The sequence below is a fragment of the Falco peregrinus genome, chromosome 2 (assembly GCF_023634155.1).
Source record: "Falco peregrinus isolate bFalPer1 chromosome 2, bFalPer1.pri, whole genome shotgun sequence".
Lineage (NCBI taxonomy): Eukaryota > Metazoa > Chordata > Aves > Falconiformes > Falconidae > Falco > Falco peregrinus.
This window is the reverse complement of record NC_073722.1, coordinates 81,968,002-82,226,656: the sequence shown is the minus strand read 5'-3', so window position 1 is coordinate 82,226,656 and position 258,655 is coordinate 81,968,002. Positions and strand designations below refer to the sequence as shown.

General features: G+C 39.8%; 3 protein-coding genes across 8 annotated transcripts; all 3 read right to left on the bottom strand.

Annotated features, from left to right (window-relative positions):
- Window positions 1-121,315: 121,315 nt before the first annotated feature.
- On the bottom strand, window positions 121,316-179,591 carry CPE (carboxypeptidase E). Its single transcript, XM_055795065.1, has 9 exons — window positions 179,238-179,591; window positions 140,707-140,903; window positions 138,711-138,878; window positions 137,645-137,762; window positions 136,505-136,687; window positions 129,781-129,920; window positions 127,375-127,474; window positions 125,085-125,203; window positions 121,316-124,049 (listed from the first exon to the last, which is right to left on the bottom strand). The coding sequence occupies exons 1-9, from the start codon at window positions 179,524-179,526 to the stop codon at window positions 123,951-123,953; spliced, it is 1,413 nt and encodes a 470-aa protein (XP_055651040.1). The 5' UTR covers window positions 179,527-179,591; the 3' UTR covers window positions 121,316-123,950.
- Window positions 179,592-186,980: 7,389 nt separating this feature from the next.
- On the bottom strand, window positions 186,981-195,456 carry MSMO1 (methylsterol monooxygenase 1). 2 transcript variants are annotated; one of them, XM_055795067.1, is made up of 7 exons: window positions 195,367-195,456; window positions 195,055-195,121; window positions 193,533-193,842; window positions 192,347-192,495; window positions 191,340-191,466; window positions 189,457-189,611; window positions 186,981-187,967 (listed from the first exon to the last, which is right to left on the bottom strand). In XM_055795067.1, exons 3-7 carry the CDS (start codon window positions 193,785-193,787, stop codon window positions 187,760-187,762), a joined length of 894 nt encoding a protein of 297 aa, XP_055651042.1. In that variant the 5' UTR covers window positions 193,788-193,842; window positions 195,055-195,121; window positions 195,367-195,456; the 3' UTR covers window positions 186,981-187,759. The 2 variants fall into 2 exon arrangements, with proteins under 2 accessions (XP_055651042.1, XP_005230555.1); XM_005230498.4 differs by lacking the exon at window positions 195,367-195,456 and having other exon boundaries at window positions 195,055-195,141.
- A 1,388-nt stretch (window positions 195,457-196,844) lies between these two features.
- Window positions 196,845-258,428, bottom strand: KLHL2 (kelch like family member 2). 5 transcript variants are annotated; one of them, XM_055795697.1, is made up of 15 exons: window positions 258,246-258,428; window positions 255,307-255,432; window positions 250,693-250,799; window positions 245,989-246,110; window positions 221,463-221,625; window positions 210,068-210,177; window positions 207,979-208,095; window positions 206,818-206,967; window positions 205,741-205,858; window positions 204,901-205,098; window positions 204,038-204,139; window positions 202,985-203,113; window positions 198,603-198,743; window positions 198,296-198,439; window positions 196,845-197,636 (listed from the first exon to the last, which is right to left on the bottom strand). In XM_055795697.1, the coding sequence occupies exons 1-15, from the start codon at window positions 258,266-258,268 to the stop codon at window positions 197,608-197,610; spliced, it is 1,779 nt and encodes a 592-aa protein (XP_055651672.1). In that variant the 5' UTR covers window positions 258,269-258,428; the 3' UTR covers window positions 196,845-197,607. The 5 variants fall into 5 exon arrangements, with proteins under 5 accessions (XP_055651672.1, XP_005230556.1, XP_055651674.1 ...); XM_005230499.4 differs by lacking the exon at window positions 258,246-258,428 and adding an exon at window positions 257,506-257,737; XM_055795699.1 differs by lacking the exon at window positions 207,979-208,095 and having other exon boundaries at window positions 258,246-258,410.
- Between the last annotated feature and the right edge of the window lie 227 nt (window positions 258,429-258,655).

Genomic DNA, 258,655 nt, shown 5'->3' with positions numbered 1-258,655 from the left:
GAGTTTGTTTGGATTTATGAATGATAACTGACAATGGCTGTTTCAGAAAACCCAGCCCCAAAACTGATCACCAAGGAGTCTTGCCAGCACTACCTTCTTTCTTCTTTAAAGTAATTAATAAGAAGATTATAATATGAAAACTTTCAAGTCTTTCCACATCCAAGCCATTACGGTAATACTATATTGAGATATACTGCAAATTGAAATATTGCTATTTATTTAATTCATGAAGTTCCATGCTGGCAGAGCACATAAGAGAAATGAAACACGCTGAAAACCTAATTATTGAAAATTAATATTTAAATAAGTCCATCATGTTATTTATTCTGCAAATCAATTTGTTATCTTGAAATAAAGTAAAAGGCCTGTTCTTTGAAAAAAAAATATTTCCCAGAATCACTACTACCTGTGTCATCTCAAAAGAAACTATATTCAGCATTGACAAGCAGTTAATGTTATAGATGTGAAACTATCCAAAGGTCCAGATACATAATGTTTACATTAATTCTTTATATACAACTCTGTCACAAATTTCAAACTTGGGCTTCAGCTTTTGAGCTGAACTAAGTGTTTAAATGAGTTTTCAAAAGCCTTTATGTCCTCAATTTGCCTTGAAATCAAAGAGACTTGGGGAACATATCTAAACTTGTAGTGTATTTGTCCCTTGGTCACATTTTCTAATACACAAGGACAAAATTTTATAAGCACTTAAATAAGTCAGAATCATAAATCCCATGACTTTAAACCCAGCTGGGAACCAAAACATTTATGTTTTCTTGGCTTCTGAAAGCTCTTTCTATCCAAAGTCATTCCTGATTACAAGAATCTTGCCATTGGACTACAAGGTCGTTGGTCCTTTATTTCAATTTATGCCTTTTAACAGTAAGGAACTGGACCTTTTTTTTAATGTAAGCAAAAACTTTGTGTAAATTTGTAAACCTGGATACTATTACAATCACCAGACTATTATTCTTTATTTAAGATAAAACCCAGCAGAAATAATAGTAAAAAGTTACTTAATTGAAAACACACCCTAAAAAGTCATTCCAAGGGCTTTTTAATACCTTGTTAAAGTAATGAATTTTCAGCCACTCTGTACACATGAACACTAGAAAACAGACATTTTCTTAATTGAAAATGTAGTAGTGTAAGGAAACCAGATTAATACTATATATACAATGCAAGATTTTAGATCTCCTGTTTTAGGTCTGTCTTTCTGCTGGGGTGTTATCTCACTGTCTCCTGAAAGCAAAGCTTTATAGTGCTGCTGGGAAACACCACCAAACAGCTTCCCTTTCCGTACAGCCTACCTCGTAACTGGGGTTGTCACTTCTCTTGGGATGCAGTCATGCAGTCAGTCCACCCAGAAGCAAAGCTCTGCCTGCCGACAGCTGCTACCGGTGACAGCCATCCCAGTGGCAGTGGCTTAAGGTTCGTTCTTAGTCCCTGTGGGACCCATGCCACTTGCACCCAGCAGACTTCTTGGATTGTTACCCGATTAGAAGCACCTGCAAGAAGAGAGAACTTTAAAACAGCCCAACTCCTATTCACTGTCTGTCGTTCCCTGTGGTTTACTATTCCCCAGAAGCTGGGGAAATACTCTGGTTGCTTCATATTGCACTCCCTGGGACCTCTGTCCATGCCTCACATCCGCCGCTGCCAGCAGGCAGAACAGACCCATAATCCCTGCTTGCATCCATCCCTCTGCCCTCGGTGTCTCCTGCCTGCTCTCCGGAGAGCCCATCTTGCAGTGCTGAGCTCCTTTGGTCTCCCTGTTCCCAGCCAACTGAAGCAGCCATGTAACTCTGGACTTGGAGAGCTTTGCCGCTGCATCTCCCATTTTTCCTCCCATTCATCTGCATGGCTTTCCTGCCTCTCCTCTGAAGGTGCCTTGTCAGAGAAGATCAATACACAGGATAGAATCACTTACCAGCTCGTATACCTTTATCACTTCCCTCCAGAATCAATCACGTAGGCAAAGGTTATGAAACTGTGAGACTGGCAGGTAGGGAGAACCAGCTGTGACAGGTTCAGCTTGACTTTGTAGTAATGAGGATTTCCGGCTGCGTTAACTTCGGCTGAGAAAGGATGTTACAAAAAAGCCTCTAAGACATCCCAGTCGGTGCCAAGTCCTTGCACCCATGTGCAAAACCTTTACGACATACATGTATTTCATAAAGATACATCTGTGCACACAGTGGTGCAGGTAGGAATACAGTAAGAGAACAAAGGCTTTGGCGTAGCTTTGACTGAAGCCTCACATCACCCACTTGAAGGACTCGGCAGGTGGTAGCCCTGATGACTGGCATCTGTGATCATCTGTTTACAGTGTCTTTGGTAGGGAAAGATAAGAAATAAAAGACTTGGTGAGTGTAGTGCCCTACATTTGTTTGTTATTTGGAAGAAAAGTACCAGGAGTAAAGAGCATTTCTTCTGACCAACTGGCTGAAAATTTGTTTGCCACTTGGGGAAAAAGTGAAACAAGAATATTTTGAAGAGTATCCCAGTTGCTATACATCACCAATTTACCCTGTCCCTTTCAGGCATCAGAATATTTTTTTTTTTTGTCTGAATGGAGCTTAATCATCATGACATCATTAAATTCTAGAAAGTAGTACATATGTAAAATTTGTGGATATTAATATAATATAAACAGGATGTTTATACATTGCGTTTAAGCTGAAATAAAATAAAAGTGCACTTTCAATAAATACCATTGTCTCCCATAGTAATTTGTTTCTTACAAGAATCATTACTTTACAATTCTCTGGAAAACCTCAGGAAAGCAGAAACATGAGTTGAAATCTCTTCTGATTAAAGTCCTGTTATGTAAAAAAATCTTTTTTCTCCAAAGGAAAGATAAACAGTTTCCCAAATGAATTCCTCCCCTCCTACCAGCACTGTGTACTGACTCCCGTGGAGAACTAAACTCAGGACCTTCGGAACAGATGGCAAAGACCTTATCTGCTCTCCCGTCACAGCATGGGGCGGTATAGGTTCGCCTGATAATGCACTCACATTGAGAAAAAGGCTTCTCGACCCTTCTCAATATATCCAGATCCACCACGCAGATGCTTTTTAAATTTAATCTACAAGATTAACTTTGACTTTTACAAACTAATTTACAGAATAACTGATGCCATATATGAAACCTCAGATGCTAAAGAAACTGTTCTCATTTTAGTGCCATTTCAGCTGTACATTTTGCCAAATCTCAGACACATTTCATTCTCTGTATTTAATTAAAAACCAGTTAATTTTCAGCATTTATTTTATATTATTTCAGTGTTCATTTTCTATCTATTTCATGACTTCTTTCCACATTGTTCTTAAGTTATACCATGGCCTCGGCATCGCTTTGGCCTGTGCTATAAACCGAGCTCATTGTGGATTAGCAGATGAGCGCAGCTCAGTTCTGACACTGCACCAGTCCAACAGCTCCTTTTGCTCTGTTAAATTGTCAGCTGCCCACCTACAAAATTCTGGCAGCAAAAAACAAGTAATATCTTTCCCCCAAACTATGAAAAATATGTAGACATCAGAGCAAAAGCAGCTGTTACCCTGAAGTCCTTTTCCTTTTCAATTCGGTGATCTGAAACTGGTTAACACTTCAGTTCCTGAACGTTGCAGCTTTTATTTGAATGCAACAGTCTTAGAAATTGACACTGTTTTGAATATTGTTGTTTCAACATCCTATTAAAATTGCTTTTTAATTTTTAGAGTTTTTTCAAGGCAACAAAATTAAGTTTAAGGTGATTTTTAAACAAAAGGGAAAAAATCGATGAAAGGTGTTTTAAGTATTAGGGAGTGAGAATCACTAGCTGATGGTATTAGTGATCTGATGGCCATTGGGGTGCTGGGTGATACGTGTTGCTGGCCTCCCTACGGCTTCTTCTAAATGGATATTTGTTTAACACAGCCTTAGTTTTTCCTAGGATCCTTGTTAGAACTCACAGGGAACCACAAAGACATACACTTTCTTTACAGAAAAAAGGAAGAAAACCACAAAATAACTTTTTTTTTTTTTTTTTTTAAAAAAGAGGATCTCATTAAATTCCCTTGAAATATTTACTCACTGATAATTCTAAAACCAGTATCTTTGCTGTTTGGGTTAGAGCAGCACAGCAATAGGAGCTGAGGCTTACAAAGCTTGTTCTAATTAACTCACACATGTTCTTTCCCATCGTGGTAACTACAATGGGGCCATTCAACTGTTTATAAATGAATGAACAAAACTTGTAGGAGTGTACACAAGTAGGTGAGAAGGATTGTAACGTATAATTTCCCCATATAAGCATTGCCTGTGCATCAAAGTGACTCTTCATTAGCTGAGAAGAGATTAAGGTCCCATTGACCTACAGCAATATTCTTTTCCTGACCTAAATATCTCAGCCCCCTGCAGCTACCCTGACTGTACCAAATCACATCTGCGTCTTCTTCCTATATTACTGTTGTACTGATATATTCTTGCAGCCAGGAGCCCTGTCTTTATTCCATATGATGGATTCCTCATGACTTTCTTATACAGTCAGTGAGATTTCACACTTCATTAGAGGCCAACACACACTTACATAAGGAAAAAAAGTCCGAGCAAGTCATCTTAGTACCAAAATCCAAAGCTTGTCTCAGAAGAGGATTTGTGGAAGACCCTCTATCAAAGCATTCAATGCTCACGCATGCCTTAGAATCCTGAACATAATTCTAGAGTTGATTAATATGGTTTTGTCCCTGGTGTTTTCTGCAGTGCAGCACAGAGTCGCCCAAAATAATTTTAAATTAAATACCTTGAAAATAATAAGTAGTTTAGCAAAACATCTTAGCCATCTGTTGCAGTCATTTACCTCTAGACAACTGTGGTGTTTCCATGTAACCCAAACACCTTGATCAGACTGAGCAAAGGCATTTGAAAACTAGTTAGTGAAGCTGCTGAGAAAATGAGGCTTTCAGCCCACATCTTCCATTATTGCTTCTGGGCAAATGTTTTCCACTGTTGGGTGTCTAGGTGCAACCTGTGATTAAAGTGGGAAAAAAAGAGAGAGAAATGTAGATGAGGTGGTATCATAAACAGCAGCCTGCCACATTGTTACTTTTTCAAATATTTTTTAGAATAGTGATTATTTATAATGAATAATCTAACTTGGGGAAAAAAGAGACTATTGCTACATGGTACTTCTAGGGCAAGCATAGATATTTTTAGTTAAGAGCATAATTTTTACATCTTGCTATTTGTATGAATGTCCCCTTTGGTCTTGAATTAATGTTTGGTCCACCCTAAATACTACAAGTACTTTCCTCTTTGTGACGCCTCTATTGTGTTCTTCCACAATAGAAAGGAAACAGCGGAAGAGAGAAAGAAGGCTGGCCACAAGGCTGGCCACAATGGGACTGGCCATGCTTTCAGCCAGGGCACTAACACTTGGGGATGGAAAACATATCGCCCAGATTATTTCCCCTTGTGTAATTTCAAAACGGCAATGTGTTGAGGTATATCTTGTAGACCTATTAGGTGGAGGGATATTGAGCAAAAATGAAAATATTTCACAGGTAGCAAACTCCTACTTCCAAAGTGTGTGCATGTTCAGTCTGAGAACAGACAGGCAGCCCTTTAAAATCTCTAACCAATATTTGATATTTCTCCATTTTTAGCCCTGTGTGCATGGATCTTGTTTGACATTTCCAAATCCCGATTCTGCCTTTTCCTACTTCCAGCAGGGAAGAGCCTTAACACACACTCCTTCTTCCTCTGAATATAATTTTCCCGCACTTGTCTTAAACATTAAGAAATTGTCTCTAGTTACAAAGATTCTGTAACACAGCAGAAGAGGTCACCACCAAAAGTGGTGCAGAACTGGAAGCAGGAATGGCCCTTCAACTCCCTCAACTCACGCTGATCCCCCTGGCATTTCCTTACCGCCACAGATGTACCCAGCACATGAAACCAGCCCCAGGTAGCACACGCTCGCTGCAGGAAGATGAAACCTGCGGACCCTTCCTTCTTTTCTAAGTGCAGCAAACATTGTACCAGAAAAACCGTTCAGCAAATATGACTACGAGCATTTTTACAGCTCCGTAACACCTCACTGGGGGAGGGGTGCACTGGGGCAGCCTCACACCAGGGACCAGAGTCAGACAGACGACAGCACCAAGGGCAGGGAACGGGCTTTTTACAACCCATTGTTATCCCCACCAGCTTCATAGAGGCAGAATCAGTAAATGAACTACTTCAAGATTAGATCTGGTAGTATGGTGCAAGTAAAATTATTTCGCTGACAACTGAAAAGTTTTTCTTGGAAACCTGTTCAAGAATTACAAGAAAAAGGAAGGGCATTCAGCTCCAGCAAACAAGTTTTAAACAGTGCATGGCTGACTCCACACTGTGCTCCAGGGAAAAAAGGACTGGACAGAAGGCTCTCCAGCATCCAGTGACTGGCTGGCTCTATCTGCAATAGAGGCTTTGGAGCATCAACAGTGTTGTAAGAAAGGAAGTGTATTTTAACAAAAAATACTCTTTCCCTTTTACATATGGGTATAGAAAAGGATAGCAACAAATAAAAATAAGGCTTATTTTTACTTTATATTTTTTAAAAGTCATTATACAAGTCCACAGAACTGGAGGATACTGGTAGCCTGTGTGCAAAAGCATCTAGAATATGATTAAAACTAGTGTTAGATTGCTGTGTTAGTGTACAAGTTGTGATCCTATGATTGTATGAGTAAAAGGCATCTAGTCATTTTAAAGGGCACTCTGTATCCAAAATATTTCTTTTTCTTACCCACAGATTTTACAGGTATATCACCACTTGCATATCCAATTTGAGAACTTGAAAATAAGAGAAAACTGCATTAAATCAGTAACGTACCAACCTTATGTAATTTTGATTATTTCAAGTATTTCCAGACTTCACAGTGTTCATTAAAAGTACTTTTGCTTCAAATGGGATTCTCTTCCTCCCCTTTATCAACTTACACTACCAAAGTGACATGAATAAATAAGATCAGCCTTTGTTAGATACCTATTATTAATTTGCTCATCTGTGTGGTATTTTTGGAAAATAAGAAGCTTCATCAGAGCCTGGGATAACTGTCATCCAGGAAGGTACTCCTTTTGTATGTCTGGCTTTTTCCATTCATTTAATAGGGAATAAATGAAATGTATCAGGCTAGCAGTGGCTGAGTGGAACAAATTAAATGGTCTGCCTCTGTGATCAAATTATATTTTTAGAAATTGTGTCTTCAGCATTGTTTTCTGTAACCATAACAGATGTGGTTGAAAAAGGGAGAAGGATGCAAGCGGATCACCTGTAGGCACCGCCAGCAGCCAGCCCAGCCAACACCGCATGGGGCCCTGGCTGGCTTTTTTTTTAGAAGGACATGGGTAGCCATGTGACATGGTTACTGCCTTTCCTCCTCCTCCTCCTCCTCCTCCTCCTCCCCCTTTTCTAAGAATGGCAGTGAGGAAGTTTATTTTAAAGACTCATTTCCACAGAAATCAAAGACGAAGTGCGTACTTGATTTCCTTTCTCTGCCTTATTTTGTTCTCACATGTAACACTGTGCTTGTTCCCTGAGTATCTGAGAATGCTCAGGGTTTTTTTAGTATACTATTTTTTTTTTCTCATCCTAGTATCTTTTCCTGTCAAGTGAGGGTGAAATCTCAGCTCAAATGAAGTTTTAGTAGAGAAAACAGTATCATGTGTCCACAACAGAGACTGTATTTTTCCCAATTATGCACACAAATAGCCCCTGCTCCCGGTATTAGAGAAATCCTGATAGATCAACCCCCCTAACCAAGCATATGTTTCTGTCAGTTTTTCTCACTGTTTACATTTCTCCCCAGAAGTGAATAATATTCTATTCTTTTTATTTCTGTAAAGGAGGATCACTCTTCCACAGATGCTGCCATCTCAAAACTTATGCAGCTTATGGGCTGCAGTGTCACTTTGGAAAACATGATAAGTATCTGACCACTGGGCTGCATCACCCGTAATCAAGAATTTCTTGAAACTGTCAGATCTTAGAACAACTCTAAGAGTTTATCAAAAACATAAGTGAAATCTACTTTTTTTTTTTTGCTTGTTTGTTAAAGTGTAAGCTTTAGTTTTTATTAGCCAAAGCAATTTAGTGAAAAATTTCTCCCAAAATCTGAACTACTCTATATACTACTCTTCATAAAGATTCCAAACTGTTACTTTAATTGGGTTGGTCTACAATGCAATGCTGCCCATCTTAATGCCAGGGCTTCATTCTGTAGCACGGGCAACAGGAATGAATGCATGACTCTCTTTTTGGGTTACTGCTGAAGTTTCCAAGTTAAACATGTTAAAAATTAATGTATTACCTTCTTCAGCTCTTGTCCAACTGGAAGGTGTATGTGACTATCACACCATAGCTGATGACTCGTAGCAGGGTTTTTCTTCTTCTCTTCAAGAAAGGTGGCTTAACACCCTTAAAGTAATAACTTCATTTCCAGGACCAGATTAAGAAGCAGTAACCTACAAGAAGATTTTCTATCCGCAATACAGGTCACTCAGTCTGCAAACCTGTGAATGCTGCATACATCTATGTGCTTCTCTGCACTTTGTAATAACTTCATAGAAAGTAAAAATAAATAATAAATAAAAACTGAGAGGTACATTATGTCAACAGTCATTGGTTCATTAGGTTGCCTTTTCAGAAGATACACTGAATATACAGAGTCCCTTCAAAATATATTATTCCCTTAGAATGTTGTTTCCTGTGTATGCAGCATACTGTCATCAAACCAAGGCACGTCAGTGTTTATTGGATTAGCTAGAAAGATGTGGCTAGCAAAATGCAGCTCGTCATTATACATTAGCAGTTCACACCCAGTATTAGTTATCTCAAAAAGAGAAAGATGTGTCTGGAAAGTCTGCATGAAGGAAAACAAACATCTCTAATAGAAGTTTTGGCAACAAATGTAATACAAAAATGCATTTTAAATTGCGTTTAAAATGATGGACATTCCTGCTGACAAAGACACATATTGTGCAGAGAAGCACATATTCCATCTGCCTGGGACAACGTGGGGACCCTTTATGCTGAGTAGAGTGGAATGTCTGGTTCCAGCTCCTTTCTGTGGTCAGGCTGTGCACCAACTTTGGTGAAAAAAAGAACAGAGCAATTTTTTCTTTTATTTAAGAAAAACAAATGCAAAGTTGTCTGTGTGCCTCCCGTCATGCATTAATTTCTTATGTAAAAGCTTTTTCTATTGTGAGAGCAAGCCACTGAAGAGTGAGTTCAAAGCTGGTTTTGGCACTTACTGAGAGGACCGAGCTTTAGCCAGCGGCACTTGGGAAGGTAGATGTATCGGCTGAGCACGACTGTGTTCCAGGTAACTGAAACGTGAGGTACCATACTCACCAATAACTAGGGTGAAAAACTCTAGTGAGGGGGCAAAACGAGGGTATTGTCAGAGGTTCGGGGGGAAGCCCGTGTGCCCCAGGAGGGAAAGCCAAGAGCACAACCCAAAGGCAGGCAAGGGAGGAAACGGACAGCACCGGGACTCCCTGCGAAAGTGCACGTGAGCCTGAAGAAAAGCTGCCCTAGGTGGTCCGCAGCTGCCTAAAGTGATGCACCCTGAGAGTGGAGTAAGAACAAGGGGCTGAGCCCAGGGCATCTGCAGGACACCCACTGCTGCCTGCCTGCTGATGTTGTGGCTTGAGGAAGGAGCCTTTGCTGATTCCTTTATTGGCAGGCTCAGTAACTATTAGGTTTTGCCCCGTTTTTTTCTTCCTCACCTGCATGTAGACTTGTCACGAAGTGACACTGTTAGAACAGTGTTGCAGAAAGTGTTCAGAAGTAGGAGCTTGTTCACCCATTGTACCCCACTGAAATTTTATATGCCATAATATATAATGCTTATACTCACAGTCACCAAGCCTCATACTTAAGAGCTGATAATATCTGCTGGACATGTCATTATAGGCAAAAGAAGAGTCTCCTATAACCAAAAAAATCGGATCATATAACATTGCCTTTAGAATTGCATAGACACAGGGCATATACATTCAGCTAGTACGGGGCATATTTTCCTATATTTATATATTACAGCTCTTTGTATATCTTTCTATGATTAAAATTTCTTTTATAGGAATATTGTTTCCAGCTATCTTACTTTATACTCATCTGAAATAACTGCTATTTTTAAGTTAATTTTTAGTAAACTATAACATTTCCAAAGGCTAGAACTTGAATATTTTATAACCACTACATGACAGTGTCATACACAGTTCACTGAAGAGACTTCATAGACATCACAGCTATAAAATTCATACCCCTCACTTATTAGTGGGTCGACATACTCTTTGACACCCTGCTGAGCTTGTCAGGCTACATGTTTATTTATAGGTCTTCCTTTTGTATCCCACTCATTCTCCTGTATAGTTGCAAAACATACAGAAAAAGCTGGTATATCTTGCAAAATAACAATGAAAATAGCACTAAATTTATTTTCTGTGTTCATCCAGGGAAGCTCAAACTAAAATATTCCTTTTTTAGTAATTCCCTTGGATTCCTGCTGAATCTATGCAGCTGCATGAAATCTATGTGAATTGCCTAAAGCAGAAAAAGCCATTCAACCTCCATTTATAATTTTGATTCTTCTAACCCTGAATTTGTGAACTGTAGCGCTATCTCCATTTCAACAAGTCTCATATCTTGCCACCATAGAGTCCCAAGCCATATGGCCTGTAACAACACAGTTTCATTTCTGGATTAATTAGAAAAAATAAATTACTAGGTCATAATAGAATTCCTCTCAAGATTTGTGAAAGAATTTTGCAAACTGTCATCACAGTCAGCTTCCATAAGCTAAGCTCTTCCCTAAAATCCTTTGATATCAGTGCAGTTGCACCAGCAGAACGAATGAATCAGCTGGAAGCCATACCCTGTTCAGAATTCATGATGCCCCCAGGACCAAACAGAATATTTAGATACACGTTTATAAGGGGGAAAGATGGTATCATCGATGGAGGGACAGAACTTTACTGTGCTTGTCATTATCACCACAAATGTAATCAATCATTAAGCATGCAAACATTTTTGTCTAATTGTACATGTAAAGACAGACATGTGTTGTGTAACTACAGGCTTTCCTCCCACTAAAGGAGTAGTCTTGTCTTCCACTTTTCCATGCACACATTTTTATCTAGTTTTATTGGCAGGGTAATATTTCAAAATTAATTTGTTACTCATTTCTATAATGAAGTTAAGAAAAAAGCAATGTTAGTATCAGAATTTGAAACTAGCATTATTTTCAGGAGGTATCCTTCACTTAAACATGCTCAAACTGAAAAACAAAGTTTTCTTAATTTTGAGATCTGAATTTTAAAATACAGAAAAAATGGTTACTTGCTTTTTATCTTTGAAAAGGTTGTAATTTCTGCTGAAATGTTCAATACGTAATTGCTGTATTATAGAGCAACGCTTTGAGGGCAACTGTAGATACACAAAGGTGGTTTTTTCCTTCTGTGAAGATAGGAAGGAGAATCCAAAATATAAAGGAGAAAAGAGTTAGGAAAAATGTCTGACTCTAAAGAAGAAAAACTTCTGTTTTTCAAAGGATATCCCTTATGCTGACAGTCTGCTGCAGTTTGATCTTGCTAGTGTCAAGTCAAGTGAACCAAGCTGGCCAAAGAAAACTCAGCTGATACTGTATTTTAGCAGGTCATTGAGCTTTGGGGAGTGAAAAGGAGAGAGGCTGTGAAGCTAATCCAGATGAGATACCTAATCTCTTGTTTATGTTCCACTGTGACAAAGTCATTTCAGAGTAACAGTAATAATGAAAAGCAAGGAAGTTGAAAAAAAGTGGAAGGACAGAACAAAAAAGGCGGTGGGGGTGGTGGTGGGAAGAATTATTTGATTGTCATTTTGTTTCGGCAGATAACGATACAAAGTTCAAAGGCTATGAATCTTAATAAAATGTTTATAAAACAATGAACTTTTGATATCAATAGTGCATGTGTTGAAGGACATACTAAGTTGTGTTAAAAGGGTGTTCAAATAAGAATGTCCCAGGCCATAAGTACAGTAACAGAAAGTGGTAAGAATGTCAAAGGGAAATGGTTATTTTACTCTTATCTGAATACAAGGTGTAAGTAATTTTCTCCGTGTCATCCTGATGTTTTTAATTTTCATGTTTTCCAACTTAATGTAAATTTTAAGGTAAAATTCAGATAATTCATACATGGTCAGTATATTACTGCAGCTGAAAAAATAACATATTATGTCAGCTTCTGAAAAATTTAACAACTGACTTTTTCTAAGAATAATAATTTCTGTGTATAACATCCTTGTTCTTCCATAAGAGAATGGAATTCTCAATTTTGTACATCACTTTAAATATTTTCTACAAATTTTGACTTGCTCTACTCTTATTAAAAAAGGCTTATAAAAAATCTTAGGAACTTTTCATTTATTAAGGATACAAGAGCTACAGGAATTCTGCACCTCTCTAAACCAAGTCAGTTCTTTTTGAAAAAGTGAAAAAAGAAGACCCATTTATAGAAGGAAGTACTTCAATGATGACACATAAATGCATTAACAGCCTTTCACGAAATGTAAGTTGATTATGAAAACTAAAGGGTTTTTTAAATTCCCATTGAATTTAATTTCTACAAGCAGCTTAGCAATCTGTACAAAGCATCTGGCAGACGAAAGAAAAACTGGGTGTTCAGTCAATGAGGTCCAGAAAGTCCCCAGAGCTCCTATTCGCCTGCTCTGCTTGCAGCACTGTGGTGAATCACTTAAAATATATGTAGGAACTTGGGAACAGCAACAATTCTATTAAAATTAACATTTCTGAAGATAATTTTCTTAAATCACGTGCATCAGCAATGTTAGGGGAAGAATCCCTCTCTAATGGTTTTCTTTGCAGAGTTGAGGCTTCTGCCTTATACAAATGATAGCTGTACTGTGTCATACTTCTTAAACATTAGTTATGTTTTATATGTAACTAATAAAAAGTTCTATAGTGTGTTTGTCCATAGAAGAACATTTGCACGGCCTAGAATCACAAACCAACAGCTGCAGCTGTAACACATCCAGTCCCTCAGTAGCGTTTAGCAGTTTATACAGTGTTTTTTGCACAGTTTAAATATGTTTTACTTTTAATGTTGTTTTACTTCAGCCTTTCCCAGGCATAGCAAAATTTTACTTCAATGGTTTTACTGTTTTCTGTGTTTTTGCATACGTAGCAGATTCAGATCTAGAGGCACGAACCCTTCTACAACAGATATATTTTGTTGCTAGTTTTTCTGCTGGTAAAGAACATTTGCATTCCAAGAGCTCCCTTGTTACTCTTCAGACATGGGTGAATACTGCAAAGTAAGTACTCAGAGATATGTATTACACTAAACCCCATGAATTCACCTCAGTGGCATTTATGACCTTTTGTATTTATTTTCAGAAAACATGTGAGTATTTTTTTTTTGCCAAAATGCTTGCGGAAAACAAGAAGTCTCATGAGTACTTGTACAAAAGCTCACGCCTAGGAATGCTTATTAGGGCTTTCTCAAACCTCTGATTTTCCTTCTTCAGTCATCTGGTCACCGACCACAAATATTAGGCAGTGAACAGTTAGCTGAAATGTTTTGATAGAACCCTGAAATGTTAGCTGAAATGAACAGCTCCAACACATCCCTTGTTCATTAGTTCGTAGCCTATAATCCGTAGGTGGTCTGGAGGTTACTTTTTGCCTCCACATCGTCAGCTCGTCACCCAGTGCACCCTCCTCTCGTCTGCTGCACCACTCAGGCACAGCGGGAGCACTGGGCGTCCGTCCTGCTATTCAGCATTTAAACTGGTGCTGTGCAAACAGGTCTCTGGGAGGCAGCAGGATGACCCTTGAGGGGTGCTACACAGGGAAATGGAAAACTTGCCGCTATAGCAAGTGATATGGTTCTTTTCCCTGTTGAAAGCTCCCAAACATGTCTTTCTTTACAGATAATTCATAAAAGAAAAGCAGCTGCTGTTATTGACAGTTAGAGCAAATTGCCCAGTGCATTTCTTAATGGAAACTTCTTAATCTTCACAAAGATTTTAAAAATGACAAGATGGCTGGAACTGGTTCAAGGGACTTGAATTAACCAGACAATTTAAATCATTCTTTTTACACGTTAAACTTACAATTCACACTTTTCCAAAGACAAATTTGACATTAGTTTTCCAATTCAGTAACAAGTCCAGACATTCGGTGTATTTTCCCCAATATATCTGCATATGTCAAGACAGAATTAGTAACAATTTCAATGAAATTAGATATTGGGGAGAAGACTGAAGTATGTAATTAAATTACAAAAGGAGAATAAAAGACCCTGTGTTTGAATACAGAGAATGCTTCAGCTCAAATTCGTGTGCAGATATACAAGACTGAAAATCCTTCCTCATCATGTAAAACAACACACATAGCTCTGAAAGATACGTACTGATCTGAGGTGCTAGCAGTGCTGAAGTGCTTAATTGCCATATGCAGTGGTTGTTAAATATAAGAATTCAAAGTGCGAGGGTATAACAGGAAAAAACAGTATAAGATGGCTTTGGATCAGTATCATTTCGGGTAATGAGGTTCAATTCATAAAATGCACTTGTGAATAATTTGTACAGCTCAAGGTATGTTTTTGCATACAGATAGACCTATTTGTATGTAAATATCCTTGTAGGCATAGTCACCACATGGAGACATTTATAATACTTTACTTTCTTTGTTCATTGATTTGTTTTATTATGCTATGGTCAATCCATATTTAGAGTCCAAATTACTGGCAGATGTTAATAAACTTTGAAAACTTCAATATGGATCTCATTCGAAAGAAAGAATGCAATTATGAAATGTGAACTTCTACTGTTTAATTTTTCACTACTGTAAGTTTAACAGTTAAAAATAATAAAACCCCAAATATGTTCCTAGCAGAGATTTCATATTCATGGCACATTTAGCATTTGTTCAGCCCAGCCTGACAGACACAGCCAATTTACAGTTAAAGCTGTAACTTAGAAATTAGGCCAATCAGTGTTTAACACTGGTGGCATAGTTAGATGCTGTTATTTTTTTTTGTTTTTCACTGGTTTCTAGCATGCTGAATTTGACTGACAGAAGAAATCTTTATTTCTTTCAACAATAAAACTTAGCTCTTCCCCAGAGAAGTGCCTCATACTTAGATTTGAAACTGGGTGACCGAGATTCAAAAGAAAATTTGTTTTACTCTCTAAAAACTCTGAACTTCAGAGTAAAGGCCTTAACATTTGATAGTTATATTTAAGGACCCTAGCAGAACAAGCTATGTTTTTCACACATGAAAAGAACAAGCAGTTACAGGTATTTAAAGAGCTATGTTTGGGTAACATTCAAGCACAACCAGTGACCGGTAGCATCCAATGAGTACCCGCCTAACTGTGATACTGGATCACAGCAGAAACTGGAAACCCACTATGACTAAAATGGAAACCAATCTGAGTGTTTATGAGGCCTTTGGAGGGTAAATCCTCAGTAATTCCAGTCTGAATACCTTCCATTTCCTTGTGCTTGCCGTCTCTCAGACTGCAGTTATTTCAGTGGTGGTTATGGTACACCACTGCTCCCGATGCTGTGTGATCCTCCCTTCCAAATAATTCATGAAAAACAGAAGAGAAAGGAAACAGTACTGTGACAATCCAGTACTGGCAGAGGTTTCTTCAAAACAGGGCTTGTAAGACTCATTCTGTGGTCCAGACATTCCGTTATTACTAGCAAATATAAATCTCCTCCCTTTGAGGGGAGAGTGTATTACAAATTAGTTATCCTTCAACAGACCGTACAAGACTTTGGACACCCTTTGTTCCAGTTAAGTAAAAAATCTTTTACTAGACAGATCTTTAAAACCAGGCAAACTTTTACTTACCACATATCAAAAAAGATATTTTTTTTTTTCATTTTTAAATAAAGGACATTGAATTTAACATACATACACAAACATAAGGCAAACTTATCTCTCCCATCTCCATCTGTATATATTAATTTTCTCTTTCCTCTGGACTGTTTTCCAGCCCCTTGGGATACTTCACAGTATAATAGGTCCATTAGTATATGAATGACAATAATAGAAAAGCAGGAAAAAACCCTTTGTATCATTAATTTAGAAATCAAGAAAAAAAAATCCAGTTACACTTCTGATCAGTCATACTGATTTTCAATGAGTACTTTTGTGGATTCCTGTGAATTAACACATACATATACCACTATACCCAGTGAGGCAAGAATAGAGTTACTTGTTATACGTGACATACTCCTTTTTGTCTGGTTTCCATTGAAATAAGCTTTTCTCTGAAATTCAAGACATTTTTGTAAACATTTTTGAGAGTCACACAGGTTACGTAGACTGATTCAGTATCAACTTCTTGTCATACAAGTGAGAGTTCATTTACAATTTCTTATCTGATATAAACTTCTTCCCTCCTTGGTTTCTTCAGGAAGGTCCAAGATATTCAAATATTGTTGCCTAGGCATCTGAATACTATGTGCTTTACATACATCTCTGGTTTTCTCCATTATTATTTAAAAGAGGTTGAGAGTTCCTAAATAGGACAAAAGATTGGAGATGGAAGCTGTCATTCATCTCATATATTAGTGAAAAGCTGTAGAACATATTAGTACAAAACTATGGAATTTTTTTGAGAACCTTATCATAGAATCACAGAATGGTTTGGGTTAGAAGGAACCTACAAGATCACCTAGTTCCAGCCCCCCCGCCACAGGCAGAGACACCTTCCACCAGCCCAGGCTGCCCCCAACCCCATCCAGCCTGGTCCTGAGCCCTGCCAGGGATGGGGCACTCACAGCTGCTCTGGGCAGCCTGAGCCAGCGCCTCACCACCCCCACAGTAAAAAAATTCTCCTTTACTGTATACAATAAAGTGCTTTACACAGTAAAGGATATTTCCTAATGTCTAATCTAAATTTACCTTCTTTCAGTCTAAAACCGTTACCTCTCGCCCTTCTGTTACAACTAATTTTCCTAAAGCTGAATGCACTCTTTTCTACTACCATACAGCAGAACCCACAACAATTGTAAGTAGCACAACTATAAGGATGAATACTAAAATAATGGAAAACTTTGGTAGTGAAATATAGTTCAATTTACACTTTTCTAAACTACCTTTCATCTTTTCCTTTTCCAGAAAAAAAAAAGGAAAAAGATTTGTTAATGTGGACATGAAGTTTTCTGAAATGAATTTCCTGTAGGAATGGAAAACAGGAAAAGCCACAGGAAAAGTATAAATTAAGAGCACCTACACACTCAATCCAGAGCTGAGCATGTCATCATGACATCTGTACTTTAGGACACCAACTTAACGTATCTTCCCCTACCCATTGCATCCAAGCCTGTATGGTACTGCCACCGTGACAAGAGCGGCTGTGGTGGCAGCCACTGTCACTCAGCAGACAGCTTAGCTCGGCCCTGCACGGCGTGTGCGCAACGGAGCACCGCTGAAGGCCGGTGCACTTGGCCCTTTCCCTCCTTCCTCCACTGGCTGCAAAATGTATCCTCATCCACCGCTGACCGGAGCGAAGAGCCCCCTCCCCTGCCTGGGCAAGGCTGCTCCCTGCTCTGGGTCCCAGCATAAAGCACCGGGTGCTGGGGGCTGGGCTGAGGGCAGGCGGCCAGCTGCTGGAGCAGCCTTTGCTCCTCACACCATCGTTCGCTGTACGTTCCAAGAAAAACCTGGCTTGCTATGTGATAGCATAGCAGCCATCCTCTGCTACCGCAGCACCAATAGCGCAGGCAAAGGGAAACTTCCCAGCACCTGTTTCTGTGAGGGCTAAAGAAGCTGAAAATGAGTTGCACAGGAAGAGGTGAGAAACGAGAGTAACTTCAATGAGGAAAAAGATGCCACTTCAAAGAAATCTGTGCATTTCAGACCCTAAAGAAAAGATCACCAAATTTTGCATATAGTTTCACAAACCCAAGAATTGCACTAAGAGCTAAGTAGGATGTGCGCAGAGCCATACATGTACACGCAATATAGGTCTAATCCGTTCACAGCAAAAGGAAAACCTGTGTACCTTTAGCTAAGGGTCTTGAATTCTTTCTAAACATTCTTTAAACTGTGCAACCCACTGAAGATTTATAACATGATCATAGCAGAAATTCTCAATGGAACTATACTCTCTGAAGTCAGAATTGCCCATGCTATATTTTGATACACATCATATATAAAATATATAGGCTGTTATTTTATTGATTTTAAAAACTTTTATGACTCTGACCTCCAGAGGTACGTTACGGTACCAGTGAAGTAGAATGAGCAATCCCAGCTCATTCTAGAAATGTGCCTTATAGAACAGCCATGAACAGAAGAGCTTTCTCTTGCCTGCTCTTCCAAGCAAAATGCTGGCGAACAGGGCAGTTCCCGTCGCGTTGGCATACCATGGCGGAGCAATGACGGCTGTGATCACGGGAGGAGGGGGCGACAGTAGAGTCCGTTCATGACAGCCACGTCAACTGCAGTGCCGGCCAGTTTGGGGAAAGAGGTGCGAGAGAGAGCTTGAATCACATTCCAAGCCACAGTACATGTTCCTGTCTATTTTATGATTTAACAGGGAATGTCTATTATATAGATGTAATATATATAAGCAATATATAAGCAATAGAAGAATGTAAAGTTTATTAGATCATCTTCACTGCCACACTTCTTCCCAGGAAGAAAACCAATAGCACAGAAAGTGAGAATCAAATGAACTGAAGTTTACTTTTTCCTGTCCTAGTAAAATAAAATACTTTTTGCATGATTTTTCAGGATATTTAAACGTGCCATTAATTTCTTAAAAGACACTTTAGTACAGTAAGAAATAAAAAAAAAAAGTAGAATTATTAATAACTTTCTATACTAATGAATAAAAGAAAATATTTTATACAGCTAACAAAATATACAATACAATCAAGTAATTTATTTTTGTTTAGCCTTATCCTTACCTCATCACAACTTCCCCTGGCTAATTCCAATTAGTAACTCCAATTAGCTACGGAGTGTTTTCAAATGTGTTTCAGAGAAAAAAGGGAAAGCTTGCTCGAGCTATGAAAATACGGTTCTTTCTATCCTATTTTCAAGTATTTATTTGGCCTTGGAAATGCTAGGAACGTGATGAGACTTTAATATTCTGCTAGAGGAATGGCACACAATAGTATCCTACTCTTTTTTTCGTCACTGACCTTGCAGATTTCTGAGGACTGAGTGACTTCCCTGGGAACGGTTGTGGGAACAAAGATGAGCTCTTGCAAGCGCTGGGAGCTGAGGAGGGGCTTTGCAGGAGTAACCCTGTGCCTGGTTACTGTGCGGATGACATACACCAAACATGAAAAGGCAAACGGTATACCTTCTCCTACACAGCTGAAAGTCCTGACATGTTACAAGTTCCAGAAAGTGAAGTTGGCTGGAGCAGTGCACAGACTCATGGCCACGTTGTGCCTGGGGGCGACTCCAGCAGTCGAATCTGAACTTGTACACCGCCATTTCCACAAAATCCCAGGGACGAGTCTGCCCCCACTGTGTGACGCATCTTCCTTTTATAAACAATAAACAAAATCAGCTCTAAATTGGCTGGAATTGTAAATTCTCTAATTAAGGGGTGGCTTTGGTCAAGCCCAGGCAGCTGACCCGCCCAGAGCTGCGAACAGATGGCTAATAACAGCCTGGGACGGCCAACCCGCTCTGACGATTTGTCACATTTCCAAGCTGTGGTGACAAGTGGCCCCCTGACACCTGCTGCAGCTCCAACTTCAAATCTTGAATGTTACTGACAATCACAACTGAGGTAATTTTTTTTTTTCCCCATGGGTTTATAGCAAAGGGCTTTTCAGGTGGCTATTTAAAGCAATTTTTTTTTCAGTCTAAATTAAGCATATGTAAGCGTGTGCTGGATGAGGAAGGGGAAAAAACCCACTGTGAATGATGAAGTTATGTAACAATCTGGAAAACACTTCGTATCCCAGACACTTTACAATGGGTTCCAAGAGAGACATGTTGGAGTTACAAATTAAAATGCTTTGGCACATTTCCAGGCAATAATTTATCTTCCCTGGGTGAATCATATTTGCTTGGCTTAGATTACAGTGTAGGGTCATTAAAAAACATTCTGGTTCCTCCACCAGATTGCAATAGCTTGCATTTATCACAGCTGGAAATGCACACCACATTTAAAAAAAAAAAAAAAAAATCAGTTCAATATTGGCTAAAAATTGATGATGAAGGAAATTTTTATGATCGGTTCTTTGCGACTGTATTAGAAAAAAAGAAGTGTAGGCAACTTTTATGTTTGTTCAAACCTTATTAAAACAACAGCTTTATCTTCCCAAACCATAAGTGAAGCATTTGCAGCGTTGGGGCTGACCCTGATCTTCTGTATATTCTCTGCTTAAAGGACATGAGCAGGAAATGGTCAGCTTAAGGACACAATGAAAGGAAACACAGCAGCAAAGGTTTCCCTGATAACATGTGATTTGAAGTCAGTTAGCAGATCAGTCAGTCATCCAGCTGTTCGGGCCAAAGTCTATACAGCACTCTGCTGACTCCTACAAGACTGTGTCACGAAAACATGTGGAAGGCTGATGCTTGACATGGGCAAGGCAGGGAAAGCAGAGCGCTTTCACACCATCAGATGCTGTGGCTTGGTTATTTCATGCCAGAAACAAGGAAAATTATGCTGCTTTAGAAATATTTGTTTTTCTAAGAGTCAACTGGGCCAAATAGAAATAGGATGCTGATGTGAGGGTGTATCACTATGTCAGTGCTTGAGTGTCACTAGGTGCAATACAGTTCAGGTCACAGCCAGAACTGCAAAGTATTCCACATCTACCGTTAAGGACCGATATTATTTATTTTATTTTTTTTTAGAAGACAGTTTTTCAGAAGACATCAGCATTTTGGATACTGAATGCTTACAGTGTGTTTAAAAGGATTTATAAACTATAAAGCTAATGCCGTTTATAATTTCTAAGTAGCTCTTTTCTTTCCTCACAGTCTCAGCTATAAACTTCTACCAGTCAAAAGTCAGAAAGACATCTTTATTGAGTGTAGCAAGGAAGGGAAAGATATTATAAGCCTCAGATGATGTACTTTCATACCGGCTTTATAAGCATAGTTTAATCCAATTTCTGGTCTTGGATTGCAGTGATTACAAGTCTTGTGCTTGGGCAAGAACTGTGTGTTTTTCAAGGCATGTTAAACTAGAAGGAAAACAGACTGACTTTTTAAAAAAAATCCTTAAAAAGCTAACAAGTTCTTAAATCTAGCTTAACTATAATTTCAGAAGACAATTACTTCCAGGTTGAGCAAGAGCTTGAAAAATTCTGTGAGTATTGACAACTTATCAAATCAACATGCAGGTTTCAATGTCAGCACTGCTGACCAGATTTTTTCAGTCCAGAATGAACCTGCTGGTCAAAACCAGAGAGCCATATCCAAAATAGTTAATCACCTGAATACTTGGAAGGGTTGTGGGTGACTCAGGCTTCAGACTCCACCTACTGCCTGGCTCAAGTTTTTCTGTTCTGTAAGAGCTCAGCCATTTCTTCCATTTTATGTATAGAAGAAATACCAATATGAAGAAAGATAGGAAAGAAAAACACTGTATACTAGAAGGAAGAAACTTTGAGTATGGAATCCTCAATGTTCGAAGAGAGTTCTCTACCCAATAAGTAATTCTTTATGCCAGAATGAATCAATACTTATAAGAAATTCTAAAAGGTCATGTGAATGTTCCATTGCAAAACTGTTGTATATTTTAAACCTCAAATAGTTTTGCAAATAGAATTCTTGTTTTCTGGCCAACCCTCCTCTCAAAACAAGCAGACTTGTAAAAAGAATTGAAAGCACATAGAGTTTTACTTTCTGCCAATCATTTAAAGGTTCTGTCGTGAGTGTTCAGAGCTGCCATGGCTTTTCCTGGCCCTGGGGGTCTTAATGAAAAATTATATTAATGCTATATGTGTTACATGGGGGTTTCCAAGTACCAAACATGATAAATATATATGCTATTTACTCACACAGATTTGCTACCTACCTATCCAGGCAAGAAGCCAAACGGAGTTAGCCACCTGTGATAAACAACTTTTTTTTTTTTCTCATACCCTCAATATATTTGGTCTGCGCATGTGCATGGTCAAGAGAGAAGAGACTGGGCAACAATAAATTTGATGCATAAAATTAAAAGCTGTATTAATAATATATGCTATGTCATCACTGAATAAATCAATAGAAAAATCCCAACCCAGTCACGAGCCTTTTTTTCCTATTTAAATTTTTAAAAAAGAAAGGGGTAAGTTTTCAAAACCCAGGGAAAACCACTTGCTGTAGGCAACTGCATTTGCATTTGACATCATCCTCCCTCCATTTTGAGCCAAGCACTAACCAAGAGTTTAGGCAGAATCCAGACTAGTATTTACTAACAAGAACACATGGGGTATTTCTCTTGTGAGGCTTCAGATAGTCCTTTATCTCTGATTAATAACCTGCTAGTTATCAGAATACCATATGTGTTATTGCAAATGTTCAGCCTTGACAGCAGCAGGAATACCCGGAGCTACCAGCATATAAGGTAGTCGGACCAATACTGTGAAGAGTCCCCTCAGCTGCATGATAACCCTGATCTTGAATTCAACCCCATTAATCACTCTATCAAAAAATGAGGTCAACCTTTTATGTGGCCCAGCAGTAGTCCTGTTAGTGATTTATCCAAAGGTCAGATCTAGCTGGTATTGCCATTGTAGAAATAGGAGATCTTGAAGCAATTAGGCAGAACAGAATATGCATTATCAAAGGTTTGATTTTTTTTTTTTTTTAAATTACAGTGTAAGAACAATAAAGCATACTGGTGGACCTAACCTGTGTATAGCTCCCCCGGTGAAGATGAGGTTGGCTAATGGACAGCTTCCCCCCAGAGGAAGAGCACAGGAAGTGTGAGGAAGACTGACTTGGGATATTTAGAAAGAGAGATACTGGAAAGGTTCCATATTCTGAGTGTTGCTCAACACATGCAAGACAAGGAGTACAAGTTTGGCACCGTTCATTAAAGATCTTTTGCTCCTGGAGATCGAAGATTAGGTGGATAACATGAGACAGCTGCATCCTTTACTGTAGGAGACTTTCACAATTCATTTAGGCTTTGCCTCAAGTGCCAAATTCTCTGCTCTGCTCTTGAATCCATCTGTCATCATTTCCTCCCATGAGTTTTCCATTCCTTTCACTTTGTATCATCTGCCAGTATGCATCGCCGCTTCTCCGAGTACAGCTTTTACAGCCCACCAAGCTCCCTGTTATCAGGGGGTATAGCCGAAAGCCTCTGCAATCAGTAAAGTTCAAGTGGAGCAAAGACTGGCATTCTCAGCTCTTGGGTTGTGTTTGTCCTTTCACTTTGCAAATGCTTGAAGGAGCTTCTTGTTTGCTAGACACAGCTTTCAAGGAAACAGAACTTTGAAAGCCATGCTGTGATTACCACCCAACATAAGGAAGGGTCTTTACCTCAGCAGCAGCATTATTGTGGAGGGTTTGATTATTGCCTTTGTGAATGAATTCATGAGTCAGATGTTCACAGAGATCTGGGCAGGTAACTGACAAACAGTTCCTTTACCAAGAATATGTAGTTTTGTTCATTTCAAATGACTAATCAGTTTGGATCTAATCTACTGAAAATTTTCAGCTAGAAAAGCTTTGTTTCGATAGAAACTGGATGGCTGGAAGAGAAAGGAAGAAAGGCTAACCCTCCAGCTATTGGGTAAGAGAAGCTAAAGTAGATGCTGTGAATGTGGGTGAAGGTCAGGGCTCAGTGTCCACTCTGCAGCACAGGGGAATCTTGCTTTGACCTGTGCTGGTGACTGCAGTGGTTACAGATGTTCTCGGTCTCTACAGAAAACAGCACTCGTTTGTCCCAGTGACTAGGCACCTAGTGAAGCACTTCAGCAGGTGCACTACCCATCAAGAACACATGCACATCCCAGTATGTACAGCTGTAAAACAGATTTAAAGAGATCATGCTGGAGGGACTGAGAAAAGCTTACACCAGTGTGCCTGGCAGCATGGTAGTTAGGTGAAAGCACTGATAGGAACGTTACCTTGAATTCAGCATAAAGGGATGAAGACATTGAGCTGTCAGGAGTAAGTGTCTATTATTTTAAGGAACATTTATTCTCTGGACTGGTGTAACTGTTGCCCTGGAGGAGCAAGAACATCACTTCTGGCTGCCAGTCAGTGCCATCAGCTTCCTCATCTCACATTTCATGCTATTAATGTTGTATACTGCTCTGTAAACATAGGAAATGACAACAGTTCCTTGACTCTTCTAACTAGCAACCCATCTCTAGTTCAGCACGTTATTTCTGTCGGGTTTCTCTTAGGACGGGAACACTAGAAACAGCCATGCCACCCAAATGCTGAAATAGCAGCAGGTAGGATGTACCTTTCTAGCAGGAGTCCCTTTCCCCAGAGGACAGTTTGCCCATGGATCAGGGTTACAAATCTGGCCCTGCTGCTTCTAGGTTATGGTACTTTCCTGCTGCACCACCACAGAGGTGGAGAAAAAATACAACCCCACTTGTAAGGTACAGGAACTTGGTAAAATACTGTATAGAAAAGCAAAATAGTTGTCTCACTGTTTCAAAGTCTCAGTCTAGCCCACATGCACTCCAGCTATGCTCTGGCTCCTAACAAGGAGTTCAAGCCCCCCCAGCCAAGTCTTTAAGACAGATTTTAAAAGCAGCACAGTTCAAATAAAGATTTGGCTAAGCAGCGGTTTTCTTCAGAGGCGAGCCCACAGCTGCGGTACACTACCCCGACACTTGCATGCAAACTCTCAGCCCCAACTGATCCAGGCCAGCAGCAGAGACGAGCTTCTTGTTTCCTAAGGCTGCCCAGTGCCTCTCCCTTTAAGCCTTCTTCCTGCACCTAGCTGCCAGCACAAGCGTAATAGGGTAAGGTTAATTATGCCATATTCCACATCCTTCCTGGCTGCAGCTTAATTAACTTTCGTTTCTCAAACTCTTTAATAAGAATTGTTTCTTATGTACTCTGGGTATCTATTCTGAATAGCACAATCAGATTACCCTTTCCAGCAAGTATAGTCAGTAAGCACTTTTAATTTTTTTTTTTTTTTTTTTTGCATAGCTTACCACTGAATCCTTTTAGATAGCCACAAAACCCATGCCTTTTGCCAGCTTTAACTATCCAACTTGTAGTTTTATTTTTTCTTATAAGTGCACCTTGGGTCTATTCTTTATGCAGCAGCTCAGATTCTTTCTAAAATAGTCCTTTATACCACTTTACTTTGTTTTCCTGTCTCTGAGAAACTGGTTTTCCAGTGCCTTGAATTTTGTAATTTTTTTGTGAAGGTGTGAAGCCCTTTGAAACACCTTGTTGTTCAGGTGATGGAGTGAGAAACTAAAAAATTTAAGGGACACATGCACAAAGATGGATCCCATTTCCTCAGGCAGTACCTGTCAGAATTCTGCCGATTTATCAAGTGTACACAAATAAGTGACATTTGCTTTATCCTCCATTTCCTTCCTTCTCTCATACATACCTGATTCTTTCCTTCACAAAAGTGTTTCTTTTTTTACAATTCATCTTTCCTCCAGTAACTTAACGTATGGGAAGCTTGACATTTCTATTCTTGATTATTACTGTCTTTCCAAAAAACCACTATCAAAGGGTTTTCTCTCACTGCATTTGTTTGCCACTCTAACACATACACCCTTTCTGGGAGATCAAAGGCTTTCTGGACTTCTAACCCAGCCCTGGACGCTTTTATGTTTAGCGTCTTTACATGTGTCTTCTGAGCTAATACCTAGTCATAAGTGGTTGACATACTCTTCTAGTCTAGTGGGTATTTTCCTCCTCGTGTCCTGAATTTTAATCTACCTGTGTCTTTTTTTAGGTTTTTCCAGCATTTCACTGTCACGTTAAATGCTCTATTTTAAAGGAAAGCTACGCGACATTCTTTTGGTTGGTAGTCAACTCATCTTTCACTGAAACTGCATTCACTTGCAGCTACAAAATGTTCATCTGAGTTAGTGGTACTATTGTCCTTTCTTTTCATGATGAACATTACCCAGTTCACCAATTGCATTCAGCACATTTCTTTTTCCAGATCTCTGACTTGGGTAACTTGATGGCCATGCTGAACACAGCCTGGCCCCATATTCTCAGAGTAATCTTAGTTCAGCTTTGTGCTCTGGATCCCTTTGCCATCTCTCTTCAAGCAGGCACAGGTTCTGAATAGAAATTTTCTTTTCAATCCTGTTAAAATGTCTCTTCTACATTTCACTTTGCTTCCTTACCCAGAGTACAGTATTATATCTTCACCATTTACTATTTTCTGCCTGAGTTAACATAAAAGTTTTAAATACACTAAAACTGTACAAAATAACATTACTTTAAATATTTTCCTTCTGCCTAGTATTCATTTCTTAAGCATATGGAGTCAAGCGTTGTTTGAACTTGCCTCACTTGTCTTGTACTTTGCCAAAGACTTTCAGCTAAAACGGGACTTCTGATTTCTCCATTCTTCCACATGTGATGTTTAGGTAATTGCTGTGCTACTGGCAAGATCTGGTTTCCTGTGACCACCTCCTCAGAGCTTAAGGTGCTTGCAAGAGAGGTTTTTCCATACCCTGCAGTGTTACCAGAATTGTGGTGTTTTGTTGAAATCCATGCAATGGGATCCAAGAGATTATACAAATACTTTCTCCTTCATTGAAGAAACCCACCTGTTTGTTCTTGAAGAAATACTTAAAAGCATGAACCCTCCTCACACAAAACATGAAGACAAATTCAGAGAACTGAAACTGTAGTATCTGTTTAAAATCTTATTATCTTTAGACCAGTGTCTTGGTTCCTGAATTCTTAGAATAAGCATAGAAATAGCTACACGGGGAATTGAGACACCCATGATTTTTTTCATCTCTGCTGTGAAAGAGTGAGGACACAGCTCTCAGTCCCATTGTCACAGTCAGGTTAGGCTGTCAGCTTTGCAAAGGGGTTGCATGTAGAGATGATACAGAAACTTAAGCTCAAGCAGCTGCATTCTACCTTCTAATTAAGTAATGTATCACACAGAGAGGCTGTTAAACTGATGCTGCAGAAACCTGTAGCAACTGCTGGCAAGTTTATGGGCAGGATTTAAGCTGTTGTTTTTAATATAGAGTGAGCCTCAGAGGTTTCAAATGTGATTACGTGAGAGACCACCTATCTTGACAATTGATTCTGTTGTATTAGTGGTCAGCAGAGGAATTCAAGTTAATAGCCTATACATATAGGCAGGACAGACTTGGCAGAAGGAGATCTGGTGGACAGCCTTGAACTCTGGAACTTATTTTTCAACTGTAAAACAGGGATAATAATGCTCCTCTACCTCCCAGTAGGGTGCTTAGGCTAAATTCATTATTAGACATTTTCAGTAATGCTTCTGTTTATGTTTCCAAGGTAATGAATAGGGATGGGCTGGAAATCCCTTAACAATAAAACTTATAGAGCTTAAAGGGCAACGGGAATTAAGGGGTCACAGCACTTGTGGCAAGAGCTATAGTCATTGCAAAATCAGGTAGATAACTCTCAGCCCAATCAGTTCTCACCAACACTGTAATAATGTTTCACTGGTGCAGGCTCAGACACCTATGAAGACCGCCCAGAGACATTTCATCTCGGCTTGCAGAGGACTGATCATAATATTGAGACTGAGGAAAAACCCCCACTCTCTAAGCTGCGTGGTACACTGTAAAAACAGGCGGTTACCATCAGCCCCATCCTTGCAGGCAAGAACATTTTAGCAGGCCAGGACCACGCACATGTCCAGGGTGGTAGCGGTGGGATTCCTTGCAAATCTCATCAGTCACTAAAAGACAAATCTCACACATGGATTTCAAAGTTAAAGAAACAGCTCTACAAAGACCCCTCCTCTCACAGTATTTTAGGCTTCACCCTGCAGGCAGATTCTTCCCTGCCTGACAAGCTAACCAGAAACAACTCCTGTATCCACACAAGGTCAGCTCTAGGTCAGGCTGCACGTCAGGCTTCACGCAGCTCAGACAACACTAGTAAGGAATTTTCGTTTTTTCATGCTACCAGATAACACAGCATCCCAATATTGAGTTTATGCTTCATCACACTGAAGTGTCAATCAAAATCCCTTCTGCAAATGTATAGCCTACTACCCATGGAAGGATGGCAGGCTTGCGGAACCAGCCTCAGCGAGGGCTGGATCCATCTGGGCTGTCTGCCTTGAAGTCCTGCTGTTTGAACAAGAGGAGAAAGCAGGAGGAGTAAGTACTGAATGATACAAAGCGTACTCAGCCTCCTGCTAGGACAAAACTTTTGGGTCTGTATTACTGTGTTTGTTTAATATATATTTCATTCCTTTAGTTTCAGTAGCTGCTCAAAAACCTGTTAAGAACAGCAGCTACAATACTCTGTTCTGATGTATATGCCTCTGAGATTTAGGTGGCATCTCTTGATGGTAATAATCAAGGTTAGCTGGATAGCTCAAAAGTTGAAGGCAAAAAACCTTTCCACATTTGAATGTCAGCAGAAGGCTATAGTAAGTAATGGTTGATACATCTATTTTTTGCTTGAATCTCACTGAATAAAGAGAAAGTTATTGGTCTTAGTCATACCTGGTACATACACAACGCCTGCAGCTTAATTTTCCCTCATATCCAGTATACCCAGAACACAGAAGAGGTTAACAAGCTGGAGCAGCAGTGTGTCTTGCACTGAAAGCCATCTTAGCAAACCTGTGAAATGAGCCTCCTGGCTCTGGGTGGGCCAGGAGCTCCCTCAGTAACACGGGATGCACTTTGCACTGGCACACCATGTCAGGGAATCCCATCTCCTCGCTTCAGAGGACCGAAACACCATTCACCAGCATACTCGATTAAATGGTTTCTACTAAGGTCCCTCTTTTTTTTTTTTTTTTTGAACAAAGGGTTATCTAAGGTGCCACCTGGAAAGGTCTTAAACTAGGACTGTCATCACTACTTACCCCCACATTTTTTAAAATAAAAAGGATCACTTTGGGGTTTAAACAGCAGCAGTTCAGTTCAATCCAGTTATTAGAGGTGTTATAAGTAGAAATAAATAGTGATTTTGTTCATGTTTTTATTTAGCCTAAGTGTGGTCCCTAGGTTTCTGGCAAGCTGTCAGTGTAGCCATCTGTTTTACAAACTTTATGGATCTCTCTGGGAATAGACAGCCCAAAGCTAAAATGTACTAAAGAAGTATCTTCTTTGAACAACCTGCTGTAGATGAAGAACAGTCAGATTTCAATAGGACATGAGCTTTAAGCTCCATGTAGGCCCAAAGTCAGCCCATCTAAAGCATGCAAAATGAACTTAAATTCATTTCACTTCCATTTTCTTACAGCTCAGCTTCTGTAACTTGCTTATTATATGTATATACAAACACACACATGCAAATATAGATATAACTACAGAGACTGTAGGAGGGCCTGAAGTCCAGAGCCAGATCACACCAAGATTGTGTGGTCTTATGCAAACTTCTGCTTCAGAGAGCTTATATATTAAAAAATAAACATAGCACCTCAAGTATATAAACAAGTGAGCCAAGATGAAGACAGAAGGTATCAAATATGAAATTCTGATAGCAGATGCGCAGTTTGCAGGCTATCAGTAAGAACAGATGTCATTCTTATGAGGCATGGAGGAGATAAAGCAAATCAAAGCACTACGAAGAATTTAAAGATAAATAAAACTATTTTTTTAAAGTATTTTTTACAATTTCCATTTGGGCTTTCTCTGCTACCCTATCTTACTAGTATGTTCCACCTCAGATGTCCCCCTGATTTTTATATAGTTTACTCAATTTTAGAGGGATTGTATGCCACATCAGTTGGAATTCTATTATGTTTCCACCATAAATACACTAGCATGTGAATTGAGCCATGTACTACCATAGAAATATAAATAAAGCACTCAGTAATAATTGGCTGTGTCCCAGCGTCTTGAAACAACTGGCCAGGGCATCACTAGATCTATATTTTGTAGATTGAGGGGGATTTTTTTGACCAACAGAGCTGAAGTTGTTAGAGTCTGTCCATTGCTTTTCCAAAACATTTTTGGGTGGATTTACTGTTACTCTTATGACATTAGCTGCCCCTAGTGTGGTTTGAATGTCAAGTAGCTGCTGTCAGGATGGAAGTAAGTGTGCTTAAGATCCCCAAAGCTAAAGGGAAACCCCACCTAATTTGTAATTGGTTTATTGTATTACCAAAGTCTAGAAGACCAGCAGTGCAGTGCTGATGTTCCTAAACCTGTAGACACAGAAGCAATTTGTTTTAAAGTATTTCTGACAGTGCCTGAGGATTGGAGCTGGCCTTGCATTAGACTAGAAACCAAACTGATGCTAGCCAAAATGACAGTTTCATTGGTTAAGGTGTTAAAATTGAGAACTACAAGGAGTATAACTGGTTATACAAATCTGCCTCATTTTAATGACCTTTTTTTCAATGCAATCAGCCTATAGGCACATACTATCGTACTGTTACCTTATGCAATGCTCTTTATAACTGTCTTTTTTTCTCTCAGTGTCTTTTGGACTGCACTTTGAACTCAGAGTCCTATTCAGAAAGCATCAGCATACTTTCTAATTGATATTTTTTCATTTCTGCGCAAGGTGGAGAGGAAAAATGGCCCTCCAGTGGATTTTGATAGCCTGAATATGAATCTGCTGTGAAATATCAAGCAGCAGAATTGAATAAAGGAAGCAGCATCTCATCCTTGCTCATGAAGTGCTGTTAAAGAAAGCATTGTAGTTTGGGGTCCTCTAAGAGATACATAAGTATTGTACCCTTCAGTACCTTCAGAAGAGAAAAACTGAAACACCAGAAAGGCATAAAACAGTAAAAGTACAGTACAACAGCACATATCAGAGCAACACTGTGATGGGAGGCTGCACACACAAATCAACACTGCTCATGCAGACTGACAGCAGCTCTCAAGGTCAAGCCATTTCAAAAAGCAACAGAGCAAAGCTGCAGAGGGGCTGCTCTGGCAGCTAAGCGATGTCCCATCACAAAGAGAGGAACCCACACTGTAAGTCACGGTGCTCCTATCTGTGGCAGGTGCTACTCTGCAGCAGCAGCATTCTCACAGTGTCGATTTTAATTAAGGTTAAAAGGTCATATATATAAGGACTTTTTTTTTTAATATCATAAAATGAGCTCATATTTCTTGCTACATTAGAACAGTTTGTAGTGTCTCAAGGGAGAAAATAACATGTAAGGTCACTCCTTTGATTTCAGTTATACCCATCTGAAGCAGTTACTATTGCACTGGTTTGCTTTGGCCGTTAGCTAGAGGATGTAGGAAGGGCTCTGTTAAGCCTCTCTGTCCCTGGGATCTGCAGCTGACTTGTTGTAGGTCTGTTTCAAATCCAACTGGAATCAGTGGAGGACTTTCCAGTGCTTTTGTTTTGTATTTTTCTAGATCAAGTCCTATGGGGGCTTGGGCTTCTGCCACAGTAGGGAATTGGCCTTCAAACTCCTTTTTCATGCCCTTTTGCAAAATCTCCCCTTAAATGCTGTACGTGTTGGTTTCTAAACCATTAAGTAGAGGGAAAGTGCTCAATTTCATTGTACAGTTTTACAGATGGAAATTGCTAAGTATTAATAGCACCATATAATTGTTTTCTTATGGAATTTCTACTCAGCAACCTCCAGACTCTCTGAGCTGGCCATCAGAAGACGTGGTAAACAAGCCTCTGCCACAGAAATTTTCACTTGATTATTTTCAGATATTATCTACTCTCCTTCCCAGTTTGAATTTCAGAAGTATTAAATCTCTGGCACGATGACAGTAATCAGGCATGCTGGTGCAATAAAGTTACGAGCTGTCAGTAGTAATTCAGGCTGGGTGGCAATATCAGACTCTATAGAGCCAGATCTGTTATTGTTTTGTTTTTAAAGTTGGATTTAAAATCATCATGTCAGCATTAATTGTCTTGATCAGAGTTCTGCTTCTTCCTTGTTCACCGCTAGCTTTGCAGTCCTCCTGCTGATCTCAAATTTTGGACTCCTAAAAACCTGGAATTTAGGTCCCCTTTGCAATTGTAGACTTTGCAGGTCCTTGCTGCAGCCCTGTGTAGGGGGTGTAGTAAAACAGTGGGCAGCAGCTATTTGTAACTTATTGAATCAAGCTCCTGCCAAATACCACTTCTGAATATATGGTCAGCCTGTTAGTGGGTGGAAAATTACATTTCCCCCTGCTCTTGTTTGAAATATGCGTTTATTTGACATTACGCCACAGACTACTATTCAGTCAACTATATTAGAACTGAAGAATTATGCAAAAGCTTTGGCAAGTGCTGTAAGTTAATCAGAAAATCATCTGGTAAATTTTTTCTGCTAGAAAGGCAAAGCATTTCAAATCTTTTATACTGATGCCACCTTGAAACTCACATCTGGAAAAGAAAGCTTTTTTGCAAACTAATATTTTCTGCTGAGTAACAACCTCTGAAATGGTAAGACCAAGAAATTTAAACTCTATTTCCTGCATAATTGAAAATCTACATACTTCTGGTGTGCTACTAACACCTAACAGCTTGGTAGATGTGGTTTTAAATGATGCATCTAAAGGAGGCTGAGAAATGCTTCAGAACCTCAGATGTCTTAGCCAAGCATACAAAGCAGGGCTTTTTCCAATCCTTTTATAAAAGGTTACAAAAGCAGATGGGAAAATGGCCAACCATCACTTGGAAAAGAATAGATAATGCTTTGTTTACTAACACATAGATAATAGGCCAGGCACTCCTGTATAAATTTGGGGTCTTGTGCTTATAGAAATATCCTAAAATTAATTTCAAATTAATTGCTCACTACTATCCTGGAAGCCAGAGAGCCTAAGCTTGAACTCTTGTCCTCTCAACTACGCAAATAGTGATAAATTCTATGGCTTTATTTCCTTCAATTATTGTTAAGGCAAAGGATTTTTCACGGATTAAAGTATGCATGCACTGACTTACTTCATTATAGGCTGTGTGCTCTTAATATCACTCTTTCTGTATCCTTTGCATCAGCCAAAAACTAGCTGTCTGGATGAAGAGCTTTACCTTTAGAATGCTTTCACTATCGCAAGCTGGTTGTCATATTGTGAAGAGGTTTTTTTCACACAGGACAAGTTAGAAATCAGGGACTGAATGCAGTGGGGTCCTTTAGTTGTCCAGGTGATGCCTGAACAGCCTGAAGGGACATGTTAGGTGCATCGGGAGTATTAATATGCTTTCATTCTTCTGCCATCACAGAGTGATCGTAACTTACTTCAATATTAATATTCTTTTGAATATTATACATGCCATTCAGACTACCCAGGTGATGGTGTGGAATCTACACTCTTTCTAATGAAAATAAATACGTAAGCAGGGCCTGCTATGAAGAGTTTGACCAAAATGTAGCTGACTCCATCCAACACAATCGTGGCCATTAAAGCAAACACTTGAAGTATGAAACCAGTGGTTGCCTCGTACACATTTATGGCCGCTCGGTTTGTATCAGCTGCCTTGTGTTTCTATCTGCTTCCTTTTAGCTATTGTACTCTATCTCTCCAGACTGCTTTGTACAGCTGATCAGAGAAGGAAAGAAAGAGAAAGTAAATTCAACGTTGACATTCGTAAGGCTTTTAATATTAGCACTGCTACAAGTGTGCCTTTCCCTGTCTATTGTTGTATCTCCTCATTTGTTGAAGCTTGCTACACAAAAGGGGAAGAAGAGTGGAATAGCTCCACTTCCAGTTATGAACTGGGATCCCTCTTTTTTGTGGGTAGGGTGTGACCAGCCAGATGAGCAGAACTGTAGCACTGCAGTTGAAAAACATCATTTCCAGCTCAGCCAAGAAGTGACATTTTTGTGGGCAGATGTGGAACCTTCCTGAATCAAATGAAATCATAAGCATAGTTTGCATATATGACTAGTCCTCAAAGACCTGTGTTAGTCACTTCCAGTTGTTTTATAGACATCACAAGTAATGGCCAAATGGCACAGATCACAGCATATTTTCTACTGTAGGTCAACAGAAAATGATGTAGATTAAAAAACTGGGATTCAAGTGATGAGTGAACAGTGTATGTAATGAGTTACTCAAACACAGCTGAATTATACATGAGATAAAAGTTATCCTTGAGATTCAACTAGAAACAAAAAATATTATGAATTATTCCCTCAACCAAGCATGATCTCAAGAGGAAGTATGTGGTCTACTAAGCCATTTAGACAAATTTAGAAGTCATTTTCCTGTAGTAAATCACCTTTTTTTTTCAAAAAGCAGGGAAGGTGAGACTGGCAGATATAACAATGGAGGTCTTGAAGTCATACCATCTTTTCTTGTAGGTGACGTAAGCTTATAAACCAAAACAAAGGTCAAAATAACAGAGTTATTACTTTTCATTAGGCCTACCCTAATTTATTTGCCAACATAAATTTTCTGCAAGCTTTACAGAAACATAGGTGGCACAAACCCCAGTTTTTATGGTTCTTTCATGCAGTGTTCTATTGTAGCCTTTTCAGCAGTGTCAACTGCTAATGCTACGTGCATAATGCTTAATGAACTGTGCTGCAAGAGGAGTTCACTTTTGGCAGGCTTGCTAAAAGTATGTTAACCAAGCAGCACATTTGGCGTGGGTGTTTCTGTTTGCCTCATTACTCAGCGTAACAAGGGAGATCTGAACTGCAAGTTTGGGGTGAAATCCCAGATTCAGTGAATTCAATGGTAAAATTGACATAGACTATAGCAGTGCTAGATTTCTCTCTCCTAACATCTTTCTCCACCTCAATGACAAGAATGCCCCCTTTGTGTGGACAGACCTGGCACAGCTCCTTTTAGGAATTATCAATTAGAGGTATCAAAGGCAGCACTGTATTCTTATCATTAAAGACATGACCACACAAGTTACCACGCAAAACACTGGGACGCAAAGTCAGAGAGCGTCTGCTACATGATGTTACCATCCCATATGCACATTGTTCATCATTAGAAAATGAAATGAAACAATTTACTCCTTGCTGAAAACCTGTTTTATTATTGGCTAAGAGTGAAGATGGGCTGTTACCATGAGCTGACTGATTTTCTTTATACAGCAGGGTAGTTAGAGAATGCGTGCAGGTAATTACTATAGTGTATCTGATGTGTTGTAGATTTATATTCTTACTAAATTATGACTTTTTCATTTGCTCAAAACTCTAGAATATGTACTGCATTGTATGTAGTCTCCTTCTAGTCCTGTTTTTAAATGTATCTGCATACATGTATTTATATACCTTTATTTAAAAAAAAAAATATTTAGCTTTGACTTGGAAATCCAATACTAACTGTATTCAATTGCATTCAAGTGGACTTTGTGTTCACAACGATAGTTCCAATAATATTTTCAGTGGTACTTTTCTGGGGAAAATTGAATACGTTTACACGACAAAGGAAACCCATTTCTACCAGCTAGCTAGTGGGATATGTCAAAAGCAATAACTTCAAAGAAGATGGAAACTAAGAAACAAGACAAAGGAAACAAGTACTAGAATATTTCATTTAGTGAGTATATGACAAGTCCATCACAGATCATTATTTATAGGTCACTTTCCTGTCAGCTGTAGGATTTCTGGCCCTAATCATGAGAGTCAACACAGACTTCCGAATAAAAACTTCCAACATGACAGAGATAATTCCGAGGTGGACAAAAGATACATATGACCATGATTTGCTTCCTTTCTTCCATTAAAAATGCCAAGATATTTCCCTAATAATTCCTTGTCATTAATAGTTCTGTTTTATCCTGTCACAAACAACAGGGAAAAGACATTTGTTTAGCAAGATCTCAAGCCTCACTGAAGCTGAAATTTAAGGCAGCAAGAAGTTTAAAGGAACTGTATTTTTAAACATGACATTTTGTTATAATGCCTTCTTTCTACTCTATGCAAACTTCGAAGATTATTTAACTCTCCTATCAGTTTTTGCTCTTCAGCACACACAGTTTTCATTTTGCCTTCTTTTACCTTCATTTGGAATTAAAATGGAAAAAAATGCCTTTCTTTGTGAAGATACTTAAAAAATACCAGACTGTCGTTGACAATATGGCTGCGACAAATTGTCTCGTAGTTCCGTTGTGGTGTAAAGTTACTCAAAAAGGGCTGGGGCTGTGGGGCAGGGTTGGAGAGGACTTGTGTTCCAGTGTTTGGGCTGACAATTGAAAACATTCTAGGTCAGCCTGAAACAAACAAACACAGAAAACCCTATTTTTTCTCCAGACAAGTGAAAAAAAAATGGTGTAAGATCCTAACAAAAGTAATCCAGAACCTTCCCTCTACACACACCCCAAGGGAGGCATTTTAAACTTATTTTTAAAATAAAAGGACAATAAATTTGAAGATGAAAACAAGATGCCCATGAAACATATCAAGAAGGTAGCCCAGCTCTCCCTATTGGAAATGAAAGTGAAGTTTTGCCACCTCTGCTTGGTGGTTATACCACACTCTCATTTTCAGCCTTAGATAGTTTTTAAGTGTCCAGTTTCCTGTGTCCCCAAGAAATACTGCAGGACTGCTACAGATTGCCTTTGAAATGGGCAACCCCATTGGGTTGTCCAAATATTATTTGCTCACCAAGAACAGCAAAAAATTCATATTGCTTTTCTTCCTCAGAGCTAGAGAAACCTGAAGAGGGTTTGAGCAACCTTTACTATCTCCAAAGAGTGCCCTAATCACCAAGACACGACCTAAGGTGTGACAGACCTTCATTAGTACCTTTTCAATATGGACATGCACAGCGTAGTTGGAAAGCAGAAAGACAGACTTTAAAGAGCAAAAGTAGAAAAGTGCCGTTCAGTTCTGACAATTCAGAAAAAGGAGTCTGCCAGCAAGCTTGCATTAGGTTTTGGTCATTAAAAAAAAAAAATAAATAAATCAGTGAAGTATGTTTTCTTTTGTTCACTCGTTCGATGTAGTTTGGCTTTAGGTTTCAAGTCAGGCAAGGTGCCTTGGGTTGCAATATGTGTTCCCTCCTAGTGGTGGCATCTCTAGGGCACTGAGGCAACTCATCTTCTGCCTACACTTTGATGACTATTTGCATGACTCCTGAAAACAGTCACTCCTAAAATCCTTAATCACAAGTAGAAGAATTCAGTGGTCAATTTACAGCTTTAATTGACACTCAAAAATTTAAAAAAATAATCTAATTAATGTTTGAATATGGAGGTTCATAACTTTGTTGTTTTAATAGCACTTGAGAACAAGCAAGAAAATAAATTTATACATTGAAATAAACCATACAGGAGTTATTATACTAATCTGTAAAGCCCTTTTATGTTTATTATCTTCTACAAATTCTGTAATTAGAATTCTGTAAAACAAAGCTAAATGCCAGTTTAAGGAAATGCACTGCTTCCATATGACAGTATTGCTAAACCCAGATGTCCTGACACAATATCAAACAACCCTGCTAACGCCTCTGCTAACTGCCCTGTAAACCCTCTCTTGTAAGCTGGATAACTTCTGAAGACATCTGCAGCATCAGGACCCCTGTGTAGAAGTGCTAATTGTCAAATCAATATTAATTTAACCCATAGGCCTTTAGAAACAAACAAAAAAAATCCATGTAAAAGCCTAAAAGTTACAGAAGCGTGAGCCAGCTGTTTATGTTTTGGATAACATTAGAACAAAAGAAATTTCTCCGTTCAATTTCTTGAATGGAGATAGTCTGCTAACTTTAGTTCTCACCATCAGTAATTGTTATAAAGCAACTAACAAGTATATCTGGAAGGTTGCTGGTAGACCTCTACCTCCTGGCTAGTAAATGTGGTCAGACTAACTGAGGAAAACAGATATTACGGAATAGCTAATTTTTGACAGTAGCAAAACAGTGCAGTGTGAACTAATATTAAGCAATATTTATGCTACTGATTTATGCTGGCAGACCTGGGTTGCTCAGGGATGGGAAGAGAAGTGGGTTTTAATTTAGCAGGTGCCTTTTAAAAACTTTTATTCAGGCCCAGTTATCCTGACTAAATTTTGTGCTTTTACTGGGGCAGTTTCTTTCACTTACAGACTGTGGCTTAATGAAATGAAAGCATAACTTTTCAAAACACATTTATATGCACAAGAGAAGTTGTAACATGTATTCTTTGCAAATACTTGTTTGGTAAAAGACAACCATGTCATGTATGAAGAGGATCCACGTTGAGAAATAAGACCCAAGAACTGCCTGCAGTTTTTCTTTGAAGCCACTCCTGCAGACAGCTGGTGCCGGTGCTGTCCTGCCTCAGCATCTCACATCAGAAATGCTGATGGGAAACCCGAGCTGATGGACATTTATCTGGTCTCTGCACACGTCAGGCTGATTTTGTAAGATACAATTATAAGTGCTTGGTACTATAGTTCTGGTACTGGTTGAAACTTGACAGACATCTGATTCAAATATTCAAGCAGAATAGAATTCCACATAAATTAGTGACAGAATTTTAAGCAAAGTTTATTCAGGAGAAGGGTTTGGCCACACAAGCACTTGAACATAACAATAGATACTTGTTTATTTTAAAAGATTTATTTAAAGCTTTGGCTTTAGTAATCACCAAAAGAAAATCCTGATAGGCATCAAAGACTAATGAAAAACAATCACGCGGAACATGGATGTTGTATATTTGTATTCGGTTTCCTCTGGAAAATCTCTTTAGATATAACTTTTTCAAATAAGAGGCAGGATTTAACTATGTTGACTCAAGCTTCATTAATTCATTAAACGGTAATTTCAAACAAGATTTTTCCTCACAAACTCTTACTAAAATGTAGCAACAGGCACTTCAATAAGAACAAGAGAGGCTTAATTTCTCTATCTGAGAAAGACCACAACGTGTATTCTGTAAAATATGTTCACCACTTAATAGACCAAGCACTTACAAAGTTGCCCTATGGAACATATCCATGCAACATGGAAATATCCCTGGAAATGTATTATCACCTAAGATAATTATCTACAATGACTGAATTATGTTCCAGTGGAGTTGTGCAATCAACGTTCATTCTAAGTTCTAAGCATGTTGAAAACCAATGTGCATTATTTACCAGTCTTCATAATAATAAACTGTCTCTTGAAACTGGGAGAAAGTCTCAGTTCATAAAGTAGCAATCACTGTGATTGCTAACTAAATCCATCTTGAAGGCAAGGAGGCAAGAATACATGAGTGCTCCCTGAGGCTGGAGAAAGAGCTTTCTGTTCAATTGCCCTTCCACAGCAATGTCTTAGCAGGAAAAAAAAACCCCGAGTGTTTACTGACCTGCATCCTAAGGCCCTCATTCATGGTAACACTTTTACTTGGAAAATCACTTAAAAGCATGGGTTTGCTTTCAGGAATATGGTCTAATGATAGCATATCAAACTAGAGCTAAACATCTAAAACATCCAGGCCATTTAGATACAATCTCACTGCAGCCAGTATTAAAATCTTTCTTTCTTCTACCTAGCTGCTCTTCGGTGACAACAGACAGACAATTTCCGTACTGAAACATGAAAAAGCTAAATTCCTCACTAACAGTTTCACAATGGGCATGTAATCGAATATTACTCACCAGCCTTGCCCATGACACCCACTGAACACATATATGATCAATGCTAGGATTCTAGTGCAAAGCCCTACAAATTTCAAGAGAAAAATGAAGGAGGAAAAATAGTGCCATCTTCCATAGTCTAGACCGCATGTTTGATTGATGATATCCAAGTAAAAAAGTAATATCCTACCTTATCTGTCCATCTTTCTAGCTAAGCTTATTGTGCTAACAGCCTGAAAGAAATTTCCAAGGCTGAGGAAGAAAGTTTTACTGTATGGGAACATGTATGCAGTCTTCAAGATAAACAAAAGAATGGTAGAACAGAATTGGTAGAAACAGCCCAGGGAAGCAAAGATGCTCTAAAAACAGTTTTCTGAAAAGAGCAGCTTGAGAAGTTTACAGAGACAGAGGCAAAAACTGAGATGCTGTAAACAGAGACTGGAGAAAAGGACAACATATATTCTGCAGATAAAAGGCAAGTAATTCATACTGAGAATATTCAAGCTAATCTAAGTTTGTTGTTTGGGGTTTTTTTGTTGTTGTTTGTTTTGTTGTTGTTTTTTTTTAATCTAGTGAACATTAGCCTGTTTTAGTTATTTTGGCAGTTGGCTCAGCAAGAAAGAAAATCCCTGCTTTCTGCCTTTTGTTCCCAGACAATTTCTATTTCTGGTTCTTTCTGATCCAATTTATATTGAGGTCACTTTCTCAGAAGCACAATGTTGAATCCCTAATGCTAAATGGAAAGACTAATGATTTCATTAAATTATTAGCAATGTCTTAATCCCCTTTTAAAGTTAGAAATGTGTTTCTAAACCCTGAAAGTACTGGTTAGTAGGACTGGTAAAAAATAAAACACAGCCCTGTTGCAACAGGTATTTTGCAACAGAACTGCAACTGATTTTATTCTATGTCCTAAATGCAAAAGAGCTTGGAGACAAAAGCAAACTATTTCCCATAAGTATAATTTATAGGGAGAATATCTATTCAGTAGAAGATAAAGAATATCTAAATAAAACATCAGTTCAACAAATTTTTTCAGACACATCTTATTTAAATTTAAATTTCAGACAGTTTTAAAATAACAGCTTGAGTGGAAAGCAAATGTTTTCATCTGGGTACCAGTGAAAATTTTATGGTCCCTTTGGGTTTGCTGATAATGAAAGCAGCTTTTTTTTTTTTTTTTTTTTACTGGATCAAAGCCAAGTTATATTTTTTTTAAGAAATTGATTTTTTTTTGTTCTGTAATGAAGATTTTCCCCACCTGGGAAAAAAAGCCCCAACAAATGTTGTATACATTAGTGTCACATTCAAGGGCAAATATACAATATTAAATTGCTAGAGAGAAAGTAGTAACACATGTAAAACCATCAAAGCTAAATAGTAGTGAAGATAGCATACAAGGGTGTTCATCATGTTTTCCTTTGCAATTTTATCCCTATGCCATGCTACCATATTCACAGCAAGCTGCAAATACAATTTCTAGTTATAAGGTGAACAAGGATTTGAGATGTAATGTGTTCTCAGCTGCACTGTATGGGGAACTTTTTGATCCTATTACAGTTCAGCAGTAAAATCCAGCTCTCAACTTGAGTGGATATCTCATGGGCTTCAGAAGGAATTGTACCTGCTAATGCCAAAGCTTCCTACTGCCAGGGACTTCACACACGTCAGAGAAGCAGTTGTACCTATGAATCAAAAAGCCCCAGGGAGCCTCGGTGGACGTGTTGGGCAGGAAGAGACTCTGTTGGAAAGTTCTTAAAGTAAAGCATTAAACCAGTTAAATCATAATGCTTACCACATTCTCCAATGATAGCTAAGATAATAAAGTGATTTCTTTTTTAAATAATCGACCAACCTTTTTCTTGTGTCGATGTCCTTTCAGCCTTTTTTAAAAAATAAAATTAGATTTGCTTGTTTGAGCACAATCTATTTTTACGGAAACAAACTGTACATTGTCATATCTAAGCATTTGATAAGAATCCAGTCTGCAGCAAAATGGCTCTCTACAGTAGCTTTTTGCAGAAGAGCACATAACTTCTGCAGTTGGGAAAGATGTTACTGCCTTCAGTTTTCCTAGTGAACCCCTGCCACAGAAGTGTGGCAGCGTTTAGGGAAGTCTCCTGCAGCTACGTTTAATTCCGTGATATGTTTTATCCAGCAACAGCACTCCTGTAAGCATTTCCCAAGTTACACCCTTTAATTCTCTATCTTCAGATGTTCATTTCCTTCTCCTGCGCTACAACTTTCTGCTCCTCACCTGTGACAAAGCAACGGCACGTAACACCATACTGTAAATCATACAACTGGAACTACACAAAAATGATAACTATATGTGAGTGCAGCTGCAACGTGCCTTGGAAGCATTCAGAAGTCATAACCTATCCCAAATTCTGCTCAGGCAAACAGCAGTTTTCAAGCCCTCCACAAACACCAGTACAGGTAGGAGGGCCGGTGGGCACAGCTCACAGAGGCTCACATGGAGGCAGCCCCAGCAGCCTGCACGACGTTACTGCTCCCGGGAAGCGTTTACAAGCGAGGGAGCGTATGTTCTTCAGGTTGCTTCTCTTCCATGCCTGTCACTTTGAGGTCTCCTGCCTGCCAGCTCATGACACTGCCACCGTACAATTTCATTTTTATTCTTTGTCATGACAAGAACTCTTCAAAATCATTTAATAACTGAATATAAATAGTTTTACCAGCTTAGGCTTCTCATTATAGTCTTCACCTAAAACTTGCCATCTCTTTAACTCAGAGAAATATATCCAAATGTATCAGAGGAAATTAGCTGAAGAGCCGTTTCAGTTCTATCTGTGGTGATAAAGCACAAGCCATGAAAAGTTACGGAGCATATCACAGAGGCTCAAAAGGACATGGCAGGAAGGCATGAAAAGAAACCTTTTGCAGTGGAAATAAGGTTTAACAGTAGTTCTTCATGCTGCATAGAGGCTCAATGGCAAGAACATCCTTTTATTATAAAATATAAGAAGGTCAGGAACTAAGCACAACATAGCAGGGATATTTCTGGCTGAAATGACTATAAAATGGGAGAGGAGACTCCTGTGGCATTGACAGTCCTAAAGTTAGTTATTTTAATCAGTTCAGCAATGAACATATTTTTAAATTTTCTCCTGACTGAAGTGCAATAAATAAAACCTATGGTCTTAGATTATATTTATTTCTCCTACAGGAGACTTCACTTCCAGCCTAGCGTCTCATGGAAGAAATTAATATAATTTCTGCAAAATGCTACCTCTAGGAAGGGTATTTGCATGGGCTGAATCCAATAAAAACATACTGCTGTCTAAGCAGTGATATATTTGAGCAGCTGCATAATGCATTGGGATATGTTTGATCATGGACTTTAAGGACGTTATGGCAAAGCATCAGTTAAATACAGTGACTTCATCTCCATCTTTGGCAATTTAGCACTTCCACAACTTTTATAGGAGATGTTTGTGATTGGGCATCTGCTAACTAGTTACAGCCCACTGGCCAAGGGAACTCTATGTCTCAGCTCTGAAATGATGCAGGAAATGCTCCAGCTTCAGACCGAAGAAATGAATATAAACCCATACCCTCCAAAATACTCCTAGAACAGAATAACTTTATATGAAAATTAATGAAAGATGGTAGAAAAGCTCATGAAATTGACCTACTCAACCTATCAGCCTCTCAATATGTGCAGCAATATCCCTGATGGGTGAGACAGATATATACTTAAAATGTGTATGTTTTGTAGTCCTCAATAAAATTTCTTTAGAGTAACTTCTCCTAAAAAAAAAAAAAAAAAAAGTAGGTAGAATCAGTGACTAGACTAAAGGATAAACCATATCATAGTAAAATACTTATAAGGTTTGTAAAAAAAGCCAAACACTACTGGCTTGTCATATGGCTGTGTTAGTTCTCTTAACGTTTTTGAGAGTTAAGTTATCTAGGCCTATTGATTGGGGCAGGGGGGTGTGGGGGGGAGGCAGCAGTGAGGGAAATGGATGTTTCATTGCCCCTCAACCACAGGAGGTAAATTTTCATAATGCAGTTCTATTCTATAAATTTTTTGATAGCTGCAGCTTAGTTCCAAAGAGAGAATAGAAATATTTATTGACTATTTTAACTGTTTTGCATTGGTGGTCCATGATTTTAGCATCTGCATCTAGAAATGGAATTCCTGTTCTTTTTCTTTGTGTTTTAAACATCTTCTGATTCTTGGTATGAATATATCTTTAAGCTTCTCACATTTTTAAACTTTTAAGTTATATTAATTGCCATTAATTATTTAAATTCATCAGAAAAATGTTTATTTTATATGCTATTTTTTAGCATCATTCTAACATTTTCTTACAACCAGGTTATTTTCTGCCCAGCATAACTTCTTTATGTCTATGAAATCTTGTCTTTTGAGCATCCAGTGGGTTGTCTAATCAGTTGCCAGTTTCCATTAACATTTCTTCTTTTGAATTTATGATCTCTGTCACTTGCAGCACCAAGGCACTAAATTTTGGGAAACTGGTCCCTTTAAAGTTCCAAATATATAGGCTGATTTGTACGAAATGCAGTCACTAGTACCTGGTCAACCGCTACTTTTAAGCCAGTAATTAACTTTTTTCCATCTTCCTGAGTGAGGTCAAGCATTTGGTAACATCCTGATGGACACTGATTTTCTGTTCAGAGAAATAATTTCCAAGCATTTGCAGAAAAGCTAAGGAAAATTGGCTTCTAGCCAATAACAGGACTAGCATGCATCACCTAAACTTAATTCACTCCACAGAGGGTCTAGCTGGAAATTTTCCAAGAGGAAAAAAAAAAAAAAAAAGAAATATTTTAAAAACCAACCAATGAAGCCAAAAAACACCTCAACAACTTTTCAGGACTAAAGTGTTTTACTCTGAAGACTTAAGGGACACTGGACCCAGGACAGGGTCCAGGTAAGTCTTTGTCCAGCCTGCTTCTGGGCTCTGGCTCTTGGGCAGCCCACTCTGTCTTTCCTGCTTTCCTTCTTTGATTTTTACAGGTCATTACACTTGGGGCTATTTGCTGCAGAGCTAAGATTCAGAGCCTGGAAAATCCAACACCAGCCTGAAGCTCTGTAGCTCTGGTGGATGAGAATTCTTGCTTCACAGTGGACATGCTGCAAATCCTCCTTGAATTAAGTCACCCAGGACTTGAAGTGAAAGATTTTAGGACCTCCTCCTCCTGACCATTGCAAGTGACATTTGCAGAGATAAAACAGACAAGCCAGCCAATTTAATAGAGCCATTGCAGCACACGGCTGGATAGCTAGAGTCTATAACAACTTTCCTTTAGGGAAGACCATGCATGCTCTGATGTTTCCAAAACAAAGTTTTCTGGGAACTTCTGGATAATTTCTACCAGAAATCCTGGCATCCATCCAGTTCAGACTAAAAACATCTGAGCAAAATCTTAATGGAGTAGGAAACCTGCTTTACATCTCTAGACATGATTGCAAGATCTGAAATGTTTGTTTGTTGTTTTGTTCCCCTAGGCATTGATGGTAGATATTTCAGAATCAATTTTTGCTTTTTCTAGGGACATTTTTAGGGTGCCCATTCTGACGAAGCAAAACCTGGCACATGTGCTTTAAATCCCAATAGCTGATCAGTCTTAGTTTTCCTGCAAAGCAAAACTCTGAGTCCTCAGACTGGCTTGCAGCTTCAAAGTCCAGCAGCTCTGCTGCTCGCTGTTCAGTCAGAGGCAGAGTTTAAGGCTAGGTAAAATGCAAACCATACAAAAACTTTTCGGTAACACAGATACAGATGCCTTGTGATCCCTTTTGGGTGTCAGCTTTCTACTTCATAACCTGATCACATGCCAGACTGACATGGTGAGGCATCACTGACAAAAAGGAAAGGAATTCATTAGGGGTTTAACACTCCTTTCCTGTATAGAGTAGGAATAACCTAGATATTTCTGATTGGGAAAGATGACCATCTCTTTCATGCAAGATCTAAAGAACACCTGAGTTGCATTAGATGTGAATATTTAATTTAGAACTGCTAACAAATGATTGCTGAAATTATCATATACATGCTTATTACTTATAGAAAGGTAGTGCAAAAAAAGTTATAGGTATTTCATATAATATATATTATAATTATATATATAATAGTTATATGTATTCCAAGACAGCAGGCACATTTACCCTGACTTATCTGCAATAACAAATGAATTCTTACATTTCCATATCCATAGCTGGATAGTGAACAGAGTTTTACGTGTTTGCTGAGAAAAGTTGACATGTGAATCCAAGACTTTACATATGCAATTCATTTATGTTGCCTCAAATTTTCAAGGGAGAATTATTCAGGGAAAAAAAACCCTGACCTCACTGAAGACTGACTGAAAAATATACTTTAGGCAATCATTTTAGTTCCTTGGGAATACATAAATGATACCGCAATGTTCAGATATTATTGTTCAGATGGCCTAGAATTACTCATCCAGCATGTAAGGCTTTACAATAACGAGAAGAGTTATTGTCTGTCTGACCTAGAAGCAGAAGCTCCTTTAAACCGAATAGACTTTAAAAGTTCTCTTTTACCAAGTTACACAAACACAGATGATTTGGCTTCTGGTTAGTGAATGACAGCCAAAGAACACTGTACTAAGGGACTTCAGTGCGGGGTGGAGCCACACCGTACAGAGTAAGTACTGCTTTTGCACCGCGGCGGAGCTAGCTCTGCATGGGAAGATGGCCCTGGCGGAATCTGCAGGAAGAGATAAGGTTTGCTGGTATTGAAATTCTGTGAAAGATGTTACAATTTTGCATGAGTTTTATGGCTGCTTTCACCTTTTGATCCATACTTCTTAAAAATACGATGGAATCATGTCAACAATTTCAATAACATTTTCATTTCTGAATGTCTTAAGGGAAACCTTTTTTATTCAAAATGAGGCACCACATAAGTGGTCAATATTGACAACTGCATACTCATTTCCTATTTAAGTTCATAATAACATGTCACATTTCTAATACTCTACATTGCAATACCTAACTGGACAGAATTTTTTTTTACTAGTTATGAGGTAGCTTTAGAAACTGAACAAAATAATAAATATATTTTGTCAGGTAAAAGGAGCAAACATCTCCACAAAAAACAAAACGCTGAAGTCTCTGACTCCTCAGTGAAAATAATTTTCATTTTGCAAAACAAAATAAGATACTGAAAAAGCTCTTCTCCTCCCAAGTATGCAGCTAACACCACTTGAAAAGCTGTATCAAGTGTCAGTACACCACATTAACGGGTTGCTTAAAAAGAAACATGCACATCACGCAGTTCCTTGTGGTCTTCTCTTGTTTAAAAAATAAAAAATAAAAAAAAGTGTCTTCAAAATTTTGGAGACTGTCTGGCAGAAATATATTTGAATTGTTTATCTCTTTGTTCTGTCCTGCTATGAGGCCAAATATAATTTTTTTAATGGCTCATAAGCTATTATTGGCTAATCTGTCAGTCATGGAAGTCATTTAATTTCTTGGGTGTTCTGTGTTACAACTAATTTAATTTAATTTAACTGTGAGGTTCTGTGATATAAGAAAACCTGTTCATAGCTGTTAGTGACAGGCACTAAATGTAGGTCAGATCAGCAGCTGGGGTAGATTCCTATAGCTTAATTGATATAAATGGAGCTACATTACTGAGTGGTCACTGCTAAGTACTTTCAGGTCCTTGAAGAATTGGACCTGACAGCACTGAGAAGGTGACCAAGTTAAGCTCATACCTAATGATCTTGAAATGGTTCCTGTTCTTCTCGTTATGTTATCGCAAAATCAATTAGAAATAATGTGCAGATTTAAAATCTATGGGATTTTTTTCAAACAAGAGTTTGAAAAAAAATACAAAGCATTGAAACACAAATGTTTTTAAATATCAGACTTTTAAAATGGTGTTGTTTGTCCCTTTTCTTTGATACTAGCTACAATAAAATTAATAAAGTTCAAAATTCCCCTTTATCCCTTTGTTTTTTCAAAATGTCTCCATACTTCGAGTACACAGTGGCAAAGTTTCAAAAGTTTTTTTCCCCATACTTATTTTTCTATGCTTGACAAAGTTTTGAAAAGTTAGAATAAAAGGCAACATATACACAAAAGTCCCAGATGACATACTTATCTTATTTTTTTCCTTATTCCATTGCTAAATGAGTGAGAAAATGGAAAACTAAACTCAAAACTGGAGATGTAGAGGTCTAAAAACAAAAACACCAAAGCAACCAAAAAAAAAAAAACAAAACCAGAGACCTTTCTGTAAATTTTACTGTAGTTTCCCACTAAAATAAAAGAACTGAAATCAGTATTTGTCAAGGGAGAAGATATTTCCAAAAGAAGCCAGTATTATTCTGTGAGAAAAATGCAGTTACTTTTTAAACTAGATCTAATTTAGCATGAAGTATTTCGTATTTATTCCTGTCAGAAAAAGACTCCTGAGATGTTGTGAAAAACAACTTAATCCAGCAGCAGAACTGGAAATTCTGACTTTGTTGGTGTCAAAATGCAGTGCTAATCTATGAAGAAGGTACTGGTCAGGCAGGTACTTGATCAAGCTGTGCAGATGATCTCCTCACCATTTGAATTTTGGTTCTCACTTAAAGCAATGCTAAGACCAAAGAAGAACAATAAATGTTTCCTTAATTGCAGCAGAAAGCAATGTTTTCCCTCTAGTTGTACCCCTAGCTGTACATAACGTTTTCCCTATTTGAATTCTAAAGGCAGCATCTTTATGACTGTGGGCATGTGCCCAAACGTACACTTCCTGAATTTCCAGCACCAGCCTCAGCTGCACTAGTGGCAATTAAGAAAATACTCATCTTTTTGCTTGTAAACTGAATACAGTCCATCTGCCAGGTATTTGAATTTTCCAATGCCAAAAACCATTATGTCTTTTTTGCAGGAATTCAGTATAGAATTTCAGTTGGTGACCCATCCACTCTGTAATTAAGTATTTATACTAGGTTTTGTTCAAAAGACAGAACACAGAATTTTGACAACTGATCTGCTGTTATGCCACATACAGATTTATCACTTGCGTATCGTTATGGATGCATTATTTTCTATTTGAACATTGCAAGTACCCAAGTGTGTACACACAAAAATTATATAGGTGCTATCCTAAACACTTAGTAACTCAGAAAATTTTTTCTGCAAATAATTTCAAAATTATCAAAACGTTATTAGGGCGGTGTTGAGGAAAAAAGCAATATCTGTAGTCACCAACCAAGCTGGTAATAGAATTACCAAGAAAAGAAAGAGGCTATCCTGACTTTCTAGCCCAGGCCCAAAAAGAAGCAATACTAAACTCATTTTATTTCTGTATAGAATTCCGTTGTTAAAAATGGGAATGTTATTAAAAGAGAATAGCACTTGCCCTTGTTTATACAGCAGGTTTAAATTAAAAAACAGTCATTGCTATAGAGCGTAGAGCCATCAGCATCTCTGGAACTATTTATACAAATAGAAAGTGGAAGAATAAGCTCTTATCCACCTCTTCTGCTAAAAAATAAAAACCATAAAAAACCCCACCAAAAAACCCCCATACCCACTGCTATTGTTGCTCGAAATGAGGAGATAAATGCCTAACAACATGCTTGTCTTCCCTGTAACAGATGTGGGTAAAATTTTATTTTCCAAACGCATGAGTGTGAGCTACAGAGGGGACCTGGCTGTCCAAGCAGGCTGTTGTAACGGAGACTGAAGCTTTTGTCTGTGGCAGGGCTTAACTCATCTCTACAAAGGAAACAGTAACATTCTCTACACAGAAATCTCCACTGACCATTTCTAAGGATGGCAGCCAAACCTGGTGATAGAGCAAGCTCTGCATTTTCTGACAGAATGTTCTTCTAAACAAAAATGTCAGTTGCTTGAAAATTAACTGCTTCCCAGGAATATGTCAATTCCAACAAAATTCCTATGAAAACCAGACAGGTCTGATCATAAATGTACCTGGTTTCCTTCTAGCTGGCCAGATTAATTCCTCCACAATTCCTCTGGCAACTTGCTCGAGGCTCAAAAGTCTGAAAAAGCAGCTTCGAACTTTGGGGCTCCAGAGGTGCTGAACAAACGGACTAATACCACAGGTGCTCAGAAGGACCAGTGTTAAACCCTTTCTGTACTGCTGCTGTTGTCTTAACATAGCGGGGAGCTTGTAAAAACAGCTGAAAAAAATGCTATGTTTTCTTCAAAATAAATTTTTGGATCTTCTACTCCACCTGAACTTTCACCACCATATTCCACGTTTCTGCTCTAGAAGGATTTTGTGTGCACGTGTGTACAATCTACAGTTTTCCAGGAAACTGTGATTCTGGTTCTGAATCAACCTAGAATCTGAGACAACTCTCAAAATGACTGGGAGTGCCTAAAATATGTTTCCATAGAGTGAAAAATCCCTAATTCATCTAACTGTTGTAGAAATCCTTGGGCCTAGAAGACTTCAATGGCAGAATCTCAGAATACTGAAGACCTCGGAGAGATATAAAAGTTGCCTCCAAAATTTGTTCATGCTTCAGTGCCTTAGAAATGCCTCTCGTTACTCAAAATAACAATATAACAGAGGCTTTCTGGTATAAATCCAGATTGAAGTTGCCATAAAAAGTCAATGTTTGCATAATACTCTGTCAATTCTTGATAAGCACATTACTCAGGGATTCTTGATAACGTGCAGGAACACAGAAATATGAGATTAATTCAATGTGCATTTTATTTTTAATCACTGTCCAACTATAAAGTTATTTTATATATACAATATATCATAGCTGTTTTCTGTAGAGGTGATTCTGTCCCTTCTGCTTCAGGAAAAGTTACATAGTGCGCTCTGTAGGATACTAATTGAATGTGCAGCAAGACAAAAATAAAATGATCAATATTATCATTTCCCACAGATTTATGAGGATTTAAAAGTAATAGTTCTTTCAAAACTAAAACAGATTTTACTAGCTTAGAGATAAATGCCTACGCATTATTTGAAACCTTGCTGGTTTGTGAATATTGATCCAATATAATTTTTGTATGTGTTTTTATGAATAATGTATAAATGCCTCAAGCAGCTGCAAGATGCTTGTGATCAAGAAAAATAAGACTGTGAAATACATTTTAAATGGATTGGATGCTGAAATACAAGGTTAGCTCCAAGTGTGATCTAAGCTTGGGAATATGCAAATACAGAAAATTGTCACAAAGAGTATTCGTTTTATATAAGATGTTGTTAAAAATGTGGTTGCAAAGAGTCTAAAGAATCCTGTTGCCTCCCTGCTTAAAGAGGTAAGGACAAAGCATTCGAATACTAGTCCTAAGAGAAGCTTTCAGTGATGTAGTGATGAGAACTGCGTCTGTAGTGATGACAGCAATACCTGCCTTCAATGAGCACACTTTATAAAATTAAAGATTTCAGTAAACCCCAAAAGACACATAGCATTTTAAACACTCCTGCACTTGGTCAGAGCATAGAGGGACTAATCTACTGAACATTGGAAGTGGGAATGCCTGCCCTGGCCTGGATGCTCTGAGTGTATCTGCGTTGCACGATGCGCTACTGCGGGAGACCATCTGAGCTGTTTATGTACCAGATGTGTATCCTGGTGTTTCGTGCAGCTGCCTCTGACTGACTGCCCCACTGACATGGCCAGATCGCCGTGCTGTGCTGTGGGGCCAAACACTTAGTGTTGAACTGACTGCTGTGGTACATGTTCCAGTTTATGACTGAATGGCTGGTGAAATTAAGTCATTAACTTAATAACTATGAAATTTTCCTAAGCATCTGATGCAAAAAAGAACTAGGCAGGATCTTGCAATAGTTGACCTGGGAATGGCTGTTCAGCTGCCACCTGTGCTACAGTTACTGAAATGTAGTAGCTTTGAGCTGCGTTTACACTGCCATAGTGGAGTATCACATACCCATCTCCACAGCCACCCAGTACAGTCCTGTTACTTCTGTACACGGCTCTGGTTAAGGTGTGTTTTATACATATTTATATATATAAAGGGCCTCTCACCATATTGATAAACATTCTTTGGAACCACTCTAAGGGGCAATACATAGGTATGGTGTTAAGGAAATGCAGATGCTAACAAAAAGACAGTATTTGCTGGTGTCCTAAATACACAGAAATGATCAGCATAGCCTGCTGCAATTTCTTTTTATCCAGCCTGGCCAAACTTATGTCAGTGTGTCTTACAAAGTCTATGCCCTTTCATGTCTTGACTTCATGTCCCGGTGCAGCACCATGCAACCAAAAAAACCACCCACCAGTCTGCCTCCCCCTGCACACACTGTGCACCATGACTGCCAGCGACCAGAATCCTGCCCAGCAGGCTCCCCGTACTAGGTCCATGTCTGCATGTATAGGCTTCCTTCTAGGAGATTTTCCAAGTGGCAAAATTAAAAGACATCAGCAGAGCTGGCACATGCAAGCTGTGCAAGTCTAAAACTGAAAGCCCTATACAGGGCACATAAGGCAAGTGCTATGAAAATGGGGCTTTCAGAGACTCCCTGGGCTCTCCCGCAGCTCGCCAGCCCCTGCAGGCTCGGCAGGCCCTGACGGCACACAGCCCAAGCCCATCCTGGAGCTCCCGCGGCTCTGGCCAGCCTCCTGAGGGCAAGTGCCACCCAGCTCAGGCCAGTGCAGGTGCATGCAAGGGTCCCCACTGGTGCTGTGGGGATATAGGATCAAGGGAAGGAAAGGATATATTCTTCAGCTGTCATACAAAAGGGTACTGATTTTCACTGATTACTGCTGTCCCTTATGAGGAAGATACTTCAAGAAGACTGTTCCTCATATAAGCCTCCCATTCCACTAATACCTTTCTATGAATGGCCTTATCACACTAATCAATTGGAAACTCCATTTACTGAGGCTCCAAATTTGATCTTACAATCACTTACAATTACTTTGGGTGTTTTAGTGTGGGTTAAGAAGAAGAAGAAATAAAAACAGACTAGGAAAACCATTATTAAACCCTTTGCCAGTTGGAGTGGGTTTTAGACAATCAAATTTCAAATCAAAACCAAAGCTTGTATCTACCAAAAAAACCCCCAAAAAACCAACCCAAAAAAATCAGACTGTGTAGGTACAAATGCACCTTGAATCATGAAATACGGTATTTCAGATCCCAAATCACTGGGTTTTAACTGCAAACAACACAAGACTCACACATGGTAGGTTCTAGCCCAGAAGGAACTATTAAAGACCAATATTTAAAAGCCCAATATTTAAAACCCTACCAGAAAAATAATGTGTAATGGAAAGTCTGACAGAACTTTATCTAGCTGATAGACTTTTTCTATGTGCTTGTGCAGCTACACCCATTGGCCAGAATCACTGTTGGCTGCACTTTTATTGCCAAAATGATTATGTACTGGTGGAAGAATATGCAAATCATAACTGCCTGAGCAGGGCTAGAAACCATTAGTATGCCCTATCTGATGTTGAAGGCACAAATGCTATTAAAACACTAATCAATTTACAAAACAGTAAATATTTGTCTTTTAAAGGTGCAGTATCACACACATCCAACTGAACTTTAAATTTAGCTTTCATTTCAGCAAGTTTTCCACTAAGGAGACCACAGTTTGACGAGTTTTTTTGTGAATATATACATATAGTCACATATGCCTACCACATTTGTTTGTTTCTCCTCATAAGCTTTATCTTTTTCTACTCCAGAGACATTCTTTTCTGTGATTTATCGCTTGTGTTCTGTTCCAGAAAAATGTATGTCTCCCAGGACACTTGATTTCTAGACTGTAAACCTCAGAACATCATATTTTATCTAATATAGATATGCAGCAAAGAATTCTGAATGTAACAGCAGGGATTACCAGGTATTTCTTAGCAGCTTTAGCAAGGTGGGGAAGGGAAATAAGGTTCCTATTCAGTATTTGCTCTTACGTGAGCATCTTCTAATACAACTTCCCTCTGCCATAGATTTGCCCCAATATTTTTGTTAGAGAAAGAAGTACATTTAGGCTGTTTCAGTTTCCGTGTATGATTACATATTTTCCTCTGTATTTTCAACAGAGAAATCAAAAGGAACAGTCTTTCTACATATGACATAAAATTAGATGGTTTGTGATTTTCTTTTGTTATTTAGAAGGAACCAATTGAAGTCAAACAGGCTGGCAGCTCACTGACGGGCTTGTGCATTGACCGCAAGTTTCACAGCACTGAAGATTGGGGAGAGTTCATTTTTAGGCTCCCAGACAGGAGGTATGGCAATGGAGGGGCCGTGTTTCGGCAGTGCCCTTGTGTGCATCCCTCTAGAGGGATGTCCAGCCATCCTCTGTAACACTTACTCTGCCTCCGTGAACACAGAAAGCTCTTATCAACAACAGCTGCTGTGGGGAAAGCCCAGAGACAGGGAAGGGGTATCTGCTTCTACCCTTTGCAAATCTCCCCGTGAAATATCTGCCAGCTCCGGTGTCCAGGTGGGACTACGGCTCCAACAGTGCTGGCTTCACACCGCACCGAGGCTGCCGAGGAAAGCAGAGCAGCATGCTCTCGGGCTCTGCTTAGTGTTTGAGGCAATTTTTTGCTGCCTTTGCTTTTCTGTACTGGCAACGTGGAGTACGACTGCAACGTGGAGTACAACTGCAGTGAGGGCTGAAGTGAGTGTTTTTACTAGCCTACCTGTAGCCCATGGTAAGAAAATTTTAACTGCTTGCTGTCAAACCTACCAAAGATGGTCCGCAATGACAGGCTGACTACTGCCACATAGATTCAGGGGCTTTAAAGACACTGTGTGCCAGGCTTCATATTATGAACCATGTCTATTTGCACAAGTGCTCCTAAAAAACCTGTACCTCCAAATTCCCAATAGCAGCTAATAAATTAGTAATATAACATTTACATTATATTTTGGTCTTTTCTGCAGAGCATTGTCCCTATAAACACAGGTGTAAGCCATTCTCACAGAGGCAAACATGAGAAAGAAAACAGGCAGAAGTAATTATGGAGAAACATCTGAAAAAACTGCCAAATGTTATCACAGCCCAGCGTGCCCGTGCATGTGTGAAGGTAACAAAGTGAGGCACTGCTGAAGCCATTTTGTTTCAGTTAGAAAACAACACATAGTTACTGGCTGAAAAGCTGTACAGATGGGCTTCCTTAATGGGAAAACCTGCACTGACATAATATTCAGGGACCAGAGCGCAATGGGCTTCTTCAGGAAAGAAAAAGAAAAAAAAAAAAAAAAAAAGAAATAAAAGGAAGAAAAAAGGTCTAAAAAGCAGATTCAATGCAACATTATTTAGATTTTTGTTTAATTAGAAGACAGAAAATAGGTGCTCATCCTCCTATTCTTCTAATCATGCAATACATCATTAAACAAGTAAGATTCAAAGATGCCCTAAGGATTTTATTCCTTTTTGTTCCTTTTGTTTTTCATTGTGTCTTCAGTAAAATATGATATCACTCTTACAGTAAGCTTTTCTCTCAGAAGTGCTATTAAATCTGCTACGGTTAGGAAACACATATCAGACACCGGTATTTCTACAGAAATAAATACATACTGAAGTAGTACCACAGAGCATTAGAAGGGATAAACTAATAGTATAAGCAAGCTTCTGAATGTTTTTTGAGTTTGGGTCTCTTTTCCTCACCTAATCTGTGTCAATAATATTAACTAAAACCAGATCCACAAATATTTACCATGTAAAGCAGAAACACATGCAAGACACTTCAGAAAGCTCCGTTCAGCAATCCAATATTTGTTTTATTCAGTTCAACACCGATACACTGGGATAGGTGCCAAGGTTATGAATGTTGTTGAATGAATCCCAAAGTGTCTTTTTCCGCTATGTTTTGAATCCCCATTAGTACAGTTCACTGCAACAATAAACCTCACCTGCTTCTCACCCATCTTTCTCCCTGCGGAGCAATACACACTTTACTTAAGAACTTACATCTACACAGAAACACACTGGTAATACATTCCCAGCAGAAGGCTGTTGTATCGTATCAGGGACAAAATAATTAACACAGGTCATTTCAGATGGAAACAAGATTGCAAACATGTAGGAGATAGCATATAGATTTCAAAACACCAGCAAACTCATCGCATCAGCAGGACTGTTACAAAGAGGAGAATTTGATACAGTGACTATAATGCTAGAAAACGCAAGGCTGATGTGGTTTCCCAGGTTTCAGAAAATATAGGTTAAACGGTTTTCATTAGTAGAACTGGATAGTTCTAGTAAGATTGATTTTACAAGCAGATGTCACCAGCACACAGAGGCAAATCCTGCCTGTTTCACATAGAAATAAAGGTAGTAGAACTAGTAGAGCCTGTCTTTGCAAGATGAGGCTGTGTATATCACATCATCTAGCCCATGATCTACTGAGCAAGGTAGGATCCATTTTAGCTACTGGACTCAAGAAAACATGCATGACACTGGACTCAAGAACACATGCATCATGAGCACAAGAACTCATGAGCTGCCGAGTAGTCTGTGGGCCAGGATTGTCCTCTCCCAGGTCTAGCTATTCAGAAGTCCTAATGCTTCTTGAATGTTACAAGTCCTGCAATAGCAGAATAAGTTCATGCTCAAAATTTCTGCTCAGGTAGGTTTATTTTCATGTTACAAATAAGAATGTTTCATCCACTCCAGTATGTTTTTGTGTTATCATCACTTATATTACTACATGATATGAAAATAGTTGACTTGTTGATACAAAATCTGTCATAAAACAAACAGACTGCAAAATCTGCTTTCTCTACAATAAAGAGAAACTGCACCCTCACCCATTCCCAACTTGCATTTACAATTTTTTAGTTTTTTCCTTTGAGAACGTAGGAGCTCTGATACTCTCATGCCCCTTGTGAGTTCACCATCCAATTACCTATCATCACCCAGCAGTGATTCACACCCTGAAGTTAGATTTAGTAGTTTGAAAATTCACTTCCAGCAAAGTTCAAATGAAACAGGTCAAAGGGACACATCACTGGTAACTTTGAGAGCACAGATGTTTTACAGAGACAAGTATAAATTTTGTTCTGGCAATAGTTTAGGCTCTGAACTCACAAAGAACTTAGCCTGTTTAGCAACAAGAGTATCCACGACAAATTCATTTTTTTATTAGTTTGAGTCAGTAATACTTAATGCAAGAGCAGTGTTCTTTTAAAAGAGCAAGAAATTACTTCATAAAATTAATGTATAAAAATTAGTATTTTAGTCTCCATGGAATATTATATTGAGCAAATCAGGTAGGGATGCAAGAATGCAGTGATTTTTATCTTCAAAACATTTAATATTAATACCATTCCGTACATCTGTGTTTGCACAAGAATTAAGTACCTGCTTATGTTTCGCAGATGAAGAAATCCAGCAGAAAAATATGTAAATATAAGTGACACTGAATATTTCTTCTATGAGAGTATTGTAAGTCCAAAGTGTTGAAGACACCCCTATAAAATTATCGAAATTATACTACTCTAACATACAACCTTCTATGTCCTACTGGATCCTAACACTGTAAACACATCACAGTACCTACAGTGTTCTTACCCAGTCCTTAATCTGTGGCTAAGGAACAGGGCTGGGGTTCAGCAGGCCCACACCTTATAGCAGGTGATCACACACAGTCCTTCAGTGATGGGCCAGGCCTCCACGAACACAATTCCCACCCATCAACCACCGTCCTCATTGAAATACTGCAGATCTAAATCAATTCTTGTTTGTGAAGCATACAGAGTTCCTATGTAGAATTGTTATTATGACTAAAAGATGCAGCTTCAAGGACTGAGACCAGTTAATGAAACAAGAGAGGCCAAAAATGAGGGAAAAAATTCTTATTCTTCTTTCCAGAGGAGCATTTAGTCCCCTATAATAGGCCTTACAAATATTGACCTCTCCAATAAGCTCAAACAAAAAGCAAGGCATCTTTTTACACTATTAAAAGCTCAAGTTACTATAAATTATTCTGCATGTTTAAAAGGTCTGGTTTGCATAACACAGTAAGTCTGCCATTACCTTTCTTTCTCCAATTAAAACCATATTATAATGTAATTTACATGAGATCAGAAAGAATACAGCTTTGTTTGAAAGGACTTATTTCACACAAAATTACAAAGAATTTTCTTATACCTTCTGGGAAAAGTAAAAGACTTACAGCTTGCTATAGAGAAATTACTTTTGAATGGTTTTAATTTTGTTATTAAACTCCATTACATAAAAAATTACTATGGTTTCCAATGGAAATTGCACATGTATAGGAATGCTTCTCAGCCTATTTTTTTTTTTTTTTTACATAGTTCTTTTCTGAGGGCACAGGAAGGAAAATATTGAGTGTATTCACTAAACAGATTCAGACTTGAACGATGATTCTTTCTTTTGCCATGAGCATACAGGAAAACATATTAGCATGATTCACTTTCCACAAAATTTTGCGAAAAGATGAAAGGCAGGGTAAAGCTTCTTTATCTAGCAACACCACCAACGGAAAGGGTACAGTGTTCATCATTAACTCAAGTTTGAATTAAAGCAGTTAAAATAGTAATTGGAAAGGTAAGACGTTCTTAGAAAATAAAAATCAAATTCTAAATCACTGAATAGCAGAGGAATACTGATAGAAGAAACAGTAGCGTTGCATTACTCTAAAATCTGGAAAGTGAAACATCTTCCTCACTGCTTGTATTCAGATATCTACTCTGGCCTATATACTGCCTAACAAGTTATAGGAGATAAACATATCTTATGTCTTAACTTGTGAATGGCATCTAAGTTCCTTTGTGATTTCAGGCAAAAAATTGAAACGTCTGTTTGACAAAACCAAAGTAGTTGCAATATTTCTTATTTGGCTTTAATTGCACTCCAAAACTCTCCTCCAATAACTCAAAAATATTTTCTAACATCCTGGAAGAGCATTATTTAGTTTAGGAGGTGGTAGGAAGTGGAGGGGGAAAAGGCAGCTTTGGCAGGTAGGGTGAGGTCAGTCGCTGGATAGGATATGTTGCGAATATTAATATATAGCCAATAGCACATAAGCTAATTGATGACTATTGTGGCCTCAGAATAAAGCGACCAGGTACAAAACTAGAGCCTGCTTCTTCACATGGTATCTCAGGCTTTGGATTTTAGTCATAGGCTGCAGCGGTACTCCAGGAAGAACTGCAGGCTGGCCAGAAGGGTGTCAGATTCAGGGCTTCTGAAGATGCAGGTTTTTTGCTTTCATGTCTAGCTTTTCAATTATTTCATTCTGCTATTAATCACAGTAAACATAATATTCCTTTTTAGTTTCTGCATTGAAATGGCATCGGGTTTGCTGCAACTATTACAAATTCTGGGTTGGTAAGAAGAGGTGGAAGTTAGGTATTTTCCCGAGTTTCACCCTTGTCACAGGTTAACTATGCAAGATGAAACACAGAGGCCTCATGGTAGTAGTTAATTTCTGATCAGTACTAATTTAACACATATCTTATTTCACAGGATGTTAATGTAAACCTGAGGGTGCAATAATACCCCTTAAAATATTTTTCTTAAAACTAGATACTGTTTAAACAAAGGCATATTAAAAATCAAAATTAGATTAAACTGAACTGTTAAAGAGTATTAAGAAAAAATATCAGAAAGCCAACATAGTTCTGATCCAGGCAAAATGAAGTTCTGTGGTTGCCAACCAATAAAAACTCCTTGGACTGTATATTTTTTATGAGTATTCTGTATTCAGAAGGATAATTCTGCTGCTTCTCTGCAGCCCAGAGACTAATTGCAGCACATTACCACTTTTCTAAACAGGAACGCTATGATGCCTTTACTATGAAAATCAAACTCTGGGAAGTTTCACATTTCATTGTTGCTTTGTAGTGTGGTTTCAAATCTCATCACATGAAAGGCAAGACTATAAATATTAAAATGGAGCAATAAAATATTTTCATATCTTCTATTACAGTCCTGAGAGGGAAGCAAAGTACCGAACTTTACTGGGGTCAAGGAAAATTTAGACCATACAACACCTTGCAAGACCTGCTCCCTGTTTTCTATACACGTGGTAGTTAACTATTCCATACCTAGTAGGCAATGGAATTTCACTAAGCATATCACAATATCATTAAATATCTATAATCATAAACAAAAAGAAAAACAGTGAAACCAACAACTCAAAAAAAATAATTGTGATAATGTGAATAAATTATCTACTCACTGACCTAGTTGCGATTTAGTCATGAAATTCACTCATATCCAAAGGGAAAATCACAAAACTCAGGACTTTTGAAATATACTCAGAACATTTTTCAGTTCCATGGCAATTTTCATCTCATGATTTCTTTCTAACATTATTCCTACATGCGAATACTATCGTTCCCTTTTGTATGGAAAAAATAGATGCAGTCACACTAAGAACAGTAAACACAGCCACATATATCAAATTGTGATTTAATTCTTTTAAGCAGGAATAAAGTATTGTTTTCTCAGTTAAAATGTGCTAAGGACTCATTCTTTGAAGTTACTACCACTACCTCAGTGGACCGTTTCCCCCTTTTCTGAGGGACTAGAAGCCAGGATATACAGATCCCTACAGAGATGTTACAGAAAACTGGCAAAAATCAGTGTAAAACCCTTATCTTTTCTTTTACAAAGCAGAAAAAAGATCTTATGGTTCTCCCAAAAAAAGGAACAGATTTGGCTGAGGGTGATGCAAGAACGTATTACAGAGGCTAGATGAATTACAGTGACATTTACAATATATCATAATCAAAGAACTTTCCTTTCTTCATGAAGATATTTTACTTCCTTAGAAAAATAAAATCAGAATAAAACCCATAGACTCAAAAATATTTTTAATATAATGGGATTCTAGCAGTTTAGAAGGATTAAACTGTGAGTACTTATGTGAGTAGCTTGCAGGGGGGATGATCCCTCTAACATGGTGAACAGCAAAGTAGGCAGAAAGGAGGAACCTGACATGTCTAACCTAACAAATAAAAAAACCCACCCCATAAGAAAGAGACAATAAGAATTATTGTATCTATTGGACAATAACTCTAGGTCACTTCAGTTAACATACACTGTCTGACAAAGTGTGAATACCGTGTGGTAAAACTGCACTGAGAAAATGGAAATTTTCTACTGTAAACTGCATTTCTTTCTGGTTTGTTGTGCTTTTATAACTTTGTTTCTCCCTGAAAGATTTAATTAAGTGCTATATTTCTGATTTTTGCAAATAAAACCAATTAGAGAATGGTTTTAAATATACACATCTGGATATAATATTTAATAATACTGGCACTTCTACAAAATAGCTTCACTAGTTGAAAGTGCCGATCAAAATGTAACTTGATTTTTCAGAGACATTTACTAAAAGTAGAATTTGCTTTAAATGGGCCACAGTTTGGAAATCTGTGGCTTGAATCAAAAAATAATATAAGCCAGTCTGGGATCATTTAAAACTCCACTGTTGAAACACCTTTTGTAGGTAGGAAACAGGGAGGGAAGTCTGAGAATACCAATGTGTTAGGGGACAGTTTGTTTAATCTGTCATATAACAGACTCAAATTCAGATGTCAAGGTAATAGATTAAAAAGAAAGTGGGCTAATTAGATAAACAGATCGGTAGATCATTTAGATTCAGAATGAGATGAAATCTTTTCAATTTATGTTACTAAAGAAAATTATTTGTCTTGGCAAAAGGCTGACAAAATTTCTATACCAGCAATATAGATAAAACGACACAGCTCCACTTCCAAGAGAAAAAATAAGAGCAAAGCTTGAATCCATTCAGTCGAAGGCAAAGTTATTACTAAATGGCATCAGAACCTCACACCAAGGCCATACAATGAGAAGAAATGGCATTATCCAGAGCAGACTATGCTGGCATACCGTTCACCTTCTGACAACAGGACTCATTCCACCTGTTTCAAGCCCAAGCGCTCAGAGCTGAGTAGGAGCTAAAGACATTGGAGATGAGACCTTCAACATCACTTGAGGATTTGTTTTTAATTTTCAGCCACCTGGCAGCCCCTGCAATTCACAGCGCTTTGCCAGCAGCCCAGGTCACTAACACAATGCTGGGCAGAAGACAGAGGTCTGGCAATGCCATGGGGCAGTGCTCTGGCTCCAACTACTGTCTTCAAACTTGACAACACAAAGTGTGTTTTAAATCCCGTCACTCCTTCAGACTGGAAGAAGGTGTAAGAGAATCACTCAAAAAAATCTCCTTGCAATAGTATTTGTGTGGGAAAGTAGCACTTGCCGCAGGCCAGGGGCTGAGCGAGTGGTGGATCTGTATTCGTCCAGGCCTTGAACTAAGAATGCCCTGTGGGAAATGTGGTCAGGCTGAAAGCAAAGCAATATTTATTCAGTTTGGGTTTAAAAAATTAAAAATCAGAATTTTTCTTCCATGATTTCAACGTTACATATAGACTTTATATCCCATTTTTATTTGCTATAATTTTTGTTCATTTTAGAAGAAAAATGTGCTTTCAAAACAAATATTTGAAAGACTCTAAACCAAAACCAGCAGAATAAAACACAAAGGCTTCACTGAAACTGCATATTTTTGCGGGACAGTGTTTTAATATCCTTAACCCACAGTCTTTAACTGAGTGTTCATTGAATAAAATTCACATATATTCTTGCACATTCCGAGAGCTCCTCTCTTTTGCATAAGTGCGTCAGATACACCAGAGCAGTTCAAACGGCACAAAACAGGGAAGTTTAGACAACTAAACTGAGCCCATGGCATCCTGTAGACACAAAATAAACATTTAAGCAGCCAGTCAGCTGAAAAGCTTCCTGGATACTACAGATAACGTGATGGTAGAAATAAGACACATAAAGAAGGAATTTAGCTCGAAATTGGGAAGGACTGTACTGGAAATCCCGGTCAAAATCTGTCAGTGTAAGGCTGGCAGCTGTCCACTAGGAATGGGGCGGGTGGAAATCACAGCTTCGCTGCGTCAACAGTAAAACTGTTTTGACTTTAAGAGTTCAGAATGATACCTACACCCTTCAGCAGAGATGCCGTTACACACACTTTCTTACGACACTATCATTTCAATATAATAGCACTTTGGAGGCACTTTTCACAACAATGTATGGAAGAATACAGACTATAAATTAATTTACTCCAACCCTTCACTGCCAACAGTAAATGACTCAAGTTTTTCCCAAACCAGAGGTTTTGTCTTAAAAACAAACGTTAACTTCTGACCTTTATAATTAATCAGCCTCTAAAACTCTGGTAGTACAAGGCATCCTTAAGAAAATACATTTCTTTCATCTCTGTGTGGTAGTGTTACGTAGCTTTTCCTGAACAAATTGGCAACTTCTGACTCACTCATATTTATGAGAAAGACTCTGAGTAGGCAACTTCTAGCACTGGTTCTCAGCATTATATTTCCTTCTCTACTGAAAATAAGGAAGTATATTACGTAAGAAAACAACAAAAGGAATAGCTTATTGCCCTTTTGGGTAGTCTGGGATATTTACAAATCTACATCCTTGCTGACACAGTAAAAATACAAACTAGTAATCTTGAGAGACTTAGTGTCCCCAGGGCAGCACTGCTTTTAATTTTATTATTGTTATTTATCTAGTCATGGGAGAATTGCAGACTGGAAGAATTCACTTCAGATAATCCATCTTCCACCCATACGGGAGCAGAGAACTTGTACAGTGAGACTTCTGAAACGTTTGCTTCACTTTTTGGAAGCCTGTCAACTGTTGTGTGTGCAACAGGGCTACCAAAAAGATTCACACATCGTTTTGTTTCCTGCAACTCCTCTTTGCTAGGAGGAATGTTCTCCCAGTGCTGTGGGAGCACTTTCCCAGCCAGGAAAGAGCTCGAGGTAGTTCTCAGCACCTCCTCTGGCTGCAGGGTCCTCGCAGCGAAGGGTTTCCTCCTTCAGCCAGAGTTGCCATGTCACAATAGTGGTCAGTATTTTACAGACAGCTTCAGGGAATGCGTAATCATGGCAGAACCTGAGATTTTATTCAAAGCAAAAGTAAGCCCACCCCCAACCCTTGCCAATCCTAGACCTTATAGTTACAGAGAAAAATCTAGAAACCTGAAACCTAACAAAAAATAGGAGAGAATAAAGAGACTATAATATTTCTATACAAAGCTCTCCTGATTTGTAAGCAAGTCGGATCACTCTGGAAGGGCTGTGATGCATTGCCTTTACCTGCTTGGGTTAACAATGCAGTTTTTTTCAATATTAAGTAAAACATTGTCACCAACCATTCTGCATGAAAACTTTTTTTGTTGTTTGGCAGAAACAAAATCCGTCTTCTTTGTAAACTTACAAAATGACATAAGTGCCACTGAGAGTTCAAAACCCTGTCTTTCTGGCCACTTCCACCACTATTCTGAAACCATCTCTTGATATCCAAGTTTGTTCATCTGTCATGGTTATAGCACTTGTGTGAGATGAAAAGGTCAGTGTGAGTCATGCATTTGTTTTAAAGTGTTGTTAGAGTTTTATACAAAAGTGTTGTACAGGTGTTTGCCTTATTGCACATATCAGAGATCCTGCAAAGGGCAAAAAGGCTATCATAATGCTAAAACAATCATTTCCATTTTATTCATTTCAGTGATAACAGTTTTCATCTGAAGGACTGAATCTCCAGTATGTGTTTGCTGTTATAGACTTTAGATTAGAATTTAATTTTTAACTTCACGTCTGTGAATTGCATAAAACACTCATTAACTTACTCCTTTACTAAAATAAAATTATAGAGAATCCTGGATAAAAGAACACAGGCCCTTTCCCTTTAGAATTGGCAGTTCACAATTAATTTTGAGCAAAACCAAATGCAGAGCAAAATGCTTTCCCAAACAACTGAATTTCACTGACTGGCTGCATATAACGAAATCACAATGACCTTTTCTATTTGGTAGGCAGTAATAACCTAGAACTACCTGAAATAAGGAGAACTGCTTATTATTCTTATCACATCACAGACATGTTGTGTTGCTTGTGCTCCAAATGCACACAAAGCAAATGCACAGCTTTTGCAACCAGCAGCACAGCTTACTCCTAAACCGCTGCCTCAGAAGTCACATTTTCCCTGCTATTATTAAGCACAATGATTTTACTAAATCTGAATTTGCTGTTATGAAGAAGTAAGGATCAGCCAAAACTTCAAATTCTGATATTGTTTTTAATTTCTTGCAAAGTTTCAAGTTTTCAAATGGCCAAGGATATAATGGCTATTCACAAACTTGGCTTTAGAGGAAATATTTCTATCTTTAATATTAGAAATTTATTCATATCTGAATAAGATCATCTAATGTTTCAGAGACAGCTCTGACAACGTCTGTGTTTTTACAGAGTTACTATGCATACTTCAAACAACAGTTGTTCCAGTTAGCGAAGAAAAAGAAGAAAAAAACCCCAAACCAACCCCAGCAAGCCAAAACTGCTATTTATACTACTGGTAAATGGATGGGGGTCCTATTTGTCTGTGCTATATAAACTCTGTTCAAAATCTTCACTCAGCAAATTACTCATTAATAAAGACACAATCTAAAAATATCAGATGGTACACTTGAGAAATTTTGTGCTCTCAATCCATACTCCCAGTAATACCTACTAAGATATATTCAAGTATATCTTGTAACACACTTTTAATTGATACATTTTAAAGGAAAATCAAATATTTTCTTTATATTTCTCATGTTTATGCAGCTACACTACCTTTGATGACCAACTTGCTGGAAAAAGTCTACGCTGTCAGAAAAAAAAAAATATCGACAAAAACCTTAGATGATTTTGCAATGCCAGGGTAGAAATATAACTTCTGAGCTTTTCTTAACCAAATAGATATAATATTAATATCTAACAATGTTAACATATAAAATGCACTGCTTGATATGAAATTTAGTGACAGATATTTTGCCATCAGGAGAACAAAAATGCATTAATGGAAAAAATACAAATATCTTTGGCTTTTATTTTACTTCCATTTACTTTAACTCCCTCTTTCTAATATTGTTTCTATTCACTCTTTATACTAATAAGATATGAATCTCGTATTTCTTCTGGACTAAACAGTGAACCCACATAGTTCCTTATTTATAGCTCAGGCACAAGCAGCATATGATCAAGGTGTCTGGCCCTGTAAAAGAGTTTCTAGAGAGTACTTATATATATATATATATATATATATATAATATATATGAGTAAATCCAAGTTATCCATAAATTTTCTTATCTTCAGACTGACTGAATGAGTATCAGTAATTCTTGGAAAGAATCATATCATAAAATGTTAAGTAGTAATGAAATACATGTAGAACTAGTTTCGCAGGAAGAGTTAGAAAAGCCATTATGACACATCTGACAATTTCTAAATATTATATTTCACAATGCATCATTTTAGTATACCTACAATGTAAAATGGGTAGAATATTTTAGGGTCGGACCTCGTTATATATAATGAGCAATGTTACCACAAAAATGTGAAGTGGAGAAGACTGACTTGTGAAATGATGACAATGAACAAATTGCCAAAATATATAAAGTATAACAGATCCGTTTAGTTAATGCACATACAGTAGTTCCAAAGGTGCTTGCAATTATTTTATTCATTTACTATAACCCTTGAAAATATTAAATTTTCCCCTTAGTTTATTTTCACTGCTTTAAGTTATGCCATTTTATTATTGCTAAGAAGTATCACAACTGATTCATTTTCAGAGGATTAGGAGATGATGAAAATTCATTATAAGCTTGACCATGAAAAGTTCTGTAATATTACCTAATAGAATATTACAGAAGAGAATAGTATCTCTTATGCTGTGTCATTCTTCATGCAGCTGTACCGACCTTACTTTCCTTATGTTTGACCATTGCCTTTACTTCTTAAGGTATCTCTTTAGCATTTTTCTGCTTTTCTGGTGTTCCAAACCAAAGGTATCCACATAGATATTATCACATTTAATTACACAGGAACTGTATGCAGCCAAGTAAATCCTGTCTTATCACAGGTCAAAGTTCAGGTCTTATATGAAAGCTAAGCTCTATGTTGTATCATAAAATTTTCTTTCACTAGAAATATTTTTGTTGACTTGCATTTTCCCAGAGTAGCTCCACCAATTCTATACTACCAACAAATTGTTACATTTCCTAGATCTCGTTGTAGAACTCCCTAGTGCCCCAGGTTGTCTGCCAGTAAAAGCATCTGATTTTCTTACTGCTTCAGTAAGAAAACTACTGCCCAGAACATTCCTAATTTCACTGACTGCACAGTAATAAGTAAACTTTCATCAACATTGTAGATTTATAGGTTGCATCAGCTTGTAGATAGCACCAGTAAACATCAACCACATGAGATTTCTGTTTTGTAGCTGATTTCTCTCTCTCTTGTTTCTGCTTTTTGTAATACTTGGAGAAGTATGTGATGGTGTCCTGTCCTGTTAATAGATTAACAATCAGCAATGCAATTACAAGTCTTATGTTCAAATTAGCACAATGAGAATATCTAGACTGTAAGATATTCAGTCTTGTCCAGCTCACTGGCTCCCACTGCAATTAATTTTCCCACCTAGAAATGGGGGTGAGTGTGTGGGGCTGGGGGAAAGGTTTGGAAAAACCAGTGCTACACAAACAAATGATACAAAAAAACCCAAAACCAAACAACAACAAAAAAACCCAAAAAAACCCAGAAAACACAAACCCCAAAGCTTTTTTTTCTGCTACCTGTCTGAATCCATTTGAAGTAAGCTGGAAGGAGCTACTGGCTGGAGTGCAGCCCTGGGGGCCTGAGCCCCTGTAAAGCCTATTCCCACCACCAACAATTTCTAAGGAGATGTGTTTGTCTCACTTTTGACAGTAATTTTATATTAGTAGAAATACCCAGTAACCTCAAAAAGTTGTGTTTAATCTGGATAAAGGCATATTTTAATGTGGGGGTATTTTCTTTTCAGCTGGCAGCCATATAATTGCGTCTTGCTATGGAGATTTTTGTACAGCAAATCACTTAAGAAACTTCAAGATTTATTTATTAAAGGGTATCTATCTTTCATCTTCACGGAATTTCGCCCTGCTTCGGTATGATAATGGGGTGTCAACTTTCCTGATGCATTTCTGGGTTGAAGTGCAGCTTGCCTCCTGGATTAGACAGCGGCTACTGATAGCAGTGCACGTCCCTGCTTCATCAGCGGCACTGCTACTGAGGCACACTGATGGGAGAGAGAAAGTGCCGCACTCAGCCACATCGAATAAACACTGCGGCGACTGTTCCCTTGGCTCCCCAGGGAATGGCAAGGAGCCATCTCTGGCAGAGAGGTGGCTCAGAAAGGCTGTGTCACCTCTATCGCAGAAAGTGATGCTCTCCACTGAGGAACACCGCACTGCAGTCCCAGGCTCTGGGGTGCACGGGGGGGCCGACAAAACCGATTGTTCTGGTCTGTCTGACCCCTGAATCTCCTGCTGTCTTCTGTTTTTTTCATTTGTGCTTCCCTATCTGAACAGGTAAAATGATCTTAAAACTGTTTTCCCAGGGTTAGACTCTGCTTACCTGAAGAATAAAATTGGACCGCTTTTTCTGTGTAGGTTAAAATTCTACAAATCACTAATACTGGTTTTGCAAGCAGTAGAAGCAACTAAAATCCAAATCTTGATCTTTTTCTTTACCTCTTTTCCCCTCCTCATTTCACCCAGGGGAAAAAAAAAAAAAAAGAAAGAAAGAAAAAAATATGGACAGTTCTGTTCCTACTTTCCAGATGTGAACAACTGGATGAAATTCTATGGAGAGCTTTTAAAAAATCATAACAAGTCAATGGGTCACGGTCTTCACAACATAAAGGAAAAAAACACTGAAGTGTAATTTCTGAGACCAAGCAATACAGCTACAACAGCTGCAGGGTCACAGAGACTGAAAGAGAACCATGAAAAAGAAATCACAGCCACAAGAACAACAGCAGAAATGACCCGTAATTGTTTTCCATCAGAGCGACTAGAGCACTGCATCCCTCTCCGTAAGGCACGCTCAATCGGTATACCAGCAAAATTGTTTCCCCTGTTTGAGAATGAAAAGGCTTTCCCACCTTTGTGAAAAGTTTTTGATACTTGAATCAAGATAATTGAGGAGATTTAACAGAGCAAATGATGTTCTCTAAAACTTGTGAAGATTATTCCTTGTGACAGATATTAATTTTGAAAATAGAAGTGCCTTGGATGAAAGAACAACATAGACAACACTGAAGATGTTACCCAGAAATACCGAAACTTGTTTTCCCTCACCACCTTGGATTCTTTCTGCCAGTTCTGCAAAAGGCAGCAAGATGAAAAGAGACAAGTGAAGCCTATACACTCAGGAGAAAAGTCTGTTTCTCCCCCTGCCTCTTTCAAGAGGCTAAATAAAGCTGAGGCATGAGCAGCAGTCTGAAGGTCCAGAGTAAAGCTTTGTGAACACCACAAAATGCCTTGTGAAAAGGTATTTGAAGCAGAAGCATGAGCTCGATTAGCATTTACAACTTCAGCTTTCTGTGAACAATCTTAATAATAAAATTGCTGATTTTGTCAATACCGACACCTTTGAAAAATACCAGATCTCTACATAACTAAGTAGAAATGATGCTATGCATTTTAAGTAAAGCACCTTATATGATCAAGTCTAAATGCAATTATTTTCAAGTAAACCTGAGTTGATTTACTAAAATCTAAGTAGCAATGTGTTCACTTGTTCTGTTTCTTATACAGTCTGTGGGACTTAAAAAAGGAAGAAATTTCCTAAACCCTTTTATTGCATTGTACTGAATAAAGTTAAATGCAGAAAGCATCACTAAAGTAACTGGTTCTTTTAAAAATTATTTTGTTCCTTAAGGAACTATTTTTAAATTCATATGAAAATATAAAGGTACACAAAGATACCAAAAGTGGTGTTTTCTAATAAGACACTAAACATAATTGGAAGAACAAATCACACTAGCTTAGAGTAACTTTTTGCTGTATATAAACTTCCATTCAATGCACAAAGAAACAAATGTTTCCGGAATGTACAAGTATATTTACCTGTTTCTGCAGTGAAATTCTGTCATTACATACACATAATATGTTTATTGTTAGCAAAATTAAGACTTAAAGGTGAAATTATCAATAAATCATCCTGTTGAGAAGATATGTAGTAGCAACACTATTTCAACTAAGTGCTGAAATTTTTAACAAGGTTGCAGGGAGAAATAGCTAAAACTATAATCACTTTAACTTATTCTTTTCCTGAAGTTTTTCATTTAGAAGTTTGGCATGTGGAGTGCCTTGGAGCTTTGCCACCTCTGGCACGTCCACCCCACAAGTTCAAGGGTGGCTGTGGTGGCTCGGCACAAGCTCAGCACTGGTGAGCGAGGCCAGAGACAGGAGCAGGGCGTACGGGAGCGAGTAGAGCCCAAGAGCAGCACCAACCACCACGCCTGGGGAGAAGGGCAAGGGACAAGCTCATCCCACCCCACTGACAGATGGGCTGGGCCAGCACAGTGCAGCTGAGGGAGCTGGTGATGCCCACAAGACTTGGGTGGATAAACTGAGTCCAAGCCCTTGCTAGGCTTTTTATCACCACATGAGACTTTCTTTCTGCTTTTTGTGATACGTCTTTTTAAATACCAGTGTAGGGGTGGAAAGCAGGCAAAACCGTCTGGCTTTACTAACCCCAGCTGCGTTCACTGGGCATCAGTACCCACTGCAGGAAACAGTTCTCTGTTAAAGGTAGCAAAATAGCAGCTTTACTGTGTAAATTTTGTCCTTGGTGATCGATTCTGCATTTAAAATGCTGAAATCTTTCTTATTATATCTGTAGGAGACAGAAATCATCTATGGAGCTTTTAAATTCTTGAACTGTAATTCAAGTTTTAAGCTAGTTACCCACATCACACGCCAAATCTGTACATGGGTCACAATGCACTGCCAGCAGCCAGACTCACTAGCATTTTATGCCTCTGTCATGATCTAAGGATTCATTGTCACATTTTAAAAATTGCATTTCTAAAATACAGTATACCTAGTCATTCTGCTGTATGCTTAACCCCATTAGCATGCTCATTGCTCAAAAATCTTTGATCATGTAAAACTGGCGACAAGCTGGTTTATGGAAAATCAATACCAATGCTACTAAATAAAGATGTTTCACTGTCCACAACAGTTTTATTTTCAGAAGTCTTTGATTCTTGATTGACCGGCTTGTCTCACTCACTATGCATCATTCATGCTCAAATATTAAGATGTTCAGCGTTCTCCAGGATAGAAGGTCACTGACATGTGGCAATGTGATATGCTTGCTGAGCCTCAAGCAAGTGATGGAAATTAAGCACTGCCCATGATTTATTCACATTTTCATGGTAACAAATGAGAACTGTGTGTGTTCGCTGCCAGGTAATTTAAGTGGAGACAGATAGCTATGGGGCAAAGTAAAGCATCCCACTGCAAAACATCACATACAGCTCTTCCGGCATAAGAGTTCAGTCTTTAATCTTCTCTGGCAAATTCTGGCTTATTTTTTAAAAACTCAGACAGGAATATGCTAATGAGATACAAAAGGAACCCTTTTTTCATTGCAAGAGTTGTATGGGGTTACATTTTTTGGATTTACTACTCAAAATAAGAAGGAAATCTGAGTATGATCTAACAGCATCAATTCAAGAATAACAATTTTAGTGCTTAGCCCACTGTTCACTGAAACAGGAGGAAAAAGACACTTAATAATTCTTTAATTCTTAATGGAAATTGAAATTAGATTTAGGAAAATATATTCCCCATGCAGCCAGTTCCAAATAATATCAAAAGCATGAGAAAAAAATAATACTTTACTGACAGAAAGCTTGCTTGTACACAAACCATCACTACCCACAGAACATTGTTTACAGATTTTTGAAGAATCACCTTTGATTTAAAATGTGTTTAAATGTCAATTATGCATGAGATACATAGGTTAGTGTTTTGCCCTCTGGCAAGAATTTAGTCTTAAAAAACTAGAATTCAGTCTGTAAAAGGAACATCTATACTTATGTGGAAAGGTGACAGCCAGTCTTCCAGCATCACCTTTGTCATCCTTCAGATTTAGCAAGGTGTATTCTGAGAAGGATACAACCACACAGGAAATTACACTGGACTGCCATTGTGGTTTACTTCCTGAATTTGTGAATTATCTTCCAAATACTATATTTTCAGGAGTGGTTTTACAACTGCTATGTCACTTGGGATTGAATTCAGGTGTAGTGCTAGGAAGCAAATACCACAGGCGTCAGTTCAAGCATAAGTTTAGGATCAAATTTCAATTTGATGTGGATGCTACTCTTTAAATCAACCTCATTCAAAGCCACTAAGGGAGCAGGAAAGGGTTTATAAGTTCACTGCAAGAAATCGGTATTATTCTGGCCTTGTTTCGCTAACTGGCATGCTCTTGAATCACATGCTAAAAAGCTTTTCCTTATATTTATGCCTTTCTCTTTTTGCATCAACTTTTCACCTTCTTTCTGCATATGACAGTAGTAGAGCTAAGAAAAACTTTTTTTTTCTTTTTAGTACTTTTATTCCGAGAATGGAAAAATGTCATATGGGATTGTGAACATTTGTGGTTGGACTCTGGCAGATGTTTTAAGATATTAGACCAAAGAACTTATAGTAAGGTTATTGAGGGAACTAACAATTTTAAAGAAACTTGCTTCCATAGGTTTGATGCAGGAAAACTTTACGACAAGGTTAGAAAGTTAACCTTTCTTGGCTCTCTTCATCTTCAGCAGAAAGTTCTGAGTACAGATCAACAAAGATCAAATTTACATTAAGCTGACCAGCGGCAAAGTATAGTTTGAACCAGTGGCACAAAGAGAGGCTACTCTTATTTGCAGCTGTATGAGGAGTCAACTGGAATCTGTCCTATGACTCTTGATTGTTCTGACAGTTAAAGGCTACTTATCACTCTCTTGACAAAACTCTTAGAGACTAACAATACCATTAAACCTTTAGCAAGTGCTTAGCATCCAGAAATTCACAGCTGAAATAACATTGAGCAAGTATTTTGTGACCCTTTGATTTTCTTTCCTATGTAAATAATTATTTTTACAGACTTTCTTACAATTCAAAAGATATGTATCAGTGCCTTGAGGTACTTGCAGTCTGAATTAGAGTTCTGTAACTAAGAGTTGCTATCCAGTGCTTAAGCTGAAGCTGTGGCTTATAAGTCTGACCTCTAATAACAAGATCCTCAAATTGAGTACAGAGTAGATGATAAAATGAAACTTCAGATTTATTTCAAGAGCATTAATCTCAGATTTGTCTTTCCTCATAAGGTGACATACCAGTTTGTTGTAGTAGGCAATAGACTCGATTGTACCCATCTTAAACAAAAACCTTCTTTCCTGAAACAAAGTGGTGTCTAAAAGCTACTGTTAAAGGCAAGCACATGCCTTAAAGCAATGACAGAAATGTCAGAAAAATTTTGAGATTCCACTAGAGTTAATTTGCTTTGAAATGGTTGCCTTGGATTTAGTTATAGACTAACAACATAACTACCACCAGTAGACCCATGAGTGTCAAGTGGAATGAAAAAATCTTTTAATAAGACTATTTTGGATAAGTCCTTCAGGCTTATTACTTCAAGCAGTTACTCTGCTCACTGTTAGCTTTCCAGCAAGAGCAAAATGTCCTTCTTGCTTTAACCTGGGGCAGTCAGCTATTTTCCCTGTACTCAACAGACAGCTGGATTGCAGTGCTGAAGAAAGAGAAGGAAAGGATCCATTGGCAACAACTATTATTTTTCAAAACACTGAGAAGAACTCCCCTTAGGTGAAATGGAAGGTAGACATCAGCACCAAGCTAAACAATAAACTATCAGGCAGACCTGCAACTTAACTTTAGCACCAAGTACAGAGCAGATGGGCTGTACTTCCCATCAATGGTTAAGAAGAAGAAAAGAAGGAAAAGTGGCAAGCATGTATCAGCAAACAGAACATGATTGCAGTCCTACAAACTACCTAGGTGCAAAGCTGAAACTGAGAGAATATCACGAGTAAGAAAATTCAGAGACTGCTTCAGTTTCAGCTTTTTCAGCTCTCCAGTTATATTTCCTTTCATTTTCCTTGTCATTCATTGCCAGGGTTTTGATTGCTAGTCAAAAGTAGTTTCTTTTTTAAAAAAAACAAAACCAACTAACAACAACAAAATAATAAGAGAAAAGCTTCAGCAGAAATTTTCCCAACTATTTCAACAAGTTATGCAGAGCTCTAGTCATTTACAGGCTGATGGTCAAGCAGGTATAGCTAGTCTTCCCTCAGATGGCCACCCTTTCATTTTCATGCATCCTTGCTATGAACTACCAACCCAAGTAAACAATAAGTGAATGCACTTGTCATCAGGAAGAATAAATGGAATTATCTTGAACTATAGAAACTGTGAAATGGATAAGTATAAAGCAACACTATGTAAATATTTTTTTGTCCTTAATTTTATCATATATAATAAGACACTAAGCTTTGCAAACTTTAAAAAAATGGCAGGAATGAGAAGTGCTGCCAGAAATGCGATATATTCTGCTATTGAGAAGCAGCTAGCTTACTGAAGTTTATGTTCTTCAGGAGGAAATATACAGATACACTTAATAGAAACAGAATTCTTCATAAATCCAAAGGCTGGACAAAATTTAGATCCGAACTTCAAAATCTCAAATATGGTTACTTTAAACTTGATTCATTACAGAGTTAGACTCCTCCATTCTTTGGACCTGTAGGCATCTCAGCCAGCAATCTTCTGCCCCAAACACTTGGATAATGTTACTGTTCGCTCATTAAGGGAGCAAGTCTTGGGAAACCTGCTCTGTGTTCGCAGATTTAAGGGTCACTGCTCTACAAACAATAAACTACAACACAAACAGAACAAGAGCTCTAGACCAATGTGTTAATTTGATTTATGTGATATTAATATATAACCACAACAATGGGAATCATAGAAAAATACCTTTATATTTTCCATACCTCTCTTCTTCTTCTACCCTTAATATTAGCCAGCCCAGTCATTCATTCTTCATTGAGTATTACTTCCAGAGTTGGGTTCCATAGGCAAGAAGAGTGGTTTTTTTAAGCTAGATATGTGCCAAGTTAATCAAGAACTCTTAAGAATGTAGAGAGTTCCCTTTACCAACATACCAAAGAACCAATATTCTTATCCAAATATTTCATATTTGACATTAGGAGAGTTGCTAAACTTTCTTTTGGTCTGACATCTTAGGTGTTCCGGTTATTTGCAATGTAGGAGGATGGCATGTACTAGTACATAATATCATATAGGATATCCTTGAAATAAAATCAGCTGATATGAGGTATTCAGCATTTCAGTGGAGGTTTGTGCAACAAACCAGAATTTCCTAAAATAAGAAAAATGCGTCTGAGATTTGCTACAGCTGGACAATTTGATGGCGCTTCATTTACGATAAGCATATGAGAAACTTGTTTAGCATGGCAATAAATTCAGGAATTGATGGAGACCACCATCCTGACATCAGGAAATTTGTCGTATCACAGCCAGCAATAGCATGCTTACAAGCTGGAGTGGGTGACCTTGCCATTACAGTTCAGACTTCGGGGGTGGGGGTGTCCCAGATAAGGGAAAAGGGAAGGAATATTGTCTTCATCTCCCTGTATATATCTCAATTTCACTGCAAAGTTCATGCAGTTTCCCATCCATTCTTGGTATTAAAACACCAACAATACTTTTTATTTCTCCCACTCTATCTCTTTCTCGTTGCCTTTTTAACCTTGCTAATAGGCTGTAATTATCCGAGTGAATTCTAATCTTGTAAAACATAGCCTTGGTCTGGTTGCAAACCAAAAGCTTTGGTAGATAAGTGGAAGTGAAACATTTGCCACCCACTAACTGATAAAGAATAATAGCTCTTTGCTTATGATAGTCAATCATCTTATTTACAACCACCACAAACAATCTTGTTAGGGGATTATTGTTTTGGGGTTTTTTTATTTCCTGCTATTCTTTTGCTCTCCCAATCTGCACACTTAGCTCTTAAGAAAAAATGGCAAAATCTGAAAGCAAAGACCTTCATGTAGAAAGTCTTTTCTATGCCTATCCTTCTTGCCAAGACCATTTAAAAACATACGACAGAACATCTACAAAAATCTTTTTCTTATTTAAAAAAATATACAGAATGATGTTAGATGAGAATTGGCCAGAATAAATACTTGATCCTGTGACTGTTTATGTTTTCTGTTTATAACATGCAAACTAAATACAAATTTGATAATAGTCTTTTTGTCAATAACATACCAAAAATAAAACTCAGCTCTTATTAAAAAAATACTGTACATTTCGGTGGGAAACATTTCTGATTCTTACCAAAAAGTAATCCATTTTTATATATATAAAACTATCTGACGAATTTCAGTCTGAAAGATGTTATGAGAAGTTAGACTTAAGGAATTTCCATCATCTTCCAGTGCAGACAGTATTAAAGCTGCAGATTAATACCTTTATGCACATTCAGATGGACTCACTATACAATCAGAAAAAGTACCAAAAGAGTAGGAAAAAATACCTGCATGTTTAAAGATCCTTATACGCACACAAAATCATTAATCAATACTGTTGTTTTTCAGTTATTTTCTAACTGCAGGATGCTGAGTGGGGGGGAAACATCATTTTGGGAATAGAATGAAGTGTCAACCTCATAAGAGAGCTACAGTATCTCTGCCAGCCCTCCAGACTTTTCAGTGCAGTTCTGTGGTTGGCATCACAATATCAAGGCTTGACTTCACATGGGATCTCAAAAAATGTTTTGTAAGTACAGCATGTATCTCAACATTTTATAGGCAAAAGCTTAAAGATGTTATACACGAGAAAACTCCAGTTGTTTATAGCCTGCAGTCTTATGGATTTAGTCTTTTAAAAGACATTTATTATCATCAGTAGATATATCCTCTTGATTTTTGACTGCTGTACAGATAGTTTCCTCCTAAATAGGAGAGGTCCTCAATTACAACTGCTACAGTTATTCCACAGACTTTTAAACTTCTAATGTGGAAATCAGGCTGCCTCATTTCTGATAGACCTTAAAGCAGCATCACCCCCAGGCCTTATTCTGAAGTTAGAATCACTGTCACAAATATCTCAAACAGCACCCCGTGAGAGCCCTGCCCTGACCCTTTCCATGGCGGTCCATCTGTTGCCACTGCTCTACTGCAGTTGTGCCAACCAGCCAGGTCTGAGACCGCACTATGAACCAGATGAGCAACCTGAAAACAGAAATTATTAAATTATGTTTATTAAATCATATTTATGTTTTTTCAACCTGAGGTGTTTCACTGCACAACACTGCAAAATATTGTGTTGGCACTGCTGAAGAGGTAGCAATGCAGTGAGGCTGGGGATAGCAACAAGGTAACAGGTATTGCCCAAGCTAGCATTGCATCTAATATTTCTGATCAACAAAATCTGTGTGATGACCTCTTTGGAGAAGTAAGTGTATAGATAAGTACCGGAAGGGCAGGAGATGAAGTCAGATCTGTGAGTAGGAGGACACAAAGGCAAGGACATTTGTAAAGAAAAAATAGGAGAGGAGGGAGGAAGAAATGAGACACATTTCTCCTTTTGTGGCAAGAGAACATCCCTTAGTACATGTGTGTCATCCTAATACATAAGAAGTCATAACAGCATCAATAGATTTACAGAATTAAAGTGAAACATGCTTAAGGAACTTCTTGAAATAAGCTCATAGCTAGCACCTATGTTTAGAAAATGCAACATAACTCTGCACTCCTTTTTATCCCTAAACTACTCCATAAGGAAATTACACAGGTATTTTACATTAAATGTGTCTACTTCTTAAAGAATCAATGCTTAAATCTACAACATAAAAATCACAGTTCCTGTTTTGAGGATTACTTTTCTTAGAAAAAGCAGGAGACACAAAGAATGCACTAGTTTTCCTGTAATAAAGGTAGATTCCTCTATCAGCCTTTTCACTGTGCTGTAATGTATTATTAAACGCTTAAAGGTATTGCTGATGGAATGTACTACTATAATAGCATAGCTGGAAAAGAGTTATACTTCATTTTCAGGATAATTTATTCCATATTGGGCCAACTGGAAAGCTTTTCAAAGACTGTCAGCACCATTAGCTCTTTTCTGTTGAGGCAAAAGCAAGAATATTGGATGTGTATTGATTTGATGTTATTCTGAGACTGTACAAGATTTGGAAGCTGGAGAGAATTAGATATGTGGGTGTACCAGAAAAAAAAAAAAAAATAGAACACAAAAAACAATACAGAAAACTTACCCAGGCTCTGAAAACAATTTGATCTGGGATTTCTTATCAGCACTTTGATTTCATTCTTTGTATCATTTATTTATCTAGATCAATAGTCCATTGATGCTCAAAAAGAAAAAAAGCAAAAAAACCCCAAATGAATGAGAACCTAATATAATTTATATTTTATTCATATTTATTTGCTGTGTAGTCTCTTGTCTATATAGAGGTGTTAGGTTTACTTCACAGACATAATCAGTGTTACAGTTTTACCTGCAAAGAATATTCTTTAAGTCTTTCTCCAATATAGATTTTGTCTGTGGTTGCCTCATACACATTACGATACTGAAGCGTTTAATTGCTAATATGTCTAGACTCAGTCAACAGCTTGTTATGGGGTGCATGTGTTAATCTCGTCTGTATGTGTATATGAAGTATTTTTGACAGTCTATAGGTGACCAATTACAAGTCTCAGAGGATGGAGGCACGTTGCACTGAAACATACACACTTTTTAAAGAAATTACACTGTTAAATACTAACACCTTGCAGAGGTGACTCTTAACATGAATTATTTTGTGGATCTATTTTATAGCACATCCACGAAAACAGCTGAAACTGTAACCGAAATGACAGCAAAGCAGAAGCCCTCTCTGAATGGTTCTGGTAATCGACCAATGCCTCCCAGATCAGTTTTTCCTTGGAGGAGTAGATACCATCAGCCACTGACAGAAAAATGGAGCTTTCCTTCCAGTCAGAGTCATTTTCAGGCTAGTCCTAGGCATAGATTGAGGACTGGTCTACAGACGTGACTTTTGGATCCCAAGGAAGGGGAGGATTTCTGTAATTTAATGCCAGGTGTCTCAAGACTTTCCAATGAAAATTTAGAGATAACTAGAAAGGAAAATCTGGATCTGAGTGGAATCCCTGGGGGTTCCAAGAAATAATTTGGCTATATTAACCAGTTCATGTCTCAGGGAATAGGGTGCTTCTGTGGAAGGCAATCCCAGAGTGAGAGAGAATCCCAAACCCAAACAGCCACAGAAATGTCTAGCAGAGAGCTAGATCACATGAGACAACTTCTTGGTTTGATCTATCACTATAAGTAGATTGTAATGGTGCAGTTTCCTTTCACTCCATTACTTATCTGAACAAAATTTGTAAAGTATATTGTTTGTTGTTTATGAAGAGATAACATACTTTTATTTGTATTTTATCTTACAGTGGATTACAGTGTACATTACGTACATATTAAGGATCTAGAATGCAAGACAGACAATAAAAATTAGGCCTGAAATAGGACAATGAATTTCACCAAAATATTCCTGGTACGTTTTCCCCAAACATCAGGGATATTAGATTTTGAAAACCAGTCAAAACTATATGTTTATGATTGCTCTATTCATTTAGCTTTCAGTGTTTACTAAATATAGCCTATAGAGTTGAATTTACCACTTTACTGGTTTTCTTGACCAGTCAGCTGTATTTTTAAAGTCAAATTTAACTTTTCTGTCCATTTTACAGTAAAAGGCGTTGACTGCTGCCATGAAAATCAATAAATTCATACACAGATTTTCAGATGTGTTTCAAAACTGCCAGAAAACATTGTGCAGCTTCACCCAATTTAAGCATTTTGCTGAAACACTCTGAAAGGAGAGCTCTGCATTGTTCATGCCTCTTTCATGAGGGTTTTAGAGATTTGAAGACCACAGAAGTGAGAAAGTCATAGTGGGATAGTAACCATGCAGGGTGCAACTTTTCTAACCTGATTGCCATTAAACCTACATATTCATCTGTTTTACATATTTCAACCCCTATAGGCATGAGGCAGGTTGTGAGCCAAAGCCCACTGATCTCAATAGGTGCATTTCATTCACTGAAATGGTTTTGGACAAGACTCAGAACGAGCACTTATTCAGTCTTTTACTGATGTTGCAATTTCAAATGTAGAAAGCAAAATTAAATTTCCAGTTTTGAAAAGATGGTCCTGTAGGACTAGAGTTCCAATTTACTTTTTTCAAATAGGTATTTGTTAAGCACCTATTTTATACTGTAAGCTTACATTTCCATAGTTAACAAGCACTGACCTGTGTGAGATTACTACCTATACAATGTCATACATGCAGATGGGACCTGAAACACAAATATACAGATAATGGAGTATCCATTTATTGACATCAAAGGGAGCTGTGTCATTGATGTAAACGATTTCACCATGGTTCCTACTTTTCATCTGAAGTTAGACCAGAAGCATAATGAGAGGGCATGTCATTAGGCATCAGTGGTCAGGAAACAGGAGGACTATTCTTTGAAACTTGCTGCAGAAAATAGTACTGTTTTAAATCTCACTAAAAATCTACAGCAATTTTTATTAATTGCTAAATTTACAATCTTACTGATGTTTCATAACCATGTGATAAAATATGCATTGTTAGTATTATACTTTGGTACTACAATCTTAAACACCATGTTTTCATAAACAAGATATTTTGAAAATATTCAGTTCTATTATTCATATAATTTACAATATGTAAACATACTGAGGATTTTTTTATATATTGCCTCAGCATTTAAACTATAGTCAATCAATGGAATCTATTTTATACATTCAATAATGTGTGATTTCGGGCCCTGATACTTTTATATTATCGTACTGATCAGGTACATCTTCTCTCTCAATAAAAAAGAACACTCAGATAAATCTGATTATAGAAACAATGTCAACATCAGCCAGTGGCATTGCAAAAACCAGAAACCTATGAGTACTTTAGTCTTCCACATGGTTCTTCCCCAAAACAAGTGGACTTGTATACATTTAATAAACTGTCTGCTGCATCCCACTGCCAGTAATGTGTTCCCATGTACAGAAATAAGCTATTAAAAGTATGTTATAAAATGCTCCAGATTTTCACCCTTACCAAAGATGTATTAAAAAAGTGAAACAACGTTTTATTAAAATAGGATTGATTGTTTTTTAGATAAATCCCAGTGAGAAGACAGGTAGATTTTTGGTAGAAGTAGGTACTAGTGAGAAATAGAAAGAAAACTCCTTATGAGTGGGAAACTGGATGGATGTCAATGTATGTGCATGAGTTGGCAAGCTGTCTTGAACAACTGAACAAATTTCAGTAGTTCTGGTAATTCTTAAAGAATTAAATGATAATTATCTATGTAGATCCAAAAAAATGTATTTTTCAAAGCTAAAGATCATGTGGATGAGTTGATGGTATTCTGACAGTAGATTGTTAGCAATGAACAAAACTAATTTCTGTTATATGATTAAAGGCAGTTTCAACATGTTTATTCATCTAGTAAACTTAAAAAAATCAAAGCAAGAAATAATTTTATACTTGGGGGGGGCATTTTTCTGACCACTTATGAGCAAATGAAGTCATTATGCAAATGCACAATCACACGTTTGGCACAAGGAATTTACTAGAGTAGAAAGACTCATTTCATCAGCTTATCACATTATGCAAATCTTTTTTCAATGCATGCTTCTGCTTATTATTAATAATAAATAAAGTTTTGGTTTTTAGAAGTCTCACAGCTGGCCCTTCATAAATCTAAAATGCCAATAGCTATCAAGTATTACAGATACGCCTTAGTGAGAACATTCCAACTGTTTTGGTCATACTGTAATTTTTGTTTCAGAAATATGGTTCTAATAGGGTTTAACTGGGGAAAACACTGAGTAGTAATGCTTGAATTTTAAACTTACACTTTAAATTACAAAGCAAATGTGGGAAAATAGGTGGAATCTGTGCTGCTAAACACTCCCCATAAAGTTGACACCCTTGAGAATATTTCTAGTACCATAAAAATATCCTCATAAGTGAAATAATGTTTCTTTGTTCCACATTAATCAAAAGTCTCCCAGAGAGCCATTTTTATAGATGAAGGGGGGGGGGGGGGGTAAAGTCTTTGAAAAACATCAGCCCATCCATAAATCAAACGACACTGTGGTGTTACAGAGAGGAAGAATCGCCCTAATTGCTAGCATATTACAGAAAAGGAGATAGAGGTCTTTTAAAGGTTGCATGGACACGTCTTTAGATTTTCTTGTATCTTGTCAAACAAACTTCACATGTACCTATTTTCAAAATGTGATTTTCAGCTCTTCAGAACACTCTCCATGTCCAAAATCTCAGTGAGCAGCAGGAATGAAATATAAAGCTATCTTTTTGCTCTGGAATCTTTTCTACTGATCATAAAATCTTGAAACATAAAGCAGGAAGGGAAGTAAAAAGGTCATTCATTAAGCTCACTACCTCCACCAAGCAGGATCAAACTGCATGTCAGATATTCCTGGCAGATATTTCTCCAACTTCACTGTTAAACTCCTTAGTAACAAAACCCTTTTGCAAGAATCTATCTCAATACTTATTTAACCTTATGATTAGCCGTCACATTTGCTAAAATCTAACAGAAAACTTTCATCCTTTCGTGCTGCAGTTAATTCATTGCTTCTTGGCTTATCCACAGCAGACAGCTTTAGAAGAAACATTTTACATACTTGAAAACTTAAGATGCTTCCTTCTTGTCCCCTCTAGATTCAACAAAGGTTTAATCAGCCCAGTTCTTTCCCAATTTCATTGGTTCTGATCATTTTGGCTCAATGACCATCTCCAAGAGCCCATCCCTCCAGAAAGAGTGGTATCCCAAGGCTGACACCACAAAACAGCTCCAAGGCTCTTGCATCTCTGAGTGGAAGCTCTTGCATACCCTGCCACACCTACAGCTCACCCCACTGACAGATTTTAGGATGACATTCGCTGTAAACCAGATTCATCTGTCATCAGTATCAGCCAAACTGAGCTCTTGCAACAGACGGTGGACCTGTCCTGCTCTGGTGAGAGACACAATACCACGATGCTCCCAACACTGATGCTTACGTCAAAGTCCAACCCCTACTTGAAACTGCTTGCTGACTCTCCCAGAAGAACACCATTTACAAAGCTAATAAGAACACTCTCTAAGCTACTATCCAGCTAGCTAATTAAGAGTTGACAAAATTGCTGAATATAGTCTTTGATTCTGAATTAATCTTCTAATGATTTATCTTGCATCTAGACTGTATTTCCTTTGCTTATGAAAATACCCATGGGTCTACTAATGAAACAATATTTAATACCTTCTCTCTACTGACAAGGTGTTCTAGGTGTAAATTAAATAGATTTAACATATTTTTGACAGGCTTGCGTTGACTACAATTTACCTCATTTTGTTACTCTCTTCTTTTTTTAAGCACTTACAGATCCTAGGCTTGATTATTTGTTCCAGTATTTTTCCATGCATTGAAGCAAAGCTGACTCATTGTTAATTCTTTTTCAGTCCCTTTAAAGATAGACACTAACTTTATCATTTTGTGCCCTTCTGGAGTAATATCCAATGTCCCTGATGTAAAAAAAAAATCCATTCAGTTTTTCTGCTAGACAAACTGTAAGTACTAACAAACTCTCTGCGAGGCCCTGTTAGATTATGTCAATCGACCTGATCCTGTTAGATCATATAAAAAACCTGAAAGTATTCAATTTTTTACTTAAATCAGAATTAGATACATGGGAAAAATTCTGTATATTCTACATAGATAAACATAACATTAATAAATTATTTTAAAATAGACATTAAAAGGTAAAATGATAATAGTTATATTTTAGGAGTTCCCAGGTAACAGGAAAAACTGGTATTGGAAAAGAAGGATAAATATGTAAGACAGAAGAAGAACAATAAGAATAGGAGGGAAGGAACAGCTAAAACTGACAGGAGAAAGAATCAAAAAGAAAACAGAGGGCATGACCAAGTAGTAAAATCTATTAAAAGCCATTTAGGCAACAGACAACAGAAATAGCCTCAGTCACATTATTACAGTAGAAAAAAAAAACATCAGTGGAATGGAACAGAAAGGAAAGAAACAGAAACACAAAAAAAAAAAAGAAAGCAAAGACAAGTGAGTGTAAGCAGAACAAACAAAGAATAATCAAATCTGGATTTAAAGTGGCTTTTAAAATTTAACCATACTCAAGATTTATTCTTTAGAAAAATGTTCAAAACTGTATTTAAAATAATTTGAACAACTTCTTAAAGTACTTAATTTTTGGTTCGCAGCTTCAGTTAGTATATTATGTCCCATTTGGATCACAATAAGATAAATGCCCCAAATTACAGCTTCACCAAAACAAAGAAAAAGAAAGAAACAGATGTAAGGATACCAAGGTCACTCCTCCTTATGTTCCTTGGCCACATACGACTTCTGAATCCCTTACACCAGCAGAGCTGGCAGAAATATTCTGCTTAGCTTCTCATTAAGCAAAGGACTACTATTGGTTTACAAAGCCTTTTTCTACTGGAAAACCAAGCCCTATGTTTGCTCTTAATTTTTTCTTTGCTGCAGCCACTTAAAATATAAGAAATTCTTATCTGAAATGAAGGAGGCTGTCCAACTTACATTTAAGACATGATATGCAATAGAAAATTGACATATGCCTGTATAAATAATTATGCATAGAAAACCCTGACTCTATTATATATTCCAGGCATCAGATGATGTAGCATCATCTCACACACCCTTTCTGTGGAAAGCTTCCCTTAAATTTCTGTGATCCTTATAAATCCACAAATCATTACTAAAACATTTAGCTTACAACCTGCAATATTTTTCAGGTTGCATTATGGGTTTTTTTCTCCACATCTCCCCGAGCTTCATGGAAATTTCCAGTAGTCCTGAAATAATGTTATGTACAGTCCCCCAGTCAATGCATGTGGCAAATCTTTAATGACATTGCTGTTGGTATTTTGAAGTTCATCCAGTGACCTTTGCAGAGTGTGTCCCAGAGACAGTGGGATACGATACCCTCTCTGAGGGCAGCACTGTACCCTCCTCACTCCCTGATACAGCAGCACCAAGGAGTCTTACTTAGTCTGATAAATAAACAAGACAAGACAGAATCCAAAGGATGTGGAAAGGCAGCTCTTTAGAAGATCAGTTAAGAAAACATAAAAAATAATTATAAAATAGAGATTATGAAGATAAACTGAAGTTCTCCTAGCTCACATTTGCCAATCTGATAAAACGTGGTTCCATCCCTACCACCAATGAATGTGAAAGTATTGTCTGCAGAGCACCATTTGTTTGCTGTAATGAGAAAACTGATCAGCAAGCACCCAGTAAAATTAAGAACATGAGAGAGATTTTTCAAGAAAGAAGTAAATAAGGCAGTAGGGAGGATATGAAGTTGCTGATGCTGAATTTTTTGCATCCAGCACTCCTTTTGGTTGAGCCAAAAAGCTATCTGCAGACAAAAAATAAATGCAAAAAGCCAAGTAACGTGTCAAGTTATGATGCTGTAACATTGCTTTTTTGTGTGAAGCAAATCCTTTGCAAATGTTAATTATACTTCAGGAATCCTTTATGAAAAATTTATTTTTAAACAAAATTTAGAGAGGGAAGAATAATAATGCAGAGAAGTGAAACAATACAAAGTCACACAGTAAGCCAGTGAAGTGGCTGGTCACTCATTCAGTTCCCTGGGTCCTGAATTATGGAATGATTTCCCCAGGATACCTCAGAGTGGCATAAACAGGAGTATCACAGAGGAGAAAAAATTAGAAGGACACTCGCAGTCCTCGGTTCCATGAGATGGAATCATCACTAATTACTACCAAGCTTCTCCATCTGGCATTGTGCAGAGGACTTTGGCAATGCTCGTTTTCCAGGTTCTTACACATTCACATTTCCCCCCTCTCCATTTCCCATCTGTACCAGCTTCACTGTTCAGATTCAATATTGAGGACTTAAGGTGTGGGGGGAAAAATGTCTTCAGGGCTATCACCAGCAGCTTTTCAAATGGATGTTAACATCTTCAGTACCTGGGGAACTATTTGCAAAACTGAATTTAATGGAGGTAAACTAAGAAAGAGACAGTGAAATTATTTTAACGTACAGTCTGAAAAAAAACCTGTCACATTTGCTAACAGAAATTAGTGACTTTCTCACATTGTCCTACTCATTAAGGCAAGTATATGATCGGATATTCCGAAAGCGCGATAGCTGGCTGATAAAACAGGGGAGTTGTGACACTGGTCATCATGGAAGCAGTTGCCATGGCAGCAGTTGCCATGCCACTTGAACGCCGAGCGCCAGCACAGTTTGGGAAGAGCAGGCTGTGTGCTGCACGGTGCTGGCTTGCTCCGAGTTTGACATCTCATTCTTCCACGCTTGCAGAAAGGAAGATGCTTTAAGTGAATTAGAAGATGTGCAGCAGCCTGCCAGACTAAACCCCAGGTAATTATGGAGAATAGAAAACTGCTCCAGGGTATGCGCTTACTTATGTGAAGATGTATTTCAGTGTACATACAGGATATCTGTACCTTGGCAAGTAGTACAGAGGACCTGCCGTTGGTGCTGTATGGCTTTTGGGGTGCTTACACTGGACGAGCAATGCAGCCTAACTCATGCACTCCCAAACACAAACCAAAATAAGATGAAAGGAGAGGATCACCAGCAGATTCATTTTGAAAGGATATGTTTGACCCAAATAAAAATGATAATACAGACACGTCATCAGCTCCAGCTAAGATGGGGTTTAAAGTGAAAGTCTCTTTTACTAGCCTTTTAGAAATGTTGTGAAGAAAACCCAAAACTCTACAAGGGCAACATTTCACAATCAATTTAAGGTAATAAAAACTGTCGTGATTTTGTGTGGCAAGCATACTGAGGCAAACAAATGCTTGAGGGCTGCCAGATGCACTACCCTAAATCTCCAGCTTCAGATTCTCTTGAGCATTCAGTTGGGTGCCTAAGGGAGACAAGTTATTTTGCTGCCACAGACTTTTGATGCAACTTTGTTCCTGTACTCCAAATTAACTAACAGGATACACAGCCTGTGATTACAAATCTTCTTACTGGAATTACTCACACCACAGTTTCTCAAAGCTTATTACACACACACACACACACCAGTTTTTTGTCAAAGAGTTGGATGAAAATCAAATTACTTTTCTGTATTCCTTTAAATAAAACTGCTAGTTTTTTAAGCAGCAGTGTAAACTTGGGTGTGTCTGAAAACTTAACTTTGGAGGAGGGAGGTCAAGACAGGAAGGTAGAAACAAATCTCTCCTGCACACATATGCTGTGATACACAATGTGTCTGTCACTCCCTCCACCAGAACTGTTTCACCACAGACAGACACTGTACAGCATTAAAAATGATCTAATTATGCTAGTTATGGAAAATCACTAGAAGTTAACCATCTTTTAGAGTAGGTGGAGCCTCCTACATCTGAACTGCATTAAGTAGGACGACACAGAACTCCACAATCTGCTCTCCAAGTCTAGTCCTTGGGAACTCTCTTCTATCCCCTTTTATAGGAGCTAAAGTTGATGGGCCAATTTCCCAGGAGAGATAAGCAGGGAAATAGTTCTCTACTTCCATCAAGATTTCAACAAACGAATGTCTATCCCATTTTAAAGAAAAAAAGGAAAAAAACCCAAAAACCTAATCATCACATTTACATTAGAAAACATTGCAATTAATGCTTATGGCTTATTAAACTGTTACGAGGACATAGTACGTTATCTAAAAAGTGCCAGATGTGTAAAAACACAGAAATTTGTCAGTCATCATGAGCACTCATTTCCCTTTTCTTCCCATTTCTGGCCCAGACACTTTGGGGTGCTGAATGCTCAGGCATCTCATGGAAAGCTTGGACAAACTTTCACAATTAGATTCTTCCAGGATCAGACTGAACGGGAACTGCCAAGTAATGCTATCCATCCTCCTAAGCTACTGCGAAACGGCAAAGCTCTGCAGAGCCTATTTCACCCCGGCAGCTGCACACCAGGTTCCTCCCACCAGACTTACAGTGTTTCTTTGGGCTTTGCCAGTGCCTCCGGCCCGTTTCACCCTGCTGGTGTCAGAGCCTGGCAAACTAGGGATCCACCTTGACTACCTGACACCTACAGATTTTTTCTTCCCTTCTGTACAGTGGGAAGAACAAGGTTGTGTTTCTCCACTGGATACCTCAATAACTGCTGAGGTAGGGCTTCAAATCCCTCCCACTGGAGGTAAGGAGAGGGGATATTTAATGGCAATTAATAAATAAATAGATAAATAAATCCACTCACTAATGCACTGCAGAAAGCCTGCTGGTTATTTTGGTCTCTTTAAAGCTTACTTTTAAATTGAGTGGAAGGAGTGGGTTCCAGGCTTTATTATTCCCTGTACCAGAAGGATCGGTGTGTGGAAATCAGCTTTCCTGTCATAAAAGAAGCAAAAATCTGTGAAACAAAACTCACAACAGAAAAATATACTACACAAATATGTGTAGTTTCCTATAATCCATAAGGAAATGAAAATGACAGTATCAAGTCAGATAGCGACTTCTGTTTGTGAAGTATCACCCTTTAACATAAAGGGGTTGGAGCCTGCTTTGAGATGGGATGGAGGGGGCGGGGGCAGAGCCTGTTCGGCGAGGGGAAAAGTATCATCCTGGCTTCCTCCAAGGTCATCCTTACTGAGCTTGATGTCAACAGACAACATGCTGAAAATAATGCAGCAAGTAGGATCACTATCAGAGAAAGGTAGAAAATAACCCCGAGTTTAGTTTATCCAGCTCAGAAAGTCATTCCTAGACGTGCTAAATTTATTGTGCCATTAGACGTGGTGATGTCTTAATTAATCAGTAAAATATTCTCAAATGTGATAAATTGAATCTAAATGGGGCTTATAATTGCCAGTTTTCATTCCATATGGACAAACCTACCTGCAGAAGAGTTAAAAACCTGTAATTATTAACAACTTGCTTCACTGTTGAGGTTCCTGGGTTTTGAGGTTTGGTTGTTGGTTGGTTTGTTGTTGGTTTTCATTCCATTGACATTTTAAAATCAAGTCCAAAACAGATGGAGAGAAAAATCTGAAGCAAAGAGTAATGTCTTTACCCCTCAGTCACCAATATTTTCATAGCTACAACATATTTACTGATGACCTTTTTGGTGTAGAAGCTACATAACCTCAAGGTTCCACATTTCAGTTGGACTTTGCAATATGCATATTAACAAATCCATGGTAGGCAGAGATGCTTGTGAAAATGGGAGATGAACCCAGACAATCAGCTACCAAAACACAGATTATGTGGGCTATAAGCAATTAATTCCGGCACAGGTAGTCACAGACCCCTCAAACATTGCCTTCAGTGAAGTTATGTTTCTCAGCCTGCTTTGCATTAAAATACACGTGTGTGTATATATGTGTATGTATATTTATTCAGTCGTAAATGGAAACCTTGTGGCAACATGCTATGAACTGATCCTTGGATTTCAGAAGGTAAGGCTGATCATTGCATTAAACGAATTGAGAAACGCAAGGGTATTCTGTCAGTTCAGTTCTACTTGAAAGCAGAAATTAATGATAGTGTAGGTTCTCCAGCAGGATATTTAGGTTGAATCTAAAGGGGAAGGAGCTCATAAGATGTTTTCAAGTACAGTATTAAAATAAGTTTCTGATGCTACTTTTGTTAGGATTTTTTTTTCCAGATTCATGGCTCGCTTTGGGTTTTTTTTTCTTTTTTTTTTTTTCTTGGGGGGGGGGGGGGGGGGGGGCGGAGTGGGGAATAGCTATAAACAATACTGCTTGCTAGGTGAAACACAGACCTGCAACTGCAAACACGTGTTAGGCTAAAAGGTGATTTCCTTTGCATCATTAAGTTATAACTGTAAAAAAGATAGCTTTAAAGGTCTGCCCTGAATCTGTGAGATTCTGCCAAAAATCAAAAGAAATCTTTGTTATAATACCCAGTTCCTGCTGGGAAGGATCCACAAAACACACTGTGCAGAACTGACATAGATGAAATTTCTCCAAATTTTCTCTGAATTTCTACTAGCTCAGCCGATAAGCCCTTTATGTTCCATGAGCTTCAAATGTTCTAAATGCAGCATTTTCCTTCACTATTTTTGATCTCCAGAGCACTTTATCTGAGGAGCAGGCTGTGCTAGAGGAGCTAGCTCTTGAAAATAGCCTATTTTTTATTACCTTTCTGATGATTACAAGTTAGTTTGTTAAAAGTTTACTGTCTTTTTTAAAAAAATACACACTCACAGAGAAACAATATTTGATTGGAAAAAGGATTCTAATGCTGAATCGCAAATCACCCATAAATTCAAGTAGAAAACAGATGAAGTCCTGAAAGTAGTTTCCATGGAATCAGTGAAAACTACTGACACAAAATAAAGTTCTGTTCCAAAAAGTAAAGTCATTTTACCCAAGGGCATTGTAGGCTTCACTTGTGCCAAAAAGCACGAGGAGGTGACGACCACACCATTCTAGGAAGTCCCGTGTAAGGACATGGTATCAAGTGGTAAGACTGGGTGAGACAGAAGTGCTTAATATTGTATTGGCTCTTTATTCCTATGAATCACAGAGGAGCTGATTTGTTATCAGTAATAACAGCCCTTGTCCCCACGAGAGGGGGACGATACAGGAAGCATATGCTCCAGGCTATTTATGAGGATGTTGCCAGAAACGGGTGTAACATTTTGAATGTGGTGACCTGCACCTTTAGAGTATAATTGTATGTGAAGTCATAAACTGGACAGACAGGACATGTGAGAGGGATGTAGAAAGGAAATATAATGAAAACGATTAATACGTGATAGTTTCCAATCCATTATTTTCTCAGGAAAAGGACAAAACAGCATATTGCAGAGCTCTTGGACTCCACCTTTTAGTTCCTTTATTCAGGAACAACTATATTCAGCTCAAATTTCTGTTGTATCTCTCGTAATGACAAACATCTCATCTAGCAGCACAGTTAATATTTGCTCTAGAGATAGCTACGTATTTCTGGCAACAATTAGGGAATGACTGGGATATAAGATCTGCACTGCTGGGTTCTGTGTCAGTGGGGTCTGCCAACGCTTACTTTCAGATACCTGTGGACTGTTAATCCATTTCTGCTATCACTCAGAACAAACTGTCAGTGAATTTGTGCCAATTTCTTCATAACTTAGCAATAAGCTTCATACATGAGAGAGTAAGCTGAGGTGAGATGGCTGAAACGTAATAACGTTTAAAATTCAGCTTACATTCTTCTCAGTTATATCAGACATGCAAAACTATTTTAATGTAATATTCATACCAATTTCCTTTGTCTTCGCTCTGATACTCCCCAGATCTACCTTCTCCCTGGCCCCAAGGGTTACTAGAGCTGCGGGTATTCAATGTCTATGAATAGAGTTTCTCCGAGTTTATTTTCTGCATTACCCTTCTATCTATATCCAAATAATAGAACTGACTATTTTACTAGATCAAGTTTCTAATGACAGATGGGTTTCAACATCCAAATGCTAACATTTACGTCCTTGCAGAAAACAATCAATTTTTACTTGGCTTGCAGATCAGCAGTAAGCACAATTTAAAACAAAATCAGAAAAAAGTTGTATAGGAAAACCTTAAAGAGTCTAATGTATGAAAGAATGAGAAACATTTTAATAAACCTATATGTATTCCTGGATGAATTTGTCACAATTAAAGTGCTTGTTAGAGAGACTTGGAATTCTCATTCATTCCATTTTCCATAGAAAAAACTTACCCTACTAAAATAGCCTTGGTGTACTAGTCAAAAATCCATGAGCTCTTGTTACACATCAGAAGTGGCTGTGGGTTTGGGTTTTTTACCAGAATGGATGATCAGCTGGCACTGCTGTCTGATCATATGGACTTCTGCACAGAAAAGCAGTTTTTCTTTGCACAAATACATTAAGCAAGAGTTTCAGACATAAAACTACAAATAGCATTGATGTGGTGTTTAGCAGGGAGGAGTTCTCTGTTAAGATCTTCATTCCAGTTACTTATTATGGAAGAAACAGATGGAATTCAATTTTTTCCCAACTGTTATGAACGATTAATATCTTTTCAGTCAATGCTGAGGGAGTACAAAGATGTACAAAACAGTCTGGAGACCAAAATATAAAATATGATTCGACATGCAGAATAAATACAACCATCTCCCGATTTGTTGATTCCCCCATCACTTCCTCACACATACTAGGCCACCAGCTTGCAAAAATGTAGTTTTAGGCCTTTCCTGTTATATATGTTCTGGCATAATAATTTCAATCCAATTCAAAGCCCTAATTCAAAGCCACTGAAATCAATCAGCACATCTCCTTTAATGCCAAAGGTTTCGCTGGCCCTAAGAAATCTGATCTTCAGGTCTTTGTTTGCCCTTCTTGCAGCTGGTCTTTGGCTTTAACCTCAGTTTAATTACTTGCCTTTCATACTATTCTGACATAGTCGTTTTTTCTTCCAAACCTTTACTCTAATTTCTTGTTTACTTCTAGTGGCTGAAACCCATCCTTCATAGTAATTATACTTTTTGAGGTTATTGTAGCTTCTGATATTGTCAAAGCAGAAATATTTGGTTGCAATGTTACTGAATGCTTTCCATATTACCTGTGAGAACCAGTGGCATTAAATATGGTTTATATTTTCAGTCATTTAAAGGGGTGGGGTGGGGGATGCAGCACTAAGCTGAAAAACATGTTCAGAGTCTGTTTTCTCCATGCTGAATCCCTCTCTCTCTCTGAAGCCACTTGGAGGTTTCCTACCAATTTAAACAGGAGACTGAGAGGGTTCTAAATTAACTTTTCTGAGATGTGCCCTCTCTGTTTTTTGAAAAGCCCTGATTACTTTCCAACATTTTCTTCTACTATTCTAGAATACAATATAAATCAGAGAACTTTGTTGTTTGTCACATGTTTTCCTGGAAAATTCATAGTGGGGATTCAAAGGAAGAAGATCAGTGATACATGCAAGATGTGTATACATATTTTTCTTTTGGAGTCACATCTAAGGTGGTCTTCAATGTTCTGTGATTTTTCCTGTTGTATGCAGAGTGACTCATTTGGACTTTGGCACTGTTCAATATTTTCCTGTTCTTGGGGGAGAAAAAAAAAAAAAAAAAAAAAAAAAAAAAGAGAGTGTGAAGAGGCCTATGCAGACCGGCTCCATCTGCGCTTCCTCACCGGCTCCTGGGCTGCCGGGAAGTCAAGGACGGGCAATGCTCCCCATGTTCCAGCATCACTTGCTCTTAACAGGCCATTGTTTCCCTAAACACTATTATTGTTTCTGGTTGTCACTAGCAGGAGATGTCACATGTACAGTCATTTAGGATCCCCAGGTCGCTGTGCCCTCAGAAGGGTGTTTACCCTTTGCTGTTCGCAGAGGCTGGCTGGCCGACACCGCTGCTGGCTGCAGCCAAAGGGCAGCTGAAGGACCTCTCCTCTCACCCAGGGACGGCCAGGCTGCTGTATTTCCCCCTCATGCTCCACTACACTGTGAGGTTTACATAGCCACGTCCGCCACTATAAAGAGGAATGTCAAGTTCCTTTCTAAATGCAAAGATGGTTCATGGCTGAGGTTTGGAGTACCTGGGAGTGGAAATTTCTCTGAAGCTACAGAAAGGCTTCTGCAGGGAGTGGGCAATCAGAGCAAAAGGATTTGTTGTATTGCTGTATAGATCATTAGTTAATTACAGGTCTTAATCATCTGTATATTGCAGAAACCAGCCATGCTGCAAATCAGATCTACTCAGCAAGCTTACAGACTGGCATAGAACTGAGTAAATGTGTGGGCAGCTCATAATCATCTCTTTAATCTGGTGGCACTGCTGCACATAACGATGTTCTGAAAGCAAACCTGATGCGTGTCACACAACTTTAATAATACTAGGGAAAACAAAATACAAATGTTCTTAAAGTTAAGGAATTTATAAAGAGATATAAAGAACATTAAAAGTAAGATTTAAAAGTTTACCATCTGCAATAACCTAAAAGAATAACAATAAATCTGACAACCCAAGCTGAACAGTTAAAATGCATTTGTATATTTTCAGAATTGCTGTGCTGTTATGAAAAATAATAATAATAAAAAGTCATAAACTATCCTACATTCATCAGCCTCTCTCATTATGCAAGGCTCTCAGCACACTTGGCTCACAGGTGCCAGACCAGAGCACAAGCCAACAGCTGGAGTCCTTCACCCAAGGATTTTCAGCTGCTGTGGAGCATCCATTATGCCCAATTCAGTTCTGACACTTACATTCAGCCTCAGAGGGGGGGAAAAAAATACACAAATTCATATGACATGAAATATAATCATAACGAATGAGATTCAACTCCTGTTATGGGAGATTCACACAATACTCAGGTAACAACTTTCTTCTAAACAAGTTTTGGGAATTGTCCATGGATGCTTTCATCCAACACCTAGGGGGATCAGGAGGAATTCTTCCACTTGTCTGAGAGGATTTTTTTTATAAATAGGGACAGTCTAGATCAGATTAAATCACTTTTGTGCATTATGAACTGCCTTCTCATGATGCAATTTCTTTCCCTTTATTTTTGCTAAGGAAGTTATTTCTGCTCAGTAGGGTTGTGTGGCCTATTACATGATGCAAATACATGAAACAGCTATCAGAAAAGAATAAGAATTCCTTGCTGCCTCCCACAGGGGTCTCTGTCATGACCAGCTATGTAAAAAGCAACAGAAAATAGGCAGCATCTATGCATCTCATTCAGTCAAAAAATCCCACCGAACACTTAACTTGAATTAACTCGTGTCCATAAATTACTAAAAAGCATGCAGCCTACCAACCTAACCATACTGACAGTTTTCTACTGCTCAGTTGTAAGACAAGCAAAGGCAATGAACCCAAACAAAACTTGTTTCTGAAGTAACCACTAAACAAGCTTTTGGAGCTGTACTATTGACAAAAAGATATAAAAATACAGCTGCCACCCCAGCTAGCTTCTAGGAACACCCATGTGACAACAGGGCTGTATGATATCAACTGTCTTTATCGTCACTATGACGACACCACTTGTCCTTATGGCAGAGTGTGCAGCGGACCCTTCCAGACTTTTTATGCAAACCAGTAATTTTGCCAAATAAAGCATGGTCCAGGGCTAAGAGAAAAGAAATGCATGAACACATTCGCTTTCCTTGGACCAGGCTTTGACAAGCTCAAAGAGATTGGTTTACAGTGCTGGGATAGTTAAGGCCCCTTTGTTGAACTCAAATTCAATAAACAGAGGAAAACATATTGTATAGTAGAGAGAAGACTAATCACTGGCTTTCCAGAAGCAGGAAGTATTTTGCACTTGCAAGCAATTTCCAAGCACTGGAAAAGTAGGTGGCTCTCAGCTGCAGCCTCTGCTTTCCGTTGCACGTGTCAAGCTGAGCCAGGTGATGCTTCAGTCTATACAGAAGCTGTCAATTTGCTTTACTGAACACTATCCACTTCCACCTTCCCCCACTTACACTGCAGCTGAAGGGCTAATCGAGGCACGCGTTGGTTGGTGCATGCAAGCCACCCAGGTCGTGCACTCAGTGCTTCGTTGCATTTCCTGACTGCCATATCTGCTCATTTTTCACCATGTATTTAGATGTTTAGCGTTTTGTGGCAGAAACCATCTGTTTGCTGTGAAGAATAGCTAATGAAATAGGTATCCCCCCACTGAGATATCTGGTTGTTAATTACAAAGAGGAAATCTTGCTTCTCATTTTTAAATAGAAAATACATTACTGGTTTTCATGTCGGTTATTTTTGTGGGTTTTTTTTAAGATCCCTAATAAGACAAATAACACAACTTTGCAGAACGGTAATAGAAAAGTCCCTGTAAAAAAAGATTGCTTACCTCCTTCAAAAACACATTTATATTCTTACACCACTGGACACTATGTACATAATATCCAGCAGGTGACAGGGATCCAAGTTGAAGAACGCCACATAGTAAACGGCTTTGTGACCCCTTCCTCTTGCATAAATGTCTTTTTACTGTGTCTTACAATGAAGAATGTCTGATAAATAATTTTCAACAGTAAAGAGGCACTATATTCCCCAGGAAGCCAGGGTTTCTTTTCTAACTGCTAGTCTGCAATAGGACAGCTATCTGAATAGAAGCGATTGGAAAACTAGTGGCAAGGGAGGAAGTATGTATTTAATGGAAAGGAAATTATTCTGGTCCAAATAACGTGTCCCTACACATTTACACAGTCTAGCTGATGCACTAGAATTAGATTAACACAGCATTGCTCATTTCCAAGTGCAAAGGCTACGTGCAGAAAATGCTTAATGACAATACTAAGAGGAAACTTGCTGAAGCAGTAAGACACAGATGGCCAGAATTCAGTACTGAAACACCACAGGAGTCAGGTTGTACTGGGGCTGAGATGAGATCTCCCTGTGCACTGATCTGCTCCATAGAGGACAAAGAGTGATTGTGCCTACTCCAGAGAAAAAAGGAAATGTTAGAACAGCTATGTGCAGCAGATTTAGGGATGGAAATGTGCCAGAAGAAGGTTCATAATTTGTTTCTCTTGCCAATAATGAGCAAGCAGATTGAACATTTTAACATATAGATATCATTCTACATGTAGTTAAAAGAATAAAGAAAAAATCACCTCAAAATCTCTGTATCAAAAGACCTTGGTGACAGGGAAAACATCAATAAATTATTTGGTATTGCTGGATTTATACCGTAGATGCTTTGGGCATTCTTTGCAAATTAATAGTATGTACATGTCGAGATGCAAAAAATTCTTTTGCTCTCACTTGTTATGAGCAGGATTTAAGGACTGTTTTAAAATAAAGGATATTGTGAAGGAAGGGTGAGGTTAAGCACTAGGGAAATCAAAATAATCTCGTTGGCTTTACTACAAAAAAAAAATTCAGATGACATTGGGGCAAGTCATTCCATTTTGGTGGATTGGTTCATCTACTTGATGCTGAGATTAGAATAATAATATTTCCTCCCTTCTGCTTTTGTGTGACTTGTGTATTTCACTCCCTTGAAGTCAGTATTTTCAGCAATACTGGCGTCTCTCTCCTAGCGTAATAGCTCACAAGTCTAAGCTGGAGACTTTAGGAATCGTAATTCTAACAAGAGGCATGTTTGTAAACCTATCATTTGCTAGTAGATTAATTGGACAGCAAAAGAAATATATCTCAGAGGTGAGTGTAAGAGTAACACACATGGACACATTTTTAACACTTTTATATGAGCACTGTTATTTCCATACAGAACTATCTGTGGTATCTATATACTGCACTGAATACAGATGTAACATGTTTATCCTCACAGCAGGGTGGAATTGTTCAGCTGGCATAGACATTGCAGGTAATATATAGAAAAAAAAATAATGTTTCTGGACCATAGACATTCATACTAAAGATTTCAACAGTACCCTGAAATCAAAGTTCATGAGCAAGTTTGCCCTGCTGTAGATCTTGAATACTAGATACTAATACTGTCACTTCAGAGCAACAGGTACTGCCCTTTAATGTCATTGTAGGTTATTTGACTCCATTTTTCAACTGTGATCAGCGAAATAAGGTCTGGGGCAGGCAGAGGAGAAACACTGCATTTACTTCGAAATGGAGAAGCAGAGACACACAAAGTGTTTGAGCAGCACTTTCTAAGTAGTGGTGTGTTATATCTGCCAGCAGCACGTTTCCAAATGTGTTCCCGAACAAGGGAAGAAAGTACATAGTCCCAGGTTATTTACACACGTTATGTCAGAAGCACCTTAACAGAGTAATTTTTAAGTGAGTGAGTGGCATTTAACGTGCCAGCATTTAACCTTTTCACTTACTACAGAGAGGGGAAACTGCTTTGGTCCCATACATTTAGACATCTATATCCAAGAGAAACTTTAGACGTTTCAAATGACACAAACTTTCTGTAGGTTTCTTGACAGTTTTGCCAAGAAGTTATTTGGAAAGCCACAAAATGCATTATACAAAGTTCACTCAAAATCATGTGAAACTCACTGCTCTACTGCAATCCAGAGACTTCTCCTCCTATCCCTACAGTAAAGCCTATATTCAAGTATCTATTCTGGGTGCTACAGATTATTGGTATTTCATCACAGAAACTTTCATAAGGTAAGTTCTACAGCCTTACAGAATTAAATTGAAGACAGTCATAATGAAACATGGAATTAAACCTATAATCCGTATTTGATTGTAGAATTTTGCAACTGCCTTATTCATCAAGCTGAGCTTTCCAGTGCTAAACCATAGAATGTGCTGAGGACAGTTGGCATTGTAATCAAACATCCAGACACACAATTCCAGGCGTTGACAATACATATGCACCTTCATGATCTGTGATTTAGGGCTTGTTCAAATCCCAGCAAAGGTCATAATCAGTGTCTTGTCTGGACTGGCATGCGCTCAGCTAGCTGAAGTCTCTGTTAGCGTTAACAAGGTCAAGTGCCTAATAACAGACAGAAAAGTCTTTAAAAAAAAATTAAGGAGATTTAAAGATGGATTTATCTATCTACCTAAATTACATACCTATATAGCTCATGTTTAGTTGTAAACAAAGAAAAGCTCTGAGAAAGGAACAGAATAAGCAAACACCAAATATAGTTTTTGTTAGTGTAAAAATAACTGTCTAGGTTAACAGGTTTGTCCTGTCAGATATTGCTCTGGTCCAGTGCTCATTTTCTCACAAACTCAGTGCTGTGCTGGGCTACCAGTAGGTCCTCCTGCTCCCAGGACTATCTCCTTAGCAAACACAGCTTCAGCAAGCTCCACATTCAGGCTGAAGCTGTGCACTGCTTCTGTCCTTTGCTTTTTATTGCTCTTAGGTCACAAAAATACCACAATGTCCCTATAAGAAAACAACCTATAAAATCTGTATCTAATATTAGGCGCTTTTCACAGAATAAAGAATATATGTGAGTGGGCATGTAAAAGCCAGTCACAGAACAAGACAGAAGTATATGCAATTAATACATCGTAAAGGTGATGATGACTGGGCATTTTTATTTTCAATACCTCACCCAAAAAGTACCAGGTTTTTAGATGCAGAGAAGTAACTGGATTGTAATTTTGATAAATAGTCAAATGTATATTATCATTGATCCTGAACACACAGTCATGCAAAATATGTGCATTTTTGCTGTGGTTAATTGTGCAGTGTCCTTGCTCCTCAAGCTGGCTCAAGCCATTATACTACACTGCAAGTTCTAAAATAGCTAAGAATTAAATTGTAGTTAACAATAAATAAACTCATACTATTCAAAAGCCGGGCTTGCCAAAACTGCAACCTTCAAATTCTGTTTATGGTGTTTATACACAGCCTTTTTAGTTGTGGTCATTCTGAGCAGAACTGGCTGCTTGCTACAGGTGCTGCAGCCACCACAGCCCCCCCAGAGATGCCAGAAATGAGGAACGGCACTAGGGTGGGTGCCCAGGGTATAACACCACAGTCATCCGTAGGGTAGAGAGAGCCTGCTCTTTCACCAGACAGCAGAGGTGCCAGCTGGTAACAGAGATAACAGATATATTGCCCTGATGCATGACCTGCAAACCAAAGACAAGCAGACCAAAAAGCCCAGTTGCCGGTGCTCTGGTACAGAAGAGAGGGGCCAGGGCTTGCTGGTACCATCCTGGCCAACAGCGTTTGGCTGTGATGGCAAAAGAGCTGCACAGGTATAGGAAAAACTTTCCTACATGTGTGCCAAAACAGTATTCATCAAGTAGGCCTGGCATCCACCAGCTGCTCTCATGAAGAGCAAAACCAGGTGACAGAGACAGAAAGTCATGTTGTCTGAAATAATCATTAGAAAAGTCAGCTGCATCAGTCCCTCTCAACAATCGATTCAGTAATGGTGCTGAACTCTCCCCAGCTATAAGTTTGCATACACCAAGTGCATCCTGTAACCGATACTAAACAAAAAGGTACCATGGCACAGGTTACTTTTGTTATAAGGCATTCAGCCTAGGTCCAAACTGTTAGGTACAGCCCATGAAAATAACTCTGGGAACTGCTGCTCTGAATTAAAAATCTAACCAGTAAAAAATTATTGTTTCCTTTTCCCAAGTACTTTTTAAAATATTTATTAACACTTCACAGTGCTGTGACTATGGACAATTGAATTTTAGAAGTAAACTAATCCAAGACTTTTTCTGCTTCCAGAATCATACAATCTAATAAAGAAAAGGATATAAACTACTGAATGTGGCTATACCACATAATAACAGTAAAGACAATACCACTTTCACCACTATTCATAAAGCCTTCCTTTAATCAGTCCCAGCTGTCAAGATACCATCAAGCATCTTGTTTCATAACCCCTTAATCAGAATATTTTTTATTTCCACCTCTTTCTGTGATCCAGATTTTTCTACCGAAAATAGAGTGGTAGTTTAAATACAAATCAGGTTCTTTTCTTTTTAATCTGATTTTGAGAATTCCTCCCTGCTGCATAAAGTGTATAGATTATTTACAGTCTATAACTTTCAAGTACTCTCAGACACAGATCAGAAGCTAAAAATATCTTGAAGGCACATTCACCAATACATGTCAAACCCAACAGCTTAAGACTCGCTGCCTGGTGGCTTTGAACAGGCTGAGAGAACTGTGGTTTCAGCAGCAAAACTGAAGTCATTCTCCTGCTGAAGTGGTAGCATTTGAAGCTGGCAGCGAACCCCACCAGTCCTGTCCAGATGTCCTTCAGTCACCTTTAAAAGGCCATTTAGATCGGGAAGAGAACTGGTCAAATTTAAGGACACACAAGGGGGCTAAACACACAAAATTAAGTGTGTATGTCTGCCTGACCAGCTGTTCTTCCATAAGGCAGGATGAGTGACTACTGTCTCACACTTATCATTGCTAGAAGCATCTACACAGAATGACAGAGTCTTTCTGGGTCATCAGTCAGTCAACAACTAGACAAACTGCTCCAAACCATGCTAAAACACAGGATTCTACATCTGAACATTTATTTACATAGATGTAGATGACAGAACAGGAATTCTTTAAACCAGTTCTACATTTGTTTGAAGTTGTATTCACTTGGTCAATTAAATAGAATAAGATTATTATTAATAAAACACTGTTTTCTGTTGGCTAGCTCCTGACAAGCTTGTATTTTCAGTGTTGCTGTTTTCCAGGTTCCCATCTTTTCATTATTATTTTGCTGCCTTACAATCTTCCTTATTTTCTTCTGGATACCCTGGGAAATATCTGGACTCTGCATGATTAAAGTTAATGGGAGCTTTGCCATCAGCTTCAGTGAACACAGGATCATGCTCTGTGCCAAATTCCATAAACCTTCTAGTAAGCCACACCTGTTTTCTTTCTCCTCCCATGCCTCATTTCTCTTCATTGCACATTTTTTCTCTGCTCTGACACCTATTAATCCATGCACTCTATCCAATCCATCATATTAATCTTTCTTCACCAGTTATGGTATCGTAGCTCTATGGCTGGAATTGGTAGGAGAGTGTGAACTCACTTATAAAAGCACTACTTTTCATACTGCCAAAATAATGTCAGTGCGGCACAGAACATGAGGCCAAAATGGTATGCAATGCCTTTTCATGCATCTTGATCTCATTTTACTTTTACTTCCAGTCCCACTTGGAAAATGACCACCCTATACATTTAGTCCTAAAGTGTTCTTATACCCAAGTGTTAAATCTTTGACATTGCTCAGTTTGTTGAATTCCAGCCTCCTCCTTCCTAGCAAAGGTAGTGAACATACTTTATTATTTCTGCCAAAGTGTTTCAGTATTTAAACTTTAGCAGTTCTTCGTTCGTTGTGCTAAAACCTTCGCTTTTTTTTTTAGTTTAAGTCCTCCCAAGTTTAATTAAAAACATGTCTTATAAAGCACCTATTGAGAGAAGCAGAACAAGTGAAACTATCTGAGGGAAGCACAGAGCTCCAGCTTTATATTAATAGTGACTAAGAAGAGGGAAAGCAAAGACAATCATTTGGGAACGATCACTCGGGCCAACAATCTCAAATACAGATTAAACACAGGGGGGAAGGGAAAAAAAAAAACCCAACACTTTGGGAGCAGTTGGTTCCTTATTGAAGCAAGACCTGCTGCTCTGTCTCTTTAGCGTATCCTCTCATTTGTTAAGACCTTTCATTAGTTGTGTGAATGTAATCCACTACTTCATCTCCAAAATGCGTGACAGGCCAAGCAGCAGGTGAAGGACATCCTTTATTCAGCTCCTTCTGACTTTGACTTTATTAGAGTGATACATCATCCAGGATTCAAATTAATGTCTATCCCAAGAGACATATTGAATGGCTTGATCCTTACTCTAAAGTGTTCTTTGAATTTGCTGTCTATAGAAACAAAGTATACTGCCATTAACAGAAAATTTATCTTCCCCTACTGGAAACTGTTCTGTGAAACCCAGGGTTCTACTCTTGGTAGTTTATACGATGTAATTCCCCCACACACCCATTTTTCTTGGGAAAAATAAAGCCTGAGCAGCTATAGTACTAAGTAAACAGCAAAATATTCTAAGTCCGTTCAAAAATCTAGCTAAATAGACAAATTCAGAGTACAACTGCTAAATGCTCATTGCTCACTCACTGTTTTTGTAAGTTAGAACACTGCCTAAAAGAGGCAATGACATCAAATATTTCATAACAGTACTACTGGAGCCGATTTTTTATCTCTTTTATCGCTCATTCCCAAATACAAAATCAAGCAGTTCAATCCAATACCAGCACCAGACTGCTGGAGTCTCTGGTAAAGTAACTTGAACCAATGCATACACTGTTGCAATACACTACAGTCTCGTTGCTTCCACTATACCATACTTCATTTTTAATCAGCTGACAAATGACACCTTATCATTGTTGTTTCTTCTTCTGAAGATCAGACTCAAGAATAAAAGAAGCCAAGTAGCTCTGAAGCACTTGAACCAGAGCTAAAGGATTTAACAGCAACATCTACACAAACAGAAAACCAAGTAGGTAGATTCTTTTCAGTTTCCACCAGGTAGATGTAAGAGGAAGTATTAAAGCACCACCTTCAAATGCAGAATTTGCTCCTGAGCAGCACAAGCAGACGGAGGGGATACTAGCACTTTCACAGCAACCCCCATTACTATTCACCGGCTTCCAGAGCTGCTATTCCTTCCCCATCGTTCAGATCCCAGGGCAGCATTCACTGCAAATGCCCTGGTGTGGCTACATGTGTTATTCCACGTTGCTTTTATTTCCTCAGCTTAACTTCTATTGGCAATTCTTCTTTTCAGCCCTCTCCTAGGCACCTGATTCTTTTCGGTAATCAATATGCTTAAAATTAAATTTCCCAACAGGTTAAACCACTATTTAAGTAGTTGGGTAGAATTCAAGTTATTTTATGCACACAGAGATTGGGAAACATGTTTTTACTGTGCTATTTTACCCAAGTAAATCCTTTAAAGAATATACTTTCAGAGTTTCCCCCCGCCCTGCCCACCTGCCCCCCTCCCCCCCCCCCCCCCCCCCGCCCCAGCCCCCTCCATGTGTAAGTTGGACAAAAACAAAAAGAAGCCAGTACTCTAAATGTTAATTTTCTTGGGTGGTTTTTTTTGGGGGGTTGGTGTTTTTTTTTTTCAGTTGATTGCAAGATTCAGTTTTAGATGTTACTAAACCATAGAAAGAAAGAGCTACTTCAGGGTAAGTTTTATTCATGTCACCATGCTGTATTACTACTTAAAATATTTCTCATCTAAGTTTCTTTCTATTTTGAGGGTTTGCTCTGTACAGTGCTTAACATCAGTGTAATTGATATTATGCCAACCCCTTAATCCACATTCCTGCACACACACATACTGCAAACCTCCGAGTTTATGGCATTGCAATTTACTTCAGCATCAACTGAACTGTACAAAACCCACTTGCACATCAATGGAATCACCCATTGTGGATTGGTTTTGTGTAGACAGAGAGTAAATCACCTGATAATCTAATGAGGATGGATTGTGTAAATAGTTCCACAAAGAGCAAATGTGCATAGATAGGGCAATAAATTGGAATGATTGATGGAACAAGCACCACGGTAAGATCAAAGACATGAGGCTGCAGCAAGCTTTTTAATCACCAGACCTTGCACTGCCATTAACCACTTCCCATAAATGCTCTATCAGCACTCTGCATTGGAGATTTTTCACTTCTTTCTGCCTTGCACCATTCAAGTTCAGTAGGATACAGCCTTTAGCAACACCAGAAATCAGGTGAAGTGCAAACAAGACCACTCTGAAGATGCATCTGCTTGAGTTAGGCCGCTCTGCATGCTGCTACATGAAGGCTTTGCCACCCTGGCTTGCCACCCCTGGGCTTCTGCTGCTCACAGTCTTGTCTTTCAAAGGAGGAGTTATTAGCTAGAATTGTGACTGCACTTTTGGGGGACCAGGGCAACATGACCTGACACCTCCTCCTACCCAAACCTTCTATGCTGTACCATGCTTTGTTTCACAAACGACCATGGCAATTTTGCCAGAAGAGCTCAGCATATGGAACGAGCACAGGATGCTGCCTGTCTCCCCTTGTGATTGTATCTTTACCGTGCTTGCAGTGCCAGCCACTAATCTGGGGGTTATCATTGATTTAAGCTTCAAAGTTCTCCCTCTGCCTTGAAAAGCTTCTCATTCTCCATTTGCTCTCTTCAGCTACTGCCTCCTCCACCCCCAGACCCACTACCTCTGTTATTCCCTTCCCAAATTTCTTGTAACCTTTATCCTTCGCACATCAATACTCCATTGCCAACTTAACCCCATATTTTCTCCCTGTATCTCCTCCAGTTTGCAATATAACTGCCTTACCACCCACCAGAAACTTCTCCCTAAACCTGAGCTCCCTTCCCAGGTGCCCTCCATTACTTCATCTTCCTCAAATGTTTGTTTCATTGATCAACAATAGTCAGCTGCTACAGCAAGGGCTTCTTTTTCATCCAACTAATTATTGCAATAAATCTGCAGAAGATGCCAAAAGAGTGCTGAAATGCAATGAGAAATAAGCCTGAAGTACTCATTGCTCTTCCTCCACCAGATGGAAAGGAGAACATTTTAATTACCTGGAGCTTTGCAAATACTCAAATTAAAAAATCTTTTCCTCTGGTTCTAAAACTTTTCATAATCCTAAAGATCTTTCATCTACCAACAGTCACAAAATGAGGCTTCTTAGAGAGGGAAAAAAAAAAGAAAATAAATGCTCTTTTCACCTTGAATCATATTTCCTACACCATAATTTTATCAATATTTAATATTTTTTATTTATGTTTACCATCTGTAATCCTTTCTCTTTGCATTTGAGTTTCCTTCCACTGAAAAAATTAACAAGCGTGCTGACTGTGCTCCTCCAGAAAAAGGCCAACTTAGCTTTATATGCAGCATAAATACATTTGCTTAGGGGGAGGGAGAGGGAATTCAACATACAACACAGGCATGATGTACTTTTCAACAACTTTTTTCTTTTTTTAAAGAATCAGCGTATTAAATATACCAAAATATTAAGGAAACTTTTTAATTAAGAAAAAGAGAAATTTTCTTTGTGCTGAGCAGTGAGGGGGCAGTGCTTTGTTTTGTTTTGTTTGGTTGGTTTGTTTTTTTCCTGTCCTCTCCAGTGTTTAGGGCACGAAGATTAAAGATTCTCAATTAGACTTTTAAGATAAACCTGAATGTTTTGTTCTCTTTAAGAATGCAACCATTACAATCAGCATGCATCTTTTTTAAAAAATCATTTTGGAAAAAGTTTCCGAAAACCCCATACTTCCTCACAGTCCACCTGGTATCCTCAGGCATGTTTAAGGGACCCTGACTTCCAGATACTGTAGCTCTTAAGCTCATTCACAAGGCAGGCTCCCTGAGCAAACTGAGATGTCAAGGCAAATGCAAATGCTTGAAGAATCGATTGCTCAACAAAGGTTTGCAGGATTTTCTTTTAAATATGCAGGTCAAATTACTGGTAATGTGAAGGCAAGAATGAATGTTACTTAAATATTTTGGATTTGTCTTGTTTTTGAGGTAATAGCTGTGTTGCTTTACTCTTTGGGAATTTCAGTAAGCTGCTGTGTCTTCTAAACTTCAGATCTTTGCAGATCATCGTAAGCACAGTGGCCATTTCTTACTAAATTGGTCAAGATTTGCTTGTAACTCTATAGTTAATCCATTTTACCCTGGAAAACAGAAAGTCAGATAGCAAAGCTGTCCAGCCTGAACATTGTAACTAGCCAGATGCAAAAGATTTGCAGTGGGAATTATTTGTACAACTGTTTTCCTTTTTGGAAATAGAATCCCATAATTAAAGAAAAATCCTTATGGGGAAGGTTTTGAACTTAAAGGAAGAGCACTACATCGCCAACCAGCCCGAAGACTTGATGGGCCAGTGTAAATCCAACTTAAAAAGAAAACAAATACATGCTACTGCAATCATCATCAGAGTCTGACTATAGGTCTACCTTACAACAAAGCAAAGAAAGAGAAAATTCAGATCAGATTTGTTATGTTTCACATAAAAAAAGCTGTAAATAGCAACAAAATGAAAACAAAATTTTGGCTGGAGATTGCAAAGCAATAATGGGCTGAGAATCTGTAACTGCCACAGACTGAGCTGGCACTCCACTGCAAAACAGTTATTTTAGCATTTCAGTCGTCCATGACTTGTTAGATGCTTCTTAATTTTGATTTATGTTGAGGAATTTGTGATCAAAGAGGGACATATGAAATTTTTCATTTTTTATCACAAAAAGTCAGCCATTCTGGAATCAAACAGCTTACCAGTAAAGCAAATTTTGATTTTTTTATTTTCCTCTTGCTTGAATAAAGACACTCTGCAGAATTTACTAGTAAGAACTGTGAAAATTACTCATGCGGAAGACTTATGTCTTGAGGCTAAATCAGTTACACTGACCTTTCACTCCTTACCTAATATACATTGTTTATATGTTAAAATAAAATAACATATGGAATGGCTCCTGCTTTTTTCCAACACCTGGAACTGTGCAGTACCTTATAAAGTGTGGACATTATCTCATATATAATATTCTGATGACATAAGACTATAGCCCCAAAATTATATAGTGAAACAATAGGTCTGCACAGGTTGCCTTGCTTTTCTACACTCAAGGAAAGACCGCTCCTCACTTGTGTAAAAAAGTTAATTGCATAAAATAATCTCTTTCATATATTAATCTCTTGCTCTATATGCAAGTGTGAAGACATCTTCCACCCAAGGCTGCTAACCTTAGACGTCAAAGGAATCTCTCACTCAGAAACTAAAAGGACAAATGTCTTCGTGTCGAAGTGTCAAATCAAAACATACATCAAACAACAGATGTTAACATATATTTTCTAACCAGCTGTGGTTAAAGTACAGCTACTTAAATATATATTTAAAAATTCATATTTCCAGCTTGCTGGCAAAATGACATAATAAAACGTCTCAAATGCAAGATGCCCCATGGTATGTGTGGCAATAGAAATGGAGGAATTTATCCTGTGACCCCTTCAGCAATCAAAGGCACCAAAAGGATTTCATGGGGAATTTTAACTGACTTTCATCTGAGGCCATACTACTGGGTTAGGGAAAGCATTTTCCATAAATTAATGACTTAATTCAGTTTTCACTTTTGCTTTCTGTTTCACTTTAAAAGAAAACCCTGAGGCTGGCAATACTGCAGTACGATGCAGACCCATGCTAGCTTGTCACAGGGGGCTGTTCAAGGATAGTGCCGCTGTTGACCTCAACTGCAAGAGCAGGTCCTTGCTAGAAAAGAGGCGAAGGAAGGAAGTAAAGTGCAGAAGCTTTCATCACACCAGAAGACAAGAAGGAAGAGATACAGTCAGGATAAATACATGAAAGCAATTGGTCATTGAAATGCAGCATTAAGCATTCCTACAGTTTTAACGTGTATGCTTACATTCAGATACTCGGTTGAGAAAACAATTAATTTATCTTAACGATAGGGTGAAAGCATGGGTATAAAGAAATAGTAATACCAAACCAAGCCATCGCAGGAGAAAACCAATCTAAATATTTCTGTTAATGCCTGCTCCCTGTGAGTGTGTTCTATACAGAAGTAAGGCAGGAGGAAGGAAGAGTTAGCTAAAAAGAGCAGATGGGTGGACAAGACGGAAATAATAGAGAGAGAAACTGCTTTAGTGAGGAAAATACTAGAATTATTAATTGGGAGACAGAAAATTAAGACCTGAGAAAAAGCTGAGCAGCTATATGGGATGTAGAAAGATATTTGACAGGGTGGATTCTTGAGGGACGTGTGGGATTACTGGTTGTTGCTTTGGGTTACAGCAGCAATTCATACCTAGGCATCAGAAATGGTGAAGAACATCTGAAGTGTCTCACTAATCCTTCATTGACTGAAGACCAAATCATGAATTTCACTAAGGAGCATTTCATTCTGATTACACAAGCAAGCTGCAAAGGGGATGAACTGAATCAGAACTTAAATCAAAAGTTCAACAGGGTATAATCGCAATATCAACTTTTTGGCTTATATTTCAAAAGATGTAACACAGCAATTTCCCTGTTTGATTCTTGGTGACAGCAGCACTATAAAAGAATTAATTAGAACTTCTGCTATGAGCTCAGGACAGCAGATACCCCTTAAATTTTATTTAAATAGTATGTGAAACAAATAAATAGTAATAATAATTTTTACAAAAAACAGTAAAGGAGAAAGCTTTTCAGTGTATTACGCAACCTTACTGAAAATTTAGATACATTACACCTTTTTTTACTAGCTATACTTGAATGAGGCAATCACTTAAATATATGAAAAATAAAGTACGGTACAGTATGTGTTAAATCAAATATCACAGGCTTGTCTATGCCTGGGCTAAATCCAGAAATCCACAGCAAAGCCTGAGAAAGAGGTGGACCTGCAATACACATGCAGCAGAGCTTCCTTGTGTCCCAGAAACATTACTAAGCTGTTACACAGCTTTTGCTCCTCGACAAAAGAGGAAATGAAAAGGGAACATCTGCAACGTCTAAAGTATTCCAAAGGGAATATACAGGAAGGATGTTTCAAAGCTATCTGAGCTACTGTCAAACAGGGATAGGAGATGCAAAGCCTAATGAAGGATATTAAACTACATGCTAACAGATTCTGAAACAACTATTAAGCCATGTAACCAAAAAAAAAAAAAAGTTCTGAAAATAATTAAACTAATGGGAACAAGAATCAAACCCAGTGGACCTCTGTTGATCGAAACTGGTCCTGTTTAGTTTTTTCCCTTGTGTTAAAATATTTGCTCACAGTAAGAGTAGAACGGTTAAGGTGAAGTTATTACTTTGAAAGAACTTGTAGCAACTACCCGAAAGCACTTTTTGTTGAATTCGGTGGTAACCTCTTTACACAGGTATTACATTGCCATCTAGTGTATGCAGTACATACTGTAAACACCAGGAAACAGACACAAAATTACATCGCGTAAAGGGGCTAATTTTCCCCTTAGCTGACTTTCCTCAATGCATTTTACCCTTCAGAAAGACATATTTCCTCCAGGCTACTGAATCCCAAGTAACATACGACTGGTGGTACAGAGAAACTCAGCACCATCAAGGAAGCACCACCCTAGAAGTAGCCACTCTGCTGGATCAGTCTGTGCATTTAGCCGGTACCTCCACTGAAAGGACTGGGAATTTTAACCATTCTTAGGTGGTTAAGGGTATATGGGTTCAATGGTTCTCCCCCGGAGGGGATGTGAGCCCTCACCCCTGACAGCAACGCAGCCACCCATTCTGGAGTGCCACTGGGTTGAGGAGAAGGGAAGTCTCTCTCAGGACACTTTTTGTAAGTAATTAAACTGTTATGAAGAAAAGGACAATGGCTAAGCTGCACCAACAAGTGCCTTGATGGCACAGAGGCACAAAAGACCAGTTGCTCCATGCAGGAGCCACGGGGTGTTCCCACCATGCTGCCCAAGCCCGGAGCTGCCAGCCCAGGCAGCCGCATGGGGGTCTCCCAGTCCTGCTCCGAGACAGGAGATTTGGGAGACTGGGGTTTCCCACAAGCACACCACCCTGCACGGACTGTTAGCAGTTACATATCCCACCCCTGAGCGCTACCCTTCCCTGCATTACTTGGTCAGCATCCCTGAATACACCATGAGCACTGCTAGGGGCACGGCCACCCAAGTGAAGAACAGGAGACACCTGGGTGAAAGGGGAGCTTGGCCATTTTGAAGCCTTGCTGCTTCACCAACTGCTGAGCAATGCCCTACCACACATTTGAACACACAGGCCTCACTCCAGTTTAAGAATTTGAGGTTTTAAACCAGAACCTCTGAAGCACATGTTTCTCCCATCTTTATGTAACATTTCTCTTTCTTAAAAAAGTTCCTTCAAAACACCAACAGGCCCAAATCCAGAATGCAAAGGTTAGCCTAAAACACAGTGAAGGCTACAGAGGAGCAAGTAAACACATTGGCACTGTATTCAAGAGGTGCTGGCCACCAGGTTCATCAGGGGGCCACTTTGACACTGCAAATACCCACCCCCACCCAGTCCTTCCTTGGGATCCAGGGTGCTGCAGTGAATGCTGAGCAAAAAAGAAAAAAATTATTTCATACTCACCCCATCTGCCAGTTCACCTGAGAGAGAAGCAGGCTCTCCACTGGAAAGAAAGAACGGGAAAGAATCCTTACCACAATCAGAAAAGGGAAGTTGTATCTCAGAAACACGCTTCTGCTTTCAAAATCCAGCCTCCCAGTTACAGACCTGAAGAAGCTCCTTCAAGACCCAGCATCAGTTACACATACTATGTTTTATGAGAACTGGCTACAGCTGTTCTTTTCAGTGCCTCACCATTTTAACAATATATCAAGGGCCTAATGTTATGCATAAACCAGCAGATTTTGCCTTCTTTTTGCTAGCTCCTAGAGCTTGAATTACTGGTTCTCCTTGTTAACACATTAGTGTTCTTTGCTGGTCTTACCATATGATATATTGCACAGGGTGTAGTAACAATAAATGCATTTAATAGCCTGTAGCCTTTTTTTTGGCCACTACGTTACACACTTGTATTTGTTATTACAATTAATATTCAAAATACACCCTTATCAAAGTCAGTTTTGATTTGTTACTGACCTGTATATATTACTTACATTGTACTTCAGGATGCAAACACACATGCAGCCCATAAACAGCTGAGCTAGGGGAGGCAGCCAGCTAGCACCCTAAATCATCTCAGTCTAAAAGAGCCAAGTAAGCAATAACCAACTATTTAAGCTAACCAGTGTACTTTTAAATGCACCACTACACTGGCTCTGTCAGCAGATCTGAGAGGGCAGGCCCTTCCAGTAAGAAGGGAGGGGAAGGGCAATTAGGGCTGAAAATTTCTCTCCTTAGTGCAGCTGTTGGGCATTATGCCAAAAGAGAAGGTAGCAAGTGTAAATAGAGTTCTAGGGTGATTATAATTCCCTTTTTTCTAACTATGCTGAACACTAATTCAGCAAGATACTGGTAGCAGTATCTACCACCAATCACATAAATATTCCCATTCCCTTTAATAGGATAGCAACTCAAATATAAAAGTGAAGCAAGCACTTAAGTAGCTTGCTGAATAAAGTCTTCAATGTAATAATCTACAGATGCAGAACTAGTGAGAGATTTTAGTGCACCAACCCCTCCTGTGGACTGTCTCCTTCATTCTATCACTATCCTTAAACTTCCTCTAGCCTTAAATTCACAACTTTTCATAGGCAGACACAGCACCATCTAAGTTAGCTCAGACACTGCACTGTAGCCTTTTGGCATATAGTCAGAAAAAGCTGCCATTGCTAGAGCTAGAGCTTTTTACTTTCCTCATTTACTAAAATAAAAGCACTTATGACTTATTACCTGATCACTAGTTTACTACATGATTGGGTAATAGAATAAATGGATGTCTCCTTCAGAGAGCAAGACATTAAAAAAGGTAATTCTTTCTATAACATGTGGTAGTATCTGCCTTATTTTTCCTAAAAGAAAAAATATTTTCTTAAACTAAAATAAAAAACATTTTAAGCAGAAGAGATTATATATAACTGAACCTTTTTCTAATGATTTTTAATGGGTTGGGTTTTTTTAATCCAAAGTGGAAATAGCAAGATATTTATATAAAAATTCAGAGGAGAAAGAACTCCTCTGTTTAGATGCCTAATAACACAGAGATTTTAACAGCATCCTATTAATGAGCCTCAATTCGTTTGCCAGCTCTAGCAAGGCTATTGGGCATTTAAGTTAGCAGCTGGCCTTTCATCTGAACTCTGCTAGCATGTGAAAGATGTTATTCTAAGAAAGTAGAGGAGTGTAAAGAAACTTCTGAAGACACCATCCTACTAATTCCTAAGCTAGAGCAGAAGATGAAGCTTGTACTAGGAGAGCACTTCTGTGTGCCAGTTTGATGTCAAGCATCAGTAGCTGGCTGAAGTCAAACAAGGTTTCTCAAGCTGTTCACACTACAGCTTCACAAGGAAGTGTTTACTGATCATATGGTCACACACAATTTTCCACAGTAAAAGTATGTGGAAAAGCATTATTTGTACCCATTCAGCTATAGAACTGCTTCCCAAAGGCCATAACCTGTTACTGAGCATTCACCACAGTGGATAGCAAAAGTTCCCATGGAATTTAGCTGTGAGGGATGTGTATCCTCACCTGGAAGAAGAGGATTTTACGTTTTTGTCCTAAAAAATGGCATCTTCCATTTAAGCTTTTGCAGTGTCTTGCATGGTTACGATAGATAATATTTCTTTGTTAATAAAGGAAGCAGTATAATACTGGAGACAAAATTATAATATAGAGGAGAAAACCTCAGTGGAATTTCCTACAGCAGTGTGAGGCTTTTATTCACAAAAGGGGCAGTCATCTCAAATTTAATAACCAGATGTGTCCAGAACTCAATGCTTCCAAATATTTCAGGTATGTGAGGTTTCAGAACATGACACATTATGCCAAAAATGCACACAGGAGAGGAAACAGGTAATTGGGAGGGAAATTCCACAGTAATAGCACATGCCAAACTGCCCTTGCTTAACGTGTGAAAGCTGGGAAAGAAGATCTTTGTGGTGGAAAGAAAAAGGACACAAGGTCATTTTCTACTCCCAAGGATGGCATTTGTAATGTAGAGTAGTTCACTGAAGTCAATGGTTTTAAATATAGAGTGGAAAATAGACTCTGGCTGTTACCCCTTTTTAAACACAACAGAAGGTGAGTCAGTTCAGCACATCTCTACATCTTTACTCCTCCTCTCTAGGGACACCCAGGGTAAGGGCTAAACGGGTACCTAAATACCTGGATTTGCTGACTCACAGAAGTGTTGGATTTAGGGGTGGTACCTAAACGAGGATGGTCACCTCGTCAGCCAAAATCTGTTTGTCCCACCTCTCCAGCATGAGGATGCTACCCAGCAGTGGGGGTGCTTTGAGCACAATGCATTTCCCACTTCACAGAATTTCAAGGTGGAAACATAATAATGTAGTCTCAGCAGCAACAGGCAGCACAGAAGTGCTGTTTTAAGTTTTGTTCATCAAGTAACACTTAAATGGTATTTAGGGCATTTACATAGTCCTGAGTTTTATGATTAGATTTCCCACATACTTAGAATCCAAGTTTTTGTAGCTTTTTTTTTCCTTAGCTTTTCAAAACAAGTTTTCCAAATATTAAAGACTTTTGGGGAAGAAAAGCTGTAACAGGAAATGGTTGCACAACTTGATTTTTATCTTTTGGTTATTTTGATCTGCAATTTTCTAAGGGGAAAACTCAGTGGAAAAGTATGACATGGGAAATTTTTCCCCATTTTAGGCTTCTGAGTGCGTTCCAGATGGGGGGGGGGGGGGGGGGGGGGGGGGGGCGATGGTGACAGGACAGAGAGCATTTATATTTAGGTATCTATTAATTTCTCAGATAAATAACCATATTATAGCTTTCCTGTCATTTTTTGTCCCAGATTGCTGTTTTCTTCTTTTCCCATCACCTAGACAGCAAGACAAAACATTTTAATAACTAAAAAAAATTACAGAGTTTATTCTACACAGTCATAGCTGAGTGCTCTCCATTAATATCTTATCTTGATTCCGCAAGTGGGAAATGATTGAGATACATTCCTTGAACTTAAAACACAGATGAGAGTTGCAAAATGGTATAGGAAAAGCCTGTCATCTCCACATGGCTAGTTCCCATTATGTCTTTTCATGTCCTCCCCTCTTTGTAACCTCACTGTAAACAAATCATTGCGGGCTTATACATTACCAAGAGGTAGAAATGACATTGTTGGTACAAGCAAAATGAATATGACCTATTGCCTCAAAATATTCCAGCGAGTTACTGCTCGGCTGCCCTCAGCACAGATTCACAGCTGGTACATAGTGGTACACCTCCATTAGCTTCCTTGCAGCAACGCCAGTGACAGCCCCTGTGGATCTTCAGCCTCGCCTCAGCACCCTAAAGTTTCAATGCATAGTCAAGTTGCAAGGTTTCCAACATAGTATCTAGAATAAATATCTGGGAAACATCGGAAAATATACATTGAGATTGACAGAATCTCATTAATGGTAATTGTGACTCTGACGTTAGAGGAACTATAGGAGCATCAGTTATTTAAGTGATAACGGGGGGGTGTAGGGAAGAGTAAATCAAGCAGAATCCCCTTTGTAAGCCCCTCCCCCCCCCCCCCCCCAAGTGTGAAAATCCATAGTACAATGATGTAATGCCCTGGAGAAGAACTGGTTTATAATTTGAAGTGTGGTGCAACTTTATTACTTTCCTTCATTGTACATTCCACATCACCATAAACACACAGCTTTCAAGTTCTCAGCTTCAGCTGTAGTCAGGAAAGAGTTGCACTGGGTGTGCTCCTGGATGTTTGTGCTCTTAGCTGCTTGGTTAATGAAGCTTATCCTGATATTTCCTCTCATTACTAAGCATGGTTTTGATTTGAAGAATAAGACCATTCAGTTCCTAATCCAAAACTAACAAACAATAAAGCAGCAGCTCAAACTATTTGGATGAAGAAGTTTTTCAAGTATTGAAATTGATGTGGATTAGGGTACTCAAATGAAGCCATTTCATGGGCCGTCCTCTCTTGGAGTTAAAATATGCCTTGCAAGGCAAATGAGAAATAGAATATGAATAAAAGTCCTGACGTCTGAGTCACCTACAGCTGACCATAACATACTGAGAAAAGTGCTGGGCCTTGTACCCTCCACTAGTTCAGTGAGAGAAAAGGCTGGTAATTCATTATTGCCCAACTAATACAGAGATCTGAGATAATCCCTATTCTTGCTGTTTTATGAAAGACAAAGACTAGGTGAGGAAAACACTTAAAGTGAGGCATTGAAATTCCAGGAAGATTAAATATATGTATATATTTAAATATAGAGAGATGTATATAGAGAGATATATACACACATAAAGCATTAATAATCTTTGTTTCCCTTCTGTAAGAGCTTTTTTATGGTTTGTACCATATCCACCTAAGTATCCATTTGCCTAAAAGACAGTGCAAGTTGTCATGGAGTAGTTCGCTCTAACACAAGAGACTTAATGGTACGAGGTACTGAGAGTGAAAGGAAGCAGAAAAGGAACCAGACTGCAGCTTATGATCAACCTTTCTAGCCCTGTCTTGAAGGAGAGGAATCCCCAAGTGACGATCTGGCAAGACAAGAAGTATAAAGACTACTCTTCAATGATTTCTATCCGAAGGCCCACAATAATGAGGTGGTTCATAAAAAATGATAAAGCAGTGCATGTTTGTTGACTCGACCTTCTATTACCAGCAGCAGTTGAGTTTCATCTTTTAGATAATAAATTTTTTTGTATTGCAATCTCTTTCACATTTACTGACCTGGAAACTAGCACCTTCTGCAGTGCACAGGCCATATCAGGGTTTTAGCACAGATCTTTGAGATACTGGAATGAAAAAAAGGAGGCTGTAGAGGAAGAACAATTACAAAAGGCTGAAGAAGGGGAGGAAAAATGTATGCCTTTGACAAGCCATCCCTTCCCATGGAAGCAGATGGATTTGAGAGGGATGGAGACTTGCAATACAAATAATTTTCTTGGCTATTATGGGAGCTGAAGCTGCTGGCATTATAAATATCACACAAGCAAGCCAGTCTTTAACTAGTAAATTCTAGGAACTGTGTATTTCCAAGAAAACTGAAAAACATGTAAGACTGAAGGAGGGGAGAAAGTCCTTCTGAGCATTTTAATTGATCTTAAAATCAAATATGTTCCTACAACATTTCAGCAGGTTTTGTTATATTTGAAAATTCAGTTCAAAATCAAAGCTAAAAAATCTTACTTGGCTTCATTCAGAGCACAGATAGTAAGGGAACCAACCACGGAAAATCAATACCCACACATTTGTAATGGCATACAGATACTGCCCACAGAATCCAAGACTGAATCTCAGAATCGTGTAATTAATGCATCCAAAAATGGTCTTAGATTGATGAAGCAGAAGCTCAAAGGGATCTGTGATTGTCTAAAGCCTCAGGAAACAAACCAGATGGGATAATCAACTGAAAGGGCATACCCGTGAAGAATAAAGGATTGGTTCAGCCAAGGAACACAAACAGCATGTCTTTCACAAGGACAACAGTCTTGTTTAAAAAAATTCATGTGATGCATAATCAACTGTACAGCTACATGAACTGTTGCAAAGGTGAATAAGCCTCACTAAGAAAATACTGAACATTAGCCCTGCTTCTGAATTTGCCTAGTTTCAGCTGCCAACTATTTGGTTTTGTTCAGTCTTTCCTTGCTAGAATGTGAGTTCAGTTATGTGGCTGCATTAATAAAAATTATGAAACTAGCAAAAAATGCTTAAAAGCATTTTTCCCATAAAAATATACCATAAAATATCAAAAATCTGAATTGACATTTTTATAAATGAAAGATTCAAACGGAAGCAGAATAGTATGATTTTCAAAATGTTGCTGTTTATCTTTCAATAACCCTTATTAAAAATTATTTTCAACCTCCAGTTTTCAAAGGCACTTAAGGCATCTAGGAAGTTTTATCATAAGTGAATTGTTTTTGTATGCAAATATTCACTGCAATCTTTTTACAATCTTTTAATTCTGTATTTATTGTATTTTTATTTTGAAATTCATAGTGTTTTCTGTTTTCATCTTGGCTTCAATTTTCTTAAAGTTAAAATCAGGTTTTTGAGATCAATTAATTTTCAGTCTGAACTGTTCTGAATCCATGTTTAATTGCTTTGCTGAAGGAAAATTCCACTGGGTAAGAACTTAGTTCTTCTGTGACACTTGTTCAAGTGTATTATATGTCATTATTATTCTTTTTCATTTGGACTTCGTTTTCCTGGCAACTTTTTATCTGAGAATTCTTAACTTCATGTGCCAGCAACTTATGCAAACTCAGAACCAACAGTACTGAATATTTTTCACGTTAATTTGAATTTATCTTGGCAGCTTGTAATACCATCCAGTGCATTGGCAAACAAATATTGAATGACTTAACTTAGAACGTCCTCCAGATTTTGTTTCTTTTTGGTGGAAATCCCCTGCAGGCTGTGTCTAACTTTTGAGACATTACAAAAATGAGCAGAAGATTTTGCAGATGTTTAACATCTTGCATATTACCACATACATTAACAGGCATCTGACGCCGAGGCCTGTCAGACATATGGGGAAATAGCTAAAGACAGAATACAAAATGTATTTGGAAGGGGGTGTGTCATGTTCTGGTATCACAAACTTCAAAACCAGTTTCCCTTAATTTAGTCTTTCAGTTTCCTGAAGAAGGCACAAGAAAGCATTCCCTTCAGAAGTTTCTTTTCCAAAAGCCCTACTAAAACAGCCAATAGGATTTTTAGGTCAAAACGCAGTGACTGATTCAGGTCTACAGGCTTCAGCACGGTGTGTGAAGGGCATCTGGTGCACCAGGCATGATGCAAGACAGCCTGCACACTTGTCGTTTTAACACGGCCACCAACTACATTAGAGCTGTATGTTACATATTTTAAAATATTCCTGTAAGCAGCAACTGGATGCCATGCTTCGCTGGCCTCTTTGCTAAGGTGCCTGCCTGGCCCTCCCGGCTAGGGGGTGCTTCCTTTTCTCCGGGGCACCTCGCCCATAACACAAGCGTCTGCCTGGCATTACCGTATCTAATAACACAGGTATCTAATTCAGATGTGATCCATAAAACCAGGAGCCTGCATTCCCTTTATGGCAAACAGAATAGGTGCATTCAAGGATTTCCAAGCAATTAAGTGCCTAAAATAGCCTGGAGAAGATGCTGTACGTTCTTGCTCTGCTCCTTTGCTCCCACACACATTTATGTTCATATGCAGACAGCGAATCCAAAAGATAAACTTTGCAGCATCGAAGCCTTTTCTTTGCAGTAAGAGCTTTCTGGGCCCTAAGTTTTCACCCACTATACATCAGCAAAAAGTGCCTCCCAACAGTTTTTATTACGTCTGTTGAAACCGAATGCTGGGACTGGAGTGAATGCCGCTCCTTTGCCACACAGCAGCGACAAACACTGTGCAGCATGAGGCAGCTAGCGCACGTCTTCCAGCCTGCTCCTGCTCCCAAAGCTGCTTCTGTATTTTATCCAAAACTTCTTTAAACTCAGAAGCATTCCAGACCCCACAGGAAACACAAAGCAGACATGCTGACGTACGTATATACAGAGATAAATATCACTATCATGATAAACCTTCAAATAAATTACCTGAATCTGGAGGGGAAAGAAGGTGACGCTGGGTTTACTACTATCCCTTTTTGGATGGAGTTTCTAAGTTCATGCCTAACCTACGGGATCCACGAGCACCTCCCAGCTTCCCAGACTTACCATCTGCCTGCCATGCTCTGACACGGAGTCCGAGGCATAGGCCAGATCTTTCCTTTTACACCACCAGCGAGGCGTAGCAGCTGCCTTCTAATTTCCCTGGAAGACACCTAAGCACGCAGGCCAAGAGCAAGCTACTGGTGGGGTCCCCCCTGCTCCAGAGACCCGAGGTTCAGGACACCAGGCCATGCTGCGGGACCCTCCTCCCAGCACAAGTGCAAACTTAGGATCTTAGGCACAAGAAAGCTCTGTAATCCACTCCTGATGGGCCTCGGCACAAGTGATCCCTGAGCTGCTCGGGCTGGGCCAGCTTGTGACACACCCGCTGAGCTGGCAGCGGCCGAGGAAAGCACGTGAGCCCACTTTAGCGAGCTGACAGGAGGGAAGCCAGGCTATGATCTCGTACTGTTCTTGGCAGCCATGTCTGCTCTGGAATCTTGTCCATAGTTTCTGAAATATGTTTAATTTACCTTTTGTGTCAGAGGTGCTGGAACGCGGAGGGATGTTGGTTCCGTGCCCCTGGACGCCAGCACACGCACCACGGCGGCCGGCGGAGCAGGTGCTCCTCTGAGGGAGTCCATGAACTGGAACCTCACGTTACCAGACGGCACTGCAGCACTGTGAGCCCCTCTGTCGCTGCCACCCACAGCCAGGTGAGAAGTTCATCCCCCTGGTCATGTAAAAGATGTCCCTGACCACATCCTCGGTGGGTGAATGTAACAAAAATGGCACCATGACCTACCCTACTCTCCTATCCTCCAGCAGTTCAGAGGCTTAGTGAGCTGAAGGTTGCCACTGGCCCAGCTAATCTCCATTATTTCTACTTTAGGTCTTGCAGTGTCTTAAGAAGTTCCGCGACCAATTCTGCACTTTGTGAAAGTGGGCTTCATTTCTTTATTATTTTGTGCCTTTCTCCAGGAGAAGATGAAGAACAATTACTGCTAATACAAAATCAGTAGCCTTGGCACCGGATAGTCCTGACTGCTCAGACTCCAGGCCTGAGGGTCTGATAAAAACCTCAGTGAAACTAACGGGAACCTTTCCAGAGGAGCTTTACCTGAAAGGCATGGACATACTGCACTCTTAGAATCCCATAGGCACATAATCCTATTCAGCCCTTCACTAAAGAATGATTAGCAAAAAGGTCTATAAAATCTATTTATTTCACAATACTAAACTGCTTCCAGTGCCTTCCCAGATGTCAAAATTCCCTCTCCCAGCACGGGAGACAAACTTCTCAGTCTCTCTGACAATTTCCACTGTGCACAGAGGGACGTGCGATTACAAAAAACTGTGGTGGCTTAACTGAATATGAAAGTAGAACAAAGCTACAATAACATGAAGTATTAACCATTAATTCAGGGAAAATCTAGCACTGTGATAAATGGTGCCTAATCATGGGTGTGTTTAAGTCATTGCTGAAATACAATGCCTGGGGCATGGAGAGGCAAAATAAGGAGAGCTGAAGAAATATCAGCACTGCAGAGCTATTTAACTCAATTAATATACTCCCATTATCACAGTTAGTAAAAGCAAACAGCAGTTGTTTCTAAATATCTAATTTTTATACTGCCTATTCCAATACTTGCTATATGTCTCAAAACCCCAGCCCCTGGAGGCATAGGATTACATCAACTTCTCAGCTGTCATTTTCTCCCATTAAAGCAGGCTTTGAAAATGGAAACCTGAGGCAAGCTCACTCAAAACCCTTATGAACCAGGAGACACACCAACCCACTGGGGGGTTTTATGGCATGACCTTCAGAAAAATCTCCCAAGTGTTCCTGTTTTCTGGGTTTAATTACAGAAGTCAGAAATACTGGAAGAGAGGCTGTGTCCACGACCAAACTTATGAGTCAAATTAACAAGCAGTAAATTATTCACAGCACATGTAGCTCTACATAACCAGAAACGTACAGGGGGAATGAAATACCAGCAAGGAGACAAGCAGAATGAGTTCTTTGCAAGATTCAGGAAGGCAGAAAGCAAGCTCTGCAATGATGTGTCTGGGTCCTGCATTTACTACAGGTAAGAACCAAGGCACTCCTCCCATGGAGCAGGCTGACTTACAAGCTCTAGACAGCTGCTCTAATTCATACAGAGGTAACCGTGAAACTGCTGCTGTTCTACAGCCTCCACTGGCCTGAGTCAAACTCAGCTGAGATATGGGAGAGAATCCGGCTCTTGGGAACTGTGCCTTTAACTTAAATCCCAGCTCCTCTAAACCTACTTGTCATCCTCCTCTGAATCCTCTTCATTTCATGGGATAGTTATATTGAATATTCCTAACACACCTGTTAGATCTGCTTAAAAAAGCTCAACCTGGCAGCGATTCTTTCTTATATACCTATCAGTTTAAAATTACACTTTAATGTATGTTATTATCAGCTCAGAAATAGCCACGACTGTATGTGAATTCACATATATCAATGTGAACACTACAATCTCGCAACAGGGAAACAATTCAGATGCAGCGATTCTATTTGACCGATTGCATTACTATAATCCTGATCACTGTAGTTATAAGGAATGTGTAGCATCACAGGTCTTTAAACACAGTGCAGACTGTGCTTTCCATTCCTAATGATTGGTATGGAAAAAGAATAATTTGTTAATACTGTGGAAGTGGGAGACACACAAAAGTGTATGCCTTGTCCCAACTGACACCGCATGGATGCAAAGCATCTCGTTCTCATCCATGACTTGACTTGAAAACCTGCATGGAAAAAGCACTTAGAAAGACATATACACCAGGAGTATGCTCTGGCACAAAGTTAAGGGGTTATGGATGGCTCTCAACAGGATACCAGCATTAATCCCAGTCTCATTTCTCTGTTCAAACAGCAGATTAATTGGCACACACACTTCAGCAAGGATGTTCATTGCACACTTCACAGACATGCACAGCCGAAGTTTTGAACCTGTAAATTACTCACGCGTTTTACATTTTAAATAGACCTGTAGATTTATTGTACAATAGTACAGCATGTACCTTTTTAACCAAAAGCTCAGCATCACACAACACTTTAATCTTCCATTTAAACATACACAGTCCTACAACACAGCTCAGTTCAGCTAGGAAAGCTACATAATGAATGAATTAATTGAGAGTCCTGGCTATGCTGTTCTTAAGGATATTTACCTACAGCAAGAACAGTGGCAGTGGTTCTGGTGTTGTAACATTTAATCACTTTAACCTGTTCTCAGCCCAGTAATAGCAGGCAGTCACCTAGAGCAAAATGAAGAGACCATTTAAGGGACACCACATTTAACTGCAAACGCATGAAACAGTAAACCAGAGGATCTCACACACGTTACAAGTACAGATTAGAAATCTGTTATGAGATCACTTTGATGTAATGTCTGCACTAACTATGCCACACAATCCACCACACAGGAAGACTGGATGCATGACAGGCATCATGCCATATAGTAACATCATTTGGATTGAAACTGTTAGGTTTGGAAGGGGCAGAGAGGATGTTCTGTACAAATATACGCTTGCCTTATTACATTAGTTTACAAGACAAATGTAGCCTTTTGCCCACATGCCAGCAGTCTCTTGTTTAATTAATTTTTAGCCTATTTACTTTGATTTTACCTGGTTCAGCTGAAAACAGAATCGTTACTTCCATACACTGTTTTGTGCTGGATCTTAGCCTTTCCAATTGTCATTAACACCTGAGTTGGTCTAACTGGGCATCCTTTACGCACGCTCTTGCACACAGCTAGCCACAAGTGGTTATCAAGACACGTTCAGGTAAGATTCTTTGTTTGCCACAGAGGTTCCTCATCGCAATGGAGATCCGAAGTTCATCACTCCGTAACAACTTACAGCAACTGAAATTCCCCTGAAGTTTGGAATTAAAAATCCACTATGCAAATGAGCTACAGGTTACATAGCAAACTCTTCATCAGAGAGAGAACGTTTATGCCTTTTTATTGCTGTTCAATTTATCAATGTGTGTCAAACCTTAAGCTTGTTAATTTAAAGGACCAAGTGTTATTTTTATTAAAGAATTTCAAGTCCTCAGGCAACAGTACTTTCAGTAGGTTTTTAAATACCCAAAGGAGGTAAACGTCAATCCTACACCTGAACAGGTGATTTTTCACTTATGGCAGGAGCATGACAGTACATCATTGGTTGGTACCGAATTCCTACAGCATCAACTAAAATAATATGCTAATTTCAAAACACAGACAGTGATACTAAAGAAAGAGAGGAAGGAAATCTGTATCAAACACCTGATCTTGAATTAAAATAGACCAGCAATAGTGTGTAAGCTGTCATACAGATGAGATGCTTAGCTGCTATCAAGTAGCATACCAGCAGTGGTTTCAGAAGAATTATACCAAACTTGCACCCACTACAGTTCATGTGTATTCTCTGACTCTGCAAATTTCACTCATTTTAAACAAAAGACTAAAGCAAGTTAATTCAAGCACACTAAAAAAAATGGAAGGAAGAAGGATCTTTTAAAATCAAAGTTGCTTTTTGTATCACCTTCAAGTATTTGGGGAAAATTTCACCACACTGAAAAAATTTTCATTTCTCTGTCTTGCTTCTAGTAGTAGCCATGACTAACCAGCAGAAAAACAAAATTGAAAACAAAGCCCTTCTTGGGTTATAAGACTAAATGCATGTTCCCAGTAGACTTCCAGTTCATTGTCGAAACTGTAATGTATTAGTAGCTTTCCCTGAACATACACGAACTTTCAGCTGATTATCGAGACACCACTGACACATGTAAAGATTGCTGAAAAGGTAGTTATCTAATTAAAACAGACATCACCTGAAATGTTGGGGGGTTTTCTTGCTGTAAAACACACACAAGCAGCATATTAACAATTCGTACAAGCTCTTCTGTGCCCATTCAGAATTTTTCATTTGGTTAATAATTAATTTGAAATAATTAAAACCTGATCTTGAAATATGATCAACAGTTTAAGGAATAAAGCTCTGTTTCCTGACTTCATTCCATGACATTTTTAATAAAAGAGCTTATGCAGATTCCTTCTGCTTACTAAAATGAAGTCAGCTTATGTTTCTTACATATTTAAATTGCCCCAACACCAGAGACATACAAAATGTTATACTGAATTTTAATCCTTGTAAAACATTATTACACCGCACACTGTTATTATAAATCTTTTCAATAACATCCATTATCGAACTCAGTAAACAGCACTGTCTACTACTATGCACTGTCAAGTATTTCTGGCAGTATTGGGAATTGACTACAGCATATTCCTTTTTTAAAATCATGAGTTAACCTACATATTCTGAACTTGCAAATAATACACAATAGATTGTATTTCCATATAGGCTGCAGAGACATTCACTCATTTTTTTCTCATTTGTATATAAGAGTAAATTTTCTATAATATGAAAGAAAATTAATAACTTATCTAGCTAGGAAGCTAGTAGTTATTTGTAATCATATTAAACAAAAGATGACTGCAAAAATCAAAGTTAATTAAGTGCACAAAATCTAGAATTTGGGGACTTTCCACAGTACATTATACTATAGTCAACATATAATAGATTAAAAGCTGTAAAGTCAAAATCTTCAATTAAAAATTAAGTGTTTCTGACATCATCTTCCACCATTCCATCAACTCTTCTTTCTCCTCTTCCTTCCTTTCAGACAATGACTCCAGTTCAAAATCAACCTGAGTGAGGGAAACAATTAAAAACATTGGTAAGGCTTGTAGAAAGAGAGAAGTGTAAGCTTTTCAGAGTCATTTATTGAAAGAAGTTGTTTAACACAGACATGGGGGCTTAGGGAGGTACCTCCATTTAGGCTAGGTTTATTTCGAGGTGTCTCAAGGCTGATTTTAATACATGTAATACTAGCAAACCAGTAAAATAAACTTATCTAAAAATGCACATAGGTGAACAAAATTTCCAAAAGAAAGCAGACAGCTGTCCAGTCTTTGACATCTAAAAATGTTAACAAATATGGGCCACTGAAATTAAAACTGCCAGCCGTATAAATCATCTAGCAAGAAATAAGAAGTATTTTCAGAATATTACTAACACCTAGCAATGCAGACCCCTAACATATCAAAACGTATTCAATTTTATGCCATCAATAAGATCCAGGGAGCTTTCCTGACACGCGGCTCATTAGTGTAGATATGATGTGCTAGTATAGTATATCCCAGGATTTGATGGAAAAATGCTTCTAAACTCTTAGATGCAGCCTAGATCTTACTTGCCATACATGCTGGGGATCTACACAGAACAGCGCTCCATCACTGTTCCTGCAGAGCTGAACACTGGTTTTAACCTATGCAAGTAGTCACTTGACAAGATTAAAAATATATGGTCTCAATGAAAACCTCAACATCTCTTCCTTATTATGCTGCACTATTTCAATATGTTCTGTAAATGTTCTATCTGATTGGCGAGTCACACGTTAATCAATAAAACAAAAGTTTAAGTATCTCAATATTACCCTTCTCTGTGTCTTTTCATTTTAAGTAAGACAAGTAGGAGACGAAATGAGTTTACAATGAGATTACTCTCACGGGCTTGTGCAGCAAGTACTAGAAGAGTAGATTTCCAGACTGACTTCTAAATTAGCATATTCTGAAATAGTCTCAAAAATCACTTCCTGCTTATATGTATACCATGCATGACAGAAATAAAGAGGGTTTTTTTCATAAATTATAGACGATAAACCAACACACATGAGCACTTACCACAACTGCAGGGCTAAAGGGCACAGCCACTTTTTTAGTTATTGCTAGATAGCCTGGTGCTGAGGCTGTAAGTTTGTAATTTCCAGGCACAAGCAATCTCCAATAATCACCATCCTTGGCTGTAGAGAAGAAGCAGAAGAAAAAAATCCAAATAAATATGTATAAAACTCATTATGCAGCTAAGAAGGGACTGTATATCTTGTCAGAGCCTTTTGCATTCCTGTCAGTCCTTTCCTTTTGTCTGTCTGAACGGTTTCTTCTGTAAGGGCTGTATAAATACATCATTACAGATTTTCTTCTTTTCCGTTAACCAAAACACAGATATAAACTCTGAAGTTGTGCTGTAGCCTCCATGAAAGATTTTGCCCGCCGAGGCTGAAGGCTCTCCAGCACGCTGAAGAAAAGGACAATACGGGACATTATCCCACTTTAGAAGCAGTTTATCTTGCAGAGGAAGCTATAAATTGTCATTTCCTAGAATACTGCACATGAATCACCCCTGAAGCATCACCCATGTGTTTCAGTATCCAGGCAACATCTAGGGCTTTTTTCCACTGTTTAGCTAAACAAAGAAATGAAAGTTTGATCCAATAAGGTCAAAGCACTAAGGTCCTACTGCACTGAGTGCTACTGCAGATCATCTTTTTCAGTCACAGAAAAAAAATGCATCATCATCTTCTCTAGATATGACCCTCTCCCATTTTCACAGACTCAGATCCTCCCTGCACCAACCGCACACAACTGTCTAACTTGTCACAGGCTGACACTCTGCATGTCTCGATCTCCAGAAAACACTGCGAGCCTGTTCTAAAGGTCAGTTAGCACTGCCACTTAAAAGCCTTAGCCATGCTCTTACTGCCAGTTCCTTAAATGCTTTTTCAGCATGTCTGCAGCTACACAGAGCACGGTGGGAAATACTACTTAAAAGTCTGCAATTCGCATGGTCAAAACACGTCAGTAGTCAGTCCAGTTGTTCCCAAACTTTTCTCTTCACAAAACAGAAAGGAAAAAAATACTGCTGCAGAGCTACGATAATGATCTCTTTAATTCCTGGCACTGGAACAAATTTTAACTCATGAACAAAGGAGCAAGGAAAAAAAAAAAAGCCAAAGAATATTTATGTTTCTTTTTGAATGTGCTAAAATTCAAGTACTTGTTTTCCTCAGTGTTTTGCAATCCATGCTTCCCAGGCTTATACACACACAATGATGTGAGAGAATTCACAATTAGATGCTTTTCTGTACTGTAGAGGAATGAGCTGTAGTACCATATGCATTACTCTCATACCCCAAAATACCGCTTTGCAGAGCTTATTCCCTTTTTATTATCCCTGAAAATTTATTTCCAGCCACCATACTTTTTGCCTTCTTATATACAGTGGAAGAAGGTGGCTATGCTATCACAGACTGTTCTGCTTGGTGGAAATGCTGGCCTCTTTGCAGGTGAAGTGAGAACAAATACAAACCGAAGCCACCTGAAGGGTCTAACAGTCCTGTTTCATAGTATCCTGCACCTCTAACAGTACAGTCAGACATGTCACTGAGAAAACGACCACAATGTAACTTCACGCATAAAGCAATGACATTTTTTTTTGTTTTTCTAATTATTATCTGGTGCAAACAAAATAAATTGTCATTCAGACTAAGAAAGTATCAGATCCACAGGGAAGACTGCAAGTCGGCACTGTGCGAGCTACCTTTGAATTCATTCCTAGAATAAAGGACACCACCACCGAAGAGGTGACACACAATTTTATATGAATACCAACATGATACTTCCCTCTTTTAGAACCACCCTTCTAAAAAAAAGGTCACATAACTGTAAACAGATGAGAGAATTTATCGTCATAGGAGGAAGTTATGTAAACTGAAAATCTGGCAAGAATTTACATACCAAAAGGTATGATTGCAACATTAAGTAATATAACACTTTTGAACGACAGTTTAGCCTTCAAACTCAAAATGGCACTGCTGACACGACTTCAAATCCTGGCAGAGCTGTGGAACACAACTCGTGCCACAAATCAGAAGACAAACTAAGCACAAATAGCCAAAAGCCACCAGAACCAATTCACACCAGACCCCCACAAAGATCCAACAACTAGTTTCCAGCTACTTTAAGAGCACACTACAAGAGAAAGATTCACTAAATCCTGCAGGCAACAAACTTATTGAAAATTTCGCTCCCTTAAAGCTTCAGCTAATAAGCTCTGAAATGGCTCCAGGCTGCCAGGTAGAGGGAGAAGCACTATATTCCAGCACTTCTTGTTTTGCTGAGGCACAACGCTCACCTGATGTAATGTCGTGGCTTATTCCCTCCACAGAAATTGTAGCATTTGCTATTGGATTGCCCTGAAGATCTTTAACAAACCCCTTCACTCCTCGATGAATCTAAAATAAATAAATAAAGTCAGTAACGCATGGGAAATCACTGGAAAATTCTTAAGGGTAGATGGCGTTTTCACCATATCCATCGGTGTCTCTAACAATGCATGTTATGGATCCCACGGTCTACAGGCTGAGCACTATCAAAGTTAATTACTAAACATCATAATAGAACAAACAGCGAAGAGGAAACGTAATTCAGCTGACAGTTATACCAATCTCTCTGTGCAATGCAAGCATTTCTCAGAAAGATGCAGCAAATCATAATATATGTGAACATGGACTGGAAAGCCTTTGTCACCGGGGATTAATGAATGCACTGAAAAGCTCTGAAAGATAAAGTTGCATCAACTAAGACTTTAGGGCTAATAATGGACATAACTGCTTAAAGGTGAAACATTAACAAGGTTAAATGTGGGCACTTGGATTTTGACTGGCAATCCCTGTGTGAGATGCTTGAGCATTACTGTGTACCCAAAACATCCAAGTCTTTCAGCTGGGACCACATGGCCTGTGAGCGAAAGGCAGCGGTGGGCCATGCCCTAGCTCCTCCTTGCCCCTTCACAACACGCTCCAGGCAACAGCACCAGCAGTACCTAATCTGCCTCTTCCCACAACACGTGAAGCAAAAGTGCTGACTGACCGCAGTGTGTGGAGAGACCAGTCCTGCTGGTATTTCTGTAACATGGTCTGAAAGCACTGAGCTCCTCAGGGGCAACCGCCCCTTCCCAGCCTGAGATAGGGAGCTCCCAGCACCGGGGAGAACAGGACATTCTGAACCTGTGCAGGGATGCATCTCACTGGGAGCCTGGAAACGAAGTGTTGTGGAGTCCAGGCTTCTCTCTGGCTCTGTGATATTTGAAAAGACTTGTGGATCCCAAATTTTACTTTGAGATCTTGATGCTCCCCTTTATGAACTTGTGTGGTGCATTCAGCTGCTATGATTTAGTTCAGCAGATTCCTCTAATTTACACTGTGGGAGAAGCCTGACACCGATCAGCTCAGGAAAGCAGAAAGTACATATTCGCACTGTCCTCTGCAATCTCGGGTGAGCTGGAGCATAGAGCTGGGCCTCTTACCCTGTAAGATGATAAAAACCAACGCCAGACAGACCATCTGAACTTCAAGGATAATTCAAGGATAAAGCCAGCAGCTCCACAGGAGCAAAGGAAGTTGGCAAAATAATCTCTTACACGTTAGTAATTTTGAAAATGCAGTGACACCATAGCTCTCCGTGATCAGAGAAAATTAACCCATGCGCAAAGGAGCTAACAATTTGAGATGGATCCCATAATAAATGGGTACAAATCTGCAGGGCAGGTACAGCTTTTTCTTCAGCCCACATCCAACTTACTAACAGAACACTGTAACTCAAACATTTCAAATAGTCAAATACTTCAAATTTCTGGTTAACTAAAGCATTTTTGCACAAGTAAGTTATTAAAGAAATTAATGTATTAATTGACCAGCTATGCTAACAAAGTATGTTTCTGATTTCAAGTCCCAGATGTGCAGCCATTAATGATATCAGATATATTTGTGATCTTTAACTACAATATCCAGGTTTCATAAATTTGATACTCCCACAGTGCTTGGAAACATCATTTCAGTGCAGCTTGTTACGCTGACATGAAATGATTAAAAAACCCAAAACCAAACAAAAAAACCCAACCCCAAAACACACAGAGAGATCTATTTCAGGAGTTTAAACTTCTAAAAATGCATTAGCACACTAAACTCATGACTACACTTCACACTTCCAACCAGATTTTGTGTAATTATTAATGGAATCATCGCACTGACAGTTCTGTGTTGAGTATCAGCAGCTCACGCAATCAGAGAGCTGCAGAGTATCTACAAAACCAGGATCAGAGATGTCCCCTGACATGACACTGAAGTGCCAGGCAGCTACAGCCTAATCCAGCTGTGTGGGGTCTCTGCACACCCAGAGTGATTCATCCCACATCTGTACGCACACGTTCCTATCTGCAGAGGGCAATCCATCTCTCTCAGTATACACACCAGTGCTGGGGGAATTAATTATACACTCCGGGGATGTGTATTTCTTTTCATTGAGGAAACCAACACAAATCATTTAAATTAAATGTCTACAACAGCTAAAGTGAGATACTACAGTATTATCTTTCTTCTCCCCTCTTCTGCATATTTAGAAAGACCACACGGGGTTTACCATAAGAATTATGGAGCACCAATCGGGTTATTATGAAATCTTGAATTAGATGTTCTCACAGCACAGAGTTTACAAGTTTTATGTACAGTAACTAGAGTTTTGCCAGATTCTTTTTTGTTACCTGCTCAATGTAATTGATAAGGGAGTTCTTGTTGTCCTCCCAGTAGCCCTTCAAAGTTTCTTCGGGTGGGAATTTTTCACAGCTAAGCTCCACTGTGATTTCAAAGCAGTTGCTGCTGAGGTAATTGAAATCCTGCATTCCTACAATGGCAGAAAAGAGTTAGCGATGCATTTTGCATTGTTCTGATGTAAATAAAGGGGGATACGCGAGATGAATAAGAATAGCTGTAAATACAGCTGGCACAGTTCCATTTAATCAGCTTCATTCTGAATTCAGAAGCTTTAAATCAGAGAAACCAATGAGACAATTCTCCAAAAAAAGTTTCCTTCCCATGGAAAGTTTACAGAAGACTTGACATCTGGCCTGTATACTTCTACCTGCTGCTGCACCCAGCCGGGATGCTCCTGCTTGACATGTTTTTGGACAGCTGACACATTAATCACTTCTCTTCAGGAACAGAAAATTATTTCCAATTATGGCTGAAGTATTTCCATAAGCCAAGAAGAAGAAGGACATTTAATTACAAAGCAAATGAAACATGATAAAGTGACTATGAAAAAGAGGTTTGTAAAGATGGGTCAAAAACGTGTTGAGTTTTTCTTCTGAAAATATAGGGTATCAACTTGATTAACATTTTCCATAAAAAGCATCTGTTTGCTATTTTCTTTGTCAAGCTTTTGTGCATAGATTCCAAATATTTCCCACCAAAACAACAGATAAGCAAACCTCCTATAAACTTTATTTACATGGAAATTTTTCCATGGACGGAGGTATTTCCCACCCACTCGATGCCTCTGCAAAATCAATACTGCATAGCCTTCAAGAAAAGAGAAACATCATTATGAATGCAACTTTAATCCTAGGAATTTAGAAATATATATAGTAGCATCACTACTAGGAATAAAAACGTGATGGGAAAGAGGCACTCTTACATTTCTGAGCCCCTACTAGTACTACATGGGAACACTGGCTATTTTCTCAACTGTCAACTAATAACCAAGCTGGTGCCCAGTTTTGTAAATGCATCAACTAGCTGGAGAGGGACTGTGGCTGTCCCCAGGAGGGTTATAAATATATTCTTTTTAGAAGCTGATGTAGAACTAGCTCGTGCTTTCCTGCTCTATCTAGTCAGCAGAGTCAGTGGATTCTCAAATGGAGGACTGAAAAGAAAAAGGTTAACAAGCATTTTGAGCATCCCCATGGAGGTCAGGGAAGGATTTGAACGTGTTTCAAACACAGCTAATTCATTCAGCCCTGTGTTCCCCCATGCAAAATACATATGAGACCTAACACAGTCTCTTCACCAAAGCACTGGTATTGTTCACTGGTCCAAAAAAGTCCAGAGAGCTGATGTCCTATCCAAAAGAGAACCCCGAGGGCAGTAAATAGATTGAGTCAAGTGGGATTTTGCCAACACATTAGGGTGGAAAGTCTATTTTCTGCCAACCAGGCAATGACACTCCTAACTAGTGACAGCAACAGAGACTTTTCAAATTCCTAATAGAACGTTTTCATTTCAAAATCTTTTTTAGATGGCTGAAAAATGAGGACACAGCAGGCAAAGGTGCTCCTGGGAGAGAACTCTCATGTCCCACCAGGAAGAATGCAAGATGGACCATTCACTAGTACACAGTGCGGAGTTGGGTAAAATCCTGACAGCAGTGCTGACTGCCAGGCATCTGTGCCAGACACTAGATAATGCTGGTTTTCTTCATTTCTGTCTTCTTCTGCAAGAAATTACTTCATGAAGAGGAAAACTGGGAGCTGAAGGGCGTGATGTAATGTTACTGCGGTGCCAACAACTCTTGACCATTACTGCTCCAATTGTCAGGAAGTTTCTCCCTCCCCTCCAGCTCCCAAAGCAAGGTGACACTCAAGGATGCCCTAGTTTCTCAAGAACGGAATAAAAAAGCCATATATTTTCCAGTTTTGTGCATGTCCATATCCTATAGTTTGTTTCCCAGCTCCTGGCCTGGTCCACAGTTTATATGTGTCGCTTCTGAAAAAAATGCAGCTTGCATTGCTGAGCTGCAGGCGGTGATCTGCATCTCTGGACCGGAGAATGGCATGACGGTAGCCTAGATCTAAATGGTGGCCTACTACATCTGTAATCTGGAGAGCATTGTGCTGGCTATATACAATATGCACTCTTTATCTGCCTGTGCAATATGGTGATTAGGTGCAATACCCAAGAAATCAACATATTTCAGAAGTTTTAGTCAACACTGCAGCAACTTTGCTGCCACCAGCAAGCTCTAACTGCTCTATTCCTTCTTATTATGCACATGGCATACATCACATGGATGCACATCACCACAATCCCAAAGCCTCAGCCTCTTGTTTTAACAAAGGACAGCACAAAACTAACTTTCTTATACTTCAACAGAGACTGCTCTCTGAAGATCAGAAAGGCTTAGCAGACCTCAGATATAACTGAGATTCAGCAATGAATGCCCTTCATTACTGGCCATGTGTAGGACTTTTATTTGAAACCAACCAACACAAACCCTCCTCTGTTGCACTGCTCTCCTACCCTGAAGGACTGCAGTGTCACTACGTTAGTACTTACATAAATAAGTTTCTAATATGAGACAAAAGTAATTTCTTCAGCTTTTAAAAAAGGAACTCCAACCATCACAAAGAAAGTGGAGTGCAGGGTGTGCCCCTGGCATCCAGGCATCAGAAGTACTTAGACCTCGAATTACAAGCTACAGCACTAAGCTAGTTCAGCTTCTATGCATATAAAGATAGTAACTTTTAGCAGGACAGGATGAACCTGAGCCTTGTGCATAATGGGGAAAATATGTGCCTCCTAAACTTGTTGTACAAAATCCTAAAAAAATGTACCTAACATTGCTTCCAAAACTGGTAACATGAGAGGTAATTCAAGTTAGGAATTAATCGAGTGCCAAGAGCAATTTGAGAGTATCTGAAAATAAAAAAACCAACACTTAAACAATAACCTAATAGTACAGCAATGTCAGCTGCTTTGAAGTCCTATTTTTGTAATGACAAGAACCTGATCAGACTCAGGTGACTCTAATGACAGAACAAGCAGAACAGGCATGTGGTTATCTAGTAATTCATTACTATCTGTTCTTCTCATTTGCATTTCCAAATATATACTACACACAAAAGGTACACTAAAAAAAACATCAGTGCTGTTGAAAAGTTATGTGCTTAACAGCTGAGGAAATACCAAAACTAAAGCTATCTGTGCAAATTTAATTTGGCTTTCTCGTGCAAGTGAAATCATTAATGACATGCTCATAGGGTGAAGACCAGTGTTAAAAAAAGCATGGATATTATGTACAGGCTTGTTTTCCCCAAGGTCTGGTGACTAAAAGGGCCTTTCCTGAACACAGAAGAATGACCCTTTTGCCTTTGCTTGCTGCTCTCTGAAAAACCTACAACAATCAATTAATTACAGATGACAACTAATACAAAACAAGTGTAACAGGCATCATGGTCTGAGGTTTAGCACAAAGATGCTGTTGGAGTTAATTCCTCTGTACCCCTGCTCCACAGAAGAAAGTAACTGCTAAGCAGGTAATGGTGCAAAGAACCTCACAGAAAGTGTATTAAGAGACAGAAGCAAGCATCAAACATTCCTGTACATCATCTGCTCTCTCTACCCCAAAAGCCCAAAGCCTAAACAGAGAATTGCCACCTTGCATGAGGCTGATGAGGAAATCCTGAGGTTTGTCAAAAGTGATGGACATAACATGGGCACAATGGAGGTTCATCCTTACTTCCAGTTTGAGACAAAGGCTGCTACCAGATGGTTCTGCCACCAGACGTTCAGCCTTTCTAATGAAAGAACCCAGGTATCCAGAAAAACATGTGCAAGAGCAACCCATAGCCACATGAGAGAGCCACCCATATATTATCCCTGCATACTGAGGAACCAGCAAAGGAACTGCTGGCCCACCACGCACTGCTGTCTTTTAGAGAAGGTAGAAGTTCCTGTGCGTGAATGATGCGGGCAAAGAAAAGATGCTGCACAATTGAGGGCACCATAATAAGCTCTATAGGAAAACAGCAACTTCAGTAATTTATTAGAATGAAAAATCATCACTTCCTAGGTCAGAGTTCTTGGTCTGATGAGGTACTGTCAAAGGCACCATCTAGGAGACCACAGCCTCTCTCACTTAGCTCAGCTGTCCCCCACTCTCTCCTTTCCCTTTCCCTTCCCACCGCTCTGCTAAAGCCATGCACCCCTTTGCACACCGAGCACGGCTCCAGCACCCACTCTCACCTATCTGCTATCTCTATTCCCAGTCACATTGCTCTGGTTCTTGTCCTTCTCTATAAACCTGTGGCAAGTCCTCTTTTCTTTTGCCTCCGTTCAACCCAGGGAGATGACACAGGGATGCAAGCCTAACCTTAGATCCCCACAGGGCACCAAGCTACTTTCACGTCCCTTCACAGGACCTGGAACATCCCAGAGCAACCCAACAGTGCCATGGCAGAGAAGCACCACTGGAACTAGCTCGGAAACTGGGGCAGGTACCATGGAGACAAGGTCTTCGGGGAGTTTCTCTTGATAAATTCTGAACTCTGGTAAGGATATACAATGAAATACTTTTCCTAAAGCAATACAAATGGCTTTTCAACAACTTACACCGCTGCTAACTTTAGTGCATTATCGTACAGATAGCAAAAGGTCACGGATATAACCGATAATTTTACTGCCACATTTTGGTTTCCAGAGCTTTTCTGGCTAAAGCTTTCAAGAAAATTTTCACTTGAACTAAACAATGTTTCATTATTTTCCTTAGCACTAGACATGGAAGCAACAGAACTGTTTTTGCTGAATTTTTTTTTTCAAGTCTGCTTATGGCAAACTTTACCATGGAGGTTTTGTTCAAAAGTCACAGTTTGTCAGCCGATTTCTACACTTGGGAAAAAAACCCCAGATTCATGCTGCACGGTCCAGAGTATATTGTCATCTCAATTTTTTAATTGGCTGTACCATGTTAGGATCATAGATCCTGGTTAGAACCAGGATTCCTGTCCACTGACTTTTGTATAAATATATGAGAAAAAAGAAAGGGCTCACTTGGGGAATTTGCAGTCCAACTTAAAATAAGATCCAACAGGAAAAAATAATTCAAACTTTCCAAAAAGTTTTTCTAATGGAAAAATGTGCCTTTGGCATGTGCAGTTTAGTCGGAATCAGAGCATTTCATCAAAACAATGGAAAGACTGCTTTTTATAGCATTTTCCTAAGGGAAAAGCTGAAGTTAAATATGTCCATGTTTTTATAGTTAATACCTAATATTTCAATCATTTAATTTTTTAACTGAATTGAAACAAATCTTAACCATTAAACTTCTCAATATTTTGCTTGCAGTAAGGTTTTTTTTCAAATTATGCAAACTCTGTTTTGTCAAGGGTGTTTCAATTGTTCCAGTTCAAAGTCTCTGGAAAGCTTCACACAAAGGGAAATTTTTGCTTTTCAGTCATATTCAGAAATGTCAACATTTTACTTCACACCCCGTCCCTGGTACCTGTGGTATCACAGCAAAGGAAACATGCTGCCCCTGGGAAGACTGGGAATAAGAGCCCTAAGAATAAGCAGGTGAATGCAGACTGTGTGAGCACTACCTGTTATTGCTCTGTTTCTAATTTCTTCACATGACCTTAATTATTTTTCTTTTCTTGTAACACCATTACTGTAACAAAAGCAGAGTTAGGCTACCACCTAGGCTGTCTAATGTTTTGAGAGACTCCTACTCATTCCAGGTAAAAACTTAAAATTCTTTCAGAGGCTGCAATTGAATATTAAGAGGAAAGCAAACAATAAAACCGGTGTGTGCGTTCAGAGTTAGCTGGTATAAATTAACAAAGCCAACGCACAGGCAAATCACTCCAATGCAAGCTCAGTTTCCAGCTCAGAAATCCTCAGATCAGTTTTCATTCTGAAGTTTTGTCCAAGTTTAGCAGATACAGAAGACTCAAAGATTTAGGTACCCCAACACCTTTTTGCCTCAGTTTACAAAGAAAATGACATATCAAGTGTCTTAAAAGGAATGAAATGTCTCATTTCAGGCTACTCTTCTAGACCCCTAGAAAATTAGTCTTGAAGTGGCCGTAGTAGCACTGCTGTTCTTAGCACAGAAGGCTCCACCAAAGTCTAGGGGAACATCACCCGGGCAAGAATCAGGCACTAATTAAGCCACAAAGCAGGGAGACACAATTATCTTCATGGCTGGTTTACTTTCCATAGAAATCAAAGGCCAAACTCATGTTGCCTGTAATGCCGCAAAACCAGGCCTCTCCAGTTCTTTCAGGGTTGGATGTTTTTATTATTGAGGTTAAAACAAGAGTCAGTAGCCTGCTTTCTCTCATCAGGGTTTGTCAGGGGACTTTGTATTCTTTTTTAAAAAAAGAAAAACAAAAGCAAAACAAACACCCAAACCCCCCTTAAGTTCTCATGACAGCATAGCAATTATTTGCCTGCTGCAGGACTATTAAATTTGCAATGACCTGAACCTTGACTGAAGAAAAAACAGTAAGAGAAGAATATTTTAACAAGCATCATAATGAACTTTATGGGACTTCATAAATGTACTACGGTGAGTGATCAGCCTTTGCTTTACCCTTAACCAGACCAAAAGTTGTGGCTAACCTGGTGGTATTCCAGACTATACGTAAACTAGTGAAAACTGTAGCCTAAAATGACCACCAGTGACACAAACCCCCACGCACTGGAGCTCACCTCCTGGGACACTGTACCATGCACCACCATTAGTTGTTCCATCCACAAAGCTGCTGTCATCATCATTTTTACGACACGGTGGTCTGTTCGGGTCAGACATAGCAGGATTAAAAGAAGAGTAACTGCGAGCCAGGCTTTGAAAAACAGCATCATCGGGACAGGAGCTGTACTCATGAGCACTGCCTAGGAAGGAAAGAAAGCCCAGGAGCAAGGATTATTAGAAGGGCAGTCAAACCGTCTGGGCTTGCAACCTAGATTATCAGCACTGCACAGCAGGGCTGTACCTGGAAACTACACAGGTATGTGTCACACAGCATCCCAATCTCATACAGCATTACCTTAATAACATAAACATTTTCCCAGTACTTCATCAATTGCCTGTATGAGGTTGCCCCATTATTAAGGTGACTATTTGGATCAGTCTCAATATACATGAAAATAGTAAAAGTTCACCACAAAATCTAAGTTATTCTAGGCTTTAGATATTTTCTTAGAAGAACCCACAGTACATAGACAAAGGTGTCTCCCTGAAGAGTTTCACAGTCTGATATAAAAAGGATTTGCAATTAAACTGTGTTTTCCTTTCATCTACTTTCTCAATTACAAACAATACCACCATATCATGACCGTTTCAGTTGTGCACATCCCCTAGTAGCAGAAAAAAAAGAGAGTAATACTGCTGTGGCTAAATTATAACATCTCTGCTAAAATGCGATCCTTTTTATATGGGACCAACACTGAGAAAGTGAAAACAATGATAGTTGTTTCTATTAGCACACTACCACTTTCATAAATCCATTTTATTAATTTTTTAAAGGTGCAAGATCATACAGGCAGCCTAGACACAGCTCTCTTGCTTCACTTAACAGGGTACAGGCAGCCCCAGCTAATTTAAGAGTCAAGGTGCCTTGATTAAAATATCTGAGAGACTATGATTCCCTCAGGTATTACATCATTACATCTTCAAAACTAGAAAACATGGTCATACAGCAACTAGCTTTAAATGTGATTAATATGCTAAAACAAGTCATTACAATGCAGTGACACGATGTTTACAAAGTGAACCTCAGGTAGCAGAGAAATAAGTACAGAATGTAATCTCTATCTCCTACTGTTTCATGTTAGCTTCTATTTACATACCACTCCGTGTCTCATCATAAGGGTAGTTTGCAACAAGGTCTCCTCCATGAAGATTCGCAGAGAGCACAAAGGGAATATCCATGATCCAGTGAATGACACCTTTGGTTTCAGGAGCAAGCTAAAACAAAATAGCATTACCAGCAGTTACAAACTGAGAATCCAAATTAGAAACTTACTCAATTATATTTAGTGGGCTTAACTCTTACCACATATACTGTGCAAGACATTTAACTGAACAGCAATTTTCAGTTCCAAGAGAACTTAATCAGTCCTTTACAACAGATTTATAATTAAGTAGATTAATATAAGTTTAAAACTGGTGTAAATTAGTTCAGAATGAGACCACAAGTAAAGCAACCTCAATCTTTCACTTCTTCCTGTTACAGCCAAAAAGCTCCTACCAAATTTTAAACCAAGGAAAAGAAACTATTTCAAAATAAATAAAGAAATAAAATTGGCAGGAGGATGCAGTCTATTCTCTGCATAGAAAGTAAAATTACTACATTTAATAATTTGAAGACAGAATATTGCTATTAAGGCCACAGTCCTATGGGGCTACAGTCACAACACTGTATTTTCTAGAACTTCCTCTGGGGTAAACACAAGACAACGAAAATCTCTCCAGATACACACCTGTATATTTAAGGCTTAAGCTTAACAAAAATGCACATGTCATATGTGAGAAGAGCTATCTAGCTAGAAATGTAATTAAGCACAACACATGCGTGAATTTCTGGCAACAGTAAAAATGCAGAACATCTGCAGGAATAGCTTAAAACCAAGGGAGAAGGCTACACAATCTCTGGCCTTAAAAATAAAACATGTTTTGAGTGAGGAATTTTCTTAGGATTAAGCAATGTGGATCAAAAGGGTTTACTACAGCAAGCCATTTTGAGAAAAATTTCAAGAAGCATCAGACAGATAAATTTAATAAAATGAACCAAATATTCAGAAGAACGCGAGTTGTAAAGACCACGCACACAGCTCACAGAGGTTGCGAAGTGTCTGCCTGCGTGAAAGGGCAGAGGTGGGGACATGAGTGCCCCGACATTCAGCCCCTGCTTACCTTCGGATTCTGATCCACAGCCTTTTTCATGTTTTTCAGCAGATGGTTGTTAGGACCACCTTCTTTCTCATTAACATAGACTATTCTATCTAGATCCGGGAAATTTCGGTTTAGATCTATCCCTTGGGCATTACTTCGACCAACAAACCAGTCTTTAAGCTCACCAGGCTGAATGGGGAGAGAGAATACAAAGAGAAGGGACATGAGCAGACTCAGGAGATGACATACCAAGCTTTATATGGGTATATTTAGCCACGCAAACATCAGTCATGGGTTTACTTCTCATGTTCTCAAGAATAAGAAGGGATCATGTGGGAGCAGAAACTTCTGAGGCACCAAGAGCTGAGTCACCCATATTTCTTCTTAGAGCACTGTGGGAACAAAACCAGCCTCTAGCTCACTGAGGGTGCTGGAGGAGAAGATCACTCTCATGGTGGCAGATCCAGGCAAAGGATGGGCAAAATTACCGGCCTGTGTGGCCTTAATTCCAGTGCCTGATGAGCCTTGCCCCGAGCCCTGGCTTCTCCCCGTTGCCTCAGGCCCACGGCCATGGATTACAGGCCTCATTTTAGGGCACCTCAGAGCAGCTGTAGATTTCTCTGCCAGCCACAAGGAACATCTGTGCTCGTTTCAAAGTTCCTCTAAATGGCTTCAGGGTAAAGAAGGACCTTAATCTTTGTTTACATCAGATTTTGGTTTTATGGTGTCTGTCAGCTTCATTCACTGAAACAGTAGCACTGAATAAAGATGCAATGAGAATTACTGCAAAATCTTTTCTTTAAGCTGATTCTCTAAAACAGGTTTTGGCTTGCATTAAGAAAATGCCTTCAGAGTACATAGTTTTCCCTAGCTTGCCTGTGTAAGCATTCAGTACTCTTTTAAAGTAGGTTTAGCTGGTGACTGGCTTTAATCTAAGGGTACATTGGATCTACTGTTACACAGTGTGTACTTCTAAGTTAGAGCAACAGTGGCACTACAGCAAATCGTATTATAATTCACCTGTAACATGTAAGGCAACCATGTAAAAGGAACATACTTTGACTAGGGAGCAAAAGTTTGAAACAATATTATCACAGAAACTCTACAGAGAGGTATTTCAACGCAGTAAAATACCACAACTTGAGGACAGCTTCTACTTCGCTACCACGAGAGGGCGACACAGGACCGACTATGGTTTAAAAGAGGTTTGTGGTTTCGGGGGTATTTTTTTTTTTAAAAAGATTTTGTAACAATCAGTTTAGCAAAGATCTTACTAAGGTTTGACTTATTTAATCATAAATAAATAGTCACATAGAAAGATTCAAAATTTCCATATTAATTTAAAAAATAACTACACTGCGTAAAACAAGAAAATTCTTACTGCTGTTTGGAACATAATACACGCCAGAAAACTCTATTTGTTAATTGTGCATTAACATGTTACATGTTTCTTGACTGAGTCGTCATCCTAAAATACATGCTAATTTTCTTGACTAATACCTTAACTAAAGTACCTCATGCCTGAAATTTAAAATCAAAGTTATTTGTATTAAAAAGATGGCTCACAAATATTGCTTGCTTTGGGATCAAGCTCTGATGAACGTGAATAACTCATGTAAGTGCATTTACATGAGACTATGCTCAAAGGAAACATCAGCTTTCCCTGGTGTACCACTTCTGAAATATCATGTGTTACTAGAAGTTACTTGGTAGGAACCAGTCTGGTCAGTGAACTTATATGGAAGAATATGCATAAAGCATTGACATCATTATATTTTAAAATACAGTAAACTCACTTACAGGAGAGACAGCTATTTGTTGAAAACCTAAGCATAAAGTCCTCCTTGTTAAACAGAACAAGACTACCGTACTATTGGGCAATAATTCAGTTATGCTGTTCCATTCAAGAATCACCACCAGGAGTTCAGGTATCTGTAGAACTGCTAGTCCAAGTGTCATTATGATCCTAAGGTTGACAGGCATTGATAACTATTCTGATATATGCAGCCGCACAAACCTGGGATGCTGCCTTCTCAAAGCCATCTGGATTCAGAGATGGCATGATATGGATACGCGTGCTATGGATCAAGTTGATAATAGTTTCATTTCCTTTCTGGTACTCATTACACAAGTACTGAGCCAAGAAGATGAGCAACTCCCTTCCGACAGCTTCATTCCCATGCATATTCCCAACATATTTAAATTCTGGTTCTCCTGCAAGAAAAAGGAAGAACATGACTTAGAACAACATACAAAAATAACCCATGGACAGGATCACACAGCACACCTGAGACGTAGGCATCGCTATTACCACGACTAGCCACAGTATCCCCAGGGAGCTACAAGCCTCCTTCCAAAAAGTGGATTTAGGTTAAACAAATTGCAATTTATTTTCAGCTGTTTGCCAAAGACAGAGAAAGAATACCAGATGACAACATAGTATGCCAAACTAAATGCTAAGCACTGCCATCAACATTACTTTGTTGAGATCTAATGCAATTGATGCCCCAATACTAAGAAAGAGTGTCTTGATTAGGTAGTTTTAAAATATATAAACTGACACTAACAGAGCTTCTTGTCTTTAATGTTCTTTATAAGATTAAGTAAAGCTTATCACACTACACATGCATTAAACTGAAATTCTTTTACCAAAGCATTGCCAGTGAATAGCTGTTGAACCTAGTGATCTGCAAAAGCCTTATTCAGCTGATGCTCTGCATATTCAGCTCAGACTTTAGAAGCAAGGGCAATAACCTAACTCATAAAATGAATTGTTCCCATTTAACATTCAAATAAACAGTCCAATATTAAATATATACTTAAACTTTCCATATACATATATATCTATATTTGTGAATATGTATGGAATGTTTACGCATATATTCAATAGATATTGTATAGGCATATATAATATTCAATGTGTAATATGTCTTCAATATAAATTGTAGATCTATATAATATCTATAAGCCATCCAATATTCCCAATTGCTAATTAGTCTCATTCTTATGACCGTAGACATAAAAAACACACAAGATGTGTCTTGCAGAGCTTTACCTATTAAAAGACTACCTTTTGGGCCCTAATTACAGAGAGATTTTAGTATGCATGTAAATACCTGAATGAGATTTAAAGGATTGTTCTGGAACTAAAATGAAGAATATGCCGTTTTCTGGGTTGAAGCCACTTCTTATTCTTTTCCTTTTGCAATGTAGTTCTTCCGTTGTAACAGCTTTAATTAAACATTCTGGTGATTATATGCTCTGCATAGTCTTGGAACACATTTTGTGATGGCCTTTTGCACTACCACAGGGGCAAATTTAAGCCAGGAAGAGTGTTACACTAATAACACCTCAATAATTGTTAACGAAGCACACAGCTCTATCTATTTATGACTCCCCAGTCTGTGCTTGTTAACCTTAATCCAGTGCTAAGATGCTAGCAGACACAGTGCTATTATAATACCATGACTTACTTCCTTCCAGCTAAGGTGGTTTTGTACATAGGGATTCATCCCTGAGGTTTTTTTGTCAGATAGGTTAAAAAGTTTTCTAGTTTCAGTGAAATAGCTTAATTTTATCTGATAGTCATCTTTTGACATTGAGCTCCTATTTACTGTTTCTTCCTACCTAATAATACAAGGGAATGCAAGAGATCTAATGATCGAGAGTAATCACACCATGCAATCCACCCAATCCCATTAAAACAGATGGATATGATTTAATAAAATACGCAGCACTGCACACCATGTATACGCATAATACTTAATACATACATATATTGACATGTTACTTATGGGAAAAGCACTTTCACAAGCCGAGAGACAAATTTGTTACTGTGGTAAATATGAACACACAGTTGCATTTTGCATTTGTACTTCACTAAGGAAGCCTGAAGGAGAGATTTCTTCTGATTCCCAGCCTTGTGCATTAATCACCTGTCTTTCTCTCCCATTTGAATTTTGCAGGCCTGGCTCAAATGGAGAAATAGAAACATGTTTCCCATAGGGTTCTGCTTTGCCCCCTCCCAAAGAATTGCTAAAAGTGTTTAGAAGGGTTGGTGAAAACAGTCACGGGGTCTGTAGTGAACCAAGAGTACAGCCTCATCTCCAGCGTATCTTTAGTAGTAATGACCCATCTCAAATGAACATTAAAAGCTGAAAGCAGATCATGAAGAGGCAGACAGTCACTGGAAACAGGGAAAGGCTTTCCTATGAAAAGCGATTGAAGAGATCATCCCTGTTTTCCTTAGGAAGAATAAAAAGGGTCAGTCAAATATACCAACTACTACGGCATGGAGGTAATGGTCTGGAAAGCGGCACTTCCTGACACCACAAAACAAGAGACAGTGATTTTTAGTGAAAAAGAACAATGACCATTTTTAGACTGATAAAGTATCATTACTTACAACACAAAGTGTGAACCAGTATTCAAAGAATCCTGTTGGCAGTGAGGTATCAACAGAACTCCAAGTTTTGCTAGCAAATCAAGAGTTAAAAAACTGATCTAAAAGCAAATGCAGAATGAAAAGGGAAAGATAACAGCTGAATAACAGCCCTGCTTCAAAATTCAGCTTTGTGTTCATATTTCAGCTCTCCTGGGTATTTTCTTACACCTTTCTCTGAAGCACAGAAATCCAGCTCCTATCGACCCTCCGGCTGTAGGGAACAAGGCTGTGTGGTCCATGAGCACGGGAACTGTTTGCCAGCCGCCAGCCCTGCCTGTTTTCTTACTTCTGGCCACAGCAACCAACGAAATACTGAGTTTCTGCTCAGTATCAGAAGATACTGAATTTCAGACTGTATCAGACTATTTTAGGAAAGCTCTTCATCATTTCAACATGTGATTTACACTTTAAAGAACAACGGAAAAAATGGATCTTTCTCGTATCTAAACCTTGCAGCTGCTCCAAGGAAACAAACTCAATTTTTATGTCTATTTCAGCGGAAATAAATTATTGCTACAAGCTGGCTCAATTAGCAGTTTGCTCATTAGTTGTTCATACCCATGACTGGCAAAGCCAGGCAGTCCATTCTGGAAAAAGGGACAATGCTGCTGAAGTCATTAGTTATCACCTTAATGGCCAAAAAGCCAAGGGAGCTTCCACAGGCTACAATCTGCTGATACAACCTTGCAGCTAATAAAGCCCTTAATTTGTATTTGCACTTCTGCCTTTCTTGTTAGACCAAAAACTACAACTCAGCGGGTACCTGCTGGAAACTGGTTTTTTTTTGGTTTTTTGGGTTTTTTTTGAGTCACTTTTACCGAAATTCTTTGCTAATCATCTTTTTCTCTAGGACAATAAAGTCCAAGCTGGAGGGCAGACAGCTAGCTGGGGCCGACAGAGAAACACCCAGCACCCTGTTGGCTGAGCTAAGCAAGCCCAGCTGCCTGAGCTTCAGCGAGTGGCTGCAATGCGGCCACCATTCCGGGGCCACTATGGCTCACGAGGGAACCAGCTCCTTCTCCTCCACTTCATGGCTAGCGTGGATACCTCAAACACCGAGGATGCCAGCCATCTGGTCCTTAAGCCTCAACACTTTATGGGTCCCCTGGTCTACTCATTGAGTATGCCCTGGCACACCACTTCTACAAGCTTCAGGCTTCTCTGGAGAACAGCTCGCCCCATGGGGAAAAGGGCCTTCGGTCACCTTGGCGAGCAGGCTACTTGGCTGGAAGAAGAGCGGCTCTTCCCATTAATCCTTCATGAGCCATTTAATGCAGACCTTCATAGGATTCTGTAACTGTAATTGCCACACCAATTTTTTTTTTTTATTAAAAGACTCTGTAAATGTCAATTTGATGACCAGTAGAAACACTTCTGTTCCACTGCAGAACTGGAGGTAGCTTTAAGGGAGAAGAAGCCTGAAGAGAAATAACTGGCTTTTCTCATTTACTTGACCCACACAAAAAAGAAAAATTGTTTTAATGGATTCCCATGGTCCAAGATACAATAAACACAAAGGAACATTTCTGTTGGTTCAGTATTTAAAACTCTTATTTGATTAATTTTATTAATTTTCTGACAATATATCTTGGGAAACTATAATCTCTATTCACAATAGCCAAAGTATGCCCTGTGTAACAATGTGTGACATTTATAAAAGCTTACACATAATTTCAGATCAGATACAGCGGTTTGTTATCACAAAAGAATGAGTAGATACTAACACCTTTGGGGGCAAGTCATAAGAAATGAAACGCAGCAATCAAGTTTATAAATATCTTAGTGCGTCTGGGGAAACCTAAGCCATCACATCATTATGGCTTTTAGAAGGCTTTCACTTCCCTCTTAGGTTGACTGCGTGGTACATTACAACCTGATAAACGATGGAGGAAAAAGCATTTTAAAATGTCGTGCCTTTCTGGGGCCTGACAAACATTGTGAAATGTCACCATCCACTTCTGCAGCTGCTGTCAGCTAAGGTCTTCTGCAGTTTCCTAGGAACAGCATCTACATCATTAATATCAGACAGGTCATCCAACTAAAGATGACTAACCACTGCCATTTTCAGGTCAGGCTGTATTTGTACCATAAAGACAGTAATTTTCTAAAATGTAGGGACAAAAAGTTTAGCACCTACTAATTATAGATACTATGAGTCAAGGTAATGTCATGCCACTAGTCACGGTCTAATGTCAAGCAGTTAACCTTAAAATGCACAGTATTTCACTCATGGAAGTGCAAGCTATATGGAAGAAAAAAATTAACTACTGTAAAGTTTAAGTGCTTAATGAACTGTTTTGCAAATCAGCCTCAAATACTCTTAAAGAGTAGAGCCCTTCTGCTTTCCTGTACTTCTTATGGAAAAGCTAGCAACATTCCTGAAATAACAGACTTAGTGTTTTTGATTACTTACAGTTGTTTGTCATTTTTAATTTGGCAACCAGTAAATTTTTCTCGTAGATAAATGGCATGAAAAATCTCAGAACCCCTGCTGGCAAGAAATTCATTCACTAAATGTGATTGAAGACTTTCTTATGCTCCACATTTTTGGTGGTAGATTAAAGAGAAAGAAATTCTCTGGAGATCAACTACATGGAAAACCAAAGACTGTAAAATGGGTTTCTCCTTTGAATATGAAAAAAAGTAAGAGAGGGAAAGAAGAAAATAAAAGGAGGAGGTGAGATATGAAAGTGAAAGATTAGAAAATTCAGATTTCTAACACCCTGTAAACTAAATGTCTGCAACCTGAATCAAGAGCATTTCCATAGAAATGTTGGTCTCCACAATTTGTGTGAAAACGGCACTGAAAGACAGAACTGCAATGCAGTATTGGTTTTTAAATCATTGTACAGGTCTTACATAATTTCAGGACATTTACTAAGATGTGTTGGTCTAAACTTGCTAAAAGAGAAACTACTGGAAGCTTCACAGGCAGCTTACATAAAGTAGAAACAGGTCAACACTGAAGACCTTTGCAAAATCCAATCTTTCACTTTCTTGCCATTAACTGCTAGAAAATCCACTGAGAAGAAAACAAGAGGAAAAGAAAATCAAAGATCTTTCCACAATCTCCTGCTTTAAAAACACACGCTTTTTTAACAGCTATGATACAAGAGGGTCTCAAGCTCTTCCTGGAAACTTTCATAATTATTTGAACACTACCACTTAAAATTAAAGTTAACAGCAAAGTCTGCACAACACATTGAACTCGGAGTGAAAGCTCACAGAGAACACCTATATTTCTGCTGGCCTTGACACGTTCAACTTGAGATGCGATCTCCATTCTACTGAGCACGAAGTCTGTCTGTTGGGCTTCCAACTAGGGTCTTGTATGTCTTTGCGTTGCAAATTAAATTCTCCAGACAGATTACCTCATGCTCAAGACAGCTATTTCCCCAAAAAGGTTCCGTATGACTCGATGCTTTCTCCAGGTTTCCAACGGCCCACCCTCACCCCAGCAGCTAGAGGACTTGGCGCAGCCTCCCACAGAAGTGGGCAAAGCATCTGCTCAGCTCCTGCGGTCCCCACCGACAGCTCTGACACTGGCTTATCCCCATGCTGGGCTTTCCAGCACCCTGCGCTTACACTGCGGTGTTGCACAGTGCAGCGCTGAGTTCGTATTTCAAGTAAAGCCCGCGTGCTTCACCAGAGAGTAGAACAGTTTTTGCCTGCTGGGTTTGTGTTACCACGCATGAACTGGGGCACTGATGATGATTCTCAACAGCACTGATGATGATTCTCAAAATTATAACAAATCATTTGTAAAGCAAACCAAGTTTACTTAATCAAAACCTTTAACTTAATAAGAAACACTGCAATGCGATATGCACAAAACCCTCATTTTGTGTAAATACGTTAAAAAGCCCTCTCTGAAGTTCAAAGCGGATTTAAAAAATCAAGAGAATTTTGGAAGTAATAAATAACCACCTATACACACAACTGGATTGACCAGATTAGTTTTAGAATCAATTGCATTTTTGATGCTCTAGGAAAAATTAACAGGACTTTGCATTTACAGAATTCATTACAGAGTCAGAGCAGCAAGTATCACTAGCTCAGCACTGAAGATGAGGTTCCTGAGAAACCTGGCACAAAATGAACTGCCCAGAACAACCCTTACCGGTCTGTGGCACAGTACAAGACAGGTACAGTTTTTTCACCTCCCAGTTTCTGCTCTCACTGCTAGGAAAAAACCTGGACCAAAACATATCCTGGGGTTCTTCGTGAAAGATGCTGGCAATACAGAGACAGCATCAGTAACTCTGTGTCTGCTGCGATACTGGCTGTTGGATGTAACAGATTCAATTCATCTTTCCCACCGTGCTCGGTAAGGGGGAGGGGGGCTTTTCCATTTGTGACTCTGTGTGACCAAGTGGATTTTCATTTCAAAAGCATTCACTCTATCCCTCAAGTTTTGGTTGGCACATCGAGCAAAGATTATTTTTTTTTTTTTAATCCATCATTTCATCATCAAAATAGACCTTCTGATGAAGAGAAAGTTGATACATAATGTAAATGTGTATTTTGGGATGGTTCCTCTTCAAGTTCACTTAACAAGCTCTCTCTCCTCAGCAGACTCCAGAATCGGCTCTTTCACTTCAACTACCAAGGCACTCCCCAGCCATCAGCGCGCTTCAGAAGGACCCAGCTCATCTATCCCACCCCTTCCACATGCAACAAGTATACGGGAACTTTCAAAGCTAAACTAGTTCAAACGCCTGCTGCCAGCAGGAGATACATTTGGGCTCTGCTCTCCCTCATCCTTATTGCACGAGGAGAAGAAATAAAAGTTGGAAACAATCCGTTTATATCTGGATCCCAGACTCTAAAGCCAAAGAGGCAGGCTGAAATGCTGGACAAATCAGGCAAGGAAACAAGCTCTCCCTTTTCACTGGAAACAAAAAAAGAAAGTGAGAGGCCGTAAATAGCTCTTTGCAGGGAAGCGCAGCCAGGTGCTCCCTGGGAGGCCACTTCCAGGCTGGGAGTGATGAGCACTGTGGTGTCTCCAGCGTGCCCAGAGCAGCAGGCAGCCATGAGGAGTGCCGAGGTCCCTCCCGAGCGGCCAGAGCCCCGGGAGCCACTCAGGGCCATGTTTTGGGAGAAAAGGCACCCAGGGTGACCCTCGGGGCTGCGCGACCTCGGCCCCCGGCCGTACCAGCACGAGCGAGGGCAGCGCGCTCACAGAGCCCACCTTCACCCAGCACAACCCTTGGCACGTTCTCCCTGTGGAGGAGAGCTACTTCTGACCGAAGGGGACGTTCTGGGTCCTTAGGAAACACTTTCTGTGCTTAGGGATCTAGGAATAACTGGCAGGAATCCCCCAGACTTCCTCCCTGGATCACCTTTCTGGGGCATCCCAATGGTACCCATGGCTCCACCAAGGCTACACATACTGGAAGCTCCTTCTTCACTGGTAACAGGAACACGATTTTATTCCGCTTCTGTTTTGTCACAATCTGACACTGCGTGAAAAACCCCGTGGGCTGCAGATCTGTGATTCAGACAGACTGTGCTGAAGTGCATTGGCCATCGCTAACAGATGGAGAGGGATAACATCTCCCCATAAACGTACATCTGCAACACATCCCTCATGTAGACAGCATGTTACAGAGCAAGACTTTTGTTTGCACATTTATTTAGCTTCCCTTGCTTAGATGAGCCCTAGTATTTATTGATCTTAGTTTCTGTGATTCCTGGCCATAGATTTTACAGAAGGAGATACAAAGTGCCCTTTTAAAATAAATTACAGTAAGACAGATATAGGCAAACTGCAAATGCTAATTACGCTGTTACCTTGCTCCTTTGAGGAAAAAAAATACACAAGATTGACTTGTGATGACTAACAGAGGTCACCATTTACGTCACAACATAAATGACCTGATTTATGTCAATATCCTCAGAAACCAACAAATACCCAGGCAGCTTCTTTTAGTCCTGATGCTGTTTTAGCATTACCTTTCAGCTCTAAATAATTTTTAAAAACAGAATTCCATAATTTTAGAAGTTAGGTGGGGTTTTTTGCCAGAAAACCTGCAGCTCCACTGTAGGCTTAAAAACCTGCTAAACTGTGTGAAACCCTGATGAAAAAAAAAGTGGCTCCCTGAGGTCTGTTCTGCTGCCGCACTTCACCTTCAGCCTGATTTTAGCAGCCAGTACTCTCTCAAGTTTCTGCATTTAAGATATGAATGCTATGTGATAACCTGTAGTAAATCTTGATTGTACTTCTTCTTGAGATAGCAATGGTTAAATCAGCTCAGTATGAAGCAGAAGAAAATAAAGGTTACCTCGGTAGAGAGTGATTAAGATTGGTAGTGCAGCACTATATTTCCAAACATTGCAACACTTGGCTTCAGGATCTTTCTATGGTATGCAAAATTTTATTTAAAATTGGTATTGTACTTCAATGATTTATTTTAGCCAGTTTAGGTAGTAAGGCAGACCGGGATGCTTGGAGGGGGTCAATCTTTTCACTCACATATGTCTGAAATACAGATACCCTTTAGAAAATGCAACCCATATCATCTTAAACATTAAAAAAAAAAAAAAAAAAAGAAAAAAGGTGGTAATTCCTAGCAAAACAGTATAGGGAGAGGAAGCTGAAGTGGTGCAGAGGCTAATGAAACCAAGCCTGGTGCGCAAGAGGAAGAAGTGAATCATATAACAGCTTGTTGACTCAAGAATAATGATGGAAATGACTGAACCAGACAAATCCTTTGTCTCAATAGAAGATGGGAGTGGATCCAGAAGGCTTTCAAGAGATGTTTTGCTGTTAGCCGAGGGAGCTCCAGACAAAAAAATCCCATATGGATACTGACCCCCACACCGCAAGCCACAGCACAGCTGCATAGCTGCAGGACACAGGACAGCCTTTGTAAGACAGAAACAAATGCTTAACAAAAAGTCTGTAATGGCTTTTAGGTCTGCTCAGGGGCACACAACCCAATGTGCTAAAAACAGACGTGTTTTTTCCTCATACAAGGAACAAACATAAAAGCTTGGTAACTTCTCAGCTGTCTTCAGAGCTTCTGCTGGGTGTTCCCTCCAAAAAGTAACAGGACAGCTCCGTGTTACGAGAAAGGAGATGTGGATACCTGTTGGCCGTATGGTCTTCAGCCAAGGACAACAGAAATCACAATCCTGCCCACGAACAGCACCTGTAAGTGCTGAAAGTGAACCTGCGGCCAAGTAACTAGGCATTTTATAATGAGCTCTATGTATGGCGATAGAGCTTTGTGCAATTTGATATAAAATGAACCTACCTAGGGTTTATTCTAAGTGCAAGCAGAAAGGTTAGTTCAAAGCAACAAGGCATGTTCGTCACAAAAGGATGAATAATAGCCATTTCCTACAATTATACACACTATGCCTCCAATATGCCAAGCACATTAAAGTGCAATGACCAGCAGGATCAAAACCCAAGTAGCTCTTCCTAACACTGTCTAATTATCGTTTCCTCTGAGCAACATAAAAAGCTACAGCAAATCCATCTTTTGTGGTCCCTTTCATCTCCCTTGAAACTCTCTTTTATGTTACCAGCAGTACATCAGGCAAGATCTTTCCTGCCAAGGCAGGAAGAAACATCATGTTAATGAAAATGTACATGTTATTTAAGGGCAAATTCCTTCACTAGTAGGAGTCTAAAGGTTTTCTGTTATTGGTATCTGGCATCAGCCTGAGTGTATTCACAACGATTCCTGCACGCTCATTTATATTTTTAGTAAGTGTAAGAAAACACTAGGAGCTGAAATGTTTTGCCATACTTCTGCAATTCACACCAATATTACAGCAGTAAAAGCAAGAGGAAAACTGTGCCCTACTTTCAAGATTTACTGCATTTTATTTCAATTTTATGCAGGTGTAGAAGTCTGGCAAGGTACAATGAAGAGGTATAATAAAGTTTGGTACTTTTTTAAAAGCTGGTTTCATGCATTTTTTACCTTTATTTATTAAAAAATATTCTGAGATTGCTGAAATTACTTCTCTCTTACATACTGTCATTCTTCATGGCTAGAGACCCCATGAAGTAGTAGCTAACTAGCCAGCCCACCGAGGACCACATAATACAGGCAAAAAGCATCTCCTGAGAAGCCCTACTGCAGTTATTTTTACCTTGAGGTTTCAGGCATTTGGGTCTTTTTGAGAAGAAAAAAATTCTCTAATGAAGAGAAAATGGAATCTAGGAAATAATGATTCCAATCAAATAGGAAGATGTGGTGCCTGATCCCATATGCATCTGACAAGCTCATAACTCAAGGACAGTAATTCAACAAAAAACAGGGGAACAGCACCGAGCAGTGGAGATGCAAAATCTTTCCCAACTGCATACAAGCACATCCGTACTGCTGTGTGTATGTGCACACGTACATCTTACAGACGTGCATGAATGTCCCTCCCTGAGAGACTCCGGCACCAAGGAGGTCATCCCCAGGTCATGAAAATATTTTTCATGTTTCTGTTTGCTAACATCTTCTTAGATCTAAAGCACACTTCTAGCTAACTGAAGAAATTGCATTTGCAGATATTCAAAATCATATGAAATGACAGATTTGGCACAGTTCACAAACAAAATCAAAACCACATGACTCAATGGAGAAAGGAACTGAACTGTTTAGGAAGCAATGTAGTACTCCCTGTATTTATTAACCCTCTTACACCATATGATTCAGTAGTTCATTCTTATTTAATCAAACAATCTGAAAGAAAAGCCTTTTTAATCAAATGATTATATTTTTGCAAGAAAAGACAAACTTAAAGCTGCTTGGATCGTTCCATAAAATACTAGCTATTCAGCTTTTGCCATATTTTCTACTTTTTTTAATATGCATTTTACTTAACTTTCCCTTTCATCCTGGGTTTAACTTTTATGATCACAGTGTGATGACTGCCAAAAGCACGTTTCAGTATATTTTTTCCAGCAGTCTGCTAAGCCATAAAGAAAAAAAAAAAAATACAGTTACAAAATGTAAAATAATCTACAAAATTGTGTTCAGGTTATAGGAACACAGGAACAGGATCCAAAAAAGATTACCACACTGTTCTTTAAAGGCAACAAATTTGGGAAAGAGCAGCTGGTGCATAAAGCTCACCAAGCAACGCTACTAACCCAGCAGGCAGGAATAATACTTTTCTCCCAAAAACATCGCAGTGATATTTGACCTGCTATGGCTCTTCTAACTATAAAGACTTTGATAATGATACAAGAAAGACATTTTCCCTTTTAACTTTGCTAGTAGCAAAAACTACCATTGAAATCACATTGAGAGCTCAGCTTTATTGTCTTTTCTCTTCATTTAGGACTTGAAGCAGTGAAGGACGTTAAACATAGGCTTACCTTCAGCACATCAGCATCAGAGGGGCTAGTCTGGAACATCAAGCCAAGCACATGCTCAGGAGTTTGCCAGAATAAGGGATTATGGTCTCGTGCAAAAGCAACAACTTTGAGAAGAGATTTTTCCACTGACTCCTATAAATTCTGGATCAAGTCTTTATTTATAAAAAATTTCTTTCTGGATGCAATTTTTACATATTTGGTTTCTGTCCACATTTAACCACTTTTTTATTTTTTTCCTTTAAGCAAATGCTTTTCACCTATTCATAAATTATCTGGGGGTAAAAAAATATAGGCCCTAGTAAGACAACTTTTTTTTGCAAAGATATCTTCTTTCCACTTGTGTAACCCAGAAAACAAATAAATTTTTCATGTTAAAATTCTCCAGATGGCTTATTTCCACTGAGGCATCCTCTTCAAACCAGGTATGAACCAACAGATGTACAAGCTTGAAAACTCCATCTCGCAGCAGGCAATACGAAATTTAGAACCACGACATTATGTGAAAAGCTACCAGAAAAGGTGCATATAAAGATTTGGTGCTAGACACATGGCTGTAGTGGGGTGCTGATGCTTAACTGCACACAAACCTGCAGACTCCTATCTGGTAACCGACTATAGAAAAGAACACTGAGGTTAGTGCAACATTAAGTCTTTTTTCTCTTATTTTGCTTGAAAAGGGAGACAGAAAGTAAAATTACATCTAGATTATACTATTGCTATGCCAAGAAAACTATTTCAAACCCTTCAGTGTTGAAGAATGACACTTTTTTTACAGAGGCTCTCAGTGCCAGGCTCTCAGGGTAATAATCTTTATTTCCCCCGCTGGACATGGGTGTCTACTGCTGTAACCCCATGACAGTGACCAACTCAAACACGAGGTTTTCTCGTAAAATATTTCACATCAGAAACAATGCTGTTATCACATCTCACACTATTCAGAAGGCCCCGTTAGATCCAAATAATCAACTCAACATATCAAAGGAAGCAGGATATGAAGCAAACCTAAGTCTTTTATGGCAAAAAGGAAAAAAAAAACAAAAACCAGCAAACCAATCAAAAAAACTCACACCTAAACAACCCCAAAACCCAAGAGGTAATTTCAAGAACTGTAAGAGTTTCCTGACAAGGAACAGCTCCCAGACTTGCACCGTGATGCTGTTCTGTCATGGCTGCATGACTTACAACCTAAAGCTAAAACCTAACACTGTAACACAGAAAACCAGAATTTACCAGGCTTTTGGAGCTGTGTATTGTACACGCCTGTTATGAGCAGTCCATGCTTGGCTTACAGCTCTTCCCAACCAGGCAAAAATAGTCTGACCACGAGGGTTTTGCCCAGACAGACTCTTGATTGCTTGTCAATGGTGAGTGGCTTGAGTCATGTATAGAAACAGAAAAAAAAATCTATATAGTTTATTGTGCTGATCACTGAACAGCAGGCTTTTTTGAAAACAAAAAAACCCAAATAAATCAGTCAGACCCAACAGCCCTCTTTCCCCCCATACAGGCAAGCACGGTGACAAGGGATAGGTGTAGTGCAGAAAGCCACACCGGGACCTCAACCGTGGGTTACTCCAAGCCACAGTGTGAGCTTTCCATACAAGTATTAATAATATCACAAATCCTAAACAGGCTCCACGATGGACAGACCACCGTGCTGTCACCGAACACAGATAGTACCTGCTCTCAGAGCACGTGCTACCCAAGCAGCAGAAGAGAATAAAAATATATGGCAAGCACAGGGCAGGCGATGATCTTACCGTAGTTCTCTTCCTCTCTCACCTTTAGGGGACTACTGCGACAAAAGTAAATATTCTAGAGAGACCTAAAGAAGGGCATCAAACCGTGGCCTCTGAGACCGTTATGGGGAAGCTGTTTGCTACCACAGATGTCACTACAGGACAAACTGCAAGGAAGGTGGGTTGAAAATTTGCTCAGTGGACAACAGAAGCAATCATTAATGGCTCAGAAGTACAAATGCATATTTTAGTGTTTACTGACATTTTGGCAGTTAATATCTCAACAGCAACAAAATCGAGTACCAATCCTAAATGATACTTTTCAGCCTTTGGACTCAAAAAACCCTCCAAAATAAGCAGAATAAGCAACATTTAACTCAAATAGACAACTGAATACGAGTACATTTTTTCTTAAGGAACAGTTTATCTTCCTATGCAATGAAATTAATGAGGAAATCAACAGGTTTGTGCCAGAAAAGCAAGCCTGTACAAAATGAAAAGTAGTTCACAATTAGCATAAAAGCAAATGAATATTAGTAGAGGAAAAAATAATAGCACTCACTTCTCATTACACTGCAATTGTTCCTGATTACATCATAAATATGTTTCCACTGAATGAAAAAGTAAGGGTGTTGATATAACATTTTTGAAAGTCCGGGCAGCTATGCTGCAGAGAGTTTTCTCCACAGATTTTCCCTACGGAAGTACCCCAACAGATGTCATCTTGGCATCACATTGATGTGCATGAGAGAAAGCAGGATGACATGTGATGTTCAGCTGCTGTGTGCTTATCATTGGACTTCATAGCTACATATTTCTATTTAAATGAAGGAAGGAAACGTGCTATCTTATGGTTTTATTTTAGGATTGCTGAATCAGGATTACACCCATCCAAATCCACCTACAAAGGAAAATGCAAGTTTTATGAAAAGCCATGCCACACCTACTGAATATCACATTTTTTCAAGTAACTTAGACAAAACTACAGAAAAGATTATTTTCATTATGCCCTTCATATGTAGTTTCACTTTAATCCCATGAATATTCTAAATCTCAACATACAAGAGTGAAAGACAACTTTTTTTTTTTTTTTCAACCAGGTAAGTGAATAAGCCAGAAAAGCTGGCAACATCTATGTGGATATCGCGTATTCTCCTCCTACTGGGAGATTTTGCTCTAAATGTCGTTCAAGGTTTGTATTTTTATTCCTGACACCCTTTGTAAACTACTCCCCCGTCTGATGAACCTTCCGGGAAATGTTTCTTCATCACTTTGACCACTGTAACAGTTCCTTGCACTGAGCTACTTGACATCGTGTCAGTCGATGTGGGTTGCTCACTGCCATTTTCTTTCACTTCTCCTTTAACATGTAATCTGCAAAACATCTTCCAGTTCTCACAAGCACCCCATCCTGGGGAAAGAAGGGGGACATGAGAGCATGCAGGTGCTGCCTCTCAGGGCTGAGCTCCAGACCCAAGCCATCAGGAGGCGGACGGCTGAGCCAGGAACAGCCCCGCTGCCCCACGGGCACCGCCGGTGAGACAACAGGCAGCCTGGCCGGGCTGGCCACCCTGCAGGAGTCTCTGAAAGGCAACAGTCACAAGCAGGTGACGTTCTGTAGCTTGACGACACAGCACCAGCAGCAGAAAACCGTGGACTTAATGTTCACAGCCTCCCACTGCTGCTTACGTGGACTGAAACCTTCTTCCCTACATGGAGCTTTTAAGCTTCTTCCCTCAACTCCATCTCTTCCGAAGTGGAAATACTAGCCAGAACTAAACCAAGTCCCTTCTTCCAACGAGTGAACGACTTCAGAGGCTGCTAGCATCCTAGAGAGCCAGTATCCAAGCGCTTGTCAAAGGAAAAGGTCCATGCCATAGCAATTTTGTTTTTAAACTGGATCTGCCTGTTAAATTTATCAGTAAGAGAGTAAATGCTAATATTCAAATTTATCATGAGCATTCACAGTCACTTCTTTCTTAATATGGAAATTAAGAGTCTGCTATGGTTACTGTTTGAGCCTGTAAACGTAAGGAGCAGTTCTGGCTTTTCGAAGGGCTGAAAACATTAATTCATGAAAAAAACTAACATTCTACAGGATATGGAAATATTTTAGCACACCTGAGATTTGACAAAAAAGTGTCAAACCAGGTTCCCTCAAATCCTGTGCCAAATTCTCTATGAATTAAAGACGGATCACTGTCTGAAGTAATCAGGCTGAAGTTCAATACCACACTTAAAGCCATTTCTGACGGTGAGCAGAGAAGTAACCTCAACTAAGTTTAGAGCAGAGCTGGCACAGAAATCACCACGCTGGTTCACAATAGCGATTCACTTATTTAAACTTTACCCACTTTTTAATAAAAGGAAGGCCCAGACCTTTGAAAGTGCAAAACCTCCACACTTCAAATGTATAAGCACATATGTAAGATATTGGTAAGACCTGGATAAGTAACATTTCCCATCTTTTTTTATGTTTTTCTCATTACATGTGGTGCTAGCTTTATTACTTCATAAACAAGAGAGAGGATTTTGCTCTTTGGAAGCTTGCTGAGCTGGACTTTTTGTTACGGTTTAGTTTGGTGGTTTTACTCTCAGTTTTGTGGTATGGGATCGCTGTGTTACTCCGTGATGTGACTGCAACTAGTCACCCCTTACTAAGGAATTACCATGTAAAGATGATGGGCAGAGCTGAGCGTGGGTGGCAGCAAACCACAGCAGCAGCAGCACACTGCTGGTCTGATGAGCACCCATGGAACGCAGACATGCCTTCCATAAATAATTCACTCCAAAGATACACTGTTTTCAGTGACATTGTACATTTCAGAGCACTAAAGAGGCAAGAGAGATTCCCCTCAGAGCACATTTTATATGCTAGATGTCAAATACAGGAAATTTAGATTTTACTTTGGCATTAATTTCTCTGCCTGGGGATACTGAATCTGCCACATTTTGCTGGCACAAATGCTTCCCAATGCCATTTTTTTCTTACACAAACCCTGATGTAGGTAATTTCATAGAATTATTCTGGAAGCAAAATACTTGGTAGCAGACCAAGCTAAACTCCACTTCTTAAGACAGCCTGTTCAATGCCAGCTGCTACATGGACATACCAGCAACAGGCATGTAAGGAACCTTACAACTTTGTCCCCCTGCCATGCACAGAAGGCAAGGTATGGGATTTGGGATCTATTCTACTCTCTGTTACATGGTGCACGTCAACTGCCTTCCAGAGGAATTGCACTATTCTTTCATTTTTTACAGTAACGAACACTGACATATAGCAGAGAGAAGACAGAATTTATACATATATGCTCTATAGTATATATGGTTATCTACCAGAAGAGGCAAGATTTAGATGCTAGGAAAGGAATCTATAACTTGTTACTACCATGCCTAATGCACTATGCCTAATTTGCTCTTAAATCTCCACTATACATTGCAGAAACTATCCACAAAGCGGTGAAGCAAGTATGGGGCGGCTCAGCACACCAAAAGCACCCTATCAAGGTTTACATAGTAGCTATTAATCCTACTTTATATCACAGTGCGCATAAACTTCATTTCAAACCTTAATGGGCTTGAAGCAGGTACAGAAAAATACGCTTTTTCTCCTTTAAAAATTGTAAGGCTCTGGTATTATAATTATTTCTATCAACCATTACATATATATAGATATATGTATATATGGTGTTGCATTAAGACAGTACATTTCTTCCAAGAAGTTCCAAGCACTCACCTTACTTCAAAAACACTTGTGGGTTTTTAATTTCTCTTGCCCTTTTACAGACTATTAGAAATGGAAGAGAAAGAGAGGCACATTTAAACTACTAACTTGGAGGAGAAGCAAAGGACACACTTTTAAACAAAAAAAAATCTTAAAATGAGGAAAACATTTAATACATGCTAAGATTTTCCTCTGGAAATCGCTATGGAAATACAAATGCTGCTGTACTCCTGGAGCACTTACACATCCTTTATTTTGCAGAACGGGAGGCCAGGATTTCCTGAGGTTAAAGTACAGCCCAGAGGATAATCACACCGGGCTTGTTCCACCGAGTCAAAATATTTCATAAGTTATTGCGGATTTCAGGGAGAGTTCAGCTAAGCTGCCGTAAGAGGTCAATTAAGAGAGGCAATTATAGAGAAGAATACAAGACGAGAATAAGCTACCCCAGGCAGACGGTAAGATGAAATAGGAAGTAACGTACCGTGTAGCCCCTGCAAGCGCGTGTCGCGCTGTGCTGCAAGGCTTGTAATGAACCAAGGGAGCAGCCTGAGGCCCCGCTGCGCCGGGGAGCGGCGCCCCGACACAGCCACTGGCCCAGGAGGCTGCTCCATGGTTAAAGCTGATGTTTTGGACAACAGCGGAAAAATACTTTGAAGAAATTGGAGGTCCCCTGAAGAAAAGGGGAGCAAGTTACACTGCATGGGACCCCAAAAGAGGGAGGCCCAGCGGCAGAAGGTGCAAACCCCACAGCCCCCACTCAGACGGTGCGCTCTTCTGGAGCCAGAGGAACGGAGGTGCCCGGTGCTGAGCGCCCCGGGTGCACGGCCCTCAGAACAGCCGGCCTCCATGCTGCATGATCCCGGAGACAGGGCACGGGCCAGGGCAGCCCAAGCACCACACTTGGACTCAGCAACAGGCAGCACAGGCCACCACGTTAACGTGTCCATGACCTCATCACAAACTAGTGACCGTGCCACCAGCTTCCTACCATCATTCACCCTACGAGACCACACCGCCCAGAGCACCCCGCTGCTTTTCCATCACCTACAATTGCAAAGGATTGTTATGCTGGCAATCACAAGTCAAAAAAAAAAAGCAAATCAGGGGAGTCGGGGGGGGTGGGGTGGTGGCATGTTTAGTCTTTATTGGCTTCTCCTTCCACAGGCCTAGCACGACCAACAGGCAGTGGCCTAAGAACAAATGGGGAAGGAACACTTCGGGAATCTGCTCATATTTGTTTTCGTAACTTAATATTACTAGAAGTTTTTTCCTGTCTTTTTTTACATGACATTTCCTTATTTCCTGTTTCCAGCCTTTTCTCAAAAACCATCTCCCCACTACAACTTTACACAGTTCATTACTTCCTCTGTGATCATGGAATCATGGAATGGTCAGGGCTGGAAGGGACCTCTGGAGATCACCTGGTCCAACCCCCCTGCTAAAGCAGGGTCACCCAAAGCAGGTTGCACAGTCACGTCCAGAGAGGTTTCAAACATCTCTAGATGAGGTATTCCACACGGAAGAGTAGTTTCCATACGTTTCCACCACTGCTTAATCCTAACCCTTACCCTTTGTTTTCTGTCCATCCACTCTAAAAAATATTCCATTTGGCACAGTGATTGGCATCTATTCACTGGAGACCTGTTGGAAACCCAAGACAGCAGCAGCAAAGTCTCCCAGGTTACTGCCAAACTAACATATTTGAGTTTATTCTCTGTATGGCCTTGGCAAGTAAAGTAAAACTAGCGCTTAGCCTCCCAAAGGTCCCTAATGTTGGGGTTCTTTTCAAGTGCTAGGAACTGATGGAACATCATGTGCATTGGGACAATGATGGGACATGCACTGTCCCGGTTTGCCTGTCAAAAGGTTCCAGCTGCCACCTTTACAGGCTTAGTGCTTTAAAATTACACACCGCTCTGTCTGAACCATTGTAAACCTTCCTCTCTTATGTTTTTACACTACATCCATCATCACAGCATACCTACCCCTGGAAAAAATCTTGCAACCAATTTCTACTTCCACATAAAAAGCTGTGTAGCAGGTAACTGTTTATACAAAAACCAACTCAATTTCCACTGTTGTGTTGACATTACTACCCAGGAACAATGCATCCATCTTTGTTATAAGTAGAATAAACTTGGATTAAGGAAAAAGTATCCTTAATAGTGACATTTTGGTCCACAATATGGACCAAAACTACGTCTGAATTACAGATCACTCTCGAAAGTCAAAGTAATCAAAAAATCAGATATATTGTGATTTCACTTTTACTAGAATTACAAAGTTTTGCCCAGTTCTTTCTCTTCTTACCATTCTAAAAATGACAATGCTTAATAATTAACTAAAAACACTTCTCAATTCATTGTTTGCATTCCACTTACCAGTGAAAAGTAATTCCACAGAGTCTATCTGCAAACACTGCTTAAGATTCCTGGTTCCTGAGGAAATCCCACAGAGATACAAGTTTGAAACCACAGTCATGACATTATGACAATTTTATGGCTTGACATGTCAAATGCAGGTCAGCACTTACATGGGAAAAATCAAAAGGTCACGAATTTCCTTCCAGAGTTCTGATTTAAAAAAATAACATAATAACGATGTAAAGAAGGAAGGAACAGAGAAAAACCTTTAAAATTTTAGTTAAGTTTTATAGTAATTTCCAAAGTCTTCCTTGAAGAAAGAAAACATGAACTAAATCATAATAGGTATAATTATATTCAATTTGACTATTTTATGAAATTATGTTTATTTTAATTACTAGGAAAATGTGACAAAAAATCCACGCTAAGAAGTTTAGTAACATAGAGGCATCAACCGGCTAGGGACATTATTTCATACAAAGATATCAAGGAAAACCTGATAATAACAGCACTGACAAAGCAAGACGTTTCAATGAAGATTTCTTTCCTTGCCTATTTTCACAGAATACCTGGATATTACAACACCTCCAATCCCAACAGGAATTGTTATAGATCATCTCTCTCCAAGGGTGTCGACCTCCAGATTATTAACAATAAATTCATATCTGTCCTTGTTAAAAATTCTGCGGTACTTCCTTAACGAGTGGATTGTTTATCCTGGTCCTTTCTCCAGTTTTCCATTTCAACTGCCATACCGCACGAGGAAATCTTGTAACTGGAGGTGTGACAGCAGAACTGACAAGTTTAACCTACCAAAGTGGGTGACAACAGTGATGACGATGCAGGTTTAAGCACAGGCTAGCAACACAAACAAGCACCCAAAACCCCCCATCAGCTCAAAACACTCTCAGGAAAAGCTCTATTCACATAGGGGAAAGCCTCTATTAACATCATTGGATTCAGCCATTTGACTACAGAAAGTGTAAGTATACTTTCTGGTACAACTGCACTTCTAGTTATTTGGTAGGCACCCTACGATGGGATGAGTTTGTGCATCTCCCTTCTGAATAAAGCTGGCCTCCACACATATATATTGCCCATATATCAGTAATTAAAAATAATGAAATTGACCTTGAATATCTTCTTAACTCTTCAGCAATCTTCAAGCCTCTTTTAGGTCTTGGTAAATAGGCTTGCCATGATTCTTCTAAACGTAACTGAACAAATCTCTCAAGATGGAGAGAACTTTTTAACTGGCATCAAAACACTTCTTTCTCTTTTGATATAGCCTACAGAAACCCCTTCCCAGAACAGTGGGCACTCAGTAAACATTTTCTGCTGCTGCATTATAATTGTTCACATAGCAACACACTAACAGTCTTGGGAGAATTTTCTTTCTTCTTTTCTGAAGAGCTTTCACAGACTTTAACATTAAGTAGATTCTTTTATTTCTTTTCTCTATTTGTAGAGAAAAAAATAAAAGTTATTCAAGATGCACCATATGCCTCTAACCTATCTGCTCTTACCCCTTCAATACATGAGAAAGTTTTAGAAAGTTACCTTTGATATTTTTGTTCCCATTCTCTAAGACCACTTCCTTTCTGAAGTTATTTACGTTTTTCCCCTTTGAAATTACTGAACTGCAAACAAAGTAAGATCTTGACTTGAACACGTTTTAGCCTTAGTGGATTTTAAAGGCTTTTGAGCCCGATGTGAACATTTGAAATTCCGTTTTCTGAGGGTATCTTTCATTCTGCCACCAGTAAATGGTATTTTGGTTTGCCTTGATCTTCTGGTGAGACAGGACCGCTGTGTTTGCAGTGGCACAGCTACTGGCCTCACTCCTGCAAGTCGAGCAAGCAGGCTGACCTGAGAAGCCTCCCCCGAGCACACGGGAACTTTAAAGAGTTCCAAAAAGTTCAGAACATGTTTTTCTGTAACATATAATAATGCTAGAAGTTTTGAAAGATGGGTCAACATATGCCAGGTCATCTGCTGCAAAACCACTTAATAAACAGCTGGCAAATTTTGATGCACCATGCAAGAATGGCAAACTGAGACTTGAATTTCAACTATACTTTCATGCTTCAAACCTTGATTCATAGTTGAGTAATTTTACATGTTTGTTCACTTTTATTAAAACTTATTTAACCAAACTGTATTAGGAAAAAAAATATCTCTTTCTTCAAGGTGAAACCTTGCCTCTGGAAAATTATGACCACCCCATGTTATCATGATCAATATAAATACAAGACACAAGACTTGTGATTTTTGATATTTCGAAGTCCAAGACGTTTTATTTTTCTAAACCCACAAGACTCTAGTGATTTCTATATGGATAATATTATTCTTCTTTTCCTCTCCTGGTAATTTTTCAAAGAGCAAAATCCAAAGGAATTAAAAAAAATGCATTTTTGTTTTGTAAGGCTTTAAAAAGAAAAAGCAGGTTTGGAAAGAGTTTCTTGTTTGCTTCTTTTTGGTGTTTGGGTTTTTTTGTTGTTTTGTTTAATTCCCTCAAGAGCTCAGTAAAGGGTTTTGAAGCAGTCTGAAATTACAATTGCTATTAGGGACAGCCAAGCAAACAGGGAAGAAAATCAATCAGAGTATCAACCTTCCACACACTGAAGACAACGAAAGCTGGGCTAATAGCATCAAGAAAAGGCAGAACATCACAAATTAGCTACATAACTGACTAGAAACAAGTGAGGAGCCTGGCCTTCGCGTAGTGTATCTGTTAAACCTTCGGCTGTGCACCCTGTTAGCAACGTAACACCATTTACAGCACAAGCTCAGACTCGCTGGGGTATCGATTTTTATCTGTGTATTATCTTCAGATGATCCGGCATTCATTCACTTATCAAACAGAAGACTTAACAAAATCTCAGAACCACTGGCTCCTTCTCAGCCTGCCCTGCCCACAACAATTTTGAAGTCTCCATGAAACTTGGCTGCTGTGGCCAGTGAATGCCATCAGGGCTGCCGTAATAACGTGCAAACAGAATGTTTGCCATGCTGCTTTCCATCGCTTTATGAAAAAGTAACTGCAGCATGAATATGAAGGGCTAGAAAGTTCACCAAATATCTATTTCTTTATGTGGAATCCTATCTAAGATAAGGACTAACATCAGTTTTTTGGTCTTCTAAAATTACTTTCTCCCCTTGAGTATTCAATGAGCTTGGAAGATCAGCTCAGCAATTACCCCACAGGTCTGTGCACCTTCAGGGCCACATCGACAAGCTTCTGCTGCAGCTCCCAAGAAACGGATCCTCCACACAGCTGATGGCTGAGAGGTCAGATTTTTCCTTTCTGCAAGGAACTTTTGGAAGATTTTTGATGTCAAATGTACACACAGACAGGAATACGTACATGCAATCACGATTTTAACCTATTGTAAGTTATTTCATATTGTTAGTAATGGCTTATGTAGACACGCACAGCCCACCCTCATCTTGCTCCCATGGTATTTGGCAGCATAGGTAGTATGTTAAACTGGACCCCTTGATGTCACTGGCAGAGCTTCAGTGGACTTCATCGTGTGCAGAACTGAAACCTATACAGATTTCCACGCTATTTAATTTTGACTGCTTTCCTGGGAAATGCATTCATCACTGTAAACCAGTTAATGGGAAAGCTGGAAGAAGTAACTCTCGACATATACTTCCTGAAATGCACTTAGAGCACTTCTGCTAAATTCAGAAATTAAACACGTGCTACCCAATTTGCCAAGTAAACACAAAGAGAGACTATGCTGCATTGATTTCAATGTATTTTTGAACAACAGAGAGTAACACAAGGACAACCAAACAGACAGTTAACAGAAAAGCAGGAAGACTGCACTGAAACCAACCTACCCCTAAGCAACCAGGGGGAAGAGTTTGACCCACGCTCCTCTTGACTCTGCACATGAAAACCTCAATAACCAGATCAGCATTTTTCTGTAAATATATTGATGCTGAAACTATCACAACGTTTTGTTTGCCTGCTTCCACTCCTATTCACTAGACAAGATCCTGTACACTTACTGCCGCTTGTGCTCCCCGGCTCTTATGCTCAGAGGTTTCTATTCAGACACCAACTGCAACGAAATACCCGTTTGTTACAGACTGCAGCAACCAGCAGCAGCAGAACCACTAACTTCACTATTTGTCTATTCCTTTTATGTATTTAAAGGTAAATGTGATTTCTATCTCTGTTCAAAGCTTTGAAAGGGACATTTAATGACAACGCTATAAATGGCAGAGAAGGATCCCTGCCTGTGGTTTCTCCCTGGCATTTTTAATACACGTTTCCTTTTACAGCTGCAGCCACTTAAGTTTTCCTGGGATTCTGCTGGAGATCCTCCTACAGAAAAGGCAAGTTTTGTTCTAAACCACCATGTTATAAACAGATTGCTGACTAACATGCCACATCCTTGCTGCAAATTCCAGCCACAGCTTCCTTCTAGGTAGTACAATCTTGATACAGCCGACAATGCAGCCTCAGGGCTGGAGAAAACTGGAAGTCTACAGAATCTGTAGCAAACCCACATTTTCTTTAGTCTTTTCTGTTTCCTCTCCTGTTTCACCTTTACTGTATTTTGAGAGGCTGCTTTTAAAAGACAACTGCAGTGATTTTAAAAAAAAAAAAGCCACACAAACAACAAAAAACTATTGGGGAAAAAAAGGACAGGAAGAGTGAAGAGAAAGGAGGAAGAAAAAAGGAAAGAACAATGTTTTAAATGAACCCTTGCATGAAAAAAATACATGTCATTCACAGCTTTCCAGGGTGCAATGAGTTTAAATTACAACTGGGAGCTCATAAAGGTTTCAACTTACTTTTTTTTATACCAGCAATAGGGTAAGGTCTATCTAGCTCAGTGTCCATGCAATTAATTTTAACAGAAATAACCCGGGAAGTGCTCCCAGATGACAGGCACCAGCAATAAGCAAACTGTAAATTGTTCAGCTCTAGATGATCACCTGTCCTTTGCAAAATACAGCTCTCCTCCTAACTCTGGTTAGCAGCACGATACTCAAGGTCCTGCCTCACACCAATCTATTTTATGCTGGGAAAAAGCCATGAGATCTGTGATACATATTTAAAGCAACTTAAAGTGAGTTTTGCTACCAAGTGAATAAGGGACTCCTAGCATCACCACGCTCTGTGTGAGCCAGTCCCTTCATAGCAGATGAGTAAGAGCAGAGGGCAATGCCACTGCTCATTAGAGAGGGCCCCAAGGAACCCTCCAGCAGCCCTGCAACACGAGCCTCCACCTCCTCCAGCCACATCAACTGCTTTTTGTTTCTTTGTTTGTTTTCTTTAGACTATTCTAATCCTTTCAGTTCCTAGGAAAGAGAAAACGAAAAATGGATCGGGCTGCACTAACCAGCATCTCTGGTTGCTGTGGTGTCGTGGTAACAGACACCACACTGCCCCTCCCAGCCCCCACCAGCTGTGCCAGCGCCACCGCTCCGGGGTCCCAGCGGCTGAGCCGAGGTCCAGGCAGAACAAACCCTGCCCAAACCTGCTGGCAAAGTCGGGGCCATCGATGGGCACTACAACCTTCTCAAGGCGCAGGGTAACACTCAAGCGCTCCACTGCGACCTTATAGCGTGATTTCACTGGGATTACAGGGATTGCACTGGAATGCTACCCAAAGGTGCGATTTACTGGGACAACGCTTCGGAAGCACAAATCTGACAGCAGCTCTGTTTACATTTGCACAGAGCATTCTGGTGCCTTCCATTGATTTTTTGTACAGGAGAGATATCACCTTCTGATTCAGCTGTTTCTAACTACAGGCTTCTGAAATTGCCCCCATAATATGGAGTTATATTAATTAATCCGTTTAATATAGAAAATGTACTGTTAAAACAGATCTATTGGATCTACAGAGCTACCGAAAGGGTACTGTGAGAAGAACTCATCTTTAGCCGTTTATGGCCGGTTGTTTCAAAAGCACATTTCCATATCATTAGTTTTCAGGGCTACCACTAAAATAGATCATAAAATATACAATTAATTCATGTATGTTCATTCCAACTCATATTAACAATAAATCTAAAGAATTGTGTTGGGCATTCCAGACAAGAAAGCCTTGCTGCAACTATTTCAGTTTCAGACAGGCCAATGACCAGACGTTGCTGCTCAGTATAACGTTATGTAGCCCCACCGCTACTCCAGATGTAGCTGTTTCTCAGCTCGGTCATCCTTCCTCACACTGAAATAATCTGTGAATATTTTAATCAGATGCAGTAGGCCCATTTAAGTGCCATGGAAATGCAGCAAGAATGGAAATGGCATTCCATCCTTGGAAATGAGTAAAATAGAGAGAAAAAAAAAGTTAATTCCCAGACTATAAGTATCGGTATGTCAAATTTCAGCATCTGGAGAACTGAAACAAATTAAATGCTACCAAAGGAATGGAGCAGCACCTAGCCAAAATCAGTGGCTTCGGAAATTAAGCTTTAATACAAAAAATTTCCAAGAAGCCAGAACTTCTGATTATCAAACCAGACACCAAAAGTGATGACTATGCCTGCGGTGCTGAGTGCACCCAGGACACCCCAGTGCCAAGCGGTGTAGGTGGCTCACACCCTCGCTGATCAGGACCAGTCCCTTCTCACCATCCCCACTAAGATGGGCCCCTCTGGGTGTCGTTAAGAAGTAACTACTTGTGGGTTTATCTAGTTCAAAGTGCTTACGGTGATGTGAGGCTGTGCCACAGCCCGTCAGGCTGGCTTTAACAGTGTGTTGTGAGCGCCGGTGGATGCAGGTGATGCTCTGCCACGGAGAGGTAACCTGGGGGACTGCTCCGGGTAAGAGCAGCAAGCAGTCCTGTGGCATCCTTGCCGCATCACTGTCGGGGGGACTTGGGGCAAACTGATGCCCAAAACTGCACCCACACTTTCTCGCAGAGAGAACGGGATGACCAGCTTAAAAAAAAACAAACCCAGGGAGGGAACTGACTTGCAGACAAGGGACTGAGGGTTGGGAGTGGGCTGGGCAGAAAAACTACTTGGCTTTCTTCATGTGCTCAGTGCTCATTTTGACAGAGTTAAAACAGAACTAAGCTGTAAAAACATTAAGTATCGAATGTAATCATTCTGAAGCTATTTAAAGGAACTAGAACATCCAAAGCTATGTATTTCTTGGGTCTTGCATTTTAAAGTGAAATTATATGAAGAATTTATTTTCGCATCGAAGTGAGAGCTCCAGAATGAAAGCTTAAAAGATTTGTGAAATAGATCCTGAGTCCTTGTTTCATTTTATGTGTACTACGCAGTACACCATCAATATCCAACGAGTATCACATCAGTATCTGTGGACAAGCACTACACAGCTGCAGAACACCATTATGAATGCTTTCCATCACTGACTTCAGAAGAATATCAGTAACCTGAGAATGCAAAAATGCTTCCACTCCTATGCTTTCATAGTGTTTATTATCAAGATTTAACTTCAAATTCCGTTAGGTTTTAAGTCTGCCCAGGAGAGCAAAGCCTCCAGACAGTTTTCCCTCCAGCCACTTTTCCTAGGACGCTCAGCCCACAGGCAGACCTCTACGCTGGAACACCTAAGGTCAGACACAAACATTTTCTGGCTATTACTTGGTCACTCTTTAACCATCCATCTCTGTCTGGGGAAAAATTCTTGAGAATCATTAATTATCATTATAATAATTATCAAAGAAAAAAACAGTGAAAATTTACAAGCGTCTGAGGAATTTCCTCACTGTCATACATCTTCCAAAGGAGCTTAACTCCCAGTCCAGAGTGGTATTAAGGAAAGCAGATGAAGACTCACAGCTATAAATAGATCAAAGATAAGGTTTATCTCAGACTCTACGAACTGTCTTTCTTATCAAATACTTTGCCACAAAATATGTTTTCAATGGTATATAGTCAAACTAAAAGGAAATACTTCTTCTTGAAAGCATGGGCTGTGACGTAACCTGGAGGGGCTCCATCTGGTTAGACCTTATTTTGTTCATTTAACTCTGCAACGTACTTTTCCTTAACACACAATGCAGTGAGCAGTATCATCTCAGCTTGTTCAAGGTGCGGTGCTGTAGCTCCCAAGCAGCTTTGCAGTGTGCAGCGAAAAGGCTTCGTTGGAAGGAGAAGGCTCCACACACCCCTGCAGGAACATGCAGGACTGCCTATTTGTGCAGCAAATAGTTCGAATCTGCGCTGAGTATAAAGCAAACTTCTGACATTCCCCATGCTGCTTCCCAAAGCCACAATTCATCTCTGTACGCGCTGTGACTTTTCAGAATATTTTTAGTGCATGAGGCAGCTTTTCAAAGACCTCTTAACTCTTGTAATTCATCCTACAAGCATAAACCAAACCAGGTCGGCCAACTCTTTCTGTAACAGAACTGCACCTTTAAATACCACTAATGCCAGATGGTCTCGGCATATAAAGCAGCATGAGACAACATATTAATGCTACTCAAACAAGCAACTTGTGCCAGCAGCAGACCAATGAAATCAGCCTCAGCCTGCTAATCCTCTCTGTCTCCATGGCAACATCTATTTCCGACAATTCTTCAATTTTCAAGTCAGATGAGCTTGTTGGCTCTTAAACTTCTCTATTGAGAGGGTCTTCTGCTGGCAGGTACTTTTTCACTTTGTACTGGCTACTGTTATAATACAGAATTTATTTTCATCAGCTGCTCCATGGAGTATCAAGGAACAGATGCTCCTCTGTTTCTGTTTATTTATAGACTTTTCCAGTAAAGATTTCCACTATAAGATTTCCACTATATATTTCCACTACAGATTTGTTCCCCTAACTGTAACACATGGAAACCCTGCAAATACAGACATCTCTGTTGCAACTCTACCTACCAGCACCAAAAGGAAAGGAAGAATTGGTACCTTCTTCATACTCCTCTGCTACCAAGGCAGGGGTTTAAAAAGAAAACAACAAAAAAGAAAAACAACAACAAAAAAAACCCACAAACCAACCAAAAAAACCCAAAAAGAAACAAACAAAAAAAAAAAACCACAAAAAATGTGTATCTGCAGCAGGCAGACAAACAGTGAGAGAAACTCTTGACTCCTCCTCCCCATATGGCCATTAGCATAACTGAGCCAGCACAAGGAGTGGGCTACCTGCCACTCGGCCAGATCTGTCAGGGCAAGGGCAGGAACGGCACCTTAAGGTCAGCTCGAACGCTGGCCCGCACACCATCCACATGAACCTCTGTACTGGGTACGGCACACAGCCACACACCGACCTGCGGCAGGGAAGGTGAGAACCCGGCAGGGAGGTGAGAACCTGGGGCACGGGGAGAGAATGTTCTTATCCCACAGACAAAAAATACACGGCAGAGCCAGGAAAGAAGCCAGACATCCTTTATCACAAAACCACTTTTCCTCTCTGTGAAACAACTTCCTACAACGACAGTGTCTGAAGTTCAAACACACGGTAGCCCAGCTCCCAACCCCACAGCCTTTTTCTTCTCTCCATCCCACCGTGTACTGATGTCACCACAAAGACAGACAACATTTCATTCAGAAAGACATAAACTTTGATCACTCATTCCTTAAGTGCAGGCTATTAGAGAACCAAAGTCACATTTAGCCTTCTTTCCTAAGGGTGCACACACACGAGTTGGCTTGAACATTAGGATTTATAAGCCTCCTGCTTACAACAAAGATTTCAGATGTGCAGCTCCCACTGACTTCAGTTTGATTTGTGGATGCTCAGCACCTCGATGGGAGGAGAAATTAAAACACTGTCTACTCTACAGCAGGTGAAATCTGACATGGAGAGTCAGCTTACCATAGGCATAAAGCTCCATTTGAAGTAACAGGTTTCTACACATGTAAAAAGTGTTTATTTAGGTCTGCATCTCAGCCCAATTTTGTGTATAGTTCCAGAATTGTGCTTTGGTGCAATAAGTCAAAATGCAGAGCCAGCCAAAACCACAAAACATTCAGTTTAGCATAGGAAAAAAGGTTAATTTTGAATAATAAATGTGCAAGGAATACACCGATCATAGCTGTGAAGGGCAGTGATGCTGTGGGTGGGCTCCCTTTACTTTTGAGGGACACAAAAATAAAAGGACATGCAAATTACATGTCTTGCAGCTAGAAAACTCAGGGAAAAAACATGCATTAATTCACACACATGTTAGCTAGCTATCTCTAATGTAGTGGTACAGGAAACAGCTATGCAAAAAGTTTTGACCTTTGAAATGTCTCACCGTTCTTTCACTTTTTTTGTATCTTTCAACTGTTGGTTGTATTTCTCATAGCAAAGCACTGCATGATTTTTCTTTTGTTTGGGGAACTAATATGCAAAGGTCAGGGTCATACTTCCTAGGTACCAAAAATACCTACCAGATCATTCGACTGGTATACTACCAAGGATGTCTCTGCTAAGAAAACGCTTATTAAACTGTGACCAGTCAGATGCCCCACATGACCAAACAGTTCTTTCTGCTCAGCTTTGAGGCAGACCTATATCTAAGAATACTCGAAATGGCGTTCTCACTGTAGGTAGGCTCTGCAGCCAGAGAAGTGGATTTCTTTTGTCGTAAATCAGGCAGCTCACGCTCCATGGTCACAAACAACTCCATACAAAGAACGACTATCTCAGCTTTCTCCACAGGACTTGACTTGTAAGTAAACCAGGATGTCAGGATTTGCTCATAATTCAGTATGAGCCACCAGCAGGAAGCAGCTGCTAGCTTATACATTTATAAATGTCTCACCTTGGAAAAAGAATTAAAGATAAATTTTTACTGCCTTCGAACTGCCAACCATGGGTTTATGATTCCAGATTTCCTCTTCGCTGGCCATTCTAACATACGTATCTGTATGGACCCGAGCCCCACAGCCCTGTGACAACCACCCTGTTACCTGCTGCTGCCATGGGAAGACGCAGCCGGTGGCGATTCAGCCAAGACACCCTCAGCACACTGCCAGAAACCTCCACCCCAAAGGGAAGGGCACGACAGACCGAGACCGCGCTTTTAGTCTGGTGTCCTCGTCCCCAACAGTGCCTCTGGAAGCAGTAAGCGAGGTGACAGCTCCCGTGCTACAGGGCAGCTACCACATTGTGGCACGTGTTCATCATTTGGCAGAATTCCAATTCCAAAATCCCAAATTCCAGCAAGCTGTTTTCCAGCTCTGTTGTTCTGCAGAGCTCCTAACCCACTCACAACAGAGTACCAGCTTTCAGCCTTAAACCTGAGATAACACACGCAAATCTGTGGCAGCCAAGAGGCTCAAATTCATGCTACATGGCAAAGCAAACCTAACCACTCCGCTACCATTTTACTGATAGGGATTATTTTTTTCCAACCTTTTAACTACAAAGACCCTTGGTGTCTTCATTTAACCTCAGCATACCAGAAAGTAAGCCTCAAACACAACATCCTGATCCCACTGAATTCACTGAACCCTGGGTTTTGATGTGCACACCAAAATGAAGTATATGTAGTACATAACCCTTTACTCCACTGCTCATACAAAAAAAAAGAAGTGACATGACTTTTTTTTAGGAGGAACATGAATTAAAATAGGCATGAAGACTTAATAATATAAATTAATCTGCTAAGATCAGGCCAGGTTAAAAAATGGTGTATTTCAGAAAGCAAGCATATGAAGCACAACAAAGCACTTTAGATGAAGGCTGGGATACATCAGGCCTTAGCCATAAGCTCCTGCACACATTCCCAAGTTCAACGCCTGCCCAATGTCACCTCCTCATAGTCAGCAGAGAAAAGAGACATTTTCAGAGGATGCTGCAGCCCAACCAAGAGGGCTACCTAGGAACCAGCAAGGCAAGATGATAGCATGAGTATGGATGCACAGCAGCAGGCTTCTAAATCACGTACCACCTTTAAAAACAAAAATCAGGTAGCATGAACAAAGAACTAATTCTAAATTAATTTTAATACTAAATTATTAGCTGAGCCTAGCAGCAACTCCACTGTTACAACCAAAACCTTGTGTTTATTCTGAAACAGGAAGACCTGTCTCACACTTTTTGCCCTCTGTGTAATTTAAGAGCTTCATACATTGATCACTAAATCATAGATAAATGAAAAGTTTCTCCTGAATAAAATAAATTAAGAATTAATATCATAACAAGATCACTTTTCAATAAATCACATGGTTATAATTTACTGCCTTTGACAAAATGTCTCACAAAGTCTTGGGAAATCCCTGTGCTTTATAGACTTCTCACTGATCCTCTGGAGTCTGCGTTAATGTCACCATAATAAAACATCCCTTTAATTCAGACCAGCAAGAAAACAGGCTCACCTCGTGTCTTCTTTGGGAACGGTCAAGGTGTTCTGCAGCTGCAGGAGGCGGTGACAACTCTTCCTTTAAAAGAAACTGAAGTAATCTACTCTTTCAAAAGGAGCAGGATTGTCAAAACCAGCCTGAGTCAGATCAACAAACTGGATGTTCTGCATACTCTGACTAATATTAAGCCTGAAAAAATAAAACAACTGCTTTCTGTGGAGTCCTGTTTATTCTTAATGATTACAGCCCCTTGTTTGCCTTTTGTGTCACTCCTGCCAATAAAAGGGAAACTTCTGAGGTGGGTAGCTGGGATCTACAGGGCTTTTGCAGGTACCACACAGCCTCTCTTAACCCTTTTCTAAATGATCTAACAAGGGAGGCCTTTAAATAGCAGCCAGTGATGGAGTTTGGAGTAAGGGTGTTGTATCTCTAGGAAATGCTGCAGAGCCTGCCCAGCACAGCTGCCGAACCACACGTACCGTGAATTTCCCCTGACTTCAATGGGAATCTGAACGGCATTAACAACCAGCTGCAAATGGGACCCATCAACATGCCTACCTCGCCATGATTTTCGCTGGAGTTTTGTGAGCACATTTTTCTTTTGGTATTCTACACCTCTGTTCTTAGCTGAACACTATTAGAACTGAGGACGAAATAAGAAATATTAAGGAAATATCATTTATTTAAGAAAGAAGATACATAAGGAAGGAAAATATTTTCAAAAAACCTGTGTGTTATGAAATACATTCTAAAAAAAATATGAAGTTATTCAAGGGTCCTAAAAATACAATAGATGCTTCTAAAAATTCGCTCAGCACATACAAACAGCCATCTTATTGCCAGCAAATCCTACAGCCCTCCTGAGACCTGCACAACCTACACAATCTGTGAAGGACACTGGGCATCCCACTCCGAATGCAAGCAGCATTATAATCCTGCTGCCAAAGGATTATGCCAAATCCTGGCTGGGAGACTCCAGGGGGACCACCCTAAGTGGCACTACAACCCGTAAGGGATTGTGGTGGAAAGCTAATTACAGCCTCTCGTTTTCCGCAGAACAAGCGCGGTGCAGCCAGCCCCAGATCTGCATCCCAGGAGGCGAGTCCGCAGCGCATCCCTGCAGCGCTCGCTGGGAAAGCCAGAATGCCCTCACAAGCTCTAAAGGAAAATCTATTCCCTGATGCACAAAGGAAAGAAAGATCCCAAATGCAGAGGGCTACATGAATAACAGGTTCAGCCATGGTTTATTCCGCGTTTCATGTCATACATCCCTGCAGAGACACCAGGAGCTGCCCTCACTCACACGCTTGGTCTGGCACTGCGGGTGCTCGTCACCCTGCTGCCCAAAGAGCAGCTCATCTTTAAAGAGGATTGCAAATGTAAGCCATGAGATAAGGAGAGATGCTGAACCACAGCTGACAGAAAAACGTGACAATATAACGTGGTCAGCACAGCACCTCCTGCACTGACACACAGCTTATACCCACCCACCCACAGCCCCAGCTTTGTGCAATGCAGCGGGATGACTGAACTCAGCACACTCAGTGTTTATCAGCGACCAGCCCCATATCCCTCAGCAGCTCCCTTCAGAAAAGGAATGCTAAACAATTGGCCTTTGATAAAAACTGGTGTTTGCTTAAACCTCAAGCATGAAAAAATTAGGCTTCCTCTCTACAAGCTCTTGCCGTATACAATTTGTATTAATGCTCTGGAAAACTGGGAAACACTAACAGGGCCCATCAAAAAGCTCACAAGATTTCCACTTGCAAATTCTGAGCATAAGGAAAAGAAGCTTTAGAAAATCAAGCGCAATTAATTGTGAGTGATAAAACTAGCACAGCTGCACCTGATGACATCACCATAACCAAGAGCCGAGCCACGTGCTTTCTGCCACCGCCAGGATGCCCTGCCCTGCCGCCCCACGTTGCGCTCACCCACCCGACTTGGGGCAGCCCGCAAGCCCCAGGTGACACCGGGTGTGTCCCCCTCCTGGGACACACACCGGGGCAGCACAGCGGGTGCCCACGCCGGGCTGGCTGAAAGCTCGGCAGCCTCCTACACGTTTGCTTCTTCTTGCTGCCACTGCTTCTCTTTGAAAAAGAGCAGCGCTTGCTCACGCTTGCTCTGAAATGGCTGCAGTCATTGCAATTACAATCACTTAAAAGTCTTTAGAAATGGGGTTTGTGCAACGGTGAAATACAAACACTTTTCCCCTGTGAGTTGGTTAGCTTTACTGACCACAATTCTTACCACAGACAGCGTTAGTTCACACAGACGGTGGCACAGCTGAACGAGGGAGCACTTCAGTGACACCACGACACACAGGTACGGCTTCTCTATTAGCGGACGGATCTTGGATTTCCCCATTCATTAGCACCAAGCAGAGGCACGATTTTCACTTCTCTTTCAGTTACCCTTTGACTCCGTTTTTGCAGGAGGAAACAGCTCCAGCACTGCAGGGCTGGAGCGTGAGAAGCCAAAAGCCCAACCCTGGGTGACTGGGGGGGGTGGGGGGGGTGGGGCTGGTCCGGGAGCCACCATCCCATTTGGGAAGTCACACAGCTTGTTCAGTGGCGCAACGCTCTGGTGTCCTTGGAAACGGAGAAGCCCAAAGTATGTCATATCCTAGAAAATCGCCTCTCAATTACAAATAAACCTTCTCCTTCTGTTTTTAAAGATGCTTGTCAGGAGAAGGATGAACAATAAAATCATTAACATTGAAAAAAACTTTCAAATTAAATACTGCTTTGGAAAAAAACATCAAGGATTTTGTTTCCAAAATGTCATCATTCTGGTATTCTCAGGATTTCCGCTTCCTTTTCTCTAGCATGAACAGTCCGATGAAAATGTCACAAATGTGCGGATTATTTTGTTGCCACAAGATCTGTATTTTCATCCATCCCCTCTCCCCTCTATTTGATGCAAAAGTAATTTTCAGAGCCTGTATATGTAACACACGTAATCAGACAATTACTAAGCCTTGCTTTGAGGATTTCTTCAGAAAACTAAACACTGACAAATAACAACTATAAAAATCTCAGTAATTTATTAAAACAAAAAAAAAAGTAGGAGTTGAAAGAAATTCTTATCTATGTTTTTTTCATGTAAATGGAAAAAAAATACTCTTTAAAGTGTCAGAATGTTTCATTTTCACATTAAAAGTGAAGCGGTAAGGGAGGGGACTGATCTTGCACCACTGAAATCAATGGTATAAATGAGTCAGAAGTGGCAGCATGCCTAAACAAGTGGCTAAACACTAACGGTGGAGGAACTGCTTTTGGCATTAATCAATTCTAAATATACTTCACTGCTATTCAAGAATACCAAAAAATGAGCTTAGTTATGGTAATAAAAAAAAGCCTCGGGAGACAGCACCCATTTGGTGCTTGTTCAACAGAATATCAGATATCCAATGCCTGTTTGCTCTCTCAGGAGCAGTCAGTATTCTCTTGCACCTGAATTAAGGCAAAATATTGTTTAGTCTGTCCCACAAATAATCTGTGCTTTACTATCAACTGTTCTCTGTTTTCCCTTGGTACATCATCAGCTTCCCACAACCACTTTCTCCTCGCTTTACCTCACCTTGCCGTATGCCATATTCTTTCAACTTTGCCAATTTTTGGCAAGCACAGGGACAAAAGCGTGTTTTCTTACATAATCAAAGCTACTCCAGAACATTTTGATCACTTCCAGTCTAGGTTCATACAACACCTACATCCAACTACTGACACAGTCTCATTCAAGTCTTCCTCTGCCCTAATCACCTAGTCCCCACCGACTCAAAGCAAGGTTATCCGCGTGGGACAGCTGTGTCACTAGAAAACTGTTAAAAGTTCAAGTATCTTCATCTCTGGATTTTGCCTCTCCTTATTCAAGGGCTTCTTCTCCAGCAGCAACTGCAGGCTCTAATCTCTCATGCAGGTGCAGTATCAGCCTAAAGAAATTGCTGCCACAAAAAAACAAAATCACAAAATATTAGACCAGCCTGGGTTTGGTATGACCCACCAGGGAAGCAGAGGTAGCCTGGTGCTCAAGTCTGCGGAGAAGGCACCACGTTCTCCGAGTGTTTAACCTAAGATGAGAAACTTTAGGCAGTCTCACGCTTCTGGCGTTCACCATGTCCCTGGGAAGAGCTCAGTGAAGGCCCAGTGTGCGTCCTCCGAGTGACTAATTCGGGTCCCCAAGATTTGCCAAGACACTTTGTATGCTTATGCAAGAAATGAGACTGGCTTATATACAGTCATTCTGGTTTCCAGTGCAGTATCAGGGCTTCAAAAACAAAAAACCTCACACTGTGTATTTACCCCATCAAAAGATGAAGCCTTAACAATTCGTTCCAGTTGCTTCATTCATGGAGGATTTGTTCCAGCTGCTTTGGAAGTCTAAAGCATATTTCTAAAATTTTCCTATTTCTCTCATGCATTTTTTTTCAAATACTGCACATGTATCATAAATTCATTTTCAAAAATAGCTGATACTCTAAAGTTGATTTATATGCTTGCATACAAAGGCGCTCACACAACACTGCACAGCCGTGCAATATGGTTATGCAATATATGCATGTATGTACATTATTTGATTTACTCAGTACAAAGCCTCTTTACTCAGTACAAGGAGTCTTTATTGGTGCTCTGCTGACACTTTCCTGATTTATTTTGTCATCATCTTGCTTACTAAGTGAACAGAAACATATTTTTTTGTTTTCACAGCAGCTCACTAGATAATTCACGTATCATGCCTGCATATTCCAGGCTTCTAGAAGCATGAGCTCTCTACAGACTGTAAACCTATGAACCACAGTATGCATTTCATTTATGCTCATACATGTTTAAAAATAAACCCCGTGACACTCAGGAGTTCTTGTAGGGACAGATTCTGTTCAGCAATAACAACTGGTTGGCCTGTCACGAAAAATTAACTATATGTATATGTGTGTCTGTGAAACTATCATTTTTTAGTAACGATGATAAATCAGGACCTGATCACACAAGCTTTAATCACAAAATATGTCTTTATTCCTGTCGTTGCCCTGGGAATCAAGCATGGATGCTCTGAGCGAGCGAGCATCCCCCCTCAGGTACGAGCTGCAGAATCAGCCTCCTATTCCCTGCCCAGCCTGGTACAAGGCTCCACTTCTTCCACTGCACGGCTTAAAAAAGCTCACACGGAAAAATAAACAGTGCTACCTTCTACTGCACAGCAGAAGAAAGGGCACGCTATTGAGAAGCACCATTAGGATAACACGTAGGTGCTTAGGCTCTGTAAGGAAGGCGCCGGGATGTTAATCTGTGCCTTTACAACTCTCCCGAAGGACCACAACCATAACCAGGCACGGGGTCTGGCTCACCGCCGTCCCTAGGCAGATCCCTGGGTCCCCCGCATGTGCCACTGCAGACAGCGACAGCAGCTGTAGCAGCTCTCCACTTCTTGAGAAATGCTCGGTACCTCATAGAGTGAAACTCCGAGGACTGAAATAAAACAATTAAATTGTGCTGGGTCAACCCCTGGTTAATCCTCTGCAAAACCCAGCATTTTCAGCATCCGCCACTAAAGATTGCCAGGACTCATCACATTCCCTGCCACGTGACTGGGACATTACAACATGTGGCATTTTTGTCTATAGGGCTCCCTTTGTGAGGGACCGAGCACGTTCTAGGGAACGCTTGACATGCGCTGCAGCTTTTACGTGGATGGAATCCACAGGAAATTTTCTTTTCTGCAGCCTGTTATTGCTCACTGATACGCAGTTGGAGTCTCTCTGGGCTGGGCTCAATGACAAACCCTTTCCCAGGTCAGTGATGCCAACCGGAGAAGCGGCGTGTCCCCGGGAAGTGGCACGGCCGCGCCGCGGGCTGCAGCGTGCTCCTGGCCCCTGCCCCAGCCGGCACAAGTGCCCGACAGGGACCTGGGGTGATGTCCCCTGACACAATGGATCATTCCGGCCCACAAATGGCACAGTGGCGACAGATTCACTCTGTGCTTCAGGACCACCCCTCACACCAAGATGGCACCAAACCACAAGGAAAATACTCAACTTTCACTGCAGTTCCTACATTTTTCATTCCAGGACAACGCTTTGCTACCCCGTCCCTCTCCTCCGTCTCCCTTTCACTCAGCACCGCGTAACCTCCACCGGCAGCCCCAGTGCTGGCAGCGGCACCGAGTCCCCTGCGGGCGCGGAGCCAGGTGACGCTCAGGCCGCGGAGCCGCACGCAGCCCCGGCCGTGCCCGACACGCCGGGGCCCACGGCAGCCACGTCTCCGCCGACAACCCGAGGGCTCGAGACCCGGTCCGTGACCCGCCGAGGGACGCGCGGCGCCGCGCCGGTGGCTCCTGGCCGGCCCCGGGCACCTGTCGGGATGGCGCCCTTGGGCGCGCCGAGCCCGGCGCCGCGGTCCGCCCTGCGCGCGCACACGGCGGCATCCGCGCGCCCTTCCGCGCGCCCCGCGACACCGGCGCGGCTCCACGGGCACGTGCCCCCCGCGGCGCCCCCCGCGCGCTCCCGCCCCTTCACCGGGCTCTCGCCGCGCCTCCCCCGCAGGGCGCCACGGCCAGCCGCGGGGCGCGGGGTGCGGCCGGCGGCGCTCCCGCAGCAGCGCCCGAGGGACAGCGCCCGAGGGACAGCGCCCGACCGCAGCCGCCGCGCCCCGCCCCGCCCCGCACCGCCGCCAGGTGCGGCGCCGCCCCCTTACCGGGCTCGTGCTCGCCGGGGCGGTCGGAGAGCTCGATGACCAGCAGCTCGCGGCCCTCGGCGCTGCGCCCCACCGTGTAGATCCTGCTGATGGCCGGGCACTGCAGCCAGACGGCCACCAGCGCCTCCCGCAGCTCGGCGTAGCGGTGGTACTCGAAGGAGATGCCCTCCTCGGCGCTCAGCCGCCGCCGCCGGCTGGCACCCCCCGGCCCCGCCGCCGGCTCGGCCGCCGCCCGGCAGGCAGCCAGCAGCCCGCAGAGCGCCAGCAGCACCCGCGCCCGCACCGCCATCCCGCCCGCCTGCCCGCGGCCGCGCAGCTGCCCGGCCCCGGCGGGAGGGAGGGAGGGACCGAGCGAGCGGGGGGCGGGGCGGGGAGGCGGGACCGGCCGCGCGGGGGGGCGCTCCCGCAGGGGGGGGTGGGGTGCGGACCCCGTGGCGGCGGAGCGCGGGGAGCGGCAGCGGCGCGGGGCGCACCGGGCAGCCAACACCTGCGCGCTGGAGCGGCCCGGGGCGGGGCTGGCGCGGCGCTGCTTCGCGGCCCGGTGAAACACCCTCCCCCGCCGTCACCCGCTCCCGAGAGCCGGGGAGCAGGCGGCGCCGCGGGGGTCACACCGCACCGCGCTGCTGCCGTGACACGGCGTGTGCGATGGGTCCCACCGGGAGGGCGGCTGGCGATGGGCCGTGAGGCAGCGTGGCCCACCGCAGGCAGCGAGAGCAGCAGCACTGGCTCCCCGGTACTGGCGGTACTGGGAGAGCGCGTCCCGCGTGCCCAGCGGGAAGTGGAGCCTTCGCCGCACATCAGTGAGCCACCGGCTGCTCCAGCCCGCAGCCACTGCGGGACCCCCGGCGCCACCTGGGTCCCCTCCCGTCGCTATAGGCGTAGGTGTTCAGAGTGTGCCGAAACAGCCCGTACAGGACAACTGATAAAAGAAAACGGCTAAGTGCTAAAGAGCAACTTCCACATTAGTGTTTTTCATTGTTTTTAAAGGACAGAAAGCCTCACTGGAAAATCTGGAGACCTTCAGAATTTTGAAAAGTTTGAAAATCACACTCCCGTTTTTCCTTCTACAAACAGAATCTTGTCCCTGATAATCTAATACATATTTTACTCTGATCTGAAAGGGTGAGCCTGTATAATGTCCTGTTCCATCACCAAATTACATCAAATCAATTTTCAGAAAGATCTGTTAATAACCCTTTGTGATCTTGGGGATATTTTCCTAAATTACAGGTTATCTAGTTCCAACCAAGAAGATAATGGAAATAACATCTTCCAGGAGAACATCTTCATTGATGCTTTGTGATACACCAGCTCAGAAACTCATCTAACACCTGAAACTCAAGACCTGAAAATGCAACTATTACATACAAATACTGACATCTCCATTTGCCTAGAGTCACTTACGCTCGTTACCTGTAAGTGTCCTATCAGTCCTGGGCTATTGGAGGTGTTTCTTCCCAGCAAGCACCAATGCTCACTCACCCACTCCTCACCATCATCCAGCACCAGCTGGGTTCAGAAGCTTCTCTGCCCAGCGGAATTCCAGGGTTACAAGAATGCGCCCATGTGCAAAGGGACCTTCAGAGCACTTCTCAGAGCCTTCAACTCTTCATTCTTACTGCAACAAAACTTTGGGAGATGCCCACCATCACATCGCATCAGCTCTGGGGTTATGACAGTGCAAATTTGCTCTAAGCATTTTCCAAGACTTGGATGCTGATGCGTTGTTTTCTCTTCCCAAGACCACTGCTCAGCCGCAGGATCACAGAAGTGCCATCCCTCTGACAGCATGAAACGTATTACAAATTTGTTGATGACTTCACACTACTTTAGAATTATGTTCAGTACGTGCAACGCTCTCAGAGCTCCAAAAGGAACTGCAAATAAAGGTAGCTGACCTAGCATTCAAGAGATCCACATTCTTTTTCAGTTTTGTTGGCTACATTCATCACAGGCTAAATATTCCTCCTCTCCATCACTTTCCCTTGCACCCTATACACAAAGTAAACAAATCTGCTGATGTTGTGATTTTAAACTTTTTTAGTATCATTTTCTGGGAGAACTTTCTGATCAGTCAAAAAAACCCTTTGTGCAGTGTAGCAACTGCATTGGCTTCCCTTCAAATTTATTTGCCCAAAATACAGTGTCACTAGAAGATGCAAGTAAGCTCAGAAATAATCTTTTTCTTTTCATCTCTTCAAGCAGTGAATTATTATTCCACTACACAAAACTAGTCTCACGACGAGATCTGAATGGATTTACACTGATTTCCATACTTATTAACCACCCCTAAAATAATTAAGAAAATGAGTACCTATAAAAGCACATGCACACACACATCTTGTATAAAACAGGGCATTTTATATACTATGGAATGTTTCATTTTGAGTTCACATGTACTAAATTTTTTTTAATACAGGATTAAGAAACGATGATTAGATTCTCAGGCATCTTAGGAGCATTCGCAGAACTGAGCAGGAGGAATAAATCTGTGACTTCCTTTGGATCTGATCCCTCCCCGTTTTCTACAGTTTGGAGATGAGGACTGTCATCACAAGCAAAGGCCAAATTCCCTTGTAATATGGAAAAAGGTTCTGCACTTCCCTCAGAGGAACACCCTAACTGCAAGGGCATTCTCAGCCTATGTGCGTAACCAGGCTTCTGGGCAGGGCCTTGTAAGCCTATGACACTAACTAAAGCAGGGAGCAGAGCTGCTCCCCGCGCAGAAAGTGTCCCCATCAGCAGATTTCAAATCTGGTTTACCTGTCTCTTATGTCTGTATATGGACACCAAATAGTAGACTGTATTTTGCTGCCTAATAATTTGGTACTGGTGAAGAAAATTTCACTGACATTTCCAAAAATATTTATTTATAGGCAAATATATATATATACACACACATATATATATAGTAATCATATATATTGACATATCACTACATTTTTTTGGCCAAAACAATTTGCTGAATGTGATTCAAATTTCAAACACTTTTGACTCGCCTGAATCTTTTTCAGCAAATCATGATTCACCAACAAGTATATAAATAAATCTTCCCCAGAAGCCCAAAAACCCTCACGCTCACAGAGTTCTGCTTGCAAGACTTGAGTAATTCTGAACCTTTTTTTTATTTGTGTGGCAAGACAAGCAGGCTGAGGCAACCGTTTTCTTGTATAACCCAAAATGAGAACCATAAAGCTACATCCATTCAAAACAAGAGAAGCACATTAGAACAGCACAAATCCTAAAAACACTCTATGATGGAGGCCACACTATTAAAAGGCAAAGTACGGTTAATAATTACACCATGGAAATTCTCAGTAAACTTCTCTGATTTATATTTGGAAAGAAGTGAGAGGGTGCATTATACTGCATGAAGACGACTGTTTTTTTCTAACATACTAGGAACACAAGTAGGATGCTGGCCATAACGCATGCATAAGGAGAAGCGTGTTCAGATAAGCAAGACCAAATCACCAGCTGGTCTTTAAGCCCCCCTCGGAGGAGGGCTATCTTGGGCCTGCTAGTAGCCAGTTACATCACATTGGAAAGCCTTGGAAAAAATCTGAAAGACTAATTAGGGTATTCACACAGCACAGCTATTCAGAGAAAACAGCTATGGACCATATATGTCCTAAAGGACCAGGTAAAGGCTAGGAAGGGTTTCAATCAAGAAATTAATGATAGAGATAGAATAGTTCCAATCAATTTTACAAAGGGAACAGTTGATCTCAGTGTTGACAACTTTCTGGGCGAGTAGGTAGAGATAAGTTGTGGAAGAAGCTTTCACAAAACTTGCCTGAATGCTTATTATATACACATACTATACCTGGCAGCTCTGGTCACTGGAAACTGTCAAGGCAGAAGCTTCTATCACCAACCTCCCCAATGTCTCACACAACTCAGTGGCTCTGTTTCTTAGCTGCTTGCAAAACAGGGTTGAGATACGGAAAGTTGTGGCGTTTTCAGTACTTTGACAACAGGCTTAACAAAAGGCAGGTCAAAGGAAATATAAACAAAAAAAAATGAATATTTAAAAATGCAAATACAGACGAGGCAGTTAGCAGGAGGTTACAGAAAGGGAAAAAAACCCAAAACTACCCCACCTTCCAGTTATGTATTGCAAGACTGAATCTTTTATTGTCTCCCCACCTGTTAGATGACTCACCCATGTTACTGAAACTCAACCCTATCAGGTGTTCATGAGCTTACTGTGGTGGTGAACCCCCATACATGTAACAATACTGCACAGAGCCTGTTCATAGGCTGCAACTCAAATTTCACATCTATGTACCTGACGTTTGCACTTACACGCTGTGTACCTACACAAATGGCTGTGGCTTATTGCTGCCCCTTCCTTCAATTTGCGGGAGTAATCACTGCAGCGGTGTTAGGTCCTGGAGACTGAACTGCAATGCCGTTCCTGAGAGATGGCACGGCTACAGCACCAAACACTCACACAGAGAAACACAACAATTAGTATTTCAAGTCCGGGGGCTAATTTATTCAGTGATTACATAAATGTGAATCAAAACTGATTAAAATTTGCAGATGACAAAAAACAGTGAATAATAAAGATACAGCGGGTCTGGAATGTGATTTAGATTACTTGGTAAGTTGAGCACTTTTAAATATTTCAGAGCAGCAAATTGCAAATTATGCTGAAGAGCAAGAAATACAAAACACACTCCTAACAGTCTGGCAAGCAGTATTGCTGGTAGCATGGAGAGAACACAAGAAATGGGTAACTTGACTGTGTTTTCCAGCATAGTGGTGCAGAACAGCTAATTTTATCTTTGAATGTTTAGGCAGAAGGACAACGGTTAAGAGGAAGGATGTGATTATACCGCCAAGGTGGTATTAGAAAGGATGATCCGGGGACACAGTTCTGATATCTATGGGTGAAACAAGACATTGACAATCCAGAGACAAGCCACTGAAGGGATCTGAAAAACAGAGGCTACGCCTTGCTGTGGAAGACATTACATAATCCAGTTAGTTGGTGAAAAATACCATTAAAAAGCAATTTGATTGCTGTGCTTACTACCTTCACGGATAGAAAATTATAACTAGAACCCATGGCAAAAGGTTGCCTTCTCCCTGTTAAAAACTCTGTTGAAACCTGCCAGTTACAGGTTTTGATGGCTGAGACTTACCCGAAGGCTGCACCTGGCAGAGAGAGGCAGCAGCAACGGGACGGAGATTTGGAAGCAATGGACCAGGCACCACAGTCAGCAGTAACTAGCTGTAGCCATAATGTAGGTTTCGGTATCATTTTTCAGTAAAATGCATGTTAAAATCTAGAAACATACTGCACTTTTCTTTAAAATTATCTTGAAACAGTCTACCTCAGCAGTCACTCATTATAAACTCAGTGATGGAAATAAATTAAGTCATATAATCTACAAATAAAATCATAGTATCAATCATTATTTTCTGGCAAGCTTTGCTGTAGCGTAACATAAACCTTACTTAGTATTTCACATCAGCAGCCAAAAGCAGTTATTTTGCAATCCTAATCTTAACAATTCATTACACTTTTCAAGTTTCCATGTTTTTTTGACACAAAACCCAAGAAATTAATTCATCGCTTTTACAGGACTTAATTATTGTCATGTCCTATGGGAGAGTACGAGCTGTTATTTCCCACAGATAAGCATTACTTAAACTAAACTGGACTTTCAGAAAAAGATTAAGTTGTGGAAGATGTTGCTCCCCCTCTTATTCCCCTATCCTACCACTTCTAAGAGTTAAATCTGTCTCCTGGCTAAAGAGGATAAAGAACAACAGATTGTGTGAGGTTTTGTTGTGCCTTGTGAAGAGCCAGAGACTGTTACCCATACATTGCTCTCATTTTTTTTGCTGTTGCACAAATACCTTTTAGTATTCAGAATGGCACACACTCTCTATACTGTCTCTCACTAAATATGAAAAAAAAAAAAATCAGTGCAGTCTTATTTAATAAAAGGCCTAAAACCTCAAAAATCTAATTTCCTGACATAGTTCTTGATATTCATAGAAGATACGTAGTAATGAAGCAGGTCATTCACCAGGCAGCATCACTACGTTCGGTAATACATACAAGGTTCTGCATTTGAAAGGCGGCGTGCGGTGGTAAAACGCAGATCTGCCCGAGTCCTGCGGCAAAACAAGCCTGTCATTTTCAAATGCAAGTTCCTCTCTCTAACAGAGGCACATTTTTTCAGCAAAAATTAAATTTATAAAGCACAGCTTGCATAATTCTCCAGAGATCTGTTAAAGAAAGATCAAAAGCAATGATGTCATCACATCGTACACTAAGGATGTGTAAAATAACCCAAACCCCTGAAATAGCAATGGGTGTCAGAAAAAGATGGATTCAAGGGCTGAACAACAAACCTAAAAAAAAAAAAAGCAAACACCATGCACACTACCTAAACTGGTGGCGTAAGCAACGTGTTAAAATTACACTCCTTATTTTAAAAACCTCTTTTAGAACGGAATATATGTTTTAACATTATAAGTCATCCTAAAGCTTTTAGTGCTCTGATTGAGCTCTCCAGTAGCTGAGGAGGCACCAAGCTCTTACAAATACCTTTACTGGGGTATTTAAGCAACTGGGTCATAGCTGTACACAATTTTGTGACAGGGTGCATATAGGCACAAGCCAGCAGGCTGAGAACCACTGAATAAAATCCTGTATGCAGGAAAAATCCGAAGCACTAAAAGCTCTTTGTATTTTTAGGCTAGGGGTTCAGTAAAGTAAAGCTAAGTATGGCTGCAGCTGCAGGACGAGAGTGGGAGTTGAAAAAGCAAAGAGGATAATGGCCATCTCTGAAATCTGATTAAAAAGGTTGCTTTGGAGAGTTCAGGCTGGCAGTGCGTATGGATTCAGCAAGCCTTAAGTACCAGTCTCTGCTATAAAGTGAACACAGGATTTCAGCTTCCATTCACCTGCCGCAGTCAAGTTTTTTTACTTCCTTTTACAGAGAAGGGGAATAACACTGATTCAACAGGGATACAGACAGAGAAGTAAAAGCTTCCACAAAACACATGCAGAAGAGAAATCTGAACCACTCCCACATCTCAAGTAATATCTGAATCACTCTGAATGTCATTAACACCTTGGTTTTTTTGTTAAGACACCTGATCTCATCTGCACTTCCACAGGAGTGCCTGTTCAGAGTATTACATACACCAGACTTCATGTGAAGCGGCATGAAAACACAGGTGGTTTTGAATAAGCAAAACACTCTAAGCGTCTCTAAAGGGGTTACAGGGTAGATGAAGTGGTATTTGAAGTCTGTATTTTCATGTCAGCTGCTCTTCAAAGTGCAAGACCTTTGCAAGGGTTAAGCCCTTCTTAAATACTTCCACTGTTATGTCCTGGGCAACAGACAGAGTAGATTCAACAATATTAGACTACTGCTTCTATTAGGAGTACAACTCAAATAGTAGATTTTGAGATTCTAGTTTGGAAAGCTGTAGCTTAACTTGAGAATGCACTTGGCCCAAAAGTTGTCACTACACTGAGTAGCTATGTAATCAGTCCCTCAAAACACAAACCAGCGGTACTTACAAGATGTTCTCCGTCTCCATTTTTTACTGCTGTCTCTGTAAGAAGTTTAACAGTTTAACTGCTGTAGACCATACTAACAGAAACAATGCTGCTTCATTAAAGAGATTAACAGAGTAAGACACTATATCCTATATGGTTTCTATTAAAGCTTTGTTTTTAAAAAACGTATGAAAGGTATAATACACGCATCAAACCAAACCACATTTATTTCATCAGTCACAAGTGCAAATATAGCAACAAGTCAGTTCAGCAAATTACAACACACAGACAAGAATGTAATGTAAATGCTAAGTACACTGACAGACCAACTTCAAAAGAGCAGCAAAAAACAGTTTCTTCAATTAAAAACTTCTATTCTTTTTACCCTGTAATCTAAAATAACGTAATAAATCTGGATCAGGAATGTCTCTGCTAACTCGTGTTTAGCCAGGTATTCAGTTATTAACAGTTCGCATTATCCAGTGTGCAAAAGGCCAGTCCAAGCTCCCCATTAACAGATGTTTTGGTTCTAAGCAACTTTTATCCAGTATTTAAATAATACAGTTCTTATACTAGTTAATATGTTCTGCTATTTGAAATTACAAATTTAAGAATATATATTTTAAAAAAAACTAAGTCAAATTTCAGTGTACATATACAATTCCACCTGGATCCAAAGTGGGCAACATTGAAGATAAAACTGAATATTACTTCCACACACACACCCCCCCCAAAGAAAAAGGATAGACACAAGTCATCTCATTTTTTTTGCATCATCTTTAAATCTGTAGTTAAAATATATGCAGTGCTTATGTATAAAATAGAAAGCATTCCCATTAGGAAGATGCTGCAGTGTAATTAGCTGTTTTTGCCTACCACTTAGTAGCCAAGGAACAAGATTTATGCTTAACACCCAATCCCTATTTTGCTTTACAGAAAAGCAAAAGTTGACTACCAGTATTAGCATCAGAATTTTTACACTGGAAATCTAGTTAACCTTCTTCTTTGTTATGAGTTGTTGCTTCTTCTCTTTTTCTTTATAGGCAATGAATTGAGAGTCTGTACCAAAGATTCTATCCCACCACGTGAAAGTTGAAGCATAATTGCCGATAAAGTTCATGTGATGGAAGTCATGAAAACGAGCCCCAGCATAGAAAGGCACCAAGTGAAGAGGGTTCAGTGGAACATCATAACCACTACAGGGGAGGAAAAAAAGATAAAAAGTAACTAGAGTGAGGACTTTTTCCAGACATAAAACACAAAACATAGGCCATAACTTGTCATTTTTATATAAAATGAAAAGATTTTTTGGTATTATAAGACCTTGCCATAATCACTGAAATACTGGCGTAATATGAAAACCAAGACCCCTCCTATCCTAGCCAAATACTTCTGTAAACTCCCCACAACAGCTTTGGTACTCGCTGGCCTTTTCAGCTCAGTGTACTTGGCAATACAAAAACATTCAAGAAAGTCACCAATAAATAAATAAATAAACTCACAGTGGGTGACTTCCTGCTGGCTTAGCACCTTTTCCTGACTCAGTGTGACATTAGGAAGGAGGAACAGTAACACTATCTTTTCGTGACAAGCTACGAACCTCAGCTCAGCTCCTCCTCAAACAGCATCTCAGATCAACTACAACTGTAGTATTTCTAGTCTTATTTTCAGCTTATTGCAAGTTCTTCAAATGTTTGAAATATACAATTAAAATAATATTAAAAGCACTTCGTTTAGAGCGATTTCAACTTTTTTGCTTAGTAGTACTGGAAGGCATCTTACCACCACCTAGTGGGGAGAGTGCAAGGTGACTTGTTACAAACACCTCACGTAATTGTCAAAGGAGATTTGTATTGCATCAATTACTTCATGGTATGTCACAACATACACTTCTCAGTCTACAAGCAACATATAATGAAACCCGCAATGATTTGTACAATGAGTTCATTAGTAGCTCACATTCCACTAAAACACTTGACACAGCTTACAAGAAGACACCATATGCTTCCTAACATATCTACAAGACGTAAGGTCAAGTGTTAATACTGGCATTTTAAAAATGAACTCCTACTGCCCTCTTCCTCTTGAACACAGGAAGAAAAGCTCATTCATTTACAGATGGACCCAACCAAACCTACTGGGATTTGCACTAGGATTGTGGAGCCAAATCTGAAAGAAGTCAGTTTTACTACAGAAACAGGAATACTTGTCCTTTGTATTTACAATTAACAAACAGACAAAAGCAATTTATGTAGTTGTTTTAAAGACAGACAGTGGTTGTAGAGCCTAAAGTTTCTCTTGTCCAGCAAAACTGTCTGACAAAGTACTAAATGGAAAAAAAAATCTTAGCTGGAATATCACTTTTTGTAATTGATTTTTGGTGTTCTAACATGCGTAAGATCACTCGTACACCAAATATCCTAATTTGTACAGCCAGACATCCTAATCAGGCATCTAGCTTCTGAAACCCTCCTTGTCATGCTCTAGCTGATAGCCTACACTCTTAATCAGCAAGATTTGCTACTAACACAACCTCAAAAGAGAAAACTGGTAACTGTTCAGGCATGTTGTTCTTTGTAAGACAGGTAAAAGCATTTCAGTGCAAAATAAACAATAAATCTCAATGACAGAGACAGGTAAGTTGGAGACAGACTTAGGGAGAAGAGAAGGCAATGAGGATTTCACCTGTGTACATCAATGGTTTCCATCAAGCGACATATCACCCACGCCCACAGAAGAATCACATGGTTACAGAAAACAACAATCCCAATAAAAAAGCCAGTTCCAAGGATAAGGGTTTCCAGAGGATGTGCATATTCTGCTTGCATTCCAAATGGAGACTATAAAGAGGTAACAGACAGGAAAACAGTCACCATTTTTGATTTTATATACCCCCAAATCAGAATCACCATCTTGCAGTACTCTCCCGTTCCCAGCACCCCACAAGACTACAACAGGACAAACTGAATGATGTTGTGGGCAAAGGAAATGGTACAATTGAGCAAAGGCCTTAACACGGGTGTTCAGCTCCTCGTTGGGAAAACAGTATTCCAAAGACATAAGGATTATCATCCCATTAGTGATTCCAAACACTTCACTACTAGTTGAAACCTTTTGTTTAGGCTTACCCTTACCCCAGGCCAGTGTGTTATTTCAGGAATATTAAAGCGTTTGGCAAGCTCCTATCAGTTTTGCTATGCATCTAGTCTTGGAAGCAGAAGAAAGAAGGAAGCCAAAATATTTTCAGAATCGGGATTCACTTAGTTTATTTTTAAAATAAAAAATAAAAAAATCCCTCAACTTTGATGATTTTTTTAAAATAAATTTCTACCCTTCAAATGTTTGAGACAGAAATAAAACATTTTCTTTCCTTTACATATGTGTGTGTATATACACACACACACCCCCCAGTCATTCCTACATTTGGTTTACCAAAAAAAACATTCTACTGAGAGTTTTCAGAAGTAGAACACCATACAAAGAACAATTTAAAAAAATTTGATCTAATGCTGAAGATTTTAAGTTTGGTTATCGGAAGAAAAATAAAGTCCACTTTGGCTTATGGACTTTTACCATCAGGGAGAGTTTTTAGTGAAACTGCCATTAGTCTACAGATGACTCCCGTATGAACTACTAACCACTCTCAAGAGTAACGGGCAGAAGCTGCTCCTGTCAGAAACCTGAGGGGCTGCCAGGAGCAAGAGGAAAACAGTATCTGCTGCTGCAGATGTACATAAATATGAACGCATCAATCAATACCAAGCCTCTCTACTACTGGCAGTCTGTATAAACCAGCCCTAACCCAGCAGCTTGCAGCTGACCTTAGGCACAGTACAAGTTACACACTGAAACACAACACACACACCGTAGCATTAACACTTCTGTGACCCAAAGCCAGTGCCATCTAAACATGGCGATACTACCAGGTGTAGGCACTGCTGCACCCTACCTTACTCAGACAGTGCCACCTCCAGCCAAGCACGGCTCATTACTTTGTGCTTAGTGTCAGCTCCAACACCGATACACACAGAGCCACCCAATATATCTCCATGCTGCACTGTGCTCTCCATGCAGATTCACACAACTGGCTATACTGCTTCCACGAGGCCCATACCCAAAGCTACAATCCTTCCCCGAATCAAGTATGCTGCACACACGATGCACACACCCAGGCTGTGCAGGTTCATCTTCTGGGGATTAGTATGCCCTAAACAACACCCTAAATGGTGGAGAACTGACGAACAATCAAAACCAGAAATCTATCATTTCCCCTCCCCTAACAATGAGACCTATAATAAACTTCTAAAAGCCTGCTGCACCTAGCTCCACAGATATGATCAAACTTTAGCAAGACTGCACTCTTTCATTTCCATTAAATGAAATAAAATTACAGGAGGTGTTTTCAGAAACAAAATGGATGCCTGTTCCTGACAAAGAGCTCAAGAAAAGACATCTATCACAGTATTAGAGGGATACAAAATTCTTAAGTCTTTCAAATAAGATGTTTAAACAAGTTGTATGAAACCTTATATACTAAAAACTATTAAAAAATATCAAGGAATACATACAACAAACTCATGGTGAACCTTATGGATATACTTGTATATTCTCTTGTGATGCAGCAATCTATGCAGGAAATAGTGCCAGGCATCCTCAATCACTGCACATCCAAAACACTGGGCAACCAGAACATACCTTTAAAAAGCAGAACAGCTATTAGTTATAGAATATACTAGCAGATGCACAATCTTGATGGAGAAAACAGTTATCTACCAGTAAGGGTAGGAAATGTTCAGCCTATTACTGACTGAATAACAGTGCATTATTAACACTGTCTTTTTAACATACTAAAAATGTTAATGACCAGGTACATGGGCTACTGGGCTTATCAGCTCATGTGTTGATATGCTGAAGGGAGTCAGCACGCAGTATAGCAAGCTGTCCTTCCAATGTTACACGTGCAGTCTGTAAGGAACACCCATAGACTGTGTATGGCCTAGATATAAAAATACAGAGCTACGTCAGCTGTCTAAACTAAACAGAAAATAGCATTCCAAGAAAGATGACCTTCTTTTGCAAAGAACCACTATCGAGGCAGGGGTGGCGTGGGGGAGGAGGCAGCATTTATAATTAATTCAGCTTTGTTTAAAAGTATATCAGTTTAGTGCATAAGGAGGAAAATGTCAAGCAGGTGGTACATTGTCTCCTTTGAAGGACACACTGCTGCTATGATATAAAACAAGGGAGGGGGAAGAAACACTTAGGAGGAATAAAAAAATTTTCCATAAACCCCCCCAGAAATCCAGTATTAAACCCATGCCGTCATGAAGCTTGCTTCGCTTCCATAAACTCCCTCCTAATCTCCCTTCTGAGTATCAGATCCATTTGGGGCCATTTAAAGAACTCTTGTAAGTTTTAATCAGCTCTTCTAGCAATTAACCATCAACAGAAGCAAGACTAACAAATACAGTTCACATCTCCAAAAAATTATTGTGTATTAGAATTGACGATGCTATCTGTTAAATATTCTGCCTTCAACATACTCAGCATCAACATGTAAGAAAAATCTACCTACCATCTAGGCATCTCTTCCCACTCATACGGGATGTTAAAGTACTCTGTGAAGTAATAGGTGCCACAAATCAGAGGAAGCTGAATGAAAAAGTGATTGAAGAGCAGCGTTTTGAAACACTTCCACTGTTTTTCCCATGTTTCTGGTTTATCCTAAGAAGCAGCAAAAAGAATCAGTTGTATTAGATATTTCTATTGCACATAACCATAGTGCTGCAAAAACTACTTTAGAGGCAGTTCCATTTCACCTTGGAAGACAGATAGCAGGTCTTCCAATAATAAAAATTAACTCAGGCAATACAAATTACATGGGATTGGATTCAGCTTTTTCAAAACCTCATTTTTCTAAGCTAGCTTTTTATAAAATATGAAGTAAGCCTCTCAACAGAAGCTGTCTTTGCCAGTCGCCCCAAACTATTCTTTTTATCAGTTAGCAGGAGCACTTTATTTTCAACAGCTGAACGCAAATCTAAGTTCGCTTTTCTTCTTTACACCACAGAATGTATTTCTACAGCTAGAATAATACAAAGATGCTGAAGACACAAGCCTATGAAGAAGTAAGTTACCTTGATAACTTCTAGTTTTTGCAGGGAGACATTTCACTAATTCCTATAGTAATTTAGGAGCTGGCATTATTAATTTCCAATTCAAATTACAATGAACTGGAGGAAAATTACCATCCTTAAATACAGATTGTGACTTTACTATCAATTAGGAGCACACAGTCCATCCCAGGCTTCTCCATCGTTAAAAAACTTCAAAATCCTTTCAAGACAGTGCGCATAGAGGTTCTCTGAAAGAGATGCTTGCTATTAAATAAGCACACTGCTTAATTATTTCATAATATCAAGACACACCTCTACTACCAGATGCTATTACACCTTCCCCTGTTGACACATAAACTATATAGATAACTTTGCTAACATAAAGATTGACATACACTTTTCTCTTTATACCACCATGGTGGAAAGGACACCCTCCCTCAGAAAAAACTCCCTTCCTTCCTCAAAATTCACTTCTCTTGCTCTCCTCACACACATTGGAATTTTTTTCTGTCAATTCCAGGACGTCCAAGTGATAGAAGAAATGGAGTCATACAAATTGGAAACTAGGATACTGCAGTTATACATTCTACTTCACGCATCTATACAGACAAATCAGTAAGCTTGTAGTTCACAACTCTGTCTTACCTGCTGAATTTTATACTTCTGCATGTATGGTATAAATTGGAAGACAAATCCAGGTACACAGAGTAAGAAGTACGAAACTTCATGAACTATAAGTGATCCCCAAGTTGCAATCTGGAACTTTGTGTAGTTATCCAGCATGTAATTCCAGGCATTTTTAAATGGTTGCTGCAGAGGATTGTCAGGCAAGAAGGAGTCTATATATTCCACCGCCAGATAAGCAGAATTCAAGATATTAACACTGTCGTTCACTGCCATCGTTCAAACATAAACCATCACAATTATAGTTCTGGTACAGTTGTCTGTAAGTAACCTGCACATTTTGAGAAAAAAAATAATAAACAGCAGTTCACCTTCAGGAAAAAAAAACCACGCTACCTATGTTAGCTGTCACCTAGTTTTAAAGTAAAGGGAAGGGAAAAGCAGATTCTCTTTCTACAGAACAGTCTAAAAGAACAAAGCTTAAGATTGGTTTGAGAGGCAAACCAATTTGAGAGGCAATCAGCTCTCAGGTTTTGAGATTAGGAGCAAAGGGATAAAAAAAATATTAATTATTACACAATTTCATTTCAAGCTTTTTGCAAGATAATTGTATTCTGTACTAAAAGATCACAGAGAGGTTCAAGTCAGATCTAAAAATTAAATCAACCCCAATCTCTGGATTATCCAGCCTCATTCTTCTCATAGCTGTGAGCCAGAATCCACACAAACTACAACACAGCAGACTGCCTTTATAGACTGCAGCTGGCTCGAGGCAATCCACCTCTCTGTAAGCAATGGAGTTTTTGTCACAGTTTGCAAAAGCACAGGAGCAGTGCTCCTGCAGGCACCCCAAAGTTCTGCCGCTTCCACAGAATAGAATGAGTGTTGGTTTGGGTTGGAAGGGAAAGGTCATCTAGTCCAAGCCCCTTGGGCTGGGACAGGGGCATTTTTCACCAGATCAGGCAGGTGAAAGCCCCATCCAACCTTACCTTGAATACCTCCAATGATGGAAGCATACACTGCTTCCCTCGGCAGCCTGTTCCAGTGTCTCACCGCTTTCAGAGTAAAAAACACTGTCCTTATGCCCATATACCCAATCCAGACCTACCTTTTTAGTCTAAAACCGCTGCCCCTCGTGTTGCTGCTAGAGACCTTCACAAAAAGTCTTTCTCCATGGTCCTTGTAAGGCCCCTTTACTTACCGAAAGGCCGCAGCGAGGTGTTCCCCGAGGCTTCCCTTCCCCAGGCAGCCCGGCCCCAGCCCAGCCCCCCCGCAGGCGCTGCCCGGCCGCCCCGCGCCGCCCCTGCGGGTCACGGGCCCCCGGCCGCCGCCCCCGGGCCGGGCCCAGCACAAACCCCGCACCGAGCGCGGTATCTGGCATCAGTTGGCGTGTTTCCCTCTTGGCAACGGCACCACGACGCTATCGCTCCCATTAAAGCACGAACACCACGACGGACACCGTGCTGAGAAGAACGCGCAGCAGCAGCCGCCCAGCGGGCCTCCAGCCCGAGCTCCCGACGGGCGGGCACACGCGGCTACTCACCCTCCGGGAACGCCGCCGGCTCGCCGAGGGACCAGGCTACTCCGGGGTCCCAGACCGTCCGCGGCCCCTGCGAGGAAGAGGAGAGACCCTGGCACACGCCACCCGCGCTCGGGGCGATGGCGGCGGCGGCGGGGGAATGCCCAGGGGAGACGCCCGGCCGGCGGCACCCGCGCACGGCCGGCCCTCCCCGCGGAGCAGCCGCACAGCCGGACGGGCGCCCACACCCCAGCAGCGGCACCCCCGGGTCAGGCCGCGACAGCCAGCCAGCCAGCCCGCCCGCCCTCGGCTTCCCCTGGCGGGGCGCCCCCTCACCTGGGTGACGGCAGCAGCGGCACCGACCACACCCGCGCCCGCCACAGGAATAACACCCGCCGGCACCGGCACCGCCGCCTCTTCAAGAGCGCCCTCCCATTGGCCGCTCGGCAACACCCCGCGCGGCGCCCATTGGCTGGCTGGCGGCAGCGGCGGAGAGTCAGGCGTGAGGAGGGCCGGCACGGCGCTGCGGCTCCCGCGCGCCCATTGGCTGAAGGGGTGGAGTGAGGATAGTGCGACCCCGGCCCGCGGCCAATGAGGCGGGAGGGACGCGGGCTGACGTCGGAGACGTGATGAGGCGGGGACCGGTACCTGAGGCGGGCGCGGCCTTTCAGCCGCCCCGGGGCCGCCGGTGGTGCCGCTCCCTGGGGTGCCGCCCCTGCGCTCGCCTCTGCTCTTCGCACGGCCGGCCCGGGCGGGACCGGCGGCAGAAACCGCCGAGAAAGGCAGCCTGGCGGCAGGCAGGCAGAGCGCGGGCCGCGGGTGCGAAGGAGACGATCGTTCCGAGGGAAGCCGCCGCCGCAGCTCGTTCCCGCCGCTGCGTGTGAAGCGGGCCGTGCCCCACGGCCACCGCCCTCTCGCTCTCCGGGGGGCGGCACGGCCCGTGGGCGCGCAGCCGCGACCGGTGGCGACCGTGCGGGGGCACAGGGGCTTGCGTAGGAGAACTGACATAACCACCCACAGCATAAATAAATGACGAACACAAGGTATGGCAGGGTGGCAACGGGCCAGAACCGTACGCACCGAGTTCGGTATCCTGCCGGTGAAACTCTACAAATACAAATGCACAGCCTCAGTGAAAAGTTCCTGCTGAAGCCCGCTACCACAACGTGTCACACCCCGGCACCCACAGTGAAACGCCATCATCGATGTAAATGCAGCCTCTGCCAAAACCCTGCGCCACGCCAAGCCATGAGCTTCGCTGGAACTTGGAGGTGGCCACTACACCTTCACTCACTGAAGACCAAAGCTTTCCACAACAGACCTGCTGCAAATGAGCGATATTTACATGATCGGTTCCTAAACCTCAGAAGTTCTTTTCAATATGCTTGCATTCAGGTCTTTAGAACCCCAACCCCACCCCCAAATCTCTTCACCGATGTACAATTCTTTGATTTGAGACTTGCATTCAGAAACACGTGTTTTAAGCCATATGTTGGCATTAGGAAGCAATATACAAACTTTTATTAGAAGAAAATGTCTCAAATATGACAATAACTTTGGTCATGTTAGAAAGGAGGCCGTCCAAGAACGAATAAAAATGAGCTGCTTTAGAAGCATGGCCACATACAGTATATTCAGGTATTAGCTAACAGAAGCTAAGGTTACACACATAAATAGGCCTTAGTACCATGCAAGTTCAATGCAATTTCATACATTATAAATTTTCAGTTATTTTCATGCCAAATCACCTTTTGGATAAAAAGATAAGTAACATCTAAGTGTGACCAAAATTGAACACAAAAAAAAATCATAAGTACAGGCAACATTTTTATTAAAAAGATTTTGAAATTACACCTGTTCGAGAAGTGTTATACCATCTCTGATCTCCTTCAATGGGAATTAGTAGCGTTAAGCATTGTTACATATCAAAAAATACAACTCTGTTTTACAACATAGTACTGACATATTCAAAGTACTTTGCCAAATTATAAATAGTAAAATCAGGTTTTGAAGAATTTCAATAGAAAGCAACTTAGGCTCACACAAACATATGCACATAGTATAGTCATGTAACAAAAGTTTTATAAAAGGAAACAGATTTACCCCATGCCAGCTTGAATTACTGAGGTGGGATTCAATACCTACTATGAAGACTGACGGTTCATTTCTTTAAATATATTTATTAGACTCTGGAAAAAATAAGACAAAAATTTACTTTCACCAGAATACACACCATTCTTCACTGACAATCCGTTTCTCAGTCATGACTGACAGAAGCCGGTCCTTAAAAAAGTGGGTTGTTGTTTTTTTTTTTTAAGACCTTGCTAAAAAAAAAAAAGGTCCACTTGACTTGAAAATTTCAATCAGCTTCTGCTCAACTGCAGAATAATCCTACGCATTGCTTCTACCTAGAGTAATCTTCATCATCTGTCATCTGCAATTGTAGACAGTCACATCTTCCACTGTGACTCAAGGTGCAGCTACAAGTAGAGAAGTGCTTAAGATACTCAGTCACTTCAAATACACTTGTTGAAGACTGCTTCTAGTGCATAATCAAGTTGAAAATCCCTTCACTGATCATAATGGTTTGTCGATAACTGTAACACCTAAAGTGAGAAAGGAGAGGCATAAAACTTTAGGTAGTATAAAAAAAAAATCAAGAATATGAAATAAGGTTTTAATATAATACCTTGCAACTAGCATAATGTCAAAAAAATGTGCATCAGAAACCATTAAAAAAAAATCAGTGTTTGTATCTTCCCTAATTTCTCTGACAGTTTTCTAAATCAGTGCAAAGTTTTCAAAAGTTTCACTTGAAAAAATTTTCCATTACTCATGTATAATTTTGTTATCAGTGAAATACATCCGTAACATTCACTTAACTCATTTGAGAAACTGCAATTATTGAAGTAAAAGATTCCTTAATCAGCTCTTGTTTTCTAAATATCAAATCCTAAAGAACTTAAGAATTGGACCCCGTAGATTGAGACACAGATCCCATGTTCATAAAAGGAGTGGTCATACCTGAGTCATTTTTCTGACTCACCACTTACGTGCTAAATCCCTCAAGTACAGTTTAATACCATTTTTTTCCTTGTAGCAAGTAACAGTTTGAAGACACCACTCAAAACCTATCACCAGATTCTTGATACTCATTTTAGTATCTTAGTTTTACCTTAGATAGGTCTTTGGACGCTTTGTCAAATTTCTTAACCTAGCTGTTATACTGTAAAAAGTCTGTTAAAAAAATATCTATAGACATTACCTGCATAGCTCCTCCCTGTACTCATACAGGATGACACAACTGTCCATTTATCAGTTGTTGGATTATAATATTCCACTGTTGATAAATTACAGGAACCATCATCTCCTCCAACTACATACAAGAGACCATTTACAGCACAAACACCTAATAAAAGCACAGGAAACCAGTATGAAAATTAGCAGTTGGCCTGTTCACCCTGCAAAAGCATGGTTTCTATTCTGCAACATCATGAAAGCAGCAGAAGTCCAGGAACATGCCATTTACACCAAACAATACTGCTGCTGTTTTCAAGTAATTGTTGTTATACCTGCATTCCTTCGGCACATGTTCATGTCTGCAACCTGCTTCCATGTACTGGCAACGGGGTCAAACACTTCAACACTTTTTCTTACCAAAGGACCATCGTGACCACCTACCGCATACAATAAATTGTTTAACACACCAACACCTGTGAACATATGAAAATACTAAAAATTAACCAGAGAATGGTTTGACTGATACAAAGGAGAAACAACAAATATTATGTCCATTAACACAAATCCTTCATCCAGTCAATGTTAGGAATGTTATTTCCAAAAACATTTGGGTCAGGACGCATTAAAGGAAACAGACAGTAACTACAGCAGACACTGATAACATGTCTTGTGTGCCTATCTACCACACTGCAGCATACAAAGACCAGAGCTGTTCTGCAACAGAAGATTTAGAAAATTCTAGGTGAAAAATGATGTGCGGGAGTAAGAGGACTATTGAAATCTAGGACTAATTAGAAGTGACAGTAAATGAGACAGCATGCTCAGCCAGCATAACGGAAATCTGACATGATGACAAAGCGTAAGTGAATTTTTAGAAAGTAAAAAAATGCGCAGTACAGAGGATGAAAGCTGAATGGATAGACATTATACAATAGGGATGTTTCCACTGAAGGGCTGGAATACCTTGTAAACCTATATATGAAACAAAATTAAAGAGTCAGCACCTTCCTCCTCCAGGATTCAGACACCAAACTTCCTTGAACCAAGCTTCAGTTACCCAAATACCCAAAAGGATATTAAAGGGACTCCTTAGATTTACAATAGAAGTTTATCAGTCTATAAGCTTGGAACGAAAGAATAAAGCTAGTCTGTATCTACTTGCTGATTGGGCTGCACATACTGAAAAGATGATAATAGGAGAAACAGAAAAGAAGGCCTGTGCATTCCTCACTTTATAATCCACTGTTAGAATCCAAACATAATAGATTTCAGAAACGTAGGTTTTTTGCATTAAAAATTGTGAGCAATGGACTATAAAAACAACTGAAAAAACACTATGAAAGTATGCTGAGAAATCTTACATATGTCACATTTAAGATCATGAAACTCAAAGCTGAGATACAGATTTGCAAGTATAGTTCTTAAAAGGTTCCATGGAAAGGGCACAGCTTAAATTTTTTAAAGGGAAACAGCAAATATGAATGCAAAAGATCAGTTAAGTCCTTCAGAGTAAAATAAAAAATAAAAAAGCTGGGTTAAAAAGAGAACCCTGAGACCTTAATAGCCAACCGAAATACCTTTGAAAACATATCACTAATGTTTATTTAAGAGCCATTCCTAAATGAGGACAGAAACTACTCCTGCTGAAATAACTACATTTTCTTAATAAAAAGACAAATTTTAATAATTAAAGGAAGAGGGGAAGGAAACATGGAAGAGTTAATTGTTACTGCAAATTTGAAAAAAAGCTTCTTAATAGGACACTTTTATAAGTCATGCTATCTAACACTTTATCAGTGACATTCACTACTAACATTTCCCCTTATCTTTGCCAGTTAATTTAATTCCTCTTTTATTGCTATTATTTCTAGCTATCATGTCATAGTATAGTTGACCGCTTTTATTTCTCCCGCTGTGATCACACCATTACACAGGATAATACAACATTCAGCTTCTGTAGAATTAAACACTACAGAGCTAGAAGGAGGGCTAAAGTGTTTAGTTTAAATATGTGATGTGACACAAATGCCCCCCACACACCCCCCCAGGTTTTCAGTATAGTTACTGACCTTCCTATTCAGTGTGTAGTTTCCCCTCTGCCACATTGCCATTTTTTCTTTGATAGCTCCTTTTTTTTTAATAACGTCCTCCGTTCTTCTTTGGTGCTTCATTTTCCCTTAATCCCACACCCAGTTTCCAAGTCCTACCTTATTCCTTGCTCCTTCCGTCTGTATCCTCTTGTTGCCGTCTTCCGAGTTCTCCTTTCTTTGTTAATTTTTCTTTCCTGCCCATTTTTCAGGACCCTGTCTTATATCTCTCATCCCTCCCAAATGGCCTCTATCTGGATCTGATGTTCCTCATCCCAGTATGTTGCTGGAAAGAGATCTGTCCCCGCACTGATCAACTGAGAAGCAGTTGGCACTAAAGAAGAGTAACTGAAGCTGCTTTTGAATGAAGCTGAAGCAGTAGGAACAGAAGAGACGGGCTTAAGTTCCTTCAGATGACCAGAGATCCAGAGGTTTAATACATGAATACAATTATCTGTAGTTAGCACCTGGAACACCACCAGGACTGATTGCCAATTGAAACAGTTCTGGTGGTTTTAGGTATTTGGCCACTACAACCAAGCTCAATCAATAGTCATGATTTTCACATTACCATCCACTCCCCTACGCACAAATATAATTTTCCAGGTATTAACAGAGTGACACAGAAGAATGTTGATTATTTTAGTCAGTCACATGAATCTGAAATAACTGACTACATTTACTTTTCCTCCCCAATTTTTTTTTTTTTTGTTTAATCAGAGGACAAGGTAAAAGGCAGCAGAGCGTTGAGTAAACACATACAGTCCTGAGCTCTGGGACAAGGGGAGGGAAGAGGGGCAGAAAGATTCCAGTAATTAGTGTATCTAAGGCACTAATTTCAGAGTTATAGCAATAACTCAACATTAAAAAAAAATCCTGAAAATACCAATATCTAGTGTATAAATAGGCTACAAGCACAACGATAGTTTGCAAAACCAGAGTATTAAGAAAAGAACAAAACAAAACAAAAACCACTGAGATAAAATGGGTGTGCGGGCAAATTGCAAAATGAAGCTTTGTCACAATCCACCAACACTATTTGTCTTCATAATGATACCTGTAATTTGCCCATTTCATATAAATATTTTACTCAAAACTTGCCAGTATCAGACAGGAGTATTAAACAGTACCTCTACTGCAACTCTGGCCGTTTTTTAATCCAGAATTTACTCCACACAGACTTGAGTAACCAGAACTTTTGCAAGACAACTATGTTTTCTGGAGATACAATTTATCATGTTGCCTTCAAACAGTTTTAGTTTAGAAACACAATTAAAACATTACCTTTAGCAATAACAGACTTACCAACTTGCTGATTTCGTAAAGGTATAATAAAAGTATCACAAACTAAGTTATCTTAATTCTAGTAACAATTGTAATACTTCTGCATATTTCTTTTGAAAAATTTTGGTCTTAATTTAGACATCATGATACAGATTAAAAACTGTTCAGCATTAATAAAGAATAATGGAAGGCAAGATGAAAGTCGGGATAACTATTGAGCGTCCTAGAGGTCCATCCAGTTTTATTTGTAGCAACAACTCTTCCAATTATGAAGCACATTATTGCAATCACCAGTAGATACTTGAAGGGTGTTACTAAAAAGCACCACTGAGTACTTGGCAAAAAAGTAACTTGAGTAACTATTAAAAAAATAAATGTAGAAAAATAATGCCATGCAATTTGACTTGAAAAAGTCCATGGTAACACATCTAGAGAAATAAAACAACTTCTGCGAGTTGAAAAAACCTGAAATACCAAAAGACAAATAGAGGACAGTGAACAGTAAATGAGATTTGAGTCCATAATATAAATAGATAATGAAAATGCTAAAGTCAATTTGGAACTGTGGAAACATCATTTCTTTAAACAAAAGCAGAATACCACAGGGACTTTTGAAGAGAAATACACATACTGAGAATCGTAAGAAGGGAAAAAAGAAAGCCACAAAAAAAAACCCCAAAAAAACGGGATTTATAAGGAAATAAATGGATATACCTTGACTAACCGATAAGGAAGGATAACATGTAGTAGCCTATACATATCCAAAGGATGTAAACACCAGGTGATGAGAAGAATTACTGAAGATGAAACAAAGGGTACATAAGTGGAAGTAATACGATGAAACCAGTAATACAAACTTAAGAATGAACAAGGACAAAATTTCCCGCAGTGAATCAGAATGCAGAACAAGTCCTCCAAAGAGGCAGAAATCTAGTTACAATTCAGTTATCCTGAAAAAACTATTAGAAAAATCAGCCCTACACTGGCAAAGAGACATCTTTGAAGAAATATATTTTAAACCTGGCCACATAGATTTTGCTACCGTGTTATTTAGATGATATTAAATTGACTGTCACAATCCATGCGTATTAGTCTATATGTTAAAAACATCAGAAGTTACGGGAAAAGGAGGAATACAAAAAGCAAGGAAAGCTATTTACTATTAATAGACAATCTTACTCTGTAGGACAGTTTTGTATTTATAACCTGCAACGTATCAACCATCTAAGACTAACATGTTCCAATGGACACAGACTTCAGCTTACCTTTTATATTTTTAGACACATTTTAAAACCACAAATTTGTTTCAGTTTTACAGAGATAGTTGATTCTCATCCACTCACCTGCTCCACTCCGTCTAGTGCTCATTTCTGCAACATAAGTCCACTCATTTGTATTAGCATCATAGCATTCTACTGAACTAAGGCACTGACGCGACGCCCCATCGTAGCCACCGACAGCATACAGTTTACCTGGAAGGATAACCGAGAAACCCACAAATTTTTAATGCACACAGACTATATCAGTACACAGGCTGAGGAAAAGCCATCATTCTCTGAATTAGCTCCGAATCAGTACCTATCATCAATCAGTTACTGAGTTTCTATTTTGTAAACAGTCTGAGATACTACACTATAGTTCTTGTCATTTTTAGGATGTAAAAGGCAGCCACTATCTAACAAGAACAACGCGAGTCAAAAGATTTTAAATTGCCCAGCTGAAATACAAAGGTACTTTACCCTGGTTTTCATTAAGAACTGTTCAAAAGCAAGCTAATTCAAGTATGTCCAGCACTGGAAGCTTGCAAATAGGCTTCCTAGAAATATCAAAAATTCACATGAAAATTACTTGCAGTGTCTGCATTTTCAGATCAGAATTAGCAGTGGTTCCTATGCAGTTAAAACACACACCTGAAACTACGCTAAGACCCACGAGCCAGCCCAAGTCTGCGCTGTGCAAGCAACATCCAGGCTATTCACCATCGAGCTTACTCAAAAGCCAGCAGTTTTCCTGGCACTGTCCTTGAGGTCATCCCCAGAGTGCAACTAGCAAAGTCAGCCACAGATAACAGTGTTGACAATACTGCAGTGCTACATCACTAAAGACCAATTTATAAGGTCATCAGTTCAGTCATCAGGCTCTCTAGCTTTGCTGACATGTAACCTAGAGCATGCATGCTTAGCAAGCTTTTCCTTCATTTGGCCTCAGGCACAGTGGAAGCTCTGGGAAAAAAAAATTAAACCAGGTAGAATGATTATGTATTGTTCATACCATTTGAATTACAAGGTTGAGCAAAACCACAGATCTGATGTATGTTTTTAAAAGTGAGAAAAGGTAGTAAGGTAAATGGTTGCTTTCCCCTCCCCCCATCTTTTTAATGTCATTTGTCAACTTACCTCCAACAACACCTACACCAACACTACTTCTTCTTGTGTTCATTGGAGCTACATGAAACCACTCATTAGTCTTTAAGTTGTAAACTTCAACTGATGATAAACCTACAAAGAAAATGTAACATTATTTTCTCTGTAAATCTGGATGCAACATACTCTCTACCTTCCAGGAAATTCTTCATAACTGAAAATTCAAATTATTTCATTTTAAGGACCGTTAATTACCGTGCAAAAGGCACAACTGCTGTTCTTTAGATAACCAATTACAGTCAAGCCATTCTTGGTGTCTGAAAATGGGCAAATTAATAAAAGCTTTTGTGGAACGCTGAAAAATTCTTCCCTGGATTTCTTTCTTTCTAAAGTCAGTCACAATGCTCTCTCCTATATATGCTTTTGTAATAGTTATTGACAAAAAGCATCATCTCTGCACAAATGGTTTAATGCACCTGTGAAGAGAATGAACAGTTTATGTCCAAAGCTCTCCCACAGGTCAGAGAAAGCTCTTTGTAATCCTACTTATGCTACATGAAAATGCAGATACATATTTCGTATGCAAATAGGACAAAAGCAATCAGGTATTTTTTATGCTCACACCTTCCATGGGTTAAGGACTCTGACTATAGAAGGAATACTGGAAGGAAACTTGTTAAAGAGTCACTGATGCTTAAGCCTAAACTCTTGGATGGGAGCAAACAGTCCACTGTTCAGGTAGAAGGACGTGACCACTAAAGCACATTCCACACCACAAGATGCCAGGCCAGGCTCGTGCCTGGTTTCATCACAGCTACCAGGGAAGAGACATTCAGGTTTGATAAAATTATGTCAAGCAGACAAAGCCAATCAGCAGTGTATAAAGGCAAATATACCTGTACTCCCATCAAATCCTCCCACGGCATAAAGAAGGCCATTTAATACAGCTGCTCCCAGTGTGCTTCTCCTGTCTTGCATATTAGCAACACTTGTCCACTGGTCCTTCACTGGATCATAGGAATCCACTGTGCGCACTCTCAAAGAACCGTTGAAACCACCAACGGCATAAACCATTCCTCCCATGTACACCATTCCTAGAGCAGGGAAGCAGGGAGGAAAGATACGCGTTTCAGTTTCTTTGTCAATTAATTTTATTCTGTACTGTCCCAAGTATGCAGATACATGACACAATGTACAGTACTCATGACACTATCAGGCTTTTGACAGTGTCCCAGCGCCACAGTTCATTCAGATTGAGCACCAGAAGTTTGGACACTTTTCTTTTTAGTAATACCTCACACTTCTGAATGTCACGCTTGCGGAATTTCTTCTTGCTTATGTATCTCAGCTGCTTTAAGATGACATTTTTAGTCTTGGTTGGTCACTTCTTCACATTCTTCATCTCATTTAATAATAATAGGGTATTTATTAGCAAAATAAGTCATTATTATTATGCATTAATATTTAAATTTAGTTATCCTTTGTATCTATGGGAAGTAATAAAGCAGTTTATTCTACTGATTACAAACTGAAGCACAAATTAAGATCAAGTTACCAAACTTGTATTGCTCCAGATTAGCAAGTAATTCAGATGTTAAAAATGAACACTGAAGTCAAGGCTTAGCCCTTCTCAGATAAATATCTTAAGTATTGTTCCAAAGAACATACAATGCTTTATATAGATGCCCAAATCCTGAAGCATTACTAACCACAACAAAAAATTAGACATGGTTTACCCGCTCTACATCTTCTGGAAGGCAGTTCAGCCACCTGATGCCAGCGCTCTTCTTTAAAATCATAACATTCAACACTGCGAATAGCCTTTGGTGCCTGTCCTCCAACTACCATCATCAACTAAAAGGGAAACAATAATATTTGTTAGTTATTTGCATATATGAGAGCACCTGAAAGGTAAAAAAAAGTGCTAAAAAAATCAATCAAGCTTCTGTACAAGAAATAACTACAGGACAATTCTCCTAAAAAAGAAATTTATATCTTGTGAACTAGGCAAAATTTGGGTGGGGTTTTTTTTGTTTTGTTTTTTCTTGTCTGTCATTTTATTTTTAGTGGGTTTTTTGTTTGTTGTTTTGTTAAAAAAAAAAACAAAAAACAACATATGCAATTTGTAATTATTGTGCCCAGAGAAAATATTTGAGGTAGAAAAGCAGGAATCAATTAGAATCTAGGTAGAGCTCCCACAAATGAGGCAAGTTCTGCTGTATCTTCACATCCTACTCTGACCTCAGGTCCCAGAATCCAGTGTCTCTGATGTTCAACAGTACTGTGACTATCCACCACAGAACAGCATTAACTGGTTCCTTTGACAGAAACATGCTAAATCTGCTGAATAGAATCTCCTATTCCATTATCACAGTTGCCATAATAGTACTCTGAAAATAAGATCATCTCTAACGTTTGTTTCCACCCAAAATGAAATAAAGGCATTATTTAGCTAAAAATTGCATAAAATGCCTCAAACCAGAAGACTCAGTCTTTGTTTTGATTGTTTGGGTTTTTTTAAAATAGGTTTACTTCCCCATAATTGTGTATTTCTCAAATGCTGAAACACTTATTAAAAAATACTTATTGCTAGGGGAGGTAGCGGTCGTGGTGGTGGTGTGTAGGTGGGAGACTAAAACATCTATGCCATAAGTAGTACAGAGGATGAAGCTGATCACTTGTTATATTTTTGTGATAAATAATTCTGGTACGAAAATTTTTACTGGAATATGCCAAGTGACAGTCATGCTGTCATGAAATCTTTTAAAATGCAGTTTGAAGAAATAAGTACATAAGAAAAACAAGCGTCTTACTTTTGGAAGGCTAGCAGGTGTTCTCAATTTTGTTCGAGTGCTTTTCATCAATGCTCGTTGCTCAGTTGGCAGCAAGTGATACTTCATAGCTTCAATGAGGTAATCTTTACAAGCACTGCTGTTCTTAACCAGTATTTCCTCTTCAACTCTCTGTTTATTAATAGAAGTTTAACAAGGTCTGAGCATATTAAGGAAGCAAATACAAATCACAATCTGAACTGTAATAAAGCCTGTGTCATATCACACAAATGCAAATTAATTATTTAGATTGTCATTTAACCACTTAGACACAAATTTATGTGATGGCAATATGCAGTCACTAAAAATAAATAAAAATCAGAAGTTGATTCTCAGTTAGTAAGTTAAAGAAGCAGTGTTAGGCAAGGTAAATCACTTTTCTTACAATCTGGCATATTTCTTGACTTTTCAAATACAGGAAGTACAGAACTCTGGGGGGGGGGGGCAGAAGTAGCACAGACAAATTTAACAAATTAGTAAGCCACCCCACAACAGACAAGAGCAGCAAAACACCCAAAAACCCAAACCAAACAAAACCCCAAAACAACCCACACAAAGTGGAGGACATTTGCATCACAAACACAGAATTTCTAACCATAGTACCTACCAACATACTACTACACCTACTAACCAATGTTAATAGCAAACTCATATTTTCAATGTTAAATATTTATCCCGACACCAAAGTATTCAAAATGAGCTTATAAAATTTGAAAAAATGCATTATATTTGAACCAGGTAAAGGAATGTTTCCTTTGTCATTCATTCCTAAAAAACTTAAACAATAGATGCAATTCTGAGGTTGAAAATTCCCTTATGAAAACAAAACTTTTATCAAAGATCAAATTACAAATGAAAGCAAACTGGATCTCAGCAAATTAAATCATTCAAATTAGTAGTGTGGTATGACAAGCAGACAACCAGACAGATAAATTACTTATCTATGTCATCCTGTATGTGGCAATCCCTCATTTGACATTCCATGTATGTGCACGTGCATATATGGTAATTGCTGTCTGTTTATTTTTACTGTCAGTAACACACTGCATTACCCTGTTTAAATTTTAAATTATCCATCTGACATTAAAAATAAATAAGTGGAAATGTTCACGTGCAGAAGAATTAGTATTCCTTTTTGCTTACCTGAACTAAATATTCCCGGGATAGCAAAGGCAGCCGAACATGCTCCATCAGGCGTGCCATTAGCTCCTGCCTTACATCTTTGTCATGGTTTACCCACGCTATCACTGCTTCAAATACCTTCCAGAAAACAAACAAACGCAAGTCCCTTGACTTACAAGTTCATAAGTATGAAAATATCAGTGTGCCTCCAAAAATAGTTTTTGCTTATACTAAAATTCCTAATGTAAGAAAAGACAACAGCAATTACAGCTCCCTGTGTTCCTGTATTTATCCACTACAAAATTCTGAAGATGCACGAGCCAGTCTCTTTTTGTGGATATCTACTGTGGATAGCCGTGCTACATTGACAAAATGCACACTGTAATTTCATTGACACTGAAAATCCAATAAAACTAGGTACACAAGCAACACAGCAGCTGCGATATTACAATCCTCATACTTTTCTGCATTTCTTGGGAGAATCAGCCTGCCACATCATCATTCAAATGACTTGTCACTGCGTCTTAGGAGAAGCCTAGTTTCTTCTCTACTGCACAGCAGCTGTGCTAGTTTTGGCTGGGGCAGGGTTGATTTTCATCCCAGTAGCTGGTGTGGGGCTGCGCTCTGGATTTGTGCTGGAAGCAGTGCTGGTGACACTGGGATGTTCCCTTGCTGCTGAGCAGCGCTGGCACAGAGCCGAGGGCTCTTCTGCCTCTCACCCCCCAGCGAGCAGGCTGGGGGGCACAGGGAGCTGGGGGGGCACAGCCGGGACAGCTGGACACAGCTGGCACAAAGGGTGTTCCAGAACATGTGGTGTCACGCTCAGGATATAAAGCTGGGGAAGAAGGAGGTGTGTGTGGGACACACTCAGAGTGACGGCGTTTCTCTTCCCAAGCCACTGCTCCAGTGACACAGCCCGGCTGTCCTGGGGGTGGCTGAACGTCACCTGCCAATGGGACACAGTGAATGAATGCCTTGCTTTGCTTTGCTTGCGTGGGCAGCTTTTGCTTTACTTTCCTTACTAAAATGTCTTTATCTCAGCTCATGAGTTCTTTCACTTTCACTCTTCTGATTCTCTCCCCCATCCCACTGGGGGGAATGAGCGAGCAGCTGGGTGGTGCTTAGTTGCTGGCTGGGGTTAAACCACGGCACAGCTCATCATACACTAGAGCATTTAAACCTTAATTACACTCCACAAAAGCAGCATCACGTGTATCAAAGTGACAGATAGATCTGGACCTTCAGGGTATTATGGGAACAGCAACATGACTTTGCTAGCTGCAGTTTAGGCAGAGAGTTCTTAGAATCAAAATTTCAAAAGTTTTAACACAAAACACTGCCCAGCCATACAACTCAGTTTTCAAACATGCTTTTGAACACAATTTAGCGTCATTTGAACAGAGGTGTTAGTACAACTATATATGCCTTAGAAAAAGAAAACCAACACATTTTAAATTGATCACAACTGGATTCAAGAGCTCAAAATGAACACGACTACAGCCTGAAAACCAGTAGAGGTTCAAAATGGTACACTGGGCCCACTGAAGATCACAGTTTCAAAAATGGCTCTGGAAGAATGAGATCTAGCTAACGCTGAGCCAATACACACTTAAACTCAGGTTTGGTTATACGGAGCTACCTAACCATCTCCTTTGCAAGCCGTATTTGTTCAGGTAGGCTTAACAGCCCACATACACATACAGTTTTAATTCCTTTGTGGGACTGATGATGATGATGTTAGTGGATAGCATATACTTGCTTTTCAAACTATTTTTGAGTTATTTATCCCTTGAAAAACCAAACTCCCATGTATGTGACTCACAGCATGTGTTCTATTTGTTCTGCTTGAGGATGAGAAGGAATTTCCATTTAATTCCATTTTTTCAAAGAACAAAGGGTTATGTGATTTTTAAGAGTTGAGACTAATATTCATCATCAGACTGACAACACTTTTGGGGAAAATCCTTTAAACTTGAGCACAAAACATGCCTAATTTCACTGAGGAAACAAAGAACACATCCAACTAAGTGTACAAGTGCAGTAAAAGCAAGCTTACCCTCTCACCCAAAAGGATAAAAAGAATACTGGCGTACAGATGGTCTTGCCTTACCTTCTCTTCTGAGGCAATTGTGAGTTTGTCACTGGATATAAGACTGCACACCTGCTCTACACCAAGATTGAGGTATTCTTCACTAAGTACAACATCAGAAAAATGCTGTTCTGTTTGGAGGAAAAGAAATATTCTAACACAGTGCAAAATGTATCCCACTACAAGTATTAAAGCAACAGAGGAAAAAATAGAGGAAAACAATTCAATATGCATTCTATTTTGTCATATCTAGAAGTAACACCTTAACTTAAAACATTTTATATAGGGTAAAGCTTGGTCTCACAATTAGCTTTCATATTTAAAGACTTTAAAATAATTGAAATGTTAAAACCCATTGCTACTTTTAGTATAATCATAGCAATTATCATTTTCAGCATTGCTTCATCTCAGCACTTGTCCTTGACAATACTTTAATCTCATTTTGCTAATTTTGTAGAAACCAATACAGCAAAATATTTCTATAAAAAGGATATAAAAATCATAGATTCATTTAGGTTGCAAAAGACCTTTAAGATCAGAGAGTACAACCAATGATCCAGGACTGCCAAGCCCACCACTAAACCACATCCCTAAGCACTGCACCTACACATTTTTTAAACACCTCCAGGGATGGTGATTCCACCACCTCCCTGGGCAGCCTGTTCCAATGACTGACCACCCTTGCAGTGAAGAAATTCTTCCTAACGTCCACTATAAACCTCCTCTGGTGCAACTTAAAGGCCATTTCCTCTTGTCCTGTCACTTGTTACCTGGGAGGAGAGACCGACCCCCACGTGCCTACAACCCCCTCTCAGGCAGCTGTAGGCAGCAATGAGCCCCCCCAGTCTCCTTTTCTCCAAGCTGAACACCCCGGTTCCCTCAGCCGCCCCTGACAAGACTTGTGCTCCAGACCCCCCACCAGCCTCGCTGCCCGTCCCTGGACACGCTCCAGCACCTCCCTGTCCCTCTTGCAGCGAGGGGCCCAAACCTGAACTCGGTACCCGAGGTGCGGCCTCACCAGTGCCGAGCGCAGGGGGACGGTCACTGCCCTTGCCCCGCTGGCCACACCGTTTCAGCCACCAGCCAGGACGCTGCCGGCCTTCCTGGCCACCTGGGCACCCTGCTGGCTCCTGCCCAGCCGGCTGCCAGCCAGCACCCCCAGGCCCTTTCCCCCCAGGCCCTGCCCAGCCGCTCTCCCCCAGCCTGGAGCGCTGCGGGGGGTTGCTGTGACCCAAGGGCAGGGCCCGGCACTGAGCCTGGTGGAACCTCGTACAGTGGCCTCGGCCCAGCCTGCCCAGACCCCTCATACACCCTGTATGTTTTTCAAAAACATATTTTAAACCTGTAGTTCAACATGAATAGTGGCTGATTCATTAGACCTACCAGCAGTGTCAAATCAAACAACAAGCCTGGATCCTGTTCCACCAGTCAGAGCTTCTCCAAGGTCATAAAAATATTACGTATCACAATCTCTACAACATGTAGAAGGCGTGTAATTTTTACTCAGAGGGTTTTTTAATGCCTCAAAGTAAACAGAACTGACAAAATTTAATGGTTTACTTGTAGAATCAGGCATTTTATTTTAACATAGAGCATTTATCAAGTAGTTGTTCAGTTATTCAGTTGTCCTCTCCCTTTCTTAAAAATAAATTTTAAGCCATTCAGTTGCTTAAAAAGTAGCTCCATACAGTTAACTTATTTTTCCCCTCTTCAGCTATTCTTATAGAAGTTAGATGGGACTAGAAGTTACTGGGAATTCAACAATTAATTCAAAATTAGAATATGTAGAGAAAAGTCAAACATATTCAAACTAAAGAATTTTTAAAAAACCTTTTGTATCACTCCACTAGTGCTACTATAGTTAAGACTCCACACCTGACAAACTGTCTTCAGCTGTTCAGAAAAGTTAAAGAATGCTGAATGCTTCCAGCATAAGGAGTCTAAATTTCTCAGGTCAACTTTGTAGGGTACAACAGCTTTTTCACACTGTACTAAAGCCTAGAGAGCATAAAAAGATAAACTTAACACAGTATAATTCTCATCCTTTATCTAATTCAGCATTCTGTTCCTTGAAACAGACAACACAAATAGCTTCAGGCAAAAGTCCAAGAATATATACAAAAAGCACAGCAGTAACACCTCCTCCCATAAAGGTCTCACTATAATCATGAAAGATTAGAGACTGCTAGCCCGCAGAATGACATTTTACCTTAACCACATTTCACTAAACAATGAGTTCAGCGAGATACAGTTCAGTCCCCTTGAATCCTGTTAAATTAACTTTAACACTTTCCTGTAGTAATAATCCCAGTCTCATTGAACAAAAAGCCCCACATCTAAACTTAACACCCAGTTTACCATTAATCAGTTTTTCATTTAATATCCCCGTGTTCTAATGCTGAATACATAGTAGGGAAAGCCACAGTCTGTCTACTCAAAATCATTCATTATTCTGTATTCCTTTTTAGCCTTCGTCTCCCAAGCCCTGCCTTTTCAGTCCCTCATCCTACCAGCCTTTTCATTCATGCAATCGTCATCACTACAGTCCCTCCAGTTCTGCAGCATTCTCTTACGATGGATGGGTAATATTTTCTGCATTATTTCAGGCAATGGGAAAGAAAGGATGAGGAGAAATACTACCGATTTTTATAACACCACCATTATGTCTCCAGTCCATACAAACCTTTGTGTAAGTTTGCTTTTCAGACTACCTATGTGCAGTTCCTTAAGCTGAAGTAGAATTTTCTGAGGTACTTTTATTGAAATAAGTATCTGATGAATTTTACTACTTGCATATGGCAAACAGAAATTGAGAAAGGTAATTTACATAGATTACCTTTGTGATAAACTCCAAATTTCAAGTGACAGTGCCACAAAACAGCAAGCCTGACTGTACTCGGAAGCTGAGCTAGGAAGCAATACTCATACAAGTCTCAAGCCTGAGATTCAGAAGCTTTGTTCACCTTCCCTTGAGAAAGCTGATCCAACAGTGGATCACATCCAACAGGATACACTTCGTAAACTAGAAATCTCCGTTGATTTTATAGACTTGTATGTAAAAACCTTGCCTTATCAAAGTTGATTTAGATTTATGACACACCCCAAACTGGAAGAGATCCAGCCTCTAAACCAGAAGAGTAAAAGTTGAGAATTTTCGAAGTAATACAATGAATGGAGGTTGCCTTTTGTTTTCTTGCCAGAAAGAGAATTGTAGAAGAAAACCTGAAAAAAAATAGTACTTGAACAAAAACTAAGACTGCTTTACTGGATGCCAGCACCTGTCTTAAAGCACAAAACAAGGCACATGACCAAGAGAAGAAAGAAGTGTAAAAAAAAAAAGGAGAAATTAAAACAAACTACTCAGGCAATAGCTACAAGCTCAGGTTCTCTAGCAACACCAGGAAACAAATCCTCAGCTGAATGAATTACAGAAAAAAGAGAAATTGGAGAGTAGATTGCTATATGAATGTTAGTCATCAAAAAAACAGGTAAGGTGAAATCACTTGTCTCTTAAGAACCAGATCTCTTGTTGTCAAGGAGACCATCTTAACTGATTGATAGATAACCTTTTGGCAGAAGCCAATTGAAATTACAGCTAAATGGATTATTCAAAATAATTAGAAATTGAAAAGGAACAACGAAATACAAAAACACCAATTAAATCTCCCAGAGGAAATTTATTTAAAGCTGTTCAAATGTTGCAGACAGAAGGCATTATTTTATTATATATAAATCTAATGCTTATGAAATTCAAATTTTTGCTTCCTTTTGACAAGAAAGATATCAGCATCTTTGAAATACTATGATTCAAAAAATCCCATTTTGATCCTCTTTATCCAATAATTAAGACAGAAAAATAGTATTGGGGCTGTGTGGGCTTTTTCTGCAATCTGCATTAGGATTTGTATTATCTGATCTTACTGCTCGCATCCGGAAAGCTTCAGTAATCTGGAGATATTAAAATAAACATCACAAAACTTATGACATGATTATTTCATGCATCCCTCCCCTGAAAATTCTCTAGTTAGCTTCATTTCTATTTGGTGCATTAGGTAACATTTTCTTCATTAACATCTCCTAGATAAGCCAACAGATAGAACTGGAAGTTGGAATAGTTGCAATAGTAGGCTGGAAGTATTCATGAGAATAAAAAACTTATTTTTTTTCCAAATCAGAGTTTTCCACACAGTGTGCAACTTTGACAAATTTGTATTGGAATCCTGCCCCACTTCTTGCCACTTTACCCAGACATTGAAGCCAGCTGGCTCCAGAGTCAGGCAGCCTGGAAACAAGCTGGCTTAGGAGCTGCAGAGGCTTGGCTCCTAAATTCCCATTTCCTAAGCAAGTAGAATCCTACTTTTATTATTATCAAAACTAAAATCTGCCTTTAAAAACCGTGTCTTCCTTTTTAGGACATTTCTAAAATAACTGTTCCAATTGCATATGAAAAACAGATTTTCACATTTTCGCAACCGACAGAGACAGCTTCTATCTGAACAGCTAAAGATCTGTCCTTGCCTGCCCTGTACCAGCAGGATGGGACTTCAGCTTCAGGGATAAACTAAAAGAACAAAAAGGAAGTTCTAAACAACATGAGAGGGGCTAGTAACAAAACATTTGGGAGTACAGTAAACAATACCAGTATACAGAGCACAGGAGAGTAACAGGAGCTGTAAATGTACCACTTTTTGGTACTTTTTCATTATGGAGTCTGGAGATGTGTATTATACATGCACAGAGCAGCAGCAAGCACTTGACCTACCTCTTCTATCCAAAAGGCACATAATCTTGCTGGCCAGAAAGACGTTGATGCTAACTTTATATTTCTCAATTACATAGGAAGGAAAGCTACATCTGAAATCTGCATGGGACATTTTATGCTATACACATTTGTTGATTAATTCACAAACACTATTTCACTCCTTTATATACCTACAGTCAGACCTCCCCTGCTTAATTGCCTTTACTAAATGGAATAAACAAGTACAGTAACAAAGGTCTGTTGAAGTTCCCTCGGATTAAAAAAACTTCCAATGAATCATGGTGGCCAAAAAAACCCAGCCTGTAACCCATCTTCTCCTTTTTATTATATGACAGTGGCTGTTAGCAGTGTTTGTCTCTCTGTATGACACTGCCATAGACTGCCTAAATTTCTGTTCCATCATTAATAGGCTTCAGTCATTTTCTAACATTTTTCTGAGGTGTTCCAGCAGCTGATGACAGTTAATATCCATTTCCAGAAATCTTTTTAAGATTTTGTACACTTTCAGAAATCTTCTCCCAAAGATCTTCCCAAAGCCACATTAACAGGCATGAAGAACATGGCCAGAGCTTATCAGTGCCAGAGGCTGCAGCTGGAAAAAGGAGAAACCCCCTCATATTCCCTAGACCTTTTAATTACAATGTCTACTAGTGTGTGAAGCAATATCACAATTGAATATATTGAGTCTCATAAGTGTCTTTTGTCTGGTTCAGGCCAACTATTTCTATTCTGCAGAACAGATGATGATATTTTTTATAAAATAAATGGAGTACCTGCATTTTTATGACACAATAATGCTACAAAACTAGCTGGAACCTTCCAGAAATGTAGCTTCTTGCTGAACTGATAAAGTCTTGGTTTAGAGCAATGCAGAGAATGGGAGCTTGGAAAGATCTACACCTTACATCCACTTAAAAGAACAATGGCAGTTTCTCAAGCAGATGAAACAAATATATTAGCAAGAATTCATTCATTTAATTATTGCTGCAATTCAAAATGTCACATTGTGATTGTTTTGGCTTGGGACATAAGGGTTTTGCTAATCATTTAACACAAGGCACTGGTCAAGCAGGAACTCCAGCCTTATTACAGAGGGTTAGGCACAAACCCTGCCAGTTGGAGAAGCAGCAGAAACTAAACATTGCAGAACCAATTTTTTTTTACAAAAATCTCACTCACTTGTTAATTTCATGCTTAAATAACTGCTTTTGAGAACACCATGAAATTCATAGCAGCCAAGGTAACAGCAGCATAGCAACAGACGTTGCTACTCAGAATAGAATCATAAGAATGATTCTGCTAACTACATCCTTTCAATCTCATGCATACCGAGGAAGGTACACAAGAATAGTCTACAGACATGCATGCTTCCAAGCCTAGTCAGAGCACCAGAATCAAGAATGCTGTATCCCACAGTTAAGTACAACACACCAATCCCTGCTTCACAACACGTGGTAAGATTCCCTAACGAAAGTTTCAACATCTCCTCAGCACAATGCTAAAAGCCAAGAAGGTTTGCTGTGTAAAGCTGGTCTTCAAAAGATACTCCCTCCACAGGTAATCCGGTGTTTCCAAGCCCTGTACCAACCTATGCGGGGAGTGCAGGTACACTGTTATTCTTTGGTTATAACTATGTCAAGAAATAAGCGCTGAGCCAGTGTCATTCTAGTCCAAGCTGGCATACCCCTCCTCATTAAAAGGCTTTACCAACCTATCTTCGGGTGTCCCTGCCTGTGGCAGGGGGTTGGAACTAGACAACCTTCAAGGTCACTTCCAACCTAAATCATTCTATGGTACCATTAGGACAACTACAAAATGCACCTTATTCTCAGGAAAAATTGTTATTTTTTACACATCCTCTAAGCATGTGTAAGATGCATCCCAGACAAAAACCAGGATGGACTAGCAGCGTTCATGCCACATACTCTTCACACACGAAAGGTGAGAGGCCTCAGCTGTACATAGTCCCTAACAGTGCAAGTGCGACAGGAACCAGAGCAGGACCGCTTGTTGGACCATCATGAGAATAGGCAGCCCCTCAGAAAATCAAATTTCAACAAAAGCTCATTCCAAGTAATCTGTATCAATTGTCCACAATTTTCAGGTCTCTCCATAGGCATCACAGATGTATATAAATGACTCCAATTATAGAAATCTCACGCCCTGCTACAGGAGGACGAACCTCACCATAGGATTATGAAACTCCTGTTTTAGTAGAAGCAGGATTTTTACTCCCACTGGAAGGAAGTTCCAGAATTTCACTTTTCTAATAACTTCTGATCTACGTTGGCATCCATTTCTTTATGCCATCACTGTCTATTAGCAGAAGTATCACCCTGCCTCTTTTTCGTAAGTATAAAATAGCAAGTGTAACAAAAGAAAGACTGGGAGAAGTCCAAAAAGCATCCAAATGCTTCTCTAGCAGGGAAATATTTTCACTGCTTTTTCAATCTAATAATCCTATTCTGTACTCATTCTAGTTTCTGGAGCCCTAATCCCAAAACGTCTGTTACTGGGAGTTAGCTGTCTGTGATACAAGGCCTAATTCTGAAAGGGCACAGCCATGTATCTGTGGATCAGACTTTTTTTTTTTCAGCTGTTAGAAAGTCTTGACAAAGTACAAAATGCTATTTGAGATAAAAAAACCGGGGGGGTGGGGCAGGGAGAAGCTGTGATGGCTGAGATACAGGCAGTAAGAAGCTTGAAAATACGAAAAACGTTGACCTGGACAGGTATAAAACTGTACAAAAGAAAACCAGGGAGTCAGCAGACATCCAGCAACACCAACAATCAGCCCGTTTCAAGGAGAAATGAAGGCCAACCTTTCCTCCCTGGACGCTTTTGCCAGGAATACTGAGCATGCTGGTGCTCAGCCTAGTAGCGTGCAAGTCCCACCTAGGACCAGCAAACAGCTTCCTTCTTTCCACTTGCCTGCATCCCGCTTGCAGAGTCTCTCTGAGCACAGGAAAGGATGCCTGAACAAAGTGAGCCAGAGAGGGAGCATTACATGCTGGACACAGTTCCTGAGCTGTCCGGCACATTTAACCAATATTACACTCAAGGTCTTGCCAGGCTTTTAGATTTTATATTTCTAGAAAGTAATCTACAGAAATAGTAGCTTCAACTACTAAATTGAACAAAGATTATTTAGAAGTAACTGAAGTAGTTTAGAAGTAACTAAGGCACAGTCAGAATAAAAGTTGGAAAAAATAATTTAAAATTCAAAATTAAGCAACAGCTATACCAAAATGTGTTCCCTAAAACTTTAAATATCTGAACATTAATTCTAGTTAATAAACATATGCCTTGCTTCCTAGCGCATAAAAGGTCATATATCGCTTTTGGGATTTGATATTACTCAAAGAAAAAAAAGATTTAATTAAAGCTTTTTGCATAATAGTCTAAACAGAGTTATTACCAAGTCATTCAGTCACATACACATTAGAACTTCTCAAGTAAGACACGCATTACAAAAACTAGTACTTTCAGAAAAAAACTGAATAGCTTTTGAATTTTTTAAAATAGATATCTATATTATTTGATTACAATTTCACTAGACTAAAACTTCTGAATATAAATGATTTGTATACCTTAGTTTCACACTTAAGACAGCAACCAAGGATTCTGTTGACAGACACCTGATCATATGAGTTTGCTGCATTTCTGGTTTTCCCTTAAACACCCATACTTGATAGAAATACTACAATCTCCTGTAATTGTGTTAAAAAAGAAAAATCTATACTGGAAAACAAATTTTCTAGAAATTAAGGCAACTGAAAGCATTCATCAAAATCCTTTTTTTTTATGAGGTCTAAAATTACCCAACGCAATAAAAAGCCTATTATTTGGACCTAGACATATGAATTGAAGCACTTAGTGCTCTATTTTAGGAAAATCTTCAGGTTTAACTCTCTACTAATTGTTAACGAAGCTAATTGGCCACTGTACATTTTAGAAAATTTATGAAAAGGAATACAATCATGAATTTTTTCTGCAGCCTTATCAGGGCATTTAATTTTTAATTCTCTTCTCAGTATTGCTCTTGCACTAAGCCTGACAGAGTGCTAGGGATTAAGGAAGGCAGCACAGAGAGTGCAACGCAATGAAGTAGCTCACACCCTGACTATACACAGCACATTTATCTCAGGAGTAAGAACAGAATGTGAATTGCCTTAAAATTTAACACACAGATACAGCAAAAATACAGTAGGAGTTGAGCTGGCAGCTTGTGGTACAGGCCAGCAGGACTCCAAGAATATGATGACAAAAAAAGAAGCATAGACAAGGAAAGTGCTTTCTGGAGAAATCTGACAGAAATGGGAAAAGCTTGATTATGGAGGACAGAGGAGGTTAGTTGCAAGCACAAAAGTAGTAGAGAGATATTAAATAAAAGGTTCAGGTGAGGGTAATTCTGCTGAACTGGAAAAGCCAAGGATGAGAGGCTGGAATTTGATCCAGGGGAAAAGGAATATTGCAAAAGCAGTAAATTGACCTTTGCCAACAAAGTTATGGCAGAGATAGACTTACATTGCAGCAGAAGGAAAACATGGTGTAGAGCAGACTTGGTAGGGAAGAAAGAAAAGAGGAACACGCAACAGAGTAGGTGAGAGAAAATGGCAGAGGAGAGAAAGTTGTCGAGTTTACAAACCTGAATGACTGGGAGAACACTGAAGTCACCAGTGACAGAGGAAGACAGGGAGAAGGGAAAGATGTTTAGATGGAAAGCAATTCAGTTTTGCTGAACCTGAAGTAGAAATGAAACATTCAAGAGACACTGAAAAGACAGGAAAAGGTCTGTGACTGGCAGGCAGTGCCCGCTGCGTGTAAGAAGGCATACCCGCGCGCTCCCAGCTGCCGGCACGGCGGCCTCGCCATTTCCAAACACTTCTGTCCGACTGAACATTCACTGCCAAAGCGCTAATCAAACTATACTACTCCACTGGCTAGTAAGTTAAACCCTATAAAAGAGGGGGGTTTGTTCACTACAAAAAGCTTCAATTAAAAAGTAATTCTTCAGTGTAACATCTTCAGTCTCCACTCAAACATCAAGACCACAAGGCACTCCACACCCCACCAACAGCATGATCGCTACTCCAGTGAATTAAAAGCCTTAGTTTGGTTACAGTGTTATGCTACAAACTTACAAGCTTACACAATGTTTCATTTACTCTTTAGCAATCCACCTTTTGCAAGCTTTTTTGGCATCAAGACCAGTCAAGGTTTTAATCTGTTATGTTAAAAGTTACCAATTTAGTAATACACTCTGAAACTACACATATATCAGTTTCCAGCAGCAGAAAACGGGTTTGGAAGAAAAAAAAAGGAAAAAAAGGATTTTAGCCTTCGCAGAACCATAGAAACGTAAGCTAGAAAGAATTTCAAAGCATCTATTTTTGCATACAGATGTGATTTAGATCAACTTAAATCAAAAGTTACTCTATTTAGTTTTTTCACAGCTGCCTAACAGTTGCCAGTCCATAACATCCACAGACAACTTGCCTGATCTGTGTAACTTTTACAATTAGATTTTTTTCCTTAATATCTGAAACAACTTTAAAAATACCTCACAAGTTAAGCTTACTCAGTCATTTTTATGCACAGGAAGATTTGCATTCCTTGTCCTCCTCACCTTTTAGTTTCTTGACTGAAAGGACTCTCTTCTCTCACAGACTTCCTTGGATTCACTTCAGCCTCTGCATCTATCTTAAAGTTCGCTTCAGTATTTTTCCACCTGAGGCCTGACCAGCATGAAGAAAAAGGGAATTGCCTGCCTTGTCCCCCGCCATACAACACTACTGTTACTACACCATAGAATCAGAATTGCTTTTTCATTTACAACAGCATACATAATAAAACCCTAATTTTCAAAGATGTCAAGACTTGCCATGAGCCAGTCCTCTTACATATACAAATAACACTATTTAAGATGACCATGACATTGTACTTTTAGCCATAGAATTAAGAACATTTTCCTTCAGAAAAAAAATGAGAAACAACCCAATGGCAAGTGTTCTTTCAAGGAAAGTAAAACTTCGTTGGCTGTACAGTGGCTATACAGTGAGTTAGAAGATGCACCTCTATCTACTTCGTGTCAAGGAAGAAGAGCGAGACTGGTACGCTTTACAGCTCAGAATTTCAAGTCTTGGGCTAGATGAGTAGGATCTTCAGAAGACAAGCTCGTAACACAGTATTTATGGCAAGTTTCTTGCTTCTTTAGCCAGTGCAGTACAGGGGCTACACATAGCTCCCCTCCATGCCCTTATCTTCTTTCTTCCCCTATGTACTTCCTACAGACTTCTGCTTGTGCCAGAATTTTAATTCTTCTTTCCTGATTTCCACACTTAAGTGATGGTGCAAAATTTTAAACAGAAAGCTAGCTTCTTTCTGAATTACAAATTGCTTGGACCCTGCATGGCCCTGATAAGCACAAAGGGACAGCATCTTCACAGCCTACTGTAACTATGTTCCAGCCAGGAAACTTCATTTCTCTTAAAGACATTCATATCAAAAACACTCTTCATCAGAAGATACATGTCTGCAATACCCTGGATAAAATTCAGTTTCCTCTGGTTGAGATTGGGTGGGCATCAAACCCGTATGCGTGTATCCACACAGACAGATACCAAGCTACACGCTATACTAATGGTAACTTGCCTGCATATGTGTTGGCCTTGTTCAAGAGATCTGTGCACGCGTGCATGTCAGCAAAAGCACGGATCCCTAAGCAGTTGATCGGATGAAGCTGGGATTCCAAAAATTCACAGCAAGTCCTTTTCACATCCTGCAGTTGCAAGAGACCAGCTGCTGGGAGCAGTACCTGTAAGAAGCAAGCAGGTGTTAATATCTCAATTCAATTTTGAGCTTACACAAGAGGATTCCCAATATTAATACAGAAAACAAAAGAATCCATTAAAAAATTAAGACTAAAACAGAGAGGACAATTTCAGTGTTATGCAACTGAAGAACTTTAAACCCAACATAAACATGATTTTATCTCCCTGCAAATACCGTTTAAGATTTAAAATAACAAGCAGCACCTCTATGAACACCATGTTCACTGGAAAATCATTCCATAGATTATAATTTCTCACACTTCACGTAAATTCTTCCCAATATTCATTCACAAGTTCCCTTCTTACTGTTCCCAACACTCCATAATTACATCTTGTTTCCACACCTTCAGCATTAGATATTTCTTTAAAGCAAAGTTTTCTAGACCATGATAGAATATGTAAATCTTGTTTGCATGCAAGTGCTGGACATTGTACCACTTTTTAGCATCAATAATAAGCATCTTCATGCAATTGATTCCAGCACAGACTCAACTCAGCTTCCAAAGAAGTCTGTGACCTTCTTGGAAGACTGACAATTCAGGAATTTAAAAGTCCGAACATACAAAATATTCTGTAACTCATTAAAAATCTGTATCAGTAAGGAATTAGTCTAAATTACTACCTGTCCTTCAACTTTCACAAAGCAAGAAAAAGTAAAGAGGAATTTAAAAATCTCTATCATATACACCTTATTTGCTCACTAAAACTTAAACATGAGATTTAGGTGAACTATAATTGTGCCTTTGAGTGAAATTCCATCCTGCTAGCTAGAATTTTTTCTTCACTATATTTTACTTTTCTGTGTCTTTGACAGCTATTTTAATGAGACTTCTATTTTAGAACACTTAAGTGTGAAATTAATGCTAGCTTGCATCTTCAGTGGATGACAAGTAAGATTTTAACACAGAAATCTTGCAACTGTTCACTTACATATAGAGAAAACATACACTATAGGGCTGCATCAATAATAAGTAAGCAAAAAACACATTAAAGACAACAGCTGCACAACTCTTGTTAATATTTGCTTTTCATTTAAACAATTACCTGGGCAGAATTAGAGAGAGTCAAACAAGAAGAAAACGGGAAGAATAAAGAGAGCTGGAAGAGCACAGTAAAACGATTTAGAAAACTGTACCATGTACTACATGGAAGCTGCAGAAAATACTTCTAATTTATTGCCCTTTGGAAGAAGCTTTAGTCTTACTGTCTGTAAAATAATTTGCCATCATCTCTGTAAGCGCGTCCATCTACTTGGCTTCTAAAGAGCTACTGTTACTGTTTACTCTTTAGACTTTTTTTCTTGAAATAAAGCTAACAAGTATGACCAAACTAAAAGAAAAAGGACTTCAGTTGATACAAACTTGTAAAGCTAACGTTTGCTTTAAACTTCATTTTTTGGTCCCACTTCTACTATTTATGGCTGTTCCTCTCCCTTAAACTTGCCATGTATGAAGCCTGCTTGAAACCCATCTTTCTATTCCTCAAAATATTAATCCCCAATTTGAAGCAGTAATCCACTAAAGCATCTGTTTTACACATACGGCTTTCAATATAGACAGCAAAAAGGAAGGATCATACATTTAACAAGAGTTTCCTTTTAATGCCAACTGTTAATGAAAGAGAAGTGAAGGAAAAACACAAATGTGATTGCAGAGAGACACAGACTGCTGCTAATAACTAACTAAATAAAATAGCTAAACTAGTTTAAATCTCTGAAAATACCAAATAAGTCGACAAAAATAAGCAGAGAAGATGCGTACGTAATAGGCACAAACATGATAAAGTCACATAACTGAAAACAAATCTAGTTAGCTTAAAGGTTACTAATGACAAGGTTAAAACAGTACAGTGAACTCATTTCATTTTAGCATGTTTATGAAAATGTAAAAATAATGTTACTAATAAAATTTCTATTACTAGAACTAAAGTATGATTAGTTGTAACAGTGAGTAGGTAATTCATTTGACAGTGAATTCTAGGCTAAGATATGTTCATGAAATTACATACCAAAAAATCAAGGCTAGAAATATAATACAAGTATTTATTTGCACAAGTCATCCGAATGAAGCAAACAAGGATTAATATTTTGAGGAATAGAAAGATGGTTTTCAAGCAGGCTTCATACATGGCAAGTTTAAGGGAGAGGAGCAGCCATAAATAGTAGAAGCGGGACCAAAAAACCTGCTTACAAATTCAGTAATTCAAACACAGTCCTAGGTAATTTTAGGAATGTTATCAGTATAGTTGAGCAAATAACTCCGAGAACAATCCTTGCCTGCTTAAATGGATTCAGTAGAAAAGTGCAAATCATCACCAAAACAGTAAACAAAATCAAAAGGTGCAATTTGAGAATCGTATATGCAGAAAAGAATTTAAGATTTGTACGCCCAGTCACACTGAGCCACTTGCTGGCTCATATGTAGAGTCAAAGCAGTGTTACAAGAACAAGATCACTCTTCATTATGCAATATTTACATCTGTTCTTAGATGATTGTAATTGAGTTTGTAAAGTTGTAGATTTAAATACAGTTTAGTTATCAAACGATAAAACATTTAAATCTAAATCTATTTACGTGTATTCCACTACTAAAAAAGATAGGAGAGGCAAAGTGCATCAAATTTATACAGTGGGCTTTGGTTCCTAGGCAACGCGAGCTGCAGTACCATTCAGCCATTTCCATCTGCACCTATAGAACCCTCAGCCTGGAGCTGCAACAGCCTGCATTTAACAACACTGTTTCATCACAGGCAGATTGACACTGCTGAGGCCAGGGACAAAACCACACAGGGAAAAAAAGACCAGAACAACACAAGCTCCTCTCAAACCCATTATAAAAAAGAAAAAAAAAAAAAAAGAAAAAAAGAAAAGGGCTACGTTACAACTGGACAACTGCAGTACAGATGAAGTTTAACTGCTGCTGGCTAAACGGGTGGGCTATCACTCAGATTTATTTCCAAAAATAGCCAGTAGGGGGTGTCCTAACTTCCCTTAAAGATCAAAAATACTTGAATATGCATGCCGCTCTGTACTGCAAGAAATACGGGGGGGGGGGAACATCTCCAATTGCTTATTCTATGAAAACATATCCTCATCACAGCGGTGGCTGTTTTAATAATAAAAAGCTTGAACAGATTATTATTACAGATGGCAAGTAATAAATTATATATTCTCTTTTTTGTTTCAAAATTGTGGTGATGAATCTTGGAACGACTGCTGGATTTCCTAAAGCGGATAATTTAACCCTTAAAGGTCTGACAGCTGTTCCCTGACTGCGCCCTCCTGGCTCTCCTCCCTGCAGTGGCACTCCTGTTCCCACAGCTGTGTGCACCTGCCCTGCCACATCCACCTTCCAGCCACCCAGACAGACAGGACTGTGAGCAGGCACAAGGCTTAATTTTAAAATCCACCTGCAGGTCACCTGCAGAGTCAGGAGGGATCCACTTAAGGCCCTAAACTCAGGTCCCCATTTCCACCGGAGTAGATTCAAGCCCTTCAGAGTAACTCGGACCACCAAGCTGCACCCCAGGCTGCTGCCTTCTGTTGTGGCCCTTCAGGTACGTGCCAGGCGTACACTGACTGAGGGTACTGACCTTGCCTGCAGCTTTTCTCCCTCTTTTTTTTCCAAACAGCATCATCGTGCCGCTGCTTACCCTTGCAGGGCTGGCTGGGCATGCCTCCCGTGACCACGCACATAGTGAGCCCTGGGGCGAGGTGCAGCCAGTGCAGGCAGGTACATCCCCAGCTGCGTGACCCCTGGGGTGCAAGGATTACATTTACAACTGTCTCGGGGAGACACAGCAACCAACACGTCCCTACAGTGGAATAAGGCTCAGGGGAGATGGGCAAGGGTGATGAGCTCACGGAAGAAACACAAGGAACGACCAAGCGGTGTTTAGAAAGCTGAACTTAACACAAGGGGGGAGTGGACGGTAACCTTTATTTTAGGTATACAGCTGTACCACTGAGTCACCAGGCTGCGTAAACAGCCTTCTCTGAGATAATTAGTAGAGTGTAATGTCTTCCCCAGGTAGCCAGAGCAGCAGCAGGAGAGGCACATATGTAGCTCAGCCCAACAAAAAGTATAAAAACTGAACACAGCCAACAGAAGGAGCTCTGAAAAGAGCAATGGGCTTGGGTTGGCTTTAGCCCACATCTTTCTTCCTGGTGATCTGGGGATGCCCAACATCCTGACAGTGGGCACAGAGACACCAGTAGTAGGAATCACTTTTGCATGTTGATCCAAATGTACGTTGCAATTACTATACTGCGCTTGAGTTGTGACTTCAGTACGTTGCTGTATCTCTCTGCTAAATCAAAACGCAGCCCTATGTAGCACCAATTATTTTCAAATCAGTAAATTTTATATAAAATATTAAACCCTCCATGTGGAATATATAGAAGAAGCTGGCTAAGAGAAGCTGCCCTGGAGTGCCTCCACACCAGAGCTCATCCTACCCAAAGGCTGCCAGATGACCTAATGGGAATCCCTTCACAGTATATTTGCTTCACAAAGTTCAGTGCCACACTCCCTTTCACACAGCCCCTTGCTGCCACAAGCTGGTCCCCCTTTATGCAACACAAGCTTTTACTAACTGTCCTGCTAGTTAAGAATGGAGGAACTAGTCCAACAGAAAGAGCCACACCAAGATGATCAGAGAGCTGGAGCATGTGATATTACAAGGAGAGGCTAAGAACACTGAATTTGTTCCATAAAAGAGAAAACAAAGGGGAGATCTTATTACTGTCCACAGCTACCTAACAGAAGGGTATAAAAGAGTGAGCCAGACTGTTCTTGAAGATGCATAGTAGTGGGACAATAGGCAAGTACGAACACAGGAAAATCTAATTGGAAAAAAGGACTTGTTTTGTTTCTTATTTTAAACCATGAGGGTAGTTAAGCCCTGGAAGAGGTTGCCCCAAGAAGCTACAGAATCACCACACTTGGAGATACTCAAAATTCAGTGGACAGGCCCCTCAACCTACTTTAACTGGACCTGCTTTTAAAAAGTTAAACAACAAGTAAAATTTAAATTGCTTAATGCTTTCTGCGTGCTGATTTAAATCAATAATTCCCTAATTTTATGTAAATCCATGCTATCACCTTTGCACTCCTCTTTGTACCAGTAAGATTCTCCTAGCCAGAACATATTGTGCTACCTGCAGTACGAAGATGTTTAAGGCAATATTTTCATCTCCACTATTTTTAAATTTCTTGGAATTTCTTTAAGATTTCTGTCATGAATTCTTGCCCAGATTCAAATTGATACCCACCAACAATGCTTTAAGATCAGTATAATGCCTATATGAAAATAATGAAAGAACATATTGCAGGTTTTGGAAACAAGATCCCACAGCATAAAAAAAATCCAAATTTCTCAGAGCACTGAAGGACTTTGCCAGCAAATAAGCCAATAAAAATCAAAGCAATCAAGAGAAATTAATAATGTGCTGTTTAAAACAGAAAAAAATCATTCTTTATCAGAGGGGAAAGAAAACAAATTTGTAACATTAGGCAAGAGGCTAACCTAGGAAAGCAGACGTGAGAATCTGAATGCAGTACAATGCAACACAGAAGCACACAGGAGAGCAAGTTACATCCTTGCTAATTGCAGATATTCCACATTTTGAGTTACAACATTAAAATGAAATCAATTTCAGAGAGCAGCAGTTATGTTAATGCCTGTCATAAAACAAATTTTGAGGAAATACAGTGAAATTTAATCTCTGAGGTTTAAATAACCATGTTTAAGCAAACTAGACTCCTTCATTTGCTGTTCATACTATCATGGCATAAGGAAGAAAGAAATTAAAATAACAGTCAAAGATCATCCAAATTATCTTGGTTTTTTTATTCTCATCTACATGCATCTGTGCTGTAATTAAAACTGGTTTGTAACTGAAGTGTAGTCTTAAGGTCTAGTGAAATCATTCAGCACTGCACTGAAATTATGCCATTTGGGAGTATGCATACAAAACCACTAAAATAGATACAAATATTTTAACACTTGCTTCTGTGGAATAAAATGTGGAAGTTCCAACTGTGGAAAATTCAACCCTGCCAGCATTTCTATACAAATAACATGTGCAAATTAAGTGTACTGTTCCAGTGTTAAAATACACAAATAAGATACTGCACTGGATTTAAAGATGCATGAGCTGTAAGTTTAGAACATGATACCATGTTATCTCATAAAATATACCTTCTGAGTATCTTAACATCCTTGACTTCATAGGCTATTGCACAGTGAAAACTTGACTGTATAAATGTACCCTTTAGCTTAATGAGCCCCATCCAATTAAAAATCAGGTGCAGGTGGCAGTTTTACAGTATCAGAGGAAGGAATCAGGCTGCTAATCAAGATACAATCCTATTCCTTCACATTCCCTTAGTACTAGAGATAAACTGAGCACTATTTCAGTTGAAAAGCAGAAAATAATCATGATAACTTAATATATTGAATGTCTGACACGATCTAAAAAATACTAAGCAGCTCCTGACTTGGAAAGCAACATGACAAATTAGAGTGGAGCGTAAGGAAAAAGTAACTGGTTTACACACCTGCTTTTTAACCAGCATCACAATCTGTGCTCGAGTCCAGTTAGTGACATGCAATTTATAGGAAGCAACTGGTTTGCTCCAAAATTGGCTTTGGAAGAGATATCACTTTACAAGATTAGTCTGAATGAATTACTAATCAATTAAAACATTTGGGGTGGGGGTGTGATTTCTTTGTTGTTTTCTTGAAAGGGGTAGGTGTGGAAGTTTTGGGAGGGATTTGGGATGCAGTCAGGGGTTGCTGAAGTGCAGAAACAAGATTCATGACGCAAAGTAACAGAAGGGTCACTTTAATCAAATAATACACTATAATTAATGGTGTCCATCTGATCTACAAGGGGGAACTATGCAGTCTTGTTTGGCTTGAGCGTTCTCCTACTTCTCTACCAGAAGAGTGCCCTAACCACCATGTAACGGCACATTTTGGCACAAGCCTCCGCACAAAACAGATTGATTTTCCATTCTGATGGTTATTTTTGTTAACTGTCATGAGCTTAGCCTTTCATATCCTCTTCTTCTGTTAAAAGATACTGGAAATAGAAATGAGACATTGTCTCACTTGGAGTGAAACATTCTTGAACCTAAAATAATTTTAGCTAGAATTTTAGCTTTCTCTTTCAGTGAAAAAAATGGTAGACATTTTGATTTGATAGAAATAGAGCTTTTGAATTGAAGTTTGGTCACTGATTTAAGTACATGTCCAGTAAGTCATCCAGAAGGAAAGCTCAGAATCCTTTATCATACTGCAATTCAGTGCTTAAAAGATTATACAGCTGCATAAAAATACCTTCACATTTTCCTAGGGGCAGGATAATTTAAACAAGACTAACCAGAGTCTGAACAAAGCCACTTGCTGCTGATACTGTCATTCAGAAACTGGACAATTTATTCTTCAACTTAGCTGAAGTGCCAACCAGTCAAATAATATATGAAGTTCGCCTGCAGCAGGATTAAAAGCAGCTGAAGACATTAAGTAGGCAGGATAACATAACTCACACTATGTGGTCTTCGATCTTTCTGTAAAGGCTGACCCACATAAAGAATCGCTGTATCAGCTGACGCCTTTAGTTAGGTATAGGCTATACCTCCAGATTCAGCTGCAGGGTTTACCTGCAACATCTCACACCTTCAGCACCAGACCACCCTCAGTCTCAGACCCTACTGACAGATACCCTGCGTTTGGCTATACCAAAGATTATTATGATAGAAAAATTTAAAAAATATTCCCTAAAATTGAAGACATAAAAGGCTATCAAAAAGAATCAAAATGTTCACCTGCTATGTTTCCTAAAGTGTAAAAGACAGCTTTGGGGGGACTGAGGGGGAGGGCATCGAGGAAGGAATTGTTTGTTGTTGAAATTGTTTTTTTCTACATTGCAGACTGACTGACTTGTAACAAACAAGGCTTGTTCTTCTTGTATAACTGCATATTTTCTGGCAACCTGAAAGAGTGGGATTGAAACACCATTTGCAGAACCCTAAAGCCTGTGCTGAAGACAAATAGCAGCATAACTGGGATAGTAGATTGTGATCCTCTGCTTTCTCTATTATCCCATTCTGTGGTGCAGAAGATGCATCCATACTAACAAGTTTTATAGTAACACAAAACCAAGAACTAAGGACAACAGAAATAGCATGAAGTAGAAGTGCTTTGTGTGCATGGTGCTTATCTTCAATACAAAAATTGTGTTAATATTAAAACCTAATGTACAATAAATGGCCCTTCAGTGGAATCAAGACACATTTGATTACTCCAAGCTTTTAGCATTACAGTTATGTTTTAATATTTTATTGAGATAAACTCTCACTTACTCAGGGCCCTACATCAGACCATATCTATATTCTCCTACAAATGTCACAGGGAAATGTCTCCTAAAAAAAGACATTAAGTTTAGTGACAAATTTCGTAATCACTTTAATCTAGATGTTGTGCTTATAAATTTCAGGTATGTAGGGACAGAACATCCAAAACAAATGGCATCTCTAGTATCTCATTTGAAAATGTTTTCAGGTGGAGGTTTAATGCATACGTTTCATGATTTAACCAATATCCAGAAAACAAATATTTTCAAGGAAGCCTTTATTCAGCTTCCAGAAATTTCATCGTATGTGTAACAACACACTGCTGAACCTATTTGCAAGTAAGAGAGCTCAAGCATGGAACCTCTTCTTTAAGTGGCTTAATTTACTCATAATAAGTACCTTGAATCTTACAGGGAGGTGGACAGGCACACATGCTTTCATTTGAACAAATGACCTCTGCACTTTAAGTTAGCAAGGGCTGTCTTTCAGGTTTTGCCACAGGTAGCTTTATGGTCATACACAGAAATAAGATACAGGGATGCCTACGGTAAAGGTCACAGCGGAGCCTAAAGTAGCTGCTTTCATCTGACTTGACAGAGGAGGCTCTAACACAGCCTAGCAGCGTGATGATTTTAAAGATCACAGAGTCAGAAAAGTTGCACAAGCTGTTCGGTCTGAGAAGGCAGTTTACATACAGAAGTTCTTATTCATTAATGTCTAGTTAAAGGGCAACCACATCCCAGCTAGGCAGGATGAAGGCACCGCAGTTTAGCATCAGAAAACTTGTGAACTCAGTCCTGATTACTTCTGACCTACCCATTGGTCACTGTAGCTCTGTTTCCCTTTCTTCTTTTTTAAATAGTCTATTCAAGTCTGTAAACACTTTTGGGCCACACCATACTTATTAGCTTGTTACTGTAATACCTCTCATAATGGAATCCCAATCTCATTATGGGACCGGCCCATAGAAGAGTTTAAAATATTTTCCAGGTTAGCCTAGAACTTAACAGTTTTTCAGCTAAATTATGTTCAAACAGTTAAAATCCCTGCCTTCTAAAAAGAAAAGGCAACGCACGCGTCCCTCGTCAACTGCATGAAAAAAAATCTCCGAGTTTCCTTCTGCATGTTCTTCCATTTGCATGTTCTTCCCATCCTATTTTTAAAAGGCAGCCACCCTTCCGATGTAGAAGCTGAGCACTTCCGAACAGTTCCAAGACCAACCTCAAGTCATGCCAATCATGAAAACACTGGGATATATCAGACCTAAGCAATAGTCTGTTCACCCCAGGTAGTCTAGCAACATCCAACTTCATCCACTATCAGAGTGCAGGAAACCCCACAGTCCAGAGTAAAATCAGCCACAACGCAGAATGTTTCCTTGAAACATAAGAACAGTTTGCTCTTGAAACACAAGGTCACATCCTACCTTTTAGAACAGCATTTCTAGTTAAAACAAAATGTCACTTGAGAAAAATTGGCAGTCTCCAGTGCTTCCCAGGCAAATAAAAGTAAACGCTGCAGCATGACAACAGCCTGCTCTTCCATGTTTGAAAGGGACAGTACAAGGTCGTGATGGTGGCTGTGGTTCTGGCTGCTGGGTCGGGGATACGCAGGCTTTTGTAACAGTAGGTGAGGGGTAGAAGATAACGAGGAAGAAATGGCAACAATTTTGCCCTTCCTAGAACTGTTCTTGTCTAGCTCTGCTGCAACCAGCCAGGGATCTCCTCCACACTCTCAGCCACACTGGAAGTAAGTTTGGCAGCTGGCTCAAGACAGAATCTGTCATGCTCTCCTCCCTTCCCCAATATGTGGTTAAACCCAGTATTTACTGAAATGAAGCTTCACAGCTCTGCTCTGCTTCCATCAGCACCACCTCTTCCTCCGCCTTCCCCCCTTCCAAGGGAAAGGGGAAGAGGAAACTTAGGATGGAGAAAAGCAGACCAGGTGAACCCAACCCAGACCTGGACCTCATATGCTGTCACCTAATTAGGGAGGTAAACCTTACAGGGTGAAAGTACCTGCTTTGAAACACAGTCTATTCTAATGGTAACCCAGCATTCACAAGTAATCATTTCCAGACCAACCAGCACAGCTAGAAGAGCACATTGCTCACCTTCCGCGTCCGGGCAGCTCCTCTCACGCATTTTGCAGCACCGTGCTCTATTCGTTAGGCCACCACTCTAAGTGTAGTAACAACAACAATACATACACACATGTATGTTTTTGTGTACTCCTCTCTAGGTATCCTAAAGAAAAGCTTATTATCTTTCAGTGTAAGTAAATACCTCACACTTTTACCCTTAAAAAGGGTATGTGGAGTCTTTGAAACAGATACTGGAGAAAAAGTAGTCCTTGTTTAGTCATCTCACAGTCAACCTAAAAAGGCCGGAATTCTCTCCTTCTCTTCAGCGATAGCTTTTCCATGCCTTTAGCTGCTTTAAAGCCTTCCCCAAAGCGTGCTATTCTTGTCATATTTTAAACCATCCAGCAGAGTGTTGCAGGTGAGAACACATTTATACACTGACATGCAGATGCTGCTGTGCCATTTTTTACACTCCTTTTTAAAGTCACTATTTCACAATGAGAAGTTTTTCTAAGGTGACTACAGTATGTTATTCTATTCTAGGAAAAGCTGTTAATATAAAACATAGCAATACGTAGGAGTAATTCCATTTTTTCTTTTCATGCATTACTTTACACTTTCCAACATTAAATGCGGCCCGCGATCATGCTAGCCCGACATCTAGCTTAGCTAGAAAGCAGTGAAATTTTCTATTTTTGTCTAGTCTTGGAAAAAAAAAAATTAAACCAGTTTATCACCTACATCTTTTGCCATCTACTTTTTAAAATTAAAGAAAATCTGTCCTCCTTTGGAAGCTTGTGACACATTACAACCATTCTGATACAGTGAAAACCAACTATTTATTCCTATTTGCTCCTGTGCTCCCTAGGGATTTTTGATCTATTTATTGCTCCTCATGTGACAATTTAGGAGGGAGTATAACTAACTTGACTTTCAAAAGCCTTTGATATGGTTATTTCTGGACCACTCAAAGAATTACAGAAGGTTTCTAGGAGCTATGCATAACTAATAGAATTCTAAAACATACTGAAAGTTTGAACATCCCTTATGCTAATTGACACCAACAAAACAAAAAAACCCAACAACTTGATAGTCTCTCTAATGCTCAGGAACACTAGGGACATTGTACCAATTTACTAAAATGTGAGATGAAACTGCAAGGAACAGACAGATAGAGAATACAATATTTTTACACACTCTCAGCCACCTCACACTAAAAGTTTTGTCTCCATGGGTATGCAAGGATTATTTTTACACATACGTCTATGAATTCCTATTTGCCCAAATGATCTGATACTCTTACTTGCTTTGGCATCTTCATCTTTTGACCCTTTCTCTAATCTGATCCTTGTCCTGTAAGGGGACGCACCTTGCAGGGTCTGTTGGCATAACCCGGCCACTCCACCTTCATTAGTTTTTGGCACCTTGTTCATGCACAGCTCTGGCAGCCTACCCACTCTCCTAAATCACTCATTAAAGAAACAATATGCAGGAAATGAACAGCTGTTATATTTAGAGCTGCAGTGCTGAGTAAAAGTGTTTTATTCTTTTTATCATTTAAATTAAACATGCCTGTTTAAATCCCCCAGTGACTTCCCATTCACCTCCCACAGTAATGAGAATCACATGCTTCTGAAGTGCAGGATTACAGATCAGTATCTCTTCTATAATGCACTCCTGCCTCAAGCCCACTTCTGTCTCACCCCATCACCTCCTCCGTCAGTTTCTGATTCATTCCTTGGCTCCTGCTTAGACCACACTGACACAGCCAAGCACAAGCCTCTTCACCGCCTTTGCCCAAAAGTCTCTCTTCCAAAAAGTGGTTTTTACCGTCCCTCAAACCATCTTCTGAAGGAACAGATTTCGAGACAGGGATAATCTGCGATTCAGTCTGTAAGATTTCAGTCCCCCTCCAGAAGTTCAAGACACTGCTCCCACACACACTGGCACTTGATAGTCCAATACAGTCTTTTACAGTCTCAGGACAATTTAATGTACCCATAACCATTCCACATTCTAGATTCACCTTTCTCTCTTGTACTCAGTTCTGTTCCTCCCTCATGTATTTCTCTTTAGCAACTACAAGCTGCTGTACGACAGCTCAGCTTTCCATTCAGGTATTTTTCATTCTTATGAGGCTCATGCCCTTCTGCCTACCCAATTTTCTTCATGAACAAAGTTCTGAGATCTCCCATTCAGCAAGATCACAGCAAAAAAAAGATGTTATAAAAAGACTTACTGGCTAGAAAATGCCAGCAAAATGTGAATAAAGCATCAGTTGGATGACTGAGAGAAATAGCAGAAAGATAGCTTCCGACAAAAAAAAAGAAAAAAAGAAACCAGAAATGTAAAAATGTGAATACCTCTGGAAAAGAGTAGTTGCCACATCTGTGCAACATCTGCTTCTCCTGGTTCTGATGGTCCTGCCACCATTTTTCTCTGCCTTAACCAAATCTACAGGTGTATAGAAACAGCAGTTGCCTCCTCTACAAACTCCTTTTGCTGCCTACCTTCCGGAACCTCACCATATCACCTATAACCAAGGGGAGGGAATAGTAAAGAATTTTATCTCCAAATGAAGAAGTGTGAATTACATTTATTCAGCTTGGCTTAAAACATAATTTGGGAAGGTCTGCTCTAGGTCTAGCACCACAATGCAAAAGAAGGTGTTGAACAGACATGTCCAAGGGATGTTTTAGGAAGATGGCCCAACCCAAGGGCCATCTCAACAGAATCGAGACAGCAGCCGAGTATTTCTGTCTGCACTGATCTGTGTGCCTGGCCGCACACACGTGTGCTGTTCACATGTGATTGTGTATGTCCCTACCAGAAATACATGATCAGCCTCGCTACCAGCCGAAGCCTGGGGACACGGAGCGGCAGCGACCTTGCTGTTCCCAGGCTATGGCAGTCAGTCAGCCTTACACCTCCCTCACGGCAGGCACACAGCACCATCTCCTCCTGCCACATGCCACCAAGCCAGCCAAAGCAGAAAAGGAAATCCTTTAGTAGGGCATCAAATGCCTATCAGCCAGGGGTGAGGCTTCCAAATACACCTTCAACCAAACCAAAATACCCAGTTTCTCAGTCTTATAATAATAATACTGTACCTCAAAATCCAGACAGTTTCTACTTTGTACATACATAATAGCTAAAGCCACGAAAGATATGCCTTGGGAAAAAAAAAAAAAAAAGACTAGAGAAAAATGACTACTATTTAATATGCATTGAAAAACTGACAGAGGGCAAAATACTAATTTTCCCCACAATGCTGTTTGCTTAGTATCTTGGTCAGCAGATCTTTTATGTGAAGCTTACTCATTTAAAGCACAAATTAATGAAGCTTGTATTGGTAATAAAATACGCCTGTAGAAAGATCACATTCTTCTTTTCCCTTCCCTCCTACACTCACTCTCCTGACAGGCAGGCATGTATAAGCAAATGAATGCATAGCAGGATTATTTCACAGGAAAAATTAGATCCTTTACTGTTGCCTGAAATGTCTTACAATGCATAAAAATTCAAAAAGTGTGCCACTGTCTCTCCTCCAGCTAAGCCACATATTAGTTGTGCCCTCACATTATTAAAATCCCCAAAGCTGTTGTCACGAATACCAAAAAAAAAAAATAGGTCAAAAGAGGTAACCAGATGGTTGCTTGAGGCCCAAGTTATAAAATATGTACAAAAGCAAAACAGTGGTACTCCACTGGTACCCTTTCCACACACAGTCGAACAGTATACTATAAGGCTGTTTAGTCCAACATTAAATTCTTGCCCAGTAAGACTTAAACATGCTTCTATCAATAGGGTTTGTAACGAAACTCATGTCAGCTTGGATTTAAGTGCCTCTCTGCAGTGTCAGCAAGCCTCTAATATTATTAGAACTGTACTGGCATAAAAGAAGTGAAAGTTTGGATTACCATATAAAGAGTGGTTTCAACACACATCAGGATTAACCGATTTAATTTGGTTTTAATCATGAAGTCATAAGGATAAGCCAGTTTTATAAAACATTTTAACTTGAATGACTTGGAATGCAACTTCAGAATTTGCAAGAACTTGCAGAATGTAGTAGCTATGCCACTGCAGCCATGACGGAGATCAGCAGAAAGATCAAAGACTTGTTTATTTTCAAAGCTCTATAAGACAATCCAATAAAGAACTCCATCTCCCCCTAAAGCTTTAATAATGTCTGTGTCAGGGAAATAAGACTAGGGACCACCAGCAGCTTTTGACACTCAATAGCACTATTACATAGAACACTTTTTGTAAATAAAAATGCTTTCAAGAATGAGTGGTTTCCTAAAACCTATTAGCAAAGAAAAGAATTAGTTTATGGACATAAAGTTTTAGGTCTCCACGAAGGCTATGTAAAAAGTCATCATAAGCTGAAATATGATGGTGGATATATCAAGCTTTCAAGGTTACAAGCTCAAGCCAAGTCCATCACACACCCACTGGTGGAGGACATGGAAGATGAGGAGCCTTAAAAACAGGACAAATATTTTAATTACCTCAGAAACAAGCAGGATTGTAACCTGTCACCTCAGGGTTCAGTAATTATACCTTACTTGTTATATATTGAAGGCAGAGAGGGGCTGTCTTCAAATGTCTTGTAAGAAATATCACATAAAATGTTAAAGGAACACTAAAACTGTCACATCAATTAGAAAGTTGAAAGCATCAGCTGAGATACCCTCTGTCCTTAAGTTCTCTACACATACAGCTGTCTTTAAACATTTCTCCTTCCTCTCTTCTCAAAATGTTCTCACAAGGGCATAAGTGAAGAGAATCACCCGTGATGCTGCGTGGCCCCGCACGCTGGGACACACCTCGCAGTCTTCACACGCCTCACCCAGCTCTTAAGACAGAGGAGAAACATTTTGTACAGGCATTCCTGAATTCTAGCCCTTGTTCTAAGTGCCTGCTCCAATACTTAAAGCAGCAGTTACAGACAACAGTGTTAATTACTCATTTTTGACAACAGTATTTTATCTAAAAATTAATGCAGCTGACAAATTATTCTGTCACTGCATAACCTGATGAGAAATTAGGTACCTGTACCTCATTTGTAAAAGTCATATTTTGACAAATTATCCTCTACCTACAGAAACTCACAGAAGAGATTAAATACCCCAGGTATACGGTTTAACACTTGGCCCTTCAGCTAAAAGAAATTTTGACACAGATGTACTTGCTGCAAGGACAGGTACGACACGGTGTTCCAGCATGCAAGGCGATTATCAAGTCTCAACAGGTCAAAATCTAAAAACAAAATTTCGTTTGTGCCCATCAAAATACAGTGCAAAGACCATTTTTGTTTGAATGGTGCTGGAAAATTATGTAGTATCACAATTTAATATTTCATGGGTTTTAACATTATGTGGAGAGAAAGTCAATTTTTGAGCAGCTATATCAATTGTCATCAGACAAATCTGTCCCAAATGTTAAGCTCACAAGAGATTATTTGTGTCTCAGAATTCAGTATCAGCTTTAAAAAATGACACTATATGAACAGCTTGAAAGACAGCCATCCAGTTTTAATGAAGATTTGGCCTAACAGTCTATCTAAAAAACTGTGCGTTGCAGCAGGATACTTTGCTGAATTTCTGGCAAAGAGTTAAATTTAAAGTCACAGGAAATACAAATTCACAGATTTCAGCCCTAAAGATGCTGTCAACAATATTTATAATGTAAAGTCAGAGCTCTTTTCAGTTTTAAAAAAAACATACTGCAGCTATTGACAGAGAAATCAGTGCAATATTGCTCCACTTTTTTAGGGACAGTAGGAGAAACAAACTCATTCACTCAAAAAAAAAAATCTCTAAAAGTAAAAAAGAAAGAAGTATCACTGTTATCTTAAATTGCATTGGTATTGTCTGACCTAACATTCTTCATTAGCAGCATGCAGAATTTAGCAAGAAACCAGCTCAGAGGGATACTCACAGTCCAATTCTGTCTCCAGCACCAAATATGCAAACGGCCTTGCAGGAAAAACTTTGGAAGCTAAACCAAGATGAGAAAGTTGTAAGAAGTGGCTGCCCAGCTACTGTGGAGATGCAAGAGGACAGCTATACAAAGAACTGGGAGGGGAAAAACCCCACTGGCTTAAAACATACATCAAGGAACTCAAAATTATATAATATAATGAAGACTTCAGTGGAACAAAAGGTATTCTCTGAAGAATTATTTTTAAATGCTGTCACCAGGCAATCATGATTAGTAAATAGAGGCAAATACAAGAAGAAAGGCCTTTATCAACAGTCAGCCTGCAAATTTAAGCGATGCTTAATTTAACCTGTGATACAGCAGTAACAGTTTTACTAAGCTACCTGCATCTGCTAGAAGATTGTGACTGCTTCTAGCCAGAAAAATTGCTATCATTACCCATACTGTCATCACCAAACGGCACTGTCTAGCATATAATAGTCTATTTGAAAACCATTCAGTGATTGCTGTTAATTCAGGATAAACTCTTCTGAAGGAGCCCTGCATTTCAGTAGAGTGCATGACTGGGAAGGTACTAGACCTGTATTAATTATCTGTTGGTCTCTTGGTAATGTGCAAGGTGTTAATTGTGACATGACCAACAGGGCTGTAACTGCCTAGATCCAGCCTACCTAGCACTCCCTCTTTGAAAGATAACTTTCATTTAAGCTGTTTCACTTTCCCTGATTATCAACAAGTCCTTAAAGAAGAAGTGGCTGGAGAAGCACACCTGTAAACGCACGAAGATCAGACCTGCTCCCTCCCTGCCCTTTGATTTTAGGTTCTTAAATCAAAAGTAGCATTTTCTCCTGGGCATCTCTTTCATGGGCACTCTCTAGGAGAATAGCCAAGTTCCCATGGAAGCAATTTCAGCATTATTTGGTCTCAAAGCAGATTTAAAATATAGCATTATATATATTTTTATATATATATATATAATGTTATATTTAAACCAGGACCTACTGTATGATAAGATTCAGTGAAAGCTTCACAGCATTCAGTTCAGTTGAATACGTGTTTCTTTCTTTTCTCTCTCCCACCCACTCCCACAGCAGCACGCATACCTCCGGGACACAGAACGCACATCTCTGCTCCAGTGCTGAAACGAACTCCGTCCTCTTACAATGCCCAGCACACAGCTGTAAAGGACAGTCAGTCTTCAGTTCTAAAAAGGAAGAGTCCATCCCATTCAAACAGAAAATTTTCTGTGTTCATAAAGCTAACCAAATTACACCGAAAGGTGAGGGACATCTTTTGATCCAATAAGGGAAAGATGTTCTTTAGTGTTCGGAGGTATAAATTTTTGGTAGGCTTTAGAATCTCTTCAAAAACGTTCCAAGTCAGGTATCTAAAATGAAACTAGTTTCAAAAAACATGCTTCATGCTCTTCAAGCAACATCTCAGTGTTGCTAACTCACGTAAAGACTGTTAGCTTAGTCACTAGTTCGTATATATAAAGTACTTTTGATGATAAAGCTTGACAAGCATCAGAATATTCCCAGGAGTATTTTGACTCTCGGCTCAGATACAAAGACAGTATGGCTCTGAAAATTACGGGAATTTAAGCTATAGTAATTTGATCGTGTAAGTGCTCAAGACTGTAGCAAATATTAAGTAAAAAGATGAGCCTTATAAACTGGCTTATACTGTCATTTCATATTTTCTTCAAGCTAAAAGCACACACAAACAGCTGCTGTTCAGCTGATGTGCAATATTAAGTGGTTAAACTGGTAATTCCATTATCATCCTGAACCCCTTTTTTAATTAAACTCCTCTAAACTGGCGTACCTATCCCTTAGTGGAAAGGGTACTGAAGGAGGGAATCTGAAGCCATCATGAAACACAGACATGAGGAAAAAACCGACTTTGTTACCAAATCTGGTATTACGGTAATACAAGTTTCAGAAGAAACTGGTAGCCCCGAAACAGAGGTCACTTCACAAGTCCCACTCACATAAAACTGCCTGTGATAAGCAGACCATTTCTAAATGTAATACAACAATTTTTTGTGAATATTCTGATCCGAGTTTATTCCAGTGCTCAGCACAACAACAAATAAGGAATGTTACATGCTGCGCAGAATTTTATCTTTCCCTTTAAATTAGTAGCCAGAAAAGATTAGGCATGGTAAACACAGACCCTATGTTTACATAGGCTTCGTATTACTGATGGCATATATTTTTACTACATTTTATTGGCACTACTACCTACTCCTTGGTGGTTTGTTGGGGGTTTTTTGTACTCCTCAAAAGGAACAAGTCTGGATTATTCATTCTTCTGCATTCTATTCTGTGTAACAATCTCTCCAAAAGATACGACATCTTCCTTTCGGACATTTTAAAATGACTTGTATGCACCTTTCTTCTCCTCCCTTGCCCTCCCACCCCCAGACACATCTAAGTTTACAAGGTTTTCAGTAGGCCATTCTTTTCTGTTAACGATGTTAACGATGAGTTTTAAAAGATAACTGAACATTTCTCCAAAGTGAAAATAATTACAGTGCGGTTGCACTCTGAAAACAGACTTGCAAATTGACACCCCTTCGTAACAGATATTCCTGGTGTGAAACTGAAATCTTACCTGCTAAACTTACTGAAAGACACTACTATAAACCAGATTTGACTTCTGCTGGTTCTGTTTATTAGGAGTACTATGCAAATAAGCATAAATACTTACAACAACAAATGAGACTAACTGGCATTAAGAGGTACCACAAGTTCCTTCTCCCACTGCATGACGACCACTGTCCTGTTCTCGTTCTCTTGACTGGCATAAAAGAAAGTGATGGCTAGAGTCAATGTCATGTTACTGGGAAAGAGCGTCCACTCAATGACAAAGAAACCCACCCTGTATTTTACTCACAGGGTAGTAATTTCACTCTATTCTGTATTAACAAGGCCTCAATAAGACTACTGGGTCTAATTTTGGCCATCGCGTATTGAAAATGTAGATATAGGTGAAATGGAAAGAATTTAGAAGAGCAAGAAGAATGGTAAGATTTAGAAAACTTTGTCTCCAAAGAAAAGTCTATGATGTTCAGTCTAAAGAAAAAAATTAAACTATATGAATGAGAACAGTCTTTCAACATACAAGACTGTTACAGCAAAACCAGTAACAATTTGGTCTACAAGACAGCAGAAGGAAGTACCAGAAATTGGTCTACTACAGACAAAAAAATATTTAAGTGAGATACTATCTTTTTAACTAGAACAGCTATAAAGCAACTGGAAAAAACTACCTAAGGATTAGTATAAAGTTACCACTGTTGTCTTAAATGTGCTCTGCCAAGGCTAGATACATTCAGCCAGTGTTTCACTTTACAGAGTTAAAAAGTTATCTTTTATGGTATTCCCTGTAACCTCCCATTCCTTCTTCCTTTGTGCTCCTTCACATACCCTCAGTCCTGCTTATCCAACTGTTTGTGGGTCACGCCACAAACAAAATTCAGAAGATTACCATCTTGAAAAGCACACATCTGTTCCCCCCCCCCCCCCCCCCCCCCCCCATAAGCTGCGGGACTTCTCTGGGTTTTGGTGTGAGGTATCTCTTCACTTCCAAGCTAGAGAACTCTTCAGGACTCAACAGCCCTGCAAAGTTGTTCAACCAGTAGACTCCACAGGTGATGAGGTGCAGCACAAATAGTCAGAGCCTGTGTTACCAAATACTGTACTATAGAATGACTGCCTTAGTAAGAAGTTTGGACAACATGAGGATCTTCTTTTTTGAGGATTTCTCAGGGAAATCAGCTGCTTTTTGGACCTTGTTTTGACAGCACCTCAAATCAAATGTGCTGTCAACTCTCACACCCACGCCCTATGACGCCATACAAACAGAAGTGTCTGTTATACTTTAGATGGCAACCTGCGTAAACAGTAAGAGTTACAAAGATCCATACATACTGGGTGTTCATATATTTATAATTGCTTATTGCTATACAAAGATTGTTCTTGAATAATTTCAGAAAATGAGCACAAAAGATTACACATATTAAAAGGGTCCTATTCAGGATTTTGGACTTCACATTGGTTGTACCTAACACAATTCTTTGAAGGGAAAAATATGCCAGGACAGAGCTTTGTGAAAATACCAGTATTTGTGATGTTTCTCTTCTGATATCTCTCATGCACACTTCCTGTTCAAAAGCAGCATCGCATGTTTATTGACAAGTCCAACGTGAAGCTACATGTAATGTTTTCCCCAGGCAGCAGGGAAGTGTCCGCCCCCTCAGGTACATGTTCCCACACCGATACAGTAACCCGAAGTATTGTGTGAACACAACAACAGGTAGGGCTATCTTATAAACCAGATCCTTGAAGTGATTCAAGTTAAGAAAAACAATTCAAAAAAAAAATATAAATGCCAGGGAGAGAGAGCAGGGGGCAAGGAGTGTGGTGGTGGTGGTTTTCTTTTAAGTAAGTTCAGTGATCTGTTTTATAAAGCAGTCCACTGAACAGCTGTATTAGTACAACTACAGGAACAGAGAACTGTAGCAGAGAATCAGAAAGGAACACGACCAACTTTATCCCATGTTTACCCCAATCACATCCCACTCGCCCTTTTAACAAATCCCCAATCTGCAAACAACTGCAGGAATTTCTTCTCCGATCCATTTGTGCTCAGTGGAGGCCCTAGGTATACAGCTGACTAAATACGTGCTGAAATGCATACGCATAGTGTGGGAGAATTACTCACGCATGAGCTTCTTATAGTAACTAACTCTCCCACATTGTGCACTACGTGTAGTTAATACCTACATGGAAATTGAAAAAATTCGGTGTGCAAGAAAGTTGATTTGCCTTCTGAAAACGTTAACTTTGATGTTCCCTTCTTAAAACATGACAAATGTGATATTGCATTGTCTGACATTTCATTTCATTCCTGAAATAAAAAAAGAAAAAGGTAGAGCAGAGAGCTGAGAACACAGGAAAACGTGACGCAATATGTAATATGACAGAAACACTGGTATGGCACTGTGCGAAGTGAGTGCCATTAGAGATGAGTGATACCATAACTCATTCTAAATGGACAAATACCAGAAGAAAACCAAGAACATACACATTCATATACCAGCTGTCTTACTGTTGGGGGCTGGGGGGAACCTCTTGAACCAAGAACTGAAGAAAAGAACAAATACTCTTTTATTTAACTACTACAGTGATAACATTCAGTGCTGACGGCCTCTCTATGCTGGTAGTTTATGCACTAAATAAATGTGGGTTTCTCCTCAATCATCGATTACACCTGACTCTTCTACTCCCCCCCTACACCCAAAAACATACAAGTGAGAACATGACAGTGGTGAGCAGAATTGAACAGCTCTTATGCAGAAGTTGCAAAGGCACAGTAAGGAAGCAATCTCCTGTCCACATCTAGATCCAGTAAAATATTGAAGAAAGAAGCTCACAGTTAACCTGTCCCTTGAGAAAGACCAGTGAGCTTGGCTATATCATTAGGTATTCATTTATAATCAGTTTTCATCAATATACAATGTAGCTATTTTAATATCAAAAAGTACTTAGTAATTCTGTATTAAACACGAAGCACTCACACCCTTTTCAAACATTGTCTCATAACTTACAAATTAATTCAATACCTATTCTTACTATGTATAACCTGAAAAGACAGAATAATGCACTTGAAGTCCCATGAAGGGTATCAGAATATGAATCATAACCAACTGCCTAGAAGCTGAAGCTCTAGTTTAGCACATTAGCCCAAATACAAAAAAAGTTAAGACAGATGGTATTACACGGTGTCTTAGGTTTTCACGGTTCTGTATTCCTACAAGACAAATTCTTAACCATTATTGAAATTTCACAGTACCTTCTAGCAATACTTATTCTTGTCATATGGACAAGAAATTAAGAGCTAGAATTAGATCTCAAGAGCACGCAACACATTTATGGAGAGAATACACTTTTAACTAAGGCCTGACGCTCTGCACTAGGTTTCTAAGTTGCCAGAAATTCACAGTAACACCTCCCTGGCTTTCAAACTTAAAGAAGAGGACTTTCACCAGTATATTCATTTTTATCTGTAGTCTTTGGTTCTACCATAATGCAAATAAACACTACATATCATTTAGTAATAACACAAAAAGGATGAAAGTGACAAAGTAGGAAGAGCTTTACGTTCATTACCAGTCACATTACGAGTAGATTCAGTATCAACATTGAAGTCCAACTATATCGCAATAAATCAAAATCCACTTAAAAACTTGACTGTCTTCTCAGTACTCAAGTAACCACTAAACTAATACCACTCACTAGGCCACATTATTTATATTACCATCCCCAAACATCATCAGATACATCTTCAGACAGATAATCTGATGAAAGCCCCATCAGACTCAGAAGCTTTAAAGCTGGAGATTTCTGGCCTTCACCAAGTTCAGCGTGAGGAAGAAACATACCACTGACTCCTCCTGCCCGCAGACAGGTGAGTCGGCAGTGCCAGCAACAGGCTACAACGCACCCGCCCGGGCACCCCTGTGGCCACAGCACAGCAGGCTGCCCACTGCGTCCAGTCTGATACTACGGATCCAAACTACAAGACTGGGGTCATTGAGATGTGTCAGCAAGACAGAATATTCTGCTTTAAGGATGAAGAGCCAGCATGATGAAGCAAGAAGGGGTTTGTTAGGGAATCTCTGACACCTCTGGATTTTGCCCAGTGTCTTCCACAATGATCCAAAAAATTTGTGCAACCACCAGATTGGCAAGATACAACATAATTTCAGACAGTTTTTTCACTATGTACACCCATCATCAGACCAGAAGTAAACAACTACTTAAGTAGATGACAAGAAATTAATATTGTAGAATTAAAAGACTTATGGTACGACCTAAGATATGGAAGGTTTAGAGGTAAGGTATTTTATTTCAAGTTGCTAACATTCTCATTTCTAGGCCTTCAATCAAGTGTAGCTGAAACTAGCAGTGACCTCATCTGATTCAGCAGCCGATGAAAAGCTAGCAATTTCAGCCTAATGCCCAATAAAAGCAAATACTTTCAAATCATACAATTGCAACAGAAATTTTCAATGCCAAATACAGCAACATGGCTTTGCCCCCTGCAAAAGCAGCACAATAACTGCTAGTAACATGGCACTGGGCAGGAGCAGAAACAAGGGCTTAGAAGCAAAAAGACAAACAGGAGACTTAAATCCATCACCTGTTACGTAATTAGTTTTAAACTTAGCAAACATCTACACCAAATCTCAAAAGACAGTGGAAGGAAAATCTACTCTGTCCATCTTCAGGATCTGCGGTTAGAAGACATTAAGGGCAGGAAGCTATGTTTCTAAGCTTGTCTTTGTTTTATTCTAATTGAAGTTTCAGTTTAAGGTACAGCTGATTAGAAAATCTGATCAGCTCTATGTGGGATGGGCAAAACCTTCATGCTAGATATCGGTTGATTTAAAAAAAAAAAAAAAACAACCAAAAAACAGCAGTAGCTAAAAATTTCTGCACAACTGGCCACTGGCAAGGTACAGAGACTGAGCAGGAGAAAGTACTGTATTCTACAGGCCAGCAGAAAAAAAAAACAAAACACAGAGACAGCTTAATTGGAAAACATGTTTTTCACGTTTAGGATCAAATCTACTTTGTTTATGTAAATTGTACTAAAGTATCAGAGAGGGGGTGGTACAGAGGTGACTGACAGCATTCATTTCATTATTACATAAGGTTTGGTTGCAAAGCCCATTTAAGTCAACTGACTCTTCATTTACTTCAATAGCCTTTGAATTTGACCTAAAATTTAAACAGCATGACTACTTGCTTTGTAAGCACAAGGTCTGAAAAAAATTCCAGTTTGCAGACAAGATTTCCCGTATCGAAGCTGAACCACACTGACAAAACAAATGACTCTGCATATTACATCTCTTTTGCAGCAGAAAATATTCTCACTCTTACCTGCACATTTTCTTCTGTAACTTGAATTTCAGCAGTGTAAATATAATCAATAAGCATCCTTAGAGTCCACCCATCAACTTCCTTTATTCGAACTCTCTTTGCCCGGCTTTCACTCATCTCACCTACAAATACAGTTTATTAGTCAAGTAAATGAGACAGAAATACAGCACAAATGTTTAATACACACAGAACTTTTTGTGTATGATCAGTTGTGACAGTAAACAACTTCAATAATAATTCAAGTTCCTTCCTCCCTCCCTCCCAAGAGAAAGGAATACTTTGTTGTTAGCACCATGTGGATGCTATCTGAGTTAATACTTTTACAGCAGGTGACCCATTTTCTCCGGTGTACAATATCAGGAAAATACTGTTATCAGGCATAAATAACTCTTCAAATGCATATAAAATCATTTTTCTGGCAAAGCAAGCAATTAAAACACTCTACCTTTATTAATTTCTTAACTGAAGGAGCACACCAAAGGCAGTCTGGAGTCTTTTTAATTAAATAAGAAAAATTATATCCCCGCAGAAAAATTAACATACATAATTCTTTGCTTGACTACTTATTATTCCCTTGGCAATTTCACCTCTGTTACAGATGTGACTAAACAGTTAAAACTCAAGCTAAGATAAAATGGTAAGCAAGGGAAAACTTCTTGGATCTCATTTTGTGGAGGCTGACATATTGGCCATACGCCACAACTGATCTTTGTAGGAAAGGCCTGCAGAATAGCTTCCATCTTCTAAAATATATCTCACAATACAACATTGTGTTAATATCCGAAATAACTGCCCAAAGATGCATTTTGAAGTAATGATTATAACTTTCTCCATGACTACCAACCACACATCTGCTCATCTCAGACCTTTAACCCCTTCTGCCTTGACTTGCACTGACAAGCAAAACATGAACTATCCCGGTTATGTTGGTAGATCCAAAGTCAAAGTTTATGTAAGAGTATATTCCAGCCTCTGGATACATCAATTTCTTATTTTTCTGTATTGGCTGTATTTTTGTTTCTTTCCTCAAGGCATCTAGAGATAAGGGCACTGACGAGGTAACAGATTTAATGTGTACAACAGAAGCAGACAGGATGGGGAAGCAAACAAGATGATGCTGACCATTGCTGCTATTTCCTTGTAAAGTACATAGACATTTTCATTGTTTGTTACCCTGTGGTCTCTAGGGTTGGTGCCAAACAATGCATTTTACCCAGTGTTTTTGGCAAAGGGATCATCACTGAGAAATTTGTTGCCAATATTCATGCCTTTTTTTGAGCTGGAGGGTAGGGAATGGCATTTTAAATCAAGTCTTTAAGTGGTGAAAGCGCAGAAGAACTTCTACAGAACATGATACTACTCAATGGCAGCACAGGTTGCTAGCATTCTAGAAAACATTGATGAAGGACCACATCAAAACCAGCAAAATCCAGCCCCCCTCAGAGATTTCTCTTTTCACCTGCTCTTCTGAAACATTCCCCTACACCTCTGAAGGACGATAGCAGTGTATTCTCTGCAGGGCCCTGTATTCCAAATTTCTACTTGTAGTTTGACACAGATTAAACCTATTGATCTTCAGAGCATGTATGCTGCAAGTTATTTATTATGCGAGCTGCTGTGGAGGTGGTCCTTTGGGAAAATTGTGTGTGTGGGAGAGCAAAGTTTGGTATTCTGCAAGCACATTAGGTTTGTTTTCAGATTTTGTCAAGGCTTCTGGAGCCATGGATAGGCACCTTCTCTGTTTAACAACAGAGCCCAAAATACTAAAAAAAAAATAAATCTATAAACAACCAAATGCAAACAAAACCAAAACAAAGACTTGCTTCTATCTTCATGCTAAACGGGCATGCAGCCTTACTACAATCCTAGCTCAGCCCTCTTGTGATCTGGACTTGACAGATCACGTGCAGGAAAACACAGATTCACTTGCTAGGCAGTCCCAGCCCAGAATTCAGGCTCTGAGGAACCCTGTTCATGACTGGGAAGCTGCACCGCCCTATCTCCACAGAGCTGTTAGCAATGGGAAGTCGTATCGTGACCAGAAAGGAAAGCACTGAGCTGATCCAACCTCCCAAGCAAGAACAGCAGAGTACTACACTAAGCTGAAGTTACTAAAAGACTATCTAGAAAGCTTATATTGTTCCTCACAAAGTACTGTAAGGAGGCTTTAAAAAAAAACAAAAACGACCCACCACACAGAATTTTACAAACTAAGAATGGAAGCGAAGACAGCAGGTAATTCCCTAAGGATAACTGCCATTGCAGAAGAGAAAATTAAGTCAGGTCATCTTTGTCCCAAGTCAGGCTGTATGGCCACTGAAGCGTCCCCTTCTTTCCTCTAAACATTTAAGTGTATTTAATTCAGATCACAATACATTTCTGAAGAATTCCACTGCATACAGAAGGACAAATTAATCCTAGTAACACAGTCCCAGGTGTTTAATCTTCCCCCTGTCTGCCACAGGATAATTGTTACTAACTTACTAAATTTTGCAACTTTAAAAGGCAGTAACTTTTTCGTTCTGGATATTTAATAGGGCTACTTCTACCATTACACCTGCAAACAGATAAAAAAAAAAACAGGCAGAGCATTTGATCCCAGTTCATTCCATATCCCGGCCTGCACAGCAGTCAGCACCCAAGGACTCGGAGAAAGATGGAAGTAACCTGCAAACTTGTCAAAATATAAGCTTCTAATTCCTAGTCAAGAAGTAAGCATAAAGCATAAAAGGGCATTTTTTTTTTTTACTGTCTTTTCGGTTCCTGTTTTATTCTGGATGGAAGAAGACACTTTCCCATTTGGTTGTAGCCAGTTAAGGGATCAAAGTTGCTTATTTGAACTTGGCGATTGCTGGCTGAGAACACAGATCTGCCTGCGGAGCGTGAACTGCGGGCTTCGGAGGTAACAGTTACCATGATCATCAGGAATTTTTTTCTGTGGGGAATGTCTGACATGCACCAACGCCACAGCTGGGCCTTGCTGGAACCAGCCTATGACAGCAGCCTAAAATCTGTTGCTAAATCTTGAAGGCACAGCTGAATTCCATTTAAACTCCCACCAGCGTGGTTCACCAGCCACACAAACATTGCCACAGATGTATGGGTTAAACACTTCCCACCCTTTACTCAGGTGAGCATTCCCACCCTCTGCACCACTGGGGGCCAAAGACAATCTACATTCAAAAGCATAAAACAAGCAAAAAATGTTAAAAGGGACTGAAGCAAGGAAAGAACCAAGATTTCAGTGATTCCATCCGGAGAGCAGCCACAGCCACTACTGCACTGGCACTCCTAACAGGTAATAAACTTCTCCACAGAAAGGGCAGGAGGGGCAAGCAGAAATGCCTTAACCAGAAAAAGCTTAATGTAAAACTGTACTCCAAATAAAGAGCATTTCCAATGTGACAGCCAACTACAGTTAATCTTCCATACAGAACTAATGTGAGAGGCTTGCGTTTCCCTGTTACTACACTGACGGAAAGGAACTGCAGAAGAAGCTGTTTTCATTCTAACTTTAAGGGCAGCAGTAAAAATTAGGAAAGAACGTATCAGTCACCTGGAATGTTTGTCTCAACCACAAATGCAAGCTTGAAGAACTACTAGAAGAACAGATACTTAATTTTACACACAACTTTAAAGCATTGTTGCTGCTCGTAGTGACTTCACTTCTAGCTTTGGTTGTGTCAAAATATTAGCATATAAAAATCAAGAATAATCAGCTGCTTCCCCAGGACCCAACAGTATTTCAAATGTCATCAATCTTCCAGTTGCATACAATTAAAGTTATTAAAACTCTATAATTTGCTTGTATAGTGGCAGGCCAAGAGTCACATTTCCACTTCCACCTGAGCTGGTGGTCAGAAGCAATATGTGGCAGAGAATTCTTTTAGTTTCAGACAGTCAACATTAACCACCAGACTGGTACAAGATTTGAGAAGGAGCCAAAAAACTTCAGAAGTTAATTTCAACATGCATTTAGTAGCATTTTCACTTTGACATCAAATTCCACATGATTTCCATGGGATTTGTAAGCATTATGAAATTAAACCCACAGCACAGGAATTCAGCAGCTGGAGGCTCCTATGACCCTGAACCTATCTGAGCTCTGCGAGCCCTCGGCATTCCTATTCTAGCAGCAGAGCAGTAACGTGGCCAGCATGGAGCGAGCAGAGGCAGAATCAAGCCTGCACAGAGAAGTTGTGGCAATGATGCAGAGCACATCTGTCACAGAGAATTAACCTAAAAATACCGAAACATGTACTCCAGCTACAGGCTGTCAAAGCCACAGGAAGCTTTCATATCTACTAACAGCCTAAAGTACTTAGGGTCTGAAGAAAGTAGCAGCAGTAGTTGTTACAGGACATAATTTACTCCAAAATGCACATGAAAGTTATTTTAACCTTCTTTTGGACAACTGACATTATTAGAGCCTTAAAGGGTATAACAACTCTACTATTCCTGGCTGACCTAGCATTTAAATTTGTTTAAATGAAGGAGATTTTTTTAAAGCATTCATCATGCTAACAAAGAATAAGTTGCCACTATGTCCTTAGACTGAAGAAAAAAAAAAAAATTAAGAAACCCAAATGTTCCTAATGGCTTACCTAAAAACAAAATGAGATCCTAAAAAGCAAAAGTCATTTAATTTTGTGCTTTACAAGTTGGATTGGATTACAACATAGTAAGTATTGAAACGTTTGGTACCTGTAAACATGGCATGGAAGTAGGGGCTGCAGGCGGCTAACACAACTCTATGCGCTGCAATTTCCATGTCTTCAGCTACTATCGTCACATCACACAGCAAGTTTTGACTATTTAGAAATATCAGAGAAGGCAATTTCACATCAGTGAACTACAACAGAAAAGTATATAATATCACACACAATTTCTTTTCCCGTGCCCTCAAAAGACGCAGGCAGACAATGTTGATGAAGAATTGTTTTTAAACGTGTTACACAACCACATGGTTATTATTCATTGGGATTACAGATGGTGCTTCAGTACACAGAACTTTCTAAAAATCAAACAACTGGATTGTGATTTCTTGCACAGAAGTTTTCTGCATTGAAGAACCAAAATTTGTGTCAAGCTCAATGTGTAAATCTTCTCACTGGAAGTCTGGGCCTCTTTGAATAATTAGCCTAGAAAAAAAATGATACACACAAACACTAAAAAAGAAAACCGAGGTAAGAAATAAGACCTTACAGATAACAAAGAATCAAAACTTCAGTTGCGGTGCCTGTGTCACATTACATTGGAAGCTCATGCCTAGTTCACTGTTCAAAATCACTACTCCATCATCTCTATTTACTCTTTTCCAAGAATTTTTCATAAACAGTCCATGCACGCAAGAGCAATTATTTTTTTCCGCTCTGACCAGTTTAGAATTTATTATGGTTAACTTCATATCTTGCCTGACATTTTATCTTCATTACATCCATTTGCAGTCTTGTCCTTGTCTTGTAATACATATTTCCTCCTCCTTCTGTTGCAATAAAGTAACATCCATTAACAATCCCGCCGTCCCTGCCCGTGGCAGGGGGCTGGCCCGGACAACCAGTGACGGTCCCTTCCAACCCAAACCACCGTGATTCCCAGTACCGGTGCTTCCAGTGTGGCTTATGGACAGCCCTGTCCCAGATAAACCCACCACACCACATACTCTTCATAATCCAAATTTCCAGATCAAAAGGGATGGGGGATGGGGGGAACGCACACACCAAAAAAAAAAACCCCACACCCTCAAAAGGCTCCAATCCCCCAGCACCTACGGAGCCATAGTCACCGCTGCCTCTCACCCCCTTCCCATGCCAGCGCGGTCCCTGCAAAGTCACGTACAATCCACAAAACTCGGCCAGGGCAACAAAGGGAAGCAGGGAAAGCACAATCTAACAGAACATATTCCTTAGGGATGGGGCTAGAGCTGTACGTCAATCCAGCGATCTCTATTCTTAGTACTTCCAAAAAGATAAAATCTTACTTTTTCTGAATATATATTGCAATTAGAGTGCAGGCTTTCTGCTAGTTTGCAACTACCGCAGACAGTTGTTGCAGAGACCAGGGGAAGCAGCTGCAGCTAGAGCTCCCAGCCAAACCGCCCAGCTATTCTCCTCAGTCCAAAGAAAATCCCATGATCTCTCAGCCTCTGGAATCATCCAGTTTATCTGAGCCCACCCTCAAGTAAGGTGGCCGTGTGGAGGTCGCACCCCAAAAAATTTGGTGGCCACAACTAACCTTCGGGGCCATACTGTAATCCTGGCATTAAAATACTTTCCCCCTTTCAGCTTTTAATACTACAGCAACTAAGTCCCGTAAGTTTAGCCTGCAACACCATTATTATCAGAGATGTATAACACAAGGTAATGACATACCCAGATGAAACACACAATTCAGAGAAGCTTGAAAACAACTATTAAATTTATTATACAAAAATTGAAACAGAAACCTGGACATAAAAGGTCATCAGATACCCAGCTTCTTCAGACACCTGCACTTATCCTGACTACAGGAACAAAACATTTTATACTTAGCCACACAGAAATACCAAAGATAACAATGAAGCCAGAAGCAAGAATTACATCAATGCAAAACTCCAGCTAATTAACCACATTGTGCATATATAGACATAGTAACTTAGAGGTAGTTCAGATATATCTCTACTCTGGAACTGCGTTAAGTGAATGAATATGCTCTGTGTTACTACCACACAACTGACAAGCTAAATCAACTACTAAAACTACTAAATAAACAAGCTTATAAATTTAATCAGGTACTCTGCTGCAAGCATCCTGTGGCTTCCACAGCAACTCTACACCTTCATTTCATGAGGGCACACCAATTTGTTTCAGAAAAGCTTGCATTCTGACACAACACTGTACTCATTTGCTTGTACAGAGCAACTGAATGAACCGAGCCATGGGGGTACATCATCTCAGTAAAGGAAATGAGAAAATGAGAAAGGGGGAGCAAACAAGTATCGATTTAAGAACCATAACTGTTTACCAGCTCACAGGCTACTCCTTATTGGTTATTATAAAGAAAGGTCATTACCCACGCCTTCAGAAGATCTTGGTAAAGTCTTGTTTGTATGAATGAGGATTTTAACAAATATAAGTAAGGTCAAATTCCATTGTGATAAAAGGAAATCATAATGAAGAGTAAAGATGGGTATCAGAGGGTAATTTCTTCATATGTCAAGAACTAATTAGCTATCCTAATGATCTCTCTGACTCAGTGTTGAGATGATGGTGAGTAATGCAATGACAAAAACTACAAAGGACAAAATTACTCAAATTTGTCAAAATTTGAAGGCACAGAAAAAACCTCTTATGAGCTAGTAGGACCAGGCAACTTGACAGCAGCCAAAAATGTAATATAAACTCACGACCTTAAGCATTCCAAAACAAATGTATTTCAAATGCCTAAGCAGATGATTTCTTCACTAGCTATCCACTTTCTGGAGAGTAAACCCCTGGGCAAATACCTGCTTGTGCTATACTAATGAAAAAAACTGAAATAGAAACCACTTCAAAAATGTAGTAAATAAAATCTAAAATATCATTTCCTTGATTAATATTAGGTCTTCATTTAGAATAATGAAATCTGAAACACTTCTAAAATATTTTAGTTTATAATTTCAAATAAATACAAATATTAATGTTTATACTCTTATTTAATTAGCACTTACCATTCTAAAAGCTGTACTCAGCTTGAACAGCGACATTGCTGCCTCAACTACCTTATTAAATAAGAACTACCTAAGTTAAGGTTTGCATGGCTCTGCTCCTGTTCCAACTTTATTTATACATGTAAGACAAAATTGCTCAAATTTCTTCTACACCAATTCAAATCTAAGTAACCATGGAAACTAAAGTATATTCTGAAAATGATCCACGGCCTTCAACAATGCACTCTGCGGGAAGACCATGTATCTTTTACTCGCAACACAACAAAAGCAGGTATGGTTTCTGCTTCTGGAATTGTTGCAAGATTCATTCTGGGAAGCTGTTTCTTCATCTAAACTCTTGCTCATCGTTAGGAAGTGATGGCTACTGGCTCTAGCCAGGCTCTGTTACACTCCTTAAGACACTGAATCTGGTTACTGGGATCCTTGAAAAAGCCAAGGGTGTTAAGTAAGGTGAAACGACAAGTATCAGTCCTTCTCGCGAAAGGTAACTGGGTTGTTAACAGACTAGAAAAATAGTCTTTGCTCTTATCCCGTTATCCTCAGACTATGGAAGTCTTTCAGCTGGATTTAAAGTCATTTATAGTCAGCATATGATTTTTCTCCAGTCTTCCAGTATGGTATGAACTGTCACAGCCAGACAAATACATTGACTGACCACAGTATCTACCAGAGTACTAAAAGTTTTACCCATATGGAACAGCAAAGACCAAAGACAGAGGCACACTTTAATAAGGTATCAGTTGCTGTCTTTTTTCAGGTGAAGCCTCTCCAGGTTCTAATCTTATATGGGAAATAACAAAGTAGTACAGGATTTTCACATCCTCTGGTATTGTCTGTGCTAGAGAAGTGGTTTATTTATTTAATTCCTCAGTTCTGGCTGTTAGTTATAAAGCTGAATTACTGTCAGTGATAGTTGTGAGTCCTAATTATCAGAGCTCAGTTGTGAGCTCTAATTACCAGCTATCACAGTTTTCAACACCATCCCACCTCACTCATATGTAGAAAATAAATCAATATGGGTGCTAAGAACAGCATCAGCACCAGTCTCCCAGTTTTGCTCAAACTGATGGCAGTACCACTTGAAGTTTTACAAAACTTTCCTGAGAAAAGTTACTTCCAATATTTGATTTGGGAGTTCATCAGTTTCTCCCAGGGGGCAACAAAAGATAACTAAGAAAAGGTACTGTCAGTTGCTCTACATTTGTTAGACTGTGACCTATGTCTCCAGACTAGAATTTTTTAACATTTTTCCAGTTCCCAGCCTACCACAAAAATCAACGGAGGCACATGAAGAGCCTTAGACTCAGCTAAACAGCCACTTTACATCTGTCCAGGATCAACTACATAGAAGACAGGATCAGTAGCTCTAACTCTTCAAATACAACCTCCACGTATTTTTCAAGTCTCAAACCCAGTTTGGATTTACTTACAAGGGGCAAAAACGTGCTTTACATTACAGCTATCGTCATATGACTATCATTCAGCTATCACTTCACTGTATATTTAACCCTTCTCATCAGCTACACTTCTGGAATTGCACGTTCTTAAACAAACAACTACTAACAACTGCACAAATGCAAATGAAAGTAAAAATGTATTATGGACTCCAGATGTACACAGTGTAGTAATACCTTCTTAATTCATTCATAACTTTAAAGGCTTTCTTCATGTGCCATGGGTTTACTGTAACAGGACAGTGAATTTCAGTGTTATCATCTTTCAGATCCAAGGGCTTCTGGTGGCAAAGTTTGGTACATCTGGAAAGAGGAAGGAAAACAAAGAAGAGAGTTAACACTTCTGTCTAACCTCCAGTTCTGTCACTCTTATTTTCCCCACCTTCATCTTGGTGAGGAGGAAAAGATTTGTACTCCAGCTTACTCTTTACTCCAAGCAATTCTGGTTTCCCCATTACCCACAGTGCAGAGTAGGTAGAATTCCTGAGGAAGTAATATGTTGGTGACCCAGTGAGGTTCACAGGAGCACTCAGGGCTAACAATAGTCTCCACTAAGGAAAACATGAAGATGGTGCCTTAGAATATTTACAATAAGCCCTAAAGTGAGGGGAAAAGCAGAGGTTTGGGAACTTTGAGCCTGATGTCCATACAGACCAATGGCAGGATGCAGCATCCATCACCCCCATCTCTCAATGCTGTCACCACCTGTGAGACAAGAGCCACACTCTGCCCCTCTGCCAGGGCCTCCTTACCGGTTCACGCAGCTCCCAGTTCATGTCTGACAGGAAGACCACAGGGCAACTACTTCAATTGCCCAGGCCTTCCCTAGCAGCAGCACAAGACGTAAGTGAATATGAGAAAAAGTGGGTAGTTTTAGAGATGCACTAAGTGTTTTGAAAAGCAAAGCAACCAACCTCTTTAGTCTTCTCTCAAAAACGCACCCAAAATACCAAGAGAGAAAAAAACTTAAGCACTGTGAAAAATCATTAGCTCTATCTGCAATTACCTCCTTTCATAAGGAATACCCAAGCACTACAGACAATAACTTCTGTAGAAAAATGATTATGTACACTCCTCAACCTCTAGGACTGTCCCAACAGCAAGTGGGTTTTCATGCCAAGCAAAGCCAATGGCTTGTTTCATTGTTTACAATCACAACATTATTCTTACAAGGCAAACTGCATTGTCGTAGTACTTAGAAAATGCTTAGCGTCAGTGATGCTTTCACCTATGGTATTGTAAACCTACTCCAGAACCTCCAAGCTGGAAGTAAGCAGGCAGGGAAGTCACCTGGTCGTGCAACTGATGCTGGTACATCAGAGATGTGATTCTAAATGAAACCTAAAGCAAGTAAGATTGAGTTTATAGTCAAATTTAAGGTATGCATTGAATCCCGTAGTTCCAGCCTCACTTCCACCATACCTAAAGCTTTTTACTTGGGCAAGTCTAAAGAAGCTTAAAAGAAAAATTCAACTATAATTTAAGATTTTCAACTCGAGCCCCAAATCTGTGCACTACAACATGCAAAGCAGTTGGCTCTACTTCCCATGATTCCAAAACTAGATACAAAATTTTGGAGAAAACAGCATGAAACTGCATCAAGCAACAAAGGAATAGAAAAAAGTCCCTGAAAAACACCAGCTAACAAAGTAAAATCCACCTACAAAACTCAAATTACTACCAACTTACTACACTGTACCACGAAACTTCTATGAATTAAAGTTTCATGCTCAATTTTGAATGATACAACTCATTGCTGAAAGGAATCACGTAACAGACAATTTTGCATCACTCAGAAAAAAATAAATCGTTACATGTTACAGAGCACATACACATGCTGTTGTGTAGAGGTTAAAAAAAAAAAAAAAAGACACCCTATCTAGAAAACTCCTTTGGACTGAGCATTACTCTTCTAAATCATGTGACATGTAGTGACCAGCATTCAAAAAGTCACATACAGAAATCAGTGACTTCAGGAAACACTCAGAACACCAAAGGATAACTGAGGAAGAGACCCAGCTTTTAATTATACCACTGCCTTATCAAGTCCAAAATACGAACACTTCTTGCATGGCACCTTTATAAATCCCAAAGCAGAGCGTCAGGTACTGAAGCATACGTATCTGCACACGTATACGGACTATGCACACATCACATACAGACAAGCAAGGAAAAAAGGTGGTCAGAGTTGCCTGTAGAGAGCTGCCAAGCAACCTGGACAGATGGAGGAGTTCCTACGAAGCGTGAATTCCTTTGCTGAAGTTTCATTAGTTTGTCACAAAGGATGACTTTGTTTTAAGCTAATGAAGCCTACAAAACCACCAGCCATACCCCTCCTGTTCTGAGAGCGGCTTGTCTGCCTGGAGTCTCCCTTACCATTCCACCAGTTGGATCAAAGCCGTCTGAACTGGCTCCCTTTGGGTTGCTCTCAAGGGCCTCACCCGGAGCGCACGGGCCGCAGCGGGGACCGGACCGGCCGGCGGTGCCGGGGGTGCGGGGCTGCGCGTCCTGCCGAGCGCTGCCGGGAGCGACGGCTCACCCGGTCCCCTGCACCGCCGGCGTGCGCCGAGCGGGACTGCTGAGTCAAGCGGGGAGCAACTGGGGACCGCATATGGAGGAAGCAGAAGGAGTGAGGGGGAGGATGGAAGAAAAAAAAGACCAGGGAAAAAAGCGCCTGTCCCCGCCAGCGGGCGGGCTGCGGGAGGCGGCGAGGGGGTGCCGGCAGCCCTGCGCCCACCCGCGGGGACCCGGCGCCCGCGTCCCCCGGCCCGGCCGGCACCCAGCGCCCGCCGAAGGCACGGGCGGCGCGGCACGGCGCGGCACGGCGCTGCAGACGGCCGCGCTAGCCCCGGGCCGCCCGGCACCGATCACCGGCTCCGCCGCCGGCGCGACTCTCCCGCCAGTGCTGCCCCAGCCGCCGCGGCCGGGTCTGCGCCCCCGCCAGCGCCGCTCCGCCCCCGGTGCCGAGGGGAGCCGGCTCAGCTCGCTGTTACGCGGCGGGGCCCGGCCCCGCGCCCCCAGCCCGCGGCGCTGCACCGCGCTCCGCTCCGCGCCGCCGTCCCGGCCGGGCTCCAGGAGCTCGGCCGCCTCCCCGCCCGCCCCGCAGCCGCACTCACACGGGCGGCAGCAGCATCTCCATCGCGGCTCCGCTCGGGCTCCCTCCGTGCAACGCGGGCGCGGCGCGCTACCGCCAGCACCATGCCAGCCGCCGCTGCCCCGCCGCGGGGTGCCGCCTGCGCCCGCCCGGCGGAGCCCCCGCTGCCCGCCGGGAGCCGCCGCCGCTGCCCACTTCCGGGTTCCCGCCCGCCGGAGGGCGCCGGCGGGGCGGGGCGCTGGCGCAGGCGCGGTGGTGGGGGGCGCCCGGGCCGACCCCGTGGGCGGAGGGCTGCGGTGCCGAGGTGGGTGGGCGGCTGCACGCCGGTGCCCCCGGCCGGGCGCTGCGCTGGGTGCCGCTGGGGCTGTGGGGCCGGTGCTGCCTCTCGGCGGGGCGGCGCCGACCCAGTGGCTCTGGGAAGCAGAGGAGGCG

Excerpts from the sequence above, each read along its gene's own strand:
- CPE (XM_055795065.1), bottom strand. The coding sequence starts at position 179,526 with ATGGCGGTGCGGGCGCGGGTGCTGCTGGCGCTCTGCGGGCTGCTGGCT. Across the intron at positions 138,879-140,706 it reads TTGAGAAGGCAGCATCCCAG|CCTGGTGAGCTTAAAGACTG; the intron begins GTTTGTGCGGCT and ends CTCCCCATTCAG. Across the intron at positions 127,475-129,780 it reads TTATCAATTACATTGAGCAG|ATTCATCGAGGAGTGAAGGG; the intron begins GTAACAAAAAAG and ends TATTTATTTTAG.
- MSMO1 (XM_055795067.1), bottom strand. The coding sequence starts at position 193,787 with ATGGCAGTGAACGACAGTGTTAATATCTTGAATTCTGCTTATCTGGCG. Across the intron at positions 192,496-193,532 it reads AGAAGTATAAAATTCAGCAG|GATAAACCAGAAACATGGGA; the intron begins GTAAGACAGAGT and ends GCTGCTTCTTAG. Across the intron at positions 191,467-192,346 it reads TGGGAAGAGATGCCTAGATG|GTATGTTCTGGTTGCCCAGT; the intron begins GTAGGTAGATTT and ends TGCTTTTTAAAG.
- KLHL2 (XM_055795697.1), bottom strand. The coding sequence starts at position 258,268 with ATGGAGATGCTGCTGCCGCCCGT. Across the intron at positions 255,433-258,245 it reads GAGATGCTGCTGCCGCCCGT|ATGTACCAAACTTTGCCACC; the intron begins GTGAGTGCGGCT and ends TCCTCTTTCCAG. Across the intron at positions 205,859-206,817 it reads CACCTGCTAGCCTTCCAAAA|TTGATGATGGTAGTTGGAGG; the intron begins GTAAGACGCTTG and ends TTTCCCTTTTAG.